General features: G+C 44.8%; 2 protein-coding genes and 1 long non-coding RNA gene across 3 annotated transcripts; all 3 read right to left on the bottom strand.

Annotated features, from left to right (window-relative positions):
- Positions 1-3,299: 3,299 nt before the first annotated feature.
- Positions 3,300-11,960, bottom strand: LOC121232415. Its single transcript, XR_005930768.1, has 3 exons — positions 8,655-11,960; positions 6,436-7,073; positions 3,300-6,377 (listed from the first exon to the last, which is right to left on the bottom strand). It is a non-coding gene; the product is annotated as an uncharacterized LOC121232415 (long non-coding RNA).
- An 11,727-nt stretch (positions 11,961-23,687) lies between these two features.
- OVCH1 (ovochymase 1) lies at positions 23,688-63,686 on the bottom strand. The gene is given in 42 exon segments (XM_041118207.1): positions 23,688-23,810; positions 23,813-23,915; positions 24,074-24,205; positions 24,805-24,809; positions 25,282-25,306; positions 25,308-25,381; positions 26,711-26,854; positions 27,626-27,736; positions 27,739-27,855; positions 28,525-28,557; positions 29,276-29,422; positions 29,425-29,439; positions 29,878-30,102; positions 31,245-31,280; positions 32,335-32,413; positions 32,415-32,470; positions 33,443-33,582; positions 34,186-34,324; positions 34,829-34,954; positions 38,233-38,454; positions 42,964-43,142; positions 43,964-44,123; positions 44,232-44,317; positions 44,319-44,425; positions 45,092-45,164; positions 45,582-45,762; positions 46,231-46,299; positions 46,783-46,911; positions 48,633-48,726; positions 49,758-49,888; positions 50,065-50,222; positions 51,086-51,220; positions 51,894-51,948; positions 51,951-52,010; positions 53,166-53,358; positions 54,355-54,509; positions 55,486-55,581; positions 57,103-57,275; positions 59,930-60,027; positions 60,889-61,007; positions 61,904-62,018; positions 63,636-63,686. Coding segments are annotated over 42 exon segments (4,605 nt in total). The 3' UTR covers positions 23,688-23,751.
- A 1,293-nt stretch (positions 63,687-64,979) lies between these two features.
- Positions 64,980-214,720, bottom strand: TMTC1 (transmembrane O-mannosyltransferase targeting cadherins 1). The gene is made up of 20 exons (XM_030041302.1): positions 214,207-214,720; positions 201,459-201,636; positions 199,683-199,756; positions 198,323-198,499; positions 196,124-196,330; positions 157,211-157,292; positions 156,120-156,223; positions 142,438-142,627; positions 129,646-129,767; positions 115,206-115,370; positions 106,880-106,993; positions 90,789-90,932; positions 83,139-83,247; positions 77,883-77,985; positions 74,761-74,896; positions 73,820-73,964; positions 72,700-72,837; positions 72,194-72,316; positions 71,026-71,103; positions 64,980-70,290 (listed from the first exon to the last, which is right to left on the bottom strand). Exons 1-20 carry the CDS (start codon positions 214,521-214,523, stop codon positions 70,150-70,152), a joined length of 2,847 nt encoding a protein of 948 aa, XP_029897162.1. The 5' UTR covers positions 214,524-214,720; the 3' UTR covers positions 64,980-70,149.
- Positions 214,721-220,818: the final 6,098 nt, after the last annotated feature.

Here is a 220,818-nt window from a genome sequence, read left to right as displayed (position 1 = left end):
CATTTATTCCCATATTGCTCTGGTACAACACAGTGGCCATGGAGTTCATCTCTCAGCACTATCAAACAAAGGTACCCTTTGAGTGTATTTCCCCGAAACACAGTCTGGTACAAATGGATATAGTTTCTTTTCTCTGTAGAAGTTCTCCAAAGTGAAATAAGATCAGAGATGCTGCTGAAGTCTCACCAGGTTCAATACACACTTGGCATTCAATTTTCTGACAATGAGAATCCCCATCAAATTCCTTCTGCCGCCCCCATCCAGAAAGACTCACCCTTTCTCACCTGAACATCACCTCCTTATGAGCTGCTTTACTGATACATGAAAGCAGGTGCTATAAACAAAGCCACCATTCAGTCACAGCCAAAGATGAGACAGCAAAGTCAGGCTAAATTTAAATGTATTCCCAGCACTATGGTAAACCAACTGTTTGCCAAGACTTTTGTACCTTAACACCTTGCCACAGAATCCAAAATATCAGTCCTTTTATTTTACCAAGATGACACACTTGCACTGTACACAACCCAACCCAACTCCTACCTGCTCCTTCCAGAGCTTGCCTACCCACCACGTCTGCTTGCTTCAGCACCCCCCAGCAATGTTTTGTCTTCGTGGGAGAGCTGTGTCAGTCCTTTGAGCTGTGTGGGCAGAGAGGTGGGTGTCCTGGGAGCGGGAATGGCCAGGGAAGGAAAGAGGAGCCAGAGGAGGTGGAACGGATGATGGCCACGGAGGTGAGGGGTGGTTGGGGGTGTCCGAAGGGTTTGCTAGGCAACCACCACCCTCTTCTGGGCAGGGGTGATCAATGTGGCATGGGCTTTCCCTACAACAGGCAGTGGGAGCAGCAGAGGGTACCCAGCGATCCTAAACCGGTGGCTCCCAAAGGTCTGGGGCATTTGCTCACGAGCGCATGTGAGCTTACAAGCGTGGTGAAACTCCAGCTGGAGAAATGGGGCTTCTAGTCAGTCACCCATCCACTGGGACAGACACTTGGGAGCTGTTGTCCTCCACCTGGTAGGGCAGGAGCTCTGGTGAGACAGTGCTTGTGCCAGCTGAAGAGCACACTGCTGTGGCTAGAGATGCATTAATGACATTAACACAAGTGGAAAGATGCAGGCTTGCAAACACTTGCAAAGTTACTTCTAGCTGCTCTTTAAACCCTTGAACCACAGCTTAAAAAAAAAAAAACAACCAAACAACAAAAAACCCACAGACCAAGAGCACCCAACCATACAAGTTCAAAATGCCATTTCAGTAGTTTCTGTGTTCATTGGGAGGCAGACCTTAAGTAGGGTTTACCATAGGGAAATTTAATACAAGTGTATAATACAGTAGGCAAGTATAAGTACCAGAAAGAGCCTCTCTGCCTCAGTTTCTCTCAAGTCTGATCCTCTCAGGCCAGTTCTGACCAATCCTCTTAATAATAGCATATATTACACGTCCCTCTTCCCCCCCTTTTTTTTCCCCCTGCCATGGTTCTTATAAAGAATAAAAAATAAAATGACATTAGCTGCTCTAACAGCATGCAAAGTGTCTTTCAGGAGCTCCTACTGATCTCTGCTTGATTTCAGCAGAGTCTTTTCAGACGCTACTTCCCCAGGCTTCATCTCCATATTCTTCTTGTCTCCCCAAAGCCTGTCCTTCAGGCATTTGTACTCTGAAGGAGAAAGAAGCAATCTCCTTGGCAGGCAGAGCTCTGTGAGTTCACAACATCTTGTTTTTGTATGCAGGCTGCGTCTCCTTGCACTTTAGTATCCTTGTTCCCCATGAAATAGTATGACTTGCATATCTGCAACTGTATTTATAAGCACCCAGATTAGTCCTGTACTAGTAAGTCTGGTTCTCAACCACCTCTTAAAATAAAGGGAGACTAACTGTGTTTTAAAGGCAGTCCTCAAGCTCAGCAGCAGAAGAATCTCTTTTAGATCTGTTAGCTTTTAAAAGAAATTAATCCATTTTTCAGTAGAACTTTCAATACAGGATATCTGGGACTAGATGTTATGTGGTGGCATCTCCCCCATCAGCCCTTGAAGATGGTTGGAAATCCTGTTCTTTGAACCATGGCTCATTACTCAGCCTCCTTCTGTGGTTCTCTGCCTGGCAAATGCACATATGATGGGCATTACGAGATGCTCTAATGCTAGATTCCCTATAGCACAGCCACAGGGAAATGCAAATAATGATCCAACACTGCAATGTAGTCTCTGCCAGAAAAGCAAAGTATAAATATATCTACACTTAACTTCAAACCATGGCTGTAATGTCCCCTGATCTATCAGCATGAGTTCTATTCTTTTCCAGGTTGATATTTTGAAGAAATAGCTCATTTTTACAATTTTCTTTATCTCTGAGTTTTTATGAAGCTGCTACATGTACACAGCTTATGCTATCCATTTACATTTTTCTATACCCATATGACCCTGCTGACTTCTCCAAAGAATATCAGATTTCAATGCACTTTGCACTGCTGTTCTGTTACCTCTAAAGACCAGGCCATTCTTTACAGCAAGCTCCAGTTTGAATTGGTAATGTGAGCTTGCTGTGTAATTCCCTGACTCCTTTGCAGTGACAGCCCTAATGCCTTTTTATAATCTCTCATCTTTTACTGTGCCCCTGCAAATTTATTCCACATTTCTGAGAACAAGCAATTCCCTTTTCTCATATTTATGTGCATTGTATTTCTGGGTTCCTTTATCTTATATAAGTCATGTTTTCAAACCTAATATTGGCTCTTTGTTTCCAGCAGCTATAATAAACTAAATATATAACAAAGAGTGTAAGACCAGGGCAAGTGTATATATCTGTGCCTAACTTGCTTAGACCTGCTCTCCCTGCTTTTCTGAAAAAGGCAATGTCATCTTCTTTACAGCCCTTTTAGTCTCTTCATCCCTGGCACCAGCAGGAAATTAAGGCCCTTCAAAAGTCCCTCCTCAGCCCCTTTGTATGCATATACATTGGATAAAAACCATAATTTTACCTCTTCTAAAGGCTGAGATTCTTGTGTAAAATCACAGGATTTTAGACACAGAGGACTGAAGGAAAACCTAAGGCCTCACAAGAAAAAAGAATCCCAAAAGACAAAAGCACTGCCTCTCCAGCCCACACCACCAGCTGCTTGTAATGCCATCCTTTCCTTCAGTCAGATCCCCCTGCAGCATGTTACTTTATATAGGGAAAAACTGGTCTCCTCAGAGACTTACCATAACTCCATGGACTGAAGAAGATGGATATGGGAACATGCAGGACTGGGGAGGTGCGGAGTCTGGATCCAGCTGCGAGCTAGATGATCGCTTTTTTTTTTGAGACAAACAACAGCTATGAATATAGGTTTATAATTGCACATTCAGATACTCATTGCTTAATTATTACAATGCAGGCACCTATGGCGCATGTCTATAAAGCAGCAGCATGAATGCTATGGAGGTCACCAGTGTCTGAGAGAAGTTCAGTCCTTCACTTGTTCTGATAGAGAATGCGCTTTTCTTAAGACTGAAGTCACAGCTTTATATATCTTACTTACTCTCATGTAGACCACTTACAACACCTAAGGCACCACACCACAGTGTTACAGGAAGGTCTATTTAAGAGGCCTGTAAAAAACCTTGACTTTTGGTCCCTTTGTGGTTACTGCCTCTTAGGTCACCATCTAACCAGCCAGGGTCCAAACTAACACTGAGCCGTACCCACCCCTTGGGGCAGGGAGGCAGTATCTCAAGCATTGGTTTTCCTAAACCTCTATCTCAAAAAAACAAGTGATTTTATATGGCATTGCAGATCTGATATATAATTTACTTATGCAACAGTTGACATTAATGTAGTTATTTGAAATGTAGATATTATTACAGCTGGGTGCAAGATTAAACTTAATGTCCTGGTTGTTATGAGGACTATCTTAAAAGCAATTCCCATCCAGAATTCTGTGAATGATATTGAAGATTGCACATGATATTCTAAATCTGAACTCTTACCAAGTTGAATGATTGAACTAGCAGTTAGGCTCTTACTCTTAAAATACTTAATTGTCTCATATATAGCTTGGTGAGACATTAGTTATTTCACTGACTTGGAACTAATCCATACGCCTAAGGAGTTCACAGGTATATTTGGTAAAATATATATAAATTCCTTCTATAAATTCCCAAGGACAAAGCGGAATGAATCATTTTATTTTCTCATTAACTTGTTAGATATGCCTTATATACAGCATCAAATCTGGGCTGAGCAGAGAACTAGAAGTAGAAATGCCCAGACCACATCACTAAATGTGCAAAGTCCACTGTAAGGTTGTAAAAATGTAGTTGAAATTTATATGGTAACTTGATGTCTGTGATACAGCCATTCATTGGGAATCTCAGTCTCCAAATGGATATATTCAGTAAGTCCCATCTATGTAATTAAAACCACTGCCACTGTTTCATGTTCCAGACATTGCAAATATACAGCCAGATTTTCCTTTTCCACGCCAGCATCAAGAATGAAATCCACCTTTTTTCCTTCAGTTTGGTATCTGTGATGTAATTTGACACACAAGTCCTGCTTGCACTTTGCTCCCAGAATATGTCCCCACTGCTGCATTTCTAGGCTGAACTTTGCTATAAATCCCTCTGATAGTTACCGATCCTGATCCAGAGTTTATTCCAAGTTATGGGGCACATCTCTAGTCTTTCACAGCAGTTTCTAACCTTAAACCACAAAAGAGTGACACATGGACCGAAGCAAAAAATACCATTGCAGGAGTGCAATGTTCTGATTCTTATTTGTATATACCAGAGCAGTCTCATTTTCTTTTCATGGTTATTCAATGGCCTATCTTCAGTGGTTTACTGCCTGCTGGGTAATGGCTCCTTTCTAATCAATTTTAGATTATTTTTCTCCATATTTACTCCTATCTTTCTTTACAGCCCTTTTAAACCAAAATCAATTTCACTTTTGCCTCAGATAGCCCTCCTGGCTGCGCAAGGATAGATTCTTGAACTTCATTCCTGGAATCCAAATTAGAGTCCGCACTGTATTAATCCTGGTCTTAAACAGAGAAGCACACACACATTCAGCTCTTCTGAGATCCCGGCCAAGGCACCTTGTAACCATCCCCAATTTAGTTCACAACTTCTATGTCTGCGCAGGGATCCCAAACAACTCTGGAGCTCGGCTTTATGTTTCAAACATTCTAAGTCTGCATTCACACCCAACATGATAAGCCCCTCCGCAGGTGCTCTGCCAGTGCTAACAGCAGCTCTGTACCCAGTTAACATTTGCAGTGCCACGCAAAGCGCTGCTGTATAGCAGTATCTTACAACGCTCAGAACACATTTATACCTACCCTGCCTTTGCATCGCACTGAACAAGAGCTACATACAGCTTTCTGGTGGCTGGCACTTACTCCACAGAAAGTAAGCAGTGAAAGAACAATGCCCTTTAGTGCTGCACATCCTTGATTAAGCTCCTGATTTGCAGTCATCTCCCCTGAGCTTGCTGACTATCCTCTGTGCTCTGCTACAGCAGCATGGCAGACTGGGTCTCTCTGGGTACACAGGCGACTTCGCCCTGTGACTGCGGGTGGCAGGACCCACCCTGTGGCCCCTTCATCCCCAAAGTGATATGGTTCACCTGGAGCACAGCAAAAAGGAGTGGGTCTCAGAAGGGAGGAGAGGACATCTGGCCTATGGGGGAACAGAGCGAGAGGAGGAGGGGTGAATGCACACCTACACTGCTGGACAGAAGAGGAACTTACAGCAAAAGGCAAGAGCAATCCCGAGCCTGCCATACTGTGTTGCCTGATGCCCTATGGTGACACCACGGAGCCACGTGCTTTCTCAGGAGATGTCTTCTACAAAAGGTCCAACTTCTCTCGCCACAACACCCGACATGAAGACAAGCCGCACAAGAGACGAGAAAACAAAACCCAGGCCAGGGGGAAGGAGTCAGCACGGAGGCGTGTGCATGCCCACAGTGCTCCGCATGCCTTCTGCAGGAGGTGCATGCATGTGGTCTGTGCCTATTGCTGAAGCCCAGGGAAGGGCGGGCTGTTGTAGAGCGATTCCTACCTGTGTTAGGGCATCAACCGCCCTCGTGCTCCCTCACCTCTCTCCGCAGTGCCTGTATCCATCCAGCTGTGATGCTTCGCAGTATGAGGACACTCAGGCCAGGTGGAAAGCTGTGCGAGGAGGAGCTGTTTTGCAGCAGCCAGTGACAGCTGGGGAGATGCTGGAGTACATTAGAGCAGTGCAGAGTGCATGTGGACCCTGGGACCCCTCAGGGAATCACTGCTCACTGAAACCAAATGGGGAGAGTATGTAGATGGTTTGGAAACACCTGCAGAAGTGAGGGAGTCTGAGGAACTGGAAGCGAGGTCTTCTTTTAAGCAAAGGCTACCATGACAGCTCACAGACCATAATGGTGGGGAAAAGCAGGCCAAGAGACAGTAGTAAGGAAATACACCTGGCAGAAGACATGTGGTATCTTCACAGGAGCTCTGCAGTTCACTGTTGTTATCCTTTCTTCTCTCCCGAGTCCGTGAGGAGGAGAAGGGACCATAACACACCCATCTGCAGCAGCACCTCCTGCACGTGCAACCAGCGCTGTGTTGCAGAGAGGCTCCTCTGTTATTCACTGCCAGGGCTGTTCCTCCTCCTGGAGGCACCAGGAGAGGAGGGGTTGTGGGTGCCTCATGCTCCCACAAAGTGGGCAGATTTTTGTGTCAACAAGAAAAGTCAAATTTATCCCTAAAAAAACAATAGAAACATTATTAAAGACTAATTCACACCCAAGGCAGCACTTCCCAAACATAATCTGTCACAACTCTTACCTTTTGCATTTATGGCGCTCTCAGTACAAGGCAGTAGATATGCACTAATGCAGTCTCTAACTTACCTACGGACTCTCAGTGGTAGTGCATGGTGATGTATGACATCTGTGTGAGTTGCATTGCCATATAAGAGCAGTGCTTTTTTGGAGGGTGCAAGTCTTTAGATGAAGCTGGAGAAAAACCTAAAAACCTTGGTTGTAGGTCCTAATGATTAGGAGCTCCTGGATGTCTCAGCACTGGAGTTCCTTCCAAATGAAAGCCACTTTCTTCTCTGCAGTAGGGAAGTTAAAAGAAATAACCAGCAGGTGAGGGAAAACAACACTGTTGTAATGAAAGATGAAAGAGAGAGTCTAGACACCAAAGCCAATGCAGAGAGAAATAAGGCAGATTTGAGATAAAGGATAGCAAAAGAGAGAGAGGGGGGAAAAAGCCAAATCTTCAGAGGTCTGAAGAAGTTAGTAGCAGAAATATTCTTTACATGTATGCAGGTAAATCCTGGTTTTTTTCTCCATCAGCAATTTAATGTAATAAATTAGGGGAAATGGCTGATAACATTTAAAAGCGCAGATACTTGATATTGCCAGTTCTTTTTCCTGGCTAGCATAAAGCTGTCTGCATCTTGAGACAATGAAGAGATGAACTGCTTTAAAGGTGAGAAAAAATTTAATGCTGATTTTCCACCTAAGCACCTTACCCACCACCAGGCCAGCCTGACAGCCCGTAAAACCTGTGAGCTCCTTTTGGGACTCTGATTTCTCCCATTTGGGTCAGGGAGCAGAAGCAGCTCAAAAGTGTCCTTAGAGGTTGCAGTGCATTAGTATGGATGGGGAATGATGCTACAAGAATACTGTGGGTGCATGTGGATCCCTGAAACTTACCCTGAGAGCAGCTGGTCTTAAGGCAAATCCCTGTCATCCATTCAAACCAGGGGCAATGTGAGAGTCCTCAGCTAGGTGAGCCAATGCCTCCCTGGGATGGTGTTTTCCCAAACCTTTTAAATGCACCTCCCCACTCACCTTTTTTTGCTTCATCTGTCTTCATGTCATCTCCTTAAGCATTCACACCATGGCTAGACTTTCAAGATCAGATTCCATGTAGTTTGAATATGCCCCTTAACATGACTAAATCAGGATAATTTCATTTTATTACTTAATAGATTTTTTTTTTATTTTTGTAATGAAAGTTTAAAAATAATCTGTGGGAAGAGTGCTTTGCAGAAGACAAAAGCATAAGGAAAAACTCTTTGCTTAGAAGTATGATGCAGTAATAAATTTGTGTGTGTAAAACTGGAGAGATCATCTCTCTAAGGGGCTGTTCTGTGCTTGTTTAGACAATATCTTTTGAGGCAGCCAGCAGGTTTTCATTAAAAAAGAAGTATGATTTGAGGAGATAAGTCCAGGTTAGTGGTGCTCAGGTGGGTGCCTGTTTGTTTAAGCATCTTTTCATGTTACAGCTCCTTGGAGAGGAAGAGGGGTCATATTTCAGAATAAGAACAACTGTTTGGGTGTAGTGCCCAATATGAGAAAAAATCCTGTACGAAAGCTTTAAATCTGACTTCTCTGTAGGAGTTCCTTTTTGAATGGCTGGATGTCATCTTACACCTGAGGAAAGGACAAAGAAAATAGAAAAGAACCAAAAAAAAGGGGGGGAGAGGGAGAAAAATGAGAAATTAGAGAGGGAAATTGTGTAGATGCAGGAGGAAAAAAACAGGAGAAAAAAACCAGAAAAGTATTTTAAATAAGAAAACAACAAAAAATGGAGGCAGAAAATGGGTAAAAGAGGAGAAAAGGAAGATCAGCTTCCGAGGTTGAGGAGGGAGGTGGCCAATATCTTTATGAGGCCACTCCATCACCTTCAAATGTCTTGGAGATCGGGGAGGTTCCTGGTGACTGGAAAAAGACAAGTGTCACACTCATCTTCAAGAAGGATGATCCGGGGACAGACAGCTCAGTCAGCCAACCTCCATCCCTGGGAAGGCTGCGAAGCAAATCCCAGCACACGAACAAAAAGGTGATTAGAAACAGCCAGCATGGACTTGCCAAAGCCTGACCACGTCTATGATTGCTGCCTATGACGCAGTGACTAGCTTCTGTGGAAGGAGAGTGTGGTTGATGCTGTTTCCTTGACTGTAGTAAAGCTTTCAACATGGTCCTCTGGAGCAGCCTTACAGCAAAACTGATGAGATATGGCCTCGATAAGCAGACCGTAAGTTGAATGGAAAATCGTCCGGGTCACTATGCTGAAAGGAGTAAGATACCTGGTCCAAAATCAAGCTGCTGCTGAGTTACTCGTGGTAGCACAGTCCCTGCAGGAGGACAGGGCTGGCATTCAGAGGGAGCTGCGCAGGCTGGAGAAGTGAGCCATCAGGAAGTTCAACAAAAGCAAATGCAGGTAAGCCCATGCACCAGCAGAGCCTGGGGCCGACCGGCTGGGAAGCGGCTCTGCAGAAAAGGCCCTGGGGGTCCTGGTGGACAAACTGACCGTGAGCCAGCAGTGTGTCCTTGCAGCAAAGGCAGCCAACAGACTCCCGGGCTGAATTAGGAAGAGCCTTGCCAGCGGGTGTGATCCTTCCCCTCTATACAATACCTGTAAGGCCACATCTGGGTACTGTGTCCAATTTTGATCTCCCCATTGCAAGAAAAACATAGCCATACCTAGCAAGTCCAATGCAGGACTACCAAGATGGTCAGGAGCCACCTCGAGCACCCTTGAGAGGTGCCACAAAGAGAGGCTGAGCGAGCCACGTCTGTGCAGCCTGGAGAAAAGAAGGCTCAGGGGTCACTTCAGTGCTGGCTGCAACTATTCTGGTTGGAGGATATAGAGAAGCCAGAGCCAAAATCTTCTTGGAGGTGCACAGCGACAGGATGAGAGGCAATGGACAAAGTTGTGACGTGGGAAGTTCTGCTTAGATTTAAGGAAGAAAAATACCACCATGAGGGGGTTCAGATACTGGAGCAGATTGCCCAGAGATGTTGGAGACTCTCCATCCTTAGAGAAATTCAAAAGCCAGTTTGGCAGCCTGATCTATTTGGACCTGCCCTTCTAGTTGGTAGGAGAAGAGAGGCATTTCAAAATGGAACTGGCAGGAAGACAAGAGGCAGAAAAAAGGCAAGTGTGAAATGAAGGAACAACAGAATATAGGAAAGGAGAAGAGAGACAGAAAAAAGAAACAGACACACAAAAAACACCTGGTGGAAAATGATAGGAGGTAGCACAGATACCAAAAAATGGACATAGTGACATTTCAGAGCAAGGAAGCAGGAGGAAAATTCCCTGGAAAAGACTGACAGCAAGTGAAGTGTCTCTGTTACTCTGCAGACCTTCATAAAAGGAAAATGAGGGCAGGAAAAACAGCCTAAAGCAAAACCTATATTTGCAGATGCCAGAATGTGGATCAGGACAAATAGAAAATAAATCTAAGTTATTTGATCCTCTTCCTTTCTTCTGCAAACATAGCAACTTCTGTCAGCTGAAACGGCACCCCAAAGGCCACTGACAGAAACAGCAAGCACCTCTGTGAGAGCACAACTAATGAAGCTGGGTTTCCCATTGTCACATAATTCCCATTCCTTTCTCTTCCCATATGCTCCTTCTAACTCCTTCATACCTCTTGACGTCCCTTACAGCACCCTTTGCTCCCTCCTCTTTTGTGCTGTTTTTCTAGCCTTTCCTTCCTTCCTTGCTGGGCTAGAAAACACATCTGCTGGGGGTGGTTTGAGCTGGGCTGTACAGCTAATGTATCAGTGGCCAATGACTAGTAGCAAAATGTAAGCCTTTCCCTCGGTGGTGGCACTCATTTAGATCTATCAGAAGTACTATCATTATGTCACCCAGTGACCCATCCACCAAAAACTGCAGTGACTTCATATCCTCTGCACCACCCTCCCCCAGTCAAATCTGGTTAAATTGGTAAATGAGTTGACAAATGATGAGGGAATAGCTGATAAAGTGACAGAAAACACGGACAGATAAAAATGCTGTGCTTGGACAAGCTTTGTTTCCTTTGGAAACCAGACTTAAATCCACTCTGCATTGAATGCGCTTCCTTCTCTCTTGAGAAATTCTCATTTAGGCAAGGTCTGGTGGACCATGCAGGATTCCCAGTGCCCAGCTCTGTGTTTTACTCAGGACATCACACTGTTTCCCAGCAAAGCCACACAGCCCTCCAGGTGTGTGCACAGCATCTGGTGCACAACCAAGCCACGCCGTCCCGTCTGCAGGTCACACCTGTCCCCATTAACAGCCCCCCTAACAGAGTCAGGTTGTACAGATGCCACCCAGCAGCTGGCACTCTTCTTTTGTACCTGAAAGGTAACAATCTTCAGAAGGTCTCGGCCCTTGCTTTCTTAGGAGGACCTAAGTTTCTGTTCCTGTGCCTGGCAGATTTTTGGCCTCTGGGTTGCTGAGAGCCAAGTGTTGACCCTTATGCCCCAACTGTGTTGTATGCAGCCAAGTGCAGTTCTTGCCCAGATGAGAAGAGGTCTGGATAACTAGAGAGTAAAATACTATTGTAAAATATTGGGCCTCCACACATGGTTAATAAATCATGTTTTATAGGGTGATTTTTACTGTATATTTGAAAGGCACCATATATTTATAATAGCAATGGTTCTGAGAAAGGTTAAACGTGTCACTGCTAAAGAAAATGTATTACAAACCTGATATTGCTGGAAGGGCAAGTGCTCTTTTCCAAGAAACCAAAAACAAACTAAGGTGTTGAAAAATGACAGGCAGGAGCAGGGCTCTCACAGCTTTGTCCCTGGATGGCACAAATAAATTTGAAGAGAAACAGAACTACTGTTTCAGATACGGATGTACAACAGCAGGCTGGGTTGGCCAGTTCTCAGACCATCACAGCAGCAGTAGCAGCTCTGTCTAAATATGCCTAAGCCAAGCTCTTCAGCTAAATGACAAGATGGAAGACTGAGTTGCCACTACTTAGGCAGGCCCCTTTTTTGCATGTCTCAGAATTATGGTGCCATTAGGACCAAAAAAAATTGTAAACAAGTCTTCAAACAAAATGCTCAAACACCTCATTCAGTACTTTGCTACCAACAATGAAGCCAAAGCTGATGCTGTAAAGCAATTTAACAGCACTTTAAAATCTAGGACGCAGAGGTATTTTACAACCCACGATACTTCTTGCTACATGGATGTGTTAGCAGTGTTTACGTACCAGAGCTAACTGCAGCTCTCACAGAAATGTATACAGCAGCCTTGAGGGTGTGACTACCTTGTACTCCTGGAAGGCTTGGGAAACTATTTATGCAAAGTTGTTTGGTTTTTGTTTTTTTTTTTTTAAAGAGGTGCTCTGTCTTTTTAAGAAAAGGGACCATCTGAAAGCATCTAAATCCAAAGGAACCATCGAGTAAGTTTATGGACGGTTGTTCACTGATGACATTTTCACAGTGACTTAAAGCATGAACCTGTCACAGAGAATCACTTATCAAAAAAAAGACTACAAAGGTGGGGTGATTTGTGGTTATTTTTACCCTGAAGAAGTACAAAGCGCTCATGCCAAACAGCATGTTTGCTGGACTGAAAGAGTTGTACTTCTAGAAACAGAAAGAGGGGAAGGCAGTGGTTATTGCTGAGTTGATTGGAATGGCTTCCTAAATCCCATATGTGGGAGGGTATTTCCCATGTCTGCAACACTCAAATGCGATGCTTTCCAGAATGAACATGTAACAGGCAGGTTTCCATCACTCTTCCCAGCAAAGTCAGCACCTGGGTATTCTAACAAAACACCAAATCTGCTTTTCCAGTACAGTTAGTTACATCCTTGGATCTCTTGGGAAGCAAACGTAATGGAAACAGAAACACACCAGCCCTATGACTGGAAAACACAGTTTGTCAAAATCTCTTATACGGGTAAGAAATAGTCATGGCTTTTGTTTAGTCCTCCAAGGATTACTTCTCCAACATTTAACATGGCAGTCCATAATTTCTGAGCTCATCTTCTGATGGATGATGTGCTTGGAGAGAAACTAACCTGAAAGCTTTGGATAGCACTTGGGCATTTTTCATCACATGTCACCCAATGGATACCACTGCATTGCAAAATCCTTTATATTCCTTTTTCTGCAGATGTTTCCAAACGATTCAACTTTTTAAAGCCATAAACAGGCACTGCAGAATACCAGTGTTTGACGGGCTGTCTGTATTGCTGTTGCATTGCATACTTATCCAGGACAAAAAAGCCAACAAATTTGTTACCACTGCTTATGACTATGCACATTATATTCCTGTGAGTAAATATCCTACTGGCACCACTTCACTGCAATAATTTCAGATCAGAACCAAGTTATTTAATTTTTATTTTGGCAAGGTGATAATTGAACTGTGTCCCCACAAACCTCTGCAGAAATTAAAAAAAAACCTCAGACCAACAAGTACTGTGCTAGTGAAAATTATGGCAATCCTAAATAATTGTGTAGCCTCGGTGTGATATTCTTCCTTAGTATATGGGATTCTCTGTGATCTATGGAGGCAGGGCTGTTGTCCTTTGAAAAATTGTCGTTTGGGGAGAGGGAGAGGTCGAGACTACTAAGTGCTGTATTAAAACAGCCATATAAAACATTGACAAAGGTATTGTAGGTTACATCTTCAAAACTGTTTTCAGTAGTGGGGTGAACCTGCTATATGGAGGATTTCAAGAACTCTTATAAGAAATGCATCTTACCTCAATACACAGGATACTTCTAAGTCTCTCAGAAGAAAAGCTGTGAAACATCTAGTCTGCCTTAGATGAAAAACTTAGAAGAAGCTGGGAAGAAAGACAAAGAGCTCTCCTGAGGGTGAAAGAGATGGTTAAAGAGGGCTTTTCTCACTATCGGTCTAAAGAGTGTACTAAATCTAAAGCAGATCTGTTCCAAATAACTCCCATACAGACCAGGAGAGACAGAAAAATCTACGCATTGAGGTGCCAGTAATCAAAAAGATAGCAAAATTTAACTTTAGTCCAGTATACCTCCCGTTATTTCACCAGCTGTTTTAAGAGAATACCTTTTGTTACTCATGCTTTTTTATGAGGGTCTTTTTTTTCAGCAGCCTTGTCAAAAGCATGTTTTCCTTTAAGATGCTGAAGGCTGCTTTTGAAATGGCTGCTACTAAATTGTCTAAGGCAGAACAGAATATAGCTTGCTTCTGTCGGGGGGGTGAGCAGCTTCAAGAGGGTTATATTTCTCTTAATGCAGCTGGACAGGCTTTCTTTCAGCAGGAGCAGACTTTAAAAAGTGTTTGTTGCTATATCATCTCATTTTATGCTCAGAGATTGCTTTTCAGAAAATATAAACCAGTAGGCAATATAGAAGGAAAAGTCTAAAACTCTGGGGTGTAAAAGCATTTAACACCAATACTGGATATTTGCAAGGTTTCCTGTTAGCATCCCCAAAAGATTCTAGAAGGAACAGAATGGTGCAGGTCGTATTCCCATGAACAGTGACTTTTCCAGTCCAAAAAATGTTTTATCAAGGGAACAGGTATGATACAGATTGCAGAGATGGACATATCTAGTAAAGGCTGTGGTGTGTTTCCAAGCAATGTTATCAATGCATTGCATAGTGAGATCTCAAGATCTGAGGAAAACAGCTAGTGAAAGAGTTCATCAGGATCTCCCACACCAGCTGGGTTAGAAGCTTTATCCTTTGGCCAAATTTTCCTTTCAGATGGGAAGCAATGGGGCTGCTTGTCACTCAGCAGGCTCCATCCCTGCTGTGCAGGTCCATAAATGCACCTCATCACACATATGGAAACCAACAGCAAACTCATTTTCTTGTCCTTGATCTGTGCACTACATGGGACAACACACAGCTTCTAAAAGACATGGGTTTTTCCTTTTTCCCCTTCAGCTGGAGGCCTGTCCCTAGCAGCAGACCCCAGGGGTTGATAGTAGGACCAATACTTTTTAACATCTTCATTAATGACCTGGAAGAGGAGGCAGAATGCACCCTCAGAAGATCCAAAATTGAGAGGAGTGGTTGACATGCCAGAAGGTCGTGCTGCCATCCAGAGTGACCTCAACAGGCTGGAGAAATGAGCTGACAGGAACCTTGTGAAGTTCGAAAAAGGGAAGTTCAAAGTCCTGCACCTGAGGAGGAACCACCCAGTGCACCAGTACCACCTGGAGAAGACTCGGTAGGATCTTATCCATGTGTATAAATACCTGATAGGAGGGAGTAAAGAAGACAGAGCCAGGCGCCTCTCAGTGGTGCCCACTGGAAGGACGAAAAGCAACGGGCACAAACTGAAATACAGGAAATTCCAATTAAACATAAGAAAAAGCTTTTGTACCATGAGAGTGATCGGACACTGGAACAGGCTGCCCAGAGGAGTTGTGGAGTCTCCATCCTTGGAGCTATTCAAAACCTGACTAGACACAGCCCTTGGCAACCTGCTCCAGGTGACCCCGCTCTGAGCAGGGGTTGGACTGGAGACCTCCAGAGGTGCCTTCACACCTGAGCGATCCTCCAGGTCTGGGCTGATAATGGTCAGTGGTCAGCCTGGCCCCAGGCAGCCAGATGCAGCAGGCTCACTCTCAGGGCATTTTCTGTCTAAGGCACTCATGGACAGCGGCCTCTTCAGAGCATTCCTGTGACAGATGCTAGCCCAGGGCTGAAACCAAGGTTAGCCCCAGAACAGCAAGGAAACCTCAGGTACATCTTTGACGCACCTATTTTTTTCATCTTAATTCTACCTTCAAGATGAGTCAGAGCTGGAAGTTTTGCTGAATTCTAGATCAGGATGTCTCTGAAGACCAAAAGAAAATTCTGAATACTTTATGGTTTTATTCTGTCGGCCAGTAGAGGGAGGAAAGAGAGAGAAAATGGAAAGAGTCATTCTTGATTCTCCGAGGCTGAATAGCAATTCGCTTTCATACTGGCACCAGGACTTCACAGCCCCGGGGCCAAACTTGCTCTGTCAGAGCTATTGTAATGGATAAAACCGCACGAGATTTAGTTATTCTTTTAGATACTGTAACCACACTGAACATCCTGCTACGTGGGTAATATCAAGGACTGAATCCAGCTGTGATCTGTCCTGACAGCTGACATATCACTGTGGACAACTGGACTCAGCACAGCTTTCCATACACCTAGAACTGCATTTGATGCATTAAACTCCATCTCATTTGAACTTTTTTCCCCCAGCAAGACTGTAAAGTGATCAAATGAGACCGCTCCAGCCATTCACAAGGATGTTCTCTCATACAAAGTGAGGAGAAAGCACTCTCTAGTGTTTACTTCCAGCAGGTACCCCTGAACTGCATCCTGGACCAAAAGGGGACAGGGGAGATCAGCCCCACACGCCAGCCTACCTCTTGCTTCCAACATTTCATTGCTGAGGGAAAGAGTACGGTTCTTTTCCCTTCTGATACCCTATCACTAGGCAAAGTGAGGACTTGCCGAGTGTTTTGCTCATGTAATACTGAAACAAGTCAACCTCACAAAAGCTAAGGTTGCGGGACCTGCCCCAGCATAATGCCATGACTTCTAACAGAGTTGCATTTATATGCTGCTTTTTTATATAGCAGCAGATTATAAATGATAAATTTAATGCTGAAGGTTATTGATGGAGAAATATAGGAAAATAAGTTATAGTTTGATCTAAAATTAGATCATCCTTGTCTGTGTCCAATTTCAAATACGATTATTCACTTGGCTCTGGCCTGAGTAAGCCCCAAGGTGAACAGGATCCAGGTTGCATGGCTGCACCAATGCTGTTCTGTCATTAAACTGTATGAGCTGCACCAGACATCTTCATTAGTCCCTCTTCTTCTCCAGAACTCCATGTTGGCAGTTTTAATAGAGTTCTGCTCTCAAAACAGTATTTCCAGGAGTGTATAAATGGTGTCAAGTCCCAAGTGCAATTTTCAGAGCTGAATGTATGGCATGCAAAAGCCAGTCAATCAACCCTCGGTGACATAGATTCTTCTGTATGTAATTGCCTCATAAACAGCTCTTTGGAAAAATTTTGCTGAGGCTCAAGCCTGGATTTTGATTGAGATGTCTGTGAAACTTCTGTCTGAGATTTGTAACTTGCTATGCACACTCAGTTACTCTACCTCACCTTTTCTAGAGTGTGAAAAACGCACACCCTGTAGAAGTCTTTCAACAGAAAAATGGGAAAGAAAACCACGATGGAGATTCTCTCTCCTTGTTTTGTTATTTTAATGTGTCAAATTCCTCCCAGCTGAATTTGATGGCAAATGAAGAATCACGTTGTGTACAGTTAAAAACTGCAATGCACTCAAGGATGGAGCATGTTCTACTCAAAGATTAATACAAACCGTAAATGAACACAGAGACATGTCCACGTGGTGGCAGCAGAGGAGGAAAGTGAGGAAATACCTACGGGAAGCCCGAAGTTAAACATTAGTGACCTGAGCTGGAGCATTTCTTAGTTAAATGTACACTGAAGTGCATGCATCTCCAAAACCAGGGCTGTGACCCAATGCGCCGAGCATCGGCGACTACCCAAATCCAGCCGGAAGACCAAAGTCTACGCACCACCGCGATGCCGAGCATATTGTCGCCTGGCACTGTTTGGGAGTGAAGCTGCTCTGAAGAGGGAAAGCAGGTGTCTAAGCTTACAGCACACCATGCCACCAACCATAACGACACCTTTTCCTTCCTGGGCCTCACAGATTCTCACAACACCCAGCAGCACCTAGAAGCGAAGAGCGGATTTCATCAGCTGGAAACAGAGCAGCAAGAGCAGGTGGAGGGCAGCAAGAACTGGCAGGGTTTCCCTCTGTACCCCAGAGGTACAGGCACATTGCAGTGTGCAGCCTGCCATGTACGTTAGCAATGTGGCATCCACCTCTGAGTCTCTCACTATTGCTTGTAAGTCTGGGAAATAAAAACCTCAGCTTTAAGGAAACCTGCAGCTCACTTGCCTTTGGTCAAGCAGGATGGAAGAGCTGAGGAGAAGAAAAAAAAAAAAAAAGGGCGGGGACCCGCTTAGACTCCCAGCCTCATGTGGGATACACAGGACAAGGGTGGTCCATGTTGAACCCAAACTGTACAGCATCCTTCACACAACAAGCTGGCCAGACAGCTATTCCCCTGCTCCTTGCTATGTGCATGCACACACTCATCATCTTCTCTCTCAGAAAGACTGTTTCAGCTGTCACAGGTCAGGAATAAAGAAAAATGATCTTAATAAAAACAGAGGCAGACAAGAAAAACCCTCTAGCAACTAAGTCATGTTCTCTACTCTGAGAAATACTTGGTATAATTGAGTCTGTTACATCTTTTTAAAAGTTAGCTCTGCTTTGCCTCTTGCAAGCCAGGTGGCTGCATCCTTTCTTCTCCCCCACCACTCTGAAAGGCTCCAATACCTGAACAAGGCACCCAGCAGTCCCCAGACTCCTAACTGGTACTGGACCATGCTGGTACTTCCAGCGAGGTCACCTCTGAGCAGATCTCCCAGGGAGCTAGAAGGGAGGAGTAGGCTCATGCAAAAGCACATACTTTTGCTAAATTTAGTGCTTTTACTTTGGTGGAAAAAACATATTGAATTCCAGCTGAGCTAGAGAAGGGAGTGGTAGAGTAAGGTGCTTCTCCGGCTTTTCACAGGAACTGTATTTCCTGAGAAACTGCTGGGGGAGGAGAGGGACAATTACTAAGGAATTAAATTCAAATTGCCGCCATTTAAGTGTTTTCATTTCCTGATCAGAAAGTGAGAATAGCTCCCTCCCAACTGGTTTCATTGCAGATATCCTAAGCAGCGCTGCACTCAGGGCAGCGTAAGCTCCTTTTCCGACCCACGCAATGCCAACAGTAGACCAACAACAAAGGAAAGGCCCTGGAATCAGTTTCCTGAGTGCTTCCAGTTCCTTGGGAAGCGGTGTCTGTCAGTGGTACCTTCATGTATGATGGGGAATGTTTCCCCAGGACACAGGACAGCAGAAATGTGGCTGGCTGTAAGGACTGGGGCCGAGCTCTGACATAAGGATTGGGGCCAAGTGTTTAGGGTAGCTCTGTATCACAAAGATTCGAAACCCAGTTTGAGCACAATCTGCAGTTGCCATCAACTAGGACTCTTCTCCTTGGTCAGGGCAAGAAAGGGAGGAAATAGGGACCCTGGGACACCAATCATTGACTGTCTTCACTGATGACCAACTGCAAATCTTGAGGACCTAGTTCTACTCTGCAACCTGCTGCTAGGGCTGAAGAGCTCTCACTCCCAAATAAAACTGCTGTGCCCTCCCTTTCTGGAACCTGCTCTCTTGCTTACAAGTCTAAACATGTAGACTGTCGTGATTTTAGAGCATGGTGTGCTCCTGCTGTCATGCCTACACATATGAGTCCCCATTCTCTGCCCATGGCACACACTCCTTGTGCCTCTTCTTTGGGATTATTCACCGTACCTTGTGGTGTCCCAGATCTCCTGTCCCCCTGTAAGTACTAAATCTCATATAAAAATCCAAGTTAAATATAGTTTAGGGTTCATGCTGGAAACATCTATCTGAAAACAGTGGAAAGCAGCACATGACTTGCCAGGAGCCTGCCATTACAATTTGCCATAGTGAGCAGAGACCTACCCATAATACGCTGATTTCCAGAGGAAATTCAAAGTGCTTAAATCTAGCACAACTCCACCTTGCTGCTCAGAGGCAGCAGCAAAGTCCTATCTAAACTGCCATAGACAGGACCTCCCTTGTACATCAATGGGGGTGATATAGGGTGGTAGCATTTCTGTGAGATGCCTTAGACAAGGGAGAGAAAGGACCTGGAGCTTCAGACCATGCTTTGGAACCACACGGGAGAAGGACAACAAGGCTGGACATAGCTTAGTATGGGACAAGTCAATTAACAACCCTATCGCTAAGTTCTGTCAATTTTAAAAGGCATTTTGAACAGAAGAGAAGTCAGTTCCTCCCAGCTCTGCTGAAGCCCCAGCTGATTTCCACCTTATATAACCACCTTTTTCAAGACTGGATGAAGTTAGCATTTAGTAAGCCAGAGACCACTATTCTCTCAAAAAAATCACACACTGAAACTATTTATGCTACCCTTGATACGCATGAATTTCAGGACCTGCTAGTCAGCAATAGATTTTTGCTGCTTTTTTAACAGAAATACGACTTTTAATAGGTCTATTCAGGACTAGCAGCCAAGCAACTGTGAGTTCTTCTTGAGCAGGCAGGCCCAGCTAATTTCAAAATGAATTGCTCTGCAAAGGAAGGATAGCACTTCCCAGATCACAGAAATGGTTTACTGGCCCAAGTCTCATATAAAATAGTCTCTTGGTGAAGAGCTAAACAGTTTTAAAAGGTGTCAGAGAAACCATTAGGCGATAAAAATTCACAGAGCAATTTTGCCAGAGAAAAAGCATAAATAAAAAGTGCATCGTTTCTCTCCCAGACTTTCTCGCAAGTCAGCTGCATTCAAAGAGATGTGCCGCAGCTAGAGTTGAGCTAAAGGCAATTAAAAAGCGTTGGCTGTCTTGTGTCAAACTTTCAGCTTGTACTCATGCACTTTAATCAGAAAAGCAGCAATTATATAAAAGGTGCCACTAAATGAAGGGAGAGCAGAGAGTACAGCAGGCATAGATCAAATCCTGTCTGCATCTTGAGACGAAAAATAGCAACTGATCCTTATTTGTGTGTGGGTGCATTCATTCTGTTTCCAAAGAAAACATACAAAGAACTGGCTCTTGCAAGGAAATGTAGATGCTAAAATGCAGCTTCCAGCCAGTTCAGGCTATTTTGCTTCAAGGATATATTGATCTAATTTCTTGTTCATAAGTTTTAGTTGTGTCCAATGTTACGGATTCTTCTTGGAGGCCTTTCAGCCCATATACAAATATGAGCCCCAACATTAAGCATGAGCCATTCTGGGAAAAGAATAATCAAAATTTTGTGTCTGTGTGGTTTTTTTCTTAAAAAAAACAAACAAAACATCTCGCCACTCATCTTAAACCAGCACTTGCTAAAATTTAAAAAAAAAAAAAAAAGAATTGCTTGTACAATCAGCAGCCCATGGTTTCTTGCTAAACTACTTTTAAGCAAAGAGAAAAAAAATCCACAAAGTGAGAACACTGAACCAGGATAACATCTCCATTGCAATTAAGCAGAACGTGCCTCTTTGATAGGACAATCAGCTTCGTGCAGTAACTGCTAATGGAAGGACATTTCTAGAAGCATCAAGACGTGCTGTGTTCCCAGCTACTTGGGAAATTTTAATGAGAAGCCTATTTGGGATTTCATAGTCCCATTTCTTGTGCCATAAAAAACTCGCACAGAGCATTCAAGCACACCCAGCTAGTGCCAGGCAGGAGCCCTCCCCTTCCCTTCAGACCTTAGTACACAAACCCCAGAGCCAACGGAACGAGAAAGCCAAGTTAGCTTGAACTGCAGCTTGGGCTGATGAAGGAGTTTGTGGTCAGGAGAACTTCCTCCTGATTTTGAATTCCGGCATTGGCAATATGGTCAAAGGGCACAGAAGAGTTACAACTGGTGCAGCGTGCACTTATTGTACCCTCTTTAAGCAGAAAAAACATCAGTGCTGTGGAATTTGTGCATGAGGTATTTTTGAAGGGATGAATCAGGAATAACATTTGCAGTGTAGTAAAGTAGGAGAGCAGAGCTGTTCCTCCAAAAAGCAATGCTGTGTAGATTAATTTATAATCTGCTTTTGCTTCAAACAAGTCTAGAAGTAGAGAAGAGAACTCATTATAGTCCACGCTTTTGGGAATTACTTGTCACGCTTTAATTATGCAACTCTACTTTTCTCCACCATCTATGCCTCCTTCTTCAGTGTTTCAGTGCCTCTGCCTTCAAAAGGTGCAAATAATTCTTGGTTCTGCTGTTCCCTTTCTCCCAGGGGGTATACTTATAAGAGCCAGACTTGCTTGTAAAAAGGTGGAGAGGGGAAAACTCCTCTGTACAAAGTGCTGCACCTCACACTAGACCAGGGCTCTCTTCTCTTACCAAATGTCTCTGCATCAGATGGTCCAAAAGGAGAACATGCAGAGATCTTGAGGGACAACGTAAACAGCAGATACCCTCTACATGTTCATTTCAATTCTAGCTCTGCAATGGAAGTCCAAGTTATTTTATACGGTGACACTTTCCTTACCCAGTCAGTAGCTACCCCTCTTAGTACCTGGCTGCCCATTTCTAGGTCAGTAAAGAAAAAATGATCAGATTAATATTAATTTCTTCTCCTCAGCTTTACCGAAAGCTTTCCTAACACTCTTCTCCCTGTGAAATTTAAGGTATAAAATCCCACATGGCAGGCCAGGGGTTTCTGGTGCCACCACAAACGTGCCACAGAGCCTGGTTTCGCCCTGCAGCTCTGGAGTCTGCCAAGGCATGGGCAGGACCATGCCTAGGATGAGGCTGCCACTTCACTGGACAGCACGTCCTCTTTTTGGATGCAAGAAGCGGTTACTGGCAGGTCAGGAGTCCTGGGAACAGGTTTCCTTCTCTCTAGCTCCCTGCCACCAAGAGCAGGCATGGTGACCCATCCTACCCCGACATCTTTGAAGGTTTCAGCGAGTATGTTATTCACCTAACGCCTCACACATTTTCACAATAGGAAGCCTCCCTGGCCTGTGATACAGCGCTGAATTACAAACCCTAAGCTGCTCTATTTGCACAGCTGAAGACACACTGGGGAAATCACATCTTTGAGCCAAAACCCACAACATATTTGCTGTCATGATGGCAGAGCAGTTTTTTAAAGTTAGTAATAACATGACAAGTCAGTCATCAGCAACAGCAGCCTGACAAAATACTGCAATTTACAGCTCTGCTAGTTCAGGGGAACTATTATTTTTGTAAAGATTGTCTGATGTTTCCTGAATTGTGCTAGAATATGAAGTTTTCTTTCCAAAAGCAGCATGGGATGGGGATAAGAAAGAGAAGAGTTTCTTTTAAGCAACAGAGAGACTAGTATTTGGTAAGTCAAAAGATCATGTGTGTAAACTTTTGATTTATTAAACTATTGTACCTGAATGACCTGGTGTAAGGGCAGGCTGTAGTTCTTCAGCCATTTTGGTTGCCAAGTTCACTTGGCTAGACAACAGCCATGAAATTCTGTCATCACAAACACTCCTGTGTTTGTATTTCCATATTTAAGTGGACTGCTATATACAGCACAGAGATGGAAAAAAGCCTGCTATTGTCTGTTTAAAGGACAGATGCATATGTAGTGCACAATAATGCTGAAATCAGAGGAGATGGATGGAGGAAGGGGTTTCCTGGCTTATAATTCACTGATACATGCTGATAGGGCTGAGCATTAAAACCCTTCTTCACAAATACACTTCGCTTCCAAGTCTAGTTTTTAGCTACCAGCTCATAGGAAGCTTTAGATAAGTCAGACACCACCTTTCCCTCCCCCAAGAAAGTATATTTAAACCCTTCCCTTTCAAACAATAAAGCAAACTTCTGGCAAGTGGAATCATGTCAGTACGGCCTTTCTGATATGAGATGCAAGGATAAGAGCTTGGCATAGATAAATCTCTCTGAAACCTGAAGGTATATTTACAACGGATGAGCCATCACACCAGATCACCTCCTTTTCAGCGAAGTAACACTGCTGCTGAAGCAGTCCATCTTAGCTATCCCTGCTCCTGCAGAAGCTACTTCCCTTGGTAAATCAGGTTATCTGAGATGAACAGAGGGTACCAATTCTATTTTGATGGATGAGTACCAGCTGTGTAAAGGACTTTACACTAAACATGCACCCAAACACTGAAGGATACAGTATTTCCTAGGCACCTTTCAGGAATTGAATTTATATCAGCGTTACAGCACCACAAGCTTTGCTGCAGTAAAAAGAGGGTTTCTGAAACTGAATGCTCAAATTTGAGCTTCCAAAGAGGAAGGGTCTGCCGGAAAGCAACCTGAATCACAAACATTTACCCAGTATACACCACCACCTTTTTATTGAGGAAAAATACACAAAAGACTGAAAAGCTCCTGTTCAAGTTAATCAAACATTTTCATTTGTGACTGATGAAATCCAGTGTCTGTAAGCAGAAACCCTGGGCAGACTGTTGGTGACTCTGGATGGCACTTGTCACAGTCCCAGTTTGCAATACCAAACAGTGTGTAATGCCCATCAATCACACAGATCAGCGGCCACCCAGAGTCTCCCTGAAAGAAGGAAAAGAAGAAGGGGAGAGAAGGAGAAAGCAAGGACTTATCACCTGTCAGCAGTGTCAAAAACGTCCAAATCCAGGAAGCTAGAGGAAAGCATGGCTTTGGGTCCTGGTTGTGTGCAGTGCAGCATTCCCACCCCCTCGGTTACATACCATGCAAAAAGCTGCCTCTACAGCACTTCCACAGACATTGGTCTCTTCAATATTTTGTCCTCAGTAGTTCGCACAGGCGTTGTGGGAGAGGAAAGAGATCTCTGCTTGTTGGAGCCTGGCAGCCAGTTCTTCCTGTGGGAAATGCAACAGTCGGAGGCTGCAGAGGTAGGAGTCACAGCCCTGTAACTGCTCCTGGTAGCCGTTCAGCGTACTTTTGGGGGCAGACCCCAGCCTGGGGATTACTTCCCTTTGGACATCTGTCATCCACATATTACATACATATTACAGAAAACAGTATTTCCTATGCTTCAGGAGAAGGAGTCTCTCTCCAGCCAGTTGTGTGGAGCCACCTTGGCTTTTGCAGTCAGGGCAGCTTGGAGCAGGGCCCTCTGAAGCTGGGGGGTCTGCAGCTGGCAGGGCGAACCAAGGCCATCAGCCAGGAGCAGTAACAGGGTGGCAGTCACCAGTGGAAAGTCTGCATGACATATTAAGCCCTATAGTCCCCATACCTCTCCCTTATCTCTTGCAGGGGTCACCAAGACCAGAAGGGTTGGGGCAAGTCCCTAAGGGAGGGCAGCACACCACCAGGGACAACAGCCTCTTACAGGGCACAGAGGAGCACTCACAAACCTCCTGGCAGCATCCCCAAGTCCGTCATCACCCCACCAGCTTTCCCGGATTAACCTCCAGCCAGCTAGTAGGATGCTTGCTTGCCGCTATCTGTGCCAGACTTCGGCTGAGGGTCGGTCGGACGGGACGCAGGGAAGAAGCTCTGCGCCAGCTGCAGTCAGGCACACGTACCCCGCGGCTCCGACCAGGGGGTCGGTGGCTGTTTTCAATGAGGGGGTCGTACAGCTCTCCTCAAATTGAAGTAGGGGGGGAGCAGTTTCTGCTCCCCAGCCACCAAGGAGACACTGTCACCAGGAGGTATCTGACCATGCTGCCGAGCAGCAGGGGTGACATGGGCCAGCGGCCCCAGGCACTGAGACACCCTGAGAGTGATCTCATCTCCCTCCAGTTCGTTCCCCTTTGCTTAGCCTCCACCTTGGCCTTGCCTTTCCCAAAGTGGCACCTTTCTGACAGAAGAGGCCGCATGGCTCCTATCTGGAAAATGTTGCAGGCAACATTTAAGGATCGGGGGCGTCTCTGCTGTCACTGCCCTTGATAGGCCATAGGGGCTCTTTCATGTCAGAATAACCTGTACTTACTGCCAGCTCCTGTCTCTCCCCATCCCTGCTGTTAAGCATCTTGCAGCAGTGCTTGCTTCCTCCCCGCTGCCTGGTAAGCAAGTTGTTGCCACAGGACTGCCTGTGTTGGAAAGCAAATTCCCATTGACACCAGGTACAGCTTCCCTGCTCTTACTTCTGTCAGCCCCCTGCTTTTCTTGTCTCTTAACTCACTGCTTCATTTCCCCCTCCTCCTAAATATCTCATAACAAGACTGCAAAACAGATGAGACAGAGCTTTAATAATGTATATGTTCCCTCGCTGTACTCCCTGGATGCCTGACAGCGCTGTTTTAATGAGTCAAATCTGGCTTTTTCCTAATACCACTGTCTGAGGCCACAGCACAGTCAAACTGAACATCTTTTGAAGGCTGTTTCTAAGAAGATGAGAGAGGAGACCCTCCAAAGAGGCACGGATCCAAGGGGGGTGAGGGAAGACACTTTCCTCAGGCCAGTTTGTCCCAGGACCTCACTCCTTGAGTGGGGAAGCCTCCCATCACTAGTGCATGTAGTTAGCCAGTTCTTGGAAGGACTGTGGCATTTTCTTTGTGGATACTATTAACAGGACATGGTGAGACCCATATGCTTATATAGCCTCCTTATCCACATGCTCTGTTCCTGTGATCTAAATAAAGCCGGTGCACATTTCCCCACTGCTTAACATTTGTCTTCAGTTCTTCCACTTCCCTTCCCCCAAGTCCTGCCCCAAGTTGCACATAACAAACTGGAAGGAGTAACCTCTCTCAGCTCTATCCAAGCTTTGCACTTTATTGTATAAAATCTAAATTACATACTGCAGCAAAATATTCCTCTAACAAGAATGTTCTGCGGTTTAGATAGAGGGTTCAGGCAACTTAAAAGCTTTTTCTTTAAATTTCAGCCACTGCTATCTCAGACATTACTTTGCTACCAGCACAGAGGTGCGTATCATATTAGTGCTGTGCATACCAATCTTTATGGATGAAAAAAAGTAAGAACGGCTCCCTTGGGCCATGCACGCTCATTTTTGGCTCATTAACTTTAATGGTCATAGTACAGCTGTGACAGGTTGGGAAGACAGTTTGGGAAGACAGGTAGAAAAGGTGATCTTTGCTATTCTCTAGATCATTTCTAGCCTACACTTATATCTTAAAGTCACAGACAGGTCTGCTTGGAGAGGCCTGATTCAAAGCCTGTTGACAACAGCAGAAGCATTCCTAACCCTCATGCTGTATTTTAACCAGATAATAGGAAGCAAGCCTCCCCAAAGGCTCACTGTTCATTTCACTGTTAGCATCCCTTACTATGTAAGACACAGAAATGCCCTCCCACCCCCCTCCCCGCACACATACTAAACACTGTGCCCCATGTCAGAGTCTTACTATAATCATTAACCCCAGCACAGCTGAATACGAGGGGGTTCCAAACAGCACCTGGCCCAGCGGGTTTCTGCAGCTCCAGGAGTGCCAGGCCACTTCTGAGAGGAAACCCATCAAAGCCATAGCGCGTGTGCACGGCTTTCACAAGCATGGGGTTGTCGTCCTTCACATTTGGCAGCAAGTATTTTTTCCCCAGAACTGTTCTGAGCACTGGGCAAGGAAGAAGGAAAACAAATACATTTTTCAGTCTAAAAAAACCCCATAGTTCAGACAAGAGGAAGAGTCCAAAGTTCACTTGTAACATTTGCTGCCGAGCAACGCTCATGCTTCAAGACTTATAACCTGACATCACAGGGACACTTCGGGGAATCCCAGTTGAGGTATCAGCGCTTTTTGTGCTGTGCTGACAGAGAACTTCGACTTGTACCTCCAAAGGTTTGCTGCTGTTACAATTAACACAGAATGTCCAGAGGCGAGTCAGTCGTTCACCTTCTCAGGAACCAGACCCCAACATAAATGGAGCTTACATCAGAGCTACAGATCTGGGCTGTATAACTAGTTTGATAAAACTTTCGGGGCCTGTGCCATTATGATGGGTGTCTACACACAATAGAGATGAATGTTCAACAGAAGCATGCGGTACCTCAGCCTAATTGAGGCAAGTGAGTACATAACGGGGGGCCAGAGACAGAATACAGGCATCAGCAGGTTTTGGGGGTGGCAGGGGACAAGCTGTCCCAGGACTGCATGCATACATTAATTACCAAGTACACATTAAAGCCCATGCTCCATCTTTACTGCCACCATTGCTAGCAGCACAGGATGCTACACAGGAAGGTTTAAGCTGGTGGAGGGCAGCTCTGGATGTATGTAGACATGTGGGAAACAGTAAGTCTATCTGTATTTGCCAGGACTGACAAGATGGCTTAGACATTGTCCTGTCTGGAGGCTAGCAAGCCCTCAATGCACTGGGGTGAAAGGACATTGCCCATCTGAAGTTGCGGTGTGCAGCTGTCAGGACCCATTTTTCATCAATTAGAAAGCCTCCCCAGAAGTGTTGATCCTCATACTGCAGGCTTTATGGCAGGGGCAGGACACCAGGGATGACCAGCCACTTTCACCCATCCTGGGCTTCCTACATGGGTCCGCCAGTGATTCTGTACTTGTTGCAGGCCCCATCCCAGGGAATGGATCCGCTACTAGAAATCCACATTTCTCTGGAATTATTTCCTCATTGTTAATGAGTATTTTTTGGGGTGTGGTGGGGTTTTTTTTGGTTGTTGTTAAAGAAAATTGGTCACAGCTGGACAAACTGATATGCTCCAACATGAAAGCAGACAGCCCCAACAAGCACCAGACTTGTTCTGGACAGTCGTGTCCACCAAAGGTTCCACAATAGCCCGCTGGTGGGATTGAAGTGTCTATATTTGAGAGAGTTGGGAAAGCTTTGCTCTAATTTTCCCTTCAAAAGAACAGAAGTTATCCATACATGCTATACCAAAAAATAAAGACCTCAACTAATACCAGTTGAGGAAGGACTTGAATCTTGATGTCCCAGATATGTACAGGCTGGCAACATGTCCTGGGTAAGCAGCTTGCCACAGATTTTTTGGGAAGTCACATTCTGCAGGTGAGAAGTATTTCCTGACCCTTTTTTTCAGTCAAAATGATATTTAACAAGTGTTTCCATTACAGTAAGTCTTCATTTTCCAAAATTAGTTCACTAAAGTGTTCCCAACCGTCTCCAGTAACAGCAAATTAAGCAGTGCATAAATAACCTACATCCCACCACCAGCAGCCTTCACTGATCACAAGAGATGTTAGCATGAGAAAGGAAAGAAACAAAACTAGAAGTGAACAGTTTTTACTTTCCTCAGAAACTGGTAATACAGAGGATGAGTCTAGGGGGACAAAAAGTTTAACAGAAAATAAGTCCATTAAAAGCTTGTCATTGGTAGAGCTGGTTCGGAGAAACCTACTGAGAATTTTAAGGGCTGAGGTACAACACATCCCCTATTTGCCCTCTTTCAGTGGCACTCTGGATCACATCATGGGAACTAACCATTTTATAATAGGGTCCCTCTACCCCTTCTGTGTGCCCCGGGAAAAGGCACAACCCTCTTGTAAAAGCAGCCAAGCTCTCAAGCAGAAGTTAGCACAAACAGATTAAACTGTTTGGCTTTCTGCTTCCTGTTTATAGTGTCAGGTTCCAGACAGTGGTTATTAATTAATCAGAGGTCAGTTACATGCTGAGACCAATCATTCCTCCCAATAAGCATCTGTTCTAAACAAAAGCAAGCCAACCCAAAACCTAGCTTAAATAAACAGTCATTCCTCAGGGATGTTTCTGTATTTGGCTCGGTGACAGTACGAACTGCAGAGATATGAGGACTACCACCTAGCGTGAAGTGCCTGGGGTGAGCGCTGAATTAACTTGCTGCAGTTTTGGATACATCAGAACGCAGAAGAGTATCTTGAAGTGATCTCAGACAATAGCTTTAGGGGAAGCACATTCAGCAAATAAACATTACGAATGTCCCTGCCTGTAACCTTCAATACTATTTTAACAAAAGAATTGCTTTGTGGCATAGGCAGGGAAAGACCCAGAGCCTTACTTACATTGGCTGCTGCCTTCCAGCTCACTTTGTGTTGGCTGCTGAATCAACTCTTCAAGAAGGATTTTGAAGCCTCTGTATCCCACAGATTCATCAGCTTTGAAATGCAGGGTCAGGAAGCTGCTGTTGGAGAACATGCTAAAAGGTTTTTCTGGCCAAACAAGTTTGCTGGTAGGGGGAAGAAAAAAAATACTGCAGTTGTAGTCATTGCCAAGTAGTTTGAGACACAGCCTCTATACTTATTACCAGGGACAGACGTTTTAATCCAAGCCATTTGATACTCAAAGATATTAGAGGATGCCAAGATTTCTCTGAGGTCTTTCAAGAGGTACTTCTCTAGTGGCCTATGCAATATCACTCCCTACCCAGGCTGAAGAGGTGAAGCCTAGTGCAATGGCCAAATTGTTCTCATGCTCTATACGAGTGCCTCTCATACTTTAGTGAAATTACTTCAATAACCAGTTTTCGTGTCTACATACGTGGGGGGAAGAGAACTAGGGAGGCATGGAGCCATTCCAGTGAACATTTCTGTACCCAAAGATCCCGATGTCTGTATGGCACAAGGCAGCTTTGGTACTCGCAGCTAGATAGTAAATGAACAGGTACCCAGAAGCCTTGAAGAGCTATGTCGTCCATCATAAATACTCAAATGATCCCAGATGCAATCCCTTGCATCCTCAGTTACAAAAACTTTAAGCACAGCCTTCAGCTTGTTTCCTGAAGTAGAATAAGTTGTCCAAGTGCAGTTCAGCATGTGAGGGTAAATGCCAGGGTAATTGGGAGATGTTACTTCAGTGATTCCAACTAGAATTAGATCAAAGGCTGGGCACTCTTAAAAGAAAAAGGTAAAACAATCATATCACAAAAAAAACCCTGTTTCTGCATTAATTTCCTTGAGCAGGCCTGTTAATATTGGAGAAAGCAGAGATCTTAATATTGGATTTTAAGTTCTGCTAGTTAAAGTGAAAATTTGCATGGCTTCAAAGCACAAGTTCTACATGCCATTTACATAGAGAACTCTTCAACCAGGAAAAGGGCTATAGACTTGGGAAACTAGTTGTGATCTAGAGTGATCTAGAGGCCAGGCACAGAGACCTTACATACAGGATCACTTGGAATAACCCTTCCTAACGGCCAAACTCAAACTTAAAAATTCATTAGCCGCTCCTAAAGTGCTTACATAGATGTTTCTTTCACCTTGCATTTATAATTGCCACAAAGCTGATCAAAATGCAGAACGTCATGTTGTAGGCATGTTAGCATTTTATTACATGTTTCTGTGGAATAGTCTACATTGTTTTCAGGGGTTCCATAAATAAAACAGTCTACCAGCACACCCCAGTTTACTGGGGTGAAAGGAGAGCAGGGCTGACAGCATACTTCCCGGGGTGATGAGAGAGAGGAGACTGAGCCTGCTGGAAACATGAAAGGTGTAGAAGCTTGATGAGGCTTTTAAACTTCCACCTTGAGGGTCCCTCTGGCTGAACAGCTGGGGACATGCTTCAGGCAGGCTGGTCAACCTGGCTAAAGTTCAAGTCCTCACACGAAGTGCGGAGACAGGTTCAAGGATCTTGGATCCAACGCATTTGAGATTGTTGGAATTGGCTAAGGTTTGGAGGGTTTTGGTGGGGTTTTGTTTTGGTTGGTTTTGTGTGGTTTTTTTCCTTCAAGTAGCCATGCATTTCTCCAAGCATACGTAGCAGCTCTGGCAGCAGGAACTGAAAGCAAATACAGCAAAATAGGGATGTGCTGAATGCAGAAAGTACATTTAGTACTGACATGGTTAATGTTGCTGGTGACAGTCTCATACCCAAATGCTCACACTTACCCATGACAGAGGCTAACTCCCAAGGCACAAATACAGAACGTGCATAAAAAGAGGTGGGGGCACTTTTTTTTTTTTTTTTTTTTTTAAATAGCCTTTTTACTCCTTCCCTCTCACCAGCTTTATGGAAGGTTAAAACCGGTCTTACCTTTGTCAGCAGCCTTCATGTTTCCAGGTTCCAGACCTGAAAGGAAAGCACTGCCTTACCTGAGGCACACAAATGCAGAGGAGGTCACAGGTTATTCTGGGGAGGGGACCCTGAGCCAAGAGGATTTTCAAGCCTGGCTATGGGTGAATGGAAAAGGCACCTCCTAGTCTGGAGAGCTGGGAGTTAGAGTGCATCTTTGAAATGCGTGTGTGCATGTGAAAAAGTGGACAGATCTCTGTTAATGGTGCTGTAAGTCTGATGAATTTTAATACAGGAAATTTAATTGCTATGATTTACTTCTGAAGCCCGACACATTTGCCAGTTATGTGGACAAGCAGATGTGCTCATTCACACAGCAGTGAGGAGCATAGGTAAGACAGGAGAAAGGGGGATGGGGGAAGGAGATTAGATATGGCTCAAGCTGCTAGAAATGCAAAACGTTTTGCTTCCACAGAAACAGAAGAGTCAGACTGGACACATCTCTCCAGCTCCAAGTTTCTTTGATCTGAGGCATCAAAGTACTAATTTGCTTAATGGTGCCAGAGCAGCGCTATTCACAGGGAAAACTGTCCGCCCATGTCACCAGCTGTACCCTGGCCTGGGAAGCAAGAAAGTGAGGAAGGTTTCCTTTGGTCTTTAAGTTTAGAGCCCAATTAACTGCATAGCTCCCTGGGTATGTGGCAGAAATGAGGTTGGGTTGGGGGCGGGTGTGGTGGCCAGCAGTGGGAACAGCGGCAGCCAACAGCAGTATTGCCTACTTGGTGAAGAAGCAGAAGAGATGTTACAGAAGTAATAACAGACGAGCCATGGGGACAGGGGATTCTGTTTTCATAGAGCAGAATGGAAGGGGGCATACAGAGAGTAACAGCTAAGTTAGTATCTCTTTTTTACAGGTTTATAGTGGGGAATGAGCACAGTAATTAGATCACTACTTATGCATCTAATCATCAGCACTCAAGATCCCTAATAGATCTTTTATTTTTAATGGCCATTTCTCTCCAGAACAGATAGTTGTTTTTTTTTTTAAATGTAACAGCCATACTTTAGCCTCTACTACTCCACCCCCACCCCAAAATCATAATAGACTTACTGGATGATGTTTCCCGAGTAGAGTAAGTCAAGAGAAAGCCTTTCATGGCTGCCTCAGCCCTGGAAGGGAAGGTCACTGTGCATCACTGAACCTCGGGATTTTATAGGATAGGGAGAAGCGTCACCACAGAAGTTGCCTGCAAAATAGACCAGAATGGGACATGAGCTTTCCACTTTCCCCTTTTTCTCTTGAGGGCTGTAAGGTATAGGCTTTCAAAATGCAGTGTCAGAAAAGATTTCCCTTTCTAAAAGCCTCTTAACACAAAATCCTGATATCATTCAGCTTTGAATTCTTGCATTAGACCACAGACTTGATCAGAAGATAACTTGCTATACTTGTAACCAGAATGGGAGCCTTCTTCAAACAGATAAAGGCACCCATTGTAACCACTCCAAATCACTAATGGCAAGTGCCCACTGCCTGGACTACACTGGTCAGAAGAAATCCCTGCTCTGACAGGCAGCCCCCGCCTCAGGCTGTGCAAGACACTATGCAGTGCTCACAGGACTGCAGAACACCCATATTCTCTGGGGAATGAGTCACTTTGAGAGTCTCACGTAACTGAGACCTGGCACTAAAGAACCTTGTATCCATAAGTGCTTTAACAGCTTAAGTTTCCGATCTATGCTTTCTCTTCCACATACAGAACATACTTGCACAGCTTCACTTCCCCAGCAATATCCTACATAATCAAGCCAACAGCTCCTTAGTCAGCGTGGGTAGGTACCTCCCCTCGCTTAGCAGTGCAGTAGGAAAAGCTTCCCATCCCTTGGCCCCATCACTTTGACCTGCTGGCTTGTCTTTGGCACACACAGCAACTTGTCACACTGCAAGTTCAAGCCTGGGAAAAAGCAACCTAGACAGACTCACATTGTTCCAAGGCACAGCCATGCCATGATTAGGACCTCGTATCCAACACGTTTGATTGCAAAAGTGTTTCTAGGAAGGGAAAGATACTGAGCTAGCTGAAGTAGCTCCAAGCATTATCGGAAATCCCTTCTGGAGCATGGAAGTGAGCCATGTAAAACTCCCTTGTCTGTCTGCAAGAGAAACTTAGTTCAGCTCCTCTGTTTCTCTCACCCCAGCATTAAGGTGAGCTCTCTCTCACCTGTTAACTCTTTGGTTAGTCCAAATCCTTCATACACCATCAGTTGGCCATGACAATTAGACAGATTTCTTTCAGTCCAGAAGTCCAGGACTTCAAGCCGAATAATGGATTTTAATGGGGCTACAATTCTCCAGTAGCAGCTGCAGCACAAAGCAAAGAACAAAGTCACAATGCCGTCATATTTTACAATTGGCTCTTATTTCCTAGGGATAGCTATCAAAATGTGAGCAAAGGCAAAAGGGATTGTAATGCTCATTAAAAAGAGAAAAGAAAAAAAAAATCAAAGCTGGGATACTGATCCAAATCTATTTTGGTCATATTATTCATTACTTCTGAAGTTAAGCTTTCAAACATTTTAGAAGTCTATGCTATTGCCACGTGAATGGAAAGTTCTCTCTTACCCTAACTAAGCATGATAAGGGAGGAAGAAAAGGAAACAGATGAAAGTGCCAAAGATTTTTAGTGACATAGTTTAGCATTACCATTGTTAACCCTTCAGTTATACCACATTCAGGCCTCTGACATGCTTGTTGATGAGAGCTTTGCCCAGAGGTGTCAGATCTGTCTGCTGTTTGCTGGAAAGAAGATACTGGTACCCCCCAGCTTTCCTAATTTTCTTTGAGGAACTTGCCCAGTTTTCTAACATGCACTGAAGTACCTATGGATTCATTAAAAACCACATCACAGATATCTGCAGATTTTCATGAAGGAGTTACAAAAGCCAGAAGAACTCAGATGCTCACCTGGTGGAATTTGCATATCTCATGCGGTATCCCAGTGACTCCATCATTCCTTCCCGATCTGTAAGGATGACCTCTGTGCATCATGACAACTCTGAGCTCATCTCCTTGGGATTTTTTAGGGCATTGCCACGATTTTGTCCTGGAAAGAATAAGAATGTAGAGCATTAAATTCAGCTTTAATATTAAGTTTTAAATGGACTTTCACCAGGGACCATGGCAATTCCTATATGACATGTCACCCCCACAGAAAAGCATGGATCACAGGTGAGAGCCAATCTAAAAGCAGAACCTTGAAACACTCATTTTAAAAGTTCATCTGTAAAAAGATGTGTTCAGTTAGAGGACAAACTAATTGGGAAAGCTACTACATTCCTATTCTACAGGCCAGACCTTGTTCATCATAATCCTACAAAACTCAAACTCACTTTAGGCTTGTTTCAAGCTTCAGCATTTTGCATATCAGTCAGTTTTATCCAGGCTAGAGCTTCGAAGACCTCTTGTTTTTCATATGTTTGGAGAACATCTGTATGTAAAAACTCGAGAAAGTCAGTAAAGGCATCTTGAAAACAAGTACCTTCTTGAAGCTTAGGTCAAACAGGTCAGTTCATCTTTAGAGAGAAGTGATTGTACAGTTTGGCTTTGCCTTGCACCCTGAGCATCAAGTATTCAATGCTGAAAGCAGCAGGGCCAATGGAGCAGAGCACCGTCTTCACTACAGGTCCGGGCCTCTGGAGAAGCACAGGAGACTGCATGGTACCGCATAACACAGCTAGAAGCAAATCCAAACACACCACTACCACTGTAAAAACACCATTTGAGAAATGCAGGCAAAAGTCATACAAGTTACTCTGTGGAAAGGCAGAAAAGTGAGGAATTATTCACATTTGAAAGATGTTCAATGCCGGTAATGTGGCTGCTCAGCAGCCACCTCCTGATGAGGCAGCAGGCAGCACCTCCAGCCCCTGTCCTGCAAGAAGTGCCCTACTGTTTAGAAGTCTATGCTGGCCAGCAAGGATTTGTTCAGTTCATTGCACAGTATCAGCTGCCCCAAGTCTACCTACGAGGCTAGGCATTTTGTTTGCTTTACCTATCCTGAAAAATTGCTAGACTACTTAAGGGTTCATTCTTGGACTTAAACTGAAAATGAGACGGGATAGGGAATTTTTGCCATTACTCCATCTCCACTGATAGGTACTTTCAGTTGTTAAGCATGCTAAACTGTTTTCAGGTTACTTTCTGGCTCTCTGGATTTTGCAGCCTCTTTTTTGCCTGTCATACCATCATCCTAAAGTTTAGCTCATGCTGACATTAAAGCCCAAGTCTATGTTTTAGGTTCCTCAGTAAAAGTTATTTGGTTTAGAGACAGGCACCCACTGACTTGTTGTTCACCGGCTCTAGAGAAGAAGGGGAAAAAAACCAAAAAAACCCAAACCAGGTTGTTTCAATATGTTGGCATATAAATAGACATAGGAATCTAGTTTAATATACCCAACCTTGAAAAACTGCCAGCCATAACAAATGCTATTACACAGCAGCAAGTCTGTGTGCTGGAGGACACTCCAGGGAGCTATCTATTAGACTCCTATTCAGGGAAAAGTTTGACTGATGGCCCCATTTCTGATACTATTTTCCTCTGTCCTGCATATAAATAGTTATGATAGTTAAACTGTTATTCTCAGCTGCAATAGGCATACTTTTAGAATTTTTTTGTGTGCATTTATAAATAAGTTCTTGGAGGAAGACAGCTGTGGAATGCTCTAAGAGCCCCTTAGCACATCCTCTACCTTTCTCCTCTCCTGTCCTTTCACTCCCAACTCAGAGTTAACTGACATGCTAAACTTTAGATTTGGTGGGTGTTTTTTTCTTAATGAAAAAAATATTGCTAGCATGTTTCATTACCCTAAAGGTCTTTGTCTGGAAGCATTACTACCACATGTGGTAACAAAGTGTCAGCAAAAACCAGCTTATTTCCCTTATATGAGAGCTATGATGGTCATGCACATAGCCCTCATCTACACCCAGATAGAAGTTAAATAGGGCCTCTTCTCTAGAGCATTAGCCATCACAGCACTTGTGTGATGTAAGAGGATGAGGGTCTAACCCAGAATGGCTATTATCCAAAAGCTTTTTCCAGAGACTTCACTTAATTTTGAAAATACTTGGAGAGCACATACACTAGAATTCACCAGCAGGGCTCCCAAAGGCTGATGGTTGATTTCTCCACCACACTTTGTGTACCAGGTTATCAATGCGAATACCGACCCAGGAGAAATGCTTCTGTATAACTAGTTTATAACATCCGTAATCACAATAAATTAAACCTATCCAGAGGCAGAGTAAAGGGGGATGACAGAGGGGAAAAAAAAAAAAACCACATTGAAGAGCTGGGAGGGGATGCTGGGAGAAGGAACATCTTCACAGGTCAGAGATCCTCCAGCACACCCAATAAAACCTCTGCAAGATCTAGCCTTCATGAGTTTTCCTCCACTCCTTTCCCGTTACTTCCCCCCTCCCCATTTACATTTTGTGCCAACAAGTTCTAATTAATTCCTTTTGCTTTCAAGTTGCTGTCTGATACTTCCCTTTGATGTCCGTACTCCTTACCTTGCAAAAATTAGGAGCTAAGCATTCCTTAGTCACCTTTCTGTGCCATTCATAGCAGTCTCTGAAGCCATGCACTTCTCCATTATCTTTTCCAGCCTGTTGAGTCTGTTTAATCTCTCCCTGTAGAGAGCCAGACCGACCCCTGAATCCTGTAATGCTCCTCTGTACTTCTAAATCCTTTTCAGAATGACTGCGTGCGGCGGGGGGGGGGGGGGGGGGGGGGGGAAGAAGTAAATCAAACCCCCACAGACTATTAAAATATTGGTTCCTCAGGTTTGTACAGTAAAGCATGTTTTATTCTTTACCCCTTCAGACATTGACACCTTGTTTTGTATTTTTCATGGCCACAAATCTGCTCCAGTGACCCTACAATATTTCAGTGATAGTAGCTAAATTAAAGCCTATCACTTGTGTACATAAAGGCACAGGTGTTCTCCCTTCTGTCCCAAGATGTCAATACAGCGAAGGTAGAAATTTATTGTCTGAAATAAAAAAATGTTTATATACTACACATCTTGTACAGCAGACAAGAAAGTTGGCATTTGACTTGCCATTTTAAACAGATGTAGGTAATACCGCCCTGCATCTTATCTCTTCCACTTTTTCCCCTTCCTCCTTTTCTCCTACTCTGTGTATAGAGCCTTTAAAACAGGAAACAAGAAGCATTTCCACCATGCATTTTGAAATGGAGTTTCCCTGGTGTGCTCCTGCTCTCTGCCACACTGCACTTCCAACTAGATTTTTACTTAACTGCACAGTGTGCAGTACACATGCAAACATATAGACCTCTAGAAACTTAAACTTTCCACTAAACAACATTAAAGCTCTCACTTTCATTTTAATTTAGCTTTCTTTTAATTCTGTGGATTGTGTTCATCTAGACTAGTGTCTCAATGACTGGATTGCACCTCAGCAGGGTCAAGGTGAGGAAGACCATAGCCTTCTGCATAGAAGATAATACCTTTTCTGGTATAAAGAGTCACACCCCTGTTTCCCAGGCGCTAATGCTTCAGTGTCGTTCATTCCACCTGCAAGAGGTAAATAATAAGTACCATCACTGCATCTCACGTTGTTGTCTCAGAGGGTATGGAGGAAGGGGCACTGACTTTGAAAAAGAAGCTGTCAATACAGGAGGTCACAAGTCACTTATATAGACAAGAGTCCATAAGGGTTTGCCCAAATACCATAGCTTATTTCTGTATAGTTTTTTTTACCATTCTTTAGTGTACCAAGAGGGCTGTTCTTCTACTGAGTCAACGCAGCACACTGATACAGGGATTAAGGTCTTCAGCCAAGCTTACAGCCTGGGCTCTGAAGCTTAACATAAGGCTGCCACACATCGGAGCCAGGCAACTTCAGCTGGAAACCCTTTCTGAAAGTGGCCCAAGTGAAAGTGAGAGATTTCTAGGACTGAGTGTCCTCAGCTGGATTGTTTGTTGTTACCTAGCAGTTTTCTTCCTCTCTGGCTCTCTTCATAAATCTCAAGAAACTCCTCTTGGCAGTTCAGTGATGATGATATTGACAGATGCTTTACTATAATCTTTGCCATGCCCTTCAGAGACAGTTGGAGTATCCAAGAGCACTCTGTGCTTCCCACGTATCCTGACAAGGAAGGAGCAGAGATAAACCCCCGGGGCTCTTCTAACTCCACTTCTGACGCACATTCTGTGGATAAATGTGCACTTCAGTGATAAAAGCATTAAGAAAAGACAGTAAGAGCTTTCTACAAAACCTGCCAGTTCTGCCTATGATTGAAGATAGTCTAGCAAGTCAATAAAATTAGTGGGAAATGGTTTTCCAATATTTAGTTCTCTTTTTTTTTTTTTAACTGGTTCCACCTCCATCCTCTGGTATTACTGGACTTGCTGGAAGTTTGAATATCCTGATATCACTGGCAAGAGCACAGCCACTGCAGCCACTAAAAAGGCACACATTTAGTTGGCCAAAACAAATGGCTCTGATAAAAAGCTCAACCCTACACAGGGCAGATTTAATTTATTTTTTTTTTTTAAACCCTTTCCCATCAGTTTGATCATTTCTTAAGGTCCGGCATGCAGGCTGGTACAAGCCTGCAGGAGTTCTCGAAGTGTACAGGGTCACAAGGCAGTCCTGTCACCTTAGCCTCATAGATGCAGGCAGCAGACGCAAGCTAGGCAGCATAAAGGAGTGAGCTGCCGGGCCTTAGAGGAACGCAGACTTGCTTGCAGATTTGCTCTGAGCTATGCTTTGAATCAATGCCTGGAAAACAGATAAACAGATACCAGGTTGATCAGGGACCTAGGCTAATGGGCCTACCAACTTCAAATGCTCATTCACTACTGAGGAAGAATTGTAATTTATTTTTTTTTAATTGACCTTGCAAACAGCCCTTGACAAGAGTTATGAAATATTATGCTTTTGTCTATGCACTCGCTGGTTCTCCAGAAGCACAGGAGGAGGCTTAGCTTGTAGCTACACGCACACACAGTGCAGTCAGATTCAACACTTGTTAAATAAGAGACCAAATCAACAGGGAAATATTTGGAAGCATCTGAGTGGTTATAACAGAGCAGGAGGAGAGAAAACAAGATCACTAATGAGAACTGTATGTCCCTTTAGTACCAAGCATAATAGGGTTGTTTGCCTCCCAAGGCAGCAGTTTTTAAAGTCATACCCTCTGTAGAGCAGCTTAAATTCTGTTTAAGTGTGCTTCCTCCCACACCAACTTTTATGAGCTTTCTGCTCAGATTGGATGCTGACACCACGCCGTGTCTCTGCGTACCTGCACGGGATGCTGAGAGCTCAGAGTGGGGAGAGCTGAGCCCTTCTGCTGGGTAGAAATCCTTCAAATCCAGAAGGGAGATGAGGAACATTTGCCTCCTGAGGAAGGTGCTGCAGTGTGAACAGCACTGCACAGGTGGAAGCGTGACCCTGGCCTTAAAAAAACCAGAAACCTCTTCCACCGCAGTCTAGGTTGAAGAGCAATGAGTTAATCACATCATCGCTTTGCACAAGGGTGAGGCAAGGGCTCCTGCACGTACTCAGCACTGCTGGACGACGCGGGCCCTGTGCTTGCAGCGGAGGACAGCAGGGAATGGCAGTGCAGCATGGGTACCGCAGTCTGGAAGGGAGTAAAGCCCAGCAGGCTGAGCCACAAGAGCTTGTCTGTAGGTTCATTTTAAAAAGAATTTTTGCAGTCAGGGTGACACCCCAATTCAGGTCATTACAGCACCACGCGCTTGCGGTGACTTCGAGCTCACGCAGCGACGAGCAGCTCAGCTGAGACAAGCCCGCTCCAGTGCTGGCGAGAGCCTTGCGTACGTTTCCAGGCCAGGCTAACCAGCCCTGGAGCTGCTGTGCTAATGACGTCCCCACAGTCACTGGCTCTACTGCACTTTCCCGAATAGAGAAAGCATCCCCACCTCCCGTTGCTTATCACTTCGGGGGACCTATTTTTGTCTCAGTGGTGTGATGTCTTGGAGCACCAGCAAGGGTGCCCATGGGAAGAGGAGGAAAGCACACGCTGCATGCCAACACCCTGGCTACAGCACAAGTCTGCCAGCAGAGCCGGTAGCGCGTCCCCTCCTGAACAGACTGCTTTTTAAAGCCGTGAGCAACAGCATTCTCCAATTTGTTGCCAGAGCTAGCATCACCCAGTAACTCAGGGGCACTTCAGCCTTTTCATCAGTCTTCCTCCAACACTGTCACAGCATCAGAGGCAGAGAAACATTTAAATGCTTAATAGGCAGGAGGAGGCACATCAGTAGGACGGGGCCGTTTGCTGTGCTTTAAAAGCAGCAGAAGCTGACAGAGCGCTTCACCCGAGACCACAGCTCCAGTACATGCATAAGAGGTTAAGTAACTGTCCCTGCCCTGAGAAATTCAGTCCAAAACATGAAAAATAAAAAATAATAAAAAAATACCTCATTCCAAGGAGAGTAAGGGAGAGAGAACAGATTAAGCACCATACCCAAGTGCACAGGAAACCTGCAGCATCAGTGTTGACGGACCCCTGGCTCTTCCACGTGAACTCACTGTTTCTAGCCACAACAGAGTCTTTCTTCCCGTGGCTCTGCTCACTAGCCTCCCTCCCCTCTCCCTGTGTGTACACACACACTCTTCCCAGGACAAAATCCAGAGAGCTGTGTCCACTTGCACCGAGATGTTAGGAGACTCAGACTTTGTTACCAGGCTCTGCCCAAAGCTGTTCCTAAACTGAACCAGCTCCACCACCTTCTGCAAACCCAGCGCCGCAGGCTCTGGCACACGTCAGCTCCACACGGTTCTGCAGGTACCCTGCGTGCACGCCTGCCCCGTTAGCTTTGTGGGCAGCTTCGCTGGCTGCTCCTGCGCTGAGGTCTCCCGTGCACTGCCACTGCCCTGCAGGACGCTCTGGTCAGCACGTGAGGAGAGGCACAGCACGCTTAGAGACGGTTTAATACAAAACTCAGAAACAGACAGCATGGCCAAGCGCTTCCCGCAATAGGAAGGCAATCATACGAAGGTCAGATGAAGGAGCCAATGGTCAGTATCTGGCTCAAAGAGCCCTCAGGGCTTTGAACCTTTTGTACAAAGCCATGTGTAAAAACTGTTTGCAATGCTACAGCCTCCACCTCTGGGAAAGATTTACAGCTACAGAGCTGAGCAATTCCCTGCATAAACTGCCTGACCTACAGTAAATCCATGAAAGCCGTTACAGCCTTCAGAGAGTCAGTGGTCAGCAGCCAGTTTTGTCAGATCCAAGTGTATGGAACATCTCTAGCCAGCTCCCAGCTTATCTGTGGGGATGGTCTGGCTACCATACAAGTGATGACTTGTTTTGTTAACTGGTTTTAGTTTAGAAGAAAGTTCTCCCTTAGTCAGCACCTGTACTAACATTTCTGTTAGGTCAGTGTGGGACTATGAATGATGCCACAAGGGAGAAAGACCAGCAGCTGCAGCACAAAGCAGGAGAGTCCAAGTGCTCATCTGACCTGAGAGTGGAGCATTTTCCACAATGTGCTCTTTTCTTCAATATATACTTTAATTTCCTGCTCATAAGTACAGCACACTTTGTTCAGGATACAGAAAAAAAAATAAATTTATTCCTGTTAGCAGAAGTCCTCCATTTTCTGCTGGCAGCAATAGAATAAAATATAGGATGGACAGAAACATGAAAACTCTGTCCAGGATTAGGTTTTTCCTCTTTCTTAAGAAATGCTGTGGGACAATCACAACTATTCACTAAATAGAGAATTACATACTTGGCTGTACATGTGCACATGCGGGGAAGGAGGAGGAATAAAGCTCTGGAAGACAAAGGTTTTGCATCAGCAGTTTCCCAGTGCAACTACTTGAGCCAAAGCAAAACATTTCTTTAGAATGACAAATCAGTTTATTTAGCACGGAAAAAAGACTTGAAGCTATATGGTGGCTTTTTGAAATCTCTCAAATCCCATCAGATTAAACAAGATAAAGTGGTGGATTTCTCCATTTGCCAATGAAACTATGAAGCCAAATTCACCTTGACTTGAGGGGCCTCAGCAGGAAAGAAACTTCTGGGGAAAAAAGAAGAGAGACCGCTGGTGCGGCGAAGTAGTATGGCAATGCTGGGTTCACATGGAGCACCCCAAACAGGTTTGCTCCCCTCATTTCTCTGCATGAGGGCCCCCCCAGTTTAAGAACAGGGGCCCTCTTCTTTTTGTAAGATATCATCACTTTCATGCAATCAGTCTTTATTCACTAGCATACGCTACTCTTTCTCCAGCACTTTCTCTGGTGAAATTTATCCTGCAGACTCCTGAATGTGGTGCTAAATATATCTAGATACACAGACGCACAAGTTCAGTTTACAGCATTGTCCCAAACTATTCTGCCCATCAAAGTGTGGGGCTGGTGGGCATTTTCACAAGTAGACGCTTTTTACTGAGAAAAGTATCTGTCCAAAGATTATAGTCAATTTGAGAGCCAGAAGTGCTAAATGCAAGTCTTATGCTTCTGAAACTCCCATTCTCATTTCAGCTACACTTGGTTTAGTGGCAAGGCATGAGGAAGGGGAGGAAGTGGAGACTTTCTGCAGGAAATCACCTGGATTTTTTTTTCCTCCCTCTTAAGTTGCCTCAGAAAGTCTACCAGACAAAACCTCAATGCACTTGGGATCTTTTATACAAAGGGATTATATTCAAGACTCATCTCACTCAGACAAAGAAAACTCACCTTTCATCAGCAGTCTTATCCAGTACAAGAAAATCCTCACCCTTGAATAGACCCCTGGTTTCTTTGGGCTGGCACAGCCAACACCCCAGCTGACAATGCCGTAAAGAGCAAATGCTCCATTTTCCTTGTTGCAAACCAAGGGCCCACCAGAACCACCCTAGGAACCAAAAGAGAGAGGACTCGCAGTTATCCCGTTTGGCCTCCGCACTGCTGTGGCTAAGAGAGCTGTCACAGATCAGATTTGCCCAAGAAAAAGCCTCCTGCAGGAACAGAGCATGCAGCCATTGGTGCAACTCAGCCCTAGCCTGCAACGGAGTGATTTAAAGGCTTGCTTATCAGCGTGGAGTGAAGACTGAGCACAGGCTGCAGACAAAATATGACTGAGTAGTGCACTTTAGTGTTACACATAATTTATTAGTCTGCCATAAGATTGCAGTATTGAGCAGAACCCGCATTTTGGCTTGACAGTGCCTCAGTCAGAATTACTTTGCCTTTTATTTACTCAGCTGTTCTTACCTGCTTGCCTCATGATTTCAGGGAGATTAGTCGGTTCTTGAACAGTGCTCTCAATACAAGAGTTTTATAGAAACAATAGAAGTCATCATAGTTTTTCTTGAGAAAAAAGTGCCATGAAAAAGAGTTCCAAGCAAGCTACAATGGGAAGTGTTTCACTGGGATAAGGTATGGGACTCGGGAAGTGCAAGGGAAGAACATCCTCTCTTCCACAGGTCTCATAAAAATTACAGTCCAGAGAAACACTACTAAACTCTGTGGTCCCGCTTCCAAGCAGCACTGCACATTGCATATATCTCCCATACAGATCAACTGCATCTATTGCTCTTGTAAGTACTGTCCACTCCAGGGAAAGCAAGTTGATGGAGCTTTTAACTGTCACTTGCTACATGCTGTTTTCTCCTCTGTCCTCCCCAGTCCCTTTCCCTAGATGATCTACAGACATCCATGTGCAGACATCTTCACGAGCGCTCACCTTTAGTTTTACCTTATCTGACAGGAGTCCTAGCCTCCTACAGAAACAACGCCAGCACAAAGCATCCTGGCTGTGATCCCTCCGGGGTGACTGAAGTAGTAATTTCTCTCACAGATTTCATTCTCAAGTACAGGCACTTATGTCTGCTGCAACTGCCTAGCTCGGCTCCCATCTGCTTGGGAAACCAATTTGAGGTTAGTTCTGGGCAGAGGAAGAAAATACGAGATGGAAATGTGAGTTCTGCTCATAATAGGCAAACATGCAAAATCAGAAGAGCCACCTTCTTTGATGATCCCTCATCCAGACATAGCACAGAGCGAAGAGGAAGATGATATCTCTGTGCTGTTGGGCAGACATACTGGCCTCAGCAGCGTTGTACTCCAGAGGTATGTCTAGCTGCACCAGGACAATGTTGGAGTCATAGCTCAGCATGTCAAAGTGGGGATGCACCACAATGGTTTCCACCTGCCTCACCTGTGACCAGGGCAGAGAAGGAACAAGCTGCCCTCTAAGTACATCCTGAAAGCATACTTGTAAAGGGAGAGGGCAAAAATCCCACAAGCAATGACCAAGCTCAAAATAGGTCATGAAAAGAAACAAGGTGCAAAGACTTTGAAGACAAATCCCCCACTTCTCCATTTTTCAGTTGAGAAGATTGCTGGGACAGATTATATAGACCTCCTGAGCCTAGAGTGAAGGCTGACTGCTTCATTGTGCAAACACAAGCCACTAAGCTTTTGCAGAAGACTAGCGTGAGTCACTTGTGCTTCTTTTCCACATGTATTTCTTCCTCTTCCCCATTAGGAAGAAAGAGTCAGCAAGCTTTTTATAGACAGATATATTGCTCAACACTAAGAAAGTAAGATGCTGAGGACATTCAGTCATCTCTGTTAGATTTTAAGACTTTTTACAGCTAGTAATAAGAACCGGATATAAAACATACTTCTATAAACTGCAAGTTAGTTGAAAGAGACCAGAGTAACTGAATTTCCTTTCTCATTCCTCAATCTGTGCTACATATCAGTCATTTTGCCTTGCTGTCAACACTGTTTTAACTGTGCATATAGATCTGTTTTGAGAAATATTGTAGGGGCAAGTACACCAAAGTAAACATTTTTAATGGTATTGCTTGGTTTTCACCTGTTCTGTTGACTCTCTCAGGGCTCTGTCATGGTCTTCTACTGTCACAGTCCAGTGCAAGGGTTTATTGGATCTGTATAATGAAAGCAAACATATTGGAGCTACTTACAGTCAGCCATACAGCTTCCTTATTCAGCAGTCATACATCCCTTCTGGCTCTTCTCTAATTAGTCACTTATTCCCAGGACTGCTGAGCAAGAGTTTCTCACCAAAACAAATGCGTTGCGTCAGTTCTGGCTTTGCTACAGCTCTGATAGCAGATAGTCCAATTAACTTTAATGGATCTTCTGCAAGCGAGACCAAACTGTTGCCATCTCTAAAATCACTGATCATGGAGGAAGGGCAGAAAGAAGGTTTGATACAGGACACGAAGGTGTGAATATAATTTATAGCTCTCCATCTGTTTGCGCCCCAGCCTGAAGGAGCAGGGGGAGCACGCAGCATGGGGAGAGGAGCAGAGGTGGCCTGGGGACGTGCTGGTCACACTCACAGCTGCACACAGTGGGTGGCTGTCAGCAGCCACGTAGGGCTGATGACAGCCGCATTGCACTGGTGCTCTCCAAGGAGCTTCAGGGCGGCGTGCCATGGCCAACAGCGAGGACAGGCCTCCTCGGCCCCACTAACACGCTTGAACAGCCACTGGGGAGTAACGGGGGGAAGGCCACAGGTGTCTGCAAGAGAGCCAGAAAACTAGTCACACTTTCACAGGCAAGTTTCTTGTTTTCCTAAATAACCTCACACAGTGGATACAGCAAGGCCAAAGATGCAGGAGAGACCAAATCTGTCTGCTCTGTCTGGAAGTGGTGGAGGAAGGAAAAACAGATACATGAAAGCTTGAATCCTAAGGAAGTGAGCACTTCAGAGAGCAAACGAGGCTCAGGCGCTGAAAGCAGCTCTCTCCCATCCTCTACACTGTGTCCCTGCTCCCAATAGGAAGTGCATGCAACCAGAATGGAGAGGACGTACCACACATATGGAGAATGAGAGATGGAGCACCTGCCTATCACTTTTCATCCATGCAAGAAGTGCACAAAAGGGGACTTGAGGTCAGAAAGCATCTGCCTCACTGCATAATCCTCTTATATGTTAGAGGAAAGCTCTTCAGACCAGATCAACTGAACAGAATTCAATTTCTTTACTTAAGGGGACATCCTTCAGAGGCAACATTGGTGCAGTAGTTAATCCTGAATCTTCTCTTCCTGCCTCCTCTGCAAGAGAGGAAATAAGAGTTAGCTCTGACTTGGTCAATAGCTCTGGCTTGTCCGCTCAAAAAGTCCCCACTCTGGAAGGGAAAAGTTATTCATCCCCTCAAGCAGCAGCTGGCACACATTCATGAAAGTAGCAACAACGGCAGAATAGCCCCCAGGATCAAGACTGTCTTCTAATGAGATTTTTCAAGGGGAATATCACACTGACAGAATTAACAAGGCTGCTTGTTTCAGGTAACAGGAGTTAGTCATCTCATTTCTCAGTGAGGGGAAAAAAAAAAACAAAACAAAACAAAAAAACCCCCACAACCTTGATTCATCTCCCTTATTCAGGGAAGGGAGCTCTGCCACAAGTAGCTATTCTGTTTTAAAGTTACCTTGACAGAATGCGGCAGGATTAGCCTAAAAAATAAGCTCAGGGGTCTAAGAATAGCTGCAGATGACGTGGACATTGTTAGACACAGCAAGCATCTCTCTACTTACCTGAATGAACAAAAGTGAGCCAGGCTCTAAACCCTCTGAAGCTGCTCTCCCCATCACTTTCAAAATGTACCAGCACGGTATTCCCTGAACTCAGCACTGGTTTGGGAGCTGATAATTCATGGAGATTAGCTGTTGGAATGAACAAGAAGCTGTATTTTTAAGATGAGAAATGTCATCCTGTAAGCACTTGCGGCTTTAGCTAATCTAAGTTTCTAAAAAAAACCAAAACCCTAGAGGCTTGGTGACTTTCTGATTAAAACAAGAACTTTTGCAGAAGAGGGGCTTGCAAAGCAATGATAATCAGTGATATCAGTAAGCAATAGCAGCCAGAATTTATCTACTACAGTTAAGCTACAGGTACACAAAAGTAATCCTAATTTTCTCATAGCGGAATTACAAGTAATCTTCAACAGACAGTGTGAATGCCCTCCATCGCACAAACCCCCCCACACTTGAGAATTATATTTGCCACCATTGAGGGGTGCGAGCAGAGTCTCTCTTGAATGGTTTACATGTACAGGTTGAGGACCTAGAAAGCAGCTGCTAGACTTTTCTTCCTCTTGAGAGTGTTCAGTTTGCACAGCATCTGGAAGTCCCATAATTGCAGCTGGATAGGAAGCTTGCACTTTACTCCAGAGGAGCTTTCCTGTAAGAATCTGAATTTCCGATGGCAAAGCTGTGCTGGAAAGCGTCTAGTGAAACACTCTGTGATGCTGAAAGCTCCCCCCCGAAAGATTCCAGTTCCAAATTTGTCAGCCGCCTTCCCCCCACTTAAATACTCCTTTCCGATGGAAACCAGATTTCTTTTCAAGGGAACTGTAGTGTTAGTACTTATTCAGCATTTGGTAAACACATGCAACTAAATTACCACGACAAAATAGATGGGGGAAAAAATAGAAGCAGTTTGCCAAAGATCACTTGTCAATGGCAAACCCAGGCCAGTTCAAGCCTCTTACCCAGCTTATTTGGTGTAAAGAGCACCAGCCCTTCATCACTCTACTCTGTCTTTTGGTTGACATACAGGCCTGTAAACAGGTAGCCAGAATTCAATTCAAATATCTTCACTTCTGAGCACCAGATTGCTTTTCACCTTAAGAATAGATATCAAGCTCTGCTAAAGCGAGTGTGGTGCCTGAAAGCTGTTTTTTTAAAAAACAGATGGGGTGTTACAACATGTTTTCATTTCATCCAAGTAGGAGGAACATCTGGAAATATAGATGTTCAAAAAAAAAGAACATTTATTTCACTAAAGTTAAACATTTTTATATTGATAAAACTGAAGCAGATTTAAAGTGAGGAATTAAAAAATATTTCCTTCTGAAAGCGTGGGAAAGCGATGCCTCAGGTTAGCAATTTTTCATTAATGAAATTCCAACAGAATTAGTTCAATTCATAAAGAATTTGTATTCATTTCAGTAGAATTAGACACCCATCGACAACCATTCTTTTACTCTGCCTTACTTTGAACATGTCTTTTTCAATGACACTTAGAGCAAAGTTGCTTTTGCTCTCTCCTGTGAGAGAGACATACAGAGTGGAGGCCTGATCCAGCAGCACACACCGGTGTGCTCTGCAGCAGAACATGAGCCATGGCCCTATATCCAGCCCTGCAACACCAGCCAGCTCTCCATGAGAAAGCACAGCCTTGGATCAGGATGTGGCATCTCCTGTGCCAATGGTGCACTTGGCCGCATCGTGGTGGGCAAGGCAGGTAGGCAAGCCTCAAGGCTCCTGCAGAAGCCCTTACCATTGCCACCGAGCAACATGTTACCAGAGAGCATATTTTGGTGATAAAACATGCCAGTTTCCACAGGGATTTCTAATTTAAGTCTGAAACAATTAGTGCTCACCCAACTGGTTTTCTTCTTCTTCATCACCATGAACAGTAACTGCATCATAAATGCAGCCCAGGCTAAGTTCCGCAGCAAAGTCTTCAAACTCCAGCTGCAAAGTGGACAAGCAAGAGGGAAGCATCAAGACCAAAACACTTACCCTTCTTAACCATGGCCTGGAGAAAAGCTAGAATTTGTAGGAATTTGGGCATGAATCCCTTGGTGAGTGTGTCACATTTTGCAACAAAACAGTCTGTTGGCAATCTCGGCCTGACTGCTCCTTCCTGTGCAAGGCTACAGACAGGTCTGCAGATGAAGCTGGCCTAAGCTTTGCCTTAAGGCATTTCAACCATCATCTTTACCGCAACAAGTGCCTTGTACTTCTGAAGGGTGAGTGTCCCATATGGAGTGCCCTTCCAAGAGCTTTTCCTTCAAGCGTGGAAAGTGGGTGATTTTTCATTTGTTTGGTTTTTAATCCAGACTGCAAGTTCTCACACCAACAGAGCAGCGGCAACCCAAGCAACAGGCTGCATACCATTCAAGCATCCCTAGGTTTAACACTGTTTTTCCACCCCTTGGCCAAGGCAGCAGGGCAGGAGAGATGTTGCTGCTTTGAACAATGTAAATGGCAAGGTGACTCATCACGGGCTGGGGTGAGCTCGGTGGGATGCTTGCTGCACACAAGCAGCAACAGGCAGTAAAAATAAAGAGATGCTGGTACTATGAGTGGGAGCTGTTATCAGACAGCCCACGTGCAATGAGAAGCGGACGCCTTGGTACGGGGCTAAGGAGTAGCTTAGGGTTTATGATGCTGCCTTGAGAAAAAGGCTGACTATATTGTTTGCAACATGCTCTCTACCTTCCCTTTACCCTCAAATCTGTGCTGGACTTCAAGATAAAGCTATCCTGAGATGAGATTGGTGCCTACAGAATTCAAGCACTTACAACAGCCACAGCCCCTCCATACATGAGTTCAGAGGTGACGTCTAATTGACAAAATATGCCCTGCAAAGAATCAGTGACCTGGAAACCTTACAATTTACAGTCTTGCGTGTCACAGATGTTTCTGGCAGGATTTTATTGAATCGCTCCCCCGAACAGTTCTTAGTGCAGAGGTTTAAGTGCAGTTCCTCCTTTTATTACCTTTACGACATACTCTGCTGGACCCTCAATGAGCCAGTGGCACTTTGTGTTCCTGGGATACAAGCCAGGCTAATTAGCAGTATCAATCTTCCCCTCTTCCACTAACATTGCGACACTTTCACAGCCCGAGCCTGCAATACTCAGACGAGAAAGGAGACAATTTAACAGACGGGATTATACGGTACTTTTAATAAACCCAAATCAACAACTTGATTTTTAAGGAACCCAGGCACACTAAGGATAGTTGTTATTTTTAAGGGGGTCAGGAAGGAGAGGAAAGGAGTTTCTACAGCATCAGTGAAGTCACCTGCTTCAAGGTCCTTATGGAGGGCCATGAAGGTGAGCTCAAAGTTTCAGCCAGCATTGCTCCCATCAGAAACAAACATAACAGTGGCCTGGTCCAGCTCTGCCAGCAGAGGGGCTGGGAACACATCCCCGCAGGCTTTACCCGAGGGAGACAAGGAGCTGGTGTAAGGGTGGGCTGAACATACATTTATGCAGGCAAATCTCACAGCAGTTTGTTAGGCTAGATCCCATAGGGAAGGTCTCATCTCACTGAGTGGAGAGACTATTTGGCTTTCATTACCTATAAAATATTTAGAGGAGGTATAGAGAAATTGAGGAGATGGGACTTCAACCAAAACAACCACATGAACAACCAAATATTCCTCAAGGATGAATTGCATGACTAAGGATTAACATCATTACCAACACATCACCATTAGTACGAAGTTAGAGTGCAGAGGCAGCCAGTATTTGCAGGAAATATTTATTCTCTATCAGTTCAGTTTTAAGCATACCTTTGAGAGGGACAACTGGCCACGTTTCTTTTAGTCTCATCTGTACAGTTACCCAGTAATCTGCATGCTTGTTGCACCATATAACCAATTTTGAACCAAGGAAGAGCCAGCCTTTGAGCTGTGTCTCCCATGCATGCGATACTTGCTGGCTGTGCTAACACATCGGAAACTCGTCTGGACGCACACCAGCTAAGCAAGGCTAAGCACTCAGTTTATTCTGCTACCCAGGGTCTGTAGGAGTGAAATGGGTATGTTGGAGACAAGGCAGAGGTAGCACAGAATTATGTACCGTTGAAAGACATTTTTGAGACACCCATTGCACTGTACTAGATGCCAGCACAAACATGAAGATGTCCCTCAGTCCCACCTGCCCTCCTCCATTTGGGTGTCACCTTTAGCTCTTTAGATTCATAGTGCAAAACACAAAAGGTTTCTCAAAAGCCAGCTAGATTTGCTGTTCTTCATGACAATGAATGACAAGAAATTATACCCAGTAACCCTCACTCCTCCAAGGCACCCAAGACTTACTGATCCAGCTCTTTTCCATTCCAATAGAGGGACACATAGTCATGGTCACATCCAACTTCGTACTCTACATCTAATTTGGTGAAGTGTATCAAGATGATTTTGTCCTCCAGCACTGTTATATTCCAGGTCCACAGGCTAGAAGCAAGCAATAGTAAAGGCACGTATTTGCGTGACTGAGCTTAGCCCGCATCAGTTCCACCGCAGGCTGAGAGTCTCCAGAGACTGCTTTCCTGCAAGCACGCACCAGAAGCTGACAACTGATGTCACCAGCTCCACGTGGTAAATTTTATCATCTTCTCTCTTGGCACAAGCCATCTGGGAAGAGAATTATCAATAGCAGAGGACTGCTGTGAATTTGCTCAGCACTAGGTGGGGACTGACGCTTTCTTACAGCAGCAATAGCTTTGTGCTGTGCGACTGACCCACCGCCAGCCCAGTCCATCTCATTCCCCTGCCTCCTGCAGGAGCTGAAAGCTTCTTTGTGTGAGCTGACATTGATAAGGCTAGACCAAAGGATAAAGGGTACAACAGATCTCTAGCCAGCCGCAGCCATTTCACGAGTGTGGCTCACACAGAATCTGTATTACAAATAGACTGTGTCCCCCTGCCTTCCCCCACAGCATTATCCCGCGCAGCAAGTGCAGCTGGGGATTGGCATTGCAGGGAACACGCAGCAACTGTCATCCAGACACTGCTGAGAGTGGTGCCTGGGCCAGTGGTGGTTGGAGCTTCTGAGCCCTGGGAAACACTTCAGTGGGTGCCCTGAGGAAAATTCAGTGTTTGGCTGCTACAGCCAAACTACTGTTGCCTGTTGGCAGGGTAATTATCCTCCAAAGCCTGGGGGTACCAAATGCAGCCGCTACAAAGTACTGGACACCTTGGGAACTGCACTCCACTGGCACAGAGAGAGGGCTTGGCACAGCAGCTAGGGAGAGAAAATTGTCGTATGGGGTATTGCAGTACAGGCGCTATCAGTCAAGGCATGGGCTACAGCACTGCAGTTGTTTCAAACACAAAGTGCTTGACATGCAGCTGAGAGAAGCCTCAGATGAGAGCACACAATTTCTTTCCCAAAGTCCTACTTAAAAATCCCCAAACTTTCAGGAGTTGTCCCACCAACACAGTGGGCTTGCATCCATTCAGCCTGTTAAGAGCTGACATGGCTACTCCAAGCTTGTTTTTAATGAAGCACCACTTTTATGTCGGCCTTCCCTTCATCTTCTATGGGCATTTGGTCTGCGTGAATCCCAATAGCTCTGCTTTGCAAAGGGTAATGCACCCACTTTGTAGCCACGTGGCTTCTGCTCCTTGCAGATACTGCTCCCAATTAAAAGGCACCTTCTTAGCTGCAGACAGTCCCCCTTTGAAAGCATAATCATTAAGGATCCCTAGCAAAGCCATAATAGGTTGGGTATCAGTTAATACCAACACCTCAACTTTGATGGCTGTGACAGAAATAACACCATCTCTTTAATAACTTGTATTAGCTCTGTAATAATCTGTCCAGAAAAATACAAGTGGCCATCGGGGAGTCGCTAGACCTGTGCCTAGCTATAAAAGGCACTTCTGATAAGCCACTAAAACTGCGGCACTTACTACAGCGCCTCTCTTCCCATACACATTCAAAGGTGTATTTGATGAGGAGATAACCCCTGATAAAGCCTGCACACCATTTCAGGAGCACAACAGCAGTTCAGATCTCGAGCTGGCAAGCACTCAAAGCAGGCTTTTATTAGAGCAGGGCTGGTATGCAGCGCTCGAGGGACACCTTGCTGAGCTGGATGGGCTGCATTCAGCCAGAAAGAGGGCAGCTTGAGTAGCCTTCTGCTTTTCCTTCAGGGGATGCAAGGGTCAGACCTGCTATTATAACAGGGTTTCTGAAGGCGGACTTATCTGTTTAAACCTTTGGTTTTGCCATCCCAAATTGAAAGATAATATACCTTGCCGATGATGCAGCAGCTGGAAATTAAACAGAACTGCTGTTGGTGGAAGAGAGGGAGGCAGCAATAGCACGGCAATTTGGATCCCTATGGTGCTAAAGAGACAGGAGAGGAAAAAACCTCCCACTACTCATACCTACCCGGTGTCATGTGCTGGGCAATGAAGTCCATGAATGCAGCCACCTGGGAGAAGATGCCTGGTGAGCCCCGGGCCGTGATGCTTCTCTTGAGGGTATCCCATCCCCTGGCACAACTGACCCCCCAGGACACCACACTGGCCAGAGTCCAGGTGCCACCAGCCCTCAGACATGCAAGGGGGCCTCCAGAGTCACCCTGTCCAAACTCCATTGGGGAAGAAAGGTGCCATTTATTCCTGTGCCAGCAGCCCCGATCTTTGACGGTGTTGCATGACTGGCTGGTTTTACTGCAGAAGCTAACACAACCTCGCTTGCTTCTCCCCAGTCACAGGGGCCTGGCACCATCCCTGCTCATTCAGCTGTTCTTGTTTAATCTAAAATGTGCCAGTCTAAGCTCTGTTGTTTCACTCCCCTGATCTGACTTGCAGTTTGGCAACCTGCCCTTCCCTGTACACAAACCCCTTTTTTTCTTGAAGAATGTAAAGATTAAAGCCATTTCACTAACATCAGCTGCAGCACTGCTTTGAAAATCTTCATGCAAGGTATGACAGAGGGCAGGGAGCTTCACAAGCTACTGCTTGGTTAAAAAATTATCCATGCAAGTACACCCCAAGGAGACTAGTGACAGCCTGGTCAGTAGCCTTCCCTAGGGCAGGGCAGGACTGGTCCCACTCACACTGTTAGGACCAGCAGAGAAGAGTTTGGCACTGAGCAAACTCCTTTGTTGCCCAGTGGGACTGTCTGAGTGAAGGTATCAGAAGGCTTGAGTGGGTGTAAGGGGACATCAAGGGAGAGGTGGGAACTGCCTTCCTTCCAACCTCCTGGCAGCATTGCCCATGCCAGGCTCCCTTGCCCATTGCCTGGAGTCCCACCACTGAACGTCCCCCATGGTTTCTGCAGAGGTGGTGGCACTTGCATGCGGAGATGGAGGTCCTGCTGTTAGCAATGCCCAGGGCAGGTCTAGGCAAGGGGGCAGTCATGCTTCAGTCTCCTGCCCATAACCATACTCCCACCCGCAGAAGAGTCCTCCTGCCTTCATTATCCTGAAGCTCCTTGTAAAGCCCTTGCTCAGCAAAGTGCCAACAGCACTCTCAGTGCTGTCTCTTTCCTTTCTCCCCAGGAAAGAAGAAGGTTTGTGGGTGGACAGGACAAGCCTGCTGCCCAGCAGGAGCCAGGGCAGATGAGCCGTTACCTTGCATGCATCCCCCCTGCCATCAGGAAAGCCAGTGCACAGCATGGAGCCCCACACCGGTGGCAGGTTCATGCCCCTCAGCAGCGCACTGCAGGTCTGCCTGTCCGTGAGGGGCAGCTCCACCTCCTGCAGGACAGGATCCAGCACCCCAGCCACTGCCGGAGCAACCAGGCCACGTCCACCACCTGCAAGACAGCTTGCGCCTCCGGCCAAATGATAGCCAACAGCCCCATCGCCTGGGAGCTGCATCTGCCCCTTCCACAACACCCCGGCAAGAGCGGCTGGGGGGGGTCCCGCACAGTTGCCTGCCTGCGGTGGTGATGTTTGGAAGCAGTTTGGAATCACCAAGCAGAGGCACCCAGCTAGGCAGGTAATGCATTGGTTTGTCCCCAGCCAGTGCCTCAAAAGAGGGTTGGAGCAGGTCATTCCCCTGCAGGTTGGACAACAGACATTGCTTTCTTCTCCCAAGCACCCTACTACAGGGTTGGAGACTTTCAGGGGCCAGGACAAAGCCCCCAGCAAGGTGCTAGCGTGAAAGAGCAGCCCTGGCTGGGAGACAGCATGATCTCTCCTGGGAGGGCTGCTGGGGAGTGGGGGACAGGCAAGTCTCCTCTGTCTCCTCTACTGTGGATGAGCCCCAAACCACTGGGAATGTGAAAATAAAAAGCAACATGCCCATTTCCTTTAAAATCTACCAAAACTCAAGCAAGTGAAATTCCTTTGAGGGAATGGCTTTCTGATATCTAGATGAAAGAGTATAAGAGAATATAATTTTTTTTTTCTTTTTACACACAAGGGAACTACTCCCACTTTCGTAACACCTTGTAAGGATGGCTCTGCTTGCAAGAGGCTCCAATACGCATGCATTAATATGCACAGCAGTACTGCAAAGTGCAACCTTCCCTAACGTGCTCCAAGGTCCCATGCTGCAGGAAAATGCTGATCTGCACATCCCTACAGGGGCTGGTTCTCTGACAAGCAGAGGAAACCTGATGAGCAAAGGAGTACTCGAATTTTCCATCTGGCAGGAGTCACCTCTTCTTGCATTTCTATTTCTGAAAGAAAGTGGCTCCTTTCCCTTATCCCTTTATTCCTGCAACTGTGAGGAGAAGACCCTGCCATTTGACTCGCCCTCAGACACCTTGCCCCAGCCACTAGCCACACACAGTGTCCCAGCCTGGAAGTCTTCATCCCTGTGAGCAAGGCACGTGGGCTGAACCTTGTCTGCTGCACAGGAAAGGGTGTACAAATGAGCACATGAACCCCATGCTTCCAGGAGCATGTCTGATTTACAGGTACAAACAGCATCCTTCAAGTCACACTGTTCCATTTCTCCCTTTCCAAAAACACCACAGTCATGTGTGGGTATTTATAAAATAAGAATACAAACTGAAGTTAGTCATTTGTAATTGAATTTATACATGGCAAATTCAGAGGCAGAGATCAGGAAGATTGTTAGCTACCTTCGAATGTTAACTTAAGCAGGAAGATACTTGGGAAGGGGACAAAAGAAGAGGGAGAACAGCATGGCAGAGATGAGTCAACTAGGTTGCCTCTGTATTGGTCTCATATGGCATGGGAACAGGCCAGTCCTTGTGAGAAACTCTACATCATTCTCCCCAAAGAGCAGTGCTGATTGGATCAGAGGAGTTATGAGTTTTTCAGGACATGAAAAACTCAAAAGATTCAGTTCAGTTCAATCCAGACTCATATTTGTCAGTTTTTCCTTGATATTGGGAGAAAAAAGGATCACAGTTCTCCTCGGCTGCCTTGATGGGGCATTGGCGGTGCCCAGCCTTCAGAAGGGCTAAGCAGGGAGCCCTGTAGTTTCCTCACGGGTTGCCCATACAGCTCAGATGCTGTTCATGCCTAGAGACGTACCTGTTTAGCCACAGAGTACAGGCACACAGGCAGCCCTCAAGCAGCCTTCCTCACACTGCTTGCCAGGGTGTCCGAGCCCTGAAATGAACACTTCTGGGGTCTTATTTCCCTTATTCCTGCCATTATGGGCAAACCGTAAGGCTATTGCCACCCAAGGCAGTTATTTGAGACATGACAGTGACAGAAGGTTATTTTATGTTGGCTGATCTGCCATCTGATGGTGACAGAGAGTCACGGCCAGTTGGCTGTAATCCATCGTAGCTCTATATAACTTAGGGAATTGCCTTTGAAAAGCCTAGGAAGTTAAAGACTTGTGCCACTTCCCTCACACCAAGACCCTAAAATTATCTCCAGAGGCTTTGCCTTTGCCTGCAGAAGTACTTGGAGCAAGCAGGTGTTAATCCAGCCTGCTTCTCAGTGGGCAGGACCCTTGCAGCCCACTGCGAGCTAATAGCCCAGGGCTATGGCCAAGAGGAAGCTGACGGCTTTCCAGCAGCTAGCCGAGAGCTAGCGTTGGCACAATGGGGCTGAAGGAAACCGCGCTGGTACAGCTTGTAGGAGGGGAACACAAGGGCACACAGGAACCTGGTACACAAAGAAAGCATGGGCACAGCCGGAACACAGACCCTGCCTGACCAAGGGATAAACTTCTGGGACAGTTAATCAAAGCCTAGGACAACAATTAACCCAACTGTGTTACTTTGATAAGAATTAAGGGCGTAACTGAGGGGACAGTTCTCTAGCATAGAGAGCATGGGAAGGGAAGAAAGAGAGGTGGGTTTTGTGGACCAGTGCATCAGATGAGGACTTTGGCCACGTAAAGCACCCTCCCACAGCAACGGCTCATCCCCTTGGGCTGCTGCTTACCGTACTGGGCTGGGTGCTGCAGGTACAGCAGGGCCACGTTGCAATCCATGTAGCGCAGCCGGTTGAACACGGGGTGGATGAAGACACGTGAGACAGGGATGCTCTGCTCCTGCCTGTCTGCCCACTGGAGATGATGCTCCCCCACTGTCACCACCAGGCTCTTCAGGAGTTTCCTGGTGGGAAAAAACCAGTGCCGGGTTGATGAGGGAAGGGGTTGCTGCCCCACAGCAAACCATCTCCTGCAAGTTCCCACCCTCACGCTGAGACTGCAACCCTGCACAGTGGTCCTGCTCTGGGAACTGGGGCCAGCCTCCAGTAACAGGACTTTCAGCTGGGCTGATTTCACATGAGCAGCAACACGGAGGATTCCCTGAGCTCCAGCTGGAAAAGCTTTTAAATGGATAAATAGGCTGCTTGTTTCATCTGTTACCCATCAAGCCACTGTTCACACCTGGGCAGCACAGAGCTGCCAGGAGGCCGGGGAGGTGCCAGCAGATTTCATTGCAGCCAGCTTGGTACAGGCAAAAGGACAGCTTATCTTTTGCCTTGGGACTCGCAGAACCCCTGTGCCATTTTTGGCCTTGATACATCAAGCTCAGCCCTTGTTACCTGCAGTCTGGGATCCTAAAAGGCACACGAGAAGCCTTAAAAGCAATGGGAACTGATTGCCAAGTCATTTTGGCCCCATAAATCCTCCTTTCTAATTTTGTTATCGGTGCATTTAGGAGATGAGCAGAGGCCCACATTTGAGAGCTTCACGATTATTTTAGGCAGCTACATGTAGTTTAAATGAACACTAGACAAGTGTATGCCCATTATGGTTTTTCTGCATATTTTATAAGCAATATAATGTCACAGTTAAACTTAGAGCAATCCACTCCAGCAGAGTCAAAACACCTTTCAGTATTTCTTTTAGCAATTAGGTAGATAGCTACGTTATTAGAGCAGAATTACCCAGTAAATAGGCGAACAGTAGATCCCATCTTTAGCAAACAAGATCTTTAGCAAAGCAGTTTACCCTCCTCTAGGGAGTCCAGCAAGTGCACTGGGGTGCATGGTGGGACAGTTTTGCACTCAATGGGAGACATGAACTGGGTTCATCGACCTGCCCTGTACCAGGCACTGCCAAGGGATGCCCACAGGAGCCACAAAACTTGTCTGTGTTTTGGCTGTCAGTGTTTCCTGTTACCAATTCTCACAGCACAGGGCACAACAGCAGCGAGCTTATCTTGAGATCTTTGCAGTTAGGGCTGATTAAAAGGTCTGCCTGAACTATTATCAAAACAGGACAAAACTGCGACCCGAAGCAACTGCCTTTTCTCTCCAGACTACATTCACTTGAGAGTCCAAGAAACCCCAGTGCTCAGACAAGAGCTTTGAAGCCTATTTATCACTGTTTTCTAGCAGCTGGGCGGGGGGGGGTTGGCGGTGGCGGTGGTGGTGTGTGTTTTGAGTTTGGTTTTTTTGTTGTGGTTTTGTTTGTTTGTTTGTTTGTTTTTAAAAAAAAAAAAAACAGCCCTCAATCTCTTCTCTAACCTCCATGGGATTGCACCCCTTCATGAAAGTCCGACTGCTGTGAATTACCACCACGCTATTTCACCCATGCAGCCTTTAGAGGTGCCAGGTCTGGGCAGCCCAGCTTGAGGGGACTGGTAGACACACATTTTATTATGGCTGCCTGCCCTGAAGCGTGGCCCCAAGCATTTTGAATCAAGGTACGTGGGGTTCAACCTAAGCCTTTGCTTCAATGCTTCCTAGTAAATTAAGATTTATTCCCCCCCTCAGAGAAACCCTGCCTCTCATTTTCTAATCACTTCCAGCCATAACAGACCTGCTTTAATCCCAGGAGGGTGTTTACTGGAACTGGAAACTTCCCATACTTCCCAGCAATGTCCGACACCAGGATTGCCTGTCAATGTAAACGCTGCAATAATGGGAACAGAGGAACAGTATTGGCAGCATAACAGTGGAGACTAAAAGCCCTGGCTAGTTTTGCACGGAATAGAGAAACAAGGAGGTGCCTCATTATCAAGGTTAATCTTGCACATTGAAATTTTTATACCATAGCAACTTTCTCATTATTCAACATTAGTCCTCAAAAATGATGCTCAAGTTGAGCAAGAAACAGATGTGAAGCTGACTGGTCTGCAATTACATTATAATGGATTATAAGAGGGCTGGCAAAAGGGCCACTTATATCATTGTCCCTGCCCATTAAGAGGTCTTTAGCATGGCCTGTGAAGCTGGTCTTGCATTAAAAGTGCAGAAGCAATGTGACTGCTAGGAGTAATGGGACAGTTGCCAGGGCTGCTTTTACGAGGAAGATGCAGTGCTGCTTCTGCCTCAGAAATGCTTCTCTCGGTGCTTGCTTAGGTGAGCAGGGACAAAGCCCTTTAAAAATTAGCGATTTAGACATTTAGAAGAACTGTGCTAGCAGAGAGATTTCCACACCCTGATCTCTGCCCCAGGGCTGCCCACACCTCTAAGCTCCCGAGCAGCAAACAGGACATATGAATTTGATTTGCAAACTCCCTGAGCCGGGGAGCCCTCTCTCCAGGCTTTAGGAAGAAACATGCAGAGACCCAACAGGAGCAAGCAGGGTGCTGGGGGCTGCATGAGTTGCTCGAGGACCCATGGCTCTGGAGTGACACATCCCACAGATCTGACTGTGGCAGAGCACTGGCTCCGCTCAGCCCCCGTGGGGGGAGAGCTGCATCTCCCGCCCTACCTGGGGACCACACATCTGGGCCCAGGAGCTCCCCACGTCCTAAGGGGAACTTTTGCTGCAAGAGGTTCAAGAGCAAGTGAGGAGGTGAGGCTGACTTACTGCTCCAGGTTCACCATGCAGCGAGCACTGCTAGTAAGCACGTCTTCTCAGACCAGGCTGCCACCACAGAAATGGAAATGGCCCAGTTTGAGGGACACCTTCAAAGAAAGGGTCAGGTATGTTTTGAGATGAGGCGACTCCTGTTTCCTCCAAAAATGTGAAATAACAAAGATCAGCCCAGCCCAGCAAACAACTTTTTCCTCCCAGTATTAGTGTGTGGGACACCCAGCTGCATCCCAGAACAGAGGGGACCAGACAGACATCTTGCTCCTCTCGCTGCTGCAAGAGCTTCCCCAGGGCTTAATGCTAGCCAGGGCTCCAGAGGATCCACCCCCCTGACCCCAGCACCCTACCCTCTCCCTACACTACCCCTTCCTCTGCCTTCCTGCCCTTCATACCTGCGTACATTTTCAAGCTGTTGCATGTGCAGGGACTGGGTTTTGGGGGGGAGGGAGGTGGCAAACACTGTTTTGCCACAGGTGCACATTTGCTCTGGCAACATGCAAACAGGTAGTGCTTTTCTAAACAGAGCCATGGCCTGCTCAGTTACTCGTCAGGCATCATCCCACAATCATTGCTCAGTGCTTTTCCTTATGTGAACGCAAGCTGCTAGGCAAGGTAACTTTCCTCTGCAGCAGGAGAGCAGAGAGACATCCTCCCTTCCCACCTCTGCAACCTCTTTCTGTACCATAAACCCAAGGAAATCCTCAGATGGTGTATGCCACAAAAGCTCTGCTCCTGCATTAGCTCACACCAGCCAGAGATCTCGTCTTAACCATTAGATCAGCTGATTCCCTCCCACTTTGAGAGCGGCGTCAGCCTGAGAAGCTGGGAAAGGACTTTTAGTGCAGCTTCTGCTCCTGAGCAAGCAGCATTCAATGACTCGAGGATGAAAGAGAGACAGCTCCTGCCTCTCCTCCCCCTTCCCCAAGAAGAAGGCAGCACACTGCAACACAGACCTGCCAGGGCTGCCCTCTGGGCACCAACTCTCTCCCTTCAGCAACTGGAGAGAAGAATCCCAGTGGCAGAGCATCCTTTGGGCTCTTCAGGTCAATGGGATGAAGTCCGCGCTTCAGGCCTACACAGAAGACAGAAAGAAGAGTGTTTTGCAGTGAGACAACTCCCCACATGCTCAAATGCTCACATCACCTCAGGCTCTTCTGGCAGGTAGGGAATTAATGGGACAAATCCCAGGTGTCCCGGCTTTCCTGACTCCAGCCTGAGCTCCAAGCTGAAGGCAATTATATGGAGCGAAATGAAAACACACGGAAATTGCTTTTCTTGATAAGACACTGATGTGTGCAAAGCTGAGGTCTCCTGTGAGGTATTTTCATGATGTGTGTGCCCAGTCATAAAAAAAGCAAATTTAGATTTCATCCAGTAGGCTAATTATTCTTAATGAAATGCAACTGGGTCTTACAAAATTAAGTAACAAGTGCAACAGGTTATAATGATGCCACCTGACTTTATTGTTTCAAAGCTTCCATATCTAAGTGCCCTGTGGCACTTAACCTGAGCAAGTTAAGTCATCACGAAAGATCCTGTCTCTGAACTGAGCTGGCCCAGCACGCAGTCTTGGCTTTGGTCTGAAACACATCACAAGGAGACAGAGCTTTCTCACATCGCTTTTGGCACCGATTGTGCCTTAGAAATGTGGACAGCGAGCACAGGGAAGTTTGATTTAGGGATGGCTGGGTCCGATTAAATTTTAGATGCTTCACTGAACTGTGCCATTTGAGATAAATTCATGGCAATCCCATTTATGTTTTCTAGGGAAAACCCCACCAGTCCTCGCACAGCAGGGAGTGACGGACCCCCCACAGGCCTGCCGGACCCCGTGCTGGGGGGAGGAAGGCATGTGCCGCTCCCCCAGGTCAGCTCCAGAACGTGATCATCACAGCAAAGATCACACGGGAGGAGCGATCTCAGATACTTGGGACACAAAGAAAAGGAACTGACTGCAACTTCTCATACCGGAGGGCTGCTTCTCCAGGCTGGGTTGTGGGAGAAGGGCAGCATCAGGCTTCTGGCTCCTTTGCGGAGAAGAGGACAGCAGCTCTTCCTCCACTCCCTTCTGCTGGCCCCGTGTCTGCACCAGCTAAAAATCACTCTGTTATTCGCTCCTGACCAATGTGTTTCTTATGCCAATAGGAGGGGTTCCCTGCCTCTCCTAAGCCAAGGCTGGGATAAGAGTTCAGTTCCCAGCCAAACAAACATAAGCAATATAATGCTCGTGATTTAGGAGCTCCTCGCACTGTATTTGCTCTGGCGAGAGCCTAGAATAACTCACTAGAGTCACCAGGAGACTGAGTCTGGATCCAGAATGTTACCAACTATCACAATGACACCCCTCCATCCCTCTCTTTAACTTTGGGTCCTATGTCCTCTGTGTAGGCTTGAAGGCAATGCTACTTGCTTAACCTTCCCATCAGGGTGACAGGCATTAGAAAGCCCACCAATCTCCCACAACACCTTATCTTGAGTGCCAGTGAACTGAATTCAGTGCCTGAATCTTTCTCCTCTACCCAGATGGCCAACCATCCCAAGACCTCAGCAGCAACAGGTGGGACTCACCCCACGAGGTTGTGAGTGAGGATCCTTGCGCAACTCCTGCAGCACTCCTGGCTGTAGAGGTGCTAACTGAAGTCCTTGCTGCTCTGTTCAGCTAAGCCCAGCCTCTCTCTCTCTCTCCCTTTTTTAATAGCATTTTATCATATTCCCAGGGCACTCTCTGGCCTCAAAGCATTTGACTACTGCAGAAAGCTCAGTCACAAAGTCAGGCACAATTTTCTAAGCCATTGACCTGGACCAAGCTCTCCCTAGCCCTTGCTGCTGACTAGCTTTTCCAACGAGAGACTGTGGTGATTATTGCTATAGCAGCAAATCTACTAGCAAAGTATAAAATAAATAGACTTTATCAGGGAGGTAAATGATGAAGAAAACACCATTCCCTTAGGTGGGGAGAGAAATAGCATTAGCAACAGCAGAAGGACCAGCATCCTACTGGAGCAGGGTGGGAGGGATGGCAATTAGCTGGTTATCCCATCTCTTACCCCAGCTGGGCAGATCTTTTTAGCACTAGTTTCATTACCAGGAGCAAGTCACTCTGAAGATCACCATTCTTCTGCCCAACTTGACCCCTTTTGCAGCCTGCCCTGTGCTTATTTTCCTCTCTTGCCTACAAGCATCCCTAGGAAAGAAATTTTTACATGGATGTGGGAGTGGGCCAGACGGGGAGTTATAAATACATTAGCCGCTGCAGGAGGATGTGCAAGAAGGATTTGAGAATATGTTGCCATTCATTGCTGGCCAAGACCCTTTTCTGACCCGAGTGCCCCAGGGTCACCAGTTGGCAAGCTCAGTGGGACCAAGCCATTTCTCTTTTTTGCACAGCCACCGGACCACACCACAGGTGAGCAGCCTGCATGGGGAACAGCTTACTTGCCACAGCAGCCAAGGAGATGGCTGTGGCAAGCAGCACCTAGATGGAGAGGGTAAGAAAGGCTTCCAGTCCCAGCAGAGCTACAGTAAGGGCAGCCCAAAATCACTCACCAGGGGCAAGCACACCAAGCCCTGGCATGATTTGTGAAAACTGACTGGTTACATTCACTTGTCTGGTAACTTAAAAGAGCAGGTAACACCAGTGCTTGCTGCTGTAGCCCACACAGTGGGACACGACTCCCCACAGCCCCCACACAGGACTCACCGGTGGAGCGAGAAGGGACACGAGCAGCAGGATGAGCCCTGCTCCCACCATGGCCCAGGAAAAGCACCAGTGCTGGATCCCAGGCTATGCTCTGCTGCACACAGGAGAAACAACCCTCCTCCTGCCTAACAACCCCCTTTAATAGATGAGAGGGCCAATCAGTTTTGGCAGGTGAGGCCGCAGGGCTGCAGCTCAGGTGGGTTTGGAGGCTCTCCTGCCATGTCTCGCTGCGGGTCACCAGCTCCCTTAGCTCTCTCGTTTGTCGTTTGCTGCCCGCTTCCCACAGAGACAGCGGCAAGATCTAATGTCCCCCGCCTCACCACTGCCACCGGCCCTGAGCTGCCTCAGCCCTTGCGGTTTGAAAGAAATTTCATTGCTTTTGCAGAGGAGGATTAGCCCAGGCAAAGGCGAGTCCAGTCAAGCTCCTCGCCCCGCAGTCTCTCCTCACCCAAGCTGGCCGGGGGAGCCCCTCTGTAGGGCATGGCAGTGTGTTTCTTCTTCCTTCCCAGAGGACACCAAGAGAGCTGTCTGAAACCTCCAGCAGCTTCTCACCTGTGAAGCAATACATGGGGCTTGTGGAGAGCCTTAAGTAGCTGCCGTAAGGATGAAAATGATTGACCTTTTTTACAGGGAGAGCTGTTATCCACATACAGCAAAATCAAGCTCCATTAAGAACCCCCGCGCTGTCGGGATCCAGGAGAACTTCAGGGTGTACCGGCTGACTTCAAAGTGAGCATGCAGTTCCCCTACATGCTACAGAGAGTTTTGCACACACCAAGATGGCAAAAAACCACTATGGCTTGTGTTCAGGGCTTTCGATTCTCTTTCAGGTCTGTTTTCGATGGAGGTGTTTATCACCATTATGATCCCCTGAATGAATCCAAGCCCTAGAAGCATGCAGGAGCATCTGGGAACATCTGCCAGGAAGAAGGGAATTAGAACAAAATTAGTTTCTTTTTAATTTCGGTTCTGTTTTTCCCTTTGCACTCTGTAGACTTAATGTTGCTTTGACACATTTCTGACAGATGTATAAAGCCTGACATGAAGAGCTTATGTCAGTATAATGTGTCCGATCATCAAGACTGTGTAAGCACCAGCCCTCATCCCTTCTCATGCTCAGGCTCCAAAAAATGCCTGCTCCAATATTTTTACATGGCCAGGCTCAAATACACGTGCTGGATAGTTGCTCCTACATGAGCCATCACTGGGACTCCTTGGACAGTAAAATGTAAGTCAAGTGGAGTAAGAAACTTTGGCCCTTCCACCTCCCGAAGAACTTGTTCATGGTTGGTCCTAACGAACAGACTGACTCCATAGCCAAGAGAACAAAACCAGACACTCCACTTACTTTTCTTACTTTTTATATAAAATAGACATTTACATACATTTTCTTTTGCAAAGACTTCGAGCATAACTCCTTTATGTGAAATCTAGCCATAAATCCCACAGTGAAAAAAGCAAAGACTTTGCAAATTCCTGTACCACTGACATACATCCAGCTGCTGCTAAGTGTGAATTTATTTGTAAAAGATTTCTAATCCACGGGCTGTTTTCTTGTTTTTTTTAAAAAGATATGCACAACTGATTAAAAAAAAAAAGATACAGAAATAAGAACCATATGAACAACAGGCAATGCAAACAGCTCCCGCATGAGAGGAACACGCAGCGCGACATCCACTTCAGGCAGAGATTTCTACAGTAATACAGTTGTAGAAGCCATAACTTTTACAGAGGATACCACTGGGGGTATTTTCCAGAAGAAAAAATTTTCAGCAAGTCAGTACAAACATGGCAATGAACTTTTGCACAAAGTTATCGAGATTACCTGAAGCAACTTTGCCACATTGAAACACTAGTGTATGCCAAGCGCTTTTTTTTCCTTTTTTTTTTTTTTTTTTGCTGCTGGGTTTAAATGTACATGAAAGCAAAACAGTGCATTTTGAAATTGCTGCAAGAGACTGAAGGTTGGGGGAAAAAAACCTCTAAGGGCTAATTTTTTCCAAAGATTGTGCATAATTGCATATATGAAAGATAGAAATTGAGCACTTGGTCAACTTAATCACATACAGATTGAGGAGACTTAAGCATATACCAACTGTTTCACCAAGTTGGAGGACAAGTGGGGCAAAAGATCATACAACTATACTCTAAATTGCCTAATTATCAAAATCAGAATGACAATCATCTTCTTTCACCAAGTATTGTACACCATATCTGGCCTGGTTTCTGTACCTGTTGAGAAGCTTTCATAGTTTTTAGATAATTTTAGGGGTGTCCAGCCTCACCTGCAAGTTAGGTTCTTTACTCTGGATTTTTTTTACTTAGACTTCTTCCACCCATGTGCATGCACGCACACACCCCGTCCTCGTCAAGATCTCTGGAATGAAGGCCATTTGCACTGCTGCATTCACTTACTGTTTGGCCAAAACAAGCTGCCTGCACATTTGTAGGAAAAGCTAGTCCAAGGAGTCTATGAGAGAGAGAAAATGCCCCCCACTGCATCATTTATCCCAGGGGATGGAAAAGGAAGGAAAGCAAAGAATGATGGACTTTAAATAAGCAATAAAATAAAACAAAATCCATCAGCTGAAAATATTATTCATGTGGAAAGGAAAAACCAACACAATTATTATGCTTTTCATTTAGGATTAAAATGCACAGTGAGTACATGAGACTCCTGTCTAACCAGCATTCTGTTAATACTCCACTTACTCTCACTCCATTGGTGAGCACTGAGGTTTAGCCAATGCAACTAGCAGGGAGAGTGAACCTTCCCCCACCAGGTAGAGCTTCAGCCATTTATTAATTTTTAATCTCTGCTAACCATGCTGAGCACTGGAGTTGGCAGAAAACAATGTATTTATAACTCATTATTTTAGAAGCTGCGCAATGCTAGAGGAAGAGGACATTTCCTATGATTAATTAAGATAATATCCAGTTTATCACAAGGTAAGTCGCTCAATTTATCTTCCACAATAGCATTCCATTTTGGTGGAGGTAACCCATTTCCTATCATAATCCATTCTTCTTCTTTGCCTGCAATAAACCTTTCACAAGATTAATGTCCTGAACAAACACAGCGTTTCAGCATGGATGCCAACGAGACAGAGAGTCAGCTCAAAACTTCACAAAGGTTTAACTGCTTTGGTATCTCATGGTCTGAATTGTTCTCCAAATATGCTGCCAGTTTGCAGACCATCATCTGCATAGATGGGGTATAAAGTGCTGGTTCAGAAAAGTGGGGTTCATTACCAAGCCCTCCTCTCTCCATAACTACCATAAACCCAGCTCCAAAATGTGGAGAGTCGACCTTTTGGCATATAAATGTAATCCGGTTCAACTGGGATTAAACTCTGTGGATACGTTACCTGCCTAATTCAGGCAAGTGGATGAACATACACCATGCCTTCCAACCAAACCACCTCCCCCACCGGGAGGATGGTCTCATCTTTCTACATTATTCTGCAAGTAAGACAGTGTTGCAAAAATGGTAATCTTTCTCCAGGATCTGGGGGGGAGGGCGGTACCCAAAGCTATGTTATACTTTTACATGTGCACCAGTTTTAGGAGGTCAAGATGGCTTTGATCAGGTTCTAGGACAAGAACAAGACAATAATTTCTACCAGGTCTCTCAGCCGAAGTTAAAACACAAAACCAAGTCTTTCCCCTCACAAAGCATTGCTATAAAAAATACAACTTCTTCTATATTTGAAAAAATATGTTTCATTGGCCACAATTTAAAGCCACACTGCTGTGGGGCTTGTAGAATATATAGTATTTATTTAATATATCTTTACGAGGCAAAGTTTATAGCTGATACATGTTTTTAATGAGACGTATCTCCCCCCACCCCTATCCCCCACGCTTGGGCTAACTGTCAGAGCACCCAGCAGATGCCTCCTCCACGGGAGGCTGCGCGTGGCACCGCTCTCGGGGGCTGCACCAAACACAGCTCTGGCAGCCCCCAGACTCGCCGCCACGCGGCAGTACCGCAGGCAGGCAGCCAGCTGGGGCACACGGGGCTTTGGTGAAGCTGCCCCAAAGGCAGGCTCACCTTGGGGAGAGGCAGAGAGCTTTATGGTCCAGATACCTCTGAACACCCCAGTAACGAACCATCTACAACTTTGCAATGCAGGGTGGGGAACCGACTGCTCTCAGAGACCATTTAAGCTTTGGTTTCCCCATCCCACAGGACTCTGCTGGTGCAACCCCATCTCCTCCCGGCCATCCTGGCAGTGCCAGGGCTGTGCAAAGCTACTCCATGCGTGGCATCCAGCAGAGCACCTGCCCTGGGGACCTGCAGAAACGTCAGGTCAGCAAGTCTACAGCCACAAGAGTCACGTGAAAAGACAAGGGTTGCTGACCCAGCCCTAGGACCTCAAACCTGCCCTCGGCCCCGCAAAGCAAAGTAGGCTGCTTGGGCTGGGGCAGAAGGGAAAATTCACCAGCAAAAGACTTACTGACTTTGGTCCCAGCTGCTCCCTTGGGAAGCTGGTTCTAAGGGAGAGAGCCTAGAAACGTGTGTCACCACCTTCTCCCCCTGATGGTCTCTTCCTCCCACCTTTGCCCAGCTGTAGGCACTGGCTGGTCTTCTTGGCCAGTGGGGACCAGTACCTCCCATGTCCAGCCCCATCTTGGTGGGTGCTCAGTCATGGCTCTAGCAGGCCCACAAGCCCTGGCAGGGCAGACATCTACACCAGTCTGGACTCCCTCTGAGCTCCAAATGCAGTTGGAGTCATGTTAATAATTTGTCTGTAATTTGACCATCAGTAGCAGCTAGACACCGAGCTTTTTAAATGAAGCCAGCAGAGCCACCAGCGCACAGCTGTCCCGTAACGCTGAGCGAATTTGGAGCTTGCTGAGGTGCCACGGGCAGCACCAACTAAACCTGGGTGCCACGTGGTTCACTGCCACACAGGCCTTTCCTGACAGATGTGTACTAAGGCATCGCATACCTAATCTGAACTGTCCTTTACTAATAATGCCAAACCCTTGGCTGCTCTTCTGCAGGGACTGGCCACAATCAAGCTCAAATATAACAACTTTTACGGCAGTTTCCTGCTGCAAGAGGAACAAACTGATGAGCTACCCCCATGTCCAAACCCAAAGGCAGTGGCACCAAGCACGATCCCACTAACACTCTCTGTGAACCGGTACAAACCCTGGTGGAAGCAGCAGAAGTGCTGTTATTGCAGTGACAGTATGGTCCAATGTGCTCTGCAGCCATTTGCTTTAGAAACATCATTAGGGGGAGTTATTCAAGCACGCCTCGGTGGTACTGCATTTTTCTAACTTCAGACAATACAAGTCACAACGCCCAGCCATGTGGCCAGCTGTGAAGGATACTGCCCAATTCATATAAAACAGAGAAAATATATTAATTATTTGATTATTATAAGTTAAATAAATAAAGCTCAAAAATAAAAGCCCCAATTCTGAAAAGAATTTGTTTTCCCACTTCAGTATTTAAAAATATAGATTTATGACTGATCAGCTATAGGTCATTTTCTGTATCTTTTGGGGGAGGGTGTGAGAACACTCTGACAAAGTGTTTTATCAGTGTTATCACCATGATAAACGGGCTTTGTCCCTGCACACACATAAAAAAGCCTCCTTAGTACCTTTCCAGGCTAGGAAATCTTCTTTCTCTGTGGCTTTACTTTACCTCCTATATTGATCAGATTGGTTGTTTGGGTTTTTTACTGGGGACTGGACAGGAGGACAAGTAATCCCAGAGCTTCCCATTGCCTTTGGATGCTTCCATTTTTTTCAGAGTAATAATTATTTGGCCTGGAGGAGAGGGCAAAGGGTAAAGCCATATGATATTTGACAATACTGACATCATGAACCTGAATTACTATAAAACTACTATCTTATGAGTAAAACATTCAGGTGAGGTTTTCCCTCAAAGGATCATTTGTCCTACTTGTAGAATCATCCTTCTAGGGTGATATTCAGATATCATTTTCCCTTTCTTTAGAATAATTTTCAAGTCACATTTAGAGCTGTAGAAGTGGCCACCACTTCCTCAGCATTAACCCCTTGAAACCTTTTTATGTGACCATTATGACGATCTTTCCTGGCTCAGAAGGACCTGGCAGCACTTGCAATGAAGCCCATCAGTGGTACTTCACGTGGACAAGGTGAGCCTGTGTTGAGTAACATGAGGTTCTACTTCACCCCCGCTGCATTGGATGCGTGCTTTGTCTCCATGGTTTCCCCAGTGATAACCAAGATATTGAAGGTACATGTTCCACCCACACTCCCGGTGTGATTAAAATGGGTTCAGCCTAAACATAAATCTTGATTAAAGGAAGGTTTTCATTCATTCTCCAGCATGTCCCACAGGAGCCAAGTGTGTCCTGTAACTTTGGTCAAACATAAGCATGCATTCAAAATTTGCCTTCCGTAATTCTGAGTCCTATCACAGTTCCTTCAGCATCACTTTGAGCAATAGGCTTCCACCATACTCTTCTCCAAGGGGCATGAGTTTCTTTCCACTGGTGACTCAATGCTATGTTTGGTCTTTCTCCTGGACTTCCTGAAACCGTTTCTCCAAGCGATCCAGCTTGGCCAGATTCTCCTTCAGCAACTTGCTGTTCGGAACCAGCTGTAAGGCTTTCTCATAGTAGCCACGGGCAGTGATGTAGCTCCCCTACAAAGAAAATGAGTGAACAGATCTCATTCGCATTCCCTGACATAGAAAGTTCATTCCTTGGGAACAGGGAAGACCATAATACAAAGGAAGAAGAGTTTATAAAACTTAATATTGTTAGGTAACAGGAATACTTCCTCATTATGAAATGGATCACCGAGTGCCATTAGCCTAAATTTGATCAAACACACGTGGCAAGAAGTAGATTTACATTTTTCCATTATGTTGTACCAGAAGAGTTAATTTTACTCAGCGATGGGATAGCTTAAGGATATGAGACAATGTGACTCCTTAAGACCCAAATCATAATGATATGCTAAAGTATTCAAAAAGATAAGCAACCACAGGGCAGGCTGTCTATTTCCATAATTTCATGCCAGTATTCTGCATTAGACATCTTTATTAAATTAATTAGGTAGAGAGGAATCTTAAAAGTCGACTCACGGTGACATTTTTCTAGGTTAGGTCAACAATTGAAGCAGGAAAACTTTAGAGACGGGCAGGTTGTTCTTTGCAGCCTGCCCTCTTAAAATAGGAGATTTACATTACAGGATACCTATTCCCAAGCAAACTGGTTGGGAAATTCTAGTTGGGGTGGACAGACTTTCCTTCTTCTCGGATAAAAATATCTTGGGGACACTCACTGTTCACAAACATGCAGCTCTTGGCAATCTGAAACAAATTTAGCTTTCTGTCCTGCACTTGACAGCTTAAGGAAAAGCAAAATTGTCATACCTTGATGTGCTCAATGCCTCCCATATTCATCCAGGCCTGTGCTTGGTCTGGGTTGAGCTCCACAGCCCGTTTATAGCTCTACATAAACATGAAACATTTTTAGGTTAAGAGTCTGACTCTTCAAACAAAACCAGTGCTGGAGGAGAAAGAGAAACGAAGTTTCCTCTCCTTCTGAATCCATTTAAAATACGATTTCAAATTCTCATATACAATGCACAAGCTGAATTTCAGCTTCTTTGCAGCAGAGGCAACATAATATACTGCTGAGCTCATCTTGCAGCTTTTCCCTGCCCACAGCACCGTATGAGGAGCCACACCAAACCCTGCGACCCTCTCCCAGCCACCCTGCACCCCTGGGGTCTCCTGCACGTCAGGGTCATTTCCTTGGGCAGGTGCCTGCCAACCACAAGCCATGTGTGGGCTGTGATGCTCCTTATCTGCAAGGCTTTAATTTGGAGCTGGCAGCAGATGATGGTACAGCCACTTGCCTGCAGGTTTCACAAGGACCTGAGGGCAGTGCTGTCCCGCCCCACTGCTTCTGCCACTGTGCACGGGAGAAGCAGCAACAGGGACCTTCTGGAGTCTGTCAAACAGCACCGTTTTTATGGTGTCACAACAGGACAGGATTCAAATCAGGAGTAGACATCTCTAAGGATACTGAGAATATTCAGAACCATCCCAATAATATTCTGTGCTATTATTTAATGCTAACATAATTTCTGAGCTATCAAGCCTCAGCTCTACAGAAGAAGCCAGTCTCTCAGCTGTTAGGTAATGAGGTGAGATATAACAATATGGTGGGCTCTCACAAGTCCCCAAGCTTCCAGCTGAGCCACCTGGAGTTGGCCGTTGCCAGCTAGAGGGGCTGGGGCTGGACGGACCACGGGTCTGGTCAATGAGAAAAGGCCTAGGCTCCTCCATAATCCCACCATGACTCTGTACTTAACCTCTCAGAGCAGGGAGCTGTACTTCCACACAGGAATGAGAAAAAAGTTGCAACTAAGTCTGGCAAAGTTAGCTGCCCCATAGCTTTAGCTGTACCACTGGTGAACTGCTGAGTTCCCAAGGCCAACAGCCAGGGTGCATGCACCAGGGAGTATGAGATGCAATGAGCTAACTCTTATCTTTTAACTGAGAAAACTATCCATAGGGCTTAGAGCAGTCATACCTCAAAAGCTTTGTCAAGGAGATTCTGTTCTCTTAGCTGGTTTCCTTTAGTGAAAAAGAGCTCTGATATGACTTTTGGATCCTTTGGTTTTAGCTGAAGAGCTTTCTCTATAGCTTCAAGTGCCTGTGAAAAAGCAAGAGGACATTGTGTTACTGTATTCTGTGCCTTTCCACTTCTCACACTCTCCTCACCACTAGGCCCTCCCAGCATAAGAGTCATCTTCCTCCCTCCCTTTGCCCCACACTGTCAACACATGTGGAAATGAGTTTTTTAGATGCCTGTGGCTGGTGGGCAGTGGGGCTGACAGCAACAGGAGCAGTAAATGGTAAGAAAACCACACTGCTTAGCTTCAGTCCCAGTACCTAGATAAACAAAAGGCTTTAGTGAAAAAATAAATCTATTGGATGTGCGCTAAGGCATGTGACATGTCTCTGGAGAGACAGAGTGTAAAATTCAACCTGAACTCTGTAAGTTCTCGAGACACGGGTACCCCGCAGCCACGCTACCTTGGCATAGTGCTCCTGCTTGCTGTAGATGGCTGACAGAAGGCGATAGCACTCCAGACACTCCACATCCTCGTTGAGTATATGGTTTGTCATCTTTTCAGCTTCCTTCGTCCGCCCCATCATTGCTAAAACCTGAGCCTATGGAGCCACATGATAAAGACTTATGATCTTAAAAAGCTCAGCCCTTCTTAATACACGATGCTGCAGGCAGCAGCTGGTGCTGGGCTCCTGCTTCTCCTGCTGGTGGTGTTAAGAGGCACCTCAAGGAAAGGTGGAAGGACTGACCCTTCCTAGCAAGTAAGGGGCAGGTCAGATTTTCTCTATGCCAAGTTGTCATGGTTTAACCCCAGCCAGCAACTAAGCACTATGCAGCTGCTCACTCACTTTGCCCCCTCCTCAGTGGGATGGGGGAAAGAATCGGAAAAAGAAGGTAAAACTTGTGGGTTGAGATAAGAACAGTTTAATAGAACAGAAAGGAAGAAACTAATAACGATAATAATAACAATAATAAAATGACAATAATAATAAAAGGATTGCAATATACAAGTGATGTACAATGCAATTGCTCACCACTCGCTGACCGATGCCCAGTTAGTTCCTGAGCAGCGATCCCTGCCCCAGCCAACTCCCCCCAGTTTATATACTGGGCATGACATCATATGGTATGGAATACCCCTTTGGCCAGTTTGGGTCAGCTGCCCTGGCTTTGTCCCCTCCCAACTTCTTGTGCCCCTCCAGCCTTCTTGCTGGCTGGGCATGAGAAGCTGAAAAATTCTTGACTTAGTCTAAACACGGCTTAGTAACAACTGAAAACACCAGTGTGTTATCAACATTCTTCTACTAAATAAACACAGCACTATACCAGCTACTACAAAGAAAATTAACTCTATCCCAGCTAAAACCAGGACACAAGTTCTGCTCAGCTGGAAAGGCAGTGGCTGAGACATGGGTCTGAAGTTGGGACGGGTGACCAGGAAACAAGAAAGACAGGAGAGGCGGTCGCTGGATGGCCGGCATGGAGGTGGAACCAAGCTCTGAGCCTTGGGCAACATTCACACTAACACAGCCATGCTGCTCCACTTTTGTGGCCCTGCCCTGGCCAAGCTCGCCCCACACTCACCAGCGCCAGTCGGATCTCTTTGTTTGAAGGCTGCAGTGATGCCGCTTCTCTGTAAACCTGCAACGCTTCTTCATACCGCCCCGTGTTGTAATACAGAGCCCCCAGCGGGGACAGGATTTCACCCTTCCGGGATACCTTCAGTGCCCTGGAATTTGGGAAAAAGAGATGCTTTCAGGTGGTGGGAGGATCAAAGCAGAAAAGCAAAGCGTGGCTTGTGCTGGGATGGAGCAGCGAAGCTCCGCACCCTGCATGGCATGCTCATCCCACCCTGGGGAGCACAGATTTAAAGTCCCAGGGAGGGATGAGCACGCCCACAGCAGCAATCCCTCTGGCTACCTGAGAAGGGGAGAGGGCCACCTCCAAAGTGCATGCGAGCACGCAGCAGAGGTGGGGATGGCTGACGGTGGCAGAGCCCAGGGAGCATAAACACAAATCAGGATGCCAAAAAGGAGGCAAAAAAACCCCACACCAGTCCACCCTGCTGCATACTGGGAGTCAGAGTCTGCCTGCTGGCACATGGCTGGGAAGGGTCGGGGTTCCTGATGGTGCCGAGGTTTTGGTGCTGGGCTGTGCAGCAGTTATGGCTGTTACTGGTGCAGCACCCACAGACCGGCTTTGAGCAGGGTGGGAGTCGTGCTAACAACCTGCTGACACCACCAAGAAACCTCTGACTTTGTTGTTAAGAGCATCCCCCAGCCAAAAGCAGCAGTGTGTCTATCCTGGGGGCTTCGGAACAGTCCAGGGAAGTCAACACTGCCTGAGTCTGTGCTGCCTGTCCAAGCACTCCTGAAAAATAGCCAAATAAGCAAAGGTAAACCCAATTTCAAAAAGATGGAGAAGGAAGGGGAGGAAACCCAAACATGCACTGACAGATACACATATCAGAGACAGGCCATACACAGGGAGGAGGGAAGCCTCTGTCTCCCATCTCAAATTCTTACCGCTTGTACCACACTTCGGCCTCTTTGTTCTGCCCCAGGGAGCGGTGAAGCCTGCCCAGGTTCACCATGGCCACGTGGTGAGCGGGGCTCAGGTGGATGGCCTGCCTGTAGTGGGACACGGCTCGCTCGGGAGCCCCTGGAGAGGAGAACGACTGTTAAACCGGTGCCTCAGAAAAATCCTGTTGTGAACTCAGCACGCAGTAATGCTCTGGGTTTTCTTTCAGCTATTGCTCTGTGCGTGGGAGCCATTTTGAGAAAGAAATTCTGCCTCAGCCTTTCGAGGGATTAAGTGTAAGGAAAAATGCTGTCCAAATCAAGGTTTAGGCTCCCATATTCAGAGATGATCCTGACAAATAGATTTTCTAGGGGTGGGTTTTTGCAAGTCGAGGGTACAGTCACCAGAAGAAGACTCCTGACTGAAAGCACCCTCCCATCATGCTGTGGGAGGATGCACCCCCCCCATGCTAAGGACAGAGCCCACCCCAGAGAGGGGGCTGGGGCGCGTGTCCCACCTCCTGGGAGAGCATCCTTCCACCCTGGCCCACTGGAGAGATGGGCAATGGAGACACAAGCCACCCAGTATTCACCATAACCCCACCAGAGCTGCAAATAGTTTTCGGCTCTTTCCAAAACAGAGACTATTCCCTCCCTCTCTGGTGCGCTGGCCCTGCTCAGCCTCTGCATTGCTCAACAGGACTGGGAGTAGCTGCCAGTGACCAGCTGATTCCCACCTCGGGGCAAGAAATCCCAGACCAGAAGTGTCCAGGTGCCTATCTTGGAGCACGCAGGCACCATCTCTGTGTTGCAGAGGAGCCATTGGGTGGCACTGCTTCGCTGTGCGAAAATGTCTACCGGTGCAAGGTCCCGCAGTCCATGACATCACCGAGCACCACAACAAAATACAACACCGTGCAAAAACAAAAGTGCCAGACCACTAGCCTAAATCGTGTATTTTTCTTTATCTAAATAATGGCTTTCCTCCAGAAGGATCGTGCAGTGCTCTCCTCAGGCAGGGCCTGCTGACTACCCGTTCCAGCATTTCAGCAATGCAAATATCGTATTTTTAACCTCAGTGCTCGTTTAACTGGTTTGCACACTCTAGACCAGGTAATCTCCTGATGAAAACCGATATTCACAGGGCTTTGTCCACCAACAAAGCTTTTGAGTATTGGCATTTTTTAAGCCAAATCACTTCACAAAGTATTTCATTCCATTTCTAGCTGGAAAGCAGAACTTGAAAACAGCCTGCGTGTGTTGGGGCACTGAACATATGCTGCCGTGGGAATTTTATTTTCATAGCTTTTCAGATCTAGTTTGGCTTTCCTGAGACTATCTATGCAACATAAAAGTAACATTGACACTTCCTGGCATCTCCTTTACAGGAGAGAGGAATGACATCTGTAGGGAGATTTAGAAGCACTTAAGATTCATCCAAGGCCAACGACATATCATTCAGGGTAGGACTTTTTCAAAACATCCAGCAGCAGCCTCGATCTTCTCCCACCACTGAGCAGGCAGATGTTTTTGAAAATCCTATCTACAAAACATCCCGGGAAGCAGCTGGCCATGCACGTCCGTCCATAAGTCAGCCAGTGCCTCCCCTGCTCAACACACAGGGGTAATGTGCATCGTTAAGGGAGACACATCGAGTGTGTGTGACCACTGCAGAGCTGTCTAGAGTTATGGCTCCCCAGAGCTGACACTTGCTGGAGGCTTGTTGCACAAATCCCTGCAAGTTAATCGGCGTGGCGCTTCACAGCATCTCCCTGTGCCCGCCAGGGAAGAGTGCAGCCTGTGACGGACTCACTGCCAGCCGCTTCCTTCACGCCTTGCCGTGTCTCCAGGAGGGTTATTTACACATCATGCCCGAAGTATCAAAAGTCAGTGGTTTTTTTCCTGTTGTTTGTGTGTAGGGAAGTGTAGGAGTAAACCCGGAAAAGTTAGTTTTGACTTTGGCAGAACACGTAAATGCAAAAAATAGAAAGTGCACTGCACTGCGTTTGAACCACAATTTTTGGCAGGAATAGGGCAGTTTATCTGGGTTGGGAAGCAAAGATGAGTACAAAATCAGAGTGAAATTACCGAAGAATTTTTATTATTTGCAAGGTTGAATTTTGCCAGGGCACAAATTCAGAACCTCAACCTCTGTCGCTAATGCCATGCTGCCTTTATTTGATTATGAATACTCTTTTTGGTTTCGTATTTATTTCACACTGGTACTACAGGAGAGCAATGGCTGAGCATCTGCTCAGGGGCAGGACAGCCAGCTGCAGCCTGACGGACACCATCACCCTTTCTTCCCAAGCACCACTGGAGCCAGGGACAGCGTGAAAGGGGCAGATGGGTAGCAACCACACACTTTAAGCCTACAATATTTCATCACTGAGTGTCAGCTCTGTTCTGGAGGGACCAGGGTGAGACAGTAGTTTGGTTTCCACTAGTCATCTGTCAAATTTGGCCTTGCTTATAAAGCTGTCAATAAAAGGCAGCAATTACAGCGGCTTTTTTGTTGTTGTTGTTATGTGGATGCCAGGAAGTACCCGAGTCCAGGGAAGTTGGATGGGAGCTAGGAGTCCAGAAAAAAAAGGCTTTGGATGTCATTATGGAGCTCCTGAGAAATCAATTCACCCCACAGTATCTTAGGTTTTGTTTTCACAGATGATTGTGGTTTAAAAACCATGTTTGTTTTTATAGCGGTGGCACTCAACCTTTACAAAGAGCTGCTTTGTCACCAAGTAGAGCTGCAAGTGCTCCAAAGACCCTAACGATCCACTTATGTGCCTGGGATTTGGTTTGATGTAGCCATGCTTTCCTGGAGAAACTGCAGTATTGTCAGGGTGCTGCCCAGCTCAAATTGAATAGGACAACTGCCTGTGCGAAGATGGTGAGAAACACTGAAGGAAATAGCCGGGCTGAATGCCATTGCTGCACAGTGCCTGCATTGATTACAAATTTCAGTACGCTGTGCCATCTCAGCAGCACAGGGACGTTTATTTCCAAGCTACAGTGGAGGCACATCTATTGCCTTCGAAGCTTTTGACACCCTTTTAAATGTGTACTGCTGAATAAAAATCAAAGCAAGTAAGGCAGAGGGGGAAAATCCCTTGCTCCTTCTCACTTACCGGTATCAACCAAGAAAACACCGTAGTTGTTATGCAGATCGGAGCTCTCTGGACAATTCTCTATGCCAGCCTTATAGACTTCCTCTGCTTCCTTAAGCCGTTCCTTAAAAGAGGAGATTTCTCAGCCGTGGCAGAAAGGGTGTCAGCACCATTTGCCGCATACCTGCATTTTGTGACAACTCCCTCGCTGCATGGTGAGCTCAGCCCACCCCGCCTTCTAGGAGGCCAAAATTTTACCCCATGGCATGGATGCGATATAGCTGCTGTCTGGTACACCAGAGCAATTCAGACAGCTTTCCCCCATACATGTGCAATTGGAGCTACCTGTGAAACAAAAATAACAGCTGGAAAAGGTGGCTCCTGTGCAACGTCAGCAAGCACCCAGCTGGGAAACACAGCAGCAGGGGTCATGTTGGTTCTGTTGAGAAATATCTGTCATCTGGGAGCTGATATGTTTTAATTTCTTTAATGAGCATCCCGATGGCTAACTTTTCCCCTCTGGAGCTCTGCTGCTTGTTCCCTAAGCAGCAGGGAAAATACAAGGAATGAAAGCTTGGCGTGTGTGACAGCTGGCGGACGGGGAGCTCGTGCAGGGGGATGACGAAAGCTGGAGGAGGATGGGGGGCAATGAAAAAGTGGGGAAAATCTGACAGATTCAGATTAAAACCAGGCATTGTCAATGCATGAGATGTAGCTCACTGGGATTGACAGGACGTGCCACCGCGCTAATTCCCAGATACAGTGAGCCCTTACATTTTGCATAGATTTCACGGAGGTTTGCTGGTGCTGAGCATTTCTGGAAAATACAGATCTTTTCTCTGGGAACACCCTGCCTACAGAAAGTATCCCACTGGCTGGGCTCCATCTGGCCTGAGCTACAGGCAGCCCGGTCCTGAAATGAAAATAAGGTGTCTCGTTTGGATCAAATAGCAACTTAATAAGGTTTCCATTTCCTTCCAGCGCCAGTGCGTGCCCACTGCCTGCATGCTTGCTAGCATGGGTTATCATGGTCTTCCTCTCTCCCCTAACCTCACAACTTTGCTGTGGGGTGTATTTATGGAAGGAGGCCGTGAACAGCAGAGACAAGCACGGTGCAGAAAAGTGTCAGGCAAGCCTACAGCACCAAAGACTCTTTTTTCAATTCTTCCCTTTCCGTGGAGTGGCACAGCCCTACAGCAACAAACTCCACAGCCTCCTGACCATGCTCCCAAGTGAAATCAGCCATGCAGGTCTCCACCAAGGAGCCACCAAGGCAGACCTCCTGCTTGGGAGCTGAATCCACGCTGAAATAAGAGGATGGTCCGTTCCCAGTTATGGACTCTCCTCTCCTCAAGTCCTGCAAACCCCAGAGCCTCCGGGGCTTTCTCTGGATTTAAAGGGTGTACCTGACAGCAGCTTTTGCTCTGTAGCTGCTTAAATGTGTGGACTCCTTTCTCACCTCCTATTTCAGAACTGGAGAGCTGGAATTAATCGCATTGGAAGAGTATGACTTGATGAAAGCACACAGTTTGCCATGGTTAAGTGCTTTCACATTTACATGATAAAGGTCAGCCAGCAGAAAAGATAGTGTGTGATAAAACACAGAAACACATTTTTAAGAAGTGCTTAAGTTTAGACATTTTGGATATATTTATGTGAATTTGACATCATTATCCTGCGGGGTCAGGAAAAGTGTAGCGATCGTCAGAATTGACTAAAATGAAGAGCAATTTTTTGAGAAAGCATCTGTGTCACTAAGACGCTGACAACCATATTTTCAAAGCTTTCTGTATTAGTTTATTTTCCTCTGATTTTAATTTTCAGCCAAGGAATGTGGCTTTGTGTGCATGTATGTCAGTTTTCTTCATTTTATTTACTGATCATAAACCCAGTCTTTAAAGCATGGAAGGGCAGTGTTAAACTGGATTAGCAGTGTCCCACATAAAAACATTCACACTCACCAATATTGAGCACTTAGCATTTTTATCATGGTTGTATTGCTTTTTTGGCACCTAACATCCTGACCCTGCATGCCTCAGGCTCAGCGCAGAGCCTGGGATGATTTTGCTAACAAAGTGTTTGCATTAAGCCCAGTCAGAAACTGGGAAGGGTGGGACCAGCTTTTTGTGCCAGAGCTTTCTCCCTCACAGCCTCTCCTCTTCTTGGGAGAAATACTCTAAGTTCATCAAGGCTTGATTCTCATTAACACTTAATAATGCCACTCCCAGACCTTCATGAAACATTAATCAACCTCACAAAATTCAGAAGATTGGCTTAAAAAATGTATGAGATTTTTATGATATTAAAAAAATTATGCATGTGAGGATCTCTCGGCTGAACTCCAGGGTTTTTCAGTCTGGTTATGCCTGTGTAGGCTCTCCTCTGCAGCTAAGTGCGTTAAAAAGTTTCTTTTTCTTAGTGTAGGCTGATATTATTACACACACACACACACACAGAGAAATCACTTGAATCCAGAAACTAGGGCCTGAAAAGAGCTATTAAGTAGCACGAGATGGCTGATGAAACTGCAAGAGCTGGGAAGAAGATGCTGTTCAAGTGCATCAGAATAAATCCTGGGGAAGCCGTGTCACAGGAGTGTTGTGAAAACAGTGAACAAAATGTTTGATTTCTGGTATCAGCACCACTGCAGTGATCATGGAAAACAAGGAAAACAACAATACATTGTGACCGAGTTACGATACTGAGCAGAAAGAGCAGTAAGAAGGGCAAGCATTTATAAAAGGCACAGATAAGCCAAACTGTTTTATACAATGTGGCAGTGTTTTTTTCCATGTCGGCTCTGGCTTCAGAATCAACTATCAAGGAGAGAAAAAGGCAATTACATCAAGTTACAGGCTAATTCCCTGGCACATGAGACACTCCTCTTAGGAGCATTTTTTACAGCTGTAGAAAGAAAGACCCATAAGCCCTATTTCAGATTCATCGCCTTTAAGATAGGGGGGAACACGTTGTGTGGGACCAACCAAGGCAATCCGGCACCATTTCACTGAGCCACGTCCACCCATTTCCCTCTTCTTAGCCTTAGTGCAAAGCTGGAGGAGTGGCAGGTTGTCACGGGCATGGTCACCTCATGCGAGTTATTTTAATGTGCCACTTATAGCACTTCAGCCCCTTTCTATCACATCCCTTCGAGAGGGAATCAGTTTGTGCTCCCTTCCCCAAAGTTCCATAGCGATGCTGCCAATGTAGCCTACCACATACTGCCTAGCATCAGATACCCCTATAGCTGTGAGACAGACTCTGGGCCACAAGTAGACAGAAAAACAGGTTTGTAACATTTAGCCATTTTGGACACTATTGCTTGGACAAAGAGGAAAACCCCAAACTGAAAAATGGGGTCCTGTCATCATCCTTTGGTGTGAAAATGCCAAAACTTCTGCCTGTACCCCTCCAGGAAGCACACAGCACTAGGGTGTGATTCTGCAGCCCACAGCCACAGGCAGCAGCTCCTATTTGTAGGACAGCCCCTACTGCAGTCACTAGGATGGGTGTGCAAGGCAGGAGCTGCACAATCAGGTAGTCGGTCTGCTGTGGCTGAACATGAGAAGGTGTTAAAAGCCTCCAGGAAATCGCTATTTTCCGAGGAAATTGTACTATCTTTTTTCCCTACCACTTACTCAATTCACAAGATGAACAATCTATACGTAAGAGTAGATGAATTATTGCTGGACTTACTAATGGCATTTGCTTTGGGCAGAAGGCCTCGGGACTCTATAATGGTTTTATTGCTCTGTTGACCTTACAATTGATCGTTCTAATTAATAATCTCAATTAATATTAAAACCAGGTATTACTGTAGAGGACTCATTTCCTACACTTACAGGAGACCCTTCATTGACAGGCTTATTCAAAACACAGTTCCCATTCAATGAGGCTCTTCCTTCAATTTATACACTATATTTCTAGGTCCCTGCAGCTGATATTGATAATATTCAAATATTTGAAAGTCACTTAAAAGGGAGAATAAAATAGCACATCTTTCAGTGATCCACATATATCATAGGTGAGTTTTGCAGAGTGCCTACATCATTAAAGAAGCCTAAACCAGAACAAGACCTCTGCTTGTAGTTTTGCTGACATTTACCCACTTCCCTTACAAAGAGATTTCACTAACCAGCTTAATGGAAAACAGTGAAAGATGACACTCTTTTCCTTTGTCTGTATTTGCATTTGGCAACGTTTTAAGAAAGCTTTAGCTATGGAACAGTTAGATTTGAACCTTGGGGGAGAAAAAAACCATCAGTTTTCAAAAGGTTTGCAGAGGTGTGCTGGAGCTGTATAGTTACAAGGACCTCTTCACCCACCCCCACAGCCCCATACTGGGGCCACTGGTTGTGGCCGCAGCCCATGGGAGCAACGCCCAAAGCACAGCATCCCTCATCTGCTGCTACAGGCGTGGAGAAAAGCAGGGCTTGGTGGTCTCGACGTGGGCACCCACGCTTCGTGGCTTCTTCTGAACTCAAGCTTTTTGTGCCTCAATTTCCCTTTTCCTCCGCAGGGACAATATTTCACCTCACAGGGACCTTGTAGAAATAAACTACCTAACTACAGAGAGTAGGGAGAGCCCTGAGTAATGAGCATGGGGAACAAGCCTGAGAGGAAATGAGTAATCCTGCCTCCAGAGTGCAGCCTGGGCCATGCGCAGTAAATAAGGCCTGGGGGCACATATTGAACAATGAGGCTAAATAAAATATTGAACAGCTGCTCATTAAGAGCAATATAAAGCTAGCAAGCCTTCCCAGCCCCTCTATGTGATCATCTACCACGGTAATTAAGGGCCGTATTCCAACGTGTGCATGCAAGGGGCAGAATTCGGGCTGCAGAGGCCACCTGGTTTCTGACATTTCCTAGCTCTGGAGTGATTTATTATGAAATCTTAAGGTGTAGGCATGTGTGTCTGAGGGGGAAGCGCTTGCCTATTCTGCTGTCACAACATTCAAGGTGCAACGGATTAAGACTTCGCCATAGACGTGGGGAGCTGCAGAGAGGGTATTTACTCACAACTTCAACAGTGATTTAATTCAGAGCCACATCATGTGGGTGTAATTACTCACTGCAAATGAGTTGCCTCCCATCTTGAAAAAGTCATCTCTAAAGCAGCCCAAGAGCTCTCTGCAGACAGCCGCAGACCCACGCCTGCCACCGCATGTGTGCAAGGCGAGGGTGCTCCACTGGGACACACAGGAGGTGATGTGGCTGCGGCAGCAGTGCATGCACACATGCAGAAGGCACGGGAGTTCAAGTGATGCCCATTACCTGTTCAGCTAGCAGCGAGGCCAGGCTTGAGTAAGCATCTGCGAACTCTGGGCCATACTTAATGGAGTCCCGCAGTAAGATTACAGCTTCCTCCTTCTTCCCTTGGGACCTGCAGCACAGGGAAGGAGGGAAAAAAAGAAAGAAACATTCTTGTATGCACATGTTTAGGTCACCCCACTGATTAACTACTTTAAAGAGATGTGAAAGTTCCCAACTTGACCTTTTCAACAAAGACTAAATGATTCACTCGTGCTTCTTCTCCACAGTGTGCATACCTGCATCTCTTTGGCCCATCGCTGTTTCCATATGCTATTCTCAGGGGTTGGGAGGACATCGGCTTTAATGAATCTGCTGTTTGGTCTGCTATTCTGGTGACTGTCATACTGAGCACTATGCAATGATCCCAGTGAAGACGAAACACCCCCAAAACAGTATTCCTCAACTCCACAGAGTTGAGTAAAAAGAGAAGAGTAAAAAGTATTTTATTTTGGCTATCAGGCAAGCAGTACAGGCCACATGCTCTGTCTGTTGAGTCATAACCACTAGATCTTGTAAAATTCTCCAGGCCTACTGTACATCTCCTCTCAATATTTCTCTTTATGGCAAATACATCAAATTCTGCCCCATTCATCCCATCAGAAATTAAGGATACATGAAGGACAAGATAGCAAAAGTGTCCCCAGGCATGAAGTACTGCACAAGACCCTCCCAGCAATGTCCTTGGGAAGGCACATGCCCTATAGAAAGGGATGCTGTCAGGGTAACACCGCGTTTGCAATCAGCTTCTGGAGGTCTGGCCCCAGTCATGTCACTGAGGCACTGACTGAGCTGGCAAGAGGACATTTGCTCTCACCAGCCCTGCTCTCACATCAGTAGGTTGGAGACACCAAAACATTTGCATTTCCTTAAAAAAATTCCCGCAAACTCTTTGCACGTTCCTAGACAGCCAGTGTTGTTATAGATCCACTTATGACTTAGTTAAATTAATACTTTGAAATTAAAATATCACTAAGTTAAATCTGCCTGGGATCTCTAAATAATTCCTTAGCAAGTGGATCATTAGGCTAGAGGAGTCTGTTCTTCAGATCCTAAGGATTATGAGATAGGTAGCTGAGAGATGGCTATGCTGATGAGCTAGGCTTTTTCCAGTGTTGCTCTGCATTTACTGCCATGGAAAACGGAAAAGGTTTCTTGAACAAAAATCTAAGGATGTTTATTTATTTGAGCTACAACTTCTCCAGTATCGCTCTGTATTTCTTTCCTTGGAAAAATGAGAAGGTTTCCTGAACAAACATCTAAGGATGTTTAGCTGGACTGGAACAACATTTTCCTTGTGTTGGGTGTACAAAGAATATGAATAGCAGGGCTTACAAAAAGAAACAAAGGGCTCTGGGACACAGAAAATATGTGAACACCTTGCTGCTTTGGCCTTAGATTTCATCTGAGTGACATGGTCGAGTAACCAGATCTTGTTTATAAGGTGCAAATTTCAGCTGATAATATATGTGGCTTTGCAGACTTTTTCCCTTTCTAGTTGTGTAACTGGAAGAGTATTTTGCCTGTGCATTAAGCTAAGTAAAACCAGTTGTGCTAGTCTTTTTCTTCTTCCAGTGGTGTTCCATATAAATCACACGAATGAAGCAAAAACAAATAAAGAACCACTTTTCTCCTGAACTAATTAAAGACTAGCTAGCTTGTCAATTTATAAAACTTTTGGATCCCTTGGCTGGAGTTTCATGACACACTTTTATAAATCAAAAACAGATGACTGCTTTATAAAGGTATTGATGTTTGGCAAAAAAATGTAGGAAATGCCAGCTACAGAAATAAAAGGATTAAGTGATCCACTCAGCAGCAGTAAAAGTTCCCATTAACCACAAGCATGCACTCTGAACATGGAGCAACCCTCTTAATTACCCTGTTTTATAAAATGGCCTTTTTTTTCCCCGTTTGATCCAAGAACAATGTTTGTCTCCTGAAAGTGGGGCTAGAGAGGGAAAGATTATGGCATCTTTTTATGTGACAGACTGAATTATATTAAAAAAAGCAGATCCAGTAGTTTCTCAGAGGACTCAGGCCTGCAAGATACCAAGTGCTCTGGCCAAGCACTTAAACGCGTACTTGATTTTTATGTATGCAAGTTGAAAATTAATTACTGACTGAAGTGCTTTCCTGGATCAAGGCCAATGCTTTGCAGGATCGTGGCCGTCGCTTATATCAGTCTCATGCAATTTGGGAGAGTGCAGAGCATTGGAAGAACAGTCCGATACACTAATTTACTGTAAACTGGGGATCTGGAGCAGGAAAAGCTAGGTAATGTATACTTTTGCTATGACAGAGAGAGGAACAAATTCAACTGACATGAGGAGTCTATGATCATTTAATCCAATTTTTCCCCAAATTACCTTGCCTTACAATGCCTCTCCTGACTCCCTCTTCCACTCGAGTCCCCATCCTCCCCTCTACAACCAGCATGTCTGAGCCGAGAGCAAGGAATAGCTCTTTCCACCAGGAGCATCTCTTCCATGTTTTTGCAAGTGCCCTGCAGTTCAAGAAGCATCAGCTTAAACCATCCTGCAGAAGTCTGGTGATGCACGGGGCTGTGTGTGGGCTGTTAGCACTGGAGCAAATTTCATTTGCAACAGAAAAAGTAACCTAGGAATTACTGTTCTAGAGGACTTTTTAACTTTCAAGATTTGTTTTATTTTGTGAAGTTAGTTTGACTGCATTAAAGCCAGAAACACAGAACTCAAACAAGGGCTCCACAACTGTTCTGAACATCTCATCTTGGTTTCACACCATAATCCAAGGGGAGCTTGCACTGTCTAACTCCAACTGTATGAAAGGAAGCCTCTAAGCCTGCTCAACTCCCTAGTTTAAAACTGATTCAGATAATTTAGATGCATTCCTTCGCCATTCGTCTATACCATGTGGATGACACCAAAGTGGGGGAGTGGGCAATATTCTGCACATCAGGGATGCTTTTCAGAGGGACCAGGTCTAATGGGAACCTCAGGAAGTTCAACAAAAGTCCTGCAAGTCCTGCACCTGGAGCGGGATAACCCTGTGCACAAGCACAGTTTGGGGGACGACTGGGGTCCTGGTGGACAACAAATTGATCATGGGCCAGCAATGTACCCTACATGGCAAAGGCAGCCAACAGTGGGTCTAGGGAAGTGATCCCTCCACCTTATATGATACTTGTGAGACCACATCTGGAGCAATGTCTGTCCAGAGTTGGGCTCCCGAGTGCAAGAAAGGCATGGACTTACTGGAGGAAGCCCAACAGACGGCTACTCAAGAAGGTCAGGGCTAGAGTACCTGTTGCATCGAGGAGAAGCTGAGCGAGCCATGTCTGCGCAGCCCGGAGAAGAGAAGGCTCAGGGGTGGCTTCAGTGCTGCTTGCAACTAACAGGTCAGATGATACACAGAAGCCAGAGCCAAACTCTTCTCAGAGGTGCACGGTGACAGGACAAGAGGCAACAGATGCAAGTAGGAACATGGGAAATTCTGATTAGACGTACAGAGAAATATTTTTCACCATGAAGGCGGTCAAACACTCAAACAGGTTGCATGGAGAGATTGTGGCATCTCTGTCCTTGGAGGTGTTGAAGATTCAGCTGGACACAGCCCTGAGCAACCTGATCCAATTAGACTTGCTCTGAGTAGTGGGCTTGACCAAATCATCTCCAGAGGTCCATTCCAACCTAAGTTATTTTCTGAATCTACTGTAAATTTGACACTGCCAGAGTTTGGTTGATTTGGTTTTTTTTCCCCACAAACAGGCTACAACATGTGATACTGACAGATAACGACAGCACTTCATGTAACACAAGAGTATCCTAACCAGAGACCATCCAGAAAGCCAGATGCAGTATCCCTGAATATTATCACCCAGTTTGCTTCTTTGAACGGAAGGGAGGAATGTTTCACTCTCTAAAAGATCTTAAATCTCCATACACGTAATATCTATCTGATGTTTTTCAGCATCTTCAGACACGTCACACAAGCCTGTGTCAGCATATTCACATACATACATATCCAGAAGCCTGTATCAGAGAGGACAGATAGTCCTCCTTCCTCTGAATAGATGGGTTTGCTAAACTTGGGACTAAATCATGGCAACAAACACACAGAACACATTGTGTGTTACTCTACATTCAGAAGAGAATCAGTCCTTTGAATAAACTCAAGATTTCATTGCGCAGTGTTTCTAGGCATTTCGCTTCCCCCCCGAAAATGAAGCCATAACACTCTCAAAGCACGTAAGAGTTATGAGCCTTTTCTTCATAAGAAACAGTGTACTGAATATTGGAGTGCTTTAGGTATGGATAGATACAGTACCGCAAATAAGAGGTTCTCTCCCATTCTTCCTGCAATAGAAAGCCAAGATAAATATTTACTTCAAATGTTCATAATATTTTATTTCTTGTGTCTTTACAGGATATCCCACAGGCTATAAATTTGTGAGGTATTCTGAAGGATATTTATCTCAGTTTTTTCAACCAGTATCTCAACAAAACTGAACCTATATAGAGAACTTAAATATTTGTATAATGGAAAACTTCAAACCAAAACACAAGAAAGCAGCATCAGGCTGCTCTGTGTCACTGGTCACGGACCACAAAAGCAGAGAAAGAGATTTCTCACTTTTAGGTAGGCCATTTTTGGGTCTATTTTAACTAAGATATCTGTTGGCATTGTTTAATTATCTACTCTCCAATATTTATATTAGGCAAGAAAATGATGACATACAACTTTATTTTAGGATATGTAAACAAAACCAGAGGCTTATTCAGCCATTACCCTGCAATGCTTCCTGAGAACATTCATCTTCTGGCACATAGCTGTCTTCATTATGTGCAAACAGAAAATGGAAACATCCTTTTTCATCTAGGACTTCCGCAGGAAAAAAAACTTAAAAATTCCACCCTGTGGTCCTCAAACCAGACTTTTACTCAAGCTTAAATCACAAGCAATAGATGCGTAAATAGAGAGCTTATTTACAGGGAATAACAAGAGGCAGATTCCCACATGGGAATAGCAAACCCATCCTTCCAAAATCCTGGAGTTCCCCTTTCTCAGCACTCCAGAGGAGGTGAAATCTAATATCCGCCATCAGATTTCTATGCTATGAGCAGGGGTGGGTAAAAGGAACTCAGCAGAATTCAACTGGGAATTCCCCATGCCAGACGGTTTCATTACGTGTCCCAGTACAAGTAGCGCTGTTACTGGACGTGCCTTAAGTGTTGCAGATCCGGCTCTTCCTGATCTGCACCATGCACTAAAGCCTCTGCAAAGAGGACAGAAAATGCTTTTATGGCTTGACCATTTATCGTCTCTCTGCCATATGTTTAAAAATCAAAACACTCTCCGTAATGTCTCATAGCACAGCCAGAAAGTAATATCTGCCTGTAATACTCTGCAGATTTTCATTTATTACCTATATTAGAGTAGCATTTAGTGTCTGCAGAATACTGGTTGCCCTATATATATATATATGAAAGGATAATTTGGAGAGCCAGGTAGAAAACATAAATAAAGACAAAGCTGTAGGAAAGGGGAGCTTGAAATCTCTGCCTCGTTCCTGTCTGGTCATCTCACAAGTCACCTCGTGCTCCAGCATGGCTGATGATCCCTGCTAAGTTGATGGATGATCCAGGAAAGGTCCTGGCAAAGGGGTTTGGGCTAGTGTTTTAGGAGAGACATTCATATAGGATCTGCCTGCACACCATCTGCTTTACGTATGTGCTAATCCCTCCACCATGAACTCTACCTATGTTTTAGCAGGTTTTTTAAAGCTGAATAGGGAGAGGAGAACAGCCAGTCTCCATTATAATTAATACTACTGGTGTGTCCAGGTGCACTAGGTTGTTTTGGAAGCCTAAAAAGAAGTCTAGAAAATGGGAGCAAATGGGTGTAGGAAAAGGGCAGGTGGAACCTGAGCCCTTTCTTTTAACGCGTTTAACACAAGCATCACACGCCTTTAACGTACCACAATATATGGCAACACAGAAGGATGCAGAGCACATACAGTCCAACAGGACACACAATACCTTAACTATCACGTTAAGAAAAACATGACATATTGCACACAAAACAAACAGCACTTCTAAGAGATTTTCCCACATGTCTCCTTTGTGCGTTGCCAGTGCAACAAATCCAGTTTCTACCCATCTGCTGGGTCATAAGAGCCCATCAACAGGCCAGATTTAAGCATTATTGACACGTCCTGGTGCTGCTTCTGGTTTACGTCCTTTTGTATTAATATTTTATATTAAAAAAAAAAATCACAGAGAATAATAACTAAGGCAAACATGATGGATTAAAAGGACAATATGTATTTTTAAACACCATTGCTACCTAAGATTAATTTCTATCAACCAAATCTGATGAATAATACAAAGGCTTTCCATTTCTCTTGTAATAAGACTGTCTTTACCATTTTCCTTTCTTGTGAGTATTTCCAGTAAAGCACTCACCTACTTTCTATTTAAGAATTACTCATCTGCCATATTCTAACCTCAAACCATCAGGTTTACTTGTAATATTATTCTGATAACTTCTCTGCTACTGAACAGACCAGGCAGAACTTCAGCGATCCACTTAATATCTGTCACATAAACTCACACTCAGAGTAACATTTCAGAACCAGAGAGCTCAAGTACGTTTTGATGAGACAGTGCTACTTTAAAACCTGTCCAACACTAAAGCCCAAGCTACTCTAAAAGATTTACCAGAGACCTATTACCAGCAAAATAGGTGCAGTTTATATCAGCAAAAGTGTACTTTTACTGCTGTAGTTTATGCAGTTCTGTCAGCAAATAACACGCTATCCTCACAAAAACAAGGCATTTTTTTTGCTGGTGCAAAATAGCAATGCAGGAATAGAGATATTTTACTTTTTTTAATTGCACCCCTAGCAGATCTCATCATACGGGCAAAGTTTCTTGTGTAGATCTAAGTTCAGTCTTTAGATATGGTTAGTCAAATTAATTTGCATGATTATGATCGTCTGCTATTCTCCTTGCTAAAGGCTGACACTCTAAGTAACGAATGAAATTATGAGCTGATTAACTTGTTTTCTTGCTCAGCAGAGTAACCATATAGGGATGTAAACCAGCTTTCCCCTCAAATCCAGACCCACCCGCGCTGCAATGGGATGAACCTTCTGCTGCTCTGAGCATCTCAGAGTTAGGTGCTTATGCCTAAACTACGCATTGACCTTCCCATACAGCTAATGAAGAGAAGTGGGAACTTGCAGAGAGGGATTTGTTGGATCTGTGTTATTTATTAGATCTGCATCAGATGCCTGTCTTTGAATAACATGGCTTACTGCACTGGAAAGGCTTACACCTCTCCACCGAGATGGGAATCTCAGGTGACTAGTTGGGTTTAGGCACCTCATTTTTGATGCCTGATTTAGAACAAGTGAATTTCCTCCAACTGAAACACAATTGTAAACAGCACCTGAAGTGATGTGGCAGACAGCATAAGGATATCCAAACTAAGCCTCACCTTCGTGCTGGCACTCTAGGTCGGCAATAAGAAATAACGCCATTCCTTTACCAGTTGGCAGAAAAAACTGCTTTGGTAATGTGCATAGAGAGAATGTGAATTTCCTTGGTGCCAGTTCTGTGTTCAACTTACTTGAGCAGGTTGCCAAGATTGAAGAGAGCTCGATTGTGCTGAGGGTTTAACTGAAGGGCCCGTCTGTAGTAGTCCTTTGCCTCCACCACGTCTTTGGTCAACGTTCCCAAGTTGTTGAGAGCACTTGCGTGACGAGGGTACAGTCTGGGAAAAATGAAATATCAAGTTACAGACACTCATTAATTGGCAAATAAAGCTGAGGTCACTGATGTTGCCACCACTGCTGTTCAGCACTTGGTAAAGGGAAGGATGTCAGCTAGGAAACACTGCTTTCCCCTCATTTGCTGCAGGTCCTGATGGGATCCTGAGGAACCTTTTCAACTCACAAAGAGATTGCAAATCAGATCTTCTCCTACAGTTCCTGCATGCCTCCAGGGCAAAAGGGAACACTGAACAGTTTTGAAAGCCTATTTTACCCTCCAAGCAAAAGGCAAAGTGACTAAAGCAGCTTGAACGTTTTTATTCAAAATGTTTTTCAAACAAGCAAGAAGTGCTTTGTCAAAAATGTTTCCAATGGAAATATGTTTTGACATGTACAGAAACCAACACAACACTGTTTAAGTTGATCTCTTTTGGTTTTTTAAATCAGTTTTCCACAATAAAAGTGGTAACAAAGTGCAAAAGGAAACTTGAAATCAGCTGTTGAACAATGTTTTCAGGACCAAGCAAAATGATAAAAAAATCTGGAAACAGACTGCTTAACAGTATGAATTCCCTAAGCTTCTAGTTGTATTTTTTTACCACTTGGTTGAGTTTTCGTTTCAACTGATCTGTTGATCTTTACATCTACCTGTTTCAGTTATAACACTACATATTGGGCCCAGTGCATCTCTGTTAAAATTCTCCATGAATTAAGAAGCACATCATGGTCCATTCAGCTGCTTAAATTCTCAAAGTTGTGCTCCTACATTAATATTTTGGTTTGCAGGTCTTTCATCAGAAAACTCCAGAGGTGAAAGTGGTCCAGGGCAAGATTTAGCACACAGGACCCTTTGTGTTATAGAGGGGTGAAAACTGAGGTTCGTTATGATGAAGAAATACAACTATGATGGTAGCCCACAGAGGTCCCAGGCAAGCTGGAAGACCAGCTGTGTGAGTATGTCTGATGCTCTGGTATGAAATGGTGCGCAGGTGCTTGCCCACAGAACTCCTCCAGATGATCACTTCATTTATGATAGGGAGGAAGTGGGTTAACATGGTCAAGGCTTTGGTTTGAGAAGACCTAGTTGCAAATACCGCTGCCACTGCAGATTTTCTATTTCGGACGAGGACAAGTCATCTGACATTTCTTTGCCTTAGGTCCCTGTTCATGGGAAAGTGATGTGGATAATGACATTAAAAGTAGTTGGCTATGACAGCCCAGGGTACAGCATCAGGAGGGGCATTTAAAGGAAGAAGGGATTACGACTCTATAATATAGTCTGACTCTAAAGTTTGCAACTGTTTTTAATCTAAGACTTTCCATGGTGGGGTTTTTTTGCCTGGAGTTTTTCATTATGTCAGTTCAGCCCTGGGACTTTCTGTGCTTAAGTACCATGAATAATTTAGCATTTTATACACTGCTGCAACATTTGTATCAGTCACATTTTTGCTCCACAGCACGTAAGTGATTTTGGCAAGATCTTACTTGGGGGTGAAGCTGGGAACACACAAGGGAACTCCAGGAGAAATGGACATGCACTGGTAACGAACCCAGGATGCTTCCTACAACTAAGTAATAGAAGACCCCAAAGTCCTTTTTCCACCCAACACCAACTCTAGCAGACAAGGATTGCAAAGCCACATAGTTGAGGAGAGATCATTCAAGGATGCAGCCATATATGTTTTTTAAAACTTAGCGTATTACAATGACAAAAGATAAATGTAGTGACCACCACTCATAGTAACTAATGACTGCACACTCTGTCAACATCCCTCCCATACAGAAAAGCATCCTGTCTCTCAGAGGTAACCACTTCTCCTGCTGCAAGCCCTCAGCTGCAGTGCCCTGTGTCTCCATTCACCCACGCTACCCGCATTCACTGCTCGAGTGATTTTTGAAGAGCTCCCTAATTAATCTAGTCGCAGAGGAAGAAAGAATAGGAAATTCATGGTGAGACTGCAGTTGGCATAGAAATAGTATCACTTTCCATCACTGAAGCTACCCAGTGAGCCTGATGTGTTTCAGGATGTAAAAGGCTGCCTGTGCTTGGAGAAGCATCAGCAAAGGACAAGACGGTGATGAGGGTATAGTGTTGAGTCTTGACCTTGGCCCTAAAATCCACTGGTGATCAAGGCTAAGTCTCTGCAGCTGAAGCAGGCTGGAACAAATGCTTTCCAGAGCAACAGCAGGGGAGCAACAGAAAGGACCAAGCTTGCTTGCTCTTCAGCACTTGGGACACAGCTCTGTGTGATAACTTGACCAGGATCTTGAGCGAAGAACATCCTATCTACCTTAGGGCAAATGACTGAGGGCTCAGCCTTGTTTCCCATTTCTTCCATGGCATTTTGACATTGTTTTGGACCAAAAAAAGGTCTGGGAGTTATATTTTTGAGGCTTTTTTTCCAGTTGGCTATGATAAAGGCTGTGCACTACTTCTGTCAGTACTCACACATAAAACCAGCTCTAATATCTCACATGAAGTCGCTTGAGTTATGAGTGGGCAAAAGTATTTCAGACAATTCTTGGGAAAGTCAGAAACAGACTAACATTTTACAGGCCTAAACCTGATGGTTTTGCTCTCAAACTTCCAGAAATTAATTCTGTTCTTGGCCTCTAGTGCTCCCATGACAATGTAGGCCCAGGAGATCTGCTTGCACCAATTTGGAGAGGAATGAAAACTCAAGATTAAAAAAGAGAACTGATTTCACCTTTAAATTACACAGTTCTGACCAGCAGCTCCATAAATACACTTCTGAGCTCAGAGCTAAACCCTCTCGACAGCAAATCACAGGGTGCAAGCACGTCTCCCATGTATCCTGGGCTCTATTTCTTGTGTTTTACATTTATTCATTACATCTCATTGCCCTTTCCAAGAAATATAAGTGAAAAAACAGAACCTCAGCTAGCACGAATTGTCAGCTTAAACCCGCTTAGCATCTGGCCTGAAGAACTTCCAACATTTGCAATTTTACATATCTGAACAAACGTTAAGAGAAAAATCTGAGCACAGTGTGATAAGGCAGTGGTGTTGGGCTTTGTCGTCAGGGTTCAGTTCTTTACAGTTTTATTTAAAATATTACTTTATTACAGCAGTAGAGCAAGATGCCACTGAACTGAGTTCAGCAGAGAGCATAACCAAGCCCTAAGAGAGCATCACCCCCAGTAAAGTAACCAGACCCAGAGGCTGAGCCCATGACCATCCACGCTGTTATATTGTTAACATGATCCCTAACAGTTTCACACCACCCGCAAATAGTTCCCAGGCATGGTCCAGGGCTGAACCCAGACCAGGGTTTGGTCCCAAAAGCCAGCTTGGGCTCAGCCGCTCTCTCTCAGAGGATAAAAACACTTACGGAATACTTGCAGGTCAGTTTATGCCAGTTGGCCTCAGGGCTAGAGAACGGAGACCAGACCCTTTTTTATTTATTAATATGTATGTTGACTAAAGGACTAATGGCCTTATTCAAACTACCCTCTGTTCATGCACACCCCCTGCTGTTAGTAACAGCTTCCTGGGCATGAAAACAGACTAGAACAAAGTCTTGCGACTAGATTTACAGAACAGCATAAAACTTGACCACAAGTGACTAATTAAAGCAACATTTACTCAAGAACTCTCAAAATGTTTCTGCAAAACTTGCAAATACACCATTTGCAAACTGGTTTGCTTTTTGCTGTATGTGATCTATTGTTTTAATGAATGGAGGCACACATGCATCTTTTTTTCTATTTTTTATGGTATCATGAGGTTTGTGCTGTTTTTCAAGACTTTTGGAATTGGTCCCAATGATTCCCAATGTCTACTTTGCTTATTTGGACCATAAGCTCTCTGATGCAAAGATTGTCTCTTCCCCACATATATTTATTTCTTGGAAGGGTCAGAAACACATAACCAGGACAAGGCAGTCTCCAGTTAACCTGAAGTTTCTTCATGCCACAATAATGATAATACTTAGAAGCCAGACCTTGTTTTACAAATAGTCAGGACACTCTGAGATGCAAGGAATCAGTTGTTGGAACAAATATACTTTGTTTTGCAACTTCTCTTAAGAAACAAAGCTTTCAATCTGGACACACACGGAGCTGTACTTTCCTTGCCACCACCATTGATAATGGTAACAGTCTGCAGGCAATATCCTTCTTGCTATGCATCTGATTAGGTAGAAATTCCTCTAGGCTTCACCTAATCAAATGCAAGTGCTGCATTATTTATGAAAGAAAGCTGAATTTCATTAAACTTATTCTACAAGAAGCAGTTCATGTAAAAAAATCAGTTTCACCTTTCTTTTAGAAATCAGAATAATTTTCTGTAAAAACCTACATTCACAGGTGATTATAATAGAAGTCTTGAAATGGCAAAATCACTTCAAAAAAAAGGAAACCAACCCATAAAAGTATATTTTAAATCAGGCTGGGATTTCATTTCTAAAGAAAAGTGGGATGTTTCCTTGTTGCAGAATGAATAATTCAAATGATTCCTCCAGTGCTGTATCTGCAATTGTCAGAATAAATTTAAGCAGCTTTCCCTTTAACTATTACAGGTATACACTGCACAAGAACTCCTGTTAGTAATTATCCCCACTTCTTTTAGGCTAGTGAAATTCCCTCTAATACCACTGAACAAAAAAGCCTTATTGACTTGCACAGTCAAGAGATTTCCCATTTCACAAGAAGATACCAGGCATAAAACATATATAGTCATCAAAACGCTGATGACCATTTATTTTGCTTTTTAATTTAATGCTGTTATTACCTGAAACATTAGTTAAGAAAAAAATTGAAGGGTTTTGTTTGGCAACATATCTGAACTACAAGACAATTTCCGAAAAAAAGAGTAAGGGAGGGAATTTGTTGTCATGACTACAACCTATAATCCACCAAGAATTTTAATTCTTTTAATTCAGATTGAGAGAGACCACTTAAACAACTGGCAAGCTCTGCTCGCAGTCCTGCCTTTAAATGGCCCTTGGGCTGGTGCCAGAAGTATTCAGGGGGCAAAAGGCATTAGCGTGACAACTCCCCACTCACTCTTAAGAGCGTTATGTGGGTTTTGCACAGCCATTGCTGCGAAGGGGCAGAGAGCAACAGGGGATGGGGCCAGGCTAATGCACAATTAGCCAGGGAAACTGCCAGGAACAGCATGGAAAGGGCTGCAACACCAGCTTTCAGGTGTCCGGGCAGCCCCCCATGGCCACCACATGATAAAGGGGTTATTGAAAGCAGTCCAGAGCCACTTCTCAGAGCCCAGACAGCCCTGAGATATCAGGCACCAAGATGACTCTCCCTGATGCCCCATCCCAGTGCCTCCCTGTGGCTCTGCCCAGCCCCTCGCCACCCTCCAAGCATCGATGATAAGCCTGTTGAAAGAACGTTCCCAGTGACTTGAGACATGAGTCCTTAAAGCTATTATAAAATCTGTAAGCAACGCTGGCCATCATTAAACTAACGGCCATGCCATGGCAGCAGCAGCAAGAAAAAAACTGCCTGCATCATCTTGCACAATATTCAAAGGGGCTCCAAGCATATTCATTTCTGCTAGAAAGAAAAATCAGCATCCGATTCACCTGGGGAGATCTAGCATGCCTGTTTTTTGTTAATGCATCTTTTGATTAAAGAATGCGTTTAAACTTAGCACTCGCAGGGAATGCTCTACCTTTGAAGCAGCTGTGATTAATTACCACTGCTGTGCTGCCGTGAGAAAACAGGTTGCGTTGCCTCTCTCCTGGTAAAAGAAGAGGGGCTGAAGAGCCCTGGAACAGTCCTCCTCTCACCAGTCCTCCATACTGCAGGATGCCTCCCTCGTACCCGCTCTCGGCTCTCCTGGTGCCTGTGCGACCCTACCGCAACGCTCAACATCCATGAGGCTCACTTCAGCCAGATTAAGCCTGCAGAGTCAGGCCTTAATTACCCAAGCCCAATTACTTGCTGGCAGCATGGCAACTTGTTTTTAAGCCACGTTTTGTCCCATTTCAACACATACCATAATATTTTATTGGCATCATTTTGCCAACAAAAGTAAGAATGTTACGTGAATAATCTTTCACCTGTGCCAAATTTTTACACAGCCCGTTTTATATTTACTCTGGTATACTATTCCAAGCCAATTTTCCAATTTTAATATTACATCACACTCATTTTCACGTATTTACGTAAGTTCTCAATAAAGCTCTATGTCAGGTTGAATTAAAACTTGACTTGATGTAATTCAGAGACCAGTCATCCTACAGGGAACAATCCTGTGCTGGCAACAACTCAGGCCATGGCCTCACTATAGTATGGTACCTTGTTCCGAGAGCTGCTCTACATGATTTGAAGATGTGTAGGTCACGGAGCCAGATTCTATGTCTTTCTCAAAAAGACCTTCCATTTGTAGCATTTGAATTCCTTTTATAGAAGGAGAGATGATCCTGCAGTATTAAGCAGCAGCTGGTTTCTCTTGAAGAGTTTTAGTAGTTGCATCAATATTTCCTCAAAGGTAACACCCTTCAGCTTGGCAGAAGGTTTGTGGCAGGCTGGGATTTTTTACTTCCCTCCCCCCCCCCCCCCCCCCCCCCCAAAAAAAAAACCCCTGGAAATCCTGTTGAAAGTCAAGCAAGTGAGATCTAATGCTTTTGGGTTCCTTTGAAAGCCTCAGGCATAATCATCTTCAGTGAAAGCATGACAAAGCAGCCAGGCTCCTGGCTGTACACAGCATGGCCTGGCGTCGGATATTACATCATGCCCATTTCCAGCTATGAGGTGGTCCAGCTCAGGGCCTGACACAATGCTAGGAATAAGACAGGGAGCTATCCCACCCCAGCACGGCGCCGGGGGCTCTCAGAGCATCCCTGAGCAGCCCTGCAGGTCCCGTTAGGGTCCTCGCTGGCGTTACACGGACCGGCTCAGGTCCTGATGGAGGTCCCGCTCAAGCAGTCAGCGGGGGACATGCCTGATCACCAGTGCCTACAACTATTTCAGACACCCACCCGGGGTGTCCTCCCCCTGCTGCTGCTGGAGGGCGGGAGGGCCAGCCCACCTCAAACGTCTTCTACCGTCTAGTGGGCAGAAGTCACCCACATTTTGGGCCCGAGCACCTACAGCGTGGACGCTGAGAGGCGGTGCTCATCTCTGCCACATTTCCCACACGGCCCGAGACAAGTCTGTCTCTCAGGGTCTCCACGCCCCGTCACTAAAACGAGAACAACGAAACCTCCCTGCCCCGTACTACTGCCTCTCCGCTCACAGCACGAGCCCTCTGCGGTGATGACAGCCTCCACCTACGGTCGGTGGCCGGCACAGCGGGGTCTTGATCTCAGCTGGGATCTCCAGAGGCCAATTCGGTATACACAGCGAGTGCTGAACTGCAGCCAGGGACCGGTGGAAGGGAGAAAGGCCCTGGCTGTACGGCTTCTCCCCCCGCCTGGCAGCCCAGCCGGCAGGAACAGCAGCTCGTGGGCGCCCTGCCGCCGACAAACTCTTCCACCAGTGTGAGCCTCCAAGGCTGATGGGCAGAGCACAGGGGATGGCAGCCGTGCTGTGCCCTAATACCAAGGGGAACCCCTCCAGGACAGAAACGTGAAAAAAAGAGAAGCTGAATAGATTTAATCTGTAAATTGACAAAAGCCCCATGAATTCTTTGAGCCTGGCATCCATTAAGAAAAAAAAAAAACCCAAACCAAACATATCCAGGAGCATGCCATTTACAAAACAAACTTGTAGCACATTAAACAACAGTACAATTTATGGATTTTCATTAAATTTTCAAACTTGGGCACGGATGGAAGCTGAAGTGTTGAAGTTGTGGAGAAAAAAAGGATTTTAAGTCAAACAATGTCACAGCTAAATATGAATAAATAAAACATTTCCTGCTAAACTCACATGTTCCCTGCAGTGCCAAGGCAACATGAGGTTATCAAACCGGGCTGCCTGCTTATGCTCTCACATAAGGAATTTATGCAGGATGCATCTAAGTCCTGAAAATCCCAGAAACCACTCAAGCCCAACAAACGACTAACAATTCATGACACGCCCGACTTACAGACAGCACAAACTGTACAGGCACCTCCACAGAGCCCACAGAAACTAGAGGGACGCCACAGCAAACAGGAGACCATCGGGTGAGTTCTTCAACCAAACTGTTACGTGAGGGGATGAAATAACAACATATATCTCACCTAAGCAGATGGGGTGAAGTCACGCCTGTCATCTCCCAAGGTTCACAGGTGCCGGAGGAAGCTGTACAGCCCCATACTGCCAACCGTGATCACGGCTGTCTCCGAGATGTCTGGGGGTTGCCTCAGTCTTTGGTGTAAATCAGAGCACTCCCATTACAGCACTGCCCAAATTGTTCAAAGGGGCCACTCAGAAGTCTGGGGATAAGCAGAGTGCCTCAACTACTCCTGCCAAGCCTTCACAGAAAGTCTCAAGGTTATCCTTGACAGACGTGCGCTGGGAACCAATTTTTCTGCTGACCCTTGGTAAGGACCAGTGAAAGCAAGTCTCTGATGATTTAGCACGACAATAACCAGCGCTACCTGGTCATTCTTTGAGCAAAGTTTTCATAAAGACAAGGACAGCAGGCTAGGGAAAAAGAAATTACTGTGGGAACGAGTAATTAATCCTTGGATTTGAGGTTCTCATTAGACAAAAGTGAAAAGTAGACTTGAAAACCAGCAAAATACAGCCATAAGTTTCTCTCTGCATAGCCCGCATAAAAATCAAAATAAATGCCTTGTCCCAATAAGACAACAGCTTTGCAGCTTCGTTAGGGAAGCATTTTCCATTCCCCAGATTTTCAGCACCAGTCCCCGATATGTAAGCAGTCAGAGCAACGACACAGTGTCTGAGGAAGGCTATAGAGCAGTCATTCTCATAGCTGATGGGGGCTCTTCTCCAAAAAGATGCATTTGAAAAGCCAGTAAGTCCCTGAAGGACAGTGTAGAAGGACCTGCACGCACGACTGAAGCCACGGTCTAGGAGGGGACACTGCCTGTAAATACCAGTGTCCAGGGGTAAGTTACACATATGTCTGTCCATCCCAGCAGGCACATCCAGCTTCCATCGCTGTCAATGCAGTTACACTGCACACATACTCCCTCTGCATCAGGGCTCATGGTTGCAATTACACCAGTTTGGGTTTTGAGTAAATAAAGGCTCGTGCCTTGATTGGTTGATATTTGATCACTAAAAAGCAGAAAAACTGAGCAGAGTTGGAGCACACCCCAAAACAGGCAGGGATTAGCGCTTTATAGACAACAGGTTCAAAAATAAATTACACTGGCTGAAGTAATTTGGCCATCATCCTATGCACTGTGTTGTAAAGGCCACTAAGTCTCTGATTCAAATTATCAGGCAGCCTTTTCAGCCATCAATTACTATTAAATCACTCAACAATTTTGTCTAGCTTCAGGACAGCCACAACATACATACACAAGAGCACCAACTACCCCAAAAGCCTATTGTCAAAGTGCGATTCAGAAGAACATTGCGCAAAGATGTTTCTGACTCCTTGGACGCGATCTGCCTAAAGTCTGTAACATCCACTAACACAGGGTATTATGTGAAGTCTCCATGAAGATGTTTCACCAAATGCCTAACCAGAGGGCTTGCTCCGAGGGCCTGACCTAAGTAACATTAACTGTCAGAAGGACACTCACGGTTTCGGGAGGAAATGCAGCCCTCACACTCGCAGCAAAGCACTGCTGCACATTTTTGACTCACTGTAAAAACAGGCTAACAAATGGTGCTGGTATTTTAATTCTTTCCAGAAATAAATCACAGATGGTATCCAAGGCCACCTGCAGTCCACGCTGAGAGGCATTTTCAAGGCACACACACAGACACACACATACATAAAGGGCTGTATGAACACAATTTTTTTACTGCATGGAGAGTGCAATTTAACTGAATTTAAACAACCCCAGATACTGTTGATTTAAGATATATAAAAACCCAGTGGGAAGGTGTGTGGGAAAGCTTAGCAAGAAACCTGAGTCTCCCTTACAGCATTAGGGCTTTATTTCTAAGTGGAGTGAGGAAAAAGAGCAGCCCTGCTTGCTCCTTTTCTACCCATTCCAGTGATGCTATGAACCAATTTTATTCCCTCAGTGAGGGATATGGATATGGTACCCACACTCCTTCCTCCTCCCTCCTCCCCCACCTAGCCCGCATTCGAGTACCAAGTATACATAAGCATGATCACGTGATGCTTCTTGATGCCACAAACCAGCATTCCCAGTTTCCATGCTGTGAGCAATGCCCTAAGCTGTATTATTTGCAAGCTCTGCAAGAGCTAGACGACACATGTCGCAGCACCAAGAGTTTTCATACTGGTTCATCTGCCTCCTGGCCTACCCCCTCCTCTGTCTCAAGGCTGAGCACCAGAACAGCTCCTCGAGACACAAAGAAAGCCAGCCCGAGGGTTCCTGCTTGCTGCCCAGAGGCTCCCTTCTCTGGAAGATGCCACAAAGGAGAATGGAGGTTTCTGCATGGCAGGCTGGTCCCCCTCCCACTCTGTTCGGTCAGCAGTGTTTGGCAGAGAAAGTCCAAGGGGAGCGTGTGGCTATGAACCTGTTGATGGACACGTACACACACAGGCACACTGCAGATGTGTACGCACTCTCATGTATGCACACCAGTGCATTTATGCGCACAAACTCACAGTATTACACATATGGTGGATTACTTCCTGCAGGACCCTCTACTATCAGGTATTACACTGATGGTAAGAGTCAGTTCACACACTTGCCCATGCCTCCGTTGGGAAAGAGCAACACCCCAGAGAGCAGCTCTGGGTTGCCCCGAGGTGCCCGATGCTTGCAGGGCCAGCTTGAATCTCTCTCTCCCCCCTCCAGCCTTACTGTCTGTATTTATTTCTTACCAGCACTTTTCCTTTTTTAGTCACCCAATCCCAGTTCATTTCTGTGACTTTCATCCAGCAAAAATCAGTTATGAAGAAATAATTCAGTTATGATTCAACCGCTTTGTATCATTTGATGGTCACAGCATCTGCCTTCACACAAAGATAACTCTTTCTCCCCCACTGTTAACTTAAACGCAATACCCTACTGACATTTTTTAATTAAGGGCAAATCTATATGTTTTTATATCCAAAAGTGCAAACATGAATTTTTAGATGTTGAACTTCTGCCAAACACAGAAATGTAGCTTGAATAGCACAGAACTATTGTTAGCGCATTTATTCACCCAACTCCAGCAAGAAACCCAGCAACCTCCTTCAGCCCCACCCGCTGTTGCTCACATCAATCTGCCATCCATGGGAAGCACGGCCCTGGCAACAAACACAGACGGTAAGACAGAGCTCGTTTGGGAATTAAACTTTTGAATGAGTGCAACTGCAGCAGGGAAGGTGAATTCCCCCCCTCCCATTGTTAAAAGTGTTATTAAACACATAACGAATGTTCATCAAATGGGTTTTAAGGCTCTACTGTTTTTCTCTCTCTGCATGTCAGCTCATGTGCATTCCTGAGGAGCGATAAAACAGTCTCAACAGCAACGTCAAGGAAGCAAGGCTGAGGAGAAGCAGGACAAAAGCTTGGTAACTATCAATAACAGCAAAAATGTCTTCATTAGCACATCAGAGTTGTTCTTCATATTTGCATGAGGTTGCACGATCTCATATTCTCACTCAAACACAAGAGCGGCAAGACAAGTTTTATTTTGAATAAGACCAGCACTGTTTGACCTCCAGGAGCAGGGGGTCTCTGAAATTCCTAGCAACAGCCACAAATCTGCAGCAGAAGCAGCAGCAAGAATGTTAAGGCCAGCTTTCAGAGTAGCCATGGTCAACTCACATCTCAGACTGAGTATTTCTGGCCTTTACTTTTTGCAGGAAAAAAACCCCAAGTATCTCCTGGGGTCACTACCATATGTCAGGCAAACCAGTGAAGCAGTCTAATCCAGCAGTGTTTTTCTTGTTTTACTGAAGGTAAACTGAAAGGTTTATAACCCACTGCTACAACTGCAGAACGCCAGCTGTTCATCAAGTCTTCTTTACAGGTAACTCATCTTGCATCTCCGAAGGGCTCCGCTTCCATTCTCCTTTTAGGAACCCAACGTACAGGGGGAGCTTTTCCTATGTACACAGAACTTTTTTTCTTTTCATTCTCCTCGTCTCCAATTCAAATGTTGTTCTCCTTTTTTGCATTTCATTTCAGTTTTCATTTCCCCCACTCTTGGACAGCATGATTAGATTGCACTAATTACCTAAGTCAGGATATTGTGTCACTGGCACCTGGGCTGTGGTGAGGAATGAGTTTTTTGACAGGCCACTTGCAATGGCATCAACAGGTGGTTGGCGGGATCAGTTGCTGAGTTTGCCTTGGAAACCTGCCCTGCAGTTTCACTGTCAGAGAAAATACATTCTTCTCCTCCATCAATTTATCTGCCCTGAAGTTAACAGAGATACACCAACACGTGCCAGCAGAGGATCCTGCCTGCCTTTGAAAGCAGGAATGGGAGCAAGCGATTAAAGCACCAGGAATCAACTTTCCCAGGATTTAGTCTCAATTGCTGTTATTTCACTACGTAACCTGTATGCACTTCAACATCCTTTCCCACAGCTATAGCTACAACATCACCTGCCTACTTCACAGGAGCAATGGCAACCTTTGTTTCACTAAATAGCTACATGGCAACCGACACTTCTGGCAGAGAAGCAGGGCGTAGAAACGCATCATTACGTTGGTGGAATGGTAATTGCGAGAGGTTCAAGCAGCCGAGTGCGACTGACAGGATCACTTTTGTTTAGCAAACAGTTAGACTCATTCACCAGAGATCAAGCAGACCTACATTGTAATTTGGCACAAGCTTTAGAAGCGAGCTGGAATGATGGATGAGCCATCATCCACGTGCCTCAGACAAAGCCGGTCCAGGGCGACGCTGCTCTCCCTTTCCTACCTCCCAGGAGCTCCCTCCCGGGTGGCGGTGGTGGCAGCCCGTGTCCTTATTGACTCCATTTCCTTATTAATTCCCTTATTGATCTGCTCACTGCACGCTAGGCAGATACGATATTTTGATCTCCCATACTTCTGACGGTGCTGCTGCTGGATTGCGAAGCCTCTTGAGTAGCTTGCGTTTTCTGTAACCTGGGCAGTGTGGATCTACCCGGACTCACCGGGAAAGCAGACACCCAGTGAGGGGTACCTGGGGTAAATGAGGGAAGCTTGTTGTGTTAGCACCTGAGCTGCCGGCCTGCCTACTCACTGATGAGGAAATTCATAGAGCGAGTGGTGCCTCAGCTTCCCAGCTGTTCTTGCGTTTTAAGGTCAGGCCAGCGGCCAAAAATACCCTGAACCATCAAAACCTGGTCAGAATATTACAGCTACTACTTCCTTCTAGTTGTAGAGTAATTGGTCTACAATCAGAGCAGCAATTGCACAGCTGGAGCCCGTGAGGATGGGTAAACAGCTTGGACATGAAATCTGTTCTTATGTGCGATACCTGTCTAGGGTCTTCCGCTATATCCACCATCATCTCGCCTGTCCCACATCCATCACCTTCTCCACCACTTCAACGCGGCCATCACGCATAGGCACCTGGCGGAGGCTGCAAGGCCTACACACAACCCCAGGCGCTTCAGAAGGGGCAAGTCTGAGGGGAAAACACGGAATGTAATTCTCAACAGAAGAACACACTACACTTCTTACTTAAGCTGGTTTATTGCTTATCACACAGCAATTTCCCTGCTACAGGCGTGGGAAGGGGTAAAAATGAGGAAAGCCTAAGTGCAGAGAGACAAGGTAGTGGGACCAAGTAATGCAGCTTCCCAGTGATGGAGCCAGTAGGAGACTCCCGACTCCTGGTCTGCGCTACCAGGTCAGATAGCAAACATGCAAGATGGGGACAGAGCCTCGCTTTTCAAAAGAGCCAACTAATCCTGAAATTACTGAAGCAAGAGGAGCACAAGCACCGGCGTCACTGAGACACCGAGCACCTAGAGAAGGGCATGGTTGGTTCTCTGTGGCTCCAAGCCCCAAAAAGGCTTCGGATGCTCTATAAACAATACCATCAGCACAAACCGTGCTATCCAATAAAGTTGAGGAAATGTTTGCAGTCAGTTCTCAAAACAGACTCTTTCATAATTGAAATACTGCAGAGTAGAAGACAGCATTATAATTATAATAAATGGGTGCTGCTGAGTTAGAGAAGAGCAAAATCTTTTGTCAGCAAATCCCATTTACACAAGCAGAGGCAATGTCGGTAGGAGCAGTTACGTTACTGTGTACTAGCACGCTCACTGCAGGGCTTGGATAATTTTTGTTAGTCCCTCTTCTTAACTTGCAATGGGCTTTTCTGGTAAGTTGGAGAAAGTTCAGAGACTAGCTACAGGAACGACAGGAGGACTGCAAAAACTCGCATAACACTGAAAACGCCAGGAGCTACATCAGTGGGTTGTATCAAGCAGCAGGTTAAGGGAGGAGTTGATCACTCTATGGAAAAAAGACTTTTAGTAATGGCACCTTCAGTGTGGCATTTAAAGGTGTAAACAAATGCAATGACTGGAAGCTGACGTTAAACAAATCAGACCAAAAATAAAGGAGGACATTTTCAACAGCCAAGGTAATTAACCTTCAGTACAATTTATTGATGGTTGTGCTGGATTTTCCGTTCCTGGAAACATTAAAAAAATAGGATGGAGGTTTTTCTAAATGACTTCCGAAATGCCCAGCACAGTAAACCAGAACAGGATGCTGCTCAAAAAAGCTACAAATCACCTTCACCCAGGTTCAGGCCCTCCTCAGCGACAATGAAATCCTGTCCTCCCAGCTTAACCTGGGCGGGTTAGGAGCCCTTGGAGAGCCTTTCATATAACCCTGTCAGCTGGCCAGAAGACAAAACATAGATGTAATTTCTGGAGTTTCCTGCCACACCACGTGTCAGGAAAGAACATTTTTTGCACCTCCTGATGTGCCCTATGGGACCGAGCTCTGCCCTTGCTGTCCATCAGAGCCACTCCTCACCTTGGCTGTCCTTCCCACACATGCTTTTATTCCCAAAGACATTATCTGCATCCCCCATGTTTGCTTTTCCTTGCCACCCTCCCCTGCCCTTTCCCCTGCACCCACTCCCCTGAGGGGCCTGTCCCTTCTCCCAAGCCCCCAGGACCAGAGAGGAGAGGTTTGGGGAACTGGGGTAACCTGCTTGCTGCACCGAGCACTGCCCGGGCAGCAGGGAGCAACTGAGGCCCCGGCTGAGCTGCACTAACAGCACCGGCAGGAGCGGCAAGCAGAGGGATGCTGCTTGCAGGGAGTAACCCCGTCCGCGCGTGGTCGGGAGGGTCCTTCAGAGGTACCACGGGACATTTCCCATCCTACAGCCCAACCCTGGGCTCAGATTTACCATCCATCTATGGGCAAGGCAATTCACCCTCCTGCTTCAGCTCCTCCCTGTACAAAACCACAGTAACGATATTTACCCTGTTACTGCACAGGAGCATTTTCAGGATCAATTAGTTTAGTGTTCATGCAAAGCTCTGTGGACAGAAGCCTCAATACAAGTAGTAAGTACTATTATTATTACTGCATTTCAGATGGCTACAGCACTGGCGTTTTCCAGGCATGCACCATTAACAATTTACTAAGATAAATGGCCCAGGAACCTGAAAATGCATTTATGACAACTACCTCCTGCTTACCAGCATACATTCAGCTGTGTAAAATACACCTCATTGCTCAATGTGTAGCTATGGTAACATTTCTATCTCATATATTGAAGTGTGCACACACACACGCACACACGCACACGTGGAGCTGGAGGGAAGCCAGGCTACCTCATTTAATGACACGCAAACACCGAGCCAAGGAACTTTCCCAGCCTCCGAAAGCTGAGCTGCCCCCAGGAGCCAGGGGTGAGGAGCAGGCGACTTGCCCCATGCCCGGCAGGGAAGGGCTGGGCTAACAGCAGGCTGCACCGCACGGCCGCAGCCCCACTGGGCCCTTAAGGGACTTACTTGAGAGCAGTTTTGTAGTGGTAGATCGCCTCAACGTTACGGCCCTGGTCTTTCAGGAAATTGGCGTAGTTGTAGTGCACCTTGGCGTTGTGGGGCAGGGTCTTCACCCCTGAGCTGCAAAGAGGAACAGAAGCAGGACGGTGTTAGCGGCCAGGTTACCCCACCTTCCCCAAGGTCCATCTTCTTCTCACGGTCCCTTTATTCTGAAAAGTTTGCTCTGATTCTGAGCACCTCGTCACCTCCTGCGCACTCGTGCCAACACAACTCACGTTACAACCCCAAGCTTGCCCCACGCACTGGTACACCACGTGCCCCAGGCGGACATAAATACGCAGCAGCAATTCAACTCGTCCTGGCCGCTGTCACCAACACTGCAACACTCCCTGTGGCCAGATGCTGCCGTATTTCAAAATCTGAATTATTAAATTGAAAGACTCTAAGAAGGCTAATATTTAGAGGGAAAGCATATAGTACTTTCTGTAACACAGCCATAACAGGGTCCCTGCTTAAACCTGAGTGTCACGAAGCACCTTATGAAAATCTTGATTTAAATCTGTCAGCTGCACGTACCAGAAAGAAGGTCTCTGTTCCATGCACATCAGCCACTAGAGGGGATGCATAGCATACTCTGAGCACCGAGCCAGCACGTATGCATAGCTTAGTGCTGAGCAGAGCATGGCCAGGAGGTGAGGGCTAATGGGACTCTCACCCTTAGCTGGCAAGTTGTACGCTCTGGCATTATAGCACATGACTGAGGACATGTGGCTGCACAGACACCCCATCCCTCCCGTCGTCTCCTGCCTCCTGTAGATTGTACTCAGCATTTGGAATTAATAATGAGGGCACAAAGACAAAAGAAGAGCAAGCATATGCTTATTTACTTGAAAGCACAGAAAGCAAGGTACACCTTGCACAGCTAGAAGAAATGTTGTTTCAAGGTTAAAGAGAGAAAGAAATCACAGGAGCACGTACGCCATGGAAACATTTCCTCTGCAAGAATCCAGAGAAGTCGGTACTCTGTTTAATGGGGGAATCCTTTCCAGCACATATATAGGGGCTCTCTGAGGTAATGGGAAATAAGGATGGATGAATCTGTTCACGTAAAAGCAGACAAAGTGCTGTTTCTTGCTCACAAGCAGGTTCCTGTCAGCTGCTCTCTTTTCTCTCCCCATCATCTCTGACCCTCCTACCTCAGGTAGGAAAAGCAAAGATTAGGAAATTCCCAAGTCTTGTTATTTTGCCTTGTCTGTCTCTCCTGTTTAACTTTGGTGGGCGTGGAAGTTAATCATAATGAGACAGGGTCGCACACAGCCCCTACAGTAGGGTGCAACACCCTCTCCCATGGGGCGAATGCACCCACAGCTGCAGAAACCCTTTGTCAGGGAATTCATTGTAAAACGGCACTGGAGAATCGTAGTGGCAAATACAGTATATTTTTGGTTATGTGCAGCCAGTGGTATCAAGCATCGCTAATGCCTACTTGTGAAAGCTTCCAAAGCTTCGCCCACGGCTGCCTTACAGAGTTCAGCACAACACAGCCACGGTTTGCCTACTGAAATTAGAAATACACCTTGCATTTGGCTTCCTAATCATCAGGTATTTCCAAATTACTTACTGGGAGCACTACAGGAATAAGACATTTTGTGACTAATCGCTGAATTAAATCAGTTAATTGATGCTATTCTTAAGAGAATGATTTTCTATATTAGTTTTCACAAAGATATACTGCACCAGCAGCAAGTAATGTGTGACTGCTATGGCTGTGTTAATTTCCATTGGCCTTGGGAGCTATTAACTACACACTTACAACCTCTGGGCATTACGGGAATATTAATTCTTATACAGAGAGGGTTTCATTACATCAGCGCCAGCATTACAGGCAGACACACGGACAGGCACTCAAAACTGCTGCTCTCTCAGAGCTACGTGCAGTAAGTTGCTGGCTCTGCTACAGTCCCTGCTGAAACAGAGCAAACTGAGTTAATGGTGAGGAGTACATTATACATGCACAAGTACTTCAGTTCTAATGAGATACGGTTTTAACAGTAAGATGCATATGTTTAAATATTTTAATTCTGGACTGTTTCCCTTTAAATAGAATTTATTATTAATCCTGCTGGTCCCATTTATTAAAACGTCACTAATAAAGTTTCTTTCAGCTGCATTCTTCTGCTGGAGGTGGGGGTGACACAGGAAAGGAAAGGCAGAAATCGGTTTGGGTTCTTACAATGCTCTCTTCTGCATCACACCACTCGCGCTCCCTGACCTATTTATTCTCCTCGCATGGGTGGGGAGGGGGGTGTTTCATGTTGCAAATGCACATAGCAATGAGTGAGGCTGCTTGGAGTCTCTGCGCTGTGGGAGGTAGTAGCAAACACAGCGCTGGACACGGAGGGGATTTTTTAGGAGAGTTTAGGCAAACACTCCTGCTAATTGATTCTTGACCCGCCCAGAACACTGTTTGCTCGTTGACAGAGGAAACAATAATGTCCACAATGAAAGCCAAGCAGGAAAGGGTGGAGTACAAATAACAAAGCAGAACACAATGTTTTTCCATTTCTGCTTCCCACAAGCCCCCAGTCTCTCACAATTTCAATCTAATTTTCCAGTGTGCTTTTCCAAACTCTCCTATTTCCCTCTTCCCCAGCCCGGCACACACATGCCCTTCTGAAAACCTATGGCCACCGATCTGGCTCCAGCCAGAAACAAGCCTACCAAGATCAGACGTCACTTCTCCCGAGGATTTCCTTCCCTTTTGACTTCTACGACAGCAGTAAGCGACATAAATGGAAAATAAACAATAGGCAAACCCTTTTACGTAACGCTTCCTCTCCATGGAAAGGCAAAAGCCTATTAGCCATAAATCAGAGAAATAAAATACCACTGGTATTTTCCAACCTCAAATACCAGCATTGCCCAAATCCCACTTCAGTTGGGAAAAGTCTCTTGTGATCCCCTCTGTTGTTTTCCTACGTGCATGTTCTGCTCTGCAAAATGACTGGGTGCAGGGCAGAAGCTTCATTGATTTTCTGCGATTTCCATATGAAAAGAGCTCAGTTTACAAGGGAATGAGGCCACTTCTGCCTCAGCAGCAGCCCTGGGAGACCAGTGGGGTCTCCTCTGCTTTGGGCATCACTGTCATCAGTAAAGGTTCTCTACAGCAAATTATTCTCTGGATGACACAAACAACCACTTCCCTTGGCCTCCTACCCATGTATTGATTTCACAGGTATCAATGTTGTGCCATATTAAACTGTTCTATAGAAGATGCACAAAAAGCAACAGGCCTTGCTCTCCTCAGCCGAGCTAGCTTTCAGAATTAACAAAATAACACAGCAGTAAATGCCACCTTTGGGGCTGGGATGGTTTTTGCAAATTACTGAAGTCAGCAGACCTGTCTTGGGAGGGAAAACTGCTGACTAAGAAAGTGCCACTTTTATACAGTTCCTTTGCTGGTTACAACTGCGTTTCCAGGCACTGTCACGAACATGGGCAAGGCATGCAGATAGATGCTTTCTAGGAGCAACAGGAAACACGGCGGCTTGACAGACCTTGAAAAGGTCGGTACAGCGGATGCAGAGGTTAGCCCACAGACCTCACTCACCTCCCTCTCCCTGGCTTCAGACATCAACGCTGACCGCGGTCGCAGCCTGCGGAGCCTTAGCTCCTGGCCTGTGCATTTGCTCTATACGGTAGTTCCTTAAATATTTAACAAATAAGCCCTCCCCGCCCACCTGCCAATACAGTAAGACAAACTGCTTGGGCCTTCTAGAGATCTGTTGGAATAATATGCCTCAAACACCTAGATCTCTATATATGTTGCCACGTCTTGAGGTTCATTTGCTTCTCATTTAGTCTTTGCACATATGCTTGTGCACCTATGTGTCAATGCATCATTTCCTCAGACACCAGCACCCTCCCCCACACTGCTGCTTTCAGCCAAGACCCAGCAGGATTTCTGCATCCCGGAAACTTGGCCCCTGGGCTGGAGACTGAGAGTCAGGATGGCCCAGAGATGGCAACAGTGCTGCCACACAACGTCAAAGCGGGGTAAGCCTTGAGAACGGGACAAAATGGGGTACGAGCACAAAACTGGTACCATGCTCAGTATACAAACCCCTGGACCAGTGTAGAAAAAGCATGTATAGCAGAACAGGTCTTAGCCAAGGGAATCAAGACAGATCGACCCTGAAGAAACACATCCAAGCAAATGCAGGAATGGAAAGTAGAGGTGAAGGGAAAAAAGTAATAGGAGGGAAAAAGCAGTATTTAATTAAAGAAGCAACTGGAAAAAGAAGAATGAAGAACTAGGAATGGGAGTACAGATTCTCTCAGCACATACTTCTTTAAAAAAAAAAAAAAATTCAACACACACAGAGACTACCAAGTAGGTTGATTTATGTCTCCTTTCCCACATCTATAGATTTGCTCTGTTTCCTTATTATTTTCCCTCATACTTCTTTACTGTTCTTTATCTCCTCCTCCTGCTCTGTCCTTTCTAATTTATTGCTGTTGCGCATGCCTCCATCCACTTCTCCCTCCTCTCCTCATCAGCCTATATATAGCCTCCTCCTTCTGCCCCAAAGAGGAGATCTCCCACTCCTGGGATGACATTATCTTCTTGCTATACTATTCTTCTTTTTCATTTCCTTCCCATCAATAAGAAGAGTCCCACCATATTACAGATTCACAAGAGATGTATAACACCTATCAAAGAAAATCTTAAAAGGACAACAAGCAGGCCAATATGGTTAAACAGCATAGTAAAGACGACTATGAGAAATGAAAAATACCCTTTAAAAATCAAACATCACAGTGGCAGAAGGAAAAAGGAAAAGAGTATAAACTTCAGCAAGTTAAACATAAATGATAATTAGGCAGACCAAAAGAGATTTAAGGAAAAACTTGCTAAAGCCATCAAAGCTAATAATGAAATACATCAGATACAGGAAACCTGCCAAAGATCCCCTAAGGCAAATAGATGATGGCGGTCTAAAAGTAGTGCTTGAAGAAGAAAAGGCCACGGCAGAAAAGCTAAATGGATTATCTGCACCAGTGCTCACTACAGGAGAACTGAAGGAGGTTGCCACACGGGAGCCTTTCCTTACAGGGGCAAGTCCGAAGCACCATCTCAAACTGAAGTGGCAGTAAAATAGGCTTTAAAACAAATCAACACCAAGAACAGTTATTAATACATTGGGCCTGGTAGTATGCATCCAAAGGAAATCAAACGTGAAGCTGGTATTAGGTGCAGTATGTAGCCTATCATTTCAATGAGGCTGGCACTAGAGAAATGGGAGGTGATGAACATGATGTCAATTTGGCTCCAGGGGAGAGATTTGGGGGGCAACAGACCAGCAAGTCTGATTTCTACTCCAGGTAATTTGGGGAAAACCGTAATAAAGACTAGTTCTAGCGAAGTTCTGGATAACTACAATCCAACAGAGAAGAATTAACCTTGTATTTTGCAGAAAGAAGTTAGTTGGGCAGCTCTGTTGTTCTTTGATAAGATGCAACAGGTATGTGGTATTGAAACTATGGAAAGCTTTTATGAAAATCCAAATATAGCCCAGTTAGAATCACATACATCAATGTTGTGCACTTAAATGTTCAAAAAGGCTTTTGATAAAATCCCTCACTAAAGACTTCCAATTTCTTAAAGGCATCATGGAGTAAGAGGGAAGGTCCTCTCCTGAATAAATACCTAGTTGAAAGACAGCAAGCAAAGAGCACAAGTATGTGAACAGTTTCTACAACTGGAGAAGACTGCAAGCAGGACTCCCAAGAGACATGCAGTGGCATCTGAGCTGCTTCATGTGTTCACAAAGGATCTTGAAAAGGGAGCAAACAGGGAGACAACACGTTTGCTGATAACACCGATGTGAATTACACTGCAGGAATTAAAGCTAACCACAAACTGTTGTAGAAGGATCTCACGGTATTGAAGGCTGGGCAAGAAGATGGCAGACGAAATGCAATTCTGGTACAGGCACAAGTATCAGAGTGTGTACACACACACACACACACTCTAAATCTGCGTAAATCTGCACACAGATTGATGTCTATAAATCAGACAATTCCACTCACAATAGGTACCTTGGAGTTTGTGTGGACAGTGCTCTGAAAATAACACCCAGTGCTTAGGAGAGGTCACAAAAGGCAGGTGGAAGATCAGGGATTAGTAGGAGAAGAGAACAAAAACCAGAAAGCAGTCCTACGTTACTGTGCTGCACGTATCTCTTGAAAGGTGATTCTGCTCTCCTTCTCAAAAGGACAGATTAGAGTTTGAAAGCATCTAGCGAAGACTGTCAAGCAGGATCAGAAATGCACAACAGCTTCCATATGAGGAGAGTTCAAAACCGGCAGACTCCAGTGTGAAAAAGAGACAGCCTTTGGTGAGGGCATGAGGGTAAAGGCATGGAAGGCAGAGGACAAGTGACAAGCTGATGGTTACTCACTCATTATTCAGAACACCAGAACTAGGGGTCACCAAACAAGATGATCAGGCAGAAGCCTCACAGGACACAGAAGGTAAATCTTAGTGTGCACACTGTGTAATTTAACAACAGAGCCCAGCGCACAGGATGCTGTAGAAGCCAAAACTATAAATAGATTTGAAAAAGCAGTCAGAGACATTAATGGAAGAAAAGTCCGTCAGTGGCTGTTAAAAGCAAAAAAAGCAAGTAACTCCGGACTCAGGAAGTCTTTAAACTGTAGATTACTGCAAGCTGGGAAAGGACTGGAGAGAAGCATCGCTGTTGCTGGCCCTGTTCTTACATTGCTTTTCTAGGCATCTGCTCCTGATTGCTCTCAGGATTGCTAACAATACAAGGTGACCCAGCAGGAGCACACCTGCATTCTTGCCTTCTCCTCAAAAGCCCAGGGCAGATCTCTCTCCTGGAATTGTCCCCAAAAGACCTGAACTGAAGAGTGAGCCAGCTTGACCCAAGCCACCGAGCCCTGCGTACTACCCTGGGCAACATCGAATCCCTACCTTGAGGCAAGGTATATTAGCTCCACCTCAGTGCTGCACTGAAGCAGTGGCACAGTTTCTGAATTTGGGCTGGCTGATGGTCACCCTGCTTTGAACAGAAGTAGGATGAACAGAAGTCCATTTGCATCTAACTAAGCAGACATAACCTTATCCTCCTCTTCTGCAACAGACCCCCGGCACCCCATATCATCCCAAGAGTGCTCCTTAGTAGGAGGAGATGTCCTCCTGTCACCTGCTCCGTTTCGACTTCATTGTTCTTAAACACGGGTCACCACAACTGTATACAACGTGATACCAGGTGATGCCTGCAACTCGGCATATGGAATTGCCATCTTCCCACCCCCCTTTCAACAAGAGAGTCATCCAACTTGGAAAGGCGTCCAGCTTTCCTCCGAGCGGCCACCGTTAGCCAGAAGGGTTTGGACTGGAGGTGTGCTTCACAGGGATCGCTGCGCGAGCCCAGACCGGTCACCATGGCTGCTTTTGTTTGAACACCAAACAGTGTTTCAGGGTGACGGGCAATGAATCATGTCACAGCAAAGAAACCCCTATTCCAGATTTTTCTGAAAAAAAAATCTCACTAACAGAGCTCCAACCACTTCAATAGTGTTTCCTGAAGACTGAACGGTACACATAAAAAATAATTCCATACTCTTCAGTGTTGCATAAATTAAAACTTTGCTCTGGCCAGTAAGTTAGAAAATAAAGCTAAGCAACCTGTGTGCAGATCACCTGCATATCCGCAATTACTTCACAATTAGACAACTGCTGAAAGCAGCTGGAGGCAAATGCAATACATTTGCTAGCAAAACACAAAATGAAACAGTCTGCTTCAGTGCAAAAAAATATATAAATGAGGTTGTAAAGAGAGCTGTTTGGCAAAGAGTAATCAAATAAAATGAAATATGGTACATTAAGTTTGGCACTTCATGGCATTTCATTTTTGTCATTAAGAACATCACTAAAGAAAATTCAATATATTCAATACCGTTACTATGGTGTTCTGGAGGGTTGCAACGAACTCTTCATATGTCTTTAAAAAGGAAAGTGTTAGATTATTGGTAAATCTAAAGAACTGAAGTTATTTAAAAACAGCATGTCTTAAAAATGTGATCGCCAGAACCAAAGTTTGTGCATAAGCATATAAAGTGCTGACACCAGTTTTTTGCACAGTTGCCAGAAAACAGAAAGTAGGTGTTACTTTATAATAATCAAAATGTTAATCACAGCAATGCATCAACAGCAGGACTCTTGCTAAAGAAAACTATTCCATCTAACAAACTTATTTTAAACAACACAAAAATGCAAGTATTCTCCTGTGGTCACTCATACCTGAAAAGGGATTCTCGTGACAGCCAGATTTCATTCTGTTTCACCGTCTTCCAAGAGAAGAGCAGCAGCAGTAAAGCGAAGAGGGTCAGAACAGTAATTCTCCATTTATTTAACCATGTAGACAGCTTTTTTAGACCGTGGACAAAAAGGATGCAGTACCCCATACTGGGAAGAAAAAAAAAAAAAGAAAAGGTACCAAAAGTTATATTCCAGTACTCTGGTTTATATGCCAGACCATTCAGTATTGCATTTATTACACAATTACAGGCTTTTTGGACTAATTATATTTTCCGGGCTAACAAACTCCAATTCAACAGCAGTTTTCCTCAAGTCACCACACAATTGTCAAATTAAACTAAAAGATAGACCTGGATGCCAGAAGTACAGTAGCGTACATAATACCACCCAGCATAATGGTAGTTTACATCAGCCTGCGGAAGGCAGCTGCTTTTCTGAACAGCAAGCTAAGAAAGCATCATGTAATAACAGTAATATTGAGCACTACTGGAGCAGCATGGAAGTGAAAAGCATTTTAACACAGGGAAGTCTCTAAACAACCCCAGCGGTGGCCGCTATTAATTCTAGTTTACAAATTGCGAAGCTGAGGTAGGAGATCGCGTGTTGTAGCCAACACCGCAGCAGGAGCGGGTGCCAGAGGCCACGTCAAAAGGCAGGAGTCCCTGCCCGGGTCTTGCACATCTACATCAGGGCCAGCCCGTCCCTTCTAGTGCCCGGTCCAGAACAGCTGAGATGCGCTAGCAGAGCTTCCTTGCTGCCCCTCCATGAAACCACACACAGTCTTCTCCAGCGCCCAGCCTCGCAGCACTTTCATGGCTCTCCGCGCATAACTACTGAGGCATTTTCTGTGAACTGCGTTTTGCACTGAAGTCTTAAATCATGTATAACTTTAAATCAATTCAGTAATTATTTACCTTAATTCAAGTGTTATGTTAATTCTTCCAATGATGCCCCTCTGAGTTGGAAATGGAGTGCTTTCAGTTGCTGTACTTAGTACGCCGCTAATTCTACTTGGCATTTTTAAAAAGGAATTTCAATTCCTACTGCTCGAGGAATTTCATTAGCTTATCTATAACTCTTCAATGCGGTTACTTAGCACCTGGTTTAGTTTCAGACTTAAAAGCTATCATAGTCCAGGCAGCTCCCCCTTAAGAAAAATGGGAGCAGAAGGACCTGGAATAACACTTGGGGACCACCAATACACGGAGACAGAAGAGCAGCCCTCCCCAGACACTGGCACACTTTTTGAACCCCAGCTGAATCCCACACTTGAACGCAGGCAGGCTGGAGGCAGACAGTGCATCACACCTGCCCGCGCTCCAGCCGGAGATCTACAGGCTTTCCTGGTCTGTACAGAGACGTCCAAGCAACTTCCCTGTGAGGCCGCTACAAGGTAAGAAAAACTAAGAACACAATTCCCTTGTCAGAGGTGACCTTGCAAGCAAGCACATCATATAGCAAAAGCCAATCTGGAAATCAGAAAAACGTCCCATCTTTGAGGAGCTGTGAGCGTGCTTCTCAGCACAGTTTCTCTGCCCTCTTGGAGGGCTGGGCACGTTGCTATTGCCTGGGATGCCTAAGGATGGAGAGGGACAATAATTCCTCATTTTACTGAGGAAAAAAGTGCCTCTGTTGAATGCAGTGATCAGCACCAGGCAGTGGTGCTATCTCTGGCACAGTACAGGTGCCATATAGGACACAGAGAGGTATAGACATAGGGGGAAAATCCAGAGACAACATCAGATCTGGCGATCATTCAAAACTTCTTCACTGCTCTTTCAGTTTTTCAGAAGTGGGTATCTTTTTTTTTTTCTTTTTTCTCACTTAACTATGCTTGCATTTTGCTGCAGCACATTTCTTATGGCACTTGCACTGTTTTTTCCATGAATTCTTTGGCACACATATGTTTATTGCACCTACATTAACTGCAAGCAGACATTTAGAGCTACAAACTGAGATGCTGGTGCCAAACAATCCAGCCTTTATAGCTATTGAACCCTACTTTAAAACCTCTGAGAAGCTAATCTCGGTAATAAGCCCTCCCTTTCCAATAAGAAATGCCTCAAAAACCTGCAGACGGTTTTCACTCTGTTATTTTGCCTTTCAGCAATTTCATCCTTCCCTTGGAATTAATTATCCGACATAAACATTATTTAATTGCTTTAGCACAAGGCCATTTTCAAAAGAATTTCCCTATACCTTCACATTTCAAGAACAGGCTTTTTCTAACAGACTCGTGAATGCATCCAGAAAACAAAAAATGCAAACATCAATGTTTTGTTACTTATGTCAAACCGCACCCTAGCTATTGGGAATTTCTGCCTTAGCAGCAACACTCAGTCTGCTTGTCCGGGGCACAGCCAGCACCCCATTACAGCTTACACAGCCACCGCAAAGGCGCTGCTTCCAGGCGTTATTCTCAAACATCTGCAGTGCATTGCCACAATAGTTACAGAGAGATGCTGGGTGGTACAAGAGAACTAAGGGTTCATCTCAGACTGCAGCTCCCATCCCAGCTGCACTGGTAATGACACAGTACAGGTATGTAGCTGTGCCCAGCTCCACATGGCACTTTCCCTTAGCGGCCCCCAAAGTACTTGGTAAGGGAGGTCCACTGCAGTTTTCCTCTTACAGAGCAGGAACCTGAAACATGGCAATAAAGTGACTTGTTCTGCTGACAGGGGACTGGCAAACAAGGCACTGAACCTGCAGTCCAGGGGTCTACCCACAACACGGGAGTATGCAATGGAAACTAAGGTATCTTGCTGGAAAGCCCACAGGACTCCCTGAGAGATAAACAGGTAAGTAACCCAAAGGCTCTACATCCACACTCAGCAAGGCAGCAAGACTACAGAATTCAGCAGTAAGTACAAATACAGAAGGGAATGGGTTCCCAAATGGCTGCTGGAAGGGGATCGTGTAGCTAAAGTTCCAGAACCCCAAACCGCAAAGCTGCTAAGGGTAAAGTTAAAGGAGTGATGTTAAAGAAGGCAGGCCTGAAGAATGATTTATACTTTAATAAGAGATAACTGTGACAACATTAGGACTGAGTTGTAGTTGTGCCACAATTATAGCCTAACTAGCCTACAGTCAACGTACCTGCACTATAAAGTGCACAGGAACCCAAAAGAAAGGAAAAGGAGTAAAAGGATCAGAAACCATGAAGTAGGTGAACACTTATTTTCAGAACCTGGTTAAGTTTGGCTTAAAACTACAGACAATTTCCTCCCACAGATCATCAAGGAAAGGGTGGGGAGCACATGCCCACATTATCTTGTCAGGGATCTTTCAGTGCAGATGTCAGGTGGAGCTGCATCTTTTTGCATGGCTTTTTTTATGCCACGGTCATTTCAAGCCCATCCCCTGGCTGAGGGCAGATGTTACATTCCTGGCTGCAGGTCTTCTGCAGGCCAAGGACTCCCAAAGCACAGAAAGCACTCACGTGTCCTTTGCCAACAGGAAAGCATGTGTGTTTGTGATTTCATGCCACAAATCGTTTGCAAAACAACAACTCCCTGCAACATCCCCAAAGCTATTATCCTTAGTAATTTTTGCATCTCTCTTTACATTTCTACCTGAAGGCCAAATAATTATGGCGAAATCAGGGCAAATCCAGACCCCTCCTCCAGTTCCAGTGGTCTGCTCTAAAAAAAACAAGAAAGTGTCCGCACCAACGTATTAAGCATCTGTCAAAAAAACATAATTATATTATTATTGTTTCCTAGTCCCAAAAAAGCATAATCCCTCATACCATAAAACACACTTGTTTCACACTAGACTCAACAGTCCTGGTACAGAAATTAGCTTTAGAACAGAGACCATGAAGTTTTCAATCAGTAGAGCACCAAGCTCACTAAGACAGAGCTGCTGCAGCAGCAACAAGCCCCAACAGTCCCTGGACCTGGAGAGCCCCCCCACCCAGTGCTTCACCCACGAGGTGCAAGTTCATCCCATTTCCCTTGATCCCGACCTCACCAGGCTTCAGATAAGCTGTTTGAAGCTGCCCTGAGTTTTAGCGAGTCAGCAGCAGCCTAAGCAGTGGTACCCTGGTGGGAAGAGCCCATACAGGTGAGACTGCACTTATCTGACTAAAGTAACTTGCCAGGTGACTCTAAGACATTTTCTATGTGGTTAACTCTGCCATGGCCCTGCCATCACCTACAAACACACAGACTCGATGCCATATCAAACGTTAGCGCTGGCTCGCCAGGAAATCAGATTTCACTCACACGCATTTAGAGAAAAAAAATGAAAATGTCTCAAAAGCACTTTTCATTAAAGACTCATTTGCCACTTGAAAAAATTACTCTAAATACTACATACTAGACCTCTCCATAGCCATGTGCGTACGTATGGAGGCTGCAGGGTTGTGGGTTTGGGGTTTGTTTAGGTTTTTTTGTTAATTCTAGCATTTCCTAGGGAGGGGACCATTTCTCCTGAAGGACTTTTCTCTTGGCATTGTCATCCCCTGTCATGCAAGCACTTTTCTAAAACACTTTGTAGCCAAAACAAAACAATGGGAAACAAGCAAAATCCCCAACCCACTGTTATTTTTTTAAGTCCATTTTCCACTGGATTACTGTAGAACTGCTAAGCTTTTTTTTTTTTTCTTCTGTAGGATAAGCAACAGCCTGCTGCAGCAACTGTTCTCCATTGTGACACATCCGTGCCAGCTCAGTCCCCGGGGTCAGATGCAAAGCAGGACCTAAGGAACAGCCCAACAGGTTAACATGGTAATAGTTTTTCCATGGGCTCACAATGAGCACACTTATTATGGGAGAACCTGTGGCTTCAGAAATTCAGTGATGCTGCAGGAGCGATCAGCACATGGACCGGCAGGCCGACAGTTTCACAATTCTGCGCGTTTCAGACTCCTGCAGTACTAAAGTGTTACCTTAGGCATGTCCTGAATTGCAGAGAGGGTAGGGCTGCACTCAGCAGGCAAACCCTCAGCACCGTTGCCATGTGTTTCTGGCATATCGCATGCAGGGAGCTGTGCAATGACAGATTTTTGTCTATAATTTCCGTGGTTTGTTAATATTGTTCCACCTGCAAGGAAGTGAAGCGAGAGGAGGCACAAGCAGATGGGTATGAGGTGGCACACAGATCCCATTTCCCATGGTGCGCTATGTGCATTGCCCGATTAAAACAAGAGCCAAAACAGCAGATACTTAATATTTGCAAACACTTCTTGGGTAATTAGATCACAAATTCAACCTCTTCTTTTCTTCACCCAAGGCGAAGCTGTTACTGACGACACTTACGCACAGCTCCTCTCTCCCTCTAGGGATCAGGATTCTCATGTTTTAGTACAAGTTAGGAACAGGTTCACTGCATTTGGTTCTTGGCAATGGCATCTAATCAAAGACACATGTGGTTAGTGCCATGGCCCAAGATTGTCAGGATGTTCTGCTACAGCAATCTGCCCGCATCAGAAACTGTCTTACCTCCTCCAGAAACTGCTTGGAGACCTACTGCTGCAGAAAGCTCCTGAAAACCGAGGCGTGTTTTAGTCACGCGTCTTGCTGTATTTTCCAAGTTGTGACTTTGCACAGCGCAGGTTTCCACTCCACAGAGAAGCGTGTGGGCAGAGCAGGCTGAGCGCTGCAGTGCAGAGGCACCGTGCAAGAGGGAACCAGCCCGGGCACCAGCACTCCAGCCCCAGCCTTTTCTAACTCACCCAGGTAGGGCTGTAAGCTCAGGGGTTAAAAAGGGTGGGAGAAACTGTGCAGAAAAGATGCCCTTCCTCACAGTTTTTAATGATTATTTTGGGGATGTCAAATCTTGTGAAGTAGTTGGGGTTTTTTTTTAAAACTGATTTAATCTCAACTACACGCATGTAAACTCGGAGTAAATCCACTGATTTCATTAAAGCAGTTACTCCAGATTTCAGAGCTCAGCCTAGATAAGAATCCAGATGCATACATACATACATATCAGTTAGGAAAAGAGTTGCCTATAAGCAGCCTGTCAAAGCTTGGAAGAAATACTGCCCTGTTCAGGGGCTGCTAATGCAACAAAAGGGATTATCTCAAAACTATACTGAGACCAGAAAATGCACTTGGCTTTGACATTTCACCCCGGAGGCTCTTTCTGGGCTGAAAACCTCCTTCTTGATTTCCAGCACTTATTTAAGATGACTCCCTTTCCCTCCATAAAAACCAACCCTCACTTTCAAGCTGCTCTGAAGCAAGTTTAACTCTTGTGTACATGACTTAAACTAAGTGCATACACTGCTGCTGCTGCCCTTCAGAGCAGGGAGCACAGCCTTGGGAAAGACAATGTCTGCTGCCAGGTCCAAAAGCTAAACACAAGCATTTGATTCTCTTGGTTTTATAGTTCCCCACAAGCTTCCTAGCCCCAGTCCCACACATATGTTACCTGGCATGACATACTTTTCATGCTCCCAGCCCAAGCCGCTCCAGCTCTGCAGCCTGAGCTGAGGAAACACATTGAGAGGAAAAGCCAAAGTCAGCTGAAATGCAGCTTGCAGGCAGGGCTGTTGCTGCAGGGGAAAAAGGCAGTTCATCCCTGTTAAACTCATCGGCTTTGCTCACACTTCTCTAACAGGGAGTAATTGATTGCAAAAAGCACACTTGGCATGCCACGTGGGCTGATCCTGCCTCACTATGCAGCAGTCAGATGTGGGAGCGCTGGCAAAAACAAGAATGGCCAGTGTGGCTCTTCCTGCCCCAGAAAGTAGTCTCAGGCACAGAGCTCCAGCGATGAGCAGTGCTGGGAGGGTAGCAAAGATGCTGTTTTATGAAAAATCTCAGGTTTCCCAAGGCTGGAGCTGTTTTGGGCGAGGATAAAATCTGGACCTTTAAAAAATGTTTTCATCTGGAAAAATAGTGTACTTGTATGTCCGTGTTAGTTTGCACCTGGGTCACCCAGAACAGCCAGAATTGCAGAAATCACGGCACTCCCTGCGACCCGGATCACCCGGATTCAAACTGTTGCGCCAGGTCAGGCTGAGAGCTGGCGATGCACTGAACAAGCGCACTTGCAGGGCTCTGAGTCTGGGCTCCCCAAAATTATCCAGCCATCAAAGCCCAAGTGCTGATCTGGAATAACCACACTCCACTGGTCCGAATGTATCCCAGAAATTTTGAGAAGTTTACTTTGTACTGCCAAGCTTACTGCTGGATCAAGATTTTCTCTCACAGGTGGTACAAGGCTAGCCTAAATTCAGCAAGTTACAGGCTGGCTAATTTGACAGGAGTGAAAGCGTGGGCCTAGGGCCTAGGTCAGGTCTGGATCAAACTGCCACCACCGAGTGATCCAGCAGGGTGCAGATCCAGCACTAACAATCCTGGAAAAATGCTGGTGTGTGGCAGATGGACCTTGATGTCCCAACTCTCGGATAAATGTCCCCCCACTAAGAGGCAATTCTGGGCCACATCCATCCAACTGTCCATTTCTGTTGTCCATGTCCTTTTGAGCATAAACTCCATCTGGGGTTGGAGAAGTCTTTTGTTTCCAACTTTTTTATCTAATGTTTCACTGTAGTCAGCACACCTTGGCAAAAAGTTTTGGGTTAACTAAAATGTCGTATTTTCCATGGGAAAATGCTGTATCAAAACTTTCTCAACCAGTCAGGACTATGAGGGGAAAACCTGTTGGAACAGTCACGTTTTTGGACTAAACGTCCAAAAGCAAGGAGGATGCGGGATGTGTCTCCGTCACACGTGGACAGCCAGCAGCATTCACTATGCATCTCTGCTTCTTCACTGGTACTGAGTTGTGGGGACAAAGGGAAAAGCATTGTTTAAATTGCCTATCTCCCAGTAATGATAACATGAAATTAATATTTTTTTTTCTTGGTTTCTAGAGGTTTTAAAAAACATCAGGACCACTATCAAGGTATAATATTTAGCATACAAAATAAATCCCATTGGAAAAAAACAAGCCTCACAGCTCAGAAATATCAGTGTGAGAACCAAGTAACCGGCAGCATACCTAACTTACTACTGAATCTGCTGAATAAAATGTCAAATTTTCACCAGAATTAAGAGGCCTTTTCCTGGAATAAGGTCTGCAATTCATAATACAAAGACATAGAGAACTATAAACACTGGCAGAATACATCTAATTTGGAAAAGTACCTTATGAGTTAGTGTTAGACTTTGTCCTTGGCTCTAAATTAAAAGCTATGCAGGCCTATATTAAAGACACTTAGACATGATCAGCTAAGTCATCAAAATGATTTACCTCCACTAGCAATGTGGTCCTCTAGTCAGAACATGATGTAATTAGAGAAAATGCAGGAACTCTTATTTTCCTTATTAGAGAGAAAATATGGACTAGAAATGAATTATTTCACTAACCTTTGAATGGCTGTTTAACATTTGGACACATTTCCCTTCCCTTCCTTCCAGTAAGTCACGTGGTAAACAAACCCGCTTCATTAGACTGTTTGAGTCCAAGATTTCACTTCCAACAGATTCCTATCTGATATATTTACAGGTAATACAGAAACTTTTCAGGCTTTTGATTACATATAGTAATCAAGCATTATGGAAAGAAAACAATTTATAAATGAAAAATCCAATATAATTCCATGGGGATTCCACAGAAGTTTCCCTAAATCTTATAAACTTTACTGGGGAAGGGTCTGTATGCTACAGTTTTAATTAAAATACTGTAATAAATTCTGGAATTCTATAGTAGGGACATAATTTCCCATTCAATTTCATTGCAAGTCTCCAAAAACTTCATGTAAGAAACTGTTTTCAATTAAATTTCACAAGGCATCTTCTTAAGGCCACCATATTCCCTTGTAAATAAGAATTCTTCTTTTAATCAACATGACCAAGTAGATTATTTCCACAAGACGACATTAACTTAATTTATTACTATTTTTTAAAAGCAATATCCTTACATATCTGTATTATTTTCAAGAGCAGAATAAATGCATTTGAAGGTTTTCCCTTAACCTAATATATCACAACTAAACAAAAAATCTTTCCAGTATAGCCATTAATGCTCGTACTCCACACAAATTTAGCTTTTTCCTGAATCGATTGTACATGGCCAAAACGCAACATGTTTCTCAAAAGCATGTTTTAAATTTAGTTAAAATAACGCAAGACTGCAGTCTAGACCAAACGCGCCACGAGCTAATCTTTTTCAGCTTTGCAGAATCATTTCAGCTTTTATTCCTACGTCTTTACTGCCTTTTGCCAAAATATACGGCACTAGCATCTCAGCATTTCTTGCCTGCATTAACAGAGGATGGCTGATTTGATTTCTCCTTAAAGTGTTTAATAGGGGTGGGCAAGCTTAAGTTTGGATACGCATCTGAAAGGTAGCTGCTTGCAGCATTTAGCCCTTCTACAAGCAGTTATTTCTCATTAATTAAGGAGAACTCTCTCTGCCCCCTTCCAAGAGCAGAGTGGAGTTATCACCCCTATCTAATAGATGGGGGAGCAGAACCAGAGTTGCTTGCCTCAGCCGAGGTCCCAACCTCCTCGCCTCCAGCCACGAGGCGTTTTGCAGACCGCCGCTCAAATCGACGCCCTGGAGCAGGGACAGGCACCCCTCATGGTAAAGAGGGACCAGGCTGGGGCTGGGGTCTGGCCCACTGCCATCACATAGTGCCCTCCCAGTCCTCTCCCAGTGCCCTCAGGTCCACGGCTGAATTACAGGGAACGTAATCCAGTTCACTCCTTCTGAACTTCGGCTGCTCCATGGCCCTCACAACAACAGCAGCAACAGAGTAAGGCATTGAAATCATGTTTGTTTTAAGTAAATGGAACAGGTGTAACTTGGATTCCATATCCAAATCCCAAATGAATTGTGGATTTAACTTGAAAGCAAGCAAAAAAGCTTAATTATGTTGCTGAATTGAGATCAGGGAGCAGATAAACTGGCTCCACGGAGTCAATGGGACTTTCACTGCTGACTTTGCTGGGGTCATGGTTTGACCAATTGGAAAAGAAGCTTCACAATACAGGATCTGATCTAATACTGAAGGAATTCTGAAAGGTAAACAGGAATTCAGCTCCTGGTGAACTTGTAGCTTCAAATAATGTTAAAGAAAGGGGTGGCAAAGGAAACTGAAAATGTAGAACCACCCCATCACACAACTGGTCTTTAAGAAAAAGAAGATAACGTGGAGAGCATAACATGCTCCCAGAAAAAAGAAGCACTAGTAAGTCCCATCCTCAGGTGGCTGCCTTGTAAGCAAAGGGGACTCCTGCTCAGGGATATTCAGGTTCATAAAAATTACAGATGATTCCACTACCTATCGTGCTCTTCTGGGTTTTTTTTCCCCAATTACAAAACTTAATAATGTATAGAATTACATTAATTGGAACGAACATATTAGCACAAAGAATCAAAAATATGCTCTATGCAAAGGCAAAAATTCATATAGTCCCTGCTTTGCTATGGCACAGGGAAAGCTTTAACACGATGTGTTAAGTTCCTGAAAAATACAAGCGCACTTTTTCCTGGATACTGGCTCTTTTGCAGATTTTGAGATAGATGCTGAAGCAAATGCCATCTTGTATATAGCAGTGATCTCATCTTCTAGTATTGACAATTAGGGCTGCAACATCAACTCTTGATATAGTGAGGTGCTGGTAAAAAAAAAAAAAAAGAATAAAAAAAAAAAATGACAGCAACTGTGCTGGGAAAGAGTAACTGTGCGCTCTGCAACCCACTCATTGCAATATCCACCAGGAATGAGTTGACATAAAAATGGTGCAGGTACCACTGGACTGCCTATTGCTTTCAGCAAATTGGAAATCAGCCATGTAGCAATGTTTTGGTTGATTTATTGGTTCATATGAGGTTGTGAAAACAGCTTAAGTTGACCAGCTACAATACAGCAGCCCAGCCAAGAGCCACTGCTATCAGGGTAGCAATGAAAGATGAGGAAAACGTAGAAATTGCTCTGGTAGGAAAGGTCCGATCCCATGAGGTGAGAGCAACCCCAGCTCTGCTGGTATGCCAGTAGGGCAGGCAGCTCCTGGACGGCCCAAGAGTTTGCATTGCCTCTCCAGTTTCTGCATGATGAAGGGCAACACAAAGGAAGAGCTAGTGCTCCTGTTTAAGTACAGATAAATTGCTCACAGCTCAGAATAACTGGATGCACGTAGTCGTTCTGGATTTTCAAACAATTAGGCTGTCTGTGGTGTTCTGAAAGCATCAGCAAATACTCAGTAAGCATAATTAGATCCACATTTTGAAGAGGGAAAAACCCACAGTGGTTTAAGTCTTTCACTGATCCAGCTATTTATTGTGATGCCTCTTTGGAAAACTGTAGCCTATAGAGCTGTATTCTGTCCACCACTCCCAAGATACGTATTTCACACCCCTAGCCCTCCTGAAAACAAGTTTTCCCCCCTAAGGATTAGAAACCAACAAAACTAAAATTAAAAGGTGAAAGACAATAAATTGTTTTCCTATGAAATTTTTCAGGCTAAAGTAATACTATTATTAAAAATTCCTGATTTAAACAAATAAGTGCTTGTAACCCTCAAATGAAAGCTAAATACAAGATATATTTGCTCCAAATATTTCTGTTTTGCTAAAGCCAATTACAGAAAACATTCAACCATTTTGACGTATCTGATATCCCTTTCCCACGAGGCATGGCTGCAGACAGAAGAGGAATTATTCCAAATGCCCATCAGCCTCCAGAAGGCAAGGCCCAGCCATATAATTAGACATCCAGCAAAAGGTTTATTCCTTGTTCCTTTCCATTTACAACACCTTTTACATAAATCCTTGGGTCCTTACTTAACTTTTATTGAAAAGAAAATGCTTGACATTTTGTCCAGGTAACTACTGAGCAACACTGAATTAGGACTTCAGGCTGTGACACACATACGCAACTGTCACATCCATAAATATTAATAAAAGGCTATTACTTGAAACAGAGATAGAAAAGCACCTTCCAGCATAAGCCCAAAACCACAGATCACCAAGTTCTCTCCACCTGATTGAGGACTTCTGTCTAAATAAAGCTGAACGCAACCTCTGCCTTGCTAACTGAGTTTTAGAGAAGGAATGGCAAAGGATAGGAAAAGCCCTTTTCAAGATGTAACACGAGAAAACTGCTAAAGGCTGCTCTAAATAAAGAACGCGAGCCCTTCCTAAAGCCATCGTTATTAAACTGCCACGCTCCCAAGGGAAAAGAAAAAAAACAACAAAACCCCCTACACGTTATTTTTGTTCTGCCACAGTCATGAATGTTCGCAGAAGTCCCCCTCACCACTCATGTAATTTTGTACCCGGAGGATGTAAGAGAGCTTGTTTCTTGGTAACTCGGAGCCAAGAGCTCAGCTCTCTCCAGATCCTCTGGCTGGAAACTGCCCATCTCTCCCACAAATTGCCAGGGTTTGCCTTCTCTTTTCATGCCAGCTGCCTGCCAGCCTGGGTTAAGAGCAAAAACCAAATATTGCAAAGCAGGACATGAGCGATCTGAGTGAAGTATGAGATCCAGGGATTCCGATACAGACTTACTCCAGAGAAATCATTTAACCCTTCTGCCTCAGTCTTCCTGCCTAAAAAACAAGCAGCAACTATCAATTACCTACTTTGTAGGTCATATACTTGCAAAGCCCTCAGGGAGATGAAAAGCATTATACAAACTATACGCACACATGTTAACGCTGATTAATTTTCTCTGTGCAAACATATTCTTTTTTCTTCTTCATTGCCCCTCCTCTCATTATATCAGCAGTCTCATCTGGAGGAGGATGAGGAACTGCTGACGGCTGAAGTATTTTCTGCAGTTGTTCTTTTGAGATTCAGAAATGCAACCACTCAACACAGCCCTGTGTTCAGCTGACTGTTTCCTTAATAGCTTTGTGCTTTCATGTGTTTCCTCATTTTCTGTTACATGAATTTAAAGCAATCTGACTTCCAAGTTAATTTGAAATGATGCAGGATCCATTAGTTGAGGGTATCGTTTGCAAAATAACTCCGAGGGACAACTTTCTATATTTTCAGGTATACTCTCAGCAAACAAAACCAGGGCTAGTGATGTGAATAAAGTCAGCAGGATTTGACCAAAAAAGCAAGTCAGTATATAGCCAAGCACAGAGATATAGCCTAATTGCGCAAGAAGCTTGTAATAAATGCAACAGCTCAGACACAGCCTGAGTTTTACACCAATGAGCAGCCCTTTTGTGACAGTGCTTATACAAATGACAATCAGAGTACGCATACAGCTTTGCAAAAGACCACCAATAAGCGTTTTCTTAGGATTTTTGCATCCACGTTTTCTAAGGAATAGAATTTAAACATTTTGTGGAATAAAACTATTGTTTCAGTTATCACAAAGTAATCCAGAGTGCAACTGAGGACTTGTGCTTTGCCAACAGCTCCACAATGGCAGCTCCCATTAGAGATAACAGATGCTGGACCCTCTGCGTCCGAGGGTAGAATTGGGCTGACTTGCAGCATCCAAGAACAACCATTTATGCTCATGGCTGGAACAAACTGCACCGACACAGGTTGCCCAGAGAGGTTGTGGAGTCTCCCTCCTTGGAGATACTCAAAAGCTGTCTGTACATGGTCCCAGGCAACTGGTTGTAGGTAGCCCTGCTTGACCAGGGGGTTTGGACCATCTGACATCCAGAGGTCCTTTCCAACCTCAACCATCCTGTGATTCTGTGAAATGGGCAATGGTCTGGTGCATCTTGGATGAATGTCCTCTGACTGCCACTGCTGCCTCTGGTCTGGATACTGTGGAGATGTCAGAAGTAACACCTCAAAGTTGTCCTTGAGTAAACGCAATCGGAAGCACCCAGACTGAAGTGGCAATTGTTAGAGGCTGGAAGCTGAGCGAAATCCCAGGGCAGAGGCTGAGGGATGCAGAAGGGGCTGAATTTTCTTCATCCTCTTCAACAGCTGCAAATCCTCCACTCTTAGATGTGTATGCAGTCAATAGCTTACAGGCAGGAGGTCATGCGCATGTTCCACAGCTGAAGCCAGCAGCCTTTTAAGACAGCAATAGTCACCTTTGTTTTTACTGACCACCTAAAGTGGTGGGAAAGCTGAGCAATACGACAATAAAAATATGACAGGTTAACTTTTCAGATGCTGTCCTTAAGGTAAAGACATTGGACAATTTAAGCTGATAATGCTACCAAGAAAAAGAGTCTTGAGAGGACAATTCTCAAGAAACAACACCTCATCTCTGTATTGAGCTGTTTCAAGCACACCAAAAAATCTGTGTTAAAAAAAAAAAAAAGGAATGATTTTGGGTAGCTTTGCTCCTGCCAAGCAATCTGCTCTCAACCAACTATAAAATCTCTCATGCTATCACGCCAAAACTCAAAGGCAGAGAACACACTGACTAGCAATATAATGTTTGAAGTATTGTAAAAGGGAAGAAGCGATTATGCCTGCTTTTAGAAAATGGGATGGTGGTCTCATTAGAAAGGAATTCAATTGCAATAGTTACCTCGGCATGTAAAGGACTCGCTCTGCCACCACAAATCCCACCCTGAAGAAGAGGTTGCTGGCTGGGATGAATGGGAAAACCAGGAACAACAAGCCAACCAAAACTTCTTTGTGTTCCAGTTTCTGCAATAACACAAAATTAAACAAATATCAACTAAAAAATTCCAATTTAATTCACTACTAACTTTCCCCTTTCCTTTTGAGACTCTTATTCATAAAAGAAGCAACTTAGATTAATGTTTGATATGTTTTGCATTTAAAAGAAATCATTCCAAGACACTGTTCTTCCATATTTACGCACTGTTTGTGCTTTTGATATGCCCAGAAAACACTAACCACGGTGTGTATTATTACCCTTGGTATCTTTCCCAAGGTCAGCTCTATCGTATGCAGCTCTTTTGAGATGGCATAGGTAGTACTTAAAAATATATCCTATATTGGTAATATGCAAGTATAGAACAGTGTGATTGTATACATTAGCATGTCTACCACAGTGTGGCTGTATGTAAATACACAAATGCATATCACATACACACAGACTGCTGTGTTCAATCCTAAATGTTTATAACTGAGTAAAAGCTGTTCAATCAGTCACATTTTGTGTAAAGAAAACTAGCCCCAAATGGCACATTAATGCAGTTATATTATCCCTTTTGAGACAATATCTAAACCTGAAATGATACTTTTGCACGAGGTCTCCATACTCATACAGAGATGGAAATTTGAGACATGCTATATGTTAAAATTAATGTCTTTCACTTGAGCTCAGTTAACGCCCTTCACTTGAGCTCACTTTAATGTTGGCTCGCTCTTTGAGGAGAAATGGAATTGCCACATGCAATTCAAAGCAACTGTGATCTGCGTGGCCGACACAAGCATCTCGGGGTGTCGCCAGCAGCAGCAGCCGCTGTTCCTGCCACAGGGAGACCCAAGCCTCCTCGGGCAAGTTGAGTTTCAGATTTAGCTCCACCCCAAGAGGGTGAATCAGCTCGTGCTTTCTGTTGATGATCTCAAAGGATGACATCAGGCTAACAGAAGTGTAGCATCAGGTCTGTTAAATCACCCAGGCGGACATCTGTGCTTTCCTGCCCTGCGATACTGCTGCCTCATCAGCCGCTGCAGCGCCCTTCTGCAGCCATTGGGAGAAGCTTTGTCACGCTTAGAAACAGATGCAATCAGAATCACTTAATGGTTGTAGCACTTTCTAATTGTCGGGGGCAATTTCTCAGCTCTGGAGAGCAAATTGACTTTTCTTTACTGGAGGGATCTAAATTTAGAAACGTCGAACAAGATTTTTGAATAGAGGAACAGAGCCCGATCAATGATGTGGGGCCAAGCAGTACAACCTGTCTTGCTTTTGCACAGCTACGGACTGCAACACCAATTACCACTGGCCTAGTCAGTGGCTGAAATTCCGAAGTTCCAGTACTAAAATATATTCATCCTATTCTGTGGGAAAGACAATGAACATCTTCTATGGGTACCAAATGCAAGGGTACACATCAGGAGGCTCTGATGTCACTTTAGAGGAGCTGAACCACAGGAACACAAAAAAGTGCACTGGCTTCCCCTGGCTCAAAGAGGAAACATGAGGCAGAGAGGGGAGCAGAATTCACATCTCCAGATTTCTTTATCAATATCTGCTTTAAACAGCACCACAGTTACGTGCTTCTATTATCCACTTTTTCAGTGTCTTGGACTCACAGTTACAAGTGCCTTCTTGCAGTCACAACAGCACCTAAAATATATTATTCCCAGAGCTGAAGCTGACACCAATCCATAAAGCTGATGAGCAGAGGTGCCCAGTAATGGTCATTTTGGCTTGTAATTACAATAGAAAATTGAATAGGAAAAAAAAAAGGATTAAAAATGATTTCTCAACTCTGAATGCAAATTATCAGTCCTAGTTCAACTCCAACTTGCCTCCCACCCAGCTCTGGACATATACCCCCTTGCTTTCCTGCCATTTGTTACTCTCCTCCTTTCCCACCTTGTCTGGCCTAATTATGGTGCCCATTTGTTGCCACCACTCCATCCCAGGGGTTTAACAACAAAGACCCAGAGGCACAAAGAGCTATGTTGGGCCAAAGGCAGTGCACCGCTAATGCATAAAATGTTCTCTATTCCCAAGATATGCTCTTGCTTTCAAATGAACCAGCTATTAAATATTTCTCCAGTTGTTGTTCATTAAATCAATAATTGGGAAAGCAACCTCTAGTTAACATCTCTAGGAAGGACACGGTGTTATTCAAGGCTGCAGCGCTGCAGATAAGCAAAGGAAACTGAATGCTGGAGAAAGACAAATAAAACCTGTACATCAAATGGGAAAGAGGAAAATGTGGGAATTGGCTCGGCTGAAGGAGAAAATGGTGTTGTGCACCCTTTCTCACTCCACAACAAGTCACAGATCTAGACTAATGCCATCAAGGGCTGCCAGCTCAGTCCCTTGGGCAGGGCTCAGAGACAGGAGCCCAGCACTCACGGAGCAGCAGAGCCCTCCATAGTGCTACTTATTTCTGAAACAAGAAACATGTGGCAGTCGGCAGAGCCCTTTTTAAAGCATTTGGCTCAGGCAGAGGCTTTTCTGAAGAGCTGGTCCTTGAAGGCCAGGCTTTGGCTGATTTTGTGCTATGCGTGGTCCTGCCTGCAAGCCGGCAGGTCAAACTGCAGAGCTCGTGCTGCGGTCACTCCAGAGCTCACTTTGGGTTTCTCTCCTCTACCCAGCCATTAACTTTTCCAAAATTTGTACAGGCACTTCATGTATTTAACACCTTGGCCCTGCAGCTGGGTCCTGCCCAGGAGAAGAGGCTGGGGAGAGCCCCTGGGCAGGGAGAGCAGGTGGGGTTGCTGGTCATCTGAAACTCATCTGTGGCCATTAACGAGACAGTCTGGATGCGGCCTCTGGCACAAGCAATTCCGAAATCACTGGTTGCCTGTGGTTCGGAATTTATACTGAAGGAAATAGTTACCCTATTCACAGCCAGATCTTATTTCTCACTTCCCTAAATAGTTTCTACTGACTGATTAGATACTGAGCAAAACCGGCCTTTGCCCTGACCCGAGAACTTCACGTTCTTCTATCCCAGCCTTGTGAGGGCTGGAGGCACAGCAGAGCTATCTGTCCCTGCCTTCCCAGCAAGGGCTAACATCTGATCACATAGGCAGCTCAGAGAAAACAGAAGAAAGGACAGAAACACAACCACAATGTGTTGAAAGGATTGTGTGTACCACAGGTGATAACAGTAGACAGCTAAAAGCTAACGGCACAAGTATTGTAAGACACCATATACTCCTTTATCTTTTTCCCCTATCAAAATCTACTTAGCAGATTCACCTTTTATTCCCCCTTCCCCTGGATGGGCTGACAGATTTGTAAATGAGTAGGCAAGCAGGACAGAATGGTGCAAGAATGTCAGGGACTGGTACTGTAGAGCTGCAGGAACAGAGGGCAGCGAGATCTCCCATCCAACACAAGCCATAGGAGATGCCCTCCACATGTTTTGGAAATAAAAAAACCAACCTGTAGCTTGTTACACTTTTCAGTGGGGGGAATATTGGAATCATTTATTTGGCTTAACTACTCTGGTCATATGAGCCCACTTAGGAGATAGCTGAGCTAAGAAGGTGGCAGAACCAGCATCTTCCTGGTGCCTGGAGCAGTAGTAAAAGCTTTAAAGAATAGTAGGCAATTTTGTCTTCCTTTTACCTTAAAATAAAAAAGCTAGGACTGGAAATTATAGATCACTTCATTCATTTTACAGAGAGACATCTCCTTTCCTCTTAAAGATATAGTGCTTTCTTTTGGGACTATAAAACTTATCTTCCTATCTGTCACAGAAGTCTCTAGGGTGGGAGTTGGGGGGGGGGGGGAAGCACCTTTGAATTAACCTTAGAATGATTCCTTTTGTTACAGACAAGCCGACTTCAAATCAAACTAGCATTCCTTATAGCAGATAGTTTGGTGGGGGGTTTCAAATTCACATCTACCTCTAATTACAATTAGGCCTTCATTATATTGTAAAAACAACAAAATACCTAAACCAAAACAAACCAACAAACAAAACCAAAAACCAATAAAGAAGAATTTTTTTAACCTGCTACTTTTCATAGACTTATCAAAGAACTAAAGAACATCACTTCTCCCAAAGGCAAGGCAAAAAATTGACACACTCTCTCAAACAAAATAGCAAAGAATCACTCCAAGGCCAAAAACCATCAATGCAGCAGTAAGTCTCAAAAAATTGCTTCCTTGGCAATTTGGGGGAAAAGGACAAAAGTCTTGAGTTTTCAACTGAAAGAGATCTTCCTGTATTACATATAAGACAGAATCCCAAGCCATAAATAAATATTTGCTGACTACTGCTAAATCACATCTTCTACAAGCCAGAGCCCACAAACTGCGAGCGCAGGAGGTACACAGATTACTTTGACATATCTGTCATAAACTATGGACTAGCATAAGCCCACTGTAAATTCCCTGGTTTTCCCATTGAGAAAGCATCACTAAGGTGCCAGATCCATTAAGTCTCACACTGCAATGGCAGGACTTACGTTCACAACCCCCGGCACCTCCAAGGGCTGAGGTGGTGGAAAGTGGAGCCGTGAGGACAACCTTCCTCCCAGCTGCACAAAGTTGCTGTCAGGGAAGACAGCAGCTGGGCAAACAAGTCCAAGCAAATTCCGTTCTGTTCTACTTGGAATGTTTCCGAAGGTGTTTATACACGCTTGCCCGTTTGATGGGAAGGTGGCAATCAAACAGGTTTAATTTCTTCCTCTAACATTTTATTTTGAGAATGAGGCAAGTGTCACCTCTCCACCATTTAGAACCAACAGCTCCATGGAGCAAAGACTTCCTTCCTACCAAAAGCATAAATCACCCTCTGCCAGTGAGCTCTGGATGGTCCATTGCAGCCAGTGAGATGTTATGCTTGGAACATCTGACTGCAAGAGCAGAAAAGCTGGTATCCAAGAAAGTTGGTAGTGCATGGCTGTATAAAAGCAATGATTACTATTACATATTTTCAAATGCTTGCAGGACTAGCAGGTAAGCACACTACCCATCAAAAGAGACACAGAGATTCAAAGAAGTTACATGCCTGTCTGTAGATCACCAACAGAGGATTATACTTCTTCAGTTTATTCCTAACATCCATTTGTGCAAACCCTTAGTGCAGACTGCACACAAACTTAATTCATGTATTCCTGTTGTACCAGTCACTCGTGAAGCCACAAGCAGCTCAGCAACATGACTCCTCACTGGCCTGCACCAAACCACTGGCAGCATCTCACCTGGCAAGAGGTCAGGATCTGCAAACATCTACTCCTGCACTTTCCACATACGTGGTATTAAAGATAAAAGGGAGGGTGGAGAAGCATGTCAAATCCACTCTGCATTCACGCATACGGTGATAAAAAGCAAACTTAACCTAATTGGGAATCAACCCTAGGGATTCATTCCTTCACAGGAAAAAAATCTGTTGATGTAGAGCTCGCAGAAGGAAGCACTGGGTGCTCCCAAGTCCCACTTCGCTGGTACGGGCACAGACAAGTTATGGCAGAGCTGTACCGTGCTCCGTGTACCATCAGCATGGTCTCCTTTAGGTCACTAGCAGAAATCAGGATGGGACACATACATCTTTGTCTTCTGTGGCCAAACAGGAGGGCACTGCGGAGCTGTGGCTGTTTCACTCTGCTGCCTGTGCCACTGCTTCCAAGCAAATGGTGCCAAATGTCAGATGTCAACAGATGGTCTGAAAAACTCAAACATTTGGTAAGGAAAAGGTAACTCCTCAGCTTGAAATCTGGCTCAGACACCTGGCTTAATCAGCTTGGTCCTACAAAAAGAACCACAAATTCTGTAATCACTACAATTTATCAGGAGTTTTATTCTTTCATCTATTAAAAAAAAAAGACAACAAAAAACCCCCAGCATCTTCAGTAGCGCCAGCTGCTTGAATGCCAGGCTTAGCAACTCACTGTCTTCCTAAAATAACTCTGTTTTCCTTGGTGATCATCTAGTTCTGACAAAATCACCCACAGTTACTACTGACTAGAATTAAACAAATCTTTTACTTCACAGATAGTCCAAAGCCATGGAGATTTCCAATGCTATTTTGACCATCACTGATGACTGCTTATTAACTACATGACATGTTGATCCTATTTCGAGCATTTGGCAACAACAAAAACTACTTTTCAGTTCACCAGCAGCAGCACCTATTCAGGAACTGGTGTACAGGCAAACATACACCAGTCAGAAACTGAATCAAACCCCAGGATTATCTGAAGAGAAATCCTTGGCGCATATCTCAGACCACCCTAACGAGATCGTTCACTTTCCATTTCCAGAAGGAAGCAAGTCCTGGTCTGTACCACTAGGTAAAACAGCCTATTTTTCAGAAATGCTGAAAGTGCCTAAAAACTTTATTTACATCAATGGGAACTGTGGATGCTCAAGAGCTCTGGAAATCAGGCTTTCAATTATGGAATAAAAGCAGAAGTAGTCCTTTCCCAATCCCATAATGCACAGCAGGGCACAGAAGTATATTCTACTGATATTTCACTTTTTATTTTAGTATCTTAAAGTAAAATTTTGATATCTACTACTTTCTTTTTCCCTGTAGACCTCAGCTACCCATCCATTCAGCTGTGTGTTTATGGTCTTTCTTACCCAGGTTTCTAAAATTCCCTGAAGATATAAGCTCATTTTCCCAATCCTTAATCTCTGCAACCTCTAATTCCACTTGACAAGCCAATTTGAGCAGGATGCAGGAGCACACACATCTTTGAAAGAGAAGTGGAACATTCCAACAGGAAATAGGAAAGTCAACAAATTGCTCCAGGAATTAGAATAATGCTTTTGACCTTGTGGTTGTTTTTCCCTCTTTCATTCTGTGACTGCAGGCTGCTTCACTACGTGGGGGAAAAAAAACAAAAGAAAAAAAAAAGGTAAAATTTAAACACATGCACAGTGCTTACAGTACATAAAAGCATGATCTTTGGAAAAGCAACTCTGTTCATGCTGAGTTTGCTCTTAAGAGGTAACACGGAACAAGAGGATCCTAACAAAAATCACACAATAGTTTGGCACCCTAATGTTTAACTAAGACCAAGTAGCCACAATGAACATCATTATCTCCCCCAGCTATAAATTTCTTGGTCCTCATTCCACCTACCCTCTCCTACTCACCTCTACTATTGTGCCACTCCAAAACCTTTCAGCTCTGAGTGGGCCTTGAAATATTAACTCAAATCAGAAGAAAATGGTAGAAACAGAAGAGTATCTTTGAAAATACAGTAATTCAGTGTTAATACGCTGAAAATGGTAGAACTACCTGCCGCTATGAAAATGACCTACCTAGTGTGACAAACTCCTACAGGAGTTAAGAGCCCATTTGGTGAGTTGCTGAGTATCTTCATGGTGAGCCAAATCAAACCTACTTCAGCTGTGGTTGTATTTACTCAGAGTACCACACTCCAAACGTGTTATTTCAAACATCTACCAAGGAAAAAAAATCTGATGCAAAAGCTATATTGTTGTTTGCTTCTTTAATTCAGAATGGCAATTGCATACAGACTGAGGAAGGTTTCTTCTTTCATTCGAGTCCGTCGGCTGGCACGGCAAGCACCCTGGGAAGGCTTTCGTGTTTCTCCCAACCCCACCAGGGACCCGCAGCTGATCCGCTTGCAGCATCCACAGAGCAGAAACGCAGCCGGTGAGGCATGCAGGGCGCCCGCAAGGGGCTCCCCCCTTCCTTCAGCTTTCACTAAACAGAGTCTTTCTGGCTTATTACTCTCTCCCCGCAGCAAACATTAACAACAGAAGCAGCATAGAAAAACCTCGCTGCTAAGGATTAAGAACATCAGTCCTGACCTTCTCTCTATGTGGAAGGAATTCAAGTGGGCCCTCAGGAAAATGAAAGCAGGATTTATTTTAAATGGACCTTTTATGAAAATGACTGTGGTTTCCAGCTCGTCAGATAAATAGCCTTATTCACCTTGCCGTGCCTTTGAAGCAGGTATTGTTCTGGAAGTGTTGTGGCATATGAATTTTGCTAGGCATACTTTCTAACTGTGCTGATACTACTGTAGAATATTATAAAAGCCAATTGTTCCCCAGAAGGGTCCATAAGCTGTGATTTATTAATGAAATGCCAAACCTGGGAAACGAGGCAAAGGTCTCAGGAGTGCAGGGTAAAGTAAATAGCATGACAGAATACACATAACGAGTGCTAGCAAAACCAACAGAAACATGCATACAAAGAGAAGACACAAATGCGTTCCTCTCCTTGATGGTACTAAACATTGCCAGCTAAAAATTTAGTCTGCAAGTGACTGAGGAATATGCTTAGATGATATTCATACATATAAACCACCGCATAAATGGCAATATGATGCCAATTACAGCACGAATTAAAGTCATAATAATTTGGTATAAAATGCCTTGTCTTGGCTAAGAAGCAGTATGCAGAGAAATGTAGGGGCAGCAGTACCTTAAAATTAGACCTAAAGTAAAAAACAACCAACTGTAGCATATGAAAGAACAGTATAACAATATATATCTCAGTTGCATGTAATGAATGTAACCTGAAAATCATCACAATTTCCTGTACCATATGTAGCCATATCACACACAGCAGCAAAGCATGTTCTCTGAAAAGATATATCCTAGAGATGGGTTTTTTTTTTTTTTCAATTGATGTGAAACATAAGTACGACTGTGTCCTCAGACATGAGCAAACTGTTGCACATCATTACATGCTCCTGCTGAACAAGTAGAAGGTGCTGTGAACCACCATAAGGTACCTCCATAGCATTGGTCATGAGCATAAATGCAAGACAAGGGCCAAGCAGGATGAGGTCCAATAAATTCCCCAGACCGGTCAAGTACAAAAGCTACTGTTTCAAATTAGTTTTCCAGGCCACCTTGCTCTGAATTACCCCATTGCACACACATGAGTTTTCCCACTATCAGCCTTCCATACATCAGGTACCACACAGAAAGTAAAATCTGACCCATAATGTGCTCTGTACATACCTTCACAGCTACAACTACAGGACAAGCTGCATTTTAATCGCACTGCTAATTAAGCAGCATTTGCAATAGCATCCCCAGCCTTTGCCATATCCCCGGCATACTACTCAAAGCCCAACCAGACTGGGTGAGGAAGTTCACCGCAAAGAGCTGAGCGGAACCTGAGGATTTTGAGACCCACCAGTGATTCCTGGTGCCTTAGCTAGAACGGCTCAAGAGACGCCAATTTGCAGAGCATGCTGGGCATCCGTGTGGTGAAAAATCAAGTTTCAAAAGGTTTCAAAGAGCTGCTTGGACTCAACGATGGACTGCAACTTTGCCACATTAGTCACTATGAAAAAATCTTGGCCAGAGATGACAGCAAGGTCCTTTGCTCCCACAGTGGGAGATGTGCCAAGGAGCAGGCATTTTCTTTACTCCCATCAGGCCTCCTGAAGACGGACGTTAATTGTCACTTGTGATAGAGATGGCTTCAGCGAGAGACGAGCATGGCTGTGCAGCTAAACTCTGTGCAGAGCAACAAATCCTTCTTGGGGAGCTGCTCACGGGGAGCTCTTTAGCTGATAAGCAACAGCGATTAGCACTATGCACACGAAATGACCCAGGAAATGAAAGTTATATACAAGGAATTAATAAAGCAATTTTTCAAGCGACTGCCTCGTTATGTAAGGAGGACAACAGCAAAAGTGCATGAGGAGGAAGGCTTCTCTCTCCAAACAATAATGAACTGGAGACCTGCCTTCTCTGTTTCTGCATAAAATTTTCATCTCAAAATTTTCATGCAGTTGTCATAAAACTGCATCTCAGTTTTCAGCATAAAAAACCCCATCTAGTAACAGACATGTTCCAAGCAAAGCACTGTTTCTTCCCCTTCTGAGGTATAACAATGTTCACAAAATGAAATGGAACAAGAAAGCTTCATGCCTTAGATGTCCATTATCAGCACTACACATACATGCCAACAGGGTTATTACCCTCATCACAAACGTCAACAACAAATTAGCCCTGTTTAAAATTCAGTGGCAACAAAGGCAGAAATCCAATACGTGCATTCTCTAATTACAGTCCATGTAATATATTCTGTGAGTCTCCTGTGAGCTTGTTTTGTGGATGCATGCGCATCGCCTTTTGCCACTGAAAATCAGTTCAATGTTCACTGCACAAATGTCTTCACTTCTGCCAAAATAATTTCTAGCATTTCCATTCTCCATGCCACAGAAAGGAAAGTGTTAGTGCCAATGAGAATGAATATGAGGTTTTGTCCTCTCTGACCCCTGCACACCTACACACTCAAACGAAAGGCACACAAACTGCATGTCTGTTCATTCTAAAACCATTCCTCAGAAAATTGCAAGCTATTGCTTCCAGGTTAGGCTTTGCAATGAAAAAAGGAGAGAAAAATGGCTGCTAAGACAGTTTTGTGTGTTTGCTTCAAAAAGAAAGCAGAACGTCTTACGCTTTATGAAATGTGAAAAATAACCGATGCGTCTCATGCTGCCTACAAGCTGCAAAATACTGAGAAATAGCCCGTCTGGGGCTTGACTGAAGGATGGTCCTTCTTGGGGGGAGCAATGTCGTACAAAAGGCCACTGCTGTTGCATTTGGAAAGAAGCTTTCTTAAGAGCCTAATAAAATGAATTGTGCCTGCAGTTCACGTGTCGTGAACTTCCCTCTCCTCACTGTAGAAGACATTCCTGAGAGTGTCCAAAGCCAAATGGGATAATTTATTTCCAGGAAATGTGCCTCTTCCTACTGTTTGCTTTCCTCAATAATTCATACTACTCGGCACAACACAATCATCTTCATACCAGTTAATGCCAGTATCACAATTGGGTTATGAGAGTCGTTAAAAATAAAATAGAAAATAGCTTCAGAAATTTAGAATTTCCCGAAATGCAGAATATTTCAGCTACCTCTAATTATACCTAGGGCTGGGGGAAGCATGTCCAAGTTGACCCCAGGAACCATTACCAGTTCCATGCTCCCAGTGGGTTTGCTGGGAGGCTGCGAGCAGAGACTGGTTAGAGCACTTTGTCAAGAATAGGTGATGGTTCTGGTTTTACTTGGGTTAGACACAACAGCAGATCACTTCAGACCTAATTTATTCCGTGTTTGGGGTTTTCAAGGATAAACACAAAGGAATCTACAAGACAAATTTCAAAGCATCCAGTAAGTAAATGCCTGGAGAGTGAAAATCATGTTGCTTCACACAACACTAACAGTGGTTAAGAGCAAAGCAGTGAACTTATTCTCACAAAAAAATTAGAAGCTGCAGTTTCCAATCAGTTGTATTCATAAATCCAGACTGAATTGTTTTGCCTTTAAGAAAAAAAAAAAAACAACAGAAGGAATAAAAATATGATAAAATCTAGACATTTAATGCACAAAGTGCTTTGAAATATTTTGTTTTGCAGTTTGACAGAAGACAAACAATTCAGTTACCCAAAGGAATCCTTCTGGATTATCGTTTCACCCAAAATAAAATAACACAAAACGTCTTTGGATAATCCTGACAGATTTTTTTCTCCCAGCAAACCAACAACATTAATCTTACACATAGTACCAATTCCGACAACAGGAAAAGAAATAAAAAGCAACTGAAACTTCAAAGAACATGGGATAAGATGTTTCAGAAGTGTTCAGTACTGGGTTAATGAGAATTTTATCATTAACTTCCCTGGGAACAGGATTAGGTCTAATACAAACACTTCTGAATATCTCTAGCAGTGAGTAATGAAAGCAGGAGGAATACAAGATGATGTACAACCTGCAGGTAGAACTAGTGAATACCTAATAGGGTATTTTCCCCTATTTCCCATACAGCATCTGTCAATGTATAATCTAAATTAATGACTCTGCAGTCTGCTTCATCTTCTGTCTCTTATCGGGAGCACAGGGATGACTGCCAGGGTAGACTGAAGCATGTACATGACCTGTACGTTTTGGCGTAACATAGGTATTAAAAACCTGTCACTCCCTTACTATGCCTTTCAGTGATACCTATGTTTAAGGAACAGAAACTTTTGTACTATTTCAACAATGATTACCAACACCTTTCCTAAAGAAGCTTGCACAACACAACTGAAGGAGGAATAGCTTTTAACTCCCTACGATCCACAAAAAAACCCTTTCCATGTAAGCACATATCTGATCTCTGACAATCTAGTACAACCTCACTGTCATTTCTGCAATATGATTAATGGTGGATCTGAAACGCTGAATTGTGAAGCATGGCTTACCAGCTATACTATTTATGCTAAATAACAATTTCCAGATAATTTCAGATTTCCCACATTCCATTACTTGACTGATAGGAAATCTTCTCATCAAGATGTATCCAACATTTAGGTTTTAGAAGCACAGCAAAGGTAAGAACACAAAAATTTATTTCATTTTCAAATGGCTCTGCAGATGACAGTTCCCAGTCCTGTTTGAAGCAAGTGACAAAAAAACCTAATGACTATGAGAGAGGCAGAGATGCTTAACAACTTCAGTGGGGTTTGGATCATTAACAGTAATTGAATGCAGGACTCCAGGCCAGGTTTTGCCCTCGAATCAGACCAATCAGAGACTGAGACATTCAACTAGAGGGACATTTTCATCTGTTAAGCTTGCCTGCATTAGTTATGTAGCGGTATGTTTTTTCACTTCAATCCAATGCATTCGGGAGAAAAACTTGCGCTTACTGCCCATTTCATCTGAAGGTTAGGAAACAAAGATTTTAAACAAAACGTCGTATTGCGTGTCTTTTGGTGTTACCTTGAATGCGGCTATGCAGTGTAGGCTGAGTAATGTCATCACCAGCACCAGGAACACTGTGGCTAAGTTCCTCGCATCCCAGACAGACTCGATCAAAGGGATGCTGCCGACCTGCCAGTCATAGCACAGGGTGATCGGTGCCAGCAGAAGCCACGCATTGAAGGCCAGAAGATAGGAATAAGTTAGAAACCTGCAAAAGAAAATGGGTAATGTAATACATGGAATGACTGCCAACACATGAAACTTTTTGCTTTGGCAGTTACCACATACTATATGAGAGGAGGAAAAAAATAACCAAACCTCTGTACACACAAGCAGTACCATACCTCTCTGTCAATGAAGAGATGCTAGCATAGGTGAGGCACACTTCAACAGGTCATTTAAAGACTAACATAAGTTCAATAATATACGTGGTTTCTACGCATCAGCCTTTGGAAAACTAACAGATCTTCATCTCCCATTTGAATGTTAGATTTCTGAAGTGACTTTCTACCAGCTTCAACAATAAATGAATAATAACTAAGCAGGTACATACATATACTGAACTGTTACACAGTTCACTGCATCACCCCCACAATACAGAATATCCCTCTAGCTGGGTTTAACTTACAATTTAGGATTTCTCCTATGTGTACAACATTGAGCAATTAAAGTCAGACCTCTCTGTCTTTTCTCTCATGCACCTCAGCACAGAGAGAAAATACAGAAGAAAGAAGGCACAGGGTGATTCTTGGCTGATCCCATCACAGCTTATTAGGGCTGGGGACAGCTTGCATGAGATGTGCCACAGAAGTGATGGAGAAGCAGGGAGCCTTTCAAATGGTTGTAATCTTCATTAATTGGTATTCTCAATAGAGAGGAAATTAATGGGGAATGGAAATGGGGAACATGATGCCCTCAGAAGACTGAACAAGAACAGCATGTGTGCAACTGGGCTAAAGAAAACAAGAAAAAAATAAAAAGAAAACAAGAAAAAAATAAAATCAAACCAACATCCCCTCTCCTCCCCAGGCTTTTGCTGCTTGGCACCTACTTGCACAAAAGTGCATCCCCCTCAAATCACATTTACAAAAGTTCAAGTACTTTTGTATGCAAGAGGCTGGAGACTATTCCAGCAATCATGAAGTCAACGAAGCAAAATTGCAACAGCCTTAGAACAGACAAACCCTTCCTTGGTTTGCAAATAGAAAAATCCATATTGTACAGAGCACCAAAGATGGCAAATACTCAAACAGAAGTGAAATTATATTATATCCTGCATAGGGTTTCTTCCATCTGAGCCTGCTTTGGCTGTTGTTATCACACCCAGTTGCCATGGTACCTTAGCAGGTTTATTAAAATGATAACAAAGGATACCCAAGAGATGTCAAGCTGTGTAGACAGAGGATTGTTTCACTCACCACTTACAAACATGCCTCTTTGGGGTCAAAACGCAGCCCCTTAGAACAGCACTTACAACATTATATAATATTTGTGGCAGAAGGGGTAAGTCACTGAAGCTAAATGTGACTCCAGGCAGGCAGGATGGAAGTTCCCAGTCAGGGCTGGGCCAAGACACAGGGATGAAACAAGACTAGATTTTTGTGCAAACATTTTTAAATAACCACAAACAGTTAGGATATCAGTTTCTCTTCTCATCCAAAAAACAAACGTCTCCAGCAACACAGCAACTCAAAACCGGGGAGGCTTACAGAGCTGGAATAATCTTTCACTGTAAACAGTGGAAAAGGCACATTCTCATTTCCCCGCAAATCCTTCTAAGCTCCCAATTCTGATGGAAAATGGAATATTCCCACATTTTGAAGGTTTTCAGCCATTTGGTACATTTCTCTTCAATCCCCCCATTTTCTTCCCCTTCCCTACCCTGAGGTAGTAAACAAGGGGAAAAGTGAGAGAAAATCCATCTTCTCTTTTAACAGAGGCAGTGATTAAAAAGCCAGTTTCTATTTAAGAAAGCATCCCTCAGAAACATAATCTAATTTTACTCAAACTCTTCTTACAACTTTGATTGTTCAGTATTTCTAAAGAAACAAATATGTCTTTTCTAGTCACCAGGGCAATCTTTTCTGGTAATCTCCCACATTACAGAGAAACACAGCAATGCAAAATCTGGTGGAGCTTATCACGCCAAGGCGCTCGCTCGTGATGTTATGTGTGGCCTGGCCCCACCTCTGCTCAGCCACAATACAAAACAGACTTCTCTATCAGCCTCAATACAATCTCAGCTCAGAAAAGGTTGCCAGCATTTATTTACGGCAACTTAAAAGCCAAACTGAGATCCATTTCTAGCTTTACTTTTAAAAGAAACAGCATGTCAATTTATGTCAATCTGAATAATTTCATGACATACAACATTGTTACAAGTGTGTATATTAGACAGGATTTTCAGAAGTGTTGAGTTAGTTTTGCACTTGATGCCTCAGGAGAGCCCAGTTTTTGGAGGGAGTGTCCTTTCATGCCCTGGCATATTAATATTTTCAACAAGCATCACAATATTCATGGAAGTTTGTAAGCAAACCACAAGGCACACCAGAAACCCTCCTCTACTTACTCAGACTGGGCTGCTGGGTAGGAAGGAACGAGATGACATTTGGGATCTTTGCAAACTGCAGCACTGCAGTTAAAAGACGGACTAGTTGCTTTTCTGCATCTTCACTGATAAGGCAGGAGCTGATAAATCATTATGCAGCACAGATTAGATAAACACAGTTTGCTTCCATAACAAATTGAGCCAGTTTAACAAATTTTAAGAGGAATTCAGGGTAGCCAGATTAGCGTGCGTTAACGCATTTCTGCTGGAAGATTAGGACAAACTGCTGTTGAAGATGAGAAAACACGTTCCAGGACACGCAGTGATCAGGAGAGGTTTGTAAACAAGTCTCTCCTTCCATGTGCTTGTGGGGTTTTGGTCTTCCTCGGGAGCCATGTGCACAACCTGCTGCCAGAGGCAAGTCCCAGAGGAGATGGACAATCCATTACATTACAGCAATAATGTCTTAAATACGCTCTGCCAAGAGTGGTAAACTATTTTAAAGCTTGTGACAGTCATTGCCATCTCTGTACCGTCAACTGGTTCGCCTCTCCAGACACCCTACTGGAGTACCCTTGGCCACGTCTCTCGTCATCAAGCCTGAACACCCTCATTGAACATGCACGTGCCATCAGCAGGCACGGAAGCAAGATGCAGGAGGGTGCTGCCTGACTTTAGGAGGTGTTTGTAAGCTGCAAGAAAGCCTTGAGTGAGCTCTGATCCAAGCAAAAGTTTGGATACGCTTTCAGCATTGGTAAACTCTCCTTGAATGCGATGGATGGCTGTATAAAATAAAGCACTACAAACTGTCACTATTCTAGGTACTAGGAACAGAAAAATAACAGGATGCTAATAATAGTTACTGACAATTCAGTGCTGCTTTTTACTTATGGCTCTCGAAAGTACATGATATTCCATTACATCCGTGTGGCTCTCGTACCACAAGGCTAACCAGGGAGAAAGCTAAATGCAGGAGAAACTTTGGAAGAGCCCTCTCACCAAATACAAGGAAATAATTTGCAAACTTTGAAAAGAATTGAAGATTCATGGAATCATTCCAGGAGCTAATTACATTTCAGTGGCCTACCTGCAAATGGCAACAAAAGTATTTTCTTTTAATTAGTTGACTCAGTGAATTACATTTTAAATTAATGATCTTCTCTATATTGCTGTTCATGCCTGCTGGAATTCCAAGGGAGAAAAATCCCTGCTTGTAACATCTCACGCTCTATCAGTTAATCCCAGGCAAGACAGAGTATTACTGGTGAGGTGATTGGAAGAATCTGCCTCTTAATTGGCAATCAGTTTTCCCCCGGGCTGGGTGACAGCATTTGCATTACAGTAGAGTCTTTTTCTTTTTTCTTTTTTTTCCAAATTGAACATGGAAATCCAAATTTCAGCAGTTATCAAGTGTTTCTTTTCACTTCTCAGCATCTCTGGCAGGTTCAGAAAAACACAGACCCTCCTGTAGGTAGCAGGTGTTGTCATGGCAATCCAGTTCATTTAGTTTTAAATTTTTTAGTTTAAATGTACTGTTGCATGCTTTGTTTGAGATAAATACAGGATGACTCACACCTAGAACCTGTTGCAGAAAACAACTATCTGAACTGATTGCTTCTGCTGCAAGAATGAAAGTAAAGGGTACTACTTAAAGCCATAAACAATACAACAGAAAAATACTTGAGGGATTGTCTGTTACCCCGTGCTGTAATAGAGACTAACGAGCTTGGAAAAACCCTAGTCTCAGCTCTGCCAAACCCAGGCAGTCAGAGCACATGAGGATTGTGGGACTAGCTAAAAAAACCACAAGATTCATAGATATTTATGAGGAGTTTCATTTGCTTTCTGATTTGGAGCATTTTAAGCTTTTTTCCCCAGCTCCAAGGGACTGAGATTATAGATTTCTTCCTAAAACTTGCTACACGAGTGATCAGAAGACTCAGCCTGTGCCCCACCAAAGCTGCACGGAAAGGCGGGGGCCAGTGACCCTATTCTTTCTAAGTGCATACAGTGGTGCAACCTACCACCTACCCAGTTCTGGGACAACCCATCCCATTCCTGACAAACAACCTTACCCCCAAAGACCCAGCAGGGTATCCACCTGCAAGTGGAAGACTTTCCTGCACTGGGGATTTTAGCTAGGCAAAAGCAAAATATGCCCCTGGTTGGGAAAAAAATGGACCCATCTAGAAGACAGGTGGTAACAGTGCACTTAACTGGTATTTGGGAAAAGAAGGGGGTGTACAAAGAAGGGAGGCATCTGAAACAGAAGCAGGAAGATAGCCCTTGCCCTTTACAGAAGTCACAGACCTTGTTAATGCTCTTCTGAAAAGAAGACCTCCACACTGCCAAGAACTCAGGAAGGTTTTAGTTCACTATAGGGGTGAGAAGAGCTCTTTTATTAGGGAAAAGAGCTTACTTGCATTAACAGCTGAACTGATTTCAGCTCAAGGCTCTCTTCATCCTCTACAGAGCCCTAAAACCAAGTGTGTTTGATGGGCCGCCTCACAATAATGTCCTCCTAGGACACATGTGGCTGCAATTATAACCAGGTGGTGGTATTTAAGGATATTGTCTTAAAATTGTATATATTTGTGCTTCCCCTGGGGAACTGCCAGTCCAGTCATACCTTCCCACATGAGTTTATTTTCCTGCTCTGTATATTGTCAGCCTAAAGATTTTCTTTTCATAGCCTTAGAAGAAAAATCACGCTGTCTATCCAGCACATTCAGCTATTGTGGAGTAAGACTACACAAACAAGCAACACACAGACTAATTCCAATTTAACATCCAAACTTGAGTATCAGCTAGACAGAAAATAACTGGGAAAAGTGCCTGCATATTCCCTTTCATCAAAACTTTTGCATCTAGGGGAAAAGAGCTGCCAGTCAGTAGAGGACAGGAGTAGGAAAGACAAAGATACAGATAAACGGACAGCTGCAGTTTAATGAATAGCAAGGTAACTCCTCTGGAAGGTGGGTTTGTGTGCACCAGGGGCACAGGGGGAAAGGCAGACTGTGTTGCCCTCTGTAGCTTCACAGCCTGAAGAACTTTGATCTGGTGAACAGCACTCTCTCAGCTGTTTCAACTCTGTGGCTAAGAATCTGAAAAATATCAAATTCTTGAAGAGTAAAGACTTTCAAAGAGCCTGTGAATTTCCAGTGAAACCCGAGCCCACTGTCAGAGTCTCAATGCTGGAAAACCTGGGATTGATCTCGTACTGTTTTCCCTCCGCAAACCCCCACGTGCTGTGGGCAAGAACGTGCCTCGTGATCAAACATGATCCTCGGCTCGCCACTGACAGCAGCACGCTCCAGAAGTAACGCAGCCAAAACGCCCCAGCCACCAGTGGGCAACTGCTTCAGAAGAAGCTCGCGGAGGTGGCAGGGGATGGAGGATCCTCTGGACAGCTGCTGAGATACTGGTGGCTGATCCTCAGGAACTTAAAAACCAGACCACATAAACCCGCTGTGATAACATTTCTGGAAACGGTCCATTGTACCCCAGAGTATTGCCCACCCCATGCCGGCAGGAGCCAAAGGCATGTCCTGGGCACACTGCTTTGCCTCAGAGACTGGCCACGGTCTAGCCCTCCTGTGTGGAAGTATTTTGAAAAGCAAAATGCCTTGCCTATAGGAGTCAATGGCCTCTGCTTTGACTGCACCCCCTCCACTCCGTATGTGGGCTTTTGGCAGGGAAGGCTTGTTGCCTAACCAGCGCCTGCAGCAAGCACCATGACCCGTTAAAAACACCTATCAAGCCGATTTCCAGAGCAGTACTATCTATCTGGGTTTGTTCATTAAACCAAGAAAACTTAACTGAGGGAGATGCTGAAATCTTTCACATGGCTCTGGGAACCTGCTAGGATGCCCCTTGCTTTGTAGCACTGTCTTCCAGATAGGCTTCCCCCTGACCCCCAGCCCCCTTGGAATAAAAGAATACATTTTACACTTCATGTGTAGACCGTCTGGCCCCTAGGTGGGCATGACAGCAATTCTTACCAACACTGGTGTTCTCCCTTTTGTCTCTAGAAGTGAGCCCTGAATGCTGGGTGCCTGCAGAGACTGCAAGTAGCGCTGAAGTTAAGCACCTTTGGGCACACGATAGAAAGCACTGACAAAACAGGCAGACCTTTTCCACTTGGGAAGCATGTGCAAGCCTGGCTACTTAAGAACTGGTATGTCACAGGGGTCTATTTTAGCACCGGTTCCTAGCCTAAGATCAGTGAAAATCCCATACCAGAGTACTTGCTGCACTTGACTTCCATTGCCTTGGCAGAACTGGCTGGCACAGGGACCCACTTCTCCAGCACAGCTCTGCTGCGTGCCCCTCGGTAGTTCATTCCCTTTGAAGTTACAACTGGAATGATTAAATGCATTGCTCAGAAAACAGTCACAAATCTCTATGAAAAGGAGTATGTGCCAGTTTTTATGTATAAGCATTTCTCCAGCTTTCTGCGGCACTGAATTCTCATTTAACTGATTTAAACAGCAAAGAAATACAGAAAGCCAGCTCACAGAGAGAGCAGTTCAACCACAGGACAATGTTATCTCAAGGCAGTCTTAGTTGAAATGCATTAACTATTTAATGCAACACCACAAATAAGCCTGCTTCATGCCCAGAGTGATCAGCCAAGGGAAGTCACAAGGCAAATGCCAGCAGAAATTAATATAACTTGACTCCCAAATATACAGTTTAAAAAAACCACCACACTTCCTTAGTTTGAAATCACTGGTAGGGTTTAATCTGTTTCACACACCTTGAGACATGCTGTACAATGGACTTTCCCCTTGTCTTACCACGGTGTTAGTAATACAATCTGTTTATCCAGAGGCCTCCTACCTCCTTCCCCTCAAGAATGGCAGAAGAAAGAAACATTGTGCAAAACGTCTGAAGCATGACAGCCCACCACTCAACGCCCTGCTAACACTTGAACTGCACTTCAGTACACTGTTTACCTAAAGCTGGGCAGCTCTCAAAACCTTTCTAATTGCATTCTCCTCAACTTTCATCTAATACAAGCAAGAATGTTTTAACAGAGATTTGGGATTGGTTTCTTCTGTTGCAACAGCTTACCCACAGCAGATTTGGGGATGGCAAGTCACAATGACTGGAAATCTGTGTTCTTTAAGGTAGGTCACTGGAGAAGGTACGTCCTTTCTGCAGCGTACAACAGCCTGTAGGGACAGGCTGTAATGGCAGGGCTTACAAATAGCAGGATTCCCAACACCTTAATTTATGCCTCCGCTGAGAAAGGGTATGATGGACACATTTCATCTTCTCAGATCACCCTTGCCAAGCAACACACTGAAAGACATGCAAATGCTTTCATTTATGTCACTGTAAGTTTTAAGATATTTGGGAATATTAGAAAAATCCAGCACCTTGCAGGGACTGAAGCATTCATATTTGGACTTCCAAAGCATTTATTTGCATCCCCATTCACTTGTAATTTTAAAGACAGTAATTTAGTGAATATACTGAACCAATCTTTTTTTTTTTAAAGACTGAAAAACTGTCACTATTTAAGCATATTTTGTCTTCCAATGGTTAAATAAATCATTATCTGTCTACTTTAATTTATACATGTGTTGTCCAAGATTAGAGACAAGTTACACAGAACATACAGTCATGTTCTAAGGCCAAACTGGGCCACACCAAAAGTCTGTCCAGACCAGGATCCTCTCTCCAGCAGCAACCAAAAATTAATGCCAAACAAAGCATATAAGAACATCTTTTTTTCCAGTTTCTAGCTAGCATGATGTCTGCAATTGGATGTGGTTTCTGCATATTTAGTAGCCTGGATTTCTTTTTTTAACTTGGCAAATCTCTCTTTGAGCCTGCATAAACTTTCAGCACACCCACAGCATCCTGCAGGAAGAAACTCCCCAGTCCAACTACCTGTTGCAAGCCACCTCCTTGACTTGCTTTGAACCTGTCTCCAATTCATTCGATACACCTTAATTTCTGTATGTTCCCTTCCTCCATATAATCATGGATGCATAGACCTCTCTCACACCCTCAGTCATCTAATTTACAGTACAAGCATCATAAGGGCTGACAAAAAGCTGACTTCATTACTCAATATTTTTTCAACCCCATAACTTACACCTACTCCTAATCTTAGCCACACTCCAATAACCCTTGTCAGCCTCAGGACAAACCGCACCTGTACAGCTCACCAGCTGACACAGAAACCACACAAGAGTTAACAATACTCCTTTGGGTTCATCCTATGTCAGCCAAGACCCCAACTCCAGATCTAACTTTATGCATTTCGCAAAGACTGTTTGGAAACACACGTTTCCAAACTACTGTTTTTGTTTTTTATTCCACTTGTCATCAGTCTTCCTCCTAGCCCCACAGAGTTGGCCAAGTCTTACAATAACTTTCAACTCTGTTGAAAACAGTTAACATTTACCCTGGCGAGACAACCACAATAACCATGTTTCCAGCTCAGTGCAAATAAAGACAACTGCTTGCAAACAGAAACCCCCATTTGTGCCCCGCATGATCTTCAGAGTTACAAAACAACTTGCCCACAGCCTGAGCACTAACCCTTGCTTCAGCCATAGTTAAGGCGTTAGTAACCACCTCAAGATTACCACCCAACACTGGCCTTTCTTTTAGCTTCACATGCCTTCTCCTTTCTGGTCTTGACTCCAAACTTAGCTCTCCTGCTCCCTTCCTCCCAAAACCCAAACTGCAAATAACATCCTGGCTTTAAATTCAGTGCTGTGACCTAATTACTACCTTCAAAACCTCGTTAAAAGCTTCTCACACCAATTCTTCATATGCTGCTGCTGCTGTAGATGTCCACACTTGAGGAACACATAGTGCTTAGCAGCTTCTCTGAGGCTGGGCCATAACCACAAACTCTCCCATGTAACTGGACATCTACCAGTTGGGCAAGCAACCACACACATGAGCACCTACTTGGATGTTGAATATCCTCAAGCCTTGATGTCCTAGACCCTAACCTCATGCCACCCCTAACACCGGGGCCAGAAAGTTGTATGACCTCCAAATCCACCCTCAAGCAATTTACTCAGCTAACATCACTTCTTATTTCCACCCTGTGGAAATACCAGGCTTTAAACTTACCTCTTCAGCCTCCCTCTTCCTTGCACCTAAGCTGAACACCAGCCCTGCACCTCAGCCTAACCTTCCCACTGGCCAGACACACAGATCTTCCTGGAAACCAGGCCAATGCCACTCAGCCTTGCTGGCTCCATCTGACATCCCAGCCCTGCACTCATGATGACTGGCACAACGTCAGTTCTGCAGCGATAGCTTCAGCTCTGACCATGGTAAGATAAAGTCTCAGATGAGAGTTATAGTTTGAGTCTGAAAGAGGAAGGAAAAGGTTTGTTGCCAAGATAAGAGCTGTGGTTAGTGGGTGCATTGTGGGCTGTCAGTTCAGAGACCGTCACCAGGTCTCTGTCTACCTTGCAGGATTGACCACTCACCCATTCGGCAAAAAATTTGACACCCCAGCTGTCCAGAAACTTATCCTAAGGTATCATCCACATTGACTAATTGGTCTTCCCACAGCTCCATGAGACTGGTGAGATACAACAGTAGAAAAAGCAGCTCTCATCTCCAATTTCTTGTTTGCAGGTGGACCCCTGTATTGGGTTTGCATGGCAAGGTTTTGGTAGTGGGGGGGGCTACAGGGGTGGCTTCTGTGAGAACCTGCTGGAAGCTTCCCCTGTGTCTGACAGAGCCAGTGCCAGCCGGCTCCAAGACAGACCCACCGCTGGCCAAGGCCGAGCCCATCAGTGACAGTGGTAGTGCCTTTGGGAGAACAGATTTAAGAAGGGGGAAAAAAAAGTTGCTGCAGCACAGAAACAGCAGCCAGAGAGAGGAGTGAGAACATGTAAGAGAAACAACACCGCAGACCCCCAGGTCAGTGCAGAAGGAGGGGGAGGAGATGCTCCAGGCGCCGGAGCAGAGATTCCCCTGCAGCCCGTGGGGAAGACCATGGTGAGGCAGGCTGTCCCCCTGCAGCCCAGGGAGGTCCACGGTGGAGCAGATCTCCACCTGCAGCCCGGGGAGGACCCCACGCCGGAGCAGGGGGGTGCCTGAAGGAGGCTGTGACCCCATGGGAAGCCTGTGCTGGATCAGGCTCCTGGCAGGACCTGCGGACCCATGGAGAGAGGAGCCCACGCTGGAGCAGGTTTTCTGCCAGGACTTGTGACCCTGCAGGGGACCCATGCTGGAGCCATCTGTGCCAGAAGGACTGCACCCCGTGGAAGGGACCCACGCTGGAGCAGTTTGTGAACTGCAGCCCGTGGGAAGGACCCACATTGGAGAAGTTCATTGAGGACAGTCTCCCATGGGAGGGACCCCACGGTGGAGCAGGGGAAGAGTGTGAGGAGTCCTGCCCCTGAGGAGGAAAGAGCAGCAGAGACAATGTGTGATGAACTGACCGCAACCCCCATTCCCCATCCCCCTGCACCACTGGTGGGGAGGAGGTAGAGAATTTGGGAGTGAAGTTGTGCCCAGGAAGAAGGGAGGGGTGGGGGGAAGGTGTTTTAAGATTTGGGTTTATTTCTCATTAACCTACTCTGGTTTGATTGGTAATAAATTAAGTTAATTTTCCCCAAGTTGAGTCTGGTTTGCCCGTGACAGTAATTGGTGAGTGATTTCTCCCTGTCCTTGTCTCGACCCATGAGCCTTTTGTTATATTTTCTCTCCCCTGTCCAGCTGAGGAGGGAGAGTGATAGAGCAGCTTGAGTGGGCACCTGGTGTCCAGCCAGGGTCAACCCACCACAACCCCAGAGGTCTAACATGAAGACCATTGCCAGCAGCACAGCTGGGCCTATAGCTAGCTCTGAGGCAGTCGGTGGGTCACAGACTATTTTGAAGTGAAGGGTTGGGGTCTGGGTTCAGGAAAGAAGGTGTGGCTGAGCAAGCCTAACGTGCTGGCAGGTGGATCCTGCAGGCTTAGTGTGGTGTATGGGATCAGGATAGCCATGTTTTGGCCTCTTTCAGGTCATTTGGTGGCAAGTTGAAGGTAGTGGTCAGCTTAAGGTTTGAGTTCAGAGAAACAAGAATTGCAGAGAAGAATTTACAGGCATGTTCTGCAGGTACCTCACATCTAAAATGAAGGCTCGTGCCAGAAGACTAGAGTTAAGGTCAACAGAAGCTCAGGACCCAGCTGCTTTGTAGATCATACAGTGCCCAGAGAGTGAGGACAGGGACCATCACAGGTCAGCAACAAGATCTATGGCAGGGAAAGTGGCAGGTACTGAACTGCGGCAACACACTGTCAGGGCCCTGATGAGCCTCACCTGGCCCCACACCTGATGCCCGTTGCTCTAGAAGCCCCATTTCAGCTCAGCCCTGTCTCCTGGACGGACCTGTGCAGTGGCTAGCCTTGCCTCCAGTCCCATCTCCTGACTGGATCCTGACCAATATTCAGCAACAAACCTACTTTTCAGCTTCTGTTGTTGGGACCTGGGCCTGAGCATCAGCCGTGGGAGGTTGGTTGGAAGATACAGGCTTCTGGGTAAATTGGCTAAAGTGAGGATTAAGATCAAGCTCAGCAGAAGTGGAAGAGGTGTTTTAGAATCCCTCCAGAACAATAATACTGGTTTTTACTGGCATGGGTTTCCTTAATTAGGTTTGGAGCAGGTAGGTGTTGCTGGACTGCAGGTGAAGCAAGGGCTGCTGCTGAGGCCAGGGAGGACCTCAGCCAGCAGCACTCTCACTTGTCTTTCATAAGACTGTTAATAAAATCCACAGCGCCGGTGGTAAAAGTAGTCACTGTTTCATACCCCAAGAATGACTTAGCTTTTGGGTTTAAAAAAACTTTCCCCTGTCATTACAAGACGTAAAGAGACAAATATGCAAAAGACATTTCCAGCACAGAATATGTAATTGGAATCAGGCCAGGATCATTTATGACTTGATGACCACCATCTCAGCGTAAACATATCAAAAAGGGACAGCAGCAAATCCTTCACGCTGTGCCGCACAGAGTCTGGTATTAATGACTCTGCCAGAAATGCTGCGAACAGATCAGAGCTTTCCAAATCAGACAACATGCTTCCTGGAAGCACTTTTAGCCTTGATGGTAATAGGAGCTGTTGTCACATTATCATAAAGGTCTCCCATATGAGATCTAGTCTGATTTTGCAGCAGATGTTGAATAAAGATTGCTTGATCTTAACCTGTGTCTCAGCTGCAATTCCACTGTTGGAATGAGGAGCCAGCAAGGCCAGAAAGTGACACAGAGGAGGACTGTTCCCATTTTCATTTGAGACATCAGGAAATTCCTCCAGAAGCCTTCAAAGTGTCTTTCCCCTGTTCAGTAGCTAACCAGAGCAAACAGGCACTTGGCCCTGTCTTAAGAGGAAATCAACTTCTACCACCTTCCTGGAGCACTGGTCTGGTTAGGTCCGGAGGGAAGAGCTAAGTTGCAGCTGCCACTGCCTTGCTGGTCTGGCCCAGCAGAGCCAGAGGGATGTGGTATCAGCCAACCTAACCACACACCAGGTCCCAGGCAAGGAAAAAAAACAAAAAACACTTTTACCAAATTTAAGCATTTATGTATCTTAAAAAAAAAAAAAAAAGTGATAAAATAACAAAGGTCTGTTAACACAGATTTCAGGTTCATTGTCTTTAATTAATCCATGGCAGCCCATCCTGTGCCTAGCCAGAGCTGTGCAGTACTCTGTGCCACTGGGGTCCTGCCTTGCACCTTCACTGATTAGCCACCAATATTCCACCAACAGGCATGGTCATCCCCTTCTTGTACAAACTTCAGCTGAAGCCAAAACTTTGAATGCTTGCATCCCATACCTCAGGAGCAGCCAGTTTTAAGGTTTAGGATTAGGCTTCAGTCACTGGGCTTTCCGGTCCTGCGCTCAGGCAATTAAACCATATTATTTGGGCTTTGCATAAAAATAAGTCTACATTTTTCAGTAAGAAAGCATCTGTAATATAACTCTACAGGACCGAGAGCTTTGGGGTTCAAATAATGCTGGTGGCTTTCAATTCTAGACAGAACAATAAGGAGAAGTATTTAAGTTAAGACAACAGAAGAACTCTTCTCATTTGCCATCTGTAAAACATTTTAGTGCAGGGAAAAAATAGTGTCAAGACTACACTTCTGAAAACTTTTGTTGCATTAGTGGCATTGTACCTTGTCAGTAAATACGGCGAGAATGAAGCGGGATTGTCCTGCTCGGAAAACATCGGCATGGATCCTCCCATTATCCAGAGGCGGAAATACAACATGAGAATCACCTTCAAAGAAGAACATCTTGGTTAGCAATACGCTACTAAGAACTAAGGCCTCCAGCAAATATTTTGTTGTGATAGATCTCCATGCTCTGCTCTGTGCCTACAAGTGAGTCAGCTCAGTGGTTTAGGCAAAATTCAATTTTGCCACCCTATGCAGGATAACAAATGTGCCGACACTCAGCACAGACAGCATGCTACGTTGTTGTGTTCCCCCTCCTTTCATGTGTGCGTTACTGACAGCAACTGGCATATCTCAGCTACCAATGACAAAGGCAGCATTTTGAAGGACAAATCCATCACCCTGCTGTGGCTCAAACCACAGAGTTTTGCTATTGACCTCTACCTAAATACAGAGGGGAAAAACATGGCTGATGTCTTAAAAGCTATTATCTTTCACTCATGCTGGCATAGGTGTAAGGACAAGCTCCACTGGTGTTTCTCATGCTGTGTAATCTTAATCCCTGGAAGGACTTCTGTGGGCTGGCACTCCTCCACCTTTTTGGGAACCACTTGTCAAGGGACAAGCAAGGGCATCTGGTTCCTAGAGCAGCACAGGGAGTTGCACACCCCCATGGAGGTGTTTGTTTTCTCCCCTGCAATATGTCAAGTCCTGCTTGGAGCACACCAAGCAGCAGGTATTTGCAGGCAGAGCTTTTCTTGTGACTCTTACCGAGCCCAGCACTGAAACTAACAGCATGCCACTGAAAAGTCAGCCCAGCACCAGAGTGTCCCCCTGTATTTAGGGCAGGAAATACTTGCAGATGACTACAAGGCTGTAAGGGCAGCCGCTGTAAATTAAAAGAAAATCTGAACTGAAAACACTGCAATATTCTTGTCTCTGCCCAGCTGAAGTTTTCTAGACTATTTTCCAAGACTAACTTTGTATTAGGATCTACCGTCTAAGCTTTCTGAGTCTTTTGGGATACCACCACACAATGTTCATTTTTGTCACATACACAGAAATACATGGTCAAGTCCGTTCATACTTACGTAGCTTACCACCAAAGCAGCTCTCTTCAAAAAAGGCCTTGCAGTATACAGGAAATTCTGGTTGTTATTTGCAGTCAGGTAGCTGAAATATAAGGAAACAAATATTTGTTGAAATACTTTGAAACAATAATTCATTTTTCAAACTGGAAAAAAAAGCTGTACATTGTTTTAACCACCCTAAACTAACATGCAGTAATAATGACATCACTCTTACTCTTCAAAGCTCTTTCCACGTGACTTCAGTAAAATATTGAGACCACTTCAAATAATAAACACTATAATACATTGCAGTTTCCCCATCAAAATCTGGTTTGGGTTGTTTTTTTTTTTTTTTTTTAAATCATCAATTAACTCCTTAATCCTCAGAAAACTCTCACATGTGCCATCTTCAGACTCCCAGAAGCCTACACCGAGACACATTTTTAAAAGGTCACCCAAACAGAGCAACTCAATTTTAGGCCATGATTAAAATGCAAAAACTCCTTGTTCCCAGCTCTCTGCTCAGTTTCTAGAGATGGGAATAACTGTCTAGCAGAACTGAACTTATTTTAAGCATTTTTTTTTTAAAGCATATCCTGCACACTTAAGTTTCATTACAAGTCTGCTGACAAGGTGTTATGATAATTAACTGCACAGAGACAAACACACAGGTGGTTTATTGTTGTAGTAACATTCATAAAAACCTTCCCGTTTCTCCATGAGTAAAATTAAACTGTATCCGGAGCCAAAACTACACATTTATTTTAATATAGAGTAGAAGAACTTGCCAAATTCTAAGGAGCTTTCTTAATGTAACAAACGGTGCCATACCTATGACATTAATTCAATGATAATTCCATTTCTATTGAACCTTACAGAGGCTTCATCATTCTAATAAAGCAATGAGAAACAAAGAGAAATACAGAAGAGACAACAGGAGTATTTTAAGCATATAGGAGCTAGAAAACTATTGAAAAAATGACAAATAATTTTAAGATGTTGTAAATATCAAGTAAACAAAATAAATTCAGAAGGAAAACATTTGCAGTTCCTATGTGTAACATACAATCAGTATTGGGATACTCTATTTAAATGATTTACAAAACCTGCAGCATGAATCACAACACCTGCACACAAGTTACCTTTCCAAGCATGAAAGCATCATACGTTTCTCCTGTGAACATCTAGCATATAAAACGCATCTTATTTCCTCTCCAAATTCCTCAAGACAGTCTATCATTTGATTGCTTCCACTCTTCAAGTCTTTGAAAAAACAAGATTGCAGCACTTCCTAATACTGCCAAGAATCTTTAATATCTGGCTTTTTGTTCAAATTTTCTATAGTAGGAAGTTTGCAAGCCTGGTCACCATGGCAAGATGGAGAAAAGATTACACTGCAGACAAAAGCATCAGGGGCAAAGCCAGCAAGAAACAGAGGCGGCATTTAACAAGAAGAAAGAAGTACATCTGGGTGCTCTCTACAAAATAACTGCTCTTCAGAAAACTTTCCCTCCGTGTTGTGCCTAAAACTTAGGAACCAAACCATACATCGTAAAGCAAGCCAGATGACTTTCAGTCTTTGGTGTCTACTTATTTACAAATGTTGACATTTAAGCACCGAATCTGACTTAAATGTCAGACTAGTCTTCAAGGGCTGAACTCTGCAAAGTGCAAAGTTTTTTGAGCTCCCACTGATTTTAATCAGGCTCCAGCAAGTACAAGTGAGATGAAACTATAAGCCTTCAGCTTTCTCTCTCCACGAAAGGTCAGGTTGGCCTTCAAGTGTTCACCATGGCCCTGCTCCAAAGCCCACCGGAGCCAAAAGGAAAGACTCTTGGTGACTTTAATAGCATTTGGATCAAACCCCGGTCTTTTGTTCCCTACTGGAACCTTTTATGAAACTCAACCCCCTCGTGATTTGCAGCAGGAACAGAAGTGTTGGGTTGCATTTTGTTTATATTTTTATGGGTGGAGGGAGGAGAGCCCTCTATTAATCACATTGCCTGACTCTTTTCAAGAACCTGTTTTCACTCGCTTGTAGTTTTAACTAACTGCAGCACTTTGGGCAGCAATTTTCCATTACAAATATTTGCTTTAGGTGGAATTATTCTGGGAAAAGATCAGCCAGAACAGTTCAGCTTTTTCTCCGAGACTTCAATTAGAGACAGAGGAGTAGTTTTATCGGTGTCAAGAAGTCTGCCAACTTCATCCTGGAGAAACTGCATCACCTCACACCAGTGACCTAAAAATCGGGAGGCGGCCGTTACCTCCGGGCCACGTGTTTGCCACCTTCCAGAACAGCCACCTGTGGTCGGGCAAGATACAGGCTCAGGGGCCAGCACCTGCGGGGAGGTGGGGACGTGCAGACCCCACTGCTTTGCCATGCTCAGCGGGGATCTGGCTTTCAACAGATCATGTTTGCATCGAAGATGTTCCAGCTGGAACAACTGCTAGGGACAACAGGCTGTTTGTGAAGGTAGCCCTTCAGCAAGAAGAGTAAACTTCATTTTAGGCTGCTGAGGCTCAGGAAAGCATGTCTGTGCTTCAGGGCCTTGCAAACACTGATCTAGGTCTGGAGACCACCACAGAACATAGAGGAACCCTCATTATTACCATCTCTCTGTTCCCTCTCAAGCTTGGCCTGAGGAGAAAATTAAAGCCAGAAAACGAACATAAATGGAAGGCAGTAGTTGCTCTTTCATCCTTGGCAGTACAGCACAGGAATGCTTACTCTTTAAACATCATGACTTTGACTTTTTTTGTCTGCCTACGAGTAACTAAAACGTTGCCCACGTCTCGCACCTTCCTTGCAGCAAGCGTAACACCATGCAAGCTACCCTGGTTTCAAGGCATGAGTTTATCTGCAAGTCAAAGTTAACTTGAAGTGCTCCGCTGAATTGCAGGGTAGCTCTGGCCACTGCAGAGCAGGCCTTTTGAAAGCATTTCAGAAAATCCTGACAGGCCCCTCACAGTTTATGTTGTGGAGCAGTAACACCTCTAGGAAAAAAAGAAATCCCTGCATTGGCATCAACTGCAAATCACCACTCTGTGCTAGAGAGCAGATGGGCAGCAAGCAAAAAGGAACCAGAATGAAAGCAGTGGGTAACTGGGAATGGGTGAAGCAAGAGTTCAGAGAGCCGTGAGCCTTCTGATCCTTTCTCCAAATGCATTTGCTACTTTGCAGCTTCAGTTAAGAAATGTTCCTTTCCATGACAGTTCAATTAAGAAGCAAGGCTCTTCCATTTTGAGAAAGCTGCTGTCCTAAAGTCTATCTGGAAACCATGGAAGATAACATGGTTCACGGCTTGGCAATCCAGCTGTCCGCCCATCAGATCAACCTGTGGGAGTGGCATAAACGTATGGCTATGCTCAGTCCATCAAAGCTCTACAAGAACCACGTGGTTTTCCAGAGCACCTTACTGAGGCTACTAGTTGTTTCAGGGAAGGTAAATAGTAAAACATCTCATGTCTGGTGCAGGCAAAGAACAATACACAGTTTATGTATTAAAATCAAATGAACTGCAAACAGGACCTGGATGAGGAAGTTTGCTAAATGTCAGTGACACACAGCATGTAAAATGCAGTAGCATTTTACATGTAAAATTGCAGCTTGCAAACACATCTAAAGTTACATTGAACTTTGCTCAGACAACCTTAAGATCAGCCAAAGCTCTTTATTTTTTCTTTAGCTAGGACAATCAAAGAAATTGCTATTACAACAATTTAACTGTTTTATACCTGTTTTAAACAGCTGCCTTGTATAAAGTCATTTACAGGTCAGATTTCCATGCATTTGCCAACCACAGCAGGCTGCCAAACATCCCACTGTTCATGGGAACCACTCCCTATCACCTGCTCCACCTCAACCAGCATAATGCGGCTCCCCATGCCAAAACACACACACGCATTCATTCCCACATGAGAGCAGGCATGGGGCATACGTAGGAAAACTGTATCGATAGTAGCTCTGTGCAGCAAAATGCTACCTTGAGAGTAGGTGAACGGGTCAAGGTGTGGGTCTGCCAGATTTTCATAATGACACGATAAAATTAGAGGAGGAAATCCAGATCTCCAGGTTTGCTAAACGAGTGTGAAAAGAGCCCATTTGGGGCAGAGGTTCCACCTCTGCTTCGTGCCAGCTTTCCCACAAAGCAACCAGCATGTAATTGCCTACTTGCTATCTTTTAAAAGCCTTTCAGGAATACTCCCTGAAGCAACCAGAATCACAACAAACAATAAATCCAAGAAATGCTTAATAATGCAGCGACTTCTCTCACACAGTTCGAGCAGAGGCCAAGACAGATATTTGGCAGCTCTGGCTTCCTGAAAAGCACGGCTCATCCTGAAATCAATTACATCATCAGGGCACCCAGAGGTTTTATAATTGAAGACAGCAGGGTAGGTGGCCTAGTAAAACTCAATACCATGCAGTTTACAGGAATGTAAACTCTGCTGGTACCAGATGGACTGTGTTAATCAAAACAAACTTCTCTGAGAAGCAGGCAGCTTTTTAATTTGCCTGTACCATTGGAGGCATCTAGAGTTTACAGAAAGGAGCGGGGCAGCTCCTCAGCTGCTGTGCGTTGCCACAGCTGTGTGAGCTATCGCAGACTGGTATCAGCAACACATTCATCCGATGCTGCAGCTGACTCAGCTTCAGCATGAAACGTGAACTTGCTCTCGTGTTCTCTTTGAAGGCTTTCTCAAGGGAAGTGAACAAACAATTAAGATGTATGATGGATGCTTCCCATTGGGGACATCTAAAAGACCAAGATAAGTGTGCAGTAGAACAAGCTCTGGTATTTTGAGAGCTTGTTTTGGCTGGGTCCCTCTGCTGTGAGAAGATCATTGCTCCCATTTGTATTCTTCTCAGGAAACATATCCAACTCCCAGCAACTGCCGGAGTTTTGAACTAGTGCTTTCAAAACCGTAGTACTAAAGGAAGACATTAGAAAGATAAGCATAACAGCAAGGCTGTTAACTTATTCTTAATTATTGGTAACAGCAAGACACCTCTAATCAAGACATTTTTAAACTTAGAAGTGGCTATTCTAAGTGAATGTCAAAGCTTTAGGTTATTGGTAGATGCACACCTAATTCCAAACCAGTTTGATAGACTCCCCTGCTAAGAATGCACAAGTTTTACAGGCACTGTGTTTTGTCTATAGAGACCACCTTACCTTTTCTACTAAAACACGACTTCCTTATAATCTGTCCAGCCAGCTACATCTTATATTGGAGAAGTATCTTTTCAAAGTAGCTTGGCCTATATTCCTCCTTGAGGACAACCACCAAAGGGCAAGTGTACGTGATATCCCAGGGAGAAAACAGAAATGAAAATCCATCCTGGAGTAAAAGAATTGAATTTAAAAAAAAAAAAAAAAGAAAAAAGAAAAACCAATATATTCCAGACACATCTGGATTTTTAACTTGCTCAAAATACCTGTCAATGCAGTAAATAAAATACCAGTCATAGCTACAGGTTTTGCAAGGAAGAAGAAAGAAAAGCCCTCTTGCTTCCTTCTTTATGAGTAGTCTTGACATTCCCCACAGCACGTGTGGCATCCTTGCTCCTTATCTCTCCGGAGAGCCTTAAAATCCAGCCACCACTACCCACACAGACCCAGATGCATAAACACACAACAAACAGAAGCAGTTTTATGGACTCTTTAGGGGGCCACAGAGAGATTTTATGAAAGTCACAACTGGTTTAACTCATTTGCACTGATAACGTCACATATTCTTCAGGCACATTTTCAGTTGTGACCACATTTGGAGTTCTTGCTGTTTACTGGATTTTCGGGGCAAGCAGAGCAGGGCATAACTGCATTGGCATATACAGCAGAGAAGGCGATCCCACTCACAGCTTTTGCTTATTCTTTTAGGCAATACATACCTCATTCTGTGTGGGATGAAAGTAGAGGAAGAAAACTGGGAGGAACAGGGAAAGGAGAGAGAGGCACAGTAAGGGATCAGGAATAGAAAGAGAAAAAAGGAAAGTAGCAAAATGCACTTAACAGATCAAAGACCTGACCAAGAAGATGAAAAAGGGCTTCCCTTCATACCAGACATTCCACCGACGCGACAAGGAGACAAGGTGGAGCGGGGCTAACAGGAAAAATAAGACCTCATCAAAGCATGGCCACCCTCTGCCAGATCTCAGGAAACCGAAGCACCGTGCCTGCAATTTAAAGCTTCCATTGATTTCAGCCATTTTATTTCATCTGCATCACACACACCTGAGGCACTGAAATCCACTGTTAGGCTCATTATTCCCTGTCCTAGGCCAGTTAAGGGCTGGTATAGAGGTACTGCAAGCAACTGCATTATAAGCAGCACTGATAGCAGCTTTGGCTGGTCCACACATTCAACTACAAATCCTTATTTTCAGCTGCTTGTTCTTTTGACAAGCTTTATTCATTCAAGCTGAAAGTTTTCCCTTCCAGGAGCTTGTGTCAAGCTGAATTGTTTTCTTCTTTGAAAGTATCAGGTAAAACAGTTCAACTGGTCCTGAAAAAGCAATTAGAGAGATTTGCCCATACCAACAAAGTTGTGCAACCACTTTATTGGGAAGACTTCAGTGGTTCTGTACTTTGGAGCAGGGATCTGAAATTTAGTAGAGGGACTGCAGAGATGCTCCTGTTGTTGCTTTCAGCAACAACTCACTCTGCTTCCAGGCACGTGACAAGCCACTGGGGAAAAAAAAAAATCTCCATCTGCAATGCGCACTAGAGATTTGTATCAATTCCTCAGGGCCTCTAGCCCTACCAAACACACCTAGCAGGAGCCTGCAGGAACAGCATCAGACCCTCCTTGCATTGCTCCTGCAAAGCCATTGAGATAGGAGACTCTCTCCTGCAATGCCTGTGTCCAGCCTGGAGGAGACCATTTGCTTGGACTGCAGAGGGCTGAAAATTTGTGTCTGAAGAACAGGCTAGGAGTATGTGTTACAAGGAAGAGAGGGGATAAAGGAGAAAGAAAGGAAGGTAGGCATAAAGAGGAATGGGATGGGAGCAAAGAGGAGCCAAGAAGGAGAGAAAGGAAGAGAAAGATGGAGATACATGGAGATATTCAGACTTTTGCTGCTGTCAGAGATCCAGCAGCAGTATCCAAGAAATCTGTTGCCACTGGAGCTCCATTCACTTGGGTCCCCAGTGAGCACTCAGGAGCTGGACGGCAGCACCGGAGGCAGGAAAGAGCCCGCCTTCCCCAGAGCAGCTCTGCTTGAGAAAGCAGCTGTGCTTTCAGCAAACCCAGCTAGCACGAGCAGATGGACCCAAAAACCCAGAGGATAGCCAGGACTCCTCCAGACTGACTGCTGCCTTTGTGTCTTTGCAAAGAAAAGAGCTGGCAGCTCTCGAATACGGTCTTCTCAAAAGGCAGCATAGCACCCGTGGGCCACGGTCACTCTGCAGGGCCAGGCTTGGTAAACAGGTCTGCTTGCACACAGGCGGGGAGCGTGTGGTCTGCAAGGTATCCAAAACATGCTCTCTCATCACAAAAAATTAGCTGACTCACTAGCAAGAGGGGAGGAGGTTATCCTCGAGTCACACAAAAGGCTCTGTCATTGTAAGTGGAAATTATTGAGGTGTCCCTGGGAATCCAGTGTCCTAGTAAAAATTTACAAACAAGCCATAAAAGACACGGAGGCCTGCTGCGTTGCTTTGGTGGTCTCCATAAGGCACTTCATGTCAGTAAATACCCACTAGTCCAAGTAGGCTGCTAATTTACAGAAGGAACCATGGTGGCTTTAAAATTATGTATGTGCAATTAGAGAATTAAGGCTCTAACTTTTTGCCATTGTCTTTACCCAGGATCCCAGTAAGCAAACTTTAAAAAAAAAAAAAAAAATAAAGAGAGAGAAATTTAAAATTTTATCACAGAAGAGGAGGAATAAATCCATTCTATCGGTAAAATACGGCAGAGAAAGAGCACAGAAATCAATACCTGTGAGACTGTCAGTCTCCTTCTGCCAAGCCTCCTGCACTCCACACAGGAGAGGAAAGATACACGCCTCAAAGTAGGAAATAATACATACTACTGCTAGCAACAGCAAACTACCCTGGATTCAAATACAGTGCCAACAAAAGATCAAATGAGGAATGCGGGGGGGGGGGACACGAACAACAAAAAAACCAGGACAAAACAAAAAACACCATAATCAGGCTGTCTACCTACTTCTTATGAACAAACACCCAGCACCATGCAGGCAACCAGCCCCCGGAAAACGTAGCAAGGACTCAGTGAGGAGCACAGTCCAGCTGTAAATACGCCCAGCGAAGGCAGGAGCCCAAGCACCCAGCCCCAGAGCAGGGATAGATGTGCTCACCCCTACACATCCACCAGGATATGCCAGGAGCAGCAATGAGCTCCCCCGGCCTCCTCCATGCATCAGCCCTAAAAAAAGTGATAGGCACGGATGAGAAGCATGAGGCAGGTAAGTGTCAGCTGGTCCCAATCCCAGCTCCTGCACCACTCTTTAAGGAATTTAAATAACTTGCTGGTACAGAGTTTGACTTGAGGAAGGAGGGGAAGAAAGCAAACTTTTACAGCTGAGCCTGCTCTCAATCAGGGCAAATGCTCAGTTGGTTGGTTGGGTTTTTTTCTTAAATACGTTTGCTGGACTGAACTATATTTTTTAAGTCATCATTTGGGGTCAGCCCAAAAAGAAACTTTTTGCAGTGCTTGGAGAGGCACAAAATGTTTTAGTTGTGAGCATTTCTGGTAAATCAAGTGAAAGTGGTAAGTGAAAGTCTGGTTTCAGAAAGAAACGTGGGCACAATTTGCAAAGAAACATGGGGAGAAAATAAGCAACTGAAACCCCCTGTAAATGTAGCCTGGAGAGTATTGCTTTATTTCAAAACCTATTTGTTTGGGGTTTTTTTTAATTCTTCCATAATTTACTTGTAATCTGAAACTACCTGTCAAATTCATTTTAAACCCACATTTTTCACTTAAATGGAGAGGGGGGAAAAATCACGCATCCACAGTTTGAATCTTTCCCTTTGAGATAAGAAGATGGAAAGAGGAGCAGTTATCACACCAGTATGATGGGGTAGGGGAACTGTGGACCTTCAGGACAGTAAAACAGTGCGTGTATGAGAGTTCCCAGCCTTAATGTCCAAGAACCAATTTACGGCCACCTACAAAGAAACAGCGAGTGATAACGAGAAAATAAGTGAAAATAAGTGATAGGCAAAATTCGGGGCGGACTTGCATGCATTTGATAATCTTCCCTCCTCCTCCTCCCCTGACTGCATCTGCCTTAGGACAGCAAGCTCTAAGGGCTGGGTTAAAGGACCATGTTAGCACAGACTTTGTGGGAACAGGCAGTGAGCAAGGAGAGAGCAGGAGCTACTGGACAAGGCACTACTGCAATAGCAACAGTTTGCTTATCATAGGAGTTAATGAAGACCAAAAAGCTTGCATGGGTTCTCCTGAAGATGCCCTGTAAATTAAAAGAGGTTATAACCTATTCATTTACACTGAGAATTTTCCCAAATTTACACAATGGAAAGGGATGGCCCTTGTTTGGATCCAGACTGTCTGTCAAAAGCCACCAGTGGCAGAGATACTAAATTCAGCTGTATTGTCCTCAAACTGAAGCTTGGCTTGTTTTCCACAAACTTTTCCTTCAAAATGAAACCCATGCATCAGCTAGTTAAAAACCAGTTTACTGGATGTCAATGCTAAATACTTCAGGAAGAAGGTATTTCCTTTCTGGAAAATTCTTAATCTGACATTTGATCTGGCATGTCCCTTTGCTTCTGTCAGATTAAATAAAGCAATCCGTAAATATGTCACAGCCATCTCTAAATACAAAATAAATGGCAAAAAAAACCCCTTCCTTACTCTTTTCTTGTTAGGAAACTGTCTGTCATTTTTAACATCCTCAAAAATAGCTTGTTCTTTTTAAATATGAATGACACGAGTCTGTTAGTAATATAGCGAAGAAGCAAAATAACATTCTTCAGAGCTGGTATCCTTTCAGAGAAACTTTTTGATGTTTGCAATCAAATGCAACTCAATGCCAAAGTTATACTGCAACACAGAAAGAATCTGAAAGAAAACAATTCAAAAATTGGCAGCAAATGACTTCTTTTGTCAGCAGCCCTGTAAGTAAATTGTGCCTGTGCTATTACTGTTGGCATGAAATACCAAACATTATACTTCCAATGACTTTTATTTCTGTCACTTTTCCACACAATCATCTACACACAAATCCTTAAATTCTCCAAATTAAAAATGGACCGGTTCTTTCATCACAGGCAGTCATGGTTCGGTTATGATAGGGTTCATCTGTGAAAAATAAAAATTAAAATCTGCAATAGCCAGTAAAGATTAGTGGCTTGCTTTAAATGGATTTCCTCTGCAAAGCTGTTCTTTATATCTCATCTAAACAGATAATAAATGGTAAAAGCCAAAAGCACATCAATAAAAGAATAATTCTGAAACTTGGCAGAAGTAGAAAAAATAATTACATTTTATCCTATTTTGACCACAATTCAGTCTCAACTATTGCCAGAAAAATAAGACCACAAATATTCCAGTCTTCTTTAAGTCACTAAGATACTTGCTTTGAACTGCATTGGCAACTTCCAAAAATAAGCAGTAGCAAGAAAACTACATCATGTTGTAGTCTCCATCTCCACAGAAGTGGGTTTAAATGCTGATATTTAAAAGCCTGGCAAGCATGAAAGATCCCGCACGGTTGCTCACAGGAAAGTTTACGGGACGTTGCACTCGGCCAAAAACACGAGCGGCTCCTGCCTTGGGGATTTTGCAGCAGCCTGTAACGCAGCCCCCAACCACCTCAGACTTCTACAGGACGGGGCTAGAGCTGACGCTCAGTATCACTCGGGTGCGTACTTGCGGGGACAACTAAACCTTCCCACACAACCGACAGCCTCTCTTCCCCAGACGCCCCACACCAGAAGCCAAACGTCTCCTGTTTGGCTTGAGGGAAACCCACGAACGCGCATCGCGAAGTTCGTTCGAGGCTCCGTCACCCTCCGGCGTAGCCGTGGTCTGGGTTGTTCCGGTAAGCCGCGGCCAAGATCACGTTAACAAAGTCATCTCGTCTCTTCCGCAGCCCCACCACGCAACCCATCTCCGCGCTGCCGAAGGGACACCGGCTCCGGCTGCTACGCGGGCGTCCTGCGGCATCACACCTCTCCCACAGGCCAAGCAAAAGGAGGGTGCGAGGGCGTGGGCGGGCGGGCCCTGGTGGGCAAGAAGAAGGAGACACACGCCATGGGAAAGGTTGTAGGTCCCTCAGAGGATACTCCCGTGGTCTGCGCCTGTCTGGACTCCAAACAGTGACGGGATCCGGTCAGAAATGATGCAGATGTCCAGACAAGAAGGCGGAGGTGATGGAGGAGGGGAAAGGTGAGAAGCGGTATCTGAGCTACCACAAACACGTCTGCTCGTTCTTCAGGAACGGCGGTGGCTCTTGCAGGACCGTTGCTGCACAGGTGCATGGACACAGCCAGGACCTGGGCCTCGAAGGCCTCCAGGAGAGTCGCTACAGAAGAACGGCGGCACAGCCTCCGCTCCGCCGCCCACTGCCGCAGTCCCATTGCCGCTAAAGCAGGAGAACCGATTCTCCCGAATTCACTTGTAAAGACACCCCGGGACAAGCGGTGCTGCAACAAAACTGATCTAAAGACTCTTGCATATATTTGCTCGCAGGAAACGGGTATTTTCATTAAACTAACAGATTCTTTTTCTTTTCTTGTTGCCCTTTAATATTTGCACTGCATATGTTTGATCCCATTATTAAACACAATAAATAGCCCCTTGTTGAAGAATTAAGAAAAAAAGTACCAGCCAGTGCAGATAATATTGCCGACCAAGACTGAAGACAGAGAGCTGCCGTTATTTCTGTATTTGAGTTATTGATTAAACGTAACATTCGTAAAGCAGCAATCAGAATCGCTATTCCACAAACACTCCCAGAGAAATAAAGACTTGTTCCAAGTGCCAATCACATATACTCTTGTGGTTAAAATGCAATTAAACAAGTAAAGCATCCAATATACCCACAAGCCAAACAAAAACAAATCACAGAAACCTGAACTGTGGAGCAAAAACAAAGGCAAGATTTTTAAAACATAATTTAAAAATGAAAAGTGTCAGTACAGGCTGTTGCTTGTAACCTATTGTAAAAACTTTCAGGTTACATGTATATGTGTTATTTATACATAGGGAAAAGGTTCTTTTTCCGAAATATGTCTCAGTAGGAAAAATGCTGTGTAACAGTAATGCTTTACTTATTCCAGAAAACTGTCTTCCTTTTTTATGCTTTCTGGTTTACTTTTAAAGTTTTTTTTAAGCTGTGAAATGGATGGAAGAAAAACATTCTTGAATTAACTATGTGAAACTCTTGCCCTCAGACCCTGAAGAAAGAAAGTTGTTCTGAGAAGAGTAAGAATAATACCAAACAAACGTACCGATTCAGCAGTCTCTGTTTGATTGCCAGAAACTAATACAGATGGCAACAACCTCACCAAAAGCCGTCAGACTGACCGAGAACAAAGAGCCAGAGGCAGAAACCATGCCAGGGGGACACCGGGGACCGCTCCGGCGAGACCCCGCAACCCAACCAAGCGAGCGGCGAGCCCTGCACGCTGCCATCTCCCACGGAAGGAAGAGGCCAGGCGTTTTGGAAGAGCACAGCCACACATCTTCACAAAGAGCGTAAGCTTTCAGATCATACTTAGCTTGTGGATCCCGCATGAGTAAGAAAGGAGCACTCTCCAGACCGGCAGCAGTTTCTATTACATTTGGGCATCGCGCACCCCTCCCGTGGTGCTTAGCATAGGAGGCACCAACGCTAGGGACGCCAGCCCTGCTCAGAGCTTCTCCTCTTTGGCGACGGGTCTCTAACCTGCCCTGCTCAGGGCACGGGGTTACTGCAGTGTTTTCCAAGGAGCACAGAAGCGGTGGAATGGAGTTTACCTAAGTGGCTGCTGCCTGTCAAAGCTTCCCCCAGAGAGCACGAGCTCACCCGAGTGCACTTTGCTTGAGCAAAGCTATTGCGTCTGCTTCAGTTTTGTTTCCTTGAATTGATAGCTCAGGGCTACAATGGAGAAGGCAGAAAAGGGCACTTTTCACAAGGGCCAGAAAGAAACAGATTTTACAAGACGGATGGAGCAAACCAAGGCAAAGTGTTGATAAACATACTGTGCTTCGGGCAACTTCATAAAACTCACATTACAAAAATCACTACAAATCATCTGCATCGTTTTAAAGTCTTGCCCAAACCACACGTGCTGCATTACCCCATAGGCTGCTCACCTCGGGTAAAAAGAAAAATTCTGCCCAATTCACCAGTACCTATTACAGAGCAATAACCCACTGCTCCCTTTTTTTGTTTGTTGGGTTTTTTAACCTCTAGCGAGCTTGTTTTAGTGCCCTGAGCAGATCCAGGAGTCTCTCCCTTTGCAAACAGCCACCTGACAGCACACCACAGGGGCTGTCTCCAGAATTAGGACAGAGATGTCGAAACGCACAGAGGCAAATTGATCTGATCGATCTCTCGGAGAGTTGAGACGCACATGGTCCTTGGAGACCTTTATTTTTTCAATCTGCAATCCGCAATGAAAGGGCCTGGCAGTAAACTGGAGAGAGCCAGTTTTATAGCTGGGAGGGAAACGATCATAGAACTGTAGCAGTTCAGGGCTCTTCCAGCTGGTTTAAATGATTTGACTTCCTTATGAACATACTGACGGGGGAAGAAGGGGAAGAAGAAGAAGAAGAAGGAAGAAAAAAAAAAATTCCTGAAGCTCAGCCATGAGTGCTATAGGTATCACATGAAACTGAGTCCTCAGTTTATTCTCAAACATTTAATGTAGAGATGGGGACCAGGGGAGGAAGGAGGAATACAGAGGGGGAACAGAGGTTACTGCATCCATATGCAAATATGGATTAAGGAACCAGATTGTCTCCTGCAATATCTTACGCAAATGATCAAAATCAAGAGAGGGACCAGAGAGCAACACAATCTACCCCGAGCTCCACTGACCACAGTGGGCAGGCGCTCAGGTGAGGTGTAAATCCAGATTTTCCCAGAAAGTTAAGAAAACTGACTCCACTCCACCACAGCTCAAAAGGCGGCTTTTGCTGCTGGGTGAAATACTGCTTCCCGAAGGGAACAGAAGCTGGTTCTTTGCCTCCTTCGCTTTGTTTTCCCTTTTTATTACACAGGCTTAGCTATTACATGTGCCATACTGATAATTTCACAGGGAAGCAGTAACATTTCTAAAATGCTTGGAGGGGAAAAGAGCATTTGTTCCAGCTGAAACTTTTTGGTTATTTCAACGGAGATTTGCAAACACCTTTGCCAGCCCCACACTGCACTTTATAAGCTCCACAAGAAAAATAAGTAGAGTTGCATTGACCAGCCTTCAGCAATCCAGGCTGGTGGGGACAAGGAGCAGCATCTTAATAGCCTCTTCTTTCTATCCCACCCCTGGGAAAAGTGTGACTGTTATTGAATCTAACTCTTTTTCTACTTTTCTTACGTAGAAAATGTCCAAAATAGAAACAAAACATGCTGTTCACTGAGAAAAGCTTTTTTTTTTTTCCCCCTTTTTGTTTTGTGTTTTAGGGGTTTTTTTTTGCAGATAGTTAGGGTTAATAATAAAAAAAAGTTCAGGTTAAGCAAATATTTTTCAGATGTCCAGGGTTTTTTTCATTAGGATGAATCTAATAAATTAATTTTCACCCTGCTGGCAGTCAACAGGAGCTCATTCTTGTTCCCTCCTTCCTCCAAGGTCAGCAGGCCGCGCTCTGCTTTGGTTCCTCACTGGCACAGGCTGCACGCTCATTTTGGAAGCTCCTGTGCCGGCTGGAGCGCCGCGAACCCGAGGCTGCCCCGCTGCCTGCTCGTGCGCTTGGGCAGGGGCGAGCAGGCTGGCGGCAGCAGCCGCTTCTGGCACACGTTACAGCACCGGTGGCTGCACGGAGGCTCTCTGTGCCCTTCACCCATCTCCCGGGCACAGAGCAAGGCTTACGGCTGACTGCGCGGTTTTGACCTGATGCAAACAGAGGTGCGCGTGGAAGTATTTCAAACATATATTTGGGATCCTGTGTATGCCTCTCCGGTAACATCGCGAGAATAAGGACTGTATTATACCAGATCACACACCTTGGCTCAGCCAACACCCCCCAGTTGCCCACAAACTGAGTTTAAAACTCAAACGTGCCAGATATTTCATTTATTTCAGATTCTTTTTCTCTCTTACTGACTCTGCAAGGCCACATCTGATATAAATAATATCAGCATCCACCAAATTATGGAAAAGGAAGCTGAAACCCTACAGACTCCATCCCACTTTCACTTCTGTCAACGGGACAGAACGCCTCTTGCTGATTTCACAGCAGGAGTCATAACTTCTTTCCACTTCTTTATTATTATTTTTTAAAACAACTTTTGGTAGAGGGCCAGCACTTGATGAGGAATGAGACAATCCCAGCGGGTGCCGTTAACCCGTGTCCTGCCAGCATTCCTGGCGCTAACCGACCCGCTGCTCGGGATTTACAACACTTGTGTGAGCACATCACCGCGCTCGCACCCAGGAGGGCGGGCTCCCTTTCCTGCGCTCTTTGCTCTGCCCCTGCAGCTATCACCGGACAGCACGCACCAAGAGCCTGACAGATCTGCTCTCCTGAAACACAGCACTCCAAGCCACATACTAAAATCCTGATGAAAGCTATTGGAAACCCCGGCAAGAAGAGTAGCAGCAGCAGAGGGGGTATTCAGAAAGGCTAATTTTTGCCAAGGGAAATGAGCCTCCCCATGCACCCTTTTTGATCAGCAGCGAAAGGGGAGGAGAGAGGAAGGCTGATGCAGAGCCATCATTCCCTCCGAGTCACCCTCTGGAGACCCTCTTTCTCTCCATCAGCTACAGAGGGAGCTCACCTCCTTTGGACTCAGCTCCCTCAAAAACCACACTGTCCAGACACAGCTCAGGCTCTGACAAAAATAATTAGAAATACTGATGGAGAAAAACCACCTTTTGGGTCTGGTATTTATTGAGCATAAGAGTGCAGGATACTTTCAACCTCTTGGCAACCCTGCCTTTGAGTTCCCAGCAACTGATGCCAGCTTTGATGGAAAAATATGTTGCTGAGCCTCAAAAAGCATGGGGCTAGCTTTTCCTTTGCTGCTCTGTGGGTCAAAGAGACAGATTCCTAAATGGAAAAACTTCCGTCATCTCGCAATAGCAGTACGCAGACAGACTGCCTCTTGACAGGAAAAAAAAAAAAAAAAAAAAAAAAAAGACGACTACAAATAACGTTGATATGGTAACACATGTTTAAAATCAGTAATGAGAAGGCCAGAGGAGAGCTCATCCAGAGCCCCAAGTGCCAGCCAGTTTTACAGCACTTTGGCAGAGGCAACTCTGGAAAAAACAAGGTGGGGATTTTTGCTTTATGGCTTGCAGATTATCTGTGTCAATGCAATCACACCTCAGTCATCCGCTTCAGACGAGACGCAGAGACCAAACAGTTCCCAAGATGCTGAACTCAGACAGGCTCTTTGGGACCGCGCACCTCGGGTCGGAGAGGGGATCGCCTGGCTGCCCCACAGCCACTGCATCTCACCAGAGTCCACCTCTCAACGACCACTGCCGAAACGAGCATGAGCTGTGCTGCTGCACTTCTCCTCAGAGACAACCTTTGGTAACTGTTACCTGTGTCTCTTTGTATGTAAGCAAGCTGCCCACCCTACAGTCTACTACAGTACCTATCAGGTGGCTCTCCAGAAACGTATAACCCATGGTCATACTTCCCATCAGAAGTTTCAAGGACTTCACCTCCAGAATGGCAGAGTGAATTAAGACAAACAATCCATAGCAATGCCTAGCACGGAAAAAAAATGCAACATCACCACCACTGGAAACGAAGTGGGAGGACATAGGACAGGAAATTCCTTGCGCTCTCAGAAAAGGAGCTAGTGAGCGTGCTTGGTACAACACATCTTCACCAGCAAGTAAATATTTTTGGCAAACTAACATACAGCTTTCCATCCCAAATGACTTCCCTGCTTTCTGCAGAAGTATCAGTTATCTAGCCTTCCAGATGTCCTCAAGCTGCTTCATGGCCACTCTCCAGAGCAAGCGTGTGGAAAATGTAGAACTGTTTCCAAAACAAAGCCAACCTTTTTACAGGAACTACAGATGTGACTCCTAACATTCTTAACACAAACACTGGTTTCATTAAGTATATTTTGTAAGCAGTCACTTCATTCAGGTCAACTGTGCAAAAAAATCCCCAAACACCCAAACCAACACTCTTATGACAATAACAGCTTAAAAAACCAAACCAAACAAACAAAAAAAAAACAATAAAAAAACCCCACCACACACCTGCCCAGCCACTGTTTCTTCAGGACTTCTCTATCCATGCTGTTACAGGGAATTTGCAAGACTATTTCACAGCTCTACAACACCTGCAGCATCTGCTGCATGCATGCCCACCCCACAGCAGCTCCATGCTGCTGGGGCATTGCAGGAGCAAGGGCTGTCAGAAACTCTGGGACACCACAACAGCCTCCCCATAATGCATTACAAACTCTGTTCTTACATTTGGGTTTAACACTGAGAAGTGGGTGACCATTTCACCAGTTTTGTCCTGCTGATGACTTTACAACTCAGCACTGTGGTAACAGCCTGAAACAGAGACCTGTTTTGAAGCATTAATATCAGAGACTGAGAAAGAGGGCTGATACAGACAGACAGCTCTGGCATAGTTTATATGGGATACATTCAGGATCTTTACCCCACTGTGGACTGACAGCAATCCAGAGGGTTTTGTGGTTTCCATTCCTTTGACTGCTTAAAAAAGGATGCACTCCATCTTTTTGAAGACAACAGTTGACAGGTTTCAAAGTTTCCTTTTCATTTCTATCATGAGAACAGAGAAGCGAAGGGTAAGGCTGCATAAGGCAATACTGTTTTGGAGGTAAACCAGTGCAAAATGAACATTGTTCCTAAAATTTCAACAGGGATAACTCCCAACTCCAGGAGGAAAGACACCCCATTTACTAAAAAATATGCTGTTATGAGACTAGAGCTTCAGATTACAGGAGTCAAAGAAAAGCAATTTTTTAACCCAAATAACTTTTTTTTTTTTTAACCTGTCTCTAACCCTAAAACCCTTTTAGATTACTTTTTTTCCTAGACTCCAAGGCATACACTTTTCTCCAGGAGACTGAACCCCTGCCAAAACCACACTGCTATCCAAGGATCCTAACACGCTTTGCAAAAACATTAATTAAAACTCACACAGCAAGAAGGGAGTAAGGCTGGATCTTTTGTTTCACAACAAGGAAAACACCACCACCAAAAAAAAAAAAAAGGACAAAAAGATTTGGCAACATACTAACCATCTCAAAGAAAACACACTGCAGAGGACAGCAGAGAGGTGACGCTGGGAGGACAGAGAGGTGGAGGAGGAAGAGTAAAACCCAGCATTTTATCTCTCGGCAGTGCTTTTATTAGACCATGCTCCTACTATGCAATATTAGAGGTTGGTTGAGATCGAAAACGGAGATTTAACAGCCAGTTTTCTTAATCCTGGCCCTCCTCTGCTTTCTCACCACACCTACACAATTGCCGCATCCAAATACATCATCCACACCACCAAAAACAAAGCAGTTGCTAATTATTGTATCTCATTATAAGGACGCCTCATCTGTACTTCTTTCAAGATTTATCACAGAGTCATTATTTCTCTGTGCAGCATGATTTCCCACTCAAGTATGGGAAAATGAAGGCAATAGCTATTTAAATGCAATTTGCAACATGGTCTGTATGTATTAATTTCTTACTGTCTTCTGGGAACGTTTTCCTACATCGGGTACCTAATCCATAAATATACATCCATTTGCTTAACAAATCTGTGGACAAAAGAAAAGTAGAACTAAAGTGACAATTTAATTTCTACTGAATAGCACACATTTATTACTTTATAATACATAAACACTATTCCATCAAAGTGATCTAAGGTTACAAAAGCCATTAATATATCCTTATCAACATGGCAGGGCTAGAAAGTAAAATAAAGGGGACTTGTTCACACCAGACATCATTTGCTGATTTGGGAATTGTTATTTCCCTTAAAAACAACAATAAAAAGCAGTCTCTCTGGGAGTGGCAACTGATTGGAAGTTTTGCAGACAGAAAGAACAGCCTGAAAAGCTGTGAGTTCAGCAGCAAAACGGCGATGCTTTCCCAAAGGCAGCAGGTCAGGGGACACCGCAACTCACCACACACTGCGGCAGGTCTCTACCTGAAAGGCCGGCACACGTCCTGAGCAGAGATCCTCTCCATCTGAGCCACCCAGAGCTAGGACAGCATAGGGGCAAGATGGAGGAGAAAAGCAGGGAAAACAGAGGAGCAGAGCTGTTTAGGCTCTGTTTCTTAACATAAATAGTTCCATATAAAAGATTTTACTGAACCAGAGAAGTAGAAGACTAAGAAGGAAATCTGAAACCCCTCATGCTTTTTCATTTTCAGCTCTTTGGACCCCAGTACATAACTGGTACCATGGCTCCTACTCAGAGGAGATATGGTGGCATCCATGCGTAGAGCCATCTACTGCCTGACACCAAAGGCACCTCCTCACAACAGAAACATTCAGCCTTCACATCAGGTCTAGAGACTGTACCACACAGTCTATTTTTGTTACGAAAAAGAATGTTTTCAGATCAAATTTGTTTCCAAAACAAAGGAATTCACCTCCCAAAGCCTGCCAGGGAGAGGGGAGGACAACATTCCTTCCTCTGCTCTCAGGAAATTAAAGCTACCCAATTGCTGGGAGGTGTTAAGAAGCCTCAGTCTCTTCCTGATGCCAATACTGAAAGGTGTCAAATGCCTTCACCTCACATTGCCGTCAGCGAGGGAGGGAGCAGAGTACCACACATCCAAGCTCATGCAGAAAGTTTATTTTGTTTCCCCTGAACCAGAAACACTTCAGACCACTAATACACGCAGCTTCAAGTTATTTCCTCTCTAGCTTTTTTTCCTTCAGCTAAAAAGGAGCTGGTACTATTGCCAAGTTCTTCGTAGGGCAGAGCTGGAGAGCCATTCCTCTGAAGCCATTGCTCTACAGCTGACGGACAGAACAACCCAGCCCATAGAGGACTTCCCTCACCCAGCAGCAACCCATGGAACAGCAGCTACAGTATTGTCTCACGTGTCCACAGAGGCCAGCTGTAGCCAAGGAAAGCCGCCCACTTCACCTCGTGGCTGAAGAAAGGTCAGCCAGCCCTGGGGTTGTGCCAGGCGTGGGGATGACCGTGCCTACACACCTTCTAAGGTAGACAGAGGTTATAGCAGTGTACACCCTTCTCCTAGGGAGCCAGCAGCCCTTTTAGACTGTCTAGCCAAAAAGGAGCAAGTCACTCCTGCTCAGTAAAAGGCACTCTTTCTACAGGACTTTTTGGATGGAAATCCACGGCAAAGAAAGCAAAAAAGACAGATGTCCCTCTGGGAAGTACATTACCACACAAGGAAAGACAATCATCCTTTTCTTAAACTATGATTCATATTATCTTTGCTTACAGGCTACATCGTTTTCACACAATCATTCAGACTCTGACACAATGGGCAAGAAGCACCCCATCAGCACGGCAAAGAAAGCCTATCCAACATGCTTGTAAGGGAGCCGAGGTCTCCAAAAGGCCTGATATAATGAGAACTAATGCATCTGGGAATCCAGAAAAAAGCAAGCAGCAGCAAGTTTCTTGACTAACATGACAGGAGAGCATTGATATTTAAGCTTTAGGTCCAGTTTGAGTTTCAGTTCTCACCTCAGACTTGTTTTGCACTAGTGTACAACAAGGCATAAGCACGAACCACTATCCAAAATAACTCCACTTCATTTTTCCTGTTCGCCAGTGCCAAGAAAAAGCAGGAGGTTCTCTACTGCTTCATTCTCCTATAAAGGGACCTTAAACATACTTGGTGGGGATACTGGTGGTATGTTTTTTATCCCATGCATTTGCAGTTGCTTATGGGTTTTGTTCTGTGCTTTCCTAAAATGACTGCAAGTCAGAATGAAAAGCCTAAGTTTCTGAAGCTGCTGAGATTTTCATGGCACTTGACCAAAGGAAATAAATAAAAATAAAAACAAGCACTCCAAACATACCCTTCTCCTTGGCAAAAGCAAAGGCAGCTTCTCTGGAGAGTCTCAGCCATTGTCACTACACAAAGCTTGCCTAGACAACACCAGTAAGAAGGTTATTACATTATTTAGTAAAAGCCCATGGCAATCCTCTGTGTCCCCTCCACAGGAACACTTATGAAATAAAGAGCTGCTGCTGGATTCTCACACTTTAACACCAGTTTTGTACCTCACTTTACAGTCTCTTTAGTTTTGTGCACCCACACATTAACACGAAGGCACACAAAGGAAGGAAAAGATGCACGTGTGTTAAAAGAAAACATCAACACAAGGGTTAAGCGGGCATAAACTGGCCATCGAGGTATTTAGGCTGGGAAAAGAAAGCTTTCCAGGCAAACTTGTCAGACTGTGGAGCAGCCTTCCAAGGGGAGCCATGGAAAGGATCCAACTGGACACAAGGCAGCACTGAGCCAGCCTATGAAAGGGATTAGATAACTGGCTGCGTGTGATAACAGAGGACTATGCCCAATGAGCCAAGTAGTCCCTTACCATCTGATATTCCTTCGACAGGAGGAAGGACATTACTTTAAGAAGTGATGACCTGCAGACTATCTTCTGGGTTGTGTTGGTTTGTTTAGGTTTTGTTTGGTTTTTTTTTTCTTTTATTGAATCAGAAAGTATAACTCTCTACTTGCTAAAGCCACAGCAACTCCCATCAGAGAAGCTATTTAAGACAATAAGCATTAACAGATTGGAAAAGGCTTTTAAAATTAACGGTCTAAAATTCACCAAGCCTAGTTTAAGAAGGTAAGAAGAATCCCACGGGCAGGCTTAGCGAGCTGGTCAGATCTGCACTGTTAGCCATCCCATTCGCTAAGCTTGCAGGGGCCTGAGTCTTGTCATAAGCATACTGGAGATGTGGAAACCTCAGCTGTACTGCGTGCGAACAGAGCTACAACGATCGACACCAGCTGTTCGGCTGCAATGACCCAGTAATCATCGTGATTATGTGTCCCAGTTACTGGGGGACTCTGCTAGAGGGATAAGCAGGTCATGATCGTCACACTAAGCTCTACTCAAAAAAGCATTAAACACGAGGGCTAAATGTTCAAAATAATTTCCTGCTCAAGTACCTCAATGTCTGGGAGCCCGACAGAAGACAAGTCCTAATTGGCAGAGAGCATTACCACTTCAAGTGATTGCGCCGGGAATCCCGCATCTGAAAAGCAGGCCCTGAGAGCACCGTCTGGACTTGCTCAAGAGCCCTACAACTTTACCTAGTTGAAAACTAAAGTCTTCTTCAAATGTAACTTGGGGGATGACCACGCCATACCGAATTCCCAGGACTCCTGCCTCCCCAGAAGCTTCCTCCATGTCCTGGCAGAATTACCAGGGGGCCAATAACACACCAAACCACCACACTAAATCAGTCAGTAACATCAAACTCTAGGCGATAGCAGGGAGGCATCTTTCATGATGATGCAAAACATTTCTGGCGACTTTGATATGGAAACAGCTCCCTTTTTCAAGCTCTCACATGTGTTTTCTTACTTAATAATTTTTTAAAGAAGATATTGGACATAAGATCTGACATCTATTAAAATATAAGCTTTGAAGGTAGAAAACACTGCTAGAAATTATCTTGGGAATCTTGCTGAACTTTATCATATTTGGAGTGATCATTCTTTCCATACAAGTGTGCACTTCATTACTTGGTAATGGAACAATAATTGCTCTTCAGTTATGCAAGATGCACCTCTAACTTGTAAGGGGTTTCTGAAGAGGTAATTACAGATGCTTAAAAAAATGAAATGTGAGAATATGAAACTTGTTCTGTAAAAGACAGTGGTACCCACAGAGTAGTCTGCCAGCTGGGTCACAGTCTCAGCTGGTATAAAGGAACAATGCTGATGTTCTGTCTCGTATATTCTTAAACATTGAACCTGGAGTCAAATTAATCATATTACTTTGTGCTTTAATCTGACTAAATCTCACAAATGAAGCATCATCAGCGTAGGTCAACACCTGACATCCCTGCTTTCCTGAGAGCTTCCTGAGCACTCTAGGTAAGGCTGCCGGCAATTCGGCAGAAGGCATTTCTCCCTGCTGAATTATACTTCCTGATTATAAAACATACTGAATGTGAAATAAAGATATCAATCTACATCTTTTCTTGTTTCTAAAACTAGACTTAATGTAAAACCTGCCAGGAACTATATTGTGAGGGACAATCTTGTGCTTTTTAATGATCTATCCAAATTTTCTCCATCCCCTTTTCTCCAACTTTACTGCCGTGAACAAGGGCTCAGCGCAGCATTTCAAAGACCGCATGTTCGCTCACAGCCCTTCCAGACAAAATGTCAACTCCAGACTCGGAGCACTTGCGTTTGTTAAGGATTCCATGACAATGCTCGTAAGATCAAAAGCAGCACACCAATCCAAATGTCATCTATGCGTGCAGATGCAGTATCAAGTACACCTCCTCATATGACTGATTTTCCAATTAAGATTGAAACACTGTTGTGCTAGAAACACAACAAACACATGGGAAGATCTCCTTCTTGCCCCATAGGGATTTATTATCAAAGATACGCTAATTTTACTCTAATCTACTTGTTTTTACTCAGCAAAGCACTGACTTTTACAATATGTAAATTTTGCACTACAAAAATTAACTGTATTTTACTGTTTTGAAACAGTTTAGCATGACATGCACAGGAAAAAATTAAAAAAAAAAAAAAAAAAAAGATTGGCAAACACTTAGAAAGCTTGCTTCACCTACTCTGATCTCCATGCCTTCGCAGACATATTATTAGCAGGACCCAAGCTACCTAATCTAAGACTTGTTCAGATCAGAGTACCTAAACTGCACTGCAACAGCGACTGCTGGGTAGATGTACCCTGAGGAAGCCTAGCCTTTCACTCTGTCTAGAAGAACAATAAAAGAACTATCACAGACTGCAAAACTTTCAGCTAGTAGAGCCCTGTTTAATCCAGTGGGAAAAGACATAATGAGATGCAGTGCTTGGAAGCTGAAATTAGATAAATCAGACTAGAAATAGGCACACATTTTTAACAGCGAGACTAGCATATCACCATCCACCTAAGGATACCTCAAATACTCCATCAGATCAAGTCTTTAAAGTCAGGGCCGCACTGCCTTGCTGTTAGATGTGCGAAACAGCTCAAAGAGAAATTCAGCCTTCGTGCAGTAATTCTCAGATGAAGCTCTGTCTCTTGTACCATGCTCCAGCTCAGATTAGATGATCACAAATGGTCCCTCTTGACCTTAAAAATTTACAGTGACACTCCTAGTAATGGTAAAAACGTCTTCAAGGAGTCGTAGCTCTGCACAACCTCATGAGATCACAAACCGCGTGACAGTTTTGCACCAACAGCCCGTGTCATTTCCATCCTGTACAAACTGTCTGAGGGCCAGGGACAGAGCCAGGCTGGACAGCTGGCATTCGGGAACCCAATTTAGCCCCTTGCTTCTGGGTTGTCAGCTGCTGAAAGAACTGTAAAAAACCACCATGTACCTTGATGAAGCTGCTTCCCCCCAAAACATCAGCTGCCTGACTGTGTCAGGGACTTTGAAAAGAAAGAAAGAAAGAAAAACATGTCTAATTTACATTTCCCAGTGGAGAGTTGCTACGGTGTGGTCTTTATAAAAATGGCACAGCAGGAATGACAAAAAATTCTCTCCTCCCCAAACCACAATTTTAAAATAGTTAATCCTGGAAACACTCTCAAAAGATTAGCCGTGCCTCAACAAACTTTAAAGATGATCATTTTTAATTTAATTTAAAGTTGAACATCCTTGTGTAATAATGGCAGAGATGAAGGACTATTAGGGAATAATCTTGTTTATGGATCAGTGAACTCAGAAAATTGCCAAGGCACTGTGAAACATATTCCTTATTCACACCTCATAATTAACTGAGTGCTCTGCAGAGACAGGATGCTGCAATATTAAAGTCATCTTCGTTATTAGAAAGCTGTTCATTTGGGCTGGGATGCCACTGAGGGGGTCTCATTCAGTTCTGGCATTTCCAAACTCCCGGGAGAAAGCACCTTCAATCCATCAAACAGTGTAACAGAGGGCAGAGAAAGCCTTTGGTCTATGACAAAAGCATGGCTTGTGCAGAGAGAAAAACACCTCCCTCGTTCCCTAATGCCATCTGGGAGTGTTTCTCTTTTAAAGGCAATTGAAAGAAGAAAACACAGTTCTCTTAATTAATTCACATTGAAAGGTGCTTTTGATGGAGTCAAGAGGCCAAATCAGATCAAAGTAAATAATGCAACAAATAGTGACAGGAAAGCCCTGAGATAGCAGCTATCATGGCTTGCACTGTCTAGATCTTCATACTTAACAAACGCTGAAGCTTTCGGCTTGTAGGAGAAGGGAAGGGAGGAGGATAGGGAGCTCTCTCTTTTCAGCAAATTTTAGGAGAGGAATTGTCAATTTACTGGCAAAAACAGGAAGACTTGTGCTGAGGTAGACCAGCTTAAGATTTGAGAAACCGTGGATTAAGTCTCTGCCTTATGTCAGATTTTATTTGTGAGTTCCAGCAAACACTGGGAACTTCTGCCCTTTGGTTTAGAGAGGTATCGCTTCTCCCTTGCTGATGGCGCATGAACACTTGGATGGAGAGGACAGGCACACCGTGAGTCCCGGGCAGCTCAGACACCGGCTGCAGCCCCTCTGCACTGTAACCACACTGCAGAGGAGAACAGAAAACTGCTGAAGTCAAGAAAAAGCAGCGAGAAGGACTCAGTCTCATGAGTGGGTGTCTGAGGAAACCCACGAGCTTTGCCCAAGCCGGGTTACTTTGAGTTATTACTCACCCCCAGGCAGCAGTTAAGAAAGGGAGGAGATATTGTAAACCCATACCTAGGCAACTGAGGCCCAGACACAGCAGACAGAGTTTGATGCTGTCCTCTCTGGCCCTGAAATCAGCCTGGCCCATCTTAGCTGAGTTCAGCATCTTGCTCCAGCCTTTCCCCTGTCACGGGGAACAGGCCAGGCAGTCACAGGATGCTCTTCAGCCAAAGCCAGGGCACACAATTCAAAACACACCAATAAAAAGATACTCAGATTTTCCATTCAGGTTTTTACTGTACATCTCAATTACCTACACAGCCTGCAGTCAGAACAAGAGAATAAATAATGTTAAAAAAAAGGGTGGTGCCATAAATCAGCACTGAAAAATGCAACTTTTGAATAGCACATTTAGAACAGAAACAACAAGCAATAATACACCGAATAAAAATCCAAGGTGTCCCTGCATCTGGAGTACTGTATGTTATTCTGAAATCTCCCCTTTCTCTGCCCAATTTTCAAAGGATGTAACAGAGATCGAAGAGTACAGGAAAGGGTAACAAGACTCATCAGACACATGGAATGGCTTTTGCATGAGGAGATAGTCAACAGAACAGGGCTCTCCACCCTGGAAAGGGAGTATATATAAAGATACTATAAAATTATGAAGGGCTTGGGGAAGTGAACCAGAGAAATTACTTTCTTCTACTTCTCACACAAAGTCAAAGGGCTCCCAATAAAATTAACAGTTTTCAAGCAAGGGGAAAGATTTCTTCATACAGAGTGTAATTAAATCATAGAACTCATTGCGACAAGATGTCCTCAAAGTCGGAGGAGAGAATAGTTCTAAAAAGGGAATTAGGCAACTCCACAGAGGACAGGTCCATGGAGAGTCATAAATACAGCACTCCAGATAAACCAGCCAGATCCACAGACTCTAAATCACTGACTGGCACTAGTTCAGCATGCTCGGTGAGGAAAGATAACCCTGTACCAGCCCTGTTCCCATTCTTTTCTTCTCTGTAAGCATCTAGTAATGACCACAGTCAGAAAACAGATAGTAGAGCTAAAAGGACTGCTGGTTTGATACGGTGTTCAACATAATAGAAGAACATTGTGGGAATATACTGATATGAGTTCAATAGACAAATCCTAATATAAAGTAAAAGGAGTTCTATTTTCTTTTCCTGAAGAAATAGCCTGCAAAAATTCCTATATTCATATTCATGCATAGCACTAGACCAAATGCATGAACAAATACCTTGTGGGTGGAAAGTTATCCATCATCTCCAAAAGTTTATACGGGCAATGAATGAAGGAATTTGGTTTTCCATATTGAGTAATTCCATGATGGAGATACCATTCAGGATACCAAGCAGGGTCATGATAGTCAATCCACAGTACATCGGCCAAGATCAGCAAAGGAATGCTGATCTGCAACGGACAGATCTGAAAGACCAGCATTAGCAGCCTTTTAGATCACAGACCAGGTGATCATTTTCTAAAGATGAAAATTCCTGATGCTTGTACCAAAACCATTTGTACTCTAAGCAACTCACCTTCTGAAATCAATGCGAGATATAATTAACACTGGAGAGAACGGGAGAGAAGAGGGAGAACAACAACAAATGAGTTGAGCTTACTACCAAAATACAAAAGAAACATCTCTGCTTCAAACATTTACAGATAGCTCACAGGCACAGCAGTGATACAAGCTGCTGTCATGAGATTAGGCAAAGATTACAGTAAATGCAATTAAATCAAGCAATGTCAAAATACCGCAAGAGAACCCAAGGCCACCATTTTACAGCAGCTTTGTCTCTGCAGAAATTCCTAACATGGTCTTGCAAGAACAATATGTGTAACGGTGTTGTATGATCAGAGAAAACTGCATTTTAGGGGAGGGATAGAAAGGTAATGTTCCCACTCCCTTCCACCCCTGACTGATAATTACTCTTTCCCTGAATTTCATTTTGAACAATCAATAAAGTCCTTGTCTCCATGGAAAACAGAGAAGAGACAGTTTCTCCTTCTGATTTTCCTATTCTAAAATGACAACCCAGCAGGTTTGTTGGCATCTTTCACTGATTAAAAGGAACTGTATTTTATTCCATAGTTTTTGTACTAGCACAACCAAAGTGCAACCACAGTTAGTTTCCAAGGACAAATTTTATGCTTAGTATTTCCTTACTCTACAGCTGATTTGCTAAAACAAGAGATTCACAGGTCACCAAAGGAGAGATTTGAGCAGACTTTCAGCCCCCAGCTGAACAGAGGACCTACGGCAAACGTGCTGCCAACCAAAGCTTTCAACAGAGGGAACAACTGCATTATCCACACAGCAAAAGAATGATACTTGCTTAAGACAACCAAATCTAACTTTAAGAAAGGAGGTTAAAAAAAAAAAAAAAAAAAACAACAACCACCACAACATATTTCATCGGAAGATTTTCATTTAAGCCGCTGCATAATCAGTTCTGGCAGGTAATGAGAATTCATAAGGCAAAGCAGAGCATTGCCAGATGCTGCAAGACCTCTCAGACCTGGAAAGCAAACACTCGATAGCAGCGTTCCAACAGCCCAAGCGCAAACCCCTTGTCTTTCAAGACTCACTTCGGCCAGTATCTGAATTTCAGCACGGATGTTTGGGAATGTGGAATGCATTTACAGGAGTCCCTTCTGCACTGCAGCTTCCTGGATATTGACATTCTAGAAATTGCTTAAAAGAATAGCAACAAAAAAATCTGCATTTCAAAGATCTGCAGTTGGGAGAGAATTGTGCGTTCCAGCATTTCCAAGCCAAGTAGAGGATTAAGGTTTCTAATGCACTAGTTGGAAAAGAATATTGGGATAACCGAATTAGAAATGTGAAAGTGGATTTACTACTCTTCTTTAGATTAAGTTGAAGATTAAGTTTCTAGTCAGGGAAGGATCTATTAATCTTGGAAAGCATACAGGGAGGACGGGAGAAGCATTAGACATGCTAACAGACTGACATTTTAAACTAAATATTAAATCTCAACAGCTACTTCACATTAAAAAAAAAAAAAAAAAATCAAAGTAACACTCATCACACAACTGGAACCATCCACCTAAGGTCGTATTTGATGAGATTGGCGTCCCCATGGTTTTGAGCAAATGATTACTTGTATCAGCCTGTGAAAACCTAAAGCCACGGAACTTAGTCCTGAAAGTCTGCTGTCCTTCACTTAATACATGCTGTGATTACCAGGTTCACAAAGGAGACATGGAACAGCTCAGAAAGCATCAGTCATTAATGAGGTAGGTAGTTACAGCTGAATCCTCCACTCCTGAGAACAGCCTAAAAGTTTCCGCGAGATTTCCAAAAATGTGCCTGGAAGTCAAAGATGTAAGAGAGAAACTGTTCAATTAGATTAACTCTGGGGAAACACCTGCAATAATCTGGGTATCATCTATCTTCAAGTGTTGTGTTTTGGTGGTTTGGGTTTTTTTTTATTTCCTGAGTGACTGAAATAGTATTCTGTGTCAAACTAACAGAGATTTACTGCAAGGAAAATGACCTGGCAAGCCATTAAGGTTTTTCTGTTTCTCAGCCACTGTTAATTCCTTGACACTGGTTTACAGGGCTTTCAGAGAAAGCCAATGAACACGGGCACACTGCTATTTCAAACGCTTGTTTAATGAGACTGCCATGAACTGTGAATAGAAAGGCAGTCCTGTGAAGTGAAGGGAATGAACAGAGTCTCCTGTGAGTCAGCTCTGGGACACACAGACTGCACCTACAAATTGGGGATTTCCAATTAGCAACACAGGGAACAGAAGAGGCCGATGTACAATGAAGTGACTGCAACTGCAGGGCTTAAACGCAACTCCCATTAACGAGAGAAAAAAACCCACTCCCTCTGCACATGAATGAATAAGCGATCAGCATCTTTCAGAAGATGGGGGAAAAAAAAAAAACAACAAAAACAGCCGTTAACTTTTCCTCTTGATTCTGTTTTGCGCAGTGTGGTTCTTTGTCCCAGGCACAGCTTTCACTTATGAATTCACAAAAATGGATTTTCATGGACTGAATGAAAGTCTAAAGAATCTTTAAAAGACTAAAAACCCTTCCCTAAAAAAAAAAAAGCTAAAACATGTTAAGTCATCATCAGATAAGAAAAATAACATCAGACTCAGTCTTGCTCCTTTTTTCCAACATTTAATGTACATGAAGCCAAACTACTGAAGTTTACTTGCTGCTTACTGAAATAAACTGGGCCTCTTGATACTGTCACATATTAAAAGTCCATGGGATATTATTTACTTTCCACTTCCTTTTCAGAAGGATTTAAAAAGAGGGGGAGAGGTGTTTTTCTGTACTGCAAGACAAAAAACACTATCCAGAATAGCAGCTAAAACAATCCAACAAAGGAAGTCAAATTTAAAACCAAGTCTCTTTTATTCAAACAAGCGCGTGCACAAGTGCCTGCTTTTCCATAAACAAAATAAACCAAGAGTGCAAGCAACTGTGGCTCTGCACCACACCAAGCACCAGAGCAGGCTCCAGGCTTTTGCCTGGCTCTCTCTCCACGCTCCCTCCTCCTCAAACTCAGGCAGCAAGCACAGGGAAGAATCCTGAGTTAGGTACAGGGTGGAGAAGAGCCAAACCCCAACAGCTGGAGAAAAGAGGTCAAAAAGAAACCAGGCTTTGCAGCCCATGGAGCAGAAACCCATGCAGAGGGGAGGAGGAGATAAACAAAGAGACAGCGAGTGCTGATAGCTGGAAAACCCCAGAAGGACCTTACCCCCCAGCTGGGCAAAGCTCCCACAGCTGGAGACTGAACCTGAAAGACAGGAGGAGTGGGGAGCACATGGAGGATGCAATACGCAGTACAAGGACACAGGTGGGGGCCCCTGAATTGGCTGGGCAAAGACTTTGGGGCTAGGAGTATAGGAGAGACCCTGAGAGAGGTAGTTTATCACGGTAGCTTTTGAGGAAAGCAACAAGATCCAAAAAGCAAAGCCTGAGGAGCAAAGATTCGAAGCAATTAAATGACTAAGGAGAAGCAAGCAAGGGAAGAGACGAGGGCAGGCTGGAGTAGACGAGGCAGGACAACAAACTGTGGATAGAGAAGGGAAGGGGCTGCCAGAAGAAGCTGCACAGGCTGGGGTTTATTCCTCTCTGCGTCTGGAAAGGAACATCATGTCATTGTGCCTCCTCTGTCAGCAAATATCTAAGGGGAAAAGTCCCCCATCTCTTAATGCTGACTCCTATAGAGCACAATCTACTGCTGCCACCAGCTAGTCTCCCGCTGAAGCAGCAGATGTCGATGGGGGGGGATCCAAAGGTTTCAATCCAAATGTTCACACCCATGTGGCTCCCCACTGCAAAATTTCTGGCTGTTCACTGTACTTGTTTTGAAAGGCAAGGAAATTACACATCCAGAAGCTATGCCAAAAGTACTTTAAAAGATTACAGACTGAAGCAACAAACTGCAAGGAAATACCACCACTTGGTAGTTTGTACACAGATAAATTATCGAGAAGTTGTTAATCTGTCTCAGAGCAGGACTTGAATAACATGAAGTAAGTAGGGCATGGGGCCATGCTCTGGACAAGGAAGAAACAAAATATTGAATAGTTGCTCATTAAGTGAGCACCATCCATTCTGGTCAATGAATAGAGCAGGGATCATGCAGGAAAAATGGTATGTGATAGTGTAATTAAAGGCTGTCATAATATAAACACACAACAGGGCCAAAATTAAATCAGGCCTTTCTTACCTGGTGAGTGCATAGTTTTGCATTCTAATGATGTCTAAACATGTTTTTTTGTGTGTGCATGCAACATTAGTCATCACCATACCAAAGCGTTGCTGTTTTTAAACAAATTTTAGTTAGCAATCAAGGAGTTCAGTTACTTGTATTGAAACAGCACTTGCAGATTTCAAAGATTATTAAGACACATAATGCCACAAGCGTGCATATGAGAGACAGTCCTTGGCTTTTTTGGGGGGAGTCTTAAAAGAACCACCACATCGCACAAATGGAGGTGGAAAAGAAGCATGCGTTACTGTGCCTCATCTTCCAGTACACGCCGTGGGAACAGAAAGATGTAATTATTTTCCCAAGATTACACAAGGGTTCTCTGGAAGACAGTCACAGGCCAGAGCGTGTAAATGCTTGGCTGAATCCAAGGCTTTAAGCACAGGGGCACCCACCTCTCACATGTTTCTAGACTCTAGCAGAGTCTTCTGGTGGCCTCAGGTACCATCCGAGCATGACAATAAATATCACTGACTGCAGGCAAAGGAGAAGATTCATGTATTATTGCTAGCGAACATTTCCTGAAAGGACAGGACACAGACACCGCAGCAGCTAGAGCTATTGCTCAGACTCACAATGGAAAAATGGTCTAAAGAACTGAGTTCAGAAAAGAGTAAACCACAGGCAAAATCCACCTCTGCAATACACCTCCCCAAACGGGGCCAAACTTCATTTGTAACTTAAGTTTACTAAATAGCAAGAATGGCAGAGCCTTAGCAAGCCTGCTACAATTAAAAAAAAGCTTGCAACACCATAGAAGCAGCATCCCACAGTTACCGGGATAACAATGACACTTAGCTAATCTGCCATCTTTCAGCACACGCTGTGCCTTCCTAGGCCTTAGGACTCAGGGTCCTACTTGTCTTTTGGGGTGAAATTGTGTAGTCGTCCTATTCTCAATTCAATTGTAAACATCGGTTCCCCAAAAAAATCAGCCTATGGCCAGCAATTCCGCATTTCTTTTTGTCTCCTTTCACACAGAGGCAATCCAACACCAACCTTTGCTCAGAGCAGAGCATCGCAGACGAGGAGCTTCCTCCTTTATTTTCAAAACCTCACAACCCTCAGGAGATCACCAGTGAGAGAGGAAGGAAGGGAAAAGCCTAGGCTGGCTCTGTTGCTTAATGCTCCAGGTTACTCATTTTGCTTTGCTAAAGAAAATAGTTTTGACTGCTGGACTCCCAGACCTTTCTCACCACAGGCTGAATCCCAAACCAGGAATTTCCTGGAATTTCTCCACTAACTATTGCTGTGGTGTTTGCAAAGCCCTATACCCCTTCCTCACTATTTTGCTGTTGCACAGCAAGGACCTTTTAGGCCAGCAACAAGTATCCAGGTTTTTATTTTGTTGTATGTTTGCCCCTGACCAAAATAATATATTAATAATAGTTACCTTAGTGTTTTCTCAGAGGCACGCAGTGCTTTTTACTGCTGTGCTTTGTGTGTGAACGCAACCACCACTGACCTTCAGGTGTGTGAGTGCAACCGAAAACAACTCCCTCTAACAAATTCAAGAAAAGGTAAAGTTTGCACACGTGAAATCCTGTATTTGGGAAATCAGTCACACTATTCTGCCTATAGCGGTTATGAATCTAGGAAGTAGCATTACACTGTGTGGCAAGATGAAGCATTAGAAACACAGCTGAGACTTCTGCTTTTTGAACAGGAATTTCATGTTAAAGCAGAAGTGTGCTATACTGTCAAATTAGTTTAAAAAAAAAAAAAAAAGTGCTGTACAAGAATTGGAAAGAGAAGCACCCAGTGAGGAAAAGCTAAACTGACACCTAGCAATTGCTATGGAGTTGCATGTTATGTGTGCCGACGCTTCCCCCCCCCCCCCCCTCCACTCTTCCTTCATGTTGGAGAACAGCATCTGTTTCAGCTCAAACACTGACCACGCATGCTGTGTGGGGACTCAGGGAAGATACGTTATGACCTCATACTTTTCCTCATAGTATATCAATCTTAGGGCCAGTGCAGCCATCCTTGGAATGCACTACATTCTGCAGAGCATTTCCATTTTCTTTCCCCTGCTACTGCAAAAGGAAACAACATTGCTGCCGGTTTAGTCATCAGATCACATTTATCCCTGCTATAGCCTTAAGGATTTCATTGAATTTCGGATCAATGGGGTTTTGTGCCTGGATCCCACAGTGCTAACGAGTAGTGAGCTCCCTCGCTCTTTTGCGCGTACGCAGATTTAAAGTGATGCTCTTGGGCACAGCCTCAAGTACACCTGCTTCTTCTCTCATTCTATCACTTGACAAAAAATAAAAAAACCCACAACACAAAAAACTAATGCAACAGTTCATGTACATGGAAAACGGCAGCATTAAACACCGGTCTATTCTAAGGGAAAAGCCTCACCTAAACCACCAACAGCAGATGCAATAAAAATCAGTTTCTAGGTCACCAAAGAGAAACAGAGGTTTCTGTTTCAAAAGTATGCAAGCTATTGAGGAGTCTTGTTTTTCAAGAAGCTTAGACTGTGGGCCCACCACAGGCTTGTTTACAAAGCTCAAAACCATCAAGGTAATTAGGTAGTATGAGGGTGTCCACAGGCCGGACAGCATTTAGCAATGCTGAGTGTGAGGCGCGTACGACATGGCATGACTACAACTATATGTAGACTTGAAATTTAAAAAAAAAACAACAAAAAAACACCAACCACACAACTCTGTTTTCAGAGGGTTCAACAACTCAAGAAAAAGAGAACGAGTGACAATTAGACACAACTTGCACAAAGGACTGTGACAACTTGTTGTTTTACACATATCAACCTTGTTAAACATACTAATGGATCTAACAGAGTATCGCCGTGGTGACCAGTGAGGTGTTGGCACTGATACTGCTTTTTATTAGGACATGTATGAGAATACTGCACCATCACAGTGAAAGCACTGAAGCTCTGGCCTTATCCCAAACAGAAGTGCAAGCCTGACATGAAAGTTCCTATCTTCCCTTCTCTGTTTGTGTCATACAGGAGGGCACATACAGTCACAAGTCTCTTTCAGGTTTCAAAACTCAGGGAGATGGATCAAACTCATTAGAGATCCTAGTTACCTGGTTTCAGTAGTATATGCCAGCATCCCCCAAAATTGCAATAAATCGCAGTGATATAACCTACAATTTCATCCAGACTAACTCATTCCTTACTCCTGAAGGCACCCAGATCTGCAACCTACACATTCATTGGATAGCTGAAGATAAGAGCAAGTGACAAGAAAGAATAGAAATCTCTCTGCACCAAGAATTTTTACATAACTAGCTCCAGTTACTGCTAATTAGACTGATTCCCTTAACTCCTCCATTACATTTTCCTGCATTTTTCAGTTAGCTCTAGTAGCAAGATACATAATAAATTATTAAATAGAAACCTAACTGATCACACTACAAGTACTTAAAAGTACAGATTAAGCAGTGCACAACTGTTTTATTCTAATGAAGATCTTGGAACTAGCAACCTGGTGCACTAGATAAGGTATCTGAAGCCACTTCACTGTGCCCAATCTGCCCTCCAACTTCGGAATTTTTGAAGTATTTAAAATCTTTTCCCCTCCCTTCTGCCACGGAAAAGACCTACACGAGTCAGAGAAACATCGATTACAGAGGAGAAATTGTGTAATTAATTTTGCATATTTGACAGCAACTTCATTTTTTTTCCTTCTATCTTTTTTCATCTGTAGCAAGGATTTACTTTTTTTTTTTTTAAGATGAATTGTATTTTAATAGAGCAATTGCCTTGAGTGCTTCCTACTTCATATCGTATAATATGCCAATAGCACTAAAGAAATACTGTGTACAGAAAGTATTTCAACTATTTTAATCTGTCCCGTGAGAGGAGTCAGCAAATGGGAAGTAAGGAGAAGACTGCAATCATGCGATCAGGTAGTGGTCCACAGACTCCACAAGGTGTGGATGTCATTTTGAGAGTCAGTGAGCTGCAACACATTTAATCTTGCTGTTCCATACTACTGCAGGCATGCATGTGGTTGAGAATTGAGAAGATCTCTTGAAATTACAAATGCTGTAGCAGCACATTTATTTTTTATAGTGACTAGCAAACATTGACATTAGACAAGCAGGCACTGGTCAAACTGCCCAGGCTCTATGAGGCTGTCATTCCACGCAACGAGAAGTTATCCGGCCTTATCCTGCCTTCAGAGGAAACAGGAATTCAGAGTAAGAGGAAAGACTAGTAAAGAAGGTTGTCAACAGTGTTTTAGAGAAGTTTCTTTCAAAGCAGCATCCATTAACCCATGCCAGGCTTTCTCCCAAGGCTCTCAGGCACAACTCTCACAAATGTGTGGCAGCAGGCTTCCCTCTCGGCCACTGGGACCAAGCCAGCTCTACTTTGGGCATCCCACAGCGAGCCATCACACAACAGGTTGCTGCAAGCGTGTTGTACACAGTCACTTGAAGCGCAGAAGCTTACACCATGAGAGCCCCTTTTTAAAAAGAAAGCAGCTACGTACATGCAGAGCTTAATTTGCCATGCGCGGAAATCCTTTACAGCACTTGAACAGGCAGCTGCCGAAAAGCAAACGCCAGTTGGCAGCGTGGATGAGTTCCCTCTGAAGCCATCCCACGAGCACGGTCTCTCCAACAGAACTTCTGCAGCCTCTCCTGAAGAGGCTGGAAAACCAGAGGCTTTCCCCTTGGTGTGAGAAAGGGCCATTCCCAAAAGCAAGGGCAGAGGGAGGGTGTCTGGAAAAAGTACAAAGCAAAGGAGGGGGCAAAGGAGCAGTAGGAAGAAAGAGAAACAGCGGTAAAAGAAACAAGGAACAAGAAGATGGAGCAAGACAGGGGACATTTTTTATATTGATACCCTCCACCATAGTATCTGTCAGGGAAAGTGGAAACAAATACAAGTATCAAAGAGAACAAACGCATCGAGAGAAACATGGGGAGAGCGAAGGCCAGGAATAGCAGCTGTACCAGTTTCACGCTCAGGTTACTCCTCCGCAGCAGATCCTAAACTTTAGAGGGAAGATGTTAAATGAAGCTTTTTGGACAGCCCACTCTGGCCTGGCATATCGGAAGGAACCAGGGTCACCCACACTTTCTAATTGTGCTACTCATTTGGGGATACAGGAGAAACAAATTCAAACAAACAACTTTAGAAGCTGTTGCCCACGGCCAGAAGAGTCTCCACGCCAGAGCAGCTAGCCCTTACCCACTCCGAAAAGTCTTCACTTCCTTACCATTTTTGTATCACAGATTCTGACACAGAGAGGCAACGCAACCAAACCCCCTCCCTTCCTTGTTAAAAACAAAACCAAAAACCCAACCATCCCCAAGTCAGACCTATCAGGCAAAACACCTGCAGGGCAGAAGCTCTTGAGTGGGTTGAACCATTTAAACTACAGGTAGAGGAAACAGGCTCTGTGATCTGGGAAGTTACAGATCTCATGTGACGCCTATATGCTATCAATCCTGATGCAGCAAGAAGATTATTAAAAAAAAAAAATGAAACCAACAACAAACAAACAGCTTCTACTGAAATGATTAATAAGGGTTGTTATGCAGGAATAAAACACTCCCTTTCCCAGGTTTCAGGAGTGCTGCATGGGGCTCATTCAGGTGCCAACCATTAAATGATCAGAGAACTGCAGCAGGTAATTCCTGATCTATTTAAGGAACAAAACACTTCCTCCAAGGAATAGGTAGTGTGGGGCAACTCATTACTACAGGTCTCCAAATTAAATCATACTGTGAGTGTTTTGTAGTTATAAACCAAAAGTCAGCAACAAAGGGCAAGGACTACCAGGGAGATTGTACGAAGGTCAAGGTTAAATTAAAAAAAAAAAAAACAAAACCACACTGTGGTACAAATCCATGGGGCAGCTGCTGAGTCACACCCCCTTAAATGCTCTTACTAACTCAGTGCTGTTCCACAGGAATAAGGGCACCAAGTGCTGGTGCTGTGCTAGAGCACGGCCCTGGAGTCCTTCCTTCCCCAATGAACATGCTGAGACTCCTGGACGCAACAGGTGAAAATCCTTCTGCCTGGGCCTGGCTCTCACCATTACACGAGCGTTCTTAGGCATAAAGCGGAAGTGTGCATCACCTCTGCTTTCATATATATACATAAATATGCATACACACACATCTTCATGTATGTATATCCACGTGCAGAAGTTATACCTACAAACGTGTATATAGATAGATAGATAGCAATGTCACGTAATATGCTGCTCACACTGCACTCACCTCACTTCAGGCATTATTGTATACACGCATGTATTTCCCCTCTTGACATTCAAACCAGCATTACAGTTTTGGCTTTCTCCATGAAGAAGCTGGGAATGAGAACATTGCCTACCATATCATATTAAGATAGAAAGTCTCAGGACATGGACAGTCCTCAGATATTCTCCTCTTCCCAAGCAGAATTCCCTCCTCTTTCTTCCCTTAAGCCTCCTTCCATCTTCTACTCTCTTCCCTCTCCAGTAGCATAAGAAAAATTACAGCACATTTCAGGATAAGAATCATAGAATGGTTTGGGTTGGAAGGGACCTCTAAGATCATCTAGTCCAACTCTCCTGCCATGCTGCCATGGGCAGGGACACCTTCCACTAGATCACGTTGCTCAAAGCCCCATCCAACCTGGCCTTGAACACTTCCAGGGATGGGGAACCCACAGCTTCTCTGGGCAATCTGTTCCAGTGTCTAACCACCCTCACAGCGAAGAATTTCTTCCTAATATCTAATCTAAATCTACCCTCTTTCAGTTTAAAACCATTACTCCTCATCCTATCACTACACTCCCTGTTAAAGAGTCCCTCCCCATCTTTCCTGCAGGCCCCCTTTAGGTACTGGAAGGCTGCTTGTAAGGTCCCCCTGGAGCCTTCTCTTCTCCAGGCTGAACAACCCCAACTCTCTCAGCCTTTCCTCATAGGACAGGTGCTCCAGCCCTCTGACCATCTTGGTGGCCCTCCTCTGGACTCACTCCAACAGGTCCATGTCCTTCTTATGTTGGGGGCCCCAGAACTGACCACAGTACTCCAGGTGGAGTCTCACAAGAGCAGAGCAGAAGGGGAGAATCACCTCCCTTGACCTCCTGGATACGGTTGGCTTTCTGTGCTGTGAGCCAAAACCAGCTAAAACAAAGTGAATGACTTGACAATTTAAGGTAGCATCAGCTGCAAACTAAACCACAATGGAGCGGCAGGTAGCCAGCAGTACCTCCGAATGGCCCACATGGCTTTGCTGGGCACAGAAAGGCCACCGCTCCGCTGCTCCTCGGGTGATGCCGGGTGGCAGGAGCTCCAGGTGCCCCGGTGAGCAAAGCGATGCTTCCCATTCTCCCGGCCCGCTGGAGCGACCTGCAGCGAGGCAGAGGGAGAAGCCGCGGGCTGCCGGGCAGGTCTCTGGTGGATTCCCCCATTTCTCCTGATTACGCATGCAGAGAAAAGGGGAAAAAGAGGGGAAAGGGGAAAGAAAAGGATTTAAGGATTTTTATCTTTCACGTTTACTTGTCAAAAGGTTGAGCATTATGAAAACAGCACAACATGGTTATCTAACTACAACAGATGACATTTTGTTTAATCCAAAATACAAAGTCTTTGTGTGCTAGGAGGACAGGACTTATTAGTTCCTAACTAGATCTAGAGGAAACGACCCAACAGCAACAGAAGACGAGCACTTCTGTATCAAATCAAGCTGTTCTCTGGACCTCTGGTAAGATGGGAAGCACTGCAAGGAAGAACATGGTGCCATTCCTAATTTTCTGCTGCAGAAAATAATTGGTGTTCTGCCTCGCTTAAACAGAAAACAAATCTGTACAGGCTGGAGGAAGGAGCAGGAGATGAGTTTCAGCAGCACGTAGCAGGCTGCTGGTTTTCTGCTGCCCCCTAAAAAAGTCAAATACAGTCATAAAATCCTGAGCACCACAAACAGACAGAAAAGCATACATTACATGCAACCAGAGCAAATATGAAAATGCAGCACATCTGGGCTACAGAGCTTCATTCCTGCAAGCTAAATAACTGCCACATCTGGGCAACGGGATGCCACTGACGCAAAGAAATAACCTGAAGAGACTACTGGAATGTGAATCGAAGGGGAGGAGAGATTGAGGGGAGGGGAAAGGAGAAGGGCACAGATTTTCCCGATTAATTAACATTTGTGTTACCTTTAGCCAGGCAACTCCTGGAACAAGCCTGGCAGACTGTAAATGCAAGTGTTAACAAGTGTGCCAGCTGTCAGTCCCCAGAAAACTCCTCGCTGGCTACTTTCCCACCAGTTACACTTTATGAATTACTTATCCGGTCAAGATAGGAGAAACCCCCTGCTGATCCATCGTACCTGCCCTCTGATTGCTATTGCTGCTGGAGGGGCCAGAGGGAGGGCAGGTGGACCTGAAGCGTGGTCCATCCCCCATTAGGACCTAGAGGAAGGGCTGAAACAGGAGGGAAGCCAGGATACTCCTGAAAGAAGAGTGTCCCTCTTCTCTTCCCTCCGTTTGCTGCTCTCACATTGTGCCAGCTCTGGCATTCCCCAAATCCTTCTGGGAGCTGATTTAATTCACTACTGCAGAAACAGGATTCAGTGTCCTTTTTTATAACCTAGATACACTAGCTCACACAGGGCTGTGACAGGCTCCAGCGCCTGCGGGGCAGCAGCGGTGAGAACAGGAGAAGCAACGGCAGGAGGGAGACCTCCCATTCTCAGTGGCAGTAAGCTCTTACGTTCACTCGTCAATAGAGCTGCACCAGCTACGGTTTGGGAGAGAAGTGGATAAAAAACAGCTTCTATAAAACAAGAGACTTCTGACTTTTAATGGAGATACAGAATAGCATAGTTATTTGTGACACTAAGTGGGTGAGGGATACAAACTTCAAACTATTTGATTTTTCTCCAGTGACTGCTGAGAGCTGCTAATTATTCCAATCATTCCAGAACTGGCTGGATATTTTCCCTTTTTCCCATTCTGTAAGGACAGAAAGGATCAAACCTGATTTTACTACTAAACATCATATGATATTTCTGTAACCATGACATTGTGAATGAATAATCAAGCAGATGTTGCAAATGGAAGGAGTTAAGCCAGAGAAATTTTAAGATGTTGATGCTTCAGTCAGAACTCCTACAGAAAAAATAAATGTTAGTCTTGCCAGAGTGAATTGAGCATTTTAGAGATCAGCTCTTCACATCTGGTCTAGCTACCCAGCAAAAGTTACCAGGCAGCAATAGAGTAACAACAACAACAAAAAACCACACACACCCAGAATGAAACCTTGGTGCCCTCCGAACTTGTCAAGTGTGGGCCATCTAATTCAGTGGGGCAAGTCCATCTCCCACAGTGCTGTATATAATAATATGTATTTTGCACAGACAGGTGGCAACAGCTGAAAAGCACAACGAGCATAGCAAGCTACTTACAGTTTGAGTCCATTGCAGGAGAGGGAAAAGAAGTCATAAACCAAGCACACACCAAACACAGTGACTCCAGTTTCTTTCACCAGCATTGCACATGTCCCAAGGAATAAACTAAGCAGCAGAAAGAATGGGGAGGCAGTGGGAGGGAAATGTTCCCCAACATAAAGCTGATCCACACTCCTGAAAAACAGGTTTGACAAATATTTTCATTTCTCTGTTATTTTCATGTTTACTACATTCAAACAAAAACTGAGACACTTTTCCTTAATTTCTTAAGATGCTGGTAATAAGTGACATGAATAATCTACACTGTTCACTGATAAATGAGGAAAGGTTTAGACTCAGGACAGGAAGGGAAAACACAAATATTGACAGATGCACCGAGAATTTGAATAGAGGACAGAAAAAGACAAGCAGAAAGATAAAGCTGACTTGAAGCAGTCAGAGGAAGGCAGAGTAAGTACAAAGACACAAAGGGCAGAAAAACACCTGCTTTCCGTCATCTAGAATACACATGCTTAATTATCCTTATGTGACAAAATGCACTACGCAAGCAAAAATTCCTCCATCCCACCCACGCTCCCCTGAGTCAAAGATGTGTCCTAATCATTAACGGACTTGGCAGCAAGCCTGTATGAGGGAAGAAGGTAAGAAAGAACCAAAAATCAAACAAGCTGATTCCTCCGGGGTCACTACCAGTTTTATGCCTTTGAAACCTTCTGATGAAAACAGGGTTGCACATTTGTAGCAAACCCCACGTATATCCCCAAGAGAGACATAAGCAGTTTTTCCACGTGGCCATGATGACACAGTGCTATTCCTAAATGAAATAACAATGCAAAAGGGGCAGAAACCCTATCTGAGTAAAGCTCGCTCTTTATTTTAGGACACAGACCAGCAAACGGTGCCAAGTTTTCATCTGAAAAGGATGACTAACAGTCTAGAAGCAATCCTTAACTCTCCCAGACCAGGTATTACAGAGTCCCACAGTCACAGCATGTATTTCAAAGGTAGGCATGAGTCCGTCCATTCTTCACTCTACATACAGACAGTTTGCCTTCAGCTGAAAACATTTCTTTATCATTTTTAGCTCTACAAGCCCTCCTCTAGTGTATGGTCAGCTATAATGTCAATGGAAGAGAGGACCGTAAACGCTGACTTCTCTTTTTATGTTTATTTGTTCTCTTAAGCATCACTTATGTGGCACCGCAGCTGAAAGCAAGGACCAGGGCACTTCCATGCAGCAGTGCTGGGGGAAGTACCTCTGCCAGCAACAACTGAAAACTGACAGGTTTCTTCTTTGTCTCCTCCTCAAACTAAAGCATCTCACAATATTATCACAACCGGTAGCAAGAATCCATACCTATTATAGGAGAGAAAAGCCAACAGAAAGAGTAGACAGGCTAGGACATCCGCTCTGCCTACTATACCTGTTACCTAAAAGGAAGAGACACACAGGTGTAAAAGCACGTATATAAAAAGGCATGCGCATTCAGTGACTGTTTCAACGATCCATGCTAACTGCTATTTTAAGCTTTTTATCTTTCAGTGTTATCCTCCTTCAATACAGTAAAACGTTACTTGGTTAGTGTAGGATATTCTGTTTTGTCTGCTGCATTTCTCACTTGCCAAAACAAATGAATAAGCCAACAGTTAAGTCATTCTTTACTTTCTTATTAAAATATTAATAAAGTTGCATAGAGAAATGCCAATTTTAGGGATCTGTTTTAATTTTGTATAATGAGGTTCAAATGAGAAACGCATCCAACTCCCAGAACTAACATTTGTTAAAGAAAGACTAATGAAAAAGCAGCTCTTTGGAGAAGACTTATTATATAGGAATGAGTTAACAATTAATATTTGAATGAACTTTATCACCAAAAAGTGAGAGAGTAGTATGTAATTTATTCTCTTTCTGAATAATCTGAGTTTATGAGAGTTTTTCTATGTATTAATTAATCAAATCTTTTTATAACAAAGGGAATACTGAAGAAGAATGTATAAACACTCTTTTTACAAACTATTTCAATATTCCATTTCATAAAGATCTAAAAATTGCCCATAAAGCAAATAAAAGGCCCTTTGAAATTTTGCCTCTTTTGAGATTACATAATTAAGCTATATTCAGCACTCTGGCATTTATTTTAACCTTTTTAAGTTCTGACCCAGACAAAAATAAATTCAAAGAGCGCCTCTTCTAAAATCTCCTTTAAAATATAAAGCTGTATTATCAAAAGGAGCCTAGCTGATTAGTTCACACAAGACAGCACAGGGAGTAACTGTAAAGCTCGTGGCTTTTTGTTATTAAGGTAATCTCTCCTCAAAAGTTCTCAGCTGCAGCAGCCGTTTCCCTCACTCATTTACAAAGGCTGGCAATGAAAGCATGTGATGTCAATGGTACCTCAGCTAATGAGTGCATTTCTTTTTTTAATTACGGATAGCTAAACATTGCATGAGCAAGCCTCATTTTATCTACAGAGTACCTCCCCATGCTAACCGACTGTAGTCTTAGCATGACTGTGTCTTTAAATGTTTCCTTATAACAAACAGAAAAATGTCCAGTATGAGCTGTTGCTCTGTAAACTTACCATGACGTTTATTAAGCTAACAAGATTTTTGTGAAGATGATACTCCTAGCTTTTAATTGAAATCAATATAAATTAATCTATGGGTCATAACACCTCTATCTGAGTGATCTCCTTCAGAATATACACTAATGCTCCCTCCACTTTTTCTCCCTTAAATTGATGGCTATAGAAGATGACTGAAGGCGTGCAACAATGTCCCGGCAGGAAAGCGCAGCCTCACTGAGGTCTTTGGTTTCAGAAGTCTCGACATTTTCATCAGCTGAATGACTGTCCGTTTATTCCCAGCATCGCTGATTAGGACCGTCAATTAGAATTTAGTGCCGGAGCAGAAAGATGGCAAGTATGAATACACTTTTTTCTTAATGACTCCTGCAAATTATTTTAAATACAGTACATTCTCACCTTTGCTCCTCTACTGCAAAAAATCACAAGTACCATATTCTGTATGACTCAGAGGTTTCTTTAAAAAAAAAAAAAAAAAAAAAAGAATTTAAAGTATGCGTTTATTTTTAGCTTTTGTGTCACCGGGTTTTTTTATGTCACATACTTACAGCCTCGGTGTGAATGGGATGCACAGCAAAGAACAGCGCCGTGACAAAAGCAAGTCGACAGTCCTTGAACACAGCTTTGTCACAAGTGTACATCAGTACGAGAGTCACTAGACAGTGTAAAATTACATTCACTGCATGGAAATAGAAGGGGTTCATACCAGCCAGCAATACGTTTAACCTGTAAGGAAACAAAACAGAACCGTTACTAGACTGGAGAGGTCTTGTAATAGCAGGACATCTTTCAAATACTCTAAATTATGTTTTTGTCTGATTTGCAGACTTCTAATGTAATTGCTATTAAACTAATTAGTGAAAATTGCTCTGAACTTCTGGTTTATCTGATTAAAGAGAAACCACTTCCCCATTTTTTAAAATATGAGGTTGCATTTGGCAACCTTCTTGACACTGAGATGAGAGAGGCTTGTGCCCTCCCCATACGGCTTACTGCAGTGAGATGATGTCTGTGCTTCCTTAGCAGCAAATAACACTGGCCAACACCAGAAGTACGGCACTCGTCCTATTTCCCTGTTGGCACCTTCTGCAGTTGTCTCAGCCACGTGGCAGCTTTACAATACGGGTAGTTATTTTCTACTACAGAATAGATGCTTTTGCTCGGAAACAGCCAAGACAAGGACTTGGTAAGGCACCGGAGCATCTGCTTGGCACTACAGGTGCCTTTATTCCCATTTAAATTTCAAAATACTTTCACATACTAAAGATTAAGCATTTATTTACATGCTTTACTGACATCAGGACTACACTAAGCAGCTGGTCTAATAGTTAGCATCATTTTTATAAGGACATTGATGGTAAAGATAAGTTAGCTAACATCACCCAAGACTCAATGAGACAATTAGAGTTCACTATGTGTGTCAATCATAAAAAAAATAAAATATGATAAGCCGTTATGACATTTGTTCGACAGCATGTATTAACACATTTTTCTGGTCACTGTTTTTTACAGCCAGCTTGCTTAACAGCTGCTGACAGGCTTTGCCTTACATCCAGTTGAAGATAACTCGATTCTCTTTAGAATTAACTGCATCTGTACATTTGGACAAATATATATATACACACACACACGCGTGTGTATACACACATATACATGGTGTCTCTATCTAGGGAAGACTCCATATATGAACAAGGAATTTGGAAGCACTAATGTTAAAGGACATTTAAAAAAACACCCAAAACAAAAAAACCAAGACACCCAGTGAAAAGAAGACTCAATCTAAATATTTTGCATGTAGCTGTCAACATGATAAAGGGTCAATAATCTTTCCTGTTGTTACTAACAGGCTCCACAGGTCTCCCATGACATACATGGTGCAAAAGCAAAGCCACTGAGTTGTTGCTACTATGCAAACACCTTAGGTTTTTTGTAAGACAGAGGAGGTATGGTGTGTCTGTGAGGGCCAGAAAACATGTGCTTTTTATAAATTCTCTCTACATTCCTTACTCATAAGCAACAGAGTGCTATCTGTCCTGGGCTGCATTTTCCAGGCCACTCTAACTTTACCAGACCAGAAGACTTACTTGTGCATTCCTACTCTGCTCCCACTGGAGTGTTTGTGGAGGCAATAGCTGAAACTCAGAGAGTTTGGGAAAAGTGAGGTTTTAGCACGACTTGACCTTTCCCTTTGAAGTAGGGGTTGATGCAGCTACATTCTGACAAGACATCAGTCTGTGTGATTCAAGAATACATGAAGAGTTGGGGCTTTTTCCCCCCCCCCCCCATTTCTCCTGCAAGCCACTTCAGGGCAGCAGCATACATCACTTTCCTTCATTTCTACCGGCACAGAACAACAAACCACAGCAAATGGCAGTAACTGACATCCAGCCAGTTTCAGCTGTAAATACACTGCAGCAGTGGGAACCCCCAGGACTAAATCTTGTTTTCAGCACGCTGCGGGGAACAAGGGGCCGCACCGGGCCACCCTGCCCCAAAGGATCCAAAGCTCCCGCTCAGAGGCACCTGCAGATGTCTGCAACGGCAGGGACCACCTGCAGGACCCGTTCTTTATACAAATGAATCATTTCTGGCTGTAAATCAGCTGGATGGAGCACAGCTGTCACCATCGCTCCCCCTCAAATGCCAAAGTGTGCTCTGGCAACCTGACGTCTGGAGAAAGCAGATGTAGGCAGGTGAGGACAGCGAGGACAAGTGCTCAGCCTATCAGGTGGTATGAACCCATGCACCAAAATGTGAGAGATTCTTATTTATTTATTTGGCCAAGTTGCAAGGACCAATCACTAAAAACACGATGTATGACAGTACTCTTGCAAAATCTCTCATTAGACTCCATGGATCACATCTGATCCATTTGCATCCTGCAAAACAGGTCTACTGGCAAGAGAGGCAGAACATTGTAGGGGAAGGATTTTCCTGTCCCCACCAGGTCACCTATCCCAAAGGCAGGGTGTGCTCTTCACGTGCCTTCTTGGGGCAAACATCAAGTCAACAAGGCTTGTAAACTGTGAGTTACCTGATGTAAGTTATTGAAAATAGCTATGTAAAAGCATCAGCCTCACAGCTTGGCTATTCCCCCATGTATTCTTAAAGGTGGAAAAAAAAAAAACAACCAAAAAAAACCAGAACAAAATACAGACATACCACCACCATGGTATTCAGATAAGCCTTCCATTAAACAGCAAAAACTGACTGCAAGCATGCCTCGGTGTATGTTTTAAATACCATCTTTGGTGGTCCATGAACACTAAACGTGAATGTGTGCAGGTGCTATATTCACACCAGTGTTTTTTGCTGCTAAAGCTCTTTGTCATAAAAAATTAGGCCACATGGCAATGAAGGAAACATTCTTTTGTCCTAAAACAATCCCAGCAGAATGATTTTGAAATGTTAGCAGTGGTTGAATTTATTGTACGTCAAAAGGGTGAGCAAATCTGGGGCTCCAAACAGCTCTAATCCAAGTCACAAGGACTTTGCAAAGCTCCCCAGCACGCTCACCCACCCGTGGGGAATAAAGGCAGCCTACTATGGAAAGCCAAATTTGCTCCACTGTGGAGCAACTATAGAGCAACTTCTGGGCAAGGGAGCAGGAGGGGATGGGTAAATCACAAATTACTTCTCCCTTCTTAAACTTTAATAACCTTACAGAGATTCAGTCTTGCCTTTGTTTACTGGCAAGCAGCATTATCACGGAGTCATGTAGTAATTACACACAGTATAGGGCTCAGCAAACAAAGGAAGTAAAACAGAGACAGGACTCTCAAAATTAAGTAAGAAGTGGCGTTTCTCCAACGTAACGTTCATGAACAGAAGCTCTGGCAGGCAACAACTGTACTCCATTGTGGGGCGGGGAGGGCTGTCCTGATATATTTCCATATCTAAACTGCCCCACAAATGGGGAAAACATTTCATTTTTTAAGTTGCTAGCCCCAAAGACACCAATACTACCATCATTTCTAATCTGCAGCATCGTGTGGGCTGGAAGACCTTAGCCACTTCTGCATGAAGATCATAACATCTGTCTGAGCTAAAGCACAACTTGTAAGATACGTGTTATGGCCTCGGTAGAGCACACAGCTAGGAGAGCAGATGCTTTGGGCTGGCCAGGCTTTTTGAACTGACTGCTTGTCAAACCAGAGAGGTGTTTGCAAATAGTATTCTGAAGATTTGGGGCTAAAAAAAGCAAGAGACCACGCTTCTAGGAATGGAGACACTTGAAAGAGGAGACACCACCATCTCAGACAAGGAGGTTTTTCCTCAGGGGAGCCACCCGTGAAATACTTGGAGAAGCATCATATTGCTTTGCTTCAACACCTCAGCTGGAAGAGTCCCCAGAGGCAAAGAGCGTGCTAAGCCTCCTGAGAAGTGGTGAATGCCAGTTCAAATGCAAAGGCCCTCAAAAGGCCCAGGGGAAAAGGAAGGGAAGAGCATGTATGCCAAGGAGCAGTCCCTCAATACTAGGTGACACTGACAGGTATCTTCTAATAGGGCTGATCAGCATCACCCAAGCTACCAACAAAATAAAAACTCATTACAGAAATCTCAACATCAATCACGTGCCCCATCAGGGCAGAGAAGGCTACACTAAAACATGTATTCAAGCAAAGACTCTTGTCCCAACACCGGTCTTTGTGTCCAAGGGTTGCAGCATGTGTGGTTCAGTATATCACGCTCAAGGCAAGGCACTGCCAAAACTACATGCCCAAGCAGGAGCTATACCAAAATAAGAGGTACATGCCAAACACAGAAATCCCTTGATTTTGTTAAGGCTAATGGATGTTTTCCAGGAACAGCAGTATACTTGGCCTTGCCACCTACAGCAGCTTTTCTGCTCCTCCACCATCCACTCTAGGAAAAGGCATTACATAGCTTCACCCTCAGAAAGAGACTTTCACAGGCACTAGCTGTTGAAGGTCCACTGAGTAGAGCTTGTAAGAGAGCTCTCCAGAAGAAAGCAAATCACTCTTGCTCTTAAAAGAATAAGCAACATCTACCAGCACTCCCAGTTAACCACTTGCCCTCCTTCCCCCCAGCACAGCCGCCTTGTTTGAAGAATGGCATTTGTTGAGCAGGGAGCATGGACCATGCTACTCTAGAGCCATGCGCACTTACTCCTCCTCTAGATAAGTCATCAGGCAGGGACACATCCCCTTGGATAAGCAATTCCCAGTACAGAGGGCCTGGAAATTGAGTGGGATTTCATGACTTCATCCTCGCAGACCCAGAACCAGAGGGATCTACACTGCAAGAGTACAGGCTCACAGATAAATCCCATATATATCCAGTTACGGTATATAATCACCAGCACCCTCAGGCTCTAATATAGTGCTTTTTATCCACTTGTACACACGAAGACTCATTCAACCTTTAAGGCCTTTTATGATTTAATAATATTGTAAACCATAATTGGAGAGTTTCTCTTTTTATAGACTTTGTTATTATCCCTGGGCAGCTCTTGTTTAGTTTAATCTGTTCTATTATTTTCAAAAGACTAACAAAACCCACAACATGTTATGAAATAGAAATGCACAGGATAATAATGGTAATTTGTTATAGCGAGTAACACTTAATGGAAAGTCTCAGAACATCCCACACCTCATAAAACCCCCATAGTTTTTATAGAGGGAGGCTCACATGCAGATTTATATAAATTAATCTAACATATCAGGATGGATTAAGTTTCCTGTTATCTTCCCTTCCTTTCAGAATTGTGTGAGATACATGGCAAACTTTATGCAAACTAATGCCTGATTTCTGTGCACGGTGGAGTCTCCTTATAAACTTCACAGATGCATCTATGGTGTGCCAGGAAAAAGAGCATTTGCACTCCAAAAATGGTGCAGCTGCATCAGCGGCAATAATGGTTAATGCGCTATGTGGAAACAGCTCAAAGATTAATGAAAAACCTGTAGCAGTAAAAAGAAAATAAGCCCCTTTTGCAGCAGTGTTCGTGCAATGGCCAGCACAAGCAGGGCAGGGTTTCCACGACAGTGCAACAGCACTTTGTGCTGATTTGTGCTGATAATCTTTTCATAGTACAGTACAATGCCTCAGAATTAAATGGACAATAAGGCTTAAATGGTTTGTTACTTGATTTGCTATAATGGGGATGGGTGAGAAGACAGAGGCCATATCAATTCCCAAGCTATAGCAATTCCCTTGGAGCACAACAGTCATCACTTACAAGAGCACTAGTTAAGTGTTGATATTCAAAGCAGGTTATTGTTTTCCAGCACAGTTAGGAAAAGAAAACAGAAATCACAATTAGACTGGGAAGCAGCAGCACCTTGGAAGCAGCAAATATGCCAGGGCAGAAATTTCTTGCCAAACCCTAGAAGCGTGGTTTGATGATCGTTCCTGTGTTAAGAATACTGAAAGCATCATTCACATGGCTTTAAATTCATCTCCACAAACGGCCTTGGAAAATTTAAAAAAAGCCAGACAATGACAATGTACAAACTGACAAACCAGGTGTCATTTTATCTAGATTTTGAACAACAGAAAGTTTGTCTTCAAAATTATTCTTGAGTAGCATCTCAGCAAGAGCAATGCACTGAAGGAACAAACATCTCTCAGAACTCTTCAGCAGCCATCAAACAGTCCTCTCCCAAGTGCAGAGAGAGAAAGAGATGAGATGTGATCAAGAACCAAGCTAGGACAGTCACTCATCAAGAAGAGAAAACAACGCTAACAGAATTCTAGTCTAAAGTTATTAGGCCTAATGAAGACAATATTTCAAACTGGGTACAAGAGTTTTCCACCAAATTTGAAGTAAGTTTGGCAATCTTTCAGCTCGAGCTGCGGACCATGAAGGAAGTGCCATTTTAATTTATACAGAAGCAAAAAAAAAAAAAAAAAAAACAAGTATAGCGAGTGAAAAGAGAACAGCCCTTTTTTTTTTTTTTTTCCCTCCTTTATTTCTTTAAATCTGAGAGACAATAAATGAAAAAGCCCAGGAAAGCAGTCAGAAGCAGAGCGAGTAAATGCAGAGAAATGCCTTTAGCTAACCAGCAGCAGCCAGAGCACTTTGTTTTCATGGACTCTAAAGAGTGTTGACAGGGATGCTCCTGTAGAGATGAAGGTTGGTCCAAAGCTGAGCCTTTAGGTAAAAGACGACAAAAGAAAATTAAGGGTGACACTGGTGCAAAAGGAATAGGATGCCGGATGAGAGAAAATCCCCAGGACTGGTAGGTGTTAGAGACAAAACACCACTGAAGCAAGCAGCAAACATAGGTGTGACTGGATTCACGTCAGCCAAGTCTTCCAGGAGGATCTGCATGGACCTTCTAGTGAATTCTTCCCCTCATAATAAAAGGCTTTCAATTCAAGAGACAGACAAATTTTATTAAGGACTGAGAAAACGTTGTGACTAGGCAGAATTCCTACATGTTTTGTACACGCCTCTCCCCCCGGGCAGATCCTCACCCCCCGGCTTTGCTGCAAGCAGCGGGCGGCACTGACCCCCAGCCAGGTCTGCGCCCTCCCTCCCCGGGCAGGGAGCTTCCCCCGACCCTCCCCAGGAGCCTGTCCTCCTTCCAGGGAGTACGAACAACCCTGCCAGTCCCCCTAGAGAAACACAGCCCGAACCTACTACCGAAAACATCAAACACCTGCTACGAAAATTATATTCAAGGTGGGGGGAGGGCTTCGGTGCACCTGGAACTGGGAAAAAAAACAAGCTTTGAGGCACATGCACCCTCTCCCAGACCTGAAATGGCAGCAAGGCACTCTGCTCTGGGTCAGAAAAAAAGCTTACTTGCCTAGAAACGTGTCCGTATATTCCAACTATAACAGAACCAGTCTAATAAAAGCAACTGCCTCTCTTCACAAACTCCACCTTGCCCAGTGTGGCTACACCAGTACTACATCAATTTCATGGCAGGTATCACAGTACCAGTATGGAGAGTGATTGCTATAGCTAGAGTAGAAATATTAGACTAAGCTGTACAGGAGAAATACTGACACAATCTTAAACATTGTGATATTGCCCTAATATAGATGTACAGAGTGAAGAAAATACTTGTGCACTGTGTATTTAACCTGACATATTATAGCTCCACTATATTATCCTGTGATGTCAAACTGTAATATAGCATTAAATCAAGAACAAATAAAATCCAAGGTCTTCTTTTCTTCCCCGGGTTGTTTTGGTTTTCTTAAGCTCCCTGTCCTTGAAACTCATGCCACCGATACAGCTGAAAAAACAGAAGGATCAGCTGTAAGCAACTAGATAGATCAGAAGGTTGGCAGTGAATTATTGAATTAATTCTCTCTTTGGCTATGTATTTACATCTAACCCAAGTTCACAGCCACTTAAGGCTTTGATCTGAAGCCACTGATAGTCTTACATGAGGCTCTCGGTGCCCACACAGAACACTGACCTGTTGCTGAAGGGTCCCATTTACTTCCTAGAAGTGTATGTACCCAAGCCATCGCTGGCGAGCAGCCGCGGTGGGCAGACCTGGAGAGTCATCTGTTCTGCAGTCAGCAGCTGAGCACAGCCTGGACTTTTTAATGTATCTTTTTCCCCATTTTTTTTCTAGCCAGCGTACTAGTAGGTGGCTCTGTGCACAAATTGTGTGTCTATGTCTCTTTTGGCGGGAGAGCTGCATTCCCCTTTACAGCTCGTCTCCCCCCGCTCCGCTCCTCCCGGACCACCAGAGCCACCCAGCAGCAGCTGGAGCGGACCCCCTTACACCCTTCCCCCAGAGCCAAGCAATTCCCAGTGAACAGTCACTTCCACCTCCTCCGAGGAAGAGCAGGTATCTCCTGGCCTCCTCTGCCCAGCGTCATCCTCCCGAGTCTCTGTCACGGCTACGTGGCCTAGACCTCTCACTACCTTTTCGTTTTGTCCCTGGCGAGCTGTTACTTGAGGCACCTCCCTCACCAGCATCTGCCTTGGCAGTGCCCTCCGTCCCGCTACCCGCCTTCACTTCTCGACCACCTGCACAACCGGGAGGCTGATCTCCGATTAAGAGTCTTTAAACCTTGGCATCAGGGGTTTTCAAAAGGCTTCGTTCTCACCATTTCCTACCACTGCACACCTTCAGGCTAAATCTGCCATGTTGCTGACTACATCAAACCTCCATCCCCTGTTTGTTTCTGGGCTGGAAATCTATCTAAAAGGGGATTTGGCAGGCAAGAAGAGAAAGGGGGAGGGAGACAGCACTGAGGATTGCACCTTCTGCTTCGACAGTTGAGAAACATTTTTGCAAAACCACTGGAACCAAGGAATAACTTAAGTGCTACTGGGCGAATAAATGATTCACTGAACTTCTGTTAGTGGAGACAAGGTGTAAGACAGAAAGCACCCAGTTTAAATATAAAATCCTGAGTGAATTACAGAACTGGCAGGGTTGGGGTTTTTTTTTTTTTCTTTTTCCACCTTTCATCTTAACATTTTATAGGGAAGACACCAAGAAATAGTATATCCTGAGTCCAAAATGCCGCCTTCTTTAGAAAGAAGTATATGAAGGGTAGATTTAGGTTAGATGTAAGGAAGAAGTTCTTCACTGTGAGGGTGGTGAGGGACTGGAACAGGTTGCCCAGAGAGGCTGTGGATGCCCCATCCCTGGAAGTGTTCCAGGCCAGGTTGGATGGGGCTTTGAGCAACGTGATTTAGTGGAAGGTGTCCCTGCCCAAGGCAGGGGGGGTTGGAACTAGATGATCGTTAAGGTCCCTTCCAACCCAAACCGTTCTACGATTCTATGAATCACTTCTTGGAGAAGAAAATAGCTGCAGGTAAACATCTCTGAGTGACAGCAAATGGAGAAGAGAGCATGAACTAAGTTTTTCCTAAGGACTAAGCAAAACCATTTCCTACCATCTGAACTCCTGTGCAGATGAGGAGTTGTGCTAGACCGGTCACCTAACAGTTACCCATGTGTAATAGGAATGTTTCTAAACCAACTAGTTGTAACACTCCTTTACTTCATTGAAGTCAAGAGAAAAGGTGAGAGCTGTTCAAAGCCGCAAAGCAAACATTACTTAATTCAACAGCCCATGTGCAGGCTTTTTTCCCCCTTCTGATGTTAACCCACACAAAACAATGCAGCAGTTCTACGAATATTTTAAGTTTTGCATAATGGTTCCAGTAATGTGGGCCACTCTTATTTTCCTCTGATCATTCATGCTGACAGATCCGGTGTGAATAATGTCAAAAGCTCTTTTCACTGTTTGGCTCCAGAGCACTAGTCTACTGGAATGAGGACTGTCACTTAAGATTTCCAATTCGTTAGGGACCCTGAACTACTGTTAGAAAATTTCAGCAATGTCCGCTTAAGACTTTTCTGACAGACAGGCGATAATGTATTTTAATTGGGATCATTTCAGGAATACGTAGCACATGTAGGATATGTTCAGCCTAATGAAAAGTCCACAAGGCATCAGGAGTCCTTCCTCTTACTTTCACAGCCACGAAGGACAGAAAAGAGACTGAGACAAAGTTTCTGTAGATTGATGGATCTGTAGACATAAATTTCAGCCCACCCTTCACATCTGTTCTGTACATGCAGTTTGGAGATCTCCCAGATTTTTAATCTTAGTACAGCAAGATTCAAAACAAGCCTTTCCAGATGAAAGGTTCATGCAACAGAAGCAGAGCCACTAGGCAGGTATAAAGAATCATGCTACCATTAAAATGCCTTGGATTTGACCAAATTAGCACAACAAGAAAAGGAATAAAATAAAACAAGCAAACAAACAAAAAAAAAAAAAAAATAGAGACCAGAATACTTTGGTCCCCCCTTCCCTTTTTCAGCAAGATCCTGCAAAGCACACGTCACACGGTTTTCTCAACTATCCTAAGTGGATGCAGTAAATTCTAACAGAAGTATTAACCCACAACATTAATTTCCATTCTGTTGGAAGTCCATTTCTGTTGAGCATTTTACAAGCGTCAGGGTAAAAATCGGTTTTCCTTCTGCAGGAGCACAGAGCGCAACCAGCAGCCTCCTGCTGGGCAAGGCAGGGGCGGATGGCACAGGCAGGCAGAGCACGGCTCAACCACTGGCTCACTGCTGCTTGGCAAAAGCTCCCTGCAGCCTCTTTGGAAGCCCTGCGTTTGGAGGATCCACTCCACCCAGATCTTAACATCTTCCTCTGACACCCTACTGGTAGAAACGAAATGCGAAGAATGTGGAAACTGGAGGGCTGGAAGGATATTTGGGATGCGGTGGAAATAATCTTCCTCTGCAGCCAGGGAAGATAAATGATTCCTACCCTATTCCAAATGCAATGCCAAGCGGTGAACAAATGACTCTGCCTTTGACCCTGTGTCTTAGCTGTACGGTTATTATAAGCACTTGAGGATGAAAAGTTGCTCACAAAACGAGTTTCACTGGTTTCCAAAAAGGACTGGATGGAGACAGCACTTCATCCTTTTTTTTTTTTTTCCCCCCACATACACACAGAGCCCCCTTTAAATAGCAAAGGCAAAACCAGTTCAGAGTCAAGACACAAATGGGAACTAAAGCATTTAGTTTCCATTCCATTATTAAAGTTTAAGATTCTTCTGCTAATTAGCATAACGTAACCTCAATCCTGCAACCTGATCTAGGAGGCCAAGTCCAGCATGCAGCATGGTCAGTGGTGATCCACGCAGGTTCACTCACCTCTCAAATTAGCCCCAGATGTATCGCTGGATCAATGGATTAATCAGGCAGCCCCCCAAACTGTAACAGTCTGGCTGCACACCCGATGGAGAGGGCACTCTGTGTGCACAAAGCCACCTCTGCCCATGGCTGCACACATCCCCTTCGCTCTCTACAGAAACCTGCTGAGAGCCCCTTCGAGGAAAAGGTATAAAACCTGTCCTAAACAATCCAGTTTACAAGGCTCTGTGCTGTTCAGTTTTGCTTTATCAGGGATATGCCACCCTGTGCCCATCCAGCCCTGCTTCCCCAGATAGCCGATACCGATGGCTCTCACCTCCAAGCCCACCCTTACAACCGAAGGGTGGCAAGTGCTCTGTGGGAGTGCCGATGGGATGCTGCATTCCCCAAAACTGTTCTTGCCTCACAGAAACACGCAATTTTCACATAGTTCATGAAGTGTTATTTATAAATCCGGTACTTTAATGAATAGTTACCCCATTAGCAGAGTCAGCCAGGTTCCAGTAACACCTCCTCCTGGCATACTTACCACTGTCCATACAGTTTGTTCCTCATGCCTGCCATAGGTTTGTAATGAGCACCTACCGATCACCTACAAACAAGACGCGAGTGCCAAACATCGCCCAGCCACACTGGCTCTTCAGCACAGTTCCCCGCAAACACCCGTATCATTTTTAAATGCTAAAACGTGGTAAACATTCACCATCGTTTTTGTTTCATCAGAATAAATTAGAAAAAGCTAATGGAAAGTATGACAAACTGTATGAATTGTAACTAAGCTGATCTGCTAGAAATTATTCCCCTCGGAGAGAGGCAGGAGTCTGGGTTTTCCTTCTAGGATTAGCCACGGTAACTGTCACTTACTTTGCCGCTACTCAACTTCTCTTTATTCCTGTAAAACCGAAACTGCTCCTCAACAACTCTGCCGGTACCCAGGGAACATCTGAGGCAGACGAGGCTGGCGGGGAACTCCGCGACTGACATGAGAGGCTCGCAGCTGCCAGGCTGGCTGCAAGGAACGCGCGGTACCCTTGCGGCAGACCCCTTCGCTTAGCGTTAAAGGTAGGGATGACTACGGGTCTGCTTCAAAACAGCACCGGGGAAGTTTCTGGCACGATCATTCAATTGCAGAGAAAAGTACTGGAGATAAAGCAGAGGAGGAACTCCCGGGGAATTCAATCTGAACACCCTTCCCAGTCAAAAGGGCTCTCCGAAATGCTCGCGTTTCCCTTTTATCCCCCGGCAGCCTGGGGAAGAGGCGCCACCTGTTCCCAAACGGCGAGGGACGCGGGGCACTTGCCGGGAGAGCGGCGGGCTCCCCCGGAGCGGCTCCTCATCGTCCCTCTTCTCCACCGAACTTCCACCGGGCCGGGCGGCGGGGCCACCCCGGCGGCAGCGGGCGGCTGAAGCCGCGCCCCCCCCCGGGGCGCGCACCCCGTCCCGTACAGCTCCGGGCAGAAATGCTGAATCACGAAGCCCAGGACGCGGGACCGCAGGCGACGGTGCCGGGGGAGAGGGGGGCTCCCCCGCCCCCCCGACCCGGGGCCGGCCGCCCCCCTCCGCCCGCTGCCCGGCTCGTCCGGCCGCGGCTCCGGGCGAGGGGGCCGGGCGGCGGAGGGGGAGGCGCGCCGCCCGCCCCGCTGCGGCGCCGGCGGCGGGCACTTACTTGAAGGTGAGGACGCAGAGGGGCCGGTAGGACTTGTGGCTGGTGTTCTCGGCCATCCGCTTGCCCCAGAAGTCGTTGGCGAAGGCGGCGGCCACGGGGGCGGCCGCCCGCACGTCGGGGTTGTTCACGATGGCCCAGACGTCGTCGTGCACGAACTCGCCCCGCAGGGAGTTGCCGTAGCAGAGGGCGCACAGCCCCGCCAGCACCGCCGCCGCCGCCGCCGCCCCGCCGCGCCGCCCGCCCGCCGACGGGGACGGGCAGGGGGGCGGCGCGGCTCGGTCCCGGCTGCGGGAGCCCAGCGCCGAGCCCGTCACCATGGCGCGGGTGCGGGCGCGGGGCGCCGCGCCGGCTGCCCCGGCTCCGGCTCCGCCGCCGCGGCGCGGGGAGGCAGCGGCGCCCGCATGGTGCGGGGCGGGCAGCGGGACCGCCGCCGGCCGCTCGCGCTCTGCCGAGGCGCAGCCTGCCCGGCTGCAAATAAACAGCGGCCGCCTCCCCGCGCCATCCCTCCTCCTCCTCTTCCTCCTCCTCCCCCTCCTTCCCCCCACCCCCCCGCACGCATGCTCCTTGCCGCGCTGTCACCCCGCCGCCGCCGCCGCCTCGGCCCGTCGGCGGGGTGGGCTCTGCCCGGGCTGGCCCCGGGCGCACCGGGGAGGCAGGCGCGCCCGGCGCGGCGCGGCGCGGCAGGGCAGCAGCGGGCGGGCCGTGTGCTGCGGGGCCGGGAGCGGAGCCCCGGCGCGGCGGGTGGCCCCCGTCACTCGCGGGAGACAGGTGCAAGGCTGCCCCGGGGCCAGGGCCTCCGGCTTCCCCCCCCCCCCCCCCGCGGGCGTCCCCCACCACGGCCGGCCGCGCCAGGAGCAGCCTCCCCGCGGGTCACGCTCGCCTGGGGAGCGGGAACGTCCCAGCCGGCCCCACGGCATCCGCGCTGCTCCACGGCGTTCACGCTGACCCACAGTTTCGTGGCTGCTCCGCCGCATCCGCGCCGCTCCACAGCACCAGTCCTGGTCCACAGCGCCCAGGCTGCAGCATCGTCTGTGGCAAACAGTCCCCCACTGTGTCCTGCTGGCGGGGAAGGCATTTGGGTGCCACGGAATTTGTTTTCTCTACTCTGGTCCCTCACCAGTCACTCGAGGGCTGCCTTCTCCAAAGCATTATTCTGATGACTGCAGTGTGTCCGTCCCCTCCCACAAGCAACCTTTCTCCTGTTAGTGACAACTCCCAATAACTTTTGCTTAAGGAAAGGCCGTGTTCAGATCACCTACTCAGCCACGTAGAAAAGGTACGTGGCCGTGGCTTTTTCAGAAAACGGAAAACCAAGGACTCTATTAATGTTTTTTGCTATTTAAATAAAACCTCCTGCTTATAACCAAACAGAGGAATAACACCGCTTGGCAAAGAAGCTTAGATTCAATTAGGTGCATGAACATACTGGACGTCCTTTGAATTTGTTCTTGAAAAAAGATACACTGAGCATGGTTCACCACCAGACTGTGCGGTTCCAAGCTGCTGTGTGTGCGTGTGTGCATGTGAGCGTGCCAGCCTGCGTGTGGGAAAAAGAGGGGAGCGGAAGCCGTGGAGAGTTCATGCAGACTGTCCGGGGCGAGCCCTCTCCAGGAATGCATTTCCCCCCAGCATATTTGGCACCACAAGCGATCTGGTATTTTCCAAGTGCAGCAGAACAGGCTTTTTCAGATGCACTTTTGTCATAGCTAAAAATAACAGTTAACTCTCACTGGGACAGCTTGTTTATATCCGGGACAGAAGGAAACTCCGCCAGAAGCAGGGCCATCAACTCAAACTTTCCCTTTAAGTGGCCGATGACATTTTGGCAGTCGGCTCCCCAGAGCTTTCCCCAGCATGGGAGACCGTTCGTGGTGGTGTGTTGGTGTCCATCTTCACCGAAGTTTCAAAGCTTGGGCACGTAAAGCTAGTCCCCAACATCTGTGCATGGGCACAGAGAGAGAAACAGCCTGGTGTCCAGAGGCACGGAAGTACCGAAGCCCTCAAGTGCCCAGCGGCTCTGGAAAAAAAGTCACTATTGCAGATGTGCCTAAAAGGTGGAATTGGGGCTTTGTGTTGACATAAATTAAAATGGTGACAGTTACTGGGAGGGGGGACGAGGGGAAGGATGGACCGTAATGTTGATGAAAGCAAAACCAACATGTACAAGATTTAAAGGTTGAACTTGCCTTACAGCAGACTCCAGGTAATATTTGCAATCCTAAATTACTCCACCAAACAAAATCTGCAATCCCCTGTAGTTTGGAATTGGGCAGCTGAGGGTCTATCTATTCTCCGGGGCAGAGGTACCACACGCGGGTGAGCTAGGCAGCCTAAAGGGGGGGTCAGCAGCACTGCTGATGTGACCCCAACAAACTCAACTCACCTGGCAGCCCAGCTGGGCCTCGGCAGGCTGTCCCTCCCAACCAGACCCCCGTACCTCTGGTCCACCCCCCATGGACCAGGGTCCGCACAGCCTTTCTCACTGATGTCTTTCAGCCTTCTGTCCTTCTTCATCACAGGTTGGGGGCAGCCCACAGAGAGCCCACTCCTGCCACAAAACGGGGCCCAGGGCTGCCGTCAGGAAACCTGATGTTGGGGCAGGGGTTAGGTGTCTCCATTCATTATCCAGGACTGCGGTACACGTCCCTGCTGTGTCACAAGTCCCGCCGTCCACCCTTCGAGCTTAACTAGTTCCCCACATAAAGCTCACAAAAAATGCGGAGTTCTAAAATGGTAAATTATGAAGTGGTGATAAAGTACCATTTCCTAATCAAGGGATTTAGTGTCAATGTCTTAGTGACATACACAGCCATATAACATCACATAGTACAACAGACATACTCTACGGGATAAATAACATCGCATCTATGATTTCCCATCCACTTTCATAACCGGCCATGCTTGACGACACCGAAAAGCGTGGGAAGAGGTGGCAGTCCTGACCCATTCAGGATTCCTTCTGCCCTCACTCTCCTTAAAAGACCACTAACACTGACCGTTGGCTTTCATCTGGCACGGAAACCTGGAGTTTACGATGGAGACAAACCCTATTTACTTTCTCATCTCTTTCCTTACACACTTATCGAAATGTTATGCACAAAGTGTAGTTAACACTGATTTGTCAAGTTTCTTTCATGAGAAGAAAATCCATTCTCATTTCTCCAAGCTAGATCCAAGATAGATCTGATCTTTCCTTTCTTCCCTCAAGCAAATATCTGAAGGAGACAAAGTAATGCTCCAGTCACCACGGAGGAAGACCTCCTGTTCTTCACACCAAGACCTGCTGAAATACAGGCACGTAGTCTTCTCCTTTCAGTCCACAAAGGGGAACATTACCTTGTCATGCAGCAGTCACTGTCATAGACTGAATTCAAGATGTTGTCTATTGCTAGAAGTCCTGACCACCTATAAAGAAACTAACAGCAAAAAGTCAGAAATCAGAGAGCAGGAGAACACACATTCAACACCACTGTACGTTGGGTCTTAAGTCCGTACACACATAAGCAGACATATACATAGAGGGAGAGGAAAAAGAGAAAGAAGGGAATCTGGTGATGGATTTGCTTTGGTTTGCTCCAAAGCTGCTTTGCCACTTCAAAAAAATATCCAGTCTAATAAGAAGTATTTCCTCCTCCTGCAAGCCTTGATTCTTTCTCTACCTAAAGTAGCCATGTCATTGCTTCTGAAATGTAACGCCAAATTGCTTCTCAGAAAAGCCTAGCTGAGTTCTGGAATCATATGTATAGTTGAAGCACTCCAGCTATTTGACTGCCTACTTGTATTTGAATCACAGGTTTCATGCCAGCTATATAAAAAGATTGTTAACAAATGGCTGTTAAAACTAGAGACCTTGAAACTAATTACGTGCGATGCTCAAAAAAATCTTGCTCTGCTAATTGAGCACAGCTTATTACTTCTGAAGCAAGAAAGTTTAGCCACCACCCGGAATAAAACATACGGTAGGGTATACAAGGCAGTAGACACATTTGAACTGTTACACTTCAAAGGGTTGAGCACTGATTGATCTGTTATTATCTGAAGATGGCAACTGCTCAAAGGCAGAGAGAAACTGCAAAAGTTTTGAGTTTCAAGCTTAAACCTGGAGTTCTGAAGAGTTTAGCTTTGCATTGACTGATTAAAGTATAAGAATGCGGTAAATACAATTTAAAAGTTAAATTACCATATGGTCATAGCTAGAGGTAAATTTCAAAAGTAGCACATGTAAATAGTTTCTTGCTGTCTGAACAAATAATTTTACATTTAAACTAAGTCATTTGGTAACTAGTACAATTGATTTCTGCTTGTAGTCAGTTACTGAATGGTTTTGCAATTCATTTCAGTAGCCCCAGGATGAAACTCTGTATCTGCCATGCATATAATCTTCAGTGGGTATAGATTATGTTCATATGGTTAAAAGCAAAAAAAAAAAAAAAAAATTAAAGAATGAGCCAGCTACCAGGTTCTGCCAGCTATTAAAGGAAATTGCCATCTTAAATGAAGGAGTGTTGCAAAACCTGGAACTGAGTTTGGCATATTTAATCCAGTCTGCCGTCTGTGTTGGAAGACCTATGGAGAAACTGAGAGCAATAGATGCAGTCCAGACCTCCTCCAAGGAGTTCACTGCAGGCATCATTCTGTTTAGCCAAGTAGGATTTGAACTTTGGCATTACCAGGAGCACTGCAACAGTGCCGTGAAACACTGTGCTGTACTGGGCTGGGGAAATCTTATTTATGACCCTTTTTGCTTGTTACCAAATTGCTTCTAGGTCTATGCAGGCTACAGAAAGCTTCTCTTTGGTGAATTCTTCCTAAAGCCCACTGGAAGTTCCTATGGTTTTGCTTTCACCTTCAACTGTGGCCAAGAGCCAGAAGTACTACAAGCAGGAGAGGAAAACTTCTTGCCCTTAGTACCCTGGTCCTGTGATCCTTAGGAGGCAAAGCCATTATCCTCAGGATGACCTCTCCTTTTCAATAGGGATGTTGTATTTCAAGTTCAGCCCACAACCCCCTAATAAGCCTTCTCCCCATGGCAGTCACGAAGTGTGCTAAATAGTAGCCCTGAAAATTCAAACCCCTCAGTTTTTACAAACCAGTATCATCAAGAAGATATCACATGGTAAGCACTGCTTGGTGGATCCCCATGGATGCACATTTCCCATCCCTGACACAGATGGCAAGTAACACAGAATCCTCCGTGACCCATTTTCAGATCCATTTGTCACCTGTTTCGTATGCTTGTGTAAAATGAGAGATTTCAAGCTGAAAAAAAGCTTGCCATAGTTGTTACTGGATTAGAGGGAATCTCTTTTTCAGCTCATACAACAAATGCATTTTCTGCCTTTGAAGAGACCCAGGTTAAGCCTTAGTCTATGGGCAGGATTGTACGGAGTCTTTGAACCCCTGCAGTGGATGGAACATCCACAATTTGACAAGGGAGAGGCATCCAGCAAATGGTACAGAGTGACTTGGGTTTGGTAGTCGCAGTTAAAAGGTGAGGGACAATACAAAGGTGGGACAAATCCCAGTAATGAGAATGACGGGATTCTTTACCTACAGAGCAGAGGCAGGCTATGGCATAGGCTGCTGAAGTTACCCACTCCAGCGGATTCACTCATCGGCTGAGGAGATTAGTACTTTCCATTTTTGTGTACATGATTTGGGTGTGCAGAACCCCATGATGGAATGGGGAGTGGAGGAGAGAAAGCATTTTTCTTTCCTTGTTGAGCATACATCTGCGCTTTTCCTCCTCTAGAAGCATTGCAGAAATTTCCCAAAGCCAAAGAGAGTTCTTAGTCTTGCCCTTGCCTGAAAGATCTTTTTTATTGCAGCAGTGCAAGGGAAAAGTGCAGCCTATAGGGCTTGAGTCATAAGAGTTATCACTTGTAACATTCATCTCTTTAATGCTGATTAAGTGCAAGACAGTTTAAGTTGAATTTTTATGTACCTCACGGCAATCAGCTAATGGCTCAGAACCACAAAAATTAAAAAGGGAAAACCCAGCTCAAGATAGTCCCATTTCTGGTTGAGCAAATGAGCGACTCTTAGATGACCCAACATTTTTTTCACTTACAGTGCATAGCCCCAGACTGCATTTTTGCTCTGCCTAGAACCTCGTTTCTGAGTACAAGCAGGTCAGAATGGGTGTGAGGTTGTTTAAAGTGGGGATCTTGCTAGAGAGAAGTTATTTTAAAAGCATAACTTCCCTGAGAAATGGGCATTAGTAACTCAGACACCATACGCTTCCTACAAGGCTGTGCAAGGACACATGTAAATTGTCATGTAGCTATAAAGTTGGATGCTGGGGGCACCGGAGTCAAATGCAGCATGAGAAACAGATTTGGACATAGCACTCTGATCAATATTCAGTTGTTGGGATTCATATTGCTCCTGCAGGGAGGCATTGGTTTTGGAAGAAGAATCTGATTTTGGCGAGACAAAGGAGGCATTTTCAGCTTGGGCTGATCTGAATCAGTTTAATTTGACTCTATACTCAGCCTTCAGAGTTGGCTGTACGTTCCGCAATGTAATTGTCTCTTGGAAGTTTATATGTCAAAATAAGAAGAGAGATTAAAAACCCCGAGTCTGTTCCTTATTGAGATTCAGTTGGTTTTG

This window comes from Aquila chrysaetos, chromosome 17, assembly GCF_900496995.4.
Source record: "Aquila chrysaetos chrysaetos chromosome 17, bAquChr1.4, whole genome shotgun sequence".
Classification (NCBI taxonomy): Eukaryota; Metazoa; Chordata; class Aves; order Accipitriformes; family Accipitridae; genus Aquila; species Aquila chrysaetos.
Note: the sequence above shows the minus strand (reverse complement) of the source record. Positions and strands in the feature narration are given on the sequence as shown.

Bases quoted from the DNA above. Each gene is read 5' to 3' on its own strand.
- TMTC1 (XM_030041302.1), bottom strand. From the start codon at position 214,523: ATGGTGACGGGCTCGGCGCTGGGCTCCCGCAGCCGGGACCGAGCCGCG. The intron at 129,768-142,437 runs GTAACACCAAAA...GTGTTATTGCAG, and splicing joins ACTGCATAGCCGCATTCAAG to AAACTGGAACACAAAGAAGT. The intron at 90,933-106,879 runs GTAAGTCCCTTA...CATTTTTCCCAG, and splicing joins CACTACAAAACTGCTCTCAA to ACTGTACCCTCGTCACGCAA.